The sequence below is a fragment of the Nerophis lumbriciformis genome, linkage group LG24 (genome assembly GCF_033978685.3).
Source record: "Nerophis lumbriciformis linkage group LG24, RoL_Nlum_v2.1, whole genome shotgun sequence".
Lineage (NCBI taxonomy): Eukaryota > Metazoa > Chordata > Actinopteri > Syngnathiformes > Syngnathidae > Nerophis > Nerophis lumbriciformis.
In genome coordinates, this window is record NC_084571.2 from 4933421 (window position 1) to 5221778 (window position 288358).

General features: G+C 40.9%; 2 protein-coding genes across 4 annotated transcripts in view; both read left to right on the forward strand.

The window, feature by feature from the left end:
• Positions 1–57166: 57166 nt before the first annotated feature.
• Positions 57167–227235, forward strand: syt3 (synaptotagmin III). Of its 2 annotated transcripts, XM_061981388.1 has the most exons (13): positions 57167–57280; positions 90560–90690; positions 94311–94641; positions 128105–128500; positions 137820–137928; positions 142388–142564; positions 162028–162154; positions 182604–182822; positions 190880–191000; positions 199179–199350; positions 205261–205390; positions 213703–213796; positions 226099–227235. In XM_061981388.1, the coding sequence occupies exons 3-12, from the start codon at positions 94491–94493 to the stop codon at positions 213790–213792; spliced, it is 1692 nt and encodes a 563-aa protein (XP_061837372.1). In that variant the 5' UTR covers positions 57167–57280; positions 90560–90690; positions 94311–94490; the 3' UTR covers positions 213793–213796; positions 226099–227235. The 2 variants fall into 2 exon arrangements, with proteins under 2 accessions (XP_061837372.1, XP_061837374.1); XM_061981390.1 differs by lacking the exons at positions 57167–57280; positions 90560–90690 and having other exon boundaries at positions 93090–94641.
• Positions 227236–258579: 31344 nt separating this feature from the next.
• Positions 258580–288358, forward strand: part of med25 (mediator complex subunit 25) — a 45641-nt gene continuing 15862 nt past the window's right edge. For both annotated transcript variants that reach the window (XM_061981391.1, XM_061981392.1), the window contains exons 1-11: positions 258580–258777; positions 262986–263138; positions 263212–263257; positions 263335–263459; positions 263535–263633; positions 265712–265832; positions 265909–266065; positions 270161–270285; positions 270425–270500; positions 278027–278277; positions 278601–278699. In XM_061981391.1, coding sequence (XP_061837375.1) covers positions 262993–263138; positions 263212–263257; positions 263335–263459; positions 263535–263633; positions 265712–265832; positions 265909–266065; positions 270161–270285; positions 270425–270500; positions 278027–278277; positions 278601–278699 — 1245 coding nt within the window. In that variant the 5' untranslated portion in view covers positions 258580–258777; positions 262986–262992. The remainder of the gene's footprint in view (positions 258778–262985; positions 263139–263211; positions 263258–263334; positions 263460–263534; positions 263634–265711; positions 265833–265908; positions 266066–270160; positions 270286–270424; positions 270501–278026; positions 278278–278600; positions 278700–288358) is intronic.

A 288358-nucleotide genomic window follows, 5' to 3' on the forward strand; every position in this document is an offset into this window, starting at 1 on the left:
CCAATTAGCCTGCACACCTGTGGGATGTTCCAAATAAGTCTTTGATGAACATTCCTCAACTTTATCAGTATTTATTGCCACCTTTCCCAACTTCTTTGTCACGTGTTGCTGGCATCAAATTCTAAAGTAAATGATTATTTGCAAAAAAAAAAATCTTTATGAGTTTGAACATCAAATATGTTGTCTTTGTAGCATATTCAACTGAATATGGCTTGAAAATGATTTGCAAATCATTGTATTCCGTTTATATTTACATCGAACACAATTTCCCAACTCATATGGAAACGGGGTTTGTACATTTCATAACCATTGTTGTTTCCTCCTAACTTTGCGTTCATGTCTCCCATCAGAATCATGATGTCCTTTCCTTTTTTGGTCTCAAGGATGTGATATAGTTGGTTGTAGAAATTATCCTTGATTTCATCGTCTGCGTCGTTAGTGGGAGCGTAGCATTGTACTACGTGGAGGTTTATTTTTTTTGTGTGTAGTTTGGAGTTTGGCTGTGGTCGGGCTTGACGTGCCGGGGCAGCTTGTACAAGACCCAAAACCGGTCTGGTCTCACGTGGTATGAGACCAGACCGATGTGACTTTAAGGTTTTACTACTTACGTATAAAATACTACACGGTCTAGCTCCGTCCTATCTTGTCGATTGCATTGTACCATATGTCCCGGCAAGAAATCTGCGTTCAAAGAACTCCGGCTTATTAGTGATTCCCAGAGCCCAAAAAAAGTCTGCGGGCTATAGAGCGTTTTCTATTCGGGCTCCAGTACTATGGAATGCCCTCCCGGTAACAATTAGAGATGCTACCTCAGTAGAAGCATTTAAGTCCCATCTTAAAACTCATTTGTATACTCTAGCCTTTAAATAGCCCCCCTGTTAGACCAGTTGATCTGCCGTTTCTTTTCTTTTCTCCTCTGCTCCCCTTTTCCTTGAGGGGGGGGGGCACAGGTCCGGTGGCCATGGATGAAGTGCTGGCTGTCCAGAGTCGGGACCCGGGATGGACCGCTCGCCTGTACATCGGCTGGGAACATCTCTGCGCTGCTGACCCGTCTCCGCTCGGGATGGTGTCCTGCTGGCCCCACTATGGACTGGACTCTTACTATTATGTTGGATCCACTATGGACTGGACTCTCACAATATTATGTCAGACCCACTCGACATCCATTGCTTTCGGTCTCCCCTAGAGGGGGGGGGTTACCCACATATGCGGTCCTCTCCAAGGTTTCTCATAGTCATTCACATCGACGTCCCACTGGGGTGAGTTTTTCCTTGCCCGTATGTGGGCTTTGTACCGAGGATGTCGTTGTGGCTTGTGCAGCCCTTTGAGACACTTGTGATTTAGGGCTATATAAATAAAGATTGATTGATTGATTGATTGATAATCCATTGGCTGGAGGACAATAGGTTAGGGCAGGGGTCGGCAACCCAAAATGTTGAAAGAGCCATATTGGACCAAAAATACAAAAACAAATCTGTCTGGAGCCGCAAAAAATAAAAGCCATATTACATACAGATAGTGTGTCATGAGATATACATTGAATTAAGATGACTTAAAGGAAACTAAATGAGCTCAAATATAGCTACAAATGAGGCATAATGATGCAACATGTACATATAGCTAGCCTAAATAGCATGTTAGCATCGATTAGCTTGCAGTCATGCAGTGACCAAATATGTCTGATTAGCACTCCACACAAGTCAATAACATCAACAAAACTCACCTTTGTGGATTCATGCACAACGTTAAAAGTTTGATGGACAAAATGAGACAGAAAAAGAAGTGGCATAAAACACGTCCTAGAAAGTCGGAGAAAGTTATACATGTAAACAAACTACGGTGAGTTCAAGGACCGCCAAAATATTTTCCCCTCAACTTTTTACATTTTTCATACATTTTTGAAAAAGCTCCAGAGAGCCACTAGGGTGGCGCTAAAGAGCCGCGGGTTGCCGACCCCTGGGTTAGGAGAAGGGGACTAACAAACCGACTCCAAAAACTCCGGAAGCCAGTACTGGTGGAAGGTTGGGCTTTGGACTAGCAACCCAAACCTGTAAAAAATATCTTATGCTACAGAAACATTGATGAAATCAGCTGGGAACCCATCAATTCGAGGATTAACACAGCCAAATTCCAAAACTGCGCGAATAGCTTGTTTTAAAATGTCTCTGACAATCTTGCACTTTCTGTTTTGAAATGACATGAATGTTTGTGCCACTGCTTAATAACTGTTTAATAAATACAGTTTTGGTAAATTGACTTAGTTGTGATTTCCCTCTCTGCATGAAAGTTTAAAATAAAGTATGAACAAGAATGCTTTAATGTGGACACATAGAATCATCATACTGGTGATTATATGTATCAAGTGTTCATTCAAGGCTAAGGCAAAATATCGAGATATATATATCGTGTATCGTGACATGGCCTACAAATATCGAGATATTAATAAAAGGCCATATCGCCTAGCCCTAATTCAAAACCAATGCAATATAAACAGTCGTGGTCAAAAGTTGACATACACTTGTAAAGAACATAATGTCATGGCTGTCTTGAGTTTTCAATAATTTCTACAACTCTTATTTTTTGTGATAGAGTGATTGGTGCACATACTTGTTAATCACAAAAAACATTCATGAAGTTTGGTTCTTTTATGAATTTATTTTGGGTCTACGGAAAATGTGACCAAATCTGCTGGGTCAAAAGTATACATACAGCAATGTTAATATTTGGCTACATGTCCCTTGGCAAGTTCCACTGCAAGAAGGCGCTTTTGGTAGCCATCCACAAGCTTCTGACAAGCTTCTGCTTGAATTTTTGACCACTCCTCTTGACAAAATTGGTACAGTTCAGCTAAATTTGTTGTTTTTTTTTTGACATGGACTTGTTTCTTCAGCATTGTCCACACGTTTAAGTAAGGACTTTGGGAAGGAGATTCTAAAACCTTAATTCTAGCCTGATTTAGCCATTCCTTTACCACTATTGACATGTGTTTGGGGTCATTGTCCTGTTGGAACACCCAACTACGCCCAAGACACAACCTGCGGGCTGATGATTTTAGGTTGTGACGGAGGCAGATAATTACATATATCCATATTTGTGTGTTACTTCTTTATTTTCATAGCCATATTACAAAACAGCTAGTGTTTTTTATTTGTTATCTTTTGGTTGTCTGCAAGTACTGTGTGCCAACTTTTAAGAATGTGACGGGGGAGATCTTCTCTGCTTCTCGTCTAAAACCGACTTTAGATAATAAACAAAAGGGACCTGGGGTGAGCTGAGAGAGAGGGGGAGTATCAATCAATCATTTTTCTTATCTTCTCCTGTGCCCAGCTGTGGAGTAAGAGGGACAAGGAGGGTGGGGGCAAGAGAGACGTGATAGAAGAGAAGTGTTCCGTATGTTGGATTTAGAGCATTGTAGCTGTGCTAGTGAGCGCTTCTGTACGGGATTTGGTCTCAAGTTTATTTCCAAAGGCTTTGGAAATAAAATTACAAAATACCTATTTTGTCTCTGGTGGTTCTTCTACTCAGCTTTATGTGTCATAAAAAGAGCTTGGGAGTGACCAGCAACTTGAATTCCCTGGGAGGAACAGCTGGTCAAAACGCGACAGTTGTTCTGAAGAATTTGGAGGAAATCCTCCTTTTTCATTGTCCCATTTACTCTCTGTAAAGCACCAGTTCCATTGGCAGCAAAACAGGCCCAGAACATAATACTACCACCACCATGCTTGACGGTCAGAATGATGTTCCTGGGATTAAAAGCCTCACCTTTTCTCCTCCAAACATATTGTTGGATATTGTGGCCAAACAGATCAATCACATGGACAAAGATAAAACCTTCTGGAGGAAAGTTCTGAGGCATTTTCTCAAAACTCGACAGTGCGCCTTATAACCCGGTGCGCCTAATGTATGGAATCATTTTGGTTGTGCTTACCGACCTTGAAGCAATTTTATTTGCTACATGTTGTAATGATAACTGTGACCAGTAGATGGCAGTCACACACAAGAGATGCTTGTAGACTGCAATATGACTCAAGTAAACAACACCAAAATGTTATACTGTATGTTCCACTGAAAATATAGAACATTACACACGGCGCTCAGAAATCTATCAAAATGTTTTAGTATGACTTTGGTAAGCTATGAAGTAGTACCCCTCGATGGATTGTACTGTGCTTCAACATACGAGTATTATTATGGTGTGTGTATAAGGTAAGACATTATCTGGCGTTTTGTTTCACAATATTATGGAAAACAACTTTTTTTTACCTTCTGGTACCTGCTGATCTGTATTTGGGATCTGCATAAGTCCTGAAAAATGTGCGCGCATCCGCCTTTGTAGTCTTTCTTCTTTTTCTCTATCTTCTTGTTATGGGACATTCATCTTATGTTGTTGCCATTTCTAATATAAAGTAGTGTAAAGTTCTTACTTATATCTGTCATTAAACTCGCCATGAAAGCGCTAAAACATACCGGTGTAGTGAGTTTACATTAGTCACCCAAGGAACTTTAGTTATTAGAGAGTTCCAGTCGGACGGTTTTTCACGGGACACATTTCCGGCGTTGTTGTTGCACTAGTGAGCCACGGATGAGGAGATGCTGCTCCGTTATTGATTTAGTAAAGTCTGAATGTCATTAAAACAGTTAGCTCCATCTTTTGACACTTCTTCCACTCCCGTCCTTGCACGCTACACCGCTACAACAAAGATGACGGGGAGAAGACGCTGTCGAAGTTGAGCCACGTAAATAAGACCGCCCAAAGAACCACCATCACATGTTATGTAGACCACAAGGAAGTGTTTTACATTTAAAAAAAAATAAAATAATAATATGACTCCTTTAATGCGCCTTATAATCCGGTGCGTCTTTTGTATGAAAATAGACCTGACTAGACCCGCTTATAATTAGGTGCGCCCTATGGTCCGGAAAATACGGTAGTTAGTTAGCAACAGAACTCAAAAGAGTTATGGTCGGATTTTCACGAACCTTTCAAGAAATAAGAAACAAGTGATTCTATTTAGGGATTCTATTTAGTTTCTACTACGCTCCCGTACTTGTCTATACTTGTGTGTGTGTATGCGAGTGGCCCCGTCTCCACCCACAGAGGCAAAGACAGTGGACTGCTTCATTCCACCGTAGACGGCTCAAACAGTTTTTGGCACATTTTGGACGAAACTTTTAGGAAACGTCAGATACGAGATAAGAAACACAAGTGATGACATTTTTTCGGTCTGGATTTAGGACTTATTTTTACTATCTGGAGGTCGGACATGGCGTAGGTCTGTGCTCTTCGAGTCCTTTTTTTGTTGTTATTTCCGTCTTTGGGTTTTTAAAACGATACAACAACAAACACAAGTGAAATAAAGAGAAACTGTGTGTATTTAGGTGAATAATGAAAGGTTATACGATTTTTTTTAAATTTAACCTCCAAGGGGTGCCCCAATAGATAAGAATATAATAATTCTATCAATATGTTTTCTTCTTTTTCTTTATTTTACGAAATGTAACAATTTTTTTTATATTATTCTTATTGTTATAGTGAAGTGAAGTTAATTATATTTATATAGCGCTTTTCTCTAGTGACTCAAAGCGCTTTACATAGTGAACCCCAATATCTAAGTTACATTTTTTTAAACCAGTGTGGGTGGCACTGGGAGCAGGTGGGTAAAGTGTCTTGCCCAAGGACACCACAGCAGTGACTAGGATGGCGGAAGCGGGGATCGTACCTGGAACCCTCAAGTTGCTGGCACGGCCACTCTACCAACCGAGCTATACCGCCCCAATTATGTATTTTCTTAAATGTAATTATTTTATTAGTTTAAAAAAATGTTTTTTTTTAATGTAATTTAATTTTTGTTATGTTTCACGGAAAATATTACCAACAGTTTCTTTCCAATTAATTTGTTTTTATACAAAACATGCATCAAACCAAATTAAAAGTATAAAACTCGTGAAGAAGTCTGAATAATTAAATACAATTCAGCTTAGGACAGAGGTGTCAAACTCATTTTAGATGGGGGGCCACATGGAGTAAAATCACTGGTAAAATCACGGCACGATAACTTAAAAATAAAGTCAACTTCAGATTGTTTTTCTTAGTTTAGAAATAGAACAAGCACATTCTGAAAATGTACAAATCATAATGTTGTTGGAGTTTTTTTACACTTACATGTTGCGGTTAATAGTATTATATCTTTATTTGTCATTATTTATATTTTCTGAATACGGGTGTACCCCGCCTTCCGCTTGTAGCTGAGATAGGCTCCAGCGCCCCCCGCGACCCCAAAGGGAATAAGCGGTAGAAAATGGATGGATGGATGGGTTATGTGACAATGTTAATTTTCAATTTATCAAAATAAAAAAAAAAAAAAAAATCAAATTACAGGATGTTATTTATGTTCTTTGATCATTTTCCTCGACTGGTGCACTAACATGTGGTCTATTTATTTGTTTACATATGTAGTAGAGATGCGCGGATAGGCAATTTATTTCATCCGCAACCGCGTCAGAAAGTCGTCAACCATCCGCCATCCACCCGATGTAACGTTTGATCAGAACTGCACCCGCCCGCCATCCGCCCGTTGTTATATATCTAATATTAATTAAAAAAAAAAAAAAAGGGTGAAAACTACGCAAATTGCACCTTGTGCAGACAAGATTTTTCGATCGGACACGGAGGAATTAGCGATGTAAAAGACCACGTTGGGACAAAAAAACACAAGTCTAATGCCGTTGCTAGCGATACAAGTGGAAAACTTTCAACGTTTTTCGTCGCCCAAACAGATTCTTTGGATGTGATAAATGCCGAAGTTTTATTTACGGAGGCAATAATTGAGCATGGACTTCCAATCGCACTGGCTGATCACATGGGACAGTTAATGTAATGCAACCTTTAAAAATCATTACGCGGTGATCGCGATCCCAAAAATAAACTTTTCTTGCATGATAATGTCCAGAAAAATTTGCTTTATATTACTATAGAGTCCTTTTAACGAATGAGTTTGATGGTTTATCACAAACCTTAAATGAAATTCCATGGCCACCGTCCTGCTCTCTATATCAACCAGGGTGAGCCCCACCCCTTTCGTGAGCGCACTGCGAAAGCGGACGAGGCGGGGTGTCGGTGCGGTGGGCGCGGTAGTGACCCTGGACGTGCGTCGGGCCCTTCTCGCGGATCGCCTCAGCTACGGCTCCCGGTGGGGCCCTCTCGGGGGAAGGGGCCTCGGTCCCGGACCCCGGCGAGGCGTCCCTTCTCCGCTCCGTAAAAGTGTCCATCTCTTTTCTTTTTTTTTTCTTCTGTTGTGGCATATGCAGCAGGTGCCTGCTCGTTTTTCGTATGTGGGTAACAACATTTAACTATGTATATATATTTCCGAATTGGTTTAACTGCCACCCGCAAAAAAAATAAAAAAATAAAAAAAATATCTAATTACCGTATTTTCCGCACTATAAGGCGCACCTAAAAACCACACATTTTCTCAAAAGCTGACAGTGCGCCTTATAACCCGGTGCGCTTTATTACGATTCATTTTCATAAAGTTTCGATCTCGCAACTTCGGTAAACAGCCGCCATCTTTTTTCCCGGTAGAACAGGAAGCGCTTCTTCTTCTACGCAAGCAACCGCCAAGGAAAGCACCCGCCCCCATAGAACAGGAAGCGCTTCTTCTTCTACTGTAAGCAACCACCCGCCCCCGGAAGAAGAAGAAAAAACACGCGGTTATCACCGTACGTTTCATTTCCTGTTTACATCTGTAAAGACCACAAAATGGCTCCTACTAAGCGACAAGGATCCGGTTCATAAAAAGACGCAATCTCTCCATCCGCACACGGATTACTACCGTATTTCACAGCAACTGATATTCCTGTGAACCGCACTGTGGAACGGGAGCACGTACGGTGAATATTCGCACCACAGGGAATGAGAAGTCATCCTTCACTGTGGTTCTAGCTTGCCATGCTAACTTCCACCCATGGTGATATTCAAAAGGAAGACCTTGCCAAAAGAGACCTTTCCAGCCGGCGTCATCATAAAAGCTAACTCGAAGGGATGGATGGATGAAGAAAAGATGAGCGAGTGGTTAAGGGAAGTTTACGCGAAGAGGCCGGGTGGCTTTTTTCACACAGCTCCGAAAGCGAACACACCTTCACTAAGACGGGCAGACAGCGCCGGACGACATACGCCAACATTTGCCAGTGGATCGTAAATGCCTGGGCAGATATTTCGGTCACAACTGTGGTCCGAGCTTTCCGGAAGGCAGGATTCACAGAACTACTGGACAACAACAGCGACACTGACTCCGATGACTTCTACGAGACGGAACCGGCCATTTTGCATCCCACGCTTGCGCAACTTTTCAATTCGGACACCGAAGACGAAGAATTCGAAGGATTTACGAATGAAGAATAACTTCAGAAGGTGAGCGCTATGTTTATTTTGTGTGTTGTGACATTAACGTTCGAGCAACATTATGTTGCTATTGCTCTACACCATTTTGAATTTTACTATGTTTGTGATTGCACATTTGCGTACATTTTGGGACAGAGTTGTTAGAACGCTGGTTTTCAATATATTATTAAAGTTTGACTGAACTATCTGACTGTTTTTTTGACATTCCCTTTAGCGCAGCGTAGGCGCGGCTTATAATCCGGGGCGGCTTATTGGTGGACAAAGTTATGAAATATGTAATTCATTGAAGGTGCGGCTAATAATCCGGTGCGCCTTATAGTGCGGAAAATACGGTAATCCGCCCGACCCGACCCGCGAGCGGATAAAATCTTATTGTTTTTAATTTCATCCGCCCGAGCCGCGGATAATCCGCGGACTCCGCGGTTGTGTCCGCAAACCGCGCATCTCTAATATGTAGCATCATCTACAAAGATACAAAGAATTGCTATTGTGACATCTAGTGGACACATTTAGAACAGCTGTTTTTTTCATTCAAAAATTTCAGCTTAATTTTTATACTTAGCAAACTCGTCCTGCTGGCCGGATAAAACCTGTTGAGGCCCTGGGTTAGGGCTTCAATATAGCCATAGACAGCCCTGATTAAGCACATATTCCGCCCACCTTATATTTTATTTGGTGGCATTGTTTGTAAAAATAAATGAATAAATAACTTAAAAAAATACAAAATTATTAAAGAGTATTTCAAATAAAATCGGCCAAACGTCAGTAGAGGTGCACTGAAGTGCGTGTGAAAAGACGGAAGGCAATAAAAGTGTTAGTTTAGCTCGTTAAACATAAGAATATTTGAAAAGAGACGCTCTGTTTTATTTCGCCGAGACCATAAAGATTCCATCAAACTCATATTCTAAAAATTAACGGGCGCAGACGCACAAATGACGAACATCAAGTCTGATTAGTTGTTTCCTTCTTGTTTGGTACTGAAAGGAACGGCTGATGATGATGGCGATGATGAAGGGCGTGAGGACGAGGAGGAGCTGGCAGTGAGAAGGTTAACCGAGATTGAACATCCGCTGCTAGCAAGAACCAGATGGTCATGTGGAGCACTTGGAGTGACGTACACACACACACACACACACACACGCACGCACACACACACGCACGCACGCACACACGTGCAGATTTCACACATCAGCCTCACGGCGTGTTAACAACATCGCTCGTGATTCCCAAGTCGTTTACATCCTTCCCCCCCTTTCCTTTCCCGGTCTCAGTCTGACGCTCACACTTAATTGGCTGCCGTCTAATTGCTGCTCATTAGCCACACCAAACAACACTTTCTTCTTCCCCCTCCTCGCCTCCTTGCCGCTTCACTTGTCTCTGAGTTGCTCCACTTCCTCCCGAGTGGACACGACGGGCCTGAGTGAGCAAACTAGCTTTAGGGGCGCTGGCGGAAGTATTATGGGATGGCAGGAAAGTCAGGTGACGCAACACCGTAAGTAAGGAATGGTAACCCTCCTCTACACACACACACACACACACACACACACACACACACACACACATGTTCTTGCATTTGTGAACCTTGAGACCTCCGAAAAATGCCTACCTCTTTAGCACCACCCTTTCTAGATATATAAAGATTTGTATTTACAACATTAATAATATATACAAACTATGCAAATATAAAAAAGGTAAGCTTTTATTTGTTTATTTCTATTTTTATTTTGTTTGTAATTTGTTTTTAATCTTCATTATTTACTTCAAGTTATTACAGTATGTCTCTATAAACATATTTATTTTATACATTTTGGCCAAAGGAGGCGCATTTCAATTTCTTACACACACTTGTTATTTCATATGTTGACCAGAGGGGAAGCACTTTTAAAAGCAACACACAGTCAAATTGAAAAATCCCACCCTCATTTTGATAGATTTCACCACCAGGTGTGCAAATGAGATCTCTATTTTTTGTTTTTTGTAATGTGCTTAAGGCCGATGACAAAGGAGTCACGGACCACAGATGGCCCCTGTGCCGCACTTTGGGCAACCCAGCTGTAGAAGCTAACTGTTAATACCGTAGTGTATTTGTTCATCCTACGGTCACATATGGGACGCGGGTTGTCTTACGTCAGCACCGGAAGTCGTAAAATCAGCTGTTCACCTGGCGGGTTTTTTGGGGCGATGAATAGGGAAGTCCTTCTTTATCTTGATGTATCATATATTGCTGCCTTTGCACCTGTCAATGTTTACTTTTGTATGCGCATTAAATCAACAAAAAAATCCTGACTTTGGAGCAATGTTCACAGACTCTAGTATTTGGCTCTCTATTAGATGCAATGGTTTTCCTTATTGGGACCATGATTTATGTCCTAACTTGTTCACCGGTCCTCATATGGAAGGTGCTTTTCCTTGTTGATGTCTCAAGAAGGGTAGAAATACAAGAACACACACACACACACACACACACACACTTGTATTTGTTACCTTCTTGAGACCTCCGAAAAATGCCTACCTCTTTAGCACCACCCTTTCTAGATATATAAAGATTTGTATTTACAACATTAATAATACATACAAACTATGCAAATATAAAAAAGGTAAGCTTTTATTTGTTTATTTCTATTTTTATTTTGTTTGTAATTTGTTTTTAATCTTCATCATTTACTTCAAGTTATTACAGTATGTCTCTATAAACATATTTATTTTATACATTTTGGCCAAAGGAGGCGCATTTCAATTTCTTACACACACTTGTTATTTCATATGTTGACCAGAGGGGAAGCACTTTTAAAAGCAACACACAGTCAAATTGAAAAATCCCTCCCTCATTTTGATAGATTCTACCACCAGGTGTGCAAATGAGATCTGTATTTTTTGTTTTTTGTAATGTGCTTAAGGCCGATGACAAAGGAGTCACGAACCACAGATGGCCCCTGTGCCGCACTTTGGGCAACCCAGCTGTAGAAGCTAACTGTTAATACCGTAGTGTATTTGTTCATCCTATGGTCACATATGGGACGCGGGTTGTCTTACGTCAGCACCGGAAGTCGTAAAATCAGCTGTTCACCTGGCGGGTTTTTTGGGGCGATGAATAGGGAAGTCCTTCTTTATCTTGATGTATCATTTATTGCTGCCTTTGCACCTGTCAATGTTTACTTTTGTATGCGCATTAAATCAACAAAAAATCCTGACTTTGGAGCAATGTTCACAGACTCTAGTATTTGGCTCTCTATTAGATGCAATGGTTTTCCTTATTGGGACCATGATTTATGTCCTAACTTGTTCACCGGTCCTCATATGGAAGGTGCTTTTCCTTGTTGATGTCTCAAGAAGGGTAGAAATACAAGAACACACACACACACACTTGTATTTGTTACCTTCTTGAGACCTGAGATAAAGCCTACCTCTTTAGGACCACCCTTTCTAGATATATAAAGATTTGTATTTACAACATTAATAATATATACAAACTATGCAAATATAAAAAAGATACGCTTTTAGTTGTTTATTTTAATTTTATTTGTAATTGGTTTTTAATCTTCATTATTTACTTCAAGTTATTACAGTATGTCTCTGTATACATATTTATTTTATACATTTTGGCCAAAGGGAGCGCATTTCAATTTCTTACACTCACTTGTTACACACACATATTTCATATGTTGACCAGAGGGGGAGCACTTTTAAAAGCGACACACAGTCAATTTGAAAAATCCCTCCTTCCTGGGACCACCCTCATTTTGATAGATTCTACCACCAGGTGTGCAAATGAGATCTCTATTTTTTGTTTTTTGTAATGTGCTTAAGGCCGATGACAAAGGAGTCACGAACCACAGACGGCCCCTGTGCCGCACTTTGGGCAACCCAGCTGTAGAAGCTAACTGTTAATACCGTAGTGTATTTGTTCATCCTACGGTCACATATGGGACGCGGGTTGTCTTACGTCAGCACCGGAAGTCGTAAAATCAGCTGTTCACCTGGCGGGTTTTTTGGGGCGATGAATAGGGAAGTCCTTCTTTATCTTGATGTATCGTATATTGCTGCCTTTGCACCTGTCAATGTTTACTTTTGTATGCGCATTAAATCAACAAAAAATCCTGACTTTGGAGCAATGTTCACAGACTCTAGTATTTGGCTCTCTATTAGATGCAATGGTTTTCCTTATTGGGACCATGATTTATGTCCTAACTTGTTCACCGGTCCTCATATGGAAGGTGCTTTTCCTTGTTGATGTCTCAAGAAGGGTAGAAATACAAGAACACACACACACACACACTTGTATTTGTTACCTTCTTGAGACCTGAGATAAAGCCTACCTCTTTAGGACCACCCTTTCTAGATATATAAAGATTTGTATTTACAACATTAATAATATATACAAACTATGCAAATATAAAAAAGATACGCTTTTAGTTGTTTATTTTAATTTTATTTGTAATTGGTTTTTAATCTTCATTATTTACTTCAAGTTATTACAGTATGTCTCTGTATACATATTTATTTTATACATTTTGGCCAAAGGGAGCGCATTTCAATTTCTTACACTCACTTGTTATTTCATATGTTGACCAGAGGGGGAGCACTTTTAAAAGCGACACACAGTCAATTTGAAAAATCCCTCCTTCCTGGGACCACCCTCATTTTGATAGATTCTACCACCAGGTGTGCAAATGAGATCTCTATTTTTTGTTTTTTGTAATGTGCTTAAGGCCGATGACAAAGGAGTCACGGACCACAGATGGCCCCTGTGCCGCACTTTGGGCAACCCAGCTGTAGAAGCTAACTGTTAATACCGTAGTGTATTTGTTCATCCTACGGTCACATATGGGACGCGGGTTGTCTTACGTCAGCACCGGAAGTCGTAAAATCAGCTGTTCACCTGGCGGGTTTTTTGGGGGATGAATAGGGAAGTCCTTCTTTAGATTGTTTTATCATATATTGCTGCCTTTGCACCTGTCAATGTTTACTTTTGTATGCACATTCAATAAACCAAAAATCCTGACTTTGGAGCAATGTTCACAGACTCTAGTATTTGGCTCTCTATTAGATGCAATGGTTTTCCTTATTGGGACCATGATTTATGTCCTAACTTGTTCACCGGTCCTCATATGGAAGGTGCTTTTCCTTGTTGATGTCTCAAGAAGGGTAGAAATACAAGAACACACATACACACACTCTTGTATTTTTCACCTTCTTGAGACCTCTGAAAAATGCCTACCTCTTTAGCACCACCCTTTCTAGATACATAAAGATTTGTATTTACAACATTAATAATATATAGGTACATACTATGCAAATATAAAATAAAAAGCTTGTTGTGAAAAATTAGTTGGAATTTCACAAGAAAAAGGTCACAATTTCACAAGGAAAACTTTGGCAGTGTTATAATAAAAGTCATAATTTTACTCAACGCAAGTCAAAATGTTACAAGAAAAACTGAACATTTGTGCAATATTATGATCGAAGTTGGAATTTTACTCAATAACAGTTGCAATTTTACAAGAAAAGCTTAACATTTTGGCAACTTTATGAAAGGAGTCGTAATTTTACTCGACAAAAGTCACAATTTTATAAGAAAACTTTAAAACATTTTGGGAATATTATAATAATTATCAGAATTTTACTTGGCAAAATGATGACAAAAGTCACAATTTTACTCAAAAAAATTTCACTATTTTACAAGAACAAAAAAAAAAAAGTGGCAATATTGAAAGTCAAAATTGTATGACAAATGTCACCATTTTGCATGAAAAAGTAATAATTTTACGAGAAAATATTGCAATATTATAGAAACAGAAAGAATATGAGAAATTGTTGCCAATTCTATCAGAAAAAAGTTGACACATTGTGAGAACAAGACTGTGTTTAATTTTTTTCTTCTGAGTTTTTTGTTTGTAATCGGCTTTTAATCTTCATTATTTACTTCAAGTTACTGCAGGATGTCTCTATATACATATTTATTTATTTTTTCTAAATTAATTCTGGCCTAAGGGGGCGTATTTCAATTTCTTACACACACTTGTTATTACATATGTTGACGAGAGGGGGAGCACTTTTAAATCCCACACACAGTCAATTTGAAAAATCCCTCCTTTTTGGGACCGTCCTAATTTAGATAGATTTCACCACCAGGTGTGCAAATGAGACATTCTCTATTAGATGCAATGGTTTTCCGTATTTGGACCATGATTTATGTCTTAACTCCTTCACACCTCCTCATATGGAAGGTACTTTTCCTTGTTGATGTCTCAAGAAGGGTAGAAATACAAGAACACACATACACACACTCTTGTATTTTTCACCTTCTTGAGACCTCTGAAAAATGCCTACCTCTTTAGCACCACCCTTTCTAGATACATAAAGATTTGTATTTACAACATTAATAATATATACGTACATACTATGCAAATATAAAATAAAAAGCTTGTTGTGAAAAATTAGTTGGAATTTCACAAGAAAAAGGTCACAATTTCACAAGAAAAACTTTGGCAGTGTTATAATAAAAGTCATAATTTTACTCAACGCAAGTCAAAATGTTACAAGAAAAACTGAACATTTGTGCAATATTATGATCGAAGTTGGAATTTTACTCAATAACAGTGGCAATTTTACAAGAAAAGCTTAACATTTTGGCAACTTTATGAAAGGAGTCGTAATTTTACTCGACAAAAGTCACAATTTTATAAGAAAACTTTAAAAAAATTTGGGAATATTATAATAATCATCAGAATTTTACTTGGCAAAATGATGACAAAAGTCACAATTTTACTCAAAAAATTTCACTATTTTACAAGAACAAAAGAAATATTGAAAGTCAAAATTGTATGACAAATGTCACCATTTTGCATGAAAAAGTAATAATTTTACGAGAAAATATTGCAATATTATAGAAACAGAAAGAATATGAGAAATTGTTGCCAATTCTATCAGAAAAAAGTTGACACATTGTGAGAACAAGACTGTGTTTAATTTTTTTCTTCTGAGTTTTTTGTTTGTAATCGGCTTTTAATCTTCATTATTTACTTCAAGTTACTGCAGGATGTCTCTATATACATATTTATTTATTTTTTCTAAATTAATTCTGGCCTAAGGGGGCGTATTTCAATTTCTTACACACACTTGTTATTACATATGTTGACGAGAGGGGGAGCACTTTTAAATCCCACACACAGTCAATTTGAAAAATCCCTCCTTTTTGGGACCATCCTAATTTAGATAGATTTCACCACCAGGTGTGCAAAGGAGACATTCTCTATTAGATGCAATGGTTTTCCGTATTTGGACCATGATTTATGTCTTAACTCCTTCACACCTCCTCATATGGAAGGTACTTTTCCTTGTTGATGTCTCAAGAAGGGAGAAATACAAGAACACACACACACACACACACACACACACACACACACACACACACACACACACACACACACACACACACACACATCACATCACATCACAAAGACCAGCTCCCTCGCCCACAGCTTTGTTGGCATCCGGCAGCTTTTCCCTATTCAAGCCCCCATTCCCGTTTCTCACGAGTCAGGCCTTCAAAGAAACCTTCCACCCGCCCCTCCCAAGTTCAACTGTTTCTGAGAAACCGTGTGGGTTTAATTCCTCTCTCCGACATGAAGTGCTTTGCTGGCATGGCCACTAAATCCATACAACAACAACAACAACAACAACAGGGAACGCTGGCATCATGGACAGTAGTAGCTAGGGTTGTACGGTATACCGGTACTAGTAAAGTATGGCGGTACTAATGAATCAAAAACGATACTATACTCTGAAAAGTACCGGTTCCCTGTTTAAATTTTTTATTATTTTTTTTCCGGGCATGACGCCGCGTCATCACGTCATGACATTGCTGGTTTTTACGAGCAGAGGAGCATGTTCGGCAGCGCACAATTACGGAGTACTTACAAGCAGACACAATGTGTTGACAGAAAAGGGAGAACGGACGCATTTTGGCTTAAAAACTAACGATAAAGGTGAAGTTGTAGGAAGAGGTGCTTTAAGACATGGCTAGCTAACAAGCAGCTACTTCTAAATCACTAATCCTCGCCTCCATGGCGACAAATAAAGTAAGTTTCTCCCAAGTATCATCCCTGCAGGACGAGGAATAGCGAAACATGTTTCACTACACATCGTAGGAGGATACAATAGCTCACCACTAACAAAAGATAGAGGTCATGAATGTAAACAAATGTCATGGGTGGATCTACACCTGACATCCACTGTAATGATACCAAGTACAGTAGCGTATCTAGTCGATTCTACTATTATCCATCCATCCATCCATCTTCTTCCGCTTATCCGAGGTCGGGTCGCGGGGGCAGCAGCCTAAGCAGGGAAGCCCAGACTTCCCTCTCCCCAGCCACTTCGTCCAGCTCCTCCCGGGGGATCCCGAGGCGTTCCCAGGCCAGCCGGGAGACATAGTCTTCCCAACGTGTCCTGGGTCTTCCTCGTGGCCTCCTACCGGTCGGACATGCCCTAAACACCTCCTTAGGGAGGCGCTCGGGTGGCATCCTGACCAGATGCCCGAACCACCTCATCTGGCTCCTCTCAATGTGGAGGAGCAGCGGCTTTACTTTGAGCTCCCCCCGGATGACAGAGCTTCTCACCCTATCTCTAAGGGAGAGCCCCGCCACCCGGCGGAGGAAACTCATTTCGGCCGCTTGTACCCGTGATCTTGTCCTTTCGGTCATAACCCAAAGCTCATGACCATAGGTGAGGATGGGAACGTAGATCGACCGGTAAATTGAGAGCTTTGCCTTCCGGCTCAGCTCCTTCTTCACCACAACGGATCGATACAGCGTCCGCATTACTGAAGACGCCGCACCGATCCGCCTGTCGATCTCACGATCCACTCTTCCCTCACTCGTGAACAAGACTCCGAGGTACTTGAACTCCTCCACTTGGGGCAAGATCTCCTCCCCAACCCGGAGATGGCACTCCACCCTTTTTCGGGCGAGAACCATGGACTCGGACTTGGAGGTGCTGATTCTCATCCCAGTCGCTTCACACTCAGCTGCGAACCGATCCAGTGAGAGCTGAAGATCCTGGCCAGATGAAGCCATCAGGACCAAATCATCTGCAAAAAGCAGAGACCTAATCCTGCAGCCACCAAACCGGATCCCCTCAACGCCTTGACTGCGCCTAGAAATTCTGTCCATAAAAGTTATGAACAGAATCGGTGACAAAGGGCAGCCTTGGCGGAGTCCAACCCTCACCGGAAACGTGTCCGACTTACTGCCAGCAATGCGAACCAAGCTCTGACACTGATCATACAGGGAGCGGACCGCCACAATCAGACAGTCCGAAACCCCATACTCTCTGAGCACTCCCCACAGGACTTCCCGAGGGACACGGTCGAATGCCTTCTCCAAGTCCACAAAGCACATGTAGACTGGTTGGGCAAACTCCCATGCACCCTCAAGGACCCTGCCGAGAGTATAGAGCTGGTCCACAGTTCCACGACCAGGACGAAAACCACACTGTTCCTCCTGAATCCGAGGTTCGACTATCCGGCGTAGCCTCCTCTCCAGTACACCTGAATAGACCTTACCGGGAAGGCTGAGGAGTGTGATCCCACGATAGTTAGAACACACCCTCCGGTTCCCCTTTTTAAAGAGAGGAACCACCACCCCGGTCTGCCAATCCAGAGGTACTGCCCCCGATGTCCACGCGATGCTGCAGAGTCTTGTCAACCAAGACAGCCCTACAGCATCCAGAGCCTTAAGGAACTCCGGACGGATCTCATCCACCCCCGGGGCCTTGCCACCGAGGAGCTTTTTAACTACCTCAGCAACCTCAGCCCCAGAAATAGGAGAGCCCACCACAGATTCCCCAGGCACTACTATTATTACATCAATATTTATTATCGTCACAACATCTTTTTTCCTTTTCTTAAAATGTATATTATGTTTATAAACTCAGAAAATACGTCTCTGGACACATGAGGACTTTGAATATGACCAATGTATGATCCTGTAACTAGTTGGTATCAGATCGATACCTAAACATCTAGTATCATCCGAAACTAATGTAAAGTATCAAACAACAGAAGAATAAGTGATTATTACAGTTTAACAGAAGTGTAGATAGAACACGTTGAAACAGAAAATAAGCAGATATTAACAGTAAATAAACAAGTAGATTAATAATAATTTTTTACAGCTTGTCCCTCATAATGTTGACAAAATAATAGAATGATAAATGACACAATATGTTACTGCATACATCAGCAGACAAATTAGGAGCCTTTGCCCGAATACAGCTGAGATAGGCTCCAGCACCCCACCCCCGCGACCCCGAAAGGGACAAGCGGTAAAAAATGGATGGATGGATGGACGTTTGCTTACTTACTACTAAAAGACAAGTTGTCTAGTATGTTCACTATTTTATTTAAGGCCAAAATTGTTCTTCGATTGCAATAAGAAACATATGTTTAATGTACCGTAAGATTTTTTGTTAAAATAAAGCCAACAATGCAATTTTTTGTGGTCCCCTTTTTTTTAGAAAAGTATCAAAAAGTATCGATACTAAGTACCGGTACCAAAATATTGGTATCGGGACAACCCTAGCAGTAGCATGTGTCGTAGCAAGAAGGTCCAGTTGGTTCTTTCTTTCTTTTGATTTTATTAGATGTTTCCCTGCTGCTTATGGCACAGGGGTGGGACCAGACACCATCTGCTTCTTCCCACTCCTTTTGAGCAGGTTGATCGCTTGGGCAAAACGTGCACTTGTGAAGTTCTAACATGTTCCAAGAAAATACATTGGATTTGAAGGACAGCAACAATTACAATAATCATATATACATTTTTGTTGTGCGAACCTTTGAGGTCCTGCAGTCAGCTTTTGATGTTGTTCAGACCCAGCAGACTAGAGCTAAACAAGAAAATCTCAGGAGGTGTTATTTTTAAATCTTTTAAATCTCACATTGAAAAACTTGTGGCGAAACATCAAATTAAATTGGGATTTTTCTTTAGAAACAAGTTCTGTTTTTCCCTACAAGTTAGGAAACGCTTGACTCTGACCACTTTGCTAGATTATGGAGATTTGCTTTTTATGACTTTTATTTAAAAAAAACTGGATACTGTATATCATATACGTTTTATTACTGGTTGTGGCAACCTTGTCCACCATTGCACTTTATATGCAAAAGCTAATTGTCCATATTTATCAGTACGCAGATTTTCTTGATGGTTGGGTTTTATATATACCGTATTTTCCGCACTATAAGGCGCACCGGATTATTAGCCGCACCTTCAATGAATGGCATATTTCATAACTTTGTCCACCAATAAGCCGCCCTGGACTATAAGCCGCGCCTACGCTGCGCTAAAGGGAATGTCAAAAAAACAGTCAGATAGGTCAGTCAAACTTTAATAATATATTAAAAACCAGCGTTCTAACAACTCTGTTCACTCCCAAAATGTACGCAAATGTGCAATCACAAACATAGTAAAATTCAAGAATAGTGCAGAGCAATAGCAACATAATGTTGCTCGAACGTTAATGTCACAACACACAAAATAAACATAGCGCTCACTTTCTGAAGTTATTCTTCATTCGTAAATCCTTCGTCTTCGGTGTCCGAAGTGAAAAGTTGGGCAAATTTACGATCCACTGGCAGATGTTGGCGTCGTCTGGCGCTGCCTCCTCGTCTTAGTGAAGGTGTGTTCGCCTTCTGTCATCCATTGTTCCCACGCAGTTAGCAGTCTAGCTTCGAATGCCCTGTTGACACCAATATCTAGCGGCTGGAGGTCTTTTGTCAATCCACCCGGAATGACGGCGAGTATTGAATTAAGCGCGTAAGCGTGTCTCTCAATGTGCTGTTATGAGCTAGCAAATATAACAACTACACTACCCAGCATGCAACGATAGTTACGAGCATGCGCGGTAGCCCTGAGAAGCGTTGTATGCTGGCAGTTAGAATGTGGTTATGAGCACGCTGTGAGTAAACGTTGAGAACTCAGTTAACACGCCTCGTCTGCATTATTTATAATTAGACAGACAACACACTTAATAGGAGCCATTTTGGGGTCTTTACATAAACACACAAATGGAAATGAAACGTCACATATCCCAGCATGCACCGCGCGCTTCTTCTACGGGGAAAAAAGATGGCGGCTGTTTACCGTAGTTGCGAGACCTAAACTTTATGAAAATGAATCTTAATATTTATCCATATATAAAGCGCACCGGGTTATAAGGCGCACTGTCAGCTTTTGAGAAAATTTGTGGTTTTTAGGTGCGCCTTATAGTGCGGAAAATACGGTAAATCACTTCTTGGTCTGGTTCCCCCTTATTTGTGTTATTTTATGTGTAGAGACTCCATTAATGGCGCAGGACATACTTAGCATGTTTGTTCCTAGAGCCAACACAAGTCTTGGAAAAAACAGCTTTCAGATGTGCTGCTCCTTGGTCATGGAGTAACTTCCAGAAGGATCTGAGGTTACCTGAGCTGATCACTTTGGGGGAATTTCAGGCCATTTTAAAGGATCATGCAACTGTTTCTATTGGGCATTGTACTTGTTTTGAAGTTGTTTTTACTGAAACATTTTATGCATTGTTTTTATGTTAATATATATAAGTAATTTATTTTAATTGTGGTGTGTGACTGCTGCTGTTTTTGTTGTTTGTATATGTTTTTATGTAACTTTGTTGTGCTGCCCTCTTGGAAAAGAGATTTTAATCTCAATAAGTTTTTACCTGATTAAATAAAGGATATTTATTGATTGATTGATCGAAAAACAACAAAAACACCAACAGCAGCGAGAACCCAAACAACACAGGCATGTGTACTGTCCACGGAAACCCGCATTTCTAAACATTCATTTTCACGTCAAACTATCACTTCTGTGTTTTTTTAATGAAATTTAAAAACTAAATTTGATTGTTGAACGCTCGCCTCAGCTGCAGGTACTCGCTGTTCCTCTTGCCTGAACTTTGCAAGACGGGGAGTTGATCAGGAGCACCAAAACAAACTTGCAAGATAGCCAACCTTCCCGTGAGCTTACTTGTTTTCACCTCCAGTCACTCTCCAAGCCACAACGTTAACGGTTGTCCACTTAGTGCTAATCATATTTGCATGATTACAATCCGAACACTGTACGAACAAGTTGTAGTTCCATAGTATTTATTAGTAGCCAGTAGTGTTGTCCCGATACCAATATTTTGGTACTGGTACCAAAATTATTTCGATACTTTTTCGGTAGCACTGGCATCAAAGACAGAAGCAGCAGGAACAAGCACAGTAACAATAACAAAAACAATTACAGGAACATCGAATACAGTCGCAAGAACGGGAATAAAAGTATCAATGACTACAGAAACAAGGAGCACACTAGCCAGAACAGAACCAAGAAGTACAGATTCTAAAACAGAAACCCCAAAACCACTCACAACAACAGCAGGAGTGACAACCAATCAATCAATCAATCAATCAAAGTTGCTTTATATAGCCCTTAATCACAAAACAAACATAGTGACAAAAGCAAAAATAGCAGCAAGAATATCAACAGCAGGGACAAGAACAAATATAGTAAGAAGAACAGCAGTAACAACAACAGCAGCAGTAACAACAACAGCCGTAACACCAACAGCAACAAACAACAGCAGTAACAACAACAGTAACAGGAACTAACAACAGCAGGAACTAACAACAGCAGTAACAACAACGTAACAACACAACAGTAACAACAACAACAACAACAGTAACAAGAACTAACAACAGCAGTAACAACAACAAAAAACAACAACAGTTGTAACAATAACAACAGTAAAAACAACAAACAGCATTCACAACAACAGCAGCAGTAACAACAGCTGCAACAACAACAACAGTAACAAAAACAAACAACAACAGTAACAAGAACAAACACAGTAACAACAAAAACAACATTAAAAGGAACAAACACAGTATCAACAAAAACAACATTAACAAGAACAAACACAGTGTCAACAAAAACAACAGCAGTAACAATAACTACACTAACAACAACAAACAACAGTAATAAGAACAAACAACAGCAGTGGCAACACCAACAGCAGTAACAACAACAGTAACAAGAACAAACAACAGCAATAACAACAACATAACAAGAACAAACAACATCAATAACAACAACAATAACAAGAAAAAACAGCAATAACAACAACAGCAGTAACAACAACAGTAACAAGAACAAACAACAGCAATAACAACAAAAGCAATAACAACAGTAACAAGAACAAACAACAGCAGTAACAACAACAGTAACAAGAACAAACAGCGATAACAACAACAACAGTAACAACAACAGCAGTAACTACAACAACAGTAACAAGAACAAACAACAGCAGTAACAACAACAAAAAACAGCAGCAGCAGCAACAACAAACAGCATTAACAACAACAGTAACAGGAACAAACAACACAGTAACAACAAAAACAACAGTAACAACAACAAACACACTATCAACGAAAACAACAGCAGTGACAACAACAAAAACAAACAATAGCAACCACAACAAACAACAGTAAGAACAACAACAGCAGTAACAACAATAACAAGAACAAACAACAGCAATACCAACAACAACAGTGACAACAACAGCAGTAACAACAACAGTGACACCAACAACACTAACAAGAACTAACAACAACAAAAAAACAACAGCAACAACAACAAACAGCATTAACAACAACAGCAGCAGCAGTAACAACAAGAGTAACAAGAAGAAACAACACAGTAACAACAAAAACAACAGTAACAACAACAAACACAGTATCAACAAAAAAACAGCAGTAACAACAGCAACAACAACAACAACAAAAACAGCAACAACAACAAACTACAGTAAGAAGAACAAACAACAGCAGTAACACAGCCTCACTCTGGCCCATGATTTACAAGGTAAGGAACAGAGCCTGCAGGATTAGATTAGTCTCCTGGCTCCTGCAGCCTCCAGAGGCCCATGACACACGGCCAACGCCAGAGCGGAGACGACGGATCAATAAATATCATGGAGGGAGAAAGAAGTGTGTTTAAAATATGACTCAGGTCTGGAAGCTGTCACAACACACACACACACACACACACACACACACACACACACACACACACACACACACACACACTTCGTGTTGTTTGCATGGCAGACACACACGTTGTGATGAGTCATGCTGTCATAAGTCATAGGTGTCCATGGAGGTGCCCGAGGACGTTTGCGCGTTTCTTCCCTGCACTTTTCTTGGGACAACTGCACGCCTCTCCTTCTGTGGGGAGACTTGAGGGGAGGACAAAAGTGAAAGTGAAAGTGAGTGACGGGTGAGGGGGAGTCACGATGAAAGGCGAGTGAACGGAGGGAGGAGCGAGAAGGAGGTGGGCGATGAGTGGGTTGTCATGGTAACAAGTGTTCACGATGAGGACGATCAGACATTTCTTCACTGTAAACACGCACTGTCAGCACTAATTCTTTGGGCTCTTTTGTCTCTTCGGACCGTCCTCAGTTGCCCCCATGATTACTTCGGGGGGCCCTTAATAAGCAAAAGGACGAGCCTCAGCCAACTGTACTTGAAGTATTTAGCTGACTCGGGAGTTTTCCCCGGGATGGGTGTCAGGGATCCATAAAAGTTGAGTTAGGGCGTCAGGTGTGCCGGCAGCTGCTTGCAGTCCTTCTGTCAGCTCCATCAGGTCACTTTGTGTCCTTCCCAACGACGCACAGGCGACACCTAAACTGAAATGACAAAAGAGTCCAAGTGCTCTCAAGCTGACGACACGCAAGCAACACTTTGGAGTAAAAAAGGCAGCATAAAACGCGTGAAGTCGTGTAGCTCAAGGCCCTGCGACCGATTTTCTTGTAAGAGCTCCTTTTACAACATGGCCGACAGCTACTCATTTTTACTACATTTATTTTTCCATAGCTCATTTCAACTCAAACTGAATACGCTACTTTTGTCACAACGTAAACAATATATTGTAATAGAATTCTCCCTTTTTAGGAGGGCAGAGTCTGCAGTTTAACAACTTAGTCTACAAAACAGGACTGAGCACAAACAACAGAAATACCAGCGCTAAAGGTCCAAGCAATCTCTATCTTTTCATGTTTTCCTACCTTAGCAACAGGTATCGAAACTGAAAGTTAACTTGACACGTCTGTGTGTGTGTGTGTGTGTGTGCCTTCTTCCACTCTCATTCAAAGCTAATGTTAACATTTGCTAAAAGTAATGATTGTAACAAAAAAGGTTAGCAAACAAAGCTAGTGTTGGTTAATGTTTGCTAAAAGTAATGAATACACTACAAAAAGGTAGCATGCAAAGTTAGTGTTAATTAATGGTAATGTTCGCTAAAAGTAATGAACATACTCCAAAAAATTAGCATACTGTTACTTAATGTTAGCTTAAAGTAAAGAATATACTACAAAACGTTAGCATACAAATCTAGTGTTGGCTAATGAAAACATTTGCTAAAAGTAATGATTGTAGCAAAAAAAGTTAGCATACAAAGCTAGTGTTGGTTAATATTTGTTAAAAGTATTAAATATACTACAAAAAGTTAGCATACAAAGCTAATGTTACCTAATCGTAATGTTCGCTAAAAGTAATGAATATACTCCAAAAAGTTAGCATACTGTTACTTAATGTTAGCTTAAAGTAAAGAATATACTACAAAACGTTAGCATACAAATCTAGTGTTGGCTAATGTTACCATATGCTAAAAGTAATGATTGTAGCAAAAAAAGTTAGCATACGAAGCTAGTGTTGGTTAATATTTGTTAAAAGTATTAAATATACTACAAAAAGTTAGCATACAAAGCTAGTGTTACCTAATCGTAATGTTCGCTAAAAGTAATGAATATACTCCAAAAAGTTAGCATACTGTTACTTAATGTTAGCTTAAAGTAAAGAATATACTACAAAACGTTAGCATACAAATCTAGTGTTGGCTAATGTTACCATATGCTAAAAGTAATGATTGTAGCAAAAAAAGTTAGCATACGAAGCTAGTGTTGGTTAATATTTGTTAAAAGTATTAAATATACTACAAAAAGTTAGCATACAAAGCTAGTGTTACCTAATCGTAATGTTCGCTAAAAGTAATGAATATACTCCAAAAAGTTAGCATACTGTTACTTAATGTTAGCTTAGAGTAAAGAATATACTACAAAATGTTAGCATACAAATCTAGTGTTGGCTAATGTTAACATTTGCTAAAAGTAATGATTGTAGCAAAAAAAGTTAGCATACAAAGCTAGTGTTGGTTAATATTTGCTAAAAGTATTAAGCATACTACAAAAAGTTAGCATACAAAGCTAGTGTTACCTAATCGTAATGTTCGCTAAAAGTAATGAATATACTCCAAAAAGTTAGCATACTGTTACTTAATGTTAGCTTAAAGTAAAGAATATACTACAAAACGTTAGCATACAAATCTGGTGTTGGCTAATGAAAACATTTGCTAAAAGTAATGATTGTAGCAAAAAAAGTTAGCATACAAAGCTAGTGTTGGTTAATATTTGCTAAAAGTATTAAATATGCACAAAAAGTTAGCATACAAAGCTAGTGTTACCTAATCGTAATGTTCGCTAAAAGTAATGAATATACTCCAAAAAGTTAGCATACTGTTACTTAATGTTAGCTTAAAGTAAAGAATATACTACAAAACGTTAGCATACAAATCTAGTGTTGGCTAATGTTACCATATGCTAAAAGTAATGATTGTAGCAAAAAAAGTTAGCATACGAAGCTAGTGTTGGTTAATATTTGTTAAAAGTATTAAATATACTACAAAAAGTTAGCATACAAAGCTAGTGTTACCTAATCGTAATGTTCGCTAAAAGTAATGAATATACTCCAAAAAGTTAGCATACTGTTACTTAATGTTAGCTTAAAGCAAAGAATATACTACAAAACGTTAGCATACAAATCTAGTGTTGGCTAATGAAAACATTTGCTAAAAGTAATGATTGTAGCAAAAAAAGTTAGCATACAAAGCTAGTGTTGGTTAATATTTGCTAAAAGTATTAAATATACTACAAAAAGTTAGCATACAAAGCTAGTGTTACCTAATCGTAATGTTCGCTAAAAGTAATGAATATACTCCAAAAAGTTAGCATACTGTTACTTAATGTTAGCTTAAAGTAAAGAATATACTACAAAACGTTAGCATACAAATCTAGTGTTGGCTAATGAAAACATTTGCTAAAAGTAATGATTGTAGCAAAAAAAGTTAGCATACAAAGCTAGTGTTGGTTAATATTTGCTAAAAGTATTAAGCATACTACAAAAAGTTAGCATACAAAGCTAGTGTTACCTAATCGTAATGTTCGCTAAAAGTAATGAATATACTCCAAAAAGTTAGCATACTGTTACTTAATGTTAGCTTAAAGTAAAGAATATACTACAAAACGTTAGCATACAAATCTAGTGTTGGCTAATGAAAACATTTGCTAAAAGTAATGATTGTAGCAAAAAAAGTTAGCATACAAAGCTAGTGTTGGTTAATATTTGCTAAAAGTATTAAATATACTACAAAAAGTTAGCATACAAAGCTAGTGTTACCTAATCGTAATGTTCGCTAAAAGTAATGAATATACTCCAAAAAGTTAGCATACTGTTACTTAATGTTAGCTTAAAGTAAAGAATATACTACAAAACGTTAGCATACAAATCTAGTGTTGGCTAATGTTAACATTTGCTAAAAGTAATGATTGTAGCAAAAAAAGTTAGCATACAAAGCTAGTGTTGGTTAATATTTGCTAAAAGTATTAAATATACTACAAAAAGTTAGCATACAAAGCTAGTGTTACCTAATCGTAATGTTCGCTAAAAGTAATGAATATACTCCAAAAAGTTAGCATACTGTTACTTAATGTTAGCTTAAAGTAAAGAATATACTACAAAACGTTAGCATACAAATCTAGTGTTGGCTAATGAAAACATTTGCTAAAAGTAATGATTGTAGCAAAAAAAGTTAGCATACATAGCTAGTGTTGGTTAATATTTGCTAAAAGTATTAAGCATACAACAAAAAGTTAGCATACAAAGCTAGTGTTACCTAATCGCAATGTTCGCTGAAAGTAATGAATATACACCAAAAAGTTAGCATACTATTACTTAATGTTAGCTTAAAGTAATGAATATACTACAAAATGTTAGCATGCAAAGCTAGTGTTGGCTAATGTTAATGTTCGCTATAAGTAATGAACGTAACAAAAAAGTTAGCATACAAAGCTAGTGTTGGTTAATATTTGCCAAAAGTATTAAATATACTACAAAAACTTAGCATACAAAGCTAGTGTTGGTTAATATTTGCTAAAAGTATTAAATATATTTCAAAAATTTAGGATACAAAGCTAGTGTTACCTAATCGTAATGTTCGCTAAAAGTAATGAATATATTCCAAAAAGTTAGCATACTATTACTTAATGTTAACTTAAAGTAATGAATATACTACAAAACGTTAGCATGAAAAGCTGCTGTTACTTAATGTTAGCTTAAAGTAATGAATATACTACAAAACGTTAGCATGCAAAGCTAGTGTTGGCTAATGTTAAGATTTGCTATAAATAATGAACGTAAGAAAAAAATTAACATACAAAGCTAGTGTTGGTTAATATTTGCCAAAAGTAATGAATATACTACAAAAAGTTAGCATGCAAAGCTAGTATTAATTAATGGTAATGTTCGCTAAAAGTAATGAATATACGCCAAAAAGTTAGAATACAAAGCTACTGTTACTTAATGTTAGCTTAAAGTAATGAATATTCTACAAAATGTGAGCATGCAAAGCTAGTGTTGGCTAATGTAAACATTTGCTATAAGTAATGAAAGTAACAAAACAGTTAGCATACAAAGCTAGTGTTGATTAATATTTGCTAAAAGTATTAAATATACTACAAAAAGTTAGCATACAAAGCTAGTGTTACCTAATCGCAATGTTCGCTGAAAGTAATGAATATACACCAAAAAGTTAGCATACTATTACTTAATGTTAGCTTAAAGTAATGAATATACTACAAAATGTTAGCATGCAAAGCTAGTGTTGGCTAATGTTAATGTTCGCTATAAGTAATGAACGTAACAAAAAAGTTAGCATACAAAGCTAGTGTTGGTTAATATTTGCCAAAAGTATTAAATATACTACAAAAAGTTAGCATACAAAGCTAGTGTTACCTAATCGTAATCTCCCTGTTTGACACTCAGCATCAAGGGTTGGAATTGGGGGTTAAATCACCAAAAATGATTCCCGGGCGCGGCCACCGCTGCTGCCCACTGCTCCCCTCACCTCCCAGGGGGTGATCGAGGGGATGGGTCAAATGCAGAAGACAAATTTCACCACACCTAGTGTGTGTGTGACAATCATTGGTACGTTAACTTTAACTTTAATGTTCGCTAAAAGTAATGAATATACTCCAAAAAGTTAGCATACTGTTACTTAATGTTAGCTTAAATTAATGAATATACTACAAAACGTTAGCATGCAAAGCTAGTGTTGGCTAATGTTAACATTTGCTATAACTAATGAACGTAACAAAACAGTTAGCATACAAAGCTAGTGTTGGTTAATATTTGCTAAAATTATTGAATATACTACAAAAAGTTAACACATAAAGCTAGTGTTAGCTCATTTTAACATGTGCTGTAATTAATGAATATGACAAGAAAAGTTAGCATACAAAGCTAGTAATGTTCGCTGAAAGTAATAAACATACTAAAAAAAGCTATTATACAAAAGCTACTGTTACTGTTAGCTAAAAGTCATGGATATACTACAAAAAGTTAGCATACAATGCTATTGTTGGCTAATGTTAACATTTGCTAAAGGTAACGAACATAACAAAAAAAGTTAGCATACAAAGCTAGTGTTACATAATATTAATGTTCGCTAAAAGTAAGGAATATTCTACAAAAAGTTAGCATACAAAGCTAGTATTAATTAATGGTAATGTTTGCTAAAAGTAATGAATATACGCCAAAAAGTTAGAATACAAAGCTACTGTTACTTAATGTTAGCTTAAAGTAATGAATATTCTACAAAATGTGAGCATGCAAAGCTAGTGTTGGCTAATGTAAACATTTGCTATAAGTAATGAAAGTAACAAAACAGTTAGCATACAAAGCTAGTGTTGATTAATATTTGCTAAAAGTATTAAATATACTACAAAAAGTTAGCATACAAAGCTAGTGTTACCTAATCGCAATGTTCGCTGAAAGTAATGAATATACACCAAAAAGTTAGCATACTATTACTTAATGTTAGCTTAAAGTAATGAATATACTACAAAATGTTTGCATGCAAAGCTAGTGTTGGCTAATGTTAATGTTCGCTATAAGTAATGAACGTAACAAAAAAGTTAGCATACAAAGCTAGTGTTGGTTAATATTTGCCAAAAGTATTAAATATACTACAAAAAGTTAGCATACAAAGCTAGTGTTACCTAATCGTAATCTCCCTGTTTGACACTCAGCATCAAGGGTTGGAATTGGGGGTTAAATCACCAAAAATGATTCCTGGGCGCGGCCACCGCTGCTGCCCACTGCTCCCCTCACCTCCCAGGGGGTGATCGAGGGGATGGGTCAAATGCAGAGGACAAATTTCACCACACCTAGTGTGTGTGTGACAATCATTGGTACGTTAACTTTAACTTTAATGTTCGCTAAAAGTAATGAATATACTCCAAAAAGTTAGCATACTGTTACTTAATGTTAGCTTAAATTAATGAATATACTACAAAACGTTAGCATGCAAAGCTAGTGTTGGCTAATGTTAACATTTGCTATAACTAATGAACGTAACAAAACAGTTAGCATACAAAGCTAGTGTTGGTTAATATTTGCTAAAAGTATTGAATATACTACAAAAAGTTAACACATAAAGCTGGTGTTAGCTCATTTTAACATGTGCTGTAATTAATGAATATGACAAGAAAAGTTAGCATACAAAGCTAGTAATGTTCGCTGAAAGTAATAAACATACTACAAAAAGCTATTATACAAAAGCTACTGTTACTGTTAGCTAAAAGTCATGGATGTACTACAAAAAGTTAGCATACAATGCTATTGTTGGCTAATGTTAACATTTGCTAAAGGTAACGAACATAACAAAAAAAGTTAGCATACAAAGCTAGTGTTACATAATATTAATGTTCGCTAAAAGTAAGGAATATTCTACAAAAAGTTAGCATACAAAGCTAGTATTACCGTATTTTCCGCACCATAAGGCGCCCTGGGTTAAAAGCCGCGCCTTCAATGAACGGCATATTTCAAAACTTTGTCCACCAATAAGCCGCCCCGTGTTGTAAGCCGCATCTAACTGCGCTAAAGGAATGTCAAAAAAACAGTCAGATAGGTCAGTCAAACTTTAATAATATATTAAAAACCAGCGTTCTAACAACTCTGTTCACTCCCAAAATGTACGCAAATGTGCAATCACAAACATACGTATATCAACATGGACAGAGCTGCGTGAAAAAAGCCACCCGGCCTCTTCGCGTAAACTTAAACTTACCTTAACCACTCGCTCATCTTTTCTTCATCCATCCCTTCGAGTTAGCTTTTTATGATGACGCCGGCTGGAAAGGTCTCTTTTGGCAAGGTCTTCCTTTTGAATATCACCATGGGTGGAAGTTTCATTAGCATGGCAAGCTAGAACCACAGTGAAGGATGACTTCTCATTCCCTGTGGTGCGAATATTCACCGTACGTGCTCCCGTTGTATCCACGGTGCGTTTCACAGGGATATCAGTTGCTGTGAAATAGTAATCCGTGTGTGGATGGAGAGATTGCGTCTTTTCATGAACCGGATCCCTGACGCTTAGTAGGAGCCATTTTGTGGTCTTTACAGATGTAAACACACAAAGGAAATGAAACGTACGGTGATATCCGCGCGCTTTTTCTTCTTCTACGCGAGCGGGTGGTTGCTTACAGTAGAAGAAGAAGCGCTTCCTGTTCTATGGGGGCGGGTGCTTACCTTGGCGGTTGCTTGCGTAGAAGAAGAAGCGCTTCCTGTTCCACCGGGAAAAAAGATGGCGGCTGTTTACCGAAGTTGCGAGATCGAAACTTTATGAAAATGAATCTTAATATTTATCCATATATAAAGCGCACCGGGTTAAAAGGCGCACTGTCAGCTTTTGAGAAAATTTGTGGTTTTTAGGTGCGGCTAATAGTGCGGAAAATACGGTACCTAATATTAATGTTCGCTAAAAGTAATGAACATACTACAAAAAGCTATAATACAAAGCTACTGTTACTTAGTGTTAGATAAAAGTAATAAATATACTACAAAAAGTTAGCATACAAGGATAGTGTTACATAATGTCACAGTGTCCAGATGACAGATGACAAAAAATGTCTTAATATTAATAAATTTTTTAGTAATAGGTAGATAACTAACCGTACGTTCCGTCGCCCCCTCTTGGTGTGACCTGGTCTACAGTAATGCTTCAAGTGCCACCAGAGAGCTGTGGTGGAAGGACGCTCCTTTCATTATGGGCAACCAGATCCAAAATGGCCGCCAGGTAAAGAACTGCGGCTCCCAGAATGCAACGCAGCTAAGAAGCAGACACCTGAGGCTGCTTTGGGCTAATTAGGAGTGACAAAAAGACTCCTGAAAAAAAGAGGAGAGCTTGGGGCTGGAAGGACCAGGAGCATTTGTGGACTTGGACAAGAAAACTAACCGTAAGGCTCATTTATGTTGAGGACTGTCTAAAATGAAGATTAAGAATCATTTTAATTTCCTTACTTCTGCAAAAATTGGAAAACTATGGCATAAGAGGTGTTTCACAAGAGTGGTTAAGTAGTTATTTAAGTAATAGATCTCAATATGTGGAAATCAATAAGACTAAATCACAGCCAAGAAGAGTAACTTGTGGGGTTCCACAAGGCTCGGTATTGGGACCTAAGTTATTTATACTATATTTAAATGATATTTGTTCAGTATCTAATAAATTGAAATGTATTATGTTTGCAGATGATACAAATGTATATTGTTCAGGAGAAGACTTGAAGGAAGTGTTGAGGGTAATAGAGGTTGAGTTGTTTCAGCTAAAAAAATGGTTTGATATCAATAAGTTATCATTAAATGATAAGAAAACTAAATTTATGGTGTTTAGTGGTGCAAGAACAAATCGTGAAGTAAAACTAAAATTAAATCAAGTGGAAATTGATAGAGTATATGAAACTAAATTCTTGGGAATAATAATTGATCATAAATTATGTTGGAAACCGCATATTGAATATATAAAGGGAAAAATATCCAAATCCATTGCCATTCTTTATAAAGTAAAACACATGCTGAATAAGAAATGTTTGCATATGTTATATTATTCTTTTATTTTTCCATATTTAACATATTGTGTTGAAGTTTGGGGAAATGTTTATAGAACAAACATAGACCCAATAATTAAACTTCAAAAAAGGGTAGTAAGAATAATACACAAAGCGTGCTGCTATGAACATACCAATCCATTATTTATAAGTTCTAATGTGTTAAAATTTTCAGATATTGTGTTTTTAAAAACAATGGAAATTATGTTTCGAGTAAAGAACAACAGCCTTCCAGCTTGTATGCTTAGGTTATTTCAATTAAGAGGAGAAACCCATAATTTACGGGGGGTATTGATTTTTGAAATAGGTAAAGCAAGAACGAATATTAAATACAAATGTATTTCAGTTTTAGGAGTTAAATGGTGGAATAAGCTCAGTGATGAGTTGAAGACATGTACTTCTTTGTTAAGGTTTAAGAAAACATTGAAAGGTGAGATAATTGAAAATTATAAAATATAGTAACAATTACTTTCATTCCATTGATTTTTTTTTTTTTTTTTTTAACATTGATGTTCCAGGTAATCTTATTTTCAGTGAAGGTATAGGATAGGCAAATATAAGCTTTGGCTTCAGCCTATTCCTTTTTCGGTCATGCTTTTTCTTTTCTTTTCTTTTCCTTTTGTGTGTAAATGTGTATGATTGTTATACTGTATATGTATAGTCTGTACTTTTAAACTGGTCACACAAAATGGTTAATGGTTGATGGTTGATTATATGACCGAAATAAACTTATTTCATTCATTCATTATTCATTTCCAGAAAAGAAAACAACCTGTATTTTAGTGATGGGTTGATGAGGCGTCATGAAGCGTTTTGACACATTGCAAAACTGTATTGATACTGTGTCGATACTGTGTCACTAAATACTGACATCTGCTGGACATTAAAAATCCCTACAGGCAACCTATGGACCGACTCAACTGACACTGATTTTATGACCTAGTACAGGGGTCACCAACCTTTTTGAAACCAAAAACTACTTCTTGGGTACTGATTAATGCGAAGGGCTACCAGTTTGATACACACTTAAATAAATAAATATATTGTCATTTGTAAGTTACACGTAAGTGTGAGTTAAACAAGAATACCTAAATAAATAAATTTATATATATAAAAAAATGGGTATTTCTGTCTGTCATTCCGTCGTACTTTTTTTTTTTCCTTTTACGGAAGGTTTTTTGTAGAGAATAAATGATGAAAAAACCACTTAATTGAACGGTTTAAAAGAGGAGAAAACACGAAAAAAATACAATTTTGAAACATAGTTTATCTTCAATTTCGACTCTTTAAAATTCAAAATTCAACTGACAAAAAGGAGAAAAACTAGCTAATTTGAATCTTTTTGAAAAAATTTAAAAAAATAATTTATGGAACATCATTAGTAATTTTTCCTGATTAAGATACATTTTAGAATTTTGATGACATGTTTTAAATTGGTTAAAATCCAATCTGCACTTTGTTAGAATATTTAACAAATTGGACCAAGCTATATTTCTAACAAAGACAAATCAGTATTTCTTCTAGATTTTCCAGAACAAAAATTTTAAAAGAAATTCAAAATACTTTGAAATAAGATTTAAATTTGATTCTACAGATTTTCTAGATTTGCCAGAATAATTTTTTTGAATTTTAATCATAGTAAGTTTGAAGAAATATTTCACAAATATTCTTCGTCGAAAAACCAGAAGCTAAAATATTTATTATTCTTTACAATAATAAACAAAAAAAATTACTTGAACATTGACTTAATTTGTCAGGAAAAAAGAGGAAGAAATTTAAAAGGTAAAAAGGTATATTTGTTTAAAAATCCTAAAATCATTTTTAAGGTTGTATTTTTTCTCTAAAATTGTATTTCTAAAAGTAATAAGAAGCAAAGTAAAAAATAAATGAATTTATTTAAACAAGTGAAGACCCATCCATCCATTTTCTACCACTTATTCCAAGTGATATATAATATTTTCTTGGATTTTCAAATTCTATTTGAGTTTTGTCTCTTTTAGAATTAAAAATGTCGAGCAAAGCGAGATCAGCTTGCTAGTAAATAAATAAAATTTAAAAAATAGAGGCAGCTCACTGGTAAGTGCTGCTCTTTGAGCTATTTTTAGAACAGGCCAGCGGGCGACTGATCTGGTCCTTACGGGCTACCTGGTGACCGCGGACACCGCGTTGGTGACCCCTGCCCTAGTATATACAATAATATAAACCAAGTCATTGTATTTCATTTAGGATTATTTCATATCTTTATTTAAATACAAATATATGTTTATCTTTTTTAGATACAGTCAATAAATAATGTGAACATGTATCATAACATGGAAATCTAAGAGAACGTGTTGTGGATGATTGTGGACTGGGAATTTTTTTAATTTAATTTTTTTACACATTTTTATAAAAAAAAAAAAAAAAAAAGTTTTTCCGACGTATTACATTTTAGACGATTTCTCTTCTTAGTTATTATTTCTCCGGCTGTAGAAAAGACCCGCTCACAGGGCACAGAGGAGGCGTCAGTGCGACACAGTTCGCGTATCGGTCACGTGACCAAAACAGCTCATGATCGGTCACGTGACTTTCTAAAAGCGGTACGCGCACCGACACAGGGTTTTGCTCTATGAGCTCGACGCATGCGCCGATGCATCGGTGTTGCCGGACCCATCACTACTGTATTTGGAGGAAATAGCTGTCGTTGTGTCATCGAGGTACACACCTTGATGACCAACATTTAAAATGCAGCAGTGTAGTAGGCCTAAGTATTGATTAAAAACAAGGCAGAGGTTTTATTTAACAAGTATGTTTAATATTGTTGGCCGCTGTAACATTACACAAAGTCTTTGAATATAGAAATATAAAACACTGTACCGTATTTTCCGGACCACCGGATTAAAAGGCGCACTGCCCATGAGCGGGTCTAGTCAGGTCTATTTTCATACAAAAGGCGCACTGGATTATAATTGGCGCATTAAAGGAGTCATGTTATGATTTTTTTTTTCTAAATTGAAAACACTTCCTTGTGGTCTACATAACATATAATGGCTCACTACTGCAATAACAACGCTGGAAATGTGTCCTGTGAAAAAACGTCCGACCGGAACTCTCTAATAACTAAAGTTTCTTGAGTGAATAATGTAAACTCACTATACCGGTATGTTTTAGCGCATCCATGGCGAGTTTACTGACCGATATAAGTTAGGACTTTACACTACTTTATATTAGAAATGGCAACAGCGGAGGATGAATGTCACATAACAAGAAGATAGAGGGAAAAAGAAGAAGCTTTTCGACTACGGTGTCGGCACGGACTACAAAGGCGGACTCGCGCAAATATTCAGGACTTATGCAGATCCCAGATACAGATCAGCAGGTACCAGAAGGTAAGAAAAGTTGCTTTTGCATAATATTGCGAAACAAAACGCCAGATATGTCTTGCCTTATACGCACACCATAGTAATACTTGTATGTTTAATGTGCCGACAATCCATCAAACGGTGCTGCTTCATAGCTTACCAAACTCGTACTAAAACATTTTGATAGATTTTTGAGCGCCGTGTGTAATGTTCTATATTTTCAATGTAACATATAAAATGTTGGTGTTGTTTACTTGAGTCATATTGCAGTCTACATGTATATCATGTGTGACTGCCATCTACTGGTCACACTTATCGTTACACCATGTACCAAATAAAATAGCTTTGAGGTCGGTAAGCACAACCGGAATTATTCCGTATATTAGGCGCACTGGGCGCACTGTCGAGTTTTGAGAAATTGAAAGGATTTTAAGTGCGCCTTATAGTCTGAAAAATATGGTAACTAACTGACAAACCACTGGGGAAAAAAAACTACTTAACCCCTTTTGCGAAAGAATAATAATTTCTTAGCCTTAGTTAGCAGACATTTTTTGCTTGCACACTTAATTCGCTCACATCCTCCGTCTCCTTGGGGCTTTCTTGTCCTTGAAACCTCTGCTAACAGGCCACTACATTAGGTACACACATCCTTAAATATTATCTAATTTTTTTTGTGCTTGTAGTTTGCACTGAGCATAGCTTAATTTATTAATAGTAATTAGAATAGTAATGTTCTATATTTTCAATGGAACATATAACATTTTGGTGTTTACTTGAGTCATATTGCAGCCTACACGTATCTCTTATGTGTGACTGCCATCTACTGGTCACACTTGTCATTTCACCATGTACCAAATAAAATAGCTTCGAGGTCGGTAAGCAAAACCAGAATTATTCCGTACATTAGGCGCACCGGTTTATAAGGCGTACTGTAGAGTTTTGAGGAATTGAAATGATTTTAAGTGCACCTTATAGTCCGACAAATATGGTAACTAACTGACAAACCAATGGGGGAAAAAAACTTGTCACGTTCAAACACTGAGGACATCTATTAAACAAGACAAAAGGCAAGGAATCAAACCGAGACAGAATTCAATTTGGAATCAATATTGAGGAAAGACATGGCCACTGCACTCTCTGTACAGTCCTGCACCACGCTCTGACGAAGAAGGTTTTCGTCTCCTCTTTTATTCAGATGTTCAATGTTCACGCACCAACACATGTCACAGCAGGAATGGGAAGTATGTAAAACAGTCATTGTTTTCGGTCGCTTTAAAGACCAAGAAGAGGATTTCTCGGGCTTGGGCTCTTCCTGGATCCAGCTGGGGCAGGTGTTGGAGGACAATGGATAACCCCTCCCGTCTCCTGACCACAGCAACTTCAAGAGGGCAGCGGGTCGTAAATAGCGTTGACCTCGGTTACCAAATAGTTGGAAGAGAGTTTGTGAAATACTTCAGAGAGAGTTCGTTTAACACTTCAAAGAGAGTTCCTCTGGAAGTTGAGCAGATCCTGCCATCTGTCCGTGTTGAAATCACAGTGGCGTTTCACGAGCCTTCTTCCTCTTGTTAGGCCTCGAAAGACAGCATTCATAATACAACGTTTCTTTTGTGATAACTTACAAACAATTATTCCAACAAACTACTTAACCCCTTTTGCGAAGGGAATAATAATTTCTTAGCCTTAGTTAGCAGACATTTTTTGCTTGCACACTTAATTCGCTCACATCCTCCACGTCTCCTTGGGGCTTTCTTGTCCTTGAAACCTCTGCTAACAGGCCACTCCATTAGGTACACACATCCTTAAATATTATCTAATTTTTTTGTGCTTGTAGTTTGCACTGAGCATAGCTTAATTTATTAGCAGTAATTAAAATAGTAATGTTCTATATTTTCAATGGAACATATAACATTTTGGTGTTTACTTGAATCATATTGCAGACTACACGTATCTCTTATGTGTGACTGCCATCTACTGGTCACACTTATCATTTCACCATATACCAAATAAAATAGCTTTGAGGTCGGTAAGCAGAACCAGAATTATCCCGTACATTAGGCGAACCGGGTTATAAGGCGCACTGTCGAGTTTAGAGGAAATGAAAGGATTTAAGTGTGCCTTATAGTCCAAAAATACGGTAATATTTGTCTCACATTAAAAGAAACAACACCGGTCTTTCCTTGTCTCCCACCGTGAAGCCAAGTGTGACATACGGGGGGGAAAAGCATGCACCCCCACTGGTATTTTTGAAGGACTGCCTCTAGTCCATGACGTCTATAAAACTGCTATATTTGACATTATGATAAAACAAGAAATATGAAAGAATCCTAATTTCTGGACTTCTCTGCTCTTCTGTAGACGCCATGTTTCCTCGTGATCTTTCAGCTTTTCCTCAAGCATCTTCAGGAAAACATCAGTGGAAGAGGATGCAAATATAAGGCAAGCTACAGGTCGGAGACCAGTGGCGACTCGCCTCGGAGCTGCAAAGTTCTCCCCTAACCTTCTGCTTCAAGGCTCGTTAGCTTCTTTTAGCGCGACGCTAACAATCATTGGCGGCCTTTAGCGCCTTGACGCTTCACATCTCCTTAAAGGTCAACAGTCGACCTACTTGCTGAAGTATTCGCGGTCTCAGCGACTGAGCGCTCGTCTCGGGTTGCTGTGGTGATGAACGCCGTCCGTTTGCCCGAGACGGGGAACTTTACGTTTGAGGCGATGACAAATGTGAAGTTGTCGGCTGCCGCTTTATTCCTGCTGAGAAGGTAAAACTTGCTGAGCGATGGGCCGCCTCCGTCCCTCCCGGGCGAGGGAAGACGGAGCAGACGGACTAAGACGCGGAATGATGTTTGCGTCCGTCTTGCCTCGCCTGGGAGGGACGCCAGAGACGTGGACCTCTGCAAATCTATCAGCGTAGCGGCGGCTAACAGCTAATTGACTTTAGTAGGCAGGAGGAGCACGTAAACAACTCTTGATGCACTTATCTCGGGTAAACAGGAGCTACTTCTTCTGCTGTCTGATGCTAATTGTCTTTCTGCTACGTTACCATCCATCTAGTGGGGAGGTGGGGGGGGGGAGTCCGTTAGGAGAAAATTAGCAAGGACTCAAAAAGGTGGAGGGTAATACGGCCACCACAAAGCAGGCTTCGCTACACATGAGAGTTAATGGTAATAAACATACTACAAAAAGCTAGCGTACAAAGCTACTGTTACTTACTGTTGGCTAAAAGTAATAAATATACTACAAAAAGTTAGCAAAGTTAATACAAAGTTAGGGATGGTTATTGGTAATGTTCGCTAAAAGTAATGAACATACTTCAAAAAGCTATCATACAAAGCTACTGTTAGCTAAAAGTAATAAATATACTACAAAAAGTTAGCATACAAAGCTAGTGTTACTTAATATTAATGTTCGCTAAAAGTAATGGATATACTACAAAAAGTTAGCATACAAAGCCAGTGTTACCTCATGGTAATGTTCGCTAAAATTAATGAATATATTCCAAAAAGTTAGCATACAAAGCTACTCTTACTTAATGTTAGCTAAAAGTAATGAATATACTACAAAAAGTTAGCATACACAGCTAGTGTTGGCTAATGTTAACATTTGCTAAAAGTAATGATTGTAACAAAAAAAACTTAGCTTACAAAGCTAGTGTTGGTTAATGTTTGCTAAAAGTATTGAAAATAGTACAAAAAGTTAGCATACAAAGCAAGTGTTTGATAATGTTACCATTTGCTAAAAGTATTGAATGTAACAAAAAAAAGTTAGTATACAAAGCCAGTGTTACCTAATGGTAATGTTCGCTAAAAGTAATGAATATACTCCAAAAAGTTAGCATACAACGCTACTGTTAATGTTAGCTTGAAGTAATGAATATACTACAAAAAGTTGGCATACAGAGCTAGTGTTGGCTAATGTTAACATTTGCTAAAAGTAAATAATGTAACAAAAAAAGTTAGCATACCAAGCTAGTGTTACCTCATGGCAATGTTAGCTAAAAGTAATGAAAATTCTCCAAAACGTTATCCTACAAAGTTACTGTTACTTAATTTGAGCTAAAAGTAATGAGTATGCTACAAAAAGTTAGCATACAAAGCTTGTGTTGGCTAATGTTAACATTTGCTAAAAGTAATGTTTGCAACAAAAAAAGTTAGCATACAAAGCCAGTGTTGGTTAATGTTTGCTACAAGTATAGAACATACTACAAAAAGTTAGCATACAAAGCGAGTGTTGGATAATGTTAACATTTGCTTAGAGTAATAAACGTAACAAAAAAAGTTGGCATACAAAGCTAGTGTTACCTAATGGTAATGTTCTCTAAAAGTAATGAATATACTCCAAAAAGTTAGCATGCAACGCTACTGTTACTTAATGTTAGCTTAAAGTAATGAATATACTAGAAAATGTTAGCATGCAAAGCTAGTGTTGGCTAATGTTAACATTTGCTATTAGTAAAGAATGTTACAAAAAAGTTAGCATACAAAGCTAGTGTTGGTTAATATTTGCTAAAAGTATTGAATATACTACAACAATTTTGCATACAAAGCTAGTGTTGGCTAATGTTAGCATGTGCTGAAACTAATGAATACAACAAAAAAACTTAGCATACAAACCTAGTGATGGTTAATGGTAATGTTCGCTAAAAGTAATGAACACACTACAAAAAGCTGGCATACAAAGCTACTGTTACTGTTTGCTAAAAGTAATAAATATACTACAAAAATCTAGCCTACAATGCTAATGTTGGCTAATGTTAACATTTGCTAAAGGTAATGAACATAACAAAAAAAGTTTGCATACAAAGCTCGTGTTACCTAATATTAATGTTCGCTAAAGTAATGGATACACTACAAAAAGTTAGTATACAAAGCTCTTGTTACATAATGTTAATGATTGCTAAATATAATGGATATACTACAAAAAGTACTTGGTAGGATGCTACATGCTGCCATTACAAATGGTCATATCTACTGTTATTGGACTAACCGCTTCATTGTACAGTTACCATGCATTGTATTAACTGTCTCCTCCATTAAATGTCATTTTAGGTCAATTCTTCTGTATATTTTCCATTGGGCCGAGATGGGTTGTTCAGCCAGGCCTTGTGCTTCATGTCTGGTTATGGTCTTGCTGGACTGCGCCCGTGTAAGTACATAGGCATCAACATAAAAGTTAACCAGGCACTTCTTACTTCTTTTTAAATGAGAATGGACGTTAGTGTAGTGACCTAATACAAACAATAACAGAACATTCATATTTTTGTTCGCAATCCAACTCCTGCTACCCAAAACAAAAATGGCGGACACGCATAGAAGTCTTGGTAAATATCTCTTCAACGCCTCCAAGGTTTTCATTTTTTTGGCACTTATGGGGATTCCAAATCCACAATTACAGGTGACAACAGGCAAGAAAAGTAAGTTTAATCATTTTTGTTTCATATGCTAACCTAGCAAGATGTTACTACTGTGTCATGTTAGCATGTAGCTAACATAGCAATGCTAGCGTTTGTAGTCCTGTCCCACTTCCTAATGTTACTTTTTTGTATGTGATATTTAAACTCTATTACCTTTGACGAGTGTTACAGGGGATGTTGTATGTAAAAAGTCGATAAAAGTACACAATAAGAGCTAAGATCAACACAACTTATTAGGCCACGGATGTAAAACTTGTTTTAATGGAGGACCACATTGGCTTCAGAGGGCCGCTTGTAACTATAAATTATATATTAATAATAATGTAGAAAGATTTGCCTCGTGATATTATTCAATAATTTTCTATGCATTCAATTATTATATTTTATATTGAAAAAATCCCTTAGAATGTTACGGTCGTTTTCACAGCGTATTACGGTAAATTGGAAAAAACAACGGTACCACTGTTTTTTGACGGTAAAAACTGGGAGCTCAGTTGCTAGAATTTCACCGTAAAATGAACCGGGATTTGACAGCATATTACAGTAAACTGAAAAAATTATGCCGCTGTTTTTTTGCAGTTAAATTCTGCCGACTAAGCTGCCAAATTTTTACCGCAAAATCTATGGATGTTGTTTTTACAGTGTAATGGAAAAACTGTACCACAGTTATTTTTTATGGTAAAATTTTGGCATCTGAGCTGCCAGTTTTTTATCGTGAAATTACATTGTTGTTTTACAGTGTATTACTCTAAAAGAAAAACAGTACTGCAGTTTTATTTTACAGTAAAATTATACCGACTAAACTGCCGTTTTGTTTTTTTTAACTCTAAAATCTAACGTTGTTTTTACGGTGTAATACTGTAAGTGGAAAAACGGTACCACCATTTTTTGACGGTAAAATTGTGCCGACTGAGCTGCCAGTTTTTTATTTTGGAAAATCTATGGATGTTGTTTTTACGGTGTATTACTGTAAATAAAAAAAAAAAGGTAACACAGGGTTTTTTTTACGGTAAAGTTCTGGCAACTGAGCTGCCAGTTTTTTTAAATTTTGTAAAATCTATGGATGTTTTTACGGTGTTTTATCTTACAGTAAAATTCTAATGACAACACTACCGGGGTTTTCTTTACTCTAAAATCTAACGTTATTTTTACAGTGTAATACTGTAAATGCAAAAACGGTACCACCATTTTTTTATGGTAAAATTATGCCGACTGAGCTGCCAGTTTTTTTTAATTTTGTAAATTCTATGTATGTTTTTACGGTGTATTACTGTAAATAAAAAATGATACCAGAGGGGTTTTTGATGGTAAAGTTCTGGCAACTGAGCTGCTAGTTCTTTTTATTTTGTAAAATCTATGGATGTTGTTTTTACGGTGTTTTATTTTACAGTAAAATTCTAACAACAAAATTACCGTTTGTTTTTTTTTTACTCTAAAATCTAACATTTTTACAGTGTAATACTGTAAATGGACAAACGGTACCACCATTTTTTTTATGGTAAACTTATGCCTGCTGAGCTGCCATTTTTTTTTATTTTGTAAAATCTATGGATGTTGTTTTTACGGTGTAATACTGTAAGTGGAAAAACGGTACCACCATTTTTTGACGGTAAAATTGTGCCGACTGAGCTGCCAGTTTTTTATTTTGGAAAATCTATGGATGTTGTTTTTACGGTGTATTACTGTAAATAAAAATAAAAAAAGGTAACACAGGGTTTTTTTTTAACGGTAAAGTTCTGGCAACTGAGCTGCCAGTTTTTTTAAATTTTGTAAAATCTATGGATGTTTTTACGGTGTTTTATCTTACAGTAAAATTCTAATGACAACACTACCGGGGTTTTTTTACTCTAAAATCTAACGTTATTTTTACAGTGTAATACTGTAAATGCAAAAACGGTACCACCATTTTTTTATGGTAAAATTATGCCGACTGAGCTGCCAGTTTTTTTTAATTTTGTAAATTCTATGTATGTTTTTACGGTGTATTACTGTAAATAAAAAAATGATACCAGAGGGGTTTTTGATGGTAAAATTGTGCCGACTGAGCTGCCAGTTTTTTATTTTGGAAAATCTATGGATGTTGTTTTTACGGTGTATTACTGTAAATAAAAATAAAAAAAGGTAACACAGGGTTTTTTTTTAACGGTAAAGTTCTGGCAACTGAGCTGCCAGTTTTTTTAAATTTTGTAAAATCTATGGATGTTTTTACGGTGTTTTATCTTACAGTAAAATTCTAATGACAACACTACCGGGGTTTTTTTACTCTAAAATCTAACGTTATTTTTACAGTGTAATACTGTAAATGCAAAAACGGTACCACCATTTTTTTATGGTAAAATTATGCCGACTGAGCTGCCAGTTTTTTTTAATTTTGTAAATTCTATGTATGTTTTTACGGTGTATTACTGTAAATAAAAAAATGATACCAGAGGGGTTTTTGATGGTAAAGTTCTGGCAACTGAGCTGCTAGTTCTTTTTATTTTGTAAAATCTATGGATGTTGTTTTTACGGTGTTTTATTTTACAGTAAAATTCTAACAACAAAATTACCGTTTGTTTTTTTTTTACTCTAAAATCTAACATTTTTACAGTGTAATACTGTAAATGGACAAACGGTACCACCATTTTTTTTATGGTAAACGTATGCCTGCTGAGCTGCCATTTTTTTTTATTTTGTAAAATCTATGGATGTTGTTTTTACGGTGTAATACTGTAAATTATAAATGGTACCAGAGGATTTTTTTTTTTTTTTTTTTTTTTTTTTTTTTTTACAGTAAAGTTCTGGCAACCGAACTGCCAGTTTTTTTTATTTTGTAAAATTTATGGATGTTGTTTTTACGGTGTATTACTGTAAATAAAAAGATGGTATCACATAGGGTTTTTTTTAACGGTAAAGTTCTGGCAACTGAACTGCCAGTTTTGTAATCATAAAGTCATATAGAACTTGCTTTGAAATAATACAGTCATTCAAACTGATTTTTATTTGCCAAACATTTTTTTGGAATGTATTATATTTGTTGCAATATTAGATAATATTACAGATTAAATGGATTGCAATTTCATGCAGTACATGTGTATTTGGAAAGAATGTATACATTTATTAAGAAAAGACATTGTACTTAATATTGAAACATGTTATTTCCAGGCCGTGTAAAAGGACGTGGCCTCCGGGCCTTGAGTTCGACACCTACAGCTACAGATGCACAAAACTGTGAGTTGCTAGTAGGGCTTACTAAAGGCATTTATAATATGTATGTTGTGTAGACAGGTATGCAGCTGTGTTATGTGTGTGTTACACAAGCTTCCAGTGGATGATTCGCTCCAGAAAGTGCTGTCACGCCAGCCTGTTTGCGAGACAACAAAAACGAGGTTTCTGGGTTGATGCGGGACGTTTTTTTCTCTCCCATCCTCAATTGGATTGGACCGTCTCATCATCATCATCATCATCATCATCATCCTCCCTGCTGCTGCCGCCGTTGTGCGTCTCCGTGCGGCCCCGTGGTGTTGTGACACTTGGCATAGGTCAGCGTTTAGCCTCAATTATCAGACAATCGGCGTTCACCCCCGCTGGGTTCCAAACGCCGACATTTCCCCCCCCCGCTCGTCTTTGCACCTCAAAGTTGGCGCGGTAGGAACGTCTTCTGGTGTGACGGACATTTTAGTCAATGTGACAGCTGGTGAAGTTGGGAGAAGGCGATCAATCATTAGACAGATTGATTGAATGAGAGGCGACACTGTTACATTTACTTCATTACTTTTTGGAAAAGTTGTACCTGTCAGAGTAGTTTTCATGCCACATACTTGAAGATTTATGTGAGGAAAAAACATGACTTTGCTTTATCAGTATCATGTTCCAAACACTGCATCGATAGTCTGCAACATTGTAGCCCGGACCTGGGAAAATTAAGGCCCAGGGGCTGCAGGCGGCCCGTTAAGCGTTTCAATCTGGCCCGCCGGACATTCCCAAATAATTGTTTTGACCTTTTAAGATCAAAACTGTACCTGCCATTATGATGTGCAGTGATGTTTTCAAATGACTAAGTCTTGAACTATACAAAGTATTTCAATGGTTGGAATCTGCGCTTTTGCATGATATACTACCGTATTTTCCGCACTATAAGGCGCACCTAAAAACCACAAATTTTCTCAAAAGCTGACAGTGCGCCTTATAACCCGGTGCGCTTTATATATGGATAAATATTAAGATTCATTTTCATAAAGTTTAGGTCTCGCAACTACGGTAAACAGCCGCCATCTTTTTTCCCCGTAGAAGAAGCGCGCGGTGCATGCTGGGATATGTGACGTTTCATTTCCATTTGTGTGTTTATGTAAAGACCCCAAAATGGCTCCTATTAAGTGTGTCGTCTGTCTAATTATAAATAATGCAGACGAGGCGTGTTAACTGAGTTCCCAACGTTTACTCACAGCGTGCTCATAACCACATTCTAACTGCCAGCATACAACAACGCTTCTCAGGGCTACCGCGCATGCTCGTAACTATCGTTGCATGCTGGGTAGTGTAGTTGTTATATTTGCTAGCTCATAACAGCACATTAAGAGACACGCTTACGCGCTTAATTCAATACTCGCCGTCATTCCGGGTGGATTGACAAAAGACCTCCAGCCGCTAGATATTGGTGTCAACAGGGCATTCGAAGCTAGACTGCTAACTGCGTGGGAACAGTGGATGACGAAGAAGCGCGCGGTGCATGCTGGGATATGTGACGTTTCATTTCCATTTGTGTGTTTATGTAAAGACCCCAAAATGGCTCCTATTAAGTGTGTTGTCTGTCTAATTATAAATAATGCAGACGAGGCGTGTTAACTGAGTTCTCAACGTTTACTCACAGCGTGCTCATAACCACATTCTAACTGCCAGCATACAACGCTTCTCAGGGCTACCGCGCATGCTCGTAACTATCGTTGCATGCTGGGTAGTGTAGTTGTTATATTTGCTAGCTCATAACAGCACATTGAGAGACACGCTTACGCGCTTAATTCAATACTCGCCGTCATTCCGGGTGGATTGACAAAAGACCTCCAGCCGCTAGATATTGGTGTCAACAGGGCATTCGAAGCTAGACTGCTAACTGCGTGGGAACAATGGATGACAGAAGGCGAACACACCTTCACTAAGACGAGGAGGCAGCGCCAGACGACGCCAACATCTGCCAGTGGATCGTACATTTGCCCAACTTTTCACTTCGGACACCGAAGACGAAGGATTTACGAATGAAGAATAACTTCAGAAAGTGAGCGCTATGTTTATTTTGTGTGTTGTGACATTAACGTTCGAGCAACATTATGTTGCTATTGCTCTGCACTATTTTGAATTGTACTATGTTTGTGATTGCACATTTGCGTACATTTTGGGAGTGAACAGAGTTGTTAGAACGCTGGTTTTTAATATATTATTAAAGTTTGACTGACCTATCTGACTGTTTTTTTGACATTCCCTTTAGCGCAGCGTAGGCGCGGCTTATAGTCCGGGGCGGCTTATTGGTGGACAAAGTTATGAAATATGCCATTCATTGAAGGTGCGGCTAATAATCCGGTGCGCCTTATAGTGCGGAAAATACGGTAGTTACTATGGTAATCTAAGTCACAGCAGCTCAGACGAGGCACCAAGCACACATTCACACACTGATGGCGGGAGCTGCCATGCAAGGCGCTAACCAGCAGCCATCAGGAGCAAGGGGTGAAGTGTCTTGCCCAAGGACACAACGGACGTGACTAGGATGGTAGAAGGTGGGGATTGAACCCCAGTAACCAGCAACTCTCCGATTGCTGGCACGGCCACTCTACCAACTTCGCCACGCCGTCCCGTAAGAGAAAATATTTAAGAAGTACTGCCCTAAAGTAACAGTACTCTTACTTAAAGGAGCCATATGTAATAATTCCATGTCAAGTCATCATTAAATGGCCCTGATATGTCAAAAGGCATTGATAAATCATGTTCTTCTCGAATACCTCTATAACTGATAACGGTAGTTCAGCCGGGATATGCTCATTTCAAAATTAGATTTACAGCCCCGAAATCTAGTTATTGTTTTCATTTCGATGCCCCGCACTCCACCGTTTGTCCAATTAGTCTTTGAGTGTGTCACATCCAGGTTACCAGTTACCACCTTCGTCGAGCTGCTGCCACTGGTAAAGTTACTAAACATGTCAGACCTTAGTAAATCAAAAAGGCCTCGTTACGATTCTCAACTTAATAATCAAATCAAATCAAATCAAATCAACTTTATTTATAGAGCACATTTAAAATTTACCACAGGGGTAGCCAAAGTGCTGTACAATGAACAGGTTAAAAGATAAAACAAGTACCGAGCAAACACAACACAACACAAACAGAACACGATAAAAAAATAAATAATTAAAATAGAATTAATAAAAACATAAAAACATAAAAACAGGATCACAGCAGGTGTATTATGGGGCGCCATTGCAGGATGGATATCACTCAGTGTTAAAAGCCATGGAATAAAAGTATGTTTTTAAGAGAGATTTAAAAACAGGAAGAGAGGAGGCTTGTCGAACACTCAGGGGTAGGTCGTTCCAGAGCTTGGGAGCAGCAACGGCGAAAGCTCTGTCACCTCTAAGCTTCAGCCTTGTGTCAGGGACCGTCAACAGCAGCTGATCGGCTGATCTTAAGGATCGGGTGGGGCAGTAAGGCTGAAGGAGGACGGAGAGATAGGTTGGCGCGAGGTTGTTTAGACATTTAAAAACAAATAAAAGGAGTTTAAAATGTATTCGGTAACGCACAGGGAGCCAGTGAAGGGACGCTAAAATAGGGGTGATGTGCTCACGTCTGCGGGTCTGTGTTAGCAGACGAGCAGCAGAGTTCTGCACGAGCTGCAGGCGGGCGAGGGAGGCCTGGCTAATGCCAACATACAGGGCATTGCAGTAGTCAAGACGAGTCGAGATAAAAGCGTGGATTAATTTCTCAAGATCATGTCTTGATAGAAGCGGTTTCACTTTCGCTATTTGGCGTAATTGATAAAAGCTTTTTTGAACGACGCTGCTGATTTGTTTTTCGAATTTAAAATCTGAGTCAAACTTTACCCCCAGGTTTGTGACACAGTCGCTGAGATACGGGGTCAGAGTGCCGAGGTCAACGTTGGGGGAGGGAGAGCGACTTGGACCGAACAACATAACTTCTGTTTTATCTTCATTTAGGCTCAGGAAGTTAGCTGAAAGCCAGACTTTGATGTCGTGCAGGCAGTCAATAAGACGTTGAACCGTGTTATTTTGTGCCATGGGAAAATAAATCTGGCAATCATCGGCATAAAAATGAAATGCAATACTGTACTTCCTAAAAATAGAACCAAGGGGGAGAAGGTAAAGCGCAAATAAAATTGGGGCAAGGATTGAGCCCTGGGGGACCCCATGTGGTAAAGGAGCTGTGGACGACATAAAACTGTCTACTTTTACACAATAATGACAAAGCCAGGAACAAAACGAGGATTTGTATCGGGGATGCCTTTGAAAGATGGAGACGATTGAAGGCGGAGAATATTTTTTTCATCTGATGCCAAACTTGCTAATTTCCTCCTTGATAGGTAAGTAAGGCATTTACGTTTTCTTATTACTTGTAATAAATGGAAATAGACATTTCGTGTATGTAAAGTATATTGTTTACTAATAGTCTATGATCTTGTCTAACAAAGCTAGTATGTTCGTGCAACAAATGCTTAGCGTGGTTGTGCTCAGCTCCTACTGTAATGCTTAGCATGCTAGCCCGGTCAATGACGCATCGACATATAGGCTAACGGAGGAAATATATGCCCGTTAGCCTCTATGTCGATGTGTATTCCAACTGACACGGCAGAATATCTTCTCGACAAATAAAACCTATGTGGATATGGGTAGTGTCAGTGCCTATTTCGTTCTCAATATGCTGGTACGCTGAGGAAATGGGTTCCAACATTAGCACAGCTGTCATGGCAATGTGAAACGTATGGAGACAGCCAAATAACATGATAAAATAATTCCTCATCGTGTTTGCAGATTGTGGACCTCATGTACCAAGTTATATGGCAATCTGAAATGTTTGAAACAGTAGCCTATAGGCATACCTTGGTAAAATGTCTCTTTAGTTTTGGGCATACATTAGGCTGCTAAGCAAGCTCTACTTATTTTCACCAGTATAACCATTGCTAGCGTTGGTTGTAGTTCGTTTTAGTCTTTGTTTTCCGATACTACTGACAATAATCACATGATTGCCATTTGTTGTGATATTGTTCGCAGGCATGGCGTACTTTTTCTTGAAAATAGCCTAATTTCTGGGTAAAATGTGTTGGTTAGAGATTTGTTATTGACAAAACGTCAATAACTATTATGGTCCCAGCACTTTAAAACCCCCCAGTAAGAGGCAGTGGAAGTTTGAAGTTCCTCGGAGTCGCCCAGTCAACCTCAGTCAGGGGGAGGGGACTACAGAATTTTGACTGTGATTGCAGTACCATTTCTGGCCACATTTTTACATATGGCTCCTTTTTAAGTATAATGTTTTGCCTCCTCTTCTGCAATACAACGAGCATGATATTCAATGACAGCTCAAGCTACTATCTTCCCCGATCGTCGCCAGAAAAGTCAGACCTTTGGAAGTTAGCCATTTTGGTTTGGAACTGCCATTTTGGGTCAAAACCAGGGGTCGTATTTTGAAGAACTTTTACCGACACATTTCCAAGCGTTTTAGTCTGTGTTTGCAAACCTTACAAAAGCATATGTTTCTAGTAAAACTAACAAACATACATTATTTCAGGCATTATTAGCCATTTTGCATGTTTGGTTTAGGAGTTCTGTTTAAATAACTGTCATATGAGTGTGACAGTTTTACTGTCATATTGAGTAAAAAACTAATTTTTGTATTTGCAAACCTTACAAAAGCACCAGATCCTAGTGAAACTCACAAAGATACATTGATACAGGCATTATTAGACATATTGCATGTTTGGTTTTGGAGTTATGTTTATATAACTTTCATATTTAGTATGACAGTTATACTGTCATATTGAGTAAAAAAATTTTTTTTCTGTTTGCAAACCTTACAAAAGCTCATGTTCCTTGTAAAACTCACAAAGATGCATTATTAGACATTTTGCATGTTTGGTTTAGGAGTTTGAATACATTTGTATTGCTTTTTTGATTGCAGTACCATTTCTGGCCACATTATTACATATGGCTCCTTTTAAGTACAATGTTTTGCCTCCTCTACTGCAGTACAACGAACGTAATGTTCAATGACAGCTCAAGCTGGGGGCGGTATAGCTCGGTTGGTAGAGTGGCCGTGCCATCAACTTGAGGGTTGCAGGTTCGATCCCCGCTTCCGCCATCCTAGTCACTGCCGTTGTGTCCTTGGGCAAGACACTTTACCCACCTGCTCCCAGTGCCACCCACACTGGTTTAAATGTAACTTAGATATTGGGTTTTCACTATGTAAAGCGCTTTGAGTCACTCACAATTCACTTCAAGCTACTATCTTCCCCGATCGTCGCCAGAAAAGTCAGACCGATAGGAAGTTGGCCATTTTGGTTTGGACCTGCCATTTTGGGTCAAAACCAGGGGTTGTATTTTGACGAACTCCTCCTGGGGGCTTTTACCGACATATTTCCAAGCGTTTTAGTCTGTGTTTGCAAACCTCACAAAAGCATATGTTTCTAGTAAAACTCACAAATACACATTATGTCAGGCATTATTAGCCATTTTGCATGTTTGGTTTATAAGTTATGTTTAAATAACTGTCATATTGAGTGCATACTTGCCAACCCTCCCGGATTTTCCGGGAGACTCCCGAAATTCAGCGCCTCTCTCGAAAACATCCCGGGACAAATTTTCTCCCGAAAATCTCCCGAAATTCAGGCCGAGCTGGAGGCCACGCCCCCTTCAGCTCCATGTGGACCTGAGTGACGTGTTGACAGCCTGTTCACACGTCCGCTTTCCCACAATTTAAACAGCTAATGATCGAGGGTGAGTTCTTGGTTTCTTATGTGGGTTTACTGTTAGGCAGTTTCATTAACGTCCTCCCAGCGCGGTAACAACACACAACAGCAGTCAAATTTTCGTCTACCGTAAAGCAGTTCATCTGCCGTAAACAGCAATGTTGTGACACTTTTAAACAGGACAATACTGCCATCTACTGTACATGCATATGTGACCCACCCCTAATGTGTCACATTGTTGTGTTGATTTATTTATTTTATTTTGTGGTTTGAATTCGTTTTTGGAGCTGTCATTACACATTTATCAGTATTCACATTGGTCAGTAGGGGGCAATAGGGCGTTTCTTCCCAATTGAATGCTATCACCTGCAGACCGGAAGTGTCTTGTCATTCTGATGAGAGCGACCAGTCTGTGAACAATTGAAACGTCCTGTGTGCTTTTTCCTCCTGTATAACAGGTTAGTTTTGGTGAATCAACTCACTGAAGAATATCCATGTGATCTTTATAAGTTTAAGTACACATTCTGATGGTGGAGCCTAACTCTAAAGTGTTTGTGAGTTGTAGTTTGTATTTGTGAATGAATCCAGTGCACAGCTGCAGTAATCAATGATGTGACGTGAGTGTGCAATGTTTATATAGGAACTTCTGATCCTAATTCAGACTCCCAAATTAGAGCTCCCGTTTTCTTATTGATTTTATAATGTATATTTGTATAATGTGTCTGTTCTGAAATAGTGACAGAGAATAGAACAAGGATGGACAATTCAACCCTTAACTCAACAATGAGTAGATGAGTGTTATGTGTGTGTATATGTGTAAATAAATGAACACTGAAATTCAAGTATTTCTTTTATTTATATATATATATATATATATATATATATATATATATATATATATATATATATATATATATATATGTATATATATATATATATATGTATGTGTGTGTAATAAAAAATATATATAGCTAGAATTCACTGAAAGTCAAGTATTTCTTATATATATATATATATATCTTAACCATAACCTTAACCTAGCCATATTACATACCAATTGTCTGTCATGAGATATAAATTGAATTAAGATGACTTAAAGGAAACTAAATGAGCTCAAATATAGCTACAAACGAGGCATAATGATGCAATATGTACATATAGCTAGCCTAAATAGCATGTTAGCATCGATTAGCTTGCAGTCATGCAGTGACCAAATATGTCTGATTAGTACTCCACACAAGTCAATAACATCGACAAAACTCACCTTTGTGCATTCATGCACAACGTTAAAAGTTTGGTGGACAAAATGAGACAGAAAAAGAAGTGGCATAAAACACGTCCTAGAAAGTCGGAGAAAGTTATACATGTAAACAAACAACGGTGAGTTCAAGGACCGCCAAAATTAGTAGGACAAAACGGCGCTCGTCAAATACTCGAATCAGTGAGGCATGTTTAAAGGGGAACATTATCACCAGACCTATGTAAGCGTCAATATATACCTTGATGTTGCAGAAAAAAGACCATATATTTTTTTAACCGATTTCCGAACTCTAAATGGGTGAATTTTGGCGAATTAAACGCCTTTCTATTATTCGCTCTCGGAGCGATGACGTCACAACGTGACGTCACATCGGGAAGCAATCCGCCATTTTCTCAAACACATCACAAACACCTAGTCAAATCACCTCTGTTATTTTCCGTTTTTTCGACTGTTTTCCGTACCTTGGAGACATCCTGCCTCGTCGGTGTGTTGTCGGAGGGTGTAACGACACGAACAGGGACGGATTCAAGTTGCACCAGTGGCCCAAAGATGCGAAAGTGGCAAGAAATTGTACGTTTGCTCCGCACACTTTACCGACGAAAGCTATGCTACGACAGAGATGGCAAAAATGTGTGGATATCCTGCGACACTCAAAGCAGATGCATTTCCAACGATAAAGTCAAAGAAATCTGCCGCCAGACCCCCATTGAATCTACTGGAGTGTGTGAGCAATTCAGGGACAAAGGACCTCGGTAGCACGGCAAGCAATGGCGGCAGTTTGTTCCCGCAGACGAGCGAGCTAAACCCCCTGGATGTCTTGGCTCACACCGTCCCTTATGCCACCGAAGATGATCAAGAGAAGAATATCGACCCTAGCTTCCCTGGCCTGCTGACATGAGGGTATGTCTACAGAATATATTAATTGATGAAAATTGGGCTGTCTGCACTCTCAAAGTGCATGTTGTTGCCAAATGTATTTCATATGCTGTAAACCTAGTTCATAGTTGTTAGTTTCCTTTAATGCCAAACAAACACATACCAATCGTTGGTTAGAAGGCGATCGCCGAATTCATCCTCGCTTTCTCCCGTGTCGCTGGCTGTCGTGTCGTTTTCGTCGGTTTCGCTTCCATACGGTTCAAACCGATATGGTTCAATAGCTTCAGTTTCTTCTTCAATTTCATTTTCGCTACCTGCCTCCACACTACAACCATCCGTTTCAATACATGCGTAATCGGTTGAATCGCTTAAGCCGCTGAAATCCGAGTCTGAATCCGAGCTAATGTCGCTATAGCTTGCTGTTCTATGCGCCATGTTTGTTTGTGTTGGCATCACTATGTGACGTCACAGGAAAATGGACGGGTGTATATAACGATGGTTAAAATCAGGCACTTTGAAGCTTTTTTTAGGGATATTGCGTGATGGGTAAAATTTTGAAAAAAACTTTGAAAAATAAAATAAGCCACTGGGAACTGATTTTTAATGGTTTTAATCCTTCTGAAATTGTGATAATGTTCCCCTTTAAAGGAAACTAAATGACCTCAAGTATACCTACAAACGAGGCATAATGATGCAATATGTACATATAGCTAGCCTAAATAGCATGTTAGCATCGATTAGCTTGCAGTCATGCAGTGACCAAATATGTCTGATTAGCACTCCACACAAGTCAATAACATCGACAAAACTCACCTTTGTGCATTCATGCACAACGTTAAAAGTTTGGTGGACAAAATGAGACAGAAAAAGAAGTGGCATAAAACACGTCCTAGAAAGTCGGAGAAAGTTATACATGTAAACAAACTACGGTGAGTTCAAGGACCGCCAAAATTAGTAGGACAAAACGGCGCTCGCCAAATACTCGAATCAGTGAGGCATGTTTAATATAAACAGTGTGTTTTATAACAATTAGGGAGGTTTGCGTCATGTTTGTCCTCCTACGGAAACCATATTAAAACAAACAAAAAAAAATGTTCCTCATCTTTTTCCATTTTTCATACATGTTTGAAAAAGCTCAAGAGAGCCACTAGGGCGGCGCTAAAGAGCCGCGGGTTTCCGACCCCTGGTTTAGACCGCCGTGAGACAGGTTAGTTTCTAGTGAAAAGCGGAAATGATCTGAGATATTTGAAAGGGTTTTTTCCACACTTATGTTGACTTTCCTCAGTGAATAAAGTTAGGCCTTGTGCGTATTTGTGGAGGCGTGGGGTTGGACGTGGAACTAATGTTGCGACCAGAAACGCACGCTCCATCATGGCGCCGTGCCCGCCTGCAGGCGACGTCTTCGGGGGGGAAAGCAAACGACTTCTCCCGCCGTTACATAACCACCGAGCGTTGGCGCCGGGCCCAAACCCGAGGCGGGCCACAACATCCCCCCCCACCCTTTACCCCCCTTCTGCCATCTAATCACTTTGTCTGATAACTTTGACGAGATTCCCTCCTGATGGATGCCGTATGTCACAGAGACGGACATCTCGCTGACATTCCAATTACATTTTCTCGCCGCCTGATCAACAAATCAAATTAGGTTCTCTCCAGGAACGCCATCGCAGCCGCCAGGGACGCCTTTTTCGGGGGGGACGGGACGCAAAACACGAGAGACCTCGTTATCATGCCTGCATGTGGAGCATTGGAACTAGAGATGCGCGGTTTGCGGACACAACCGCGGAGTCCGCGGATTATCCGCGGATCGGGCGGATGAAATTAAAAAAAATAAGATTTTATCCGCTCGCGGGTCGGGTCGGGCGGATTAATTAGATATTTTTTTTATTTTATTTTATTTTATTTTTTTTGCGGGTGGCAGTTAAACCAATTGGGAAATATATATACATAGTTAAATGTTGTTACCCACATACGAAAAACGAGCAGGCACCTGCTGCATATGCCACAACAGAAGAAAAAAAAAGAAAAGAGATGGACACTTTTACGGAGGGAGAAGGGACGCCTCGCCGGGGTCCGGGACCGAGGCCCCTTCCCCCGAGAGGGCCCCACCGGGAGCCGTAACTGAGGCGATCCGCGAGAAGGGCCTGACGCACGTCCAGGGTCACTACCGCGCCCACCGCACCGACACCCCGCCTCGTCCGCTTTCGCCGCGGCCGGCGTCACGCGCAGCAGGTAAGCAGCTTACCTGCCCGCCACCCCCGTGGCCGGGGGCTCGTAACATGGGTCACTCCGCGCGCTCCGCCCGCGCAGCTTACCTGCTTGCCACCCCTGTTGCCGGGGGCGCGTAAAAGGGGTCACTCCGCGCTCAGTGCGCTCACGAAAGGGGTGGGGCTCACCCTGGTTGATATAGAGAGCAGGACAGTGGCCATGGAATTTCATTTAAGGTTTGTGATTGTAGCTGAGATAGGCTCCAGCGCCCCCCGCGACCCCAAAGGGAATAAGCGGTAGAAAATGGATGGATGGATGGATAAACCATCAAACTCATTCGTTAAAAGGACTCTATAGTAATATAAAGCGAATTTTTCTGGACATTATCATGCAAGAAAAGTTTATTTTTGGGATCGCGATCACCGCGTAATGATTTTTAAAGGTTGCATTACATTATTAACTGTCCCATGTGATCAGCCAGTGCAATTGGAAGTCCATGCTCAATTATTGCCTCCGTAAATAAAACTTCGGCATTTATCACATCCAAAGAATCTGTTTGGGCGACGAAAAACGTTGAAAGTTTTCCACTTGTATCGCTAGCAACGGCATTAGACTTGTGTTTTTTTGTCCCAACGTGGTCTTTTACATCGCTAATTCCTCCGTGTCCGATCGAAAAATCTTGTCTGCACAAGGTGCAATTCGCGTAGTTTTCACCCTTTTTTTTTTTTTTTTAATTAATATTAGATATATAACAACGGGCGGATGGCGGGCGGGTGCAGTTCTGATCAAACGTTACATCGGGTGGATGGCGGATGGTTGACGACTTTCTGACGCGGTTGCGGATGAGATAAATTGCCTATCCGCGCATCTCTAATTGGAACATCACAACTCCAACAAGTCTGGGGGAGGGGGGGCCTCTTCCTCCACGTGAGGGGCCGCCATCACATCTCCAGGGACCCCTGCAGGGGTATTAGAGGTGTTATTAACTAATCACATGACTAATAGCACTGAGGAGATCATATAGGAGGAGCATGTCCCCTCTGGGCTGGGAGGCCATCACACACACACACACACACACACACACACACACACACACACACACACACCCCTCGCATAGATCAGCGTGTCTTTAGCGGAGGAGAGGGAGGCAGTGAATTAGTATTCCGAGCACAGGGAGGGAAGCTGAGAGCGAGCATCCAGGAGAGGGAGACAAGGAGGGAGGAGAGAGGAAGGAAGGAAATAGGGAAGGGAGTGAGGGAGCTGCGATCGAGAGAGCACACAAGGAGGGCAGAAACATTAGCGGAGACAGCAAACAGGAGGGCCGCCATCATTTGTGTCTCCGTGAGCGCGCCACACCGCATCTCTATGGAGGCAGAGGCGCGTGCGTGAGGAGGAGGAGGAGGAGGGGGGGTGGGAAGTAGATGGGGGCGCGCGGGATGCTCCTTTATTCCTTCTAGGACGTCTAGGACGGGGAGAGCAGAACCGGAACCAGGACCTTGCCAATAAGCGGGAGGATTTCTGCACGGCGTCCAAGGTAAGAAGACTCTCACCTCTTTTTTTTGTGTGTGTGTGTGTGTTTGTTTTCCTGCGCGTCGTGTGCACGGTGCAAATTCACGCGGCGTTTCTGTGTGTGTGCGCGCGCTGGCTGGCTGGCATGAATGTTTTAACGCGTGGCGTCCATATTGCTGTGCGCGTGCACTCTGCCCACGATGATGATGATGATGACAACTTTTGCTTATCGGACGTAACGACCGACAGACATGGCCCCCCTCCCCCCATTTGCCTTGCACCCCTCACGACCACGCCCCTTTACCCTAATTCACGCAGAAACACCTCAGGAGATCCCACTCGAGCTCCTCTGCGAGAACATGGCAGATCCACGCAGGCGAGAGCGCTCGGCGTTATTTACGTCCGGCGGCGGCTATTACGGGACCCGTTAAACGGAGGCGAGCAGCGGGCCGAGAGCCGGCAGGGCGATTACGTCCGGTCGGCAGACATTAATATTGTCCCAAAAAAAAAAAAAAAAAAAAAAAAGAACCGGCGAGAAGACGCCGTTGACGCCACCTTTCTACCCGCCAGGCTGCGGCCTAAAACGGAGTAAGTGACCTCTACGCCTGTCAGTCAAGTTAAGACACGTGAAACGTGCTTTCAGAATAAAAGATGACTGGCAGACAGAAGCAGTAGAAAGCAGATCAGGCGTAACCAGTGGATTAGCATCCTTGGCCGTAAACAAATGATCCACATCAACAACAACAGCGAGCAGACATTGTTTTAGTAATCTTATGTCTTATGTGGTTCATCTCCGTTTCCAATAATCGCTCATTTATAATAATCCTTCATAAATGTTACGTTTGACATGAGGGTATGTCTACAGAATATATTAATTGATGAAAATTGGGCTGTCTGCACTCTCAAAGTGCATGTTGTTGCCAAATGTATTTCATATGCTGTAAACCTAGTTCATAGTTGTTAGTTTCCTTTAATGCCAAACAAACACATACCAATCGTTGGTTAGAAGGCGATCGCCGAATTCGTCCTCGCTTTCTCCCGTGTCGCTGGCTGTCGTGTCGTTTTCGTCGGTTTCGCTTACATACGGTTCAAACCGATATGGCTCAATAGCTTCAGTTTCTTCTTAAATAATAAATGATAAATGGGTTGTACTTGTATAGCGCTTTTCTACCTTCAAGGTACTCAAAGCGCTTTGACACTACTTCCACATTTACCCATTCACACACACATTCACACACTGATGGAGGGAGCTGCCATGCAAGGCGCTAACCAGCACCCATCAGGAGCAAGGGTGAAGTGTCTTGCTCAGGACACAACGGACATGACGAAGTTGGTACTAGGTGGGGATTGAACCAGGGACCCTCGGGTCGCGTATGGCCACTCTTCCACTGCGCCACGCCGTCCCTTCTTCAATTTCATTTTCGCTACCTGCCTCCACACTACAACCATCCGTTTCAATACATGCGTAATCGGTTGAATCGCTTAAGCCGCTGAAATCCGAGTCTGAATCCGAGCTAATGTCGCTATAGCTTGCTGTTCTATGCGCCATGTTTGTTTGTGTTGGCATCACTGTGTGACGTCACAGGAAAATGGACGGGTGTATATAACGATGGTTAAAATCAGGCACTTTGAAGCTTTTTTTAGGGATATTGCGTGATGGGTAAAATTTTTTTAAAAACTTCGAAAAATAAAATAAGCCACTGGGAACTGATTTTTAATGGTTTTAATCCTTCTGAAATTGTGATAATGTTCCCCTTTAAAGGAAACTAAATGACCTCAAGTATACCTACAAACGAGGCATAATGATGCAATATGTACATATAGCTAGCCTTTTGATTACTTTGTTATTATAATATCAACCAGGAAGGAATTCATTCGACAGCGGGCTTTCCCCCCTAAAATGTCTGATTCCAAGGCAGCTTTTTCATAAAGTTGCGACTTATTTTTTTCTTCGAATCCATGGAATCGACTTTTATGAATTTGCTATCAATATTTTAAGTGTTCCTTGTGACCTTGACCTCAAAAAGCACATGGAAAATAAATACTGTATTGACGTTTTACTCGTTTTACACCACACGCATTTAAAAGTAGACAATAGGGTTGTACGCTATACAGGTACTAGTAAAGTACCGCAGTACTATCCATCCATCCATCCATCCATTTTCTACCGCTTATTCCCTTCGGGGTCGCGGGGGGCGCTGGAGCCTATCTCAGCTACAATCGGCATGTTCTCCCCGTGACTGCGTGGGTTCCCTCCGGGTACTCCGGCTTCCTCCCACCTCCAAAGACATGCACCTGGGGATAGGTTGATTGGCAACACTAAATTGGCCCTAGTGTGTGAATGTTGTCTGTCTATCTGTGTTGGCCCTGCGATGAGGTGGCGACTTGTCCAGGGTGTACCCCGCCTAACGAATTAAAAACGGGGCTATACTGCTTTTGAAAAATACCGGTAATTTTTTAAAAAAAATATCCAGACACGTCGCTGCAATGTGGAAAAAAACAATAAAAAATTATTCAAACATAACTCCTAAATCAAACAAACAATATGTCTAATAATGCCCGAAATAATGTATCTTTGTGAGTTTTACTAGAAAAATGTGCTTTTGTAAGGTTTGCAAACACAAACATTTGTTTTCTTACTCAATATGACAGTATAACTGTCATACTAAATATGAAAGTTATATAAGCATAACTCCAAAACCAAACATGCACTATGTCTAATAATGCCTGTATCAATGCATCTTTGTGAGTTTTATTAGAATCAGGTGCCTTTGTAAGGTTTGCAAATACAAAAATTTTTTTTTTTTACTTAATATGAAAGTATAACTGTCACACTCAATATGACATTTGTTTTTTTTACTCAATATGACATTTGTTTTTTACTCAATATGACAGTAATGTTCCTAGAATCCTAAAATATCTTAGGATTCTAAGAACAATGATGTTATATTAAGTAAAAAAAAAACAAATTTTTGTGTTTGCAAACCTTACAAAAGCACATGTTTCTAGTAAAATTCACAAATATACATTAATATAGGCATTATTAGATATCTTGTATGTTTGGTTTTGTCATGATCCGTGGTCTGGATCATGTTTTGTTTAGTTATGTTCTGTTAGTTTTGGACTTCTTTAGTTCCCGTTTAGGCCTCCTTGTTTGCTTTTGTCACCGTGGCGACTTATTGTGTTCACCTGTCTCTGATTAGTGCTCGCCCGCTCACCTGCTTCCCAAACACTAATCAGAGGCATTATTTAAGTTGCCTTTGCCAGTCAGTCGGCCTGGCTTCATTGTTTACGTCACGTTCTGACCAAGTAAGTGTTCATGTTCTATGCCATAGCTTCTGCTAACTAGTAGTTTCATGTGTTTTAGGCACGCTTGCCTTTTTTGTTGTTGTGTTGTTTGTGTTTTTGGTAGTTGAGTGATTTATGTTAATAAATCCAATCCTACCTTTACGCCTTCGTCCGGAGCCGTCTTTGCATCTTGAAAGAACAACCGCGCAGCAAGCTGCGACCCCCCCCCCCCATCGTGACAGGTTTAGGAGTTATGCTTGGGTAATTTTTTTTATTGCTTTTTTCGCATTATCTCAGGATTCTAAGAACATTATTGTCATATTGAGTAAAAACATTTTTTTCTTTTTGCAAAAAAAAGCACGTTTCTAGTAAAACTCTCAAAGATACATTAATATAGGCGTTATTAGACATCTTGTATGTTTGGTTTAGGAGTTATGCTTGAATAATTGTTTTGTTGCTTTTCTCGCATTATCTCAGGATTCTAAGAACATTATTGTCATATTGAGTAAAAACCTTTTTTTTCTTTTTGCAAATCTTACAAAAGCACATGTTTCTAGTAAAACTCTCAAAGATACATTAATACAGGCATTATTAGACATATGGTATGTTTGGTTTAGGAGTTATGCTTGAATCCTTTTTTTTTTATTGCTTTTTTCGCAATGCTGTCGTTACGACGTGACATTGCTGGCGAAACGAGCTGAGGCGCATGTTCGGCAACGCACACAAAAACAATGTGGAGATATAAAAGGAAGAATGGACGCATTTTGGCTTAAAAACTAACTGTAAAGTTGAAGCTATAAACAGCACCTCTTGCTCTTGTTAGCCGTTAGCTAGCTGGCAGCTAACGTCGGTAGTGTTTTAGCTACTTCAAAATTACTAATCCTTGCCTCCATGGTGACAAATAAACGTTTCTTACAAGTAACATCCCTGCAGGATGAGGAATAGCTAAATATGCTTCACTGCACACTATAGGAGGATGCAATAGCTACTAACTGCTAACAGCAAGCTAGCGCTCCTGAATGTAAACAAATGCCATGGATGGGTCTACACAGACATCGACCGTAACAATCCAGAGTACATAGTCGATACTAAAATGATTACGTCAATGTTTTATGTCAGTCTTTTTCTTTTTTATTGTTTATAAAGCTATGAAATACGTCCCTGGACACAGGAGAACTTTAACTATGACCAATGTATGACCCTTGTTGCGTCGACCAGCTCTTTCTCCCAGGGAATCTAAGTTACTGGTCAATCCCAAGTTCTTTCGATGACATATATGCTGAGTAAGAAGGACATCAAGACAGAATAGGAATATTATCAAGTTTTACTGAAATTTCAGGAGATCAGCCCACACCAATACATTCATATCGGCTACTAGAGTTGATCTCCCACTCAAACGGAAGAGCCAACTCCTTACACACAAAGAAAGCCCCCACCTCTCCCTCTCGCAACACTGATAAGGCAAGAAAGAGGGGTTGTATTCACATTCCAATGTCTAAGACAATAAACAGACCTATGAAGACAGAGAGAAACTGGTAGAATATACAAAGGAAAAGTACTAGTTGATCTAAACATGGCTATGAATAAAGAAATAACTCTTAAACATATATGCATTCTCCACACCCTGTAACAACTTGGTATTGGATTGATACCAACATTTGTAGTATCATCCAAAACGTATTATGTAAAGTATCCAACAATAGAAGAATAAGTGATTACTATATTTTAACAGACGTGTAGATGGAACGTGTTAAAACAGAATGTAAGCAGATAAATGAAGAAGTAGATTAATAATCAATTTTCCACCGCTTGTCCCCCATAATTTTGACAAAATAATACAGTGAGAAATGACACAATATGTTACTGCATATGTAAAATTAGGAGCCTTTTTAAGCTGTATGCTTACTTACTGCTATAAGAGAAGTTGTCTGGTATATTTACTATCTTATTAATGCCAAAATTAGTATTTGATTGCAATGAGAAACTATGTTTAATGTATCATAAGCTTCTCTGTTAAAATAAAGCCAACAATGAAATGTTTTTGTGGTACCCTTTATTTTGAAAAGTATCGACATACATTTTGGTGCTGGTACAATAATATTGGTATCGGGACAACCCTAGTAGACTCTGGCAGTAAAAGTACATACTCAGAGCTCGGATTGGGTACCAAAACCAGTACTTTTTACAGTACTGCCGGGCACCGATTCACATAAAGGGATGAAAAAGCACTTCGGCATTTGGTGATCACTCCAGCAGCACTGAGAGCGGTCTCAGCCAAACTACCTCTAGGTAATGTTGCAATTTTCAATGCCAACAAAGAAACTGACTCAAAAAACGCTTCAACGTAAGTAAAGTAAGAATCCACTTTCCTAAAAATGCACTAGCTTTAATGCTAATATACATTGGCTTTGCTATTGACATGCTACTTAATAGTATCAGTGATTTTACATGGCGATTTTACTACTTACAAATTTGTTAATGAAAACTACAACTAAAATGCACGTTAGAATCAAACATCAATTGTGTGTAATAAGTACAATACTTAAAAGTATTAATACTTTTTAGGGCGCAACAAAAGAGTATATTCAGCAAAGACTGAACTGACTAGCCAACACACGATAATCTATACACTACTGACTTGCAATGTAAATGTGATAATAAAACAAGACAACTGGACGGCAGTTATTATAATCAGCTCACTTTTAACTGTCGCAATGAAAATGATTTTCTTATCAAAAACAATTATTTATTAACACACACAAAAATAATGAAAATCTGTACTGTTGAGTACATGTATTGATTCCCAGGCGCCGGGAACTGGTAGCCTATCGTTTCAAATGTGAACGGTACCCAGAGCTCATTGTCAAATTACTATTCGGGGACGGCGTGGCGCGGTTGGGAGAGTGGCCGTGCCAGCGACCTGAGGGTTCCTGGTTCAATCCCCACCTTCTACTGTCCGTTGTGTTCTTGAGCAAGACACTTCACCCTTGCTCCTGATGGGTCATGGTTAGGGCCTTGCATGGCAGCTCCCGCCATCAGTGTGTGAATGTGTGTGTGAATGGGTGAATGTGGAAATAGTGTCAAAGCGCTTTGAGTACCTTGAAGGTAGAAAAGAGCTATGCAAGTATAACCCATTTACCCCTTACTGTACTGTTTTATTTAATTAAAACTAATACTAGTAATAATTATAATTACAGACAGAAAAACAAAGTCTTCTTGTCAATCTTAACCATTGGTTTATGTCCCCGTACGTTAAGGGCATTTGTGCACTATTGAGAGCAATCTAGCTATTTTTAGGGCGGTGTGGCTCAAAAGGTAGAGCGGTGGTACGGGTGCAACAGTTTTACTCAGCCTATCTCAAGGCAGCTGTGGCTACAAGTGTAGCTTACCAACATCATGAATGGGGAGTAAATAAATGATGGCTTCTGAGTTGTCACTGTAAATAAATCAAACGTATTATTATTATTATTAGAATTTTTTGTTGGTAAATGAGAGCCGATGAGAGATTATCATCACACTTCAACATCTCAAACATATAAATGCTGCCTCTTTGCTAGGTTTGCATTGCAAAATAAAACCTGTTCTCAAATTCCTTTCCCTGGATAAATAAATGTGTATTAAATATATCAAAAGGACAAGCGGTAGAAAATGGATGAATGGAAGACATGTAAACTTGGAAGTAAATGTTTATATACTTCATCACCCAGTTATCTCATGGTGAGCTCGGATTTCCTACTTGGAGTTGGCTTCAAACATGTCTGCTCAGAATGTAAACAATATAAGCTTCTGTATTATATGTTATTAGCTCTTCTGACAATTTTAGTTGCACTGAATCAGCTATCTACAATGTATTGTTGGACGTGTAAATATTATGTTACTGTTACTGTAACTTTCTCGCCCCTCTTAAATTGAAATATGATTGAGAATCTAAAATGTACTTATCAGTAAAAAAACACTCTATGAGTTGTTGGCACCCAGCCGAAGATAGTTTTCTCACGCCTCCCTGACACCTTATGTCCACCCTACTATATAAGAAGTACCGATCTAATGATTCTAAAACTTTAAAAGATATCTGTAGTACATCTATTGTTCCTGTTGATAATTTGAACAGTGCTGCCACCTAGCTAGAGGCATGTGTATCGTTCAAGAATGAAAAACAACGCTATATGAGAAGTACAGCTGTAGTGTAAATTAAACATTTTCATGTGTTTTATACGTTCTGCATGGCAAGCAATAGCATCTGTGTTTCCTCTTCATCCACCGTGTTTGAAGGTTTAAGTAAATATAAGTTGTTCATATTTAGATAAGGCAGGGGTCGGCAACCCAAAATGTTCAAAGAGTCATATTGGACCAAAAATACAAAAATCAAATCTGTCTGGAGCCGCAAAAAAATATAAGCCTTACATAAGTCTTATAATGAAGGCAACACATGACGTAAGTGTCTCAGAGGGTGAGATAACTCCTGGAAATTACTGGCTCAGAATGGCCAAAGGTATAAAAGATGTGTGTGTCCAAGTTAAAGGAAATGGCAGGCTGTCTTCTTCAAATGGATTTATCACAGATTAACGGTTACTGTGGTCTTGAACAACATGGCACACAAGGAACTATCACAAATGCAGCCAATATTACATACAGATATGTCATGAGACATGCAAATATAACAAAAGGAAATTAAATTAGCTCAAATATACCAACAAACGAGGTTTAATGATGCAATATATACATACAGCTAGCCTAAATAGCATGTTAGCATCGATTGCAGTCATGCACTGACCAAATTTTGCTGATTAGCACTCCGAGTCAATAACATCAACAAAGCTCACCTTTGTGCATTCACGCACAGCATAAAACCTTTGGTGGACAAAATTAGTGCCTAAATTAGTAGGACCAAACGGTACTTGCCAAATAAATAATAAATGGGTTATACTTGTATAGCGCTTTTCTACCTTCAAGGTACTCAAAGCGCTTTGACAGTATTACCACATTCACCCATTCACACACACATTCACACACTGATGGCGGGAGCTGCCATGCAAGGCGCTAACCAGCAGCCATCAGGAGCAAGGGGTGAAGTGTCTTGCCCAAGGACACAACGGACGTGACTAGGATGGTAGAAGGTGGGGATTGAACCCCAGTAACCAGCAACACTCCGATTGCTGGCACGGCCACTCTACCAACTTCGCCACGCCGTCATACCCTCTTCAGTTTGTTTAATACAAACAGTGGGATTTCTAACAATTAGGAAGGTTTGTACAGAAAACATATTAAAACCCATCCATTTATCCATCCATTTTCTACCGCTTGTCTCTCATATCCCAGCTGCACTCGGGCGGCAGGCGGGGTTTGGGGGCGGGGTTTGGGGGCGGGGTTGAGGTGCAGGCAGCATACCCCTTCCCCTTCGAGCTGTCCTGGATGAAATGAAATTCTTTTTTCCAATCATTTTGGAACTTGCAAGCGTATTTCTTCTTCTTACTCTTCGTCGCCATGTCTCTTCTTCGTTCTTCTGCTTCGTGTCCTCCTTGTTGTGTGTGCAGTTGTGCACTGAGCTCCAAAAGCCGTAGATGTTATTGTAGCGTCCCGGAAGAGTTAGTGCTGCAAGGGGTTCTGAGTATTTGTTCTGTTGTGTTACGGTGCGGATGTTCTCCCGAAATGTGTTTGTCATTCTTGTTTGGTGTGGGTTGACAGTGTGGCGCATATTAGTAACAGTGTTAAAGTTGTTTATACAGCCACCGTCAGCGTGACATGTATGGCTGTTAACCATACTTGCTTTGCATTCACTTGTTCACTAATTTACTAACATGCATCAAGCACCAAAATATAATACCCTCTTATGTATACCTGCTAGCATGGTAATGTTAGCATACTGACTCTGGTGTATACCTAAAAACATTGCCAAAAGAGCTAACCTACTAAGGTTAGCATGCTAACAGGTAGCATTTGTCAAGTAACTAAATTTTTGACACTGAGATGTATACCTGCAAAATTTGCAACATAAAAATCTGTCAATCCAATATAAGAATGCTAACAATTGTGCCGCGGACCGTTAAGAAATTAGCTAAGGGTCGCACTTTGGACCACCTTGAGTTAGTGCAGGTGTCGGCAACCCGCGGCTCCGGAGCCGCATGCGGCTCTTTGATCACTCTGACGCGGCTCAGCTGCATACTTGCCGACCCCCTCGATTTTCCCGGGAGACTTCCGGATTTCAGTGCCTCTCGCAGAAATCTCCCGGGATTGATATTCTCCGATTTTCACCTTTACAATAATAATAAGGGTGTACCATGATGGTACAGCATTTAGCGCCCTCTACAATCTGTATAAACAGCGTGCCAGCCCAGCCTCTTGTTATATGAATCTTCTGCTCGTACACGTAAGTGACAGCAAGGCATACTTGGTCAACAGCCACACAGGTTACACTGACGGTGGCCATATAAAACAACTTTAACACTCTTACTAATAACGCGCCACACTTTGAACCAAAACCAAACAAGAATGACAAACACATTTCGGGAGAACATCTGCACCTTAACACAACATAAACACAACAGAACAAATACCCAGAATCCCATGCAGCCCTGATTTCTTCTGATTCCTGATACTTGCTTTGCATTCACTTGTGTGTGTGCTTCAAATTAACGTTATCATTAAACTAGTTAAAAGATCATACAACGTGTCAGTGTTTCTTGACATCTTTGAGTAAAGACCATTGTTTAACCCGTCCGACGCTACATTATTATGTGACTGGGCCGGCACGCTGTTTATATGGAGGAAAAGCGGACGCCTGGACAGCAAGCGGCTGTAAGGGGTGAAGGTTTCAGGTGAGAGAGGACGCTAAAGGCAGTGCCTTTAAGGCACGCCTCCAATATTGTTGTCCGGGTGGAAATCGGGAGAATTCGGGAGAATGGTTGCTCCGGGAGATTTTCGGGAGGGGCATTGAAATTCGTGAGTCTCCCGGGTAAATCGGGAGGGTTGTAAAGTATGCTCATTACTCTAGGTGTCTCCTAGCCGCTCAGGCAAATCATATTGTCTAAAAATGCATTTTCCCATCGATAACGTGACATCATCGCGTTCGGAATATATATATATATATATATATATATATATATATATATATATATATATATATATATATATATATGTCTTAATAAGGTTATCCAAAAAATAGTGCTCGATACCGTAGTAGAGCGCAATATATGTATGTGTGGGGGAAAAAAAATCACAAGACTATTTCATCTCTACAGGCCTGTTTCATGAGGGGGGTACCCTCAATCGTCAGGAGATTTTAATGGGAGCATTCGCATGCTTACAAACATCAGTTGTCTACCAATCTAAGGTAATACGCAAGGACATTAACACATCCGACACATATGTAGGATTAACCGAGGGTGAATTCAAAACCAGATGGAACAACCACAAGGCTTCTTTCAGGAACAAAAACCTGCGAAATACCACAGAACTCAGCAAACACATTTGGGACCTCAAAGACAATAATGTTGAATATTCAATAACATGGCAAATTCTTGCATCCAGCACACCTTACAATAGTGGTAATAAAAGATGCAACCTATGCTTGAAAGAGAAACTGTTTATTATCTACCGTCCAGACCTGTCATCCCTCAACAAGCGCAGCGAAATTGTAACAACATGCCGCCATAGACGGAAACACCTCCTAGGTAACACATGAACCAATCACCACGCCCCTAGGCCAGCCTGTACCCACCCACTCTGTGCCCTATATAAACCATGGTATGCGAATGCTCCCATTAAAATCTCCTGACGATTGAGGGTACCCCCCTCATGAAACAGGCCTGTAGAGATGAAATAGTCTTGTGATTTTTTTTCCCCACACATACATATATATATATATATATATATATATATATATATATATATATATATATATATATATATATTTACACAATACACACACACACACACATTGTGTGTGTACCGTATTTTTCGGACTATAAGTCGCAGTTTTTTTCATAGTTTGGCCGGGCTCCAGTGCAACTTATATATGTTTTTTTTCCTTCTTTATTATGCATTTTCGGCAGGTGCGACTTATACTCCGGTGCGACTTATACTCCGAAAAATACGGTATATAATATATATATATATGTGTGTGTGTGTGTGTGTGTTTATTAGGGGTGTAACGGTACACAAAAATTTCGGTTCGGTACATTCCTCGGTTTAGAGGTCACGGTTCGGTTCATTTTCGGTACAGTAAGAAAACAACAAAATATACATTTTTTGGTTATTTATTTACCAAATTTGTAAACAATGGCATAACATAAATATATACACACAGGGTCCATTGCCAGGGTTAATGTGGTCAACATATATAAAATAAAAACTAAATAAGATAAGGCTCAGAATGGTTTCTTAACAAAACATTTCTACATATAAAGTGCTTTTTTTGATTGATTGATTGAGACTTGTATTAGTAGATTGCACAGTACAGTACATATTCCGTACAATTGACCACAAAATGGTAACACCCCAATACGTTTTTCAACTCGTTTAAGTCGGGGTCCATGTTAATCAATATTAAACTGCCTCAAGTTGTTGCTCAGATTAAATAAAATGACAACACTTTTCTTCTACATATAAAAAGTGCAACATTAAATAGTTTCAAGTCAACTCAGCCTCAGATTAACTTTTCTTTTCCCCACCCAGCCTGGCTAACTTGGCAGTAAGAGGATATATCAATCAATCAATCAATCAATCTTTATTTATATAGCCCTAAATCACAAGTGTCTCAAAGGGCTGCACAAGCCACAACGACATCCTCGGTACAAAGCCCACATACGGGCAAGGAAAACTCACCCCAGTGGGACGTCGATGTGAATGACTATGAGAAACCTTGGAGAGGACCGCATATGTGGGTAACCCCCCCCCTCTAGGGGAGACCGAAAGCAATGGATGTCGAGTGGGTCTGACATAATATTGTGAGAGTCCAGTCCATAGTGGATCCAACATAATAGTAAGAGTCCAGTCCATAGTGGGGCCAGCAGGACACCATCCCGAGCGGAGACGGGTCAGCAGCGCAGAGATGTTCCCAGCCGATGCACAGGCGAGCGGTCCACCCCGGGTCCCGACTCTGGACAGCCAGCACTTCATCCATGGCCACCGGACCTGTGCCCCCCCCCTCAAGGAAAAGGGGAGCAGAGGAGAAAAGAAAAGAAACGGCAGATCAACTGGTCTAACAGGGGGGCTATTTAAAGGCTAGAGTATACAAATGAGTTTTAAGATGGGACTTAAATGCTTCTACTGAGGTAGCATCTCTAATTGTTACCGGGAGGGCATTCCATAGTACTGGAGCCCGAATAGAAAACGCTCTATAGCCCGCAGACTTTTTTTGGGCTCTGGGAATCACTAATAAGCCGGAGTTCTTTGAACGCAGATTTCTTGCCGGGACATATGGTACAATGCAATCGACAAGATAGGACGGAGCTAGACCGTGTAGTATTTTATACGTAAGTAGTAAAACCTTAAAGTCACATCTTAAGTGCACAGGAAGCCAGTGCAGGTGAGCCAGTATAGGCGTAATATGATCAAACTTTCTTGTTCTTGTCAAAATATATAATATATGGGCTTATTGTTCTTCCACCATAGAAGTGGGTCAAAATCTAGTTTTTAAAAAGTTAAAGTTAAAGTACCAATGATTGTCACACACACACTAGGTGTGGCGAAATTATTCTCTGCATTTGACCCATCACCCTTGATCACCCCCTGGGAGGTGAGGTGAGGGGAGCAGTAGGCAGCAGCGGTGGCCGCGCCCGGGAATCATTTTTTGGGTGATTTAACCCCCAATTCCAACCCTTGATGCTGAGTGCCAAGCAGGGAGGTAATGGGTCCCATTTTTATAGTCTTTGGTATGACTCGGCCGGGGTTTGAACTCACAACCTACCGATCTCAGGGCGGACACTCTAACCACTAGGCCACTGAGAAGGCAATATGGACTTATATCTGCTGCTATAAAAACATTTGTTATTGCTTTTAGATTTGCAACTAATCGTCGGACTCGTCATTTACCCTGGAGTCCGGAGCTGTGGAGACCCACTGCCGGGTAGAGTGAAGGGTGAAACCTCCGTCCTCCATTGTTGTATCGCGCAGCCAAAGTGTTCCCAAACGGGAGATCTTAACGAGGCAGGAGGGTCTTCCAGCTCTGGCTTTTACATTTTGTCCTAGCCCGGTCATTGTCCTACTCGTTCGGTACATCTTCGAACCGAACCAAAACCCCCTTACCGAAACGGTTCAATACAAACACACGTACTGTTACACCCCGAGTGTTTATATTAGGGCTGGGCGATATTGCCTTTTATTAATATCTCGATATTTTTGGGCCATGTCACGATACACGACATACAGGTAAAAGCCAGTAAATTAGAATATTTTGAAAAACTTGATTTATTTCAGTAATTGCATTCAAAAGGTGTAACTTGTACATTATATTTATTCATTGCACACAGACTGATGCATTCAAATGTTTATTTCATTTAATTTTGATGATTTGAAGTGGCAACAAATGAAAATCCAACATTCCGTGTGTCACAAAATTAGAATATTACTTAAGGCTAATACAAAAAAGGGATTTTTAGAAATGTTGGCCAACTGAAAAGTATGAAAATGAAAAATATGAGCATGTACAATACTCAATACTTGGTTGGAGCTCCTTTTGCCTCAATTACTGCGTTAATGCGACGTGGCATGGAGTCGATGAGTTTCTGGCACTGCTCAGGTGTTATGAGAGCCCAGGTTGCTCTGATAGTGGCCTTCAACTCTTCTGCGTTTTTGGGTCTGGCATTCTGCATCTTCCTTTTCACAATACCCCACAGATTTTCTATGGGGCTAAGGTCAGGGGAGTTGGCGGGCCAATTTAGAACAGAAATACCATGGTCCGTAAACCAGGCACGGGTAGATTTTGCGCTGTGTGCAGGCGCCAAGTCCTGTTGGAACTTGAAATCTCCATCTCCATAGAGCAGGTCAGCAGCAGGAAGCATGAAGTGCTCTAAAACTTGCTGGTAGACGGCTGCGTTGACCCTGGATCTCAGGAAACAGAGTGGACCGACACCAGCAGATGACATGGCACCCCAAACCATCACTGATGGTGGAAACTTTACACTAGACTTCAGGCAACGTGGATCCTGTGCCTCTCCTGTCTTCCTCCAGACTCTGGGACCTCGATTTCCAAAGGAAATGCAAAATTTGCATGGTTGGGTGATGGTTTGGGGTGCCATGTCATCTGCTGGTGTCGGTCCACTCTGTTTCCTGAGACCCAGGGTCAACGCAGCCGTCTACCAGCAAGTTTTAGAGCACTTCATGCTTCCTGCTGCTGACCTGCTCTATGGAGATGGAGATTTCAAGTTCCAACAGGACTTGGCGCCTGCACACAGCGCAAAATCTACCCGTGCCTGGTTTACGGACCATGGTATTTCTGTTCTAAATTGGCCCGCCAACTCCCCTGACCTTAGCCCCATAGAAAATCTGTGGGGTATTGTGAAAAGGAAGATGCAGAATGCCAGACCCAAAAACGCAGAAGAGTTGAAGGCCACTATCAGAGCAACCTGGGCTCTCATAACACCTGAGCAGTGCCAGAAACTCATCGACTCCATGCCACGCCGCATTAACGCAGTAATTGAGGCAAAAGGAGCTCCAACCAAGTATTGAGTATTGTACATGCTCATATTTTTCATTTTCATACTTTTCAGTTGGCCAACATTTCTAAAAATCCCTTTTTTGTATTAGCCTTAAGTAATATTCTAATTTTGTGACACACGGAATTTTGGATTTTCATTTGTTGCCACTTCAAATCATCAAAATTAAATGAAATAAACATTTGAATGCATCAGTCTGTGTGCAATGAATAAATATAATGTACAAGTTACACCTTTTGAATGCAATTACTGAAATAAATCAAGTTTTTCAAAATATTCTAATTTACTGGCTTTTACCTGTGTATATATATATATATATATATATATATATATATATATATATATATATATATATATATCAGGCCCGGCCCTAACCAATCTGGCGCCCTAGGCAAGATTTTAGGTGGCGCCCCCCCACATCGGCAGTGAAGTGTATATACTCACAAGAAACCGAATAGCTTTGTCTTTGACCTTTTTTTTTTTTTACTTACAACTATACCTAATATATAAAGGGGTGGACAAGTGACTATTACCTGCAGGGCAAACATTAGCTAACCAGAAGGCAATAACAATGTAAACAAAAAACACCTGCTTAAAAGATCTAATGTCCCTGAGGAATGTAAGGTGGGAGTACTGTAATTACCTAACGTTACATTATTATTTTCCATAACAATTTAGCCCCCTCCACAATATTAACCCGACGTTAAAACAGAACTAGCTATTTATTGATTAGCAATTGCCGAATCATGTAACATTAGCTTAATGCTAAAAAGCCAGGTTACTATCAAATTCTGTAACAGACAAATAATTTCTTGTAGGCTAACGTTACCTACCTGCTAACTCTGTCTTTTCTCGTTTCTACTCCTATTCTTTTCTCTTTTTTCTTCCCTGGGCACCTGACAGTTTTGGCCGTTTTGACATCTTGTGTTGATTTTTTGATGTGGTGACGTCCAAAAAGAGTCATGATACGGGAAGGGAGGGGGCGCACCGTGCGGGGGAGAGGGGGGGGGGGGGGGGGGGGGGGGGGCGTAATGTTGTAACAAATAATATTTCTATTAAATAGGCTTTACTTTGCATTTTATTTAACGTGGGATTATTTTTTGTATTTAGAAATAATAATACCAACTTTTTTTTTTTTTTTTTTTTTTTTTTCCTCCAACATTTGTGGCACTGGCGTGGCGCCCCCTGATGGACGGCGCCCTTAGCATTTGCCTATACGGCCTATGCCACGGGCCGGCCCTGATATATATATACACACACACACACCTATATTATATATACACACACAATGTGTTATATATATATATATGTATATATATATATATATATATATATATATGTCTTAATATTTGAATTTGAACAAGCAACCCCCCCGTACCAAAAAGCCCTTGATGAAAGCGGATACAATTTCACCCTCACCTATGAACCCACGCCAGGAAACCAGCCAAAAAAGAACAGAAAACGAAACGGCATCATCTGGTACAACCCCCCATACAGCAAAAACGTCTCAACGAACATTGGACACAAATTCCTCAACCTGATTGACAAACACTTTCCCAAAGACAACAACCTAAGAAAAGTATTCAACAAGAACAACATCAAATTGAGCTACAGCTGCATGAACAATATACGACAAATCATCTCAAACCACAACAAAACAATTGCAAATGAGCCGTCGACCCCCAGTCAGAACGACTCCAAAACCAACAAAGCATGTAACTGTCGAAAGAAACCTGATTGCCCCCTCAACGGGGGATGCTTACAAACATCAGTTGTCTACCAATCTAAGGTAATACGCAAGGACATTAACACATCCGACACATATGTAGGATTAACCGAGGGTGAATTCAAAACCAGATGGAACAACCACAAGGCTTCTTTCAGGAACAAAAACCTGCGAAATACCACAGAACTCAGCAAACACATTTGGGACCTCAAAGACAATAATGTTGAATATTCAATAACATTCTTGCATCCAGCACACCTTACAATAGTGGTAATAAAAGATGCAACCTATGCTTGAAAGAGAAACTGTTTATTATCTACCGTCCAGACCTGTCATCCCTCAACAAGCGCAGCGAAATTGTAACAACATGCCGCCATAGACGGAAACACCTCCTAGGTAACACATGAACCAATCACCACGCCCCTAGGCCAGCCTGTACCCACCCACTCTGTGCCCTATATAAACCATGGTATGCGAATGCTCCCATTAAAATCTCCTGACGATTGAGGGTACCCCCCTCATGAAACAGGCCTGTAGAGATGAAATAGTCTTGTGATTTTTTTCCCCCACACATACATATATATATATATATATATATATATATATATATACACACACACAATGTGTTATATACATATATATATATATATATATATATATATATATATAACACATTGTGTGTGTGTATATATAATATAGGTGTGTGTGTGTGTGTATATATATATATATATACACACACACATAAATGTGTATATATATATAAACTAGGGCTGGGCGATATATCGATATACTCGATATATCGCGGGTTTGTCTCTGTGCGATATAGAAAATGACTATCGTGATATCTGAGTATACGTTCTCACGCAGTTGCTTTTAGCTGCGGGGCATTAAACTGCATGCGTTTCTCACTCTTTCCTGTCTCTCCTTCTCACAGGGACTTAAAACCATTTGTTTTAAACTTGAGACTTGGGCCATAGTTGGTTTTAGCTGTGTGTTAAAGCTGATAGTAATTTCTGACAAAATAGCTTATTAATTATTACATCATTCTGTACAGAGGGCCCAAAGGAAAACGAGCCGCGGGCTGAAAATGCCCCCCCCCACCTCATTTAGGACACCTCATATTCAATGTTCCATTCTTGTAGATTTCAAGGATTTGTCCAAAAACTCCATATAGGCGAGCGAGTGGATCCAAACATAAACATCTGCAGGTCTTTACGGCCTCTTAGATTGAGGACGTAATAGCCGGATGGAGACATTAAATACGATAGCCGGAGCTCGTTAATGATTCATTCCAGGTCATTGACTGAACTTTTAGCCTCATTTACGCCTTCACTGATGAGCCTTTCCGCCTATTTTCTCCTAAAATGTATATCATAATCTGACCGGCTATTATCCCCTGTGACGTCCTCTTTTATGTGCGGCGTAATGAGACGGTGACTTTGCTCGTCCAATCGCTCGGTGACCTTAGCAGTAGGCCGGCGAGCATCGTGCGGCTCTCTGTATCGATCCCGAGCTGCGTGGCAGTCAATGGAGCGTCCGTGGGAGGGTTTTTGTTGCTGTCTGCTCCAGTAGCGTGTACACAAAGGGGGGTTAGCTTCCTGCTAGCTGCGGCCGAGTGGTTAGCCCTTTTATCAGCCGGGAAACCATATTTGGTAACTTGAGTCTTTATGACGGACCTTGCAAACCTCAACTGTGAGGCTGGAGAACCACATTCTTTCTCACAGTCAATCAGCAAAAACAATGAAGACAGAATAACACTACAGTCGCCCCTCCTTTGGGTCAGGTTCCGCAAAATAGGGTCATTTTTAGTGAATGTAATATTTTCATAAATTGTATGTGTGGTAGAGATGCGCGGTTTGCGGACACAACCGCGGAGTCCGCGGATTATCCGCGGATCGGGCGGATGAAATTTAAAAAAATAAGATTTTATCCGCTCGCGGGTCGGGTCGGGCGGATTAATTAGATTTTTTTTTTTTTTTTTTTTTTTTTTTTTTTTTTTTTTTTTTGCGGGTGGCAGTTAAACCAATTGGGAAATATATATACATAGTTAAATGTTGTTACCCACATACGAAAAACGAGCAGGCACCTGCTGCATATGCCACAACAGAAGAAAAAAAAAGAAAAGAGATGGACACTTTTACGGAGCGGAGAAGGGACGCCTCGCCGGGGTCCGGGACCGAGGCCCCTTCCCCCGAGAGGGCCCCACCGGGAGCCGTAGCTGAGGCGATCCGCGAGAAGGGCCCGACGCACGTCCAGGGTCACTACCGCGCCCACCGCACCGACACCCCGCCTCGTCCGCTTTCGCCGCGGCCGGCGTCACGCGCAGCAGGTAAGCAGCTTACCTGCCCGCCACCCCCGTGGCCGGGGGCTCGTAACATGGGTCACTCCGCGCGCTCCGCCCGCGCAGCTTACCTGCTTGCCACCCCTGTTGCCGGGGGCGCGTAACAGGGGTCACTCCGCGCAGTGCGCTCACGAAAGGGGTGGGGCTCACCCTGGTTGATATAGAGAGCAGGACGGTGGCCATGGAATTTCTTTTAAGGTTTGTGATAAACCATCAAACTCATTCGTTAAAAGGACTCTATAGTAATATAAAGCGAAATTTTCTGGACATTATCATGCAAGAAAAGTTTATTTTTGGGATCGCGATCACCGCGTAATGATTTTTAAAGGTTGCATTACATTATTAACTGTCCCATGTGATCAGCCAGTGCGATTGGAAGTCCATGCTCAATTATTGCCTCCGTAAATAAAACTTTGGCATTTATCACATCCAAAGAATCTGTTTGGGCGACGAAAAACGTTGAAAGTTTTCCACTTGTATCGCTAGCAACGGCATTAGACTTGTGTTTTTTTGTCCCAACGTGGTCTTTTACATCGCTAATTCCTCCATGTCCGATCGAAAAATTTTGTCTGCACAAGGTGCAATTCGCGTAGTTTTCACCCTTTTTTTTTTTTTTAATTAATATTAGATATATAACAACGGGCGGATGGCGGGCGGATGCAGTTCTGATCAAACGTTACATCGGGTGGATGGCGGATGGATGACGACTTTCTGACGCGGTTGCGGATGAGATAAATTGCCTATCCGCGCATCTCTAATGTGTGGGCCATGTTTGTAGTTTTCATCTTCAAAACCAATTTTGGTAGAAATGTTGTGTGAATGCTGAAGAGCCAAAGCTGACCTGAAATGCTAACAGTTAGCACGCTGGCCTGATAGCGTCAAGTAACAAAAAAAAAAGCAAAATGAGTGAAAAAAGCTTGCGTGCTAACATGTTCACAATAAAATGCTTACAGTTAGCATTCGTGAAATACCAAAATATATGACACTGAGGTGTATACCTGCTAAAAAAAAAAAAAGCTAGCATGCTAATGTTAGCACTAGGGTTGTACGGTATACCGGTATTAGTATAGTACCGCGATACTAATGAATCATATTCAATCCAATCCAATCCACTTTATTTATATAGCACATTTAAACAACAAAATGTTTCCAAAGTGCTGCACAACAATATTAAACACAATTAAAAACAATATAAAATAAATGTGATTAAAAACAATTTCAAAGGGTAAAACCAATTAAAACAGTAAATAGAAAGCAAAAGCAAAATTTTAAAAACACAGAGGACAACAGAGGACCACACAACTCACGTAGTGTTAAAAGCCAGAGAATAAAAGTGGGTCTTAAGACGAGACTTAAAACACTCCACTGTGGGAGCAGTTCGAACATGGAGGGGCAGAGTGTTCCAGAGCTTAGGGCCGACCACAGAGAAGGCCCTGTCTCCCCTGGTTTTAAGTCTCGTCTTGGACACCACGAGCTGGAGCTGGCTCTCGGACCTCAGAGCGCGCGCAGGATTGTAAGTTTGGATGAGGTCCGAGATATACTGAGGTGCCAGTCCATGTAAAGCTTTAAAAACAAACAGCAAGGTTTTAAAATCAATTCTAAAATGAACAGGGAGCCAGTGCAAACTCTCAAGGATTGGGGTTATATGCTGGCGTCTCCTGGCCCCTGTTAAAAGTCGTGCTGCCGCATTCTGGACTAACTGCAACCGGGAGAGAGCTTTTTGGCTAATGCCAGCATAAAGTGCATTGCAGTAGTCCAGGCGACTTGAAATAAAAGCATGCACGACTTGTTCAAAAAGGTTAAAAGATAAAAACGGTTTTACCTTTGCTAAAAGACGATATTCGGTACTATACCGCCTCTGAAAAGTACCGGTCCGCCAAAATGAACAAGTAGATTGATCATTTATTTTCTACCACTTGTCCTTAACCCTGTAACACCCCTTGTTGTAAAATTACAATGTTTCCTTTAACCATCCTAAAAAACAATCTGTTATATTTTTTTTTTTACCACAGCTACATAGTCATTAGGTCCTATTGTTCAGTCTCACAAGGCTATTGGATCGTACATTTGTTTATAAGTCAAGCCTTCTGGCCATGAACTCACACAACCTCAAGGTTTCCTTCGGACAAAAATCCATTTGTTTCTTTGGACTGGATTCATCAGATTCAAGTAATTAAAATGTTTTTTTTGTTGTTGTTTTTTTGGTTGTCTGGAGCATGTACATACGTAGTTATTGTGGAATAGATGCATCAAATTTCATTTAGAGCTTGTTCTATAATTGTTGCAATTATAAAAGAGGAGGAAAAAGTGTTTTTTAAGAGTTTGATCTTGTTTCATATTTTTTGTATTTATAATAAATGACTTCGTAAAAATATAACTAATGTGTGATTATTATTAATGGTATATACCGTTATGGGGCTAAGTAAGCAATCAACCCTGCAAATGAACCCTTAGTTGTTCAGACAACGTGAGTACAAATACAGAAATTCTGCTCCCATCAAAGCCCAATGTTGTAATATTACAAAATTTCTCTAAAAACAAACATAAACATTTTTGTTTTTTTAACTCTTCAATTTCTGCATTAAATGCCTCCTACAACAACATCTGAAAGGTCAAAAACGTTTTTTTTTAGGTTTTTCTATATTTGGGTCTTACAGGGTTAATAATTGTGACAAACTAGTAGAATGGAAAATGACACAATATCTTACTGCATATGTCAGCAGACTAAATTAGGAGCCTTTGTTTGCTGACTTACTGCTAAAAGACAAGTTGTCTTGTATGTTCACTATTTTATTTAAGGACATTAAACTTATGTTTAATGTACTTTTTTGTTAAAATAAAGCCAATAATGCAAATTTTTGTGGTCCCCTTTTATTTAGAAAAGTACCAAAAACATAAGTTTAAAAAATAGTAATTAGTAGTTAGTAGTAACACTAGTTAGCACACTAATTTACTAACATGCGTCAAGCACCAAAATATAATACCCTTTTATGTATACCTGCTAGCATGGTAATGTTAGCATACTGACTCTGGTGTATACCTAAAAACATTGCCAAAAGAGCTAACCCACTAAGGTTAGCATGCTAACAGGTAGCATTTGTCAAGTAACTAAATTTTTGACACTGAGATGTATACCTGCAAAATTTGCAACATAAAAATCTGTCAATCCAATATAAGAATGCTAACAATTGTGCCGCGGACCGTTAAGAAATTAGCTAAGGGTCGCACTTTGGACCGCCTTGAGTTAGTGCAGGTGTCGGCAACCCGCGGCTCCGGAGCCGCATGCGGCTCTTTGATCACTCTGACGCGGCTCAGCTGCATACTTGCCGACCCCCTCGATTTTCCCGGGAGACTTCCGGATTTCAGTGCCTCTCGCAGAAATCTCCCGGGATTGATATTCTCCGATTTTCACCTTTACAATAATAATAAGGGTGTACCATGATGGTACAGCATTTAGCGCCCTCTACAATCTGTATAAACAGCGTGCCAGCCCAGCCTCTTGTTATATGCATCTTCTGCTCGTACACGTAAGTGACAGCGAGGCATACTTGGTCAACAGCCACACAGGTTACACTGACGGTGGCCATATAAAACAACTTTAACACTCTTACTAATAACGCGCCACACTTTGAACCAAAACCAAACAAGAATGACAAACACATTTCGGGAGAACATCTGCACCTTAACACAACATAAACACAACAGAACAAATACCCAGAATCCCATGCAGCCCTGATTCTTCCGGGCTACATTATACACCCCTGCTACCACCAAACCCCGCCCCCGCCCCCACCCCAACCCACCCCAACCCTGCTCTTTGACTGGTAAAGTTTGCCGACCCCTGAGTTAGTGCATACAAAGACTGTTTATGACCCTTTAAATGTGTGTTGTTGTTTTTTTTTACATAATTAGAGCCTTCTAAACTTGAAATAACAGCTATATAGTCACATTTACACTGGTTTCACCCAATAGAGTAGCCATGAGCCTATGGTCGTCACCCGGCCACTACAATACGTCTACTACCTGGAAATACTTCATCACACTCTGGGTAATTCTTCGAAGTGAGACCTGTTTTAATTTGTTTCACACACAAATTACACACCACATGGCATCTGTGATACAACCTTTATGTACCGTAGTGAAGTGAACCAAAAATATATTGTGTGCTGGGAACTTTAGTGTAAATACTTTCCTTTGCCCCCCTCCCCCGTCTTGTCTCCTCGATCCTGGCGTTTGAGGCGGCGTCTCTTTGTGCCAGACAGCCATTGCTCAGATTGAGACTTCAGAGTAGAAAAGTCACTCAGACAGATTTACTGTCCTAATGGGAGGGCGCAGGGGGGCGGGGCTAGACCTTAGCAATATTGGATCTTTTTCCTTTCCCCAATTTTGGATTTGGCTGCGCTGTCACGGACGGATAAATAGACTTAAGTGGTTCTCCTTTAGACGGACAGACTGTTCAGACGTGACTATTCAAAGCCAGCAGGAGCGTTTCTCCGTTTGGATCTTGTTGTGAGTGAAATATGTCGGCGGCCTTTTTATGCGCTGATTGATGGGCGCAGCCATAAGGAGCACTTTGGCGAGGAGCTGTCACTCGAAGACGGACGTCTCCTTGAATGACACGCGTCGGACGATCAATAGTCCTTCATCTTAGCCACTGCTCGTGACCTCCCGCCGTTGTTTTGCCTTCGACTTATTCCCGCCCACCAGGCTGGACTCATTGGACACAGCATTAGGCACACCTGCAAGCTAAAATCATGCTTTAAATATGACTACTAATCTAACAATATCCTCCTGAGATTCAATGTCCACTGCAGTGGACATTTTTCTGCCGTATTTTTTAGTGTGGAATGTTAGAAAAGTGGCCTTAAAGTGAAATTTGTCAGAAAACATCAGTAGGTAGGAAAAACACTAACCTATTTATCAGAGGTGTGGACTCGAGTCACATGACTTGGACTCGAGTCAGACTCGAGTCATGAATTTGATGACTTTAGACTCGACTTGACAAAATGTAAAAAGACTTGCAACTCGACTTAGACTTTAACATCAATGACTTGTGACTTCACTTGGACTTGAGCCTTTTGAATTGACATGACTTGCTACTTTCCCACAAAACCCAAAGATGAAAAAGTTATCCGGGAGCGCTCCGTATTTTTCATTGTGTACTTGTCTATCAGCGTTGCGTGTGTCAGCTGGTGTGGTCTCAGTACAACAGCCAATCAAATTAGATCTACTTTGTTTTCATCACACAGCATTCATCCAATCAAATTGCAGGACAACCAACGAAGAAGACATGTCCAAACCACACGCCAGTGAACAAAAAATGATACCTAAAATAATTTTGTTTGGGTATAAAAATTACGAGGTGGTCAACACAAAACGGTTTGCAGTATGCAACACATGCGGTTCGAAAATTACTGATGGGAGAGGCAACAACTTCCAACTTCGTCCGGCATTTGAAGTTGCACAAAGAACGGTAAGTTTTGAATGTAAGATAACGTTTATTGGCTAAGTAACGTGACTTTTATTTGCTGTGTAGTTAAATCAGTGAGGCTGTAAACTCACTGCTAACGTTATAACGTTATTGCAAACACGGGAATCTGTTGCAGTTCACTACCTTATTCATACTTTTTGTTCAGTGATTTTTTAAGCAGGGTTACGTTAGTCAATATATCACGCGTATTTTAGCCACCTAAAAAAAGACAAAAATAGTAAAATAAAGGTCAGTTAAAATGTATACTATATTATGAATATGTGTACCGTTTTAGCTAGCTTTCTGACATACTGTTGGTTGTTTACCTCAGTGGTCCCCAACCACCGGGCCGCGGCCCGGTACTGGTCCGTGGATCGATTGGTATCGGGCCGCACAAGAAATATTTTTTTTTCTTTTCTTTTTTTAATTAAATCAACATAAAAAACACAAGATACACTTACAAGTAGTGCACCAACCCAAAACAACTCTCTCCCCCCTTTTGTTCTGGGCATTGAACATGAAGACTCTTCCTTCACTGTTCCGAGTGGCCATGAGAGTCTTGGCAGTGCCTGCCTCCAGTGCTCCAGTGGAGCGAGTTTTCAGCCATGGTGGCATCATACTACGCCCCCATCGTGCACAAATGACTGACAGACTCTTGGCTAATTTGGTCTTTTGCAAATGCAATGCAGCATAGGGCCCTGACATATAAAAAGTACAACTTTTTTTGTTATGTTCACGTATATGTCATGTTTTTTCAATGTTAACACTTTTGTACAAATAAGTACATTTGCACTTTATTTTTCAATGTGTTTGTTCTGTAAAGGAATGAGTTAATGTTTAAAATGACTGGTTAATAGTGCTATTATAAAGTGCAATGTTAGCACAATTTTCTTTCCTGCAATTTAAAATGCACTTGTTTTAATAAATAAATACAGCGTTTGAAAAGCATACACAATCTGTGTTAATATATTAGTCTGTGGTTAAAAGGACTTGAAAGGACTCGAAACTCAAAATGCAGGACTTAGGACTTGACTTGAGACTTTCCAGTCTTGACTTTGGACTTGACTCGGGGCTTGCCTGTCTTGACTCGGGACTTGACTCGGACTTGAGGGCAAAGACTTGAGACTTACTTGTGACTTGCAAAACAATGACTTGGTCCCACCTCTGCTATTTATCCTTAACTGTCTGGAATGGACTTAAGCTGTCTTTCAGTTGAAGCGGAGTTGTAATTGTTCTTTTGGCGACACATAGTGGCAATTAATGTACAGATGTCCGATAATGGCTTTTTTGCCGATATCCGATATTCCAATATTGTCCAACTCTTAATTACCGATTCTGATATCAACCGATACCGATATATACAGTCGTGGAATCAACACATTATTATGCCTAATTTTGTTGTGATGCCCCGCTGGATGCATTAAACAATGTAACAAGGTTTTCCAAAATAAATCAACTCAAGTTATGGAAAAAAATGCCAACATGGCACTGCCATATTTATTATTGAAATCACAAAGTGCATTATTTTTTTTAACATGCCTCAAAACAGCAGAGACATTTGAGACAATTTGAGACATGCTCTCCCTGAGAGAGCATGAGGAGGTTGAGGTGGGCGGGGTTGAGGTGTGAGGGGGTAGGGGATAGCGGGGGGGTGCATATTGTAGCGTCCCGGAAGAGTTAGTGCTGCAAGGGGTTCTGGATATTTGTTCTGTTGTGTTTATGTTGTGTTACTGTGCGGATGTTCTCCTGAAATGTGTTTTCCATACTTGTTTGGTGTGGGTTCACAGTGTGGCGCATATTTGTAACTGTGTTAAAGTTGTTTATACGGCCACCCTCAGTGTGACCTGTATGGCTGTTGACCAAGTATGCGTTGCATTCACTTGTGTGTGTGAAAAGCCGTAGATATTATGTGACTGGGCCGGCACGCAAAGGCAGTGCCTTTAAGGTTTATTGGCGCTCTGTACTTCTCCCTACGTCCGTGTACACAGCAGCGTTTTAAAAAGTCATAAATTTTACTTTTTGAAACCGATAATTTTGAAACCAATACAGATAATTTCCGATATTGCATTTTAAAGCAATTATCGGCCGATAGTATCGGCCGTCCGATATTATTGGACATCCCTAGTTGAATGATGAGGACGCGTTTGTTACTGGATACTTTCTAATAAGCCCTGGATACTTTGTGTTTGTAAGTAATATGCAACTATGAATATTATATTTACAAATGTGCTGTTTTACACTGCAATATTGTTCAACTAGTATTACGTACAGTACAGGCCAAAGGTTTGGACACACCTTCTCATTTCAATGCGTTTTCTTTATTTTCATGACTATTTACATTGTAGATTGTCACTGAATGCATCAAAACTATGACACCTGTGAAGTGAAAACCCTTTCAGGTGACCTACCTCTTGAAGCTCATCGAGAGAATGCCAAGAGTGTGCAAAACAGTAATCAGAGCAAAGGGTGGCTATTTTGAAGAAACTAAAATATAAAACATGTTTTGAGTTATTTCTAGGGATGTCTGATCATGGCTTTTTGCCGATATCCGATATTCCGATATTGTCCAACTCTTTAATTACCGATACCGATATCAACCGATACCGATATCAACCGATATATACAGTCGTGGAATCAACACATTATTATGCCTAATATGGACAACCAGGTATGGTGAAGATAAGGTACTTTAAAAAACAAATAAATAAATAAAATAAGATAAATAAATTAAAAACATTTTCTTGAATAAGAAAGAAAGTAAAACAATATAAAAACAGCTACATAGAAACTAGTAATGAATGAAAATTAGTAAAATTAACTGTTAAAGGTTAGTACTATTAGTGGACCAATCATGTGTGCTTACGGACTGTATCCCTTGCAGACTGTATTGATATATATTGATATATAATGTAGGAACCAGAATATTAATAACAGAAAGAAACAACCCTTTTGAGTGAATGAGCGTGAATGAGTGTAAATGGGGGAGGGAGTTTTTTGGGGTTGGTGCACTAATTGTAAGTGTATCTTGTGTTTTTTATGTTGACTTAAAAAAAAAAAAAAGAATAAAAAAAAAAAAAAAACTGCCGATAATAAAAAAAAACGATACAGATAATTTCCGATATTACATTTTAACGCACATCTCCTAGTTATTTCACCTTTTTTTGTTAAGTACATAACTCCACATGTGTTCATTCATAGTTTAAATAGTGTAAATGGTCATGAAAATAAAGAAAACCCATTGAATGAGGTGTGTCCAAACTTTTGGCCTGTACTGTATGTCTAGCTTGTGTGCTACTCTGCGCTGAGCTGTTGTGTAGCTGCTAGCTCCTAGTAGCCTATACCCCAGCATGTTTACCTTTCGTAAATGACTGAGCGAATATCTGATATCAATATCCGATTGGGACACCACTACTTCAGGCATGTGAAATATAAATATAAATAACGTAGATTTTCGCGTCAAAATATCACTTTCACATTTTTTGATATTATCTGAGGGGGCGTGGCTACAGGGTAGCGTTGTCGAATGGGAAACGTTTTCTGCGTTTTTTGCATGTTATAGAACTTTTTAAATGACATTTTCAGGGACAAGCGGTAGAAAATGGATGGATGGATGGATTTGCAATGATAATAATGTTAGTAAATTATCTATTGTGTTACATGTAAGTGTCAAAAAGACGGCAAAAAGAGGTTGGTAAGTGAGAATAAATCTAAATGTAAAATATGATGTAGAAATGCACCCAATTACAGGAAATGCAGTCTTGAATTTATTAACTTTCTTTCGGGGTTTGTGCGGCAGCGCTTTGTGCTGATACAAATGTTCCCTTTTTTCCTAAATTGCCCTCTTTTTTTTGTCCTCAAAGGGTGCTCACATGCCTGCTACTTACAAATGGGGGGAGGAGGAATGCTCAATTAATGTCCACTGCAGAGGACGTTGCTTCTCAGCAGGTTCAGGTTGCTTTTGAGCTTGCATTTTGCAAACTACAACTGGACCTTCACTTTTGCCTTCTGCTGGATGTGGGCCCACATGGCCCCCCCAATGCAAGCAGACTGTAACAGTCAAAAATGAGCTTTAGGGTTGGGCGATATAAACTATTTGCCATATATATTATATCAATTTAGACCAGTGTTTCTTAACCATAGGGCCCATTGTTAGGCCGCAAGCATCACCGAGAGCAGGGATCCTCAACAGGCGGACCGCGGTCCATGTCCGGACCCAGCGACGTGTCCGTCCGGACCCAGCACGAATTATAGTAAAAAAAAAAAAAAAAAAAAAAGTTTTAATTTTTTTTAATTTTTATTATTATAATTATAATTATTATAAAAAAATATAATAATTGTATTCATCTGTGAGTTATCGCTAGCGCAAGTCAACGTTCTTCGTTGTTTTTAGTCAAATATCTCCACGTTTCGTTTACACTTCTTGTGTCTCACTCACTCCGTCCCTCTCTCTCTCTAGAGAGAGAGAGAGAGAACGCCACTCTGATTGGCTAATTCCGGGGTATGGGTTGTCATCTCGATCACAACGACGCGCTGATAGGCTGTTACCACCTGGGTCATACACATGTGCAGTGCACAGTGCATGGAACCTTTCGCTGCAGGCACACAGTTGTCTCGTATCGCTACTTCGCTAACTGTTCACTCGTCAGTCACTGAATGTGAATCAAATCACAATGGCATGCTCCAAGTTGGCTCAGGCTGGTAAAAGAAAGGTGGACAGGGAAAACCGACGTTTCAAGGAAGAATGGACAGAGCAATATGTTTTCATCCTACCTATTGCAAGTACCAGACCAATGTGTCTAATATGCAACAGTACTGTTGCTCTGGTGAAAAGTGAAAATCTGAAAGAGCACCGCGAATTTGAAGAGACATTTCCTCATGATTCAGAGCTAAGAAAAAAAGAAATCACGAGGCTGAAAAAGTCATATGAAACATCAAGCAAGATTTTTGTTAAATCTATGACACAACAACAAATAGCAACAGAGCAGTAACGTGCGGTGAGGTTGATGGCTGGTGAGGCACTGACTTCATCACAGTCAGATTTACAAACATATGAACCCTAAAGAGTATCTTATTCACCATTTGATTGGCAGCAGTTAACGGGTTATGTTTAAAAGCTCATACCAGCATTCTTCCCTGCTTGGCACTCACCATCAAGGCTTGGAATTGGGGGTTAAATCACCAAAAATGATTCCCGGGCGCAGCGCCACTGCTGCCCACTGCTCCCCTCACCTCCCAGAGTGTGATCAAGGGATGGGTCAAATGCAGAGAACACATTTTTTCAAAGTTCTTATTTATTTTTGTTTCAAAGAAAATATTTCATGTATTTTATTGGATATTTATTTTATTTTTGTTAATTTTAAGAAAATGTTAAACTACTTACCTCCTGCTACTATATAAGCTTGACCGATAATAAACGGACCCAGCCTGTTAAAAAAACAAACATTTGTGGACCTTCAAGATTTGTACTTGAGGACCCCTGACCTAGAGGGCCGCAAAAAAATATCTGTTTCTCCGCTGCGGTCAGTATGCGCCGCAGCCTTACTCTGTTGTAATACTCTCTTCCACCACTTGTGGCAGCAAAGACAATCTCAAACTGAAGAACTCTGGAGCAAAAGTCATAGAAACGTTTAAAATAAAAATACGACTAGAGTGGTCAAGCTCTATTTTCATTGACATTTTATTTTTATTGACTGTTTATTCAAGAACATATAATATATAAAACAAATATAACACCAACCCTGACCCTAACCCATAAATAGATATAATATAAAAAATAAAAAAAATTCTGAAGACATTTATTAATAATTTATTATGTATACATACATACATATATAATAAATGATGAATACATGTATTTAGAATTTATATTTATTCTATTTGATATTCATAAATAAATATAAAATACAAATAAATTGAATACTTGTATATCATTTATTATATATATATGGACATATACATATTTATTGATTATATATTTATATACATATTTATACATTTTATTATATATATATATATATATATATATATATATATATATATATATATAATAAATTATTGTATTGTATTTATTTTTATTTAGTTTTATATTTATTTTTGTTTTATTTACTTTAGTACTGTAATTTTTCAATAGGATTTTGAAAATCAATAGCAAGATTACTAATTCAATGTTAATATTTGAGCTCTTCTGTAGTGGAAAAGTTGGGCCCCGAGGTCAAAAAGGATAAGAAACCCTGATTTAGACGACGATACAACTTGTAATATTGTCGTTATATTGTGATAATGCATGTTGATTACACATTTGAGCAGTGTCCTGCAATCGACCGTGTCCTCAACGCAATGTATCGTCCTCGCGGGTGGCTAATGTCCCTCTACAGTGCAAACACAGTAATGTACGTTCCATTCCAGGACGGACGAGGGATAGCTAGCGTGCTACACTACACACCGTCGATGGACATGCTAACCGCAAGCTAGAGCTTGAATGTAAACAAGGTGGGCAAACTGATACAAATATTGACGGTAACGATACTAAGTAGGATATTATCAGGTCGATACCACAGTGGTTGCAACGACATTTAAAAATATATATATTGTCATTTTTGGTATTGTTTACAAATTCAGGAAATGAGTTCCTGGACACAGAATGACTTTTCTCATAAGTGTGATCAAAAATGTAATCATTTAATGATCTTGAAAATGTATCTCCTTGGTATTGGATCCATACCCAAATTTTTAGTACCGTCTAAAACAGGGGTACTCATTACGTCGATCGCGAGCTACCGGTCGATCTCGGAGGGTGTGTCAGTCGATCACCAGCCAGGCATTAAAAAAATAGTCCTAAAAATGAGCGATCATAAATCTTCACTATGACGTCACTTTCGTCACTTGATTGACATTCACGGCACCCGAGGGTCTTCTGAGATGACGCTGGCTGCTGCCAGCTCATTAAAATTACCGACTGGAAGGCGAAAAACACTTTATTTCAACAGACTCTGGCGCCGTATCTGTCGTCAAAACTCCAAAGACCGACTGCACAGTTGCACAATAAAAGCGCTACTTCATCCTGCCTGCGCTACCAAAATAAGAGTCTCAGGAAGCTGGCGTGCAGAAGCTAGCAAGCTACGGAGTTTGCCGACAATGTATTTCTTGTAAAGTGTATACAAAGGAGTACGGAAGCTGGATAAATAAAATGCCAAAAACCAACCACTTTCATGTGGTATTGGACAGAAAGGAGGACTTTTTTTCTCCTCCATTCGAAAATGCGGACCTTATCAGCACCACTGTCTGATTCCAATCAATGCAAGTCATCAGAATCAGGTAATACACCAACTTATATTCTTGTCTTCATGAAAGAAAGGAATCTATATGTGTTAAACATGCTTGTATTATCTTTAAACACTTTTAACTTATTAACAATATTAACTATATGTGTTAAACATGCTTGTATTATCTTTAAACACCTTTAACTTATTAACAATATTAACTATATGTGTTAAACATGCTTGTATTATCTTTAAACACCTTTAACTTATTAACAATATTAACTATATGTGTTAAACATGCTTGTATTATCTTTAAACACCTTTAACTTATTACCAATATTAACTGTGTTAAACATTCTTGTATTATCATTAAACACCTTTAATTTATTAACAATATTAACTATATGTGTTAAACATGCTTGCATTATCACTAAACATCTTTAACTTGTTAACAATATTAACTATATGTGTTAAACATGTTTGCATTATCTTTAAACACCTTTAACTTAACAATATTAACTATATGTGTTAAACATGCTTGTATTATCATTAAACACCTTTAACTTTTTAACAAAAACATATGTTTCATAAATAAGTAAATATAAATGATATATATGAATGAGGTAGATCCCCACGACTTGATCAATTGAAAAGTAGCTCGCCTGCAGAAAAAGTGTGAGCACCCCTGGTCTAAAACGTATGTAAAGTATTCAAACAGAAGAAGTGTAACTAGAGTCATGTTACGACTGAAAGTAATCAGATATTAGGAATATTAATAGTAGTTTTGATCAAATAATACAACTGAAATTGATGTAATATGTTACTGCAGCACGGTGGAACAGGGGTTAGTGCATGTGCCTCACAATACGAAGGTCCTGAGTTCAATCCCGGGCTCGGGATCTTTCTGTGTGGAGTTTGCATGTTCTCCCCGTGACTGTGTCGGTTCCCTCCGGGGTACTTTGGCTTCCTCCCACCTCCAAAAATATGCACCTGGGGTTAGGTTGATTGGCCTTAGTGTGTGAATGTTGTCTGTCTATCTGTGTTGGCCCTGTGATGAGGTGGCAACTTGTCCAGGGTGTACCCCGCCTTCCGCCCGAATGCAGCTGAGATAGGCTCCAGCACCCCCCGCGACCCCGAAAGGGACAAGCGGTAGAAAATGAATGGATGGATGGATGTTACTGCACATGTCAGCAGCCAAATTAGAAGCCTTTATAACCAATTTTGAAATAATTATATAACAATTTATATGCCAAGTGATATATTGCGATATAGATTTCACACCATATCCCTAATGAGCATGAATAGATTTGCTAAGGAAGAATTGTGATATACAGTGCTTGTGTTGTGTACCTAATGAAGTGTCCTGTAAGACTAGAAGTGTGGAGTTCTGACTCGCTTTCATTTTGACAGAATGAGTTCAAAAGTAAAGGCACGCACAGAAGTATCTTTTGGCTGAAATGAGCGGCAGCAGCAGCACCCTCAAACCCTTGACTAATTATAATTATTGAATGTAATACTCTGCTTTTAGACTCACTTTGACTCATTTTCATTCTTTTTGTTTTGAAGGCGATGTCAGCAAGCTCGCCAAGAGTCCGTCCAGGAAGTTCATGCTGATTGGTGGCAGACGAGCGCTGAAGCCCGGAGGACTAAACCGAGCTGCTTTGTGTGCTCTGTAGCAACACAAGCAGATGCTAAAGGTTACACACACACACACACACACACACACACACACACACACTTTAGGCATTAAACAGCCAAACACAAATTCCTCACTCGGGGACACACGCCATCGCCTCCATAAATTCTACAAATCTCTGAGAGTCTTCGTGACATTAAGAAGGGTTAATGAAAAGTGTTTACTTGGGCTTCGCCTTTAGCATACTACACGAACACACACACACACACACACACACACACACACACACACGTCGATATGACTTTTGATTCCTGTTTATTTGCATCCCACAAGTCGGCGCTCCTGTTCAATTTTTAAATCTTAAAGTTCGCCTTTAAGTTGCACACCTTTTCAACTAAGGTGACAACAGTTTGTGGCTGGCATTGAACACAAAATAATTTTCAAAATAAAAGTGTGCATTGAGGTTGGCATAAAAAAATTCCAAATAATTATGTTCAATCAGAACAGGGGTGTCCAAACTTCTTCCACTGAGGGCCGTACACTGCAAAATTAAAGCATGCGGGGGCCATTTTGATATTTTTAATTTTCAAAACCAATACAATGCAGGGCCGGCCCGTGGCATAGGCCGTATAGGCAAATGCTAAGGGCGCCGTCCATCAGGGGGCGCCACGCCAGTGCCACAAATGTTGGAGAAAAAAAAAAGAAAAAAAAAAAAGTTGGTATTATTATTTCTAAATACAAAAAATAATCCCACGTTAATTAAAATGCAAAGTAAAGCCTATTTAATAGAAATATTATTTGTTACAACATTACGCCCCCCCCCCCCCCCCCCCTCTCCCCCGCACGGTGCGCCCCCTCCCTTCCCGTATCATGACTCTTTGTGGACGTCACCACATCAAAAAATCAACACAAGATGTCAAAACGGTCAAAACTGTCAGGTGCCCAGGGAAGAAAAAAGAGAAAAGAAGAGGAGTAGAAACGAGAAAAGACAGAGTTAGCAGGTAGGTAACGTTAGCCTACATGAAATGATTTGTCTGTTACAGAATGTGATAGTAGCTGGCTTTTTAGCATTAAGCTAATGTTACATGATTCGGCAATTGCTAATCAATAAATAGCTAGTTCTGTTTTAACGTCGGGTTAATATTGTGGAGGGGGCTAAATTGTTATGGAAAATAATAATGTAACGTTAGGTAATTACAGTACTCACCTTACATTCCTCAGGGACATTTGTATTAGATCTTTTAAGCAGGTGTTTTTTGTTTACATTGTTATTGCCTTCTGGTTAGCTAATGTTTGCCCTGCAGGTAATAGTCACTTGTCCACCCCTTTATATATTAGGTATAGTTGTAAGTAAAAAAAAAAAAGGTCAAAGACAAAGCTATTCGGTTTCTTGTGAGTATATACACTTCACTGCCGATGTGGGGGGGCGCCATCTAAAATCTTGCCTAGGGCGCCAGATTGGTTAGGGCCGGGCCTGATACAATGTATAGATTTCTTTTTACCTATAGGGCTCCCCTCTAGTTTTTACATTTTTAAATTCATTTTTAAAAAGTGTGAATTGATTTAGAATCGGGATGAATAAGGAAAAATTGAACGACTCAGTAGACAGTGGACAATAAGAAAGCTTTATTGTGGTGGTATTAATAATCTTAAATATTATTAGTTTTAATGAATTAAAACAGTTCAGTAATTTGACAACACACTCTAAATATGTGCTTTTACTGCCATCTAGTGTCTATTTTTAAGTATGTGTGCTATAAAACAAATAAAACATCAGTACAGTATGATTTACCTTTTTTTTTTGGCTTTTTTTAGGTCAAAGCTAAAAGAAGCACTGAAAACTAGGGGTGTGAATCTTTGGGCACCTAACGATCCGATTCCGATTCCTGGGGTGACGATTCGATTCAGAATCGATTCTCGATTCAAACCGATTCTCGCAATATTTTATTTGGTGTAATTACAATAAAACTCTTTCAAAACAGGTTACAAGTTCGAAAAGCATCTTTTGGATGCATGAAGATGGTTTCAAAAATAGATTTTTATTAAAATAAACAATTTAAAAATAAATATTCTTTAGATTATTAATCGATTTAAAATCGGGATGAATAAGAAATGTGATTCGGATGTGAATCGATTTATTTGTGCACTCCTACTTAAAGCATTGGTAACATATACTTAAAATCACAGGTTGATTTAATGTTATTGGAAGAAATAAGCCTTAAAACATCGCAACTTTTTTTTAAAAGCTGCCGCGAATGCAGTCCTTTTTTAGGGCGCAGCAATCACAAACAAAAACCCTCAAAATCCTTGAGGGACTGAGTATTATGTCCCAATTGTCAGAGAACTTCCCAGCTCAGTATTGTGCTTAGACAGTGGACAATAAGAAAGCTTTATTGTGGTGGTATTAATAATCTTAAATAATATTAGTTTTAATGAATTAAAACAGTTCAGTAATTTGACAACACACTCTAAATATGTGCTTTTACTGCCATCTAGTGTCTATTTTTAAGTATGTGTGCTATAAAACAAATAAAACATCAGTACAGTATGATTTACCTTTTTTTTTTGGCTTTTTTTAGGTCAAAGCTAAAAGAAGCACTGAAAACTAGGGGTGTGAATCTTTGGGCACCTAACGATCCGATTCCGATTCCTGGGGTGACGATTCGATTCAGAATCGATTCTCGATTCAAACCGATTCTCGCAATATTTTATTTGGTGTAATTACAATAAAACTCTTTCAAAACAGGTTACAAGTTTCGAAAAGCATCTTTTGGATGCATGAAGATGGTTTCAAAAATAGATTTTTATTCAAATAAAAAATTTAAAAATAAATATTCTTTAGATTATTAATCGATTTAAAATCGGGATGAATAAGAAATGTGATTCGGATGTGAATCGATTTATTTGTGCACTCCTACTTAAAGCATTGGTAACATATACTTAAAATCACAGGTTGATTTAATGTTATTGGAAGAAATAAGCCTTAAAACATCGCAACTTTTTTTTAAAAAGCTGCCGCGAATGCAGTCCTTTTTAGGGCGCAGCAATCACAAACAAAAACCCTCAAAATCCTTGAGGGACTGAGTATTATGTCCCAATTGTCAGAGAACTTCCCAGCTCAGTATTGTCAGGACTTGATCTTGAGAGTTTGCTTTTCCAGGATGCAGCGGAAAGTTGGCACGGGCGAGACGGGAATGGAGGTACATGATTTATTTATTAACTATAAATACAAAAAAAAAGGATCAAACAAAAAGCGCGCACAGTGGCGGAGAATAAACTATGAACAATTAAACAAAAAACATTAACTGTGGCTTGACAAACAAAAACTTACTTTGCATGGAACCGGCATGAAAAAAGAGTTAGAGGCATGAACAGAGCATAAATATGGTGCGGTATGGGGTGCGAGGTCGTCAGAAAAACAAACTGAAAAACACTGAACTTAAATACTACAGACATGATTAACGAAAACAGGTGCGTGACTCAAGACGTGAAACAGGTGCGTGACGTGACAGGTGAAAACTAATGGTTGCTATGGTGACAAGACAAGGGAGTGAAAAGCCAGAAACTAAACAAAACATGACTTAAAACAAAACATGATTACACAAACATGACAAGTATTGTGCTAGAAGATTCCAGTCGAACATGGACGGTGTCGCCATGGCAACTGTGTGTGTGTTCCAGGCTAAGTGAGTCGGGCGTGTCCCTCTGTCCTTCATGGGCCCGTCTTTCCGGTCCACGTGATCCGGGACCCGAGACTCCAAAAGCCAGCAAAGCCTCTTTGCTCAACTTCCCGAGGACGGGGCGGCGAGGGCTGCGCTGCGATTGGCCGAGTGCGGGCGAGAGTGCCATGCGGATTGGAGGATGTCGGGCGACTGGGATGAAGACCTGTGCAAGAAGGCGCTGATGTTGGTGGAGGAGCTCTGCCTCAACTCTCCACGCGGGTACAGCCAGAGCGAACTGTGCCAGGAGTTCAACGACCTGCTGAGAGGACGCAACCGACAGCTGGACGCAGGTACGTCTTCCTGTCAGAGTCTGGACAACATCCTGCTGTGCGAGCTCATGCTCTTCCTCTACAGTCCTGTAGGTGGCGATGATTACACCGTTATAAAGTCAAAAAAATAACTTGCCTTTTTTCAATATTTACAAAAAACAAAATGTCTCACATACTGTAAGTACCGATATTAAGTATGGGTTGCTGTCTGTCAGGTGGCATTAAAAATGTCAGTTAACATCTAAATCAAGTCAGTCTAAGTCATTTACAAAAGGTAAACATGCAAGGTTATATGCTGCTGGGAGCTAGCAACTACACAACAGCTAAGCACACAATAGCACGTAGGGTGTGAATCTTTGGGCACTTAACGATTCGATCCGTTTCCGATTCCTCTGGTGACTATTTGATTCAGAATCGATTCTTAATTCAACGAGATTCTCGCAATGTATTTTTGGGTATTATAGTTATAATAAAACTTTTTCAAAACCAGGTTACAGGTGAGCAAAACTCTTTCCGGATTGCATGGAGATGGCCAAAAAACGTATTTCTAAAAAGTATATATATATACACACACACACATTTACTACACAACAGCTAAGCACACAATAGCCCACAAGGTAGACATCAGAGGTGGGTAGAGTAGCCAGAAATTGTACTCAAGTAAGAGTACTGTTACTTTAGAGATTTATTACTCAAGTAAAAGTAAGGAGTAGTCACCCAAATATTTACTTGAGTAAAAGTAAAAAGTATGTTGTGAAAAAACTACTCAAGTACTGAGTAACTGATGAGTAACATACACACTCATATCATATATATATATATATATATATATATATACATACATACATACATATACATTGATATATACAGTATATAATTTATAAGTATTTATTTTGCTGTTTTTGTTTACATGTTAAAGGTGTTTTAATGAATATACATGCATGTTTAACATATAGATTCCTTTCTTTAATGAAGACTAGAATATAAGTTGGTGTATTACCTGATTCTGATGACTTGCGTTGATTGTAATCAGACAGTCGTGATGATAACGTCCATGTTTTCAAATGGAGGAGAAGAAAAGTTCCTCCTTTCTGTCTAATACCACATGAAAGTGGTGGGTTTTTGGCATCCTATTTGTCCAGCTTCCATATTCGTTTTTATACACTTTACAAGAAATATATTGGCGTCAAACTCCGTAGCTTGCTAGCTTGTTTACGCTGGCTTTCGGAGACTCTTGTTTTGAAAGCGCAGGCGCGATGGCGTGGCACTTTTATTGTGAAGACAGGAACGTCCTCATGTGCGGTCAGTCTTGAGGCTTTTGACGGTACGGTTGAAATAAAACAAGTATATTTTTTCCTTCACACTTTTGATTGATTGATTGGAACTTTTATGATTAGATTGCACAGTACAGTACATATTCCGTACAATTGACCACTAAATGGTAACACCCCAATAAGTTTTTCAACTTGTTTAAGTCAGGTCATGTGACCACCTGGCTCTGTTTGATTGGTCCAACGTCACCAGTGACTGCATCTGATTGGTGGAACGAAGTGAAACGTCACCAGTAAGGCAGGCACTTTGAAGGTCTGTCTGACAGACCAAAACAAACAAAGCGTGCATTAACAGATCGATAAAAATTAGTAGTGAGTAGCGAGCTGAATGTAGATAAAAGTAGCGGAGTAAAAGTAGCGTTCCTTCTCTATAAATATACTTAAGTAAAAGTAAAAGTATGTTGCATTAAAACTACTCTTAGAAGTACAATTTATCCCAAAAGTTACTCAAGTAGATGTAACGGAGTAAATGTAGCGCGTTACTACCCACCTCTGGTAGACATACATAATAAGTAGGGTTGTGAATTTTTGTGCACCTGACAATTCGATGCGTTTCTGATTCCTGGGGTGACTGTTTGATTCAGAATCGATTCTTCATTCAACGCTATTCTCAATTCCAACCGATTCTTGCAATGTATTTTTTGGTATTATAGTTATAAGGAAACTTTTTCAAAACAGGTTACAGGTTTGCAAAGCTCTTTTATTTATATATATATATATATATATATATATATATATCAGTGACGTGCAGTGAGGTTGATGGCTGGTGAGGCACTGACTTCATCACAGTCAGATTTACAAACATATGAACCCTAAAGAGTATCTTATTCACCATTTGATTGGCAGCAGTTAACGGGTTATGTTTAAAAGCTCATACCAGCATTCTTCCCTGCTTGGCACTCAGCATCAAGGGTTGGAATTGTGGGTTAAATCACCAAAAATTATTCCCAGGGGGTGAGCAAGGGATGGGTCAAATGCAGAGGACACATTTCATTACACCTAGTGTGTGTGACAATCATTGGTACTTTAACTTAACTTTAATTTTACACATACAAACTGTAGCACACAAAAAAGCACATTTAATTAAAAAAACGTTATTATGGTCTTACCTTTACTTATAAGTGCGGGAACAGTGGTGTTCGTGTTGGAGGAGTTGTGAATGAATTAAATATGAAATCTGTGCTGCAGTCTGCAGGTGTACCTAATGTTGTGTCCCTGCAGTCGTTCACGGCTCCTCCGGCGCGAGAATTGTTGTTTTTGCACTTTTTGGCTTCTTGTTAAGTGACTTTTTTGGGTGGATTCGGTCTTGCACGTGGAGGGTTTGGGTGTGGGCTTTGGTTGGTGTGGCGCTCCCGTCGGGGGGTGCATTCTGCGGCGGAGGTGCATTAACCGGCACTAGGAGGCGGGATTACTGCGAGCCTCACACAGTGCGTCTTCGCAGCAGTTTTATGATTGCTCAGCACAAGAAATACTTTACACACATACAGTTGTTGACAAAATACACTGTATATTATATACCTCAGCTAACTAAACTATGGAAATGTATAATATAGTTCATATAGCAATACGGTCTCACTGCACAGCAGGCCAGCAGTTAGCCGAGTCCGCAATCCATGGTGAGGCACAACTGAGTGACGTGCCTCAACTGGCTGCTGATCACCGCACCGTCTCTTCTCAGTATTTGAACGGCAAATGTGAACATTCAGCGATTTTGAATAAAAATAATCGAAAACTGGTGAAGTTCAATGGAAAATAACTTTATAGTATAATCACTGAATACATATAACAATTTAATTAATTTGTTTTCTTTTTACATTTTTTTTCTTTCCATGATGGCAGGTGAGGCCCCGCCTCACCTGCCTCTAGTGACCGCACGTCACTGATATATATATATATATATATATATATATATATATACAGGTAAAAGCCAGTAAATTAGAATATTTTGAAAAACTTGATTTATTTCAGTAATTGCATTCAAAAGGTGTAACTTGTACATTATATTTATTCATTGCACACAGACTGATGCATTCAAATGTTTATTTAATTTAATTTTGATGATTTGAAGTGGCAACAAATGAAAATCCAAAATTCCGTGTGTCACAAAATTAGAATATTACTTAAGGCTAATACAAAAAAGGGATTTTTAGAAATGTTGGCCAACTGAAAAGTATGAAAATGAAAAATATGAGCATGTACAATACTCAATACTTGGTTGGAGCTCCTTTTGCCTCAATTACTGCGTTAATGCGGCGTGGCATGGAGTCGATGAGTTTCTGGCACTGCTCAGGTGTTATGAGAGCCCAGGTTGCTCTGATAGTGGCCTTCAACTCTTCTGCGTTTTTGGGTCTGGCATTCTGCATCTTCCTTTTCACAATACCCCACAGATTTTCTATGGGGCTAAGGTCAGGGGAGTTAGCGGGCCAATTTAGAACAGAAATACCATGGTCCGTAAACCAGGCACGGGTAGATTTTGCGCTGTGTGCAGGCGCCAAGTCCTGTTGGAACTTGAAATCTCCATCTCCATAGAGCAGGTCAGCAGCAGGAAGCATGAAGTGCTCTAAAACTTGCTGGTAGACGGCTGCGTTGACCCTGGATCTCAGGAAACAGAGTGGACCGACACCAGAAGATGACATGGCACCCCAAACCATCACTGATGGTGGAAACTTTACACTAGACTTCAGGCAACGTGGATCCTGTGCCTCTCCTGTTTTCCTCCAGACTCTGGGACCTCGATTTCCAAAGGAAATGCAAACCAAACCAACCCAAGTGCCATGTCATCTGCTGGTGTCGGTCCACTCTGTTTCCTGAGATCCAGGGTCAACGCAGCCGTCTACCAGCAAGTTTTAGAGCACTTCATGCTTCCTGCTGCTGACCTGCTCTATGGAGATGGAGATTTCAAGTTCCAACAGGACTTGGCGCCTGCACACAGCGCAAAATCTACCCGTGCCTGGTTTACGGACCATGGTATTTCTGTTCTAAATTGGCCCGCCAACTCCCCTGACCTTAGCCCCATAGAAAATCTGTGGGGTATTGTGAAAAGGAAGATGCAGAATGCCAGACCCAAAAACGCAGAAGAGTTGAAGGCCACTATCAGAGCAACCTGGGCTCTCATAACACCTGAGCAGTGCCAGAAACTCATCGACTCCATGCCACGCCGCATTAACGCAGTAATTGAGGCAAAAGGAGCTCCAACCAAGTATTGAGTATTGTACATGCTCATATTTTTCATTTTCATACTTTTCAGTTGGCCAACATTTCTAAAAATCCCTTTTTTGTATTAGCCTTAAGTAATATTCTAATTTTGTGACACACGGAATGTTGGATTTTCATTTGTTGCCACTTCAAATCATCAAAATTAAATGAAATAAACATTTGAATGCATCAGTCTGTGTGCAATGAATAAATATAATGTACAAGTTACACCTTTTGAATGCAATTACTGAAATAAATCAAGTTTTTCAAAATATTCTAATTTACTGGCTTTTACCTGTATATATATATATTATAATACATTTTTTTCTTTTTTTTCTAGATTTAAAAAAATTACAATTCAATTTAGAATTTGGATAAATTAGAATGGCAATGCGGATGTGAATCGATTTTTTTGTGCATCAATAATAAGTGTCTTTCATTGAACAATATTGCAGTGTAAAACAACACATTTGTCGATATAGACAAGTATCATATAATTATTGTTGCTAGGGGTGTGAAACAAAACAAAACAGGTTGCAGGTTTTTGGTTTGCATGGAGGTCGCCTAAAAACGTATTTTGAAAAAAACCCAATTATTTTATTTTTATTTTTTATAGATTTTTAAAAATTATGAATCGATTCACACAATCTGCATGAATAAAAATGGCGATGCGAAAGTGAATCGCTTTTTTTTTGTGCATCAATAATTATACGTGATTGAACAATATTGCAGTGTAAAGCAGCACATTTGTCAATACAAACAAGTATCAAATCATTAAAGTGGCTAGGAGTGTGAATCTTTGTCCTAACGATTCGATCTGATTCCGATTACTGGGGTGATGATTAGATTCAGAATCGATTCTACACGAGTGTCGATTCAAACCGATTCTTGCAATATATATTTTGGTATAATAATCATAATAAAACTTTTCCAAACACTTCAAATGCATCTTTGTTTGGTACGTAGCCCAATATGGCGACTGTTGAGGGTGCTCGGTGTTCGTCACTCCGTCAGGAGACACAGTCTTGTAAATGTGTGTGTTTTCAAGACTTTTCGCAGCTTTTGTAATGTGAGGCTAAATAAATTTCTGGCTTGCTTGTTAGTCAGTGGCTGTTATGCTGCGTACTTTATGTAATAATAATAATGGTTACAGGTTATAAAATCTCATTCTGGGTGCATGGAGATGGCCTAAAACTGTATTCTTAAATTGATTCATACTTTTTATTTTCTTATCGATTTTTGAAAATTATGAATCGATTTAGAATCGGAATGAATAAGCCTTGCGATTCAGATGAGAATCGATTTTTTTTTTTAGCACCCCTAGTGATACAATAAGTGTCCTTCATTGAACAATATTGCAGTGTAAAACAGCACATTTGTCGACATAAACAAGTATCAATTCTAGTTGCATATTACTTACACATACAAAGTATCCAAGGCAAAAGCGTGTTCGAAAGCATCTAGTAACAAATGTGTCCGCATTATTACATTTTTCACCAACAAAACAAATTACCACTCCACTTCAACTTAAATACATCATAAGTCCATTCCAAGTGGTTAATACAAAAATATGTTAGTGTGGTGAATACCGACCATTGTTCTCTGTTTGACTCGTTTCACTTGATCAAACCTTTTCCACACTACAAAATAATACAAATATGGATGATTCCTGCTGATAGTTGGATCATTATCAATATCGATACATTACTCAAGACACCACTGACCATGACTCTCGTGGTGACAGGAGTTTTTGTGTAAAAGTACACAGTTTTATGTCTTCCACAGCTCCTTTACCACATGGGGTCCCCCAGGGCTCAATCCTTGCCCCAATCTTATTTGCGCTTTACCTTCTCCCCCTTGGTTCTATTTTTAGGAAGTACAGTATTGCATTTCATTTTTATGCCGATGATTGCCAGATTTATTTTCCCATGGCACAAAATAACACGGTTCAACGTCTTATTGACTGCCTGCACGACATCAAAGTCTGGCTTTCAGCTAACTTCCTGAGCCTAAATGAAGACAAAACAGAAGTTATGTTGTTCGGTCCAAGTCGCTCTCCCTCCCCCAACGTTGACCTCGGCACTCTGACCCCGTATCTCAGCGACTGTGTCACAAACCAGGGGGGTAAAGTTCGACTCAGATTTTAAATTCGAAAAACAAATCAGCAGCGTCGTTCAAAAAAGCTTTTATCAATTACGCCAAATAGCGAAAGTGAAACCGCTTCTATCAGGACATGATTTTGAGAAATTAATCCACGCCTTTATCTCCACTCGTCTTGACTACTGCAATGCCCTGTATGTAGACATTAGCCAGGCCTCCCTCGCCCGCCTGCAGCTCATGCAGAACTCTGCTGCTCGTCTGCTAACACAGACCCGCAGACGTGAGCACATCACCCCTATATTAGCGTCCCTTCACTGGCTCCCTGTGCGTTATCGAATACATTTTAAACTCCTTTTATTTGTTTTTAAATGTCTAAACAACCTCGCGCCAACATATCTCTCCGACCTCCTTCAGCCTTACTGCCCCACCCGATCCCTAAGATCAGCCGATCAGCTGCTACTGACGGTCCCTGACACAAGGCTGAAGCTTAGAGGTGACAGAGCTTTCGCCGCTGCTGCTCCCAAGCTCTGGAACGACCTACCTCTGAGTGTTAGACAAGCCTCCTCTCTTCCTGTTTTTAAATCTCTCTTAAAAACATACTTTTATTCCATGGCTTTTAACACTGAGTGATATTCATCCTGCAATGGCGCCCCATAATACACCTGCTGTGAACCTGTTTTTATGTTTTATTTATTCTATTTTATTTTTTTATCGTGTTGTGTTGTGTTTGCTCGGTACTCGTATTATCTTTTAACCTGCCCATTGTACAGCACTTTGGCTACCCCTGTGGTACATTTTAAATGTGCTTTATAAATAAAGTTGATTTGATTTGATTTGGTGCACAACAGCAGAACGGACAATCTTTTTCTTCTTCTCTCTTCTTTATTGGTGAATTGCAAGCAAGCATTATCGCCATTCGGATCAACCGGTAAAATACCTGCCATCTTTATTATTTATGAATTTGTCATGACTTGTTTCTGCTTCTAACTCAGTGGCATAGTGGTTAGAGTGTCCGCCCTGAGATCGGTAGGTTGTGAGTTCAAACCCCGGCCGAGTCATACCAAAGACTATAAAAATGGGACCCATTACCTCCCTGCTTGGCACTCAGCATCAAGGGTTGGAATTGGGGGTTAAATCACCAAAAATGATTCCCGGGCGCGGCACTGCTGCTGCCCACTGCTCCCCTCACCTCCCAGGGGGTGATCAAAGGGGATGGGTCAAATGCAGAGGACAAATTTCACCACACCTAGTGTGTGTGTGTGACAATCATTGGTACTTTAACTTAACTTAATGCATCTTTGTTTGGTATGTAGCCCAAGATCTTGTCGATTGCATTGTACCATATGTCCCGGCAAGAAATCTGCGTTCAAAGAACTCCGGCTTATTAGTGATTCCCAGAGCCCAAAAAAAGTCTGCGGGCTATAGAGCGTTTTCTATTCGGGCTCCAGTACTATGGAATGCCCTCCCGGTAACAATTAGAGATGCTACCTCAGTAGAAGCATTTAAGTCCCATCTTAAAACTCATTTGTATACTCTAGCCTTTAAATAGCCCCCCCTGTTAGACCAGTTGATCTGCCGTTTCTTTTCTTTTCTCCTCTGCTCCCCTTTTCCTTGAGGGGGGGGGGGGCACAGGTCCGGTGGCCATGGATGAAGTGCTGGCTGTCCAGAGTCGGGACCCGGGGTGGACCGCTCGCCTGTGCATCGGCTGGGAACATCTCTACGCTGCTGACCCGTCTCCGCTCGGGATGGTGTCCTGCTGGCCCCACTATGGACTGGACTCTTACTATTATGTTGGATCCACTATGGACTGGACTCTCACAATATTATGTCAGACCCACTCGACATCCATTGCTTTCGGTCTCCCCTAGAGGGGGGGGGGGGTTACCCACATATGCGGTCCTCTCCAAGGTTTCTCATAGTCATTCACATCGACGTCCCACTGGGGTGAGTTTTTCCTTGCCCTTATGTGGGCTTTGTACCGAGGATGTCGTTGTGGCTTGTGCAGCCCTTTGAGACACTTGTGATTTAGGGCTATATAAATAAAGATTGATTGATTGATTGATTGATGGCGACTATTGAGGGTACTCAGTGTCAATCACTCCATCGGGAGACACGGCCTTGGAATTGTGTGTGTTTTTCAGACTTTTTTCACCGTTTTTGTAATCTGACGCTAAAGAAAAGGGGCGTGGCTTGCTAGTTAGTCAGTGGCTGTTTTGCTGCGTACTTTATGTAATAATGTGTGCCTTGAAGGAAACAAGCTCTGAAGCACGCTTGTGAAAAATGCCTTTAATGGCGTTAGCTGGCGGCACATTACATTGTGTGTATGCTTATTATTTTTTATTATTATTACCGTGTACCTCAGCACTAAAACATCCGCCTGAAAGCTGAAGACGAATGTTTCGAAGACGCTTAAACATGTTTGTGAGTGCCGATCGCCAACATGAAATATTCATTGTCTTATTTTTTATGAGCCCCCGAAGAGTCTCTCTTTGAGTGGCGATCGTTTGCGCTGATGGATTTCACGTTTGTAACCAATCAGAGCGGGAGGTGGCTGTTTGAGTTCCCCGAGTGCTGTATCGCAGACGAGCGTGGAGATGCGCCGCAGCTTAGCGTAGATTAGCCCGGATTGGCCGCACGCTGCCTCGGGAGATTTGGACGAGGCCGCGCGAGAAATGTCACGCGGCGGTTTGAGTCTGGGAGGCCTCGTGGGACCGGAATGGCCGCGAGCTGCCAGCGAAAGGCTTGTGTAAGCAGCAGAGGCGGCTTTGACGCCGAGCGACTCCTGGCGGCTTCCCAACAGGAAGTGATTGACAGGAAGTGTAGGCCTGTCGTCAGAGGTCTCCAGTGTCGAGTCCACACGGAAACGTGTTTTCTACTCTACTCACATATTGGCTTTTTTTCTTCAGCTACGTGAACACTGACTTTCTTGGTAAACTTATTTGTGCGAAATGGCATTTTTGTTGTTGTTGGCTGACGTTGCACAAAGGTTAAGAGTTCCATGCAGTTTTTAACCGGCTGCAAAATTGGCTAAAAATGTTAGCATGCTAATGTTAGCAGATTAACATGTGTGTGTGTCAATTACCAGAGGTGGGACCAAGTCATTGTTTTGCAAGTCACAAGTAAGTCTCAAGTCTTTGCCCTCAAGTCCGAGTCAAGTCCCGAGTCAAGACAGGCAAGCCCCGAGTCAAGTCCAAAGTCAAGACTGGAAAGTCTCAAGTCAAGTCCTAAGTCCTGCATTTTGAGTTTCGAGTCCTTTCAAGTCCTTTTAACCACAGACTAATATATTAACACAGATTGTGTATGCTTTTCAAACGCTGTATTTATTTATTAAAACAAGTGCATTTTAAATTGCAGGAAAGAAAATTGTGCTGACATTGCACTTTATAATAGCACTATTAACCAGTCATTTTAAACATTAACTCATTCCTTTACAGAACAAACACATTGAAAAATAAAGTGCAAATGTACTTATTTGTACAAAAGTGTTAACATTGAAAAAACATGACATATACGTGAACATAACAAAAAAGTTGTACTTTTTATATGTCAGGGCCCTATGCTGCATTGCATTTGCAAAAGACCAAATCAGCCAAGAGTCTGTCAGTCATTTGTGCACGATGGGGGCGTAGTATGATGCCACCATGGCTGAAAACTCGCTCAACTGGAGCACTGGAGGCAGGCACTGCCAAGACTCTCATGGCCACTCGGAACAGTGAAGGAAGAGTCTTCATGTTCAATGCCCAGAACAAAAGGGGGGAGAGAGTTGTTTTGGGTTGGTGCACTACTTGTAAGTGTATCTTGTGTTTTTTATGTTGATTTAATTAAAAAAAGAAAAGAAAAAATTATTTCTTGTGCGGCCCGATACCAATCGATCCACGGACCAGTACCGGGCCGCGGCCCGGTGGTTGGGGACCACTGAGGTAAACAACCAACAGTATGTCAGAAAGCTAGCTAAAACGGTACACATATTCATAATATAGTATACATTTTAACTGACCTTTATTTTACTATTTTTGTCTTTTTTTAGGTGGCTAAAATACGCGGTGCTGCTGACCGCCGTCTAACGTTACGTGTGATATATTGACTAACGTAACCCTGCTTGAAAAAAATCACTGAACAAAAAGTATGAATAAGGTAGTGAACTGCAACAGATTCCCGTGTTTGCAATAACGTTATAACGTTAGCAGTGAGTTTACAGCCTCACTGATTTAACTACACAGCAAATAAAAGTCACATTACTTAGCCAATAAACGTTATCTTACATTCAAAACTTACCGTTCTTTGTGCAACTTCAAATGCCGGACGAAGTTGGAAGTTGTTGCCTCTCCATCAGTAATTTTCGAACCGCATGTGTTGCATACTGCAAACCGTTTTGTGTTGACCACCTCGTAATTTTTATACCCAAACGAAATTATTTTAGGTATCATTTTTTGTTCACTGGCGTGTGGTTTGGACATGTCTTCTTCGTTGGTTGTCCTGCAATTTGATTGGATGAATGCTGTGTGATGAAAACAAAGTAGATCTAATTTGATTGGCTGTTGTACTGAGACCACACCAGCTGACACACGCAACGCTGATAGACAAGTACACAATGAAAAATACGGAGCGCTCCCGAATAACTTTTTCATCTTTAGGTTTTGGGGAAAGTAGCAAGTCATGTCAAGTCATGTCAATTCAAAAGGCTCAAGTCCAAGTGAAGTCACAAGTCATTGATGTTAAAGTCTAAGTCGAGTTGCAAGTCTTTTTACATTTTGTCAAGTCGAGTCTAAAGTCATCAAATTCATGACTCGAGTCTGACTCGAGTCCAAGTCATGTGACTCGAGTCCACACCTCTGTCAATTACCAAGTTGTATGACTCTGAGGTGGAGGGCTGCAAAATTAGCTAAAAATGCTAGCAAGTTAATGTTAGCATGTTAATAGTTAGCATGTAAATGTTGGCTTGCGAGCTCATTTACATTAACATGCTAACAGTTAGCATGATTCAAGTACCAAGTTTTACAGTATATGACGCTGAGGTGGAGGGCTGCAAAATTAGCTAAAAATGCTAGCAAGTTAATGTTAGCATGTTAATAGTTAGCATGTAAATGTTGGCTCGCGAGCTCGCTTACATTGACATGCTAACAGTTAGCATGATTCAAGTACCAAGTTTTACAGTACATGACTCTGAGGTGGAGGGCTGCAAAATTAGCTAAAAATGCTAGCAAGTTAATGTTAGCATGTAAATGTTGGCTTGCAAGCTCGCTTACATTAACATGCTAACAGTTAGCATGATTCAATTACCAAGTTTTACAATACATAACTCTGAGGTGGGGAGCTGCAAAATTAGCTAAAAATGCTAGCAAGTTAATGTTAGCATGTTAATAGTTAGCATGTAAATGTTGGCTTGCGAGCTCGCTTACATTAACATGCTAACAGTTAGCATGATTCAAGTACCAAGTTTTACAGTATATGACGCTGAGGTGGAGGGCTGCAAAATTAGCTAAAAATGCTAGCAAATTAATGTTAGCATGTTAATAGTTAGCATGTAAATATTGGCTTGCGAGCTCGCTTACATTAACATGCTAACAGGTAGCATGATTCAAGTACCAAGTTTTACAATACATGACTCTGAGGTGGAGGGCTGCAAAATTAGCTGAAAATGCTAGCAAGTTAATGTTAGCATGTTAATAGTTAGCATGTAAATATTGGCTTGCGAGCTCGCTTACATTAACATGCTAACAGTTAGCATGATTCAAGTACCAAGTTTTACAGTATATGACTCTGAAGTGGAGGGCTGCAAAATTAGCTAAGAATGCTAGCAAGTTAATGTTAGCATGTTAATAGTTAGCATGTAAATATTGGCTTGCGAGCTCGCTAACATTGACATGCTAACAGTTAGCATGATTCAAGTACCAAGTTTTACAGTACATGACTGAGGTGGAGGGCTGCAAAATTAGCTAAAAATGCTAGCAAGTTAATGTTAGTATGTTAATAGTTAGCATTTAAATATTGGCTTGCGAGCTCGCTTACATTAACATGCTAACAGTTAGCATGATTCAAGTACCAAGTTTTACAGTATATGACTCTGAAGTGGAGGGCTGCAAAATTAGCTAAGAATGCTAGCAAGTTAATGTTAGCATGTTAATAGTTAGCATGTAAATGTTGGCTTGCGAGCTCGCTTACATTGACATGCTAACAGTTAGCATGATTCAAGTACCAAGTTTTACAGTACATGACTGAGGTGGAGGGCTGCAAAATTAGCTAAAAATGCTAGCAAGTTAATGTTAGCATGTTAATAGTTAGCATGTAAATATTGGCTCGCGAGCTCGCTTACATTGACATTCTAACAGTTAGCATGATTCAAGTACCAAGTTTTACAGTACATGACTCTGAGGTGGAGGGCTGCAAAATTAGCTAAAAATGCTAGCAAGTTAATGTTAGCATGTAAATGTTGGCTTGCGAGCTCGCTTACATTAACATGCTAACAGTTAGCATGATTCAATTACCAAGTTTTACAATACATGACTCTGAGGTGGAGGGCTGCAAAATTAGCTAAAAATGCTAGCAAGTTAATGTTAGCATGTTAATAGTTAGCATGTAAATGTTGGCTCGCGAGCTCGCTTACATTGACATGCTAACAGTTAGCATGATTCAAGTACCAAGTTTTACAGTACATGACTCTGAGGTGGAGGGCTGCAAAATTAGCTAAAAATGCTAGCAAGTTAATGTTAGCATGTAAATAGTTAGCATGTAAATGTTGGCTCGCGAGCTCGCTTACATTGACATGCTAACAGTTAGCATGATTCAAGTACCAAGTTTTACAGTACATGACTCTGAGGTGGAGGGCTGCAAAATTAGCTAAAGATGCTAGCAAGTTAATGTTAGCATGTAAATGTTGGCTTGCGAGCTCGCTTACATTAACATGCTAACAGTTAGCATGATTCAATTACCAAGTTTTACAATACATAACTCTGAGGTGGAGAGCTGCAAAATTAGCTAAAAATGCTAGCAAGTTAATGTTAGCATGTTAATAGTTAGCATGTAAATGTTGGCTTGCGAGCTCGCTTACATTAACATGCTAACAGTTAGCATGATTCAAGTACCAAGTTTTACAGTATATGACGCTGAGGTGGAGGGCTGCAAAATTAGCTAAAAATGCTAGCAAGTTAATGTTAGCATGTTAATAGTTAGCATGTAAATGTTGGCTCGCGAGCTCGCTTACATTAATGCTAACAGTTAGCATGATTCAAGTACCAAGTTTTACAGTACATGACTCTGAGGTGGAGGGCTACAAAATTAGCTAAAAATGCTAGCAAGTTAATGTTAGCATGTAAATGTTAGCTTGCGAGCTCGCTTACATTAACATGCTAACAGTTAGCATGATTCAATTACCAAGTTTTACAATACATGACTCTGAGGTGGAGGGCTGCAAAATTAGCTGAAAATGCTAGCAAGTTAATGTTAGCATGTTAATAGTTAGCATGTAAATGTTGGCTTGCGAGCTCGCTTACATTAACATGCTAACAGTTAGCATGATTCAAGTACCAAGATTTACAGTATATGACGCTGAGGTGGAGGGCTGCAAAATTAGCTAAAAATGCTAGCAAGTTAATGTTAGCATGTTAATAGTTAGCATGTAAATGTTGGCTTGCGAGCTCGCTTACATTAATGCTAACAGTTAGCATGATTCAAGTACCAAGTTTTACAGTACATTACTCTGAGGTGGAGGGCTACAAAATTAGCTAAAAATGCTAGCAAGTTAATGTTAGCATGTAAATGTTGGCTTGCGAGCTCGCTTATATTAACATGCTAACAGTTAGCATGATTCAAGTACCAAGTTTTACAGTATATGACGCTGAGGTGGAGGGCTGCAAAATTAGCTAAAAATGCTAGCAAGTTAATGTTAGCATGTTAATAGTTAGCATGTAAATGTTGGCTTGCGAGCTCGCTTACATTAACATGCTAACAGTTAGCATGATTCAAGTACCAAGTTTTACAGTATATGACGCTGAGGTGGAGGGCTGCAAAATTAGCTAAAAATGCTAGCAAGTTAATGTTAGCATGTTAATAGTTAGCATGTAAATGTTGGCTCGCGAGCTCGCTTACATTAATGCTAACAGTTAGCATGATTCAAGTACCAAGTTTTACAGTACATGACTCTGAGGTGGAGGGCTACAAAATTAGCTAAAAATGCTAGCAAGTTAATGTTAGCATGTAAATGTTGGCTTGCGAGCTCGCTTACATTAACATGCTAACAGTTAGCATGATTCAATTACCAAGTTTTACAGTACATGACTCTGAGGTGGAGGGCTGCAAAATTAGCTAAAAATGCTAGCAAGTTAATGTTAGCATGTTAATAGTTAGCATGTAAATGTTGGCTTGTGAGCTCATTTACATTAACATGCTAACAGTTAGCATGATTCAAGTACCAAGTTTTACAGTATATGACGCTGAGGTGGAGGGCTGCAAAATTAGCTAAAAATGCTAGCAAGTTAATGTTAGCATGTTAATAGTTAGCATGTAAATGTTGGCTCGCGAGCTCGCTTACATTGACATGCTAACAGTTAGCATGATTCAAGTACCAAGTTTTACAGTACATGACTCTGAGGTGGAGGGCTGCAAAATTAGCTAAAAATGCTAGCAAGTTAATGTTAGCATGTAAATGTTGGCTTGCGAGCTCGCTTACATTAACATGCTAACAGTTAGCATGATTCAATTACCAAGTTTTACAGTACATGACTCTGAGGTGGAGGGCTGCAAAATTAGCTAAAAATGCTAGCAAGTTAATGTTAGCATGTTAATAGTTAGCATGTAAATGTTGGCTTGTGAGCTCATTTACATTAACATGCTAACAGTTAGCATGATTCAAGTACCAAGTTTTACAGTATATGACGCTGAGGTGGAGGGCTGCAAAATTAGCTAAAAATGCTAGCAAGTTAATGTTAGCATGTTAATAGTTAGCATGTAAATGTTGGCTCGCGAGCTCGCTTACATTGACATGCTAACAGTTAGCATGATTCAAGTACCAAGTTTTACAGTACATGACTGAGGTGGAGGGCTGCAAAATTAGCTAAAAATGCTAGCAAGTTAATGTTAGCATGTTAATAGTTAGCATGTAAATATTGGCTTGCGAGCTCGCTTACATTAACATGCTAACAGTTAGCATGATTCAATTACCAAGTTTTACAATACATGACAGTTTTTCACTATTAAGAACGCACAGAAAAATGGTATTTTTATTTTTATTAAGGATCCCCATTACCTGGTTGCCACAACAACCCACTAGTCTTCCTGGGGTCCACAAACTCAATACAATTACAAGTAAAAGCATATAATTATTACTACACAATACAGAAAAAATAAAATAAAAGCATCAATAAGAAAAAAAGCAAACAAAAGCACAGAAAAGAGAAAGACAAAGTGTGTTAGTGTGTGTGTGAATGACAGCAACGTTTTTAAAAAGTGGTGTTCCCCTTTAAGGCTACGTTTACATGGCAGGATATGAACCCCAACTTGGAGTTTTTGTTAAATACGACCTTTTTATGTAGTCGTTCACGTTGTAGAAAAAAACAGTGTTTGATGTGAACGGAATTCGACCCACACGACACTCGCAAAGTCCTTTATTTACAGAAGTAAACATGGCTCCACTTTCTGTTAGGTTGTGGCAATTTCAAGAAGTGTATTGGGTCAATATTTAAGAATTTACTAAGAGATTAGGAAGAATGAGGCGGAGTGACTTCACAAATACGGTGGAACCTTGATTTCCGAACTCCCCTGTTCGCAAACTTTTCCATTAAAAACTTTTAGACTTCACAAATACGGTGGAACCTCGATTTTCGAACCCCCCTGTTCGCAAACTTTTCCATTAAGAACTTTTAGACTTTTAGACTTCACAAATACGGTGGAACCTCGATTTCCGAACCCCCCTGTTTCCAAACTTTTCCATTAAGAACTTTTAGACTTTTAGACTTCACAAATACGGTGGAACCTCGATTTCCGAACCCCCGTTCTCAAACTTTTCCATTAAGAACTTTTAGACTTTTAGACTTCACAAATACGGTGGAACCTCGATTTCCGAACCCCCCTGTTCGCAAACTTTTCCATTAAGAACTTTTAGACTTTTAGACTTCACAAATACGGTGGAACCTCGATTTCCGAACTCCCCTGTTTGCAAACTTTTCCATTAAAAACTTTTAGACTTCACAAATACGGTGGAACCTCGATTTTCGAACCCCCCTGTTCGCAAACTTTTCCATTAAGAACTTTTAGACTTTTAGACTTCACAAATACGGTGGAACCTCGATTTCCGAACCCCCCTGTTCGCAAACTTTTCCATTAAGAACTTTTAGACTTTTAGACTTCACAAATACGGTGGAACCTCGATTTCCGAACCCCCCTGTTCGCAAACTTTTCCATTAAGAACTTTTAGACTTTTAGACTTCACAATTACGGTGGAACCTCGATTTACGAACCCCCCTGTTTGCAAACTTTTCCATTAAGAACTTTTAGACTTTTAGACTTCACAAATACAGTGGAACCTCGATTTCCGAACCCCCCTGTTTGCAAACTTTTCCATTAAGAACTTTTAGACTTTTAGACTTCACAAATACGGTGGAACCTCGATTTCCGAACCCCCCTGTTCGCAAACTTTTTCATTAAGAACTTTTAGGCTTTTAGACTTCACATATACGGTGGAACCTCGATTTCCGAACCCCCCTGTTCGCAAACTTTTCCATTAAGAACTTTTAGACTTCACAAATACGGTGGAACCTCGATTTGCGAACCCCCCTGTTCGCAAACTTTTCCATTAAGAACTTTTAGACTTTTAGACTTCACAAATACGGTGGAACCTCGATTTCCGAACCCCCCTGTTCGCAAACTTTTTCATTAAGAACTTTTAGGCTTTTAGACTTCACATATACGGTGGAACCTCGATTTCCGAACCCCCCTGTTCGCAAACTTTTCCATTAAGAACTTTTAGACTTCACAAATACGGTGGAACCTCGATTTTCGAACCCCCCTGTTCGCAAACTTTTCCATTAAGAACTTTTAGACTTTTAGACTTCACAAATACGGTGGAACCTCGATTTCCGAACTCCCCTGTTCGCAAACTTTTCCATTAAGAACTTTTAGACTTCACAAATACGGTGGAACCTCGATTTCCGAACCCCCCTGTTCGCAAACGTTTCCATTAAGAACTTTTAGACTGAAATTACGACCTTTTTATGTAGTCGTTGTAGAACAAAATAGTGTTTAATGTGAACGGAATTCGACCCACACGACACGCGCAAAGTCCTTTATTTACAGAAGTAAACATGGCTCCACTTTCTGTAAGGTTGTGGCAATTTCAAGAAGTTTCTTGAGTCAATATTTAAGAATTTACTAAGAGATTAGGAAGAATGAGGCGGAGTGACTTCACAAATACGGTGGAACCTCGATTTCCGAACCCCCCTGTTCGCAAACGTTTCCATTAAGAACTTTTAGACTGAAATTACGACCTTTTTATGTAGTCGTTGTAGAACAAAATAGTGTTTAATGTGAACGGAATTCGACCCACACGACACGCGCAAAGTCCTTTATTTACGGAAGTAAACATGGCTCCACTTTCTGTAAGGTTGTGGCAATTTCAAGAAGTTTCTTGAGTCAATATTTAAGAATTTACTAAGAGATTAGGAAGAACGAGGCGGAGTGACTTCACAAATACGGTGGAACCTCGATTTCCGAACCCCCCTGTTTGCAAACTTTTCCATTAAGAACTTTTAGACTTTTAGACTTCACAAATACGGTGGAATCTCGACTTTTAGACCGAACCAAATATGCTTCTTTCTACGAACGCTTCAATCATTTTGTGTCCCACCTGCAAGCAAAAACCAGGGCGCAGCCTTTTAGTGAGGAGGCGGAGCCCTCCATGTCACTTGCTGCCCAGGACACTACTAATCACTTAAAGTTAAAAGTTAAAGTACCAATGATTGTCACACACACACTAGGTGAGGCAAAATTATTCTCTGCATTTGACCCATCACCCTTGTTCACCCCCTGGGAGGGGAGGGGAGCTGTGGGCAGCATCGGTCCCCGCGCCCGGGAATCATTTATGGTGATTTAACCCCCAATTCCAACCCTTGATGCTGAGTGCCAAGCAGGGAGGTAATGGGTCCCATTTTTTTAGTCTTTGGTATGACTCGGCCGGGGTTTGAACTCACAACCTACCGATCTCAGGGCGGACACTCTAACCACTAGGCCACTGAGATGGCCACTTCTCAGCGTTTCAGCGAGTGTGCCATTTCCGTGTTTTTTCGCCTCCATTATGCAAACTCAATATAAGTCCCACAAAGACAACAGACCAGTGTGGGGAGAAGGAGAGAATCGCTGTAGAATAATAATGTTTTAAAAAAGGCTGTTTTACATTAATGGCGCTCACAAGCTTAAAGGCTTTGTACCACAACATGTTTTATTTGTGATGAGATCAGACTTTTCTGGAAAACAATGCAAACTTATTTCACAGCGGAGGAAAATACACTGCACAGGAGCGCGCACACACACACACACCCACGGCCCCACCCTCTCCCGCCTACTGCTTTCTCTTCAGATGTTAACATGGGTGAATTTGACTTTTTAAAATGTTTATTATTGTAGTATTATGGTTGTTAAAGTGACGTTTTTTTGTGGGTGATTTCTGATTGTTTGTGAGGGCACCAAAAGGACTTTGAAAGTTGATCCATCACATCCTTGTTAAGTTTGTTTGACATACAGTATTGTGTAACACTTTATATTGTGTCCAAAGTGTACAAACCTTCACTAAAGTTTGGACTTTTTTGGAATTTGGAATTATTCATACTTACATTTACATTTCTTATGGAGAAATTTGCTTCACTATACAAAGATTTCGATGTATGAACCATGTTTTTTTTATTTATGCGGTCCTCTCCAAGGTTTCTCATAGTCATTCACATCGACGTCCCACTGGGGTGAGTTTTTCCTTGCCCTTATGTGGGCTATACCGAGGATGTCGTTGTGGCTTGTGCAGCCCTTTGAGACACTTGTGATTTAGGGCTATATAAATAAACATTGATTGATTGATTTTTTAAACTTGGTTCATAAATCGAAATGTTTGTATAGTGAAGCAAATTCCTCCATTAGAAACATAAATGTAAATATGAATAATTGGTTCCAGTCTCGATAAAAGTCCATATTTTAGTGAAGGTTTGTACACTTTGAATGGTAAATGGGTTATACTTGTATAGCGCTTTTCTACCTTTAAGGTACTCAAAGAGCTTTGACACTATTTCCACATTCACACATTGCAAGGCGCTAACCACGACCCATCAGGAGCAAGGGTGAAGTGTCTTGCTCGAGGACACAACGGACGTGACTAGGGTGGTAGAAGCTGGGGATTGAACCAGGAACCCTCAGGTTGCTAGCACGGCCACTCTACCAACCGCGCCACGCTGTCCCAACACAATATAAAGTGTTACACAATACTGTATATCAAACAAATTTAACAAGGAGGTGATGGATCAACTTTCAAAGTCCCTTTGGTGCCATCACAAACTATCAGAAATCACACCCAAAAAAAACATATTGCTACAATAATGAACAATAATAAACATTTATTTAACCCAAATTAACATCTGAAGAGAAAGCAGTAGATGGGAAGCGAGAAGGAAGGAAGGAAGGTTTTTATTTTATTTTATTATAACTTTTTAAAGGAACAAATATACATGGACTTGACGGAAAACCAAAAAAAAAAACCAGGTATCCAAACTCAAAAAAATATAAAGTGGAACAACTACACCTTACCTTTAACTAAATAAACAATACAAAAATATTTAAAAAAAACATAATAGTATTAATTATTAATAAACAAATCATGTAAATCGATGTCAGACTGTAGATTGCAGTCTCATGAGAAACACTGGACAGTCGTTGGTTATAGCGCCACCTGTTGCTCCGCCATGCACCAGAGAATGGCGAGAACCATGGACTCGGACTTGGAGGTGCTGATTCTAGATGGATGTTATGAACAATTATAGTTTTTTGGTTATCAACTATTATAATTGATAAACGTGTTATTATTCATAACCAGTCCGCCCACCTTGCCAAAATCTCTCTAAACGTGTCCCAAACATTTTACATTATCAATCAATCAATCAATCAATCTTTATTTATATAGCCCTAAATCACAAGTGTCTCAAAGGGCTGCACAAGCCACAACGACATCCTCAGTACAAAGCCCACATACGGGCAAGGAAAAACTCACCCCAGTGGGACGTCGATGTGAATGACTATGAGAAACCTTGGAGAGGACCGCATATGTGGGTAACCCCCCCCCCTCTAGGGGAGACCGAAAGCAATGGATGTCGAGTGGGTCTGACATAATATTGTGAGAGTCCAGTCCATAGTGGATCCAACATAATAGTAAGGGTCCAGTCCATAGTGGGGCCAGCAGGACACCATCCCGAGCGGAGACGGGTCAGCAGCGCAGAGATGTTCCCAGCCGATGCACAGGCGAGCGGTCCACCCCGGGTCCCGACTCTGGACAGCCAGCACTTCATCCATGGCCACCGGACCTATGCCCCCCCCCCCCTCAAGGAAAAGGGGAGCAGAGGAGAAAAGAAAAGAAACGGCAGATCAACTGGTCTAACAGGGGGGCTATTTAAAGGCTAGAGTATACAAATGAGTTTTAAGATGGGACTTAAATGCTTCTACTGAGGTAGCATCTCTAATTGTTACCGGGAGGGCATTCCATAGTACTGGAATAATGAATAATTCCAAACTCAAAAAAATATAAAGTGGAACAACTACACCTTACCTTTAACTAAATAAACAATACAAAAATATTTAAAAAAACATAATAGTATTAATTATTAATAAACAAATCATGTAAATCGATGTCGGACTGTAGATTGCAGTCTCATGAGAAACACTGGACAGTCGTTGGTTATAGCGCCACCTGTTGCTCCGCCATGCACCAGAGAATGTTTTTCATGAGGTTATGTTCACGCCACTGCAGTGTTAAAAATGAGTTCTTCATGATGCTTGTGTGGTCATAGCTGCTCGGGAAGGTGCGTCGACAAATGGAGGCGAGCGGCCTATCCTGTCGGCGCCTTCTGATGTGTCGGCCGCCACGTCTCCTCAGCTTGAGGGGTTGTTTTTTCCCCCCCCTTACTTTTGCGGATCAATACATGAACCCTTTCCCATCGCCAAACCCCGCCCCTCGCCAGGCTCGACCCTAAATCACTGTCAGCTTGTTTTTACCCCGTCTCTCCTTCTCGCACGCCGCACCACTTGCATCGACTTCATCAGCCTCCTCGGGCCAAATGAAAAGGAGAAATGGATCCAGTCGGCGTCATGTGACCGCTTTCACATGAGCAGCAATCCGTCTCTCAGCCTCCTTCCTATGTCTGCTTCCTCCTCCTCGCTTCTTTTTTTCGCCTCAGCTGACCTGCATGCTCGCCGCCGACACCTTCTAAAATGAAGGAATTGTGCTTCCAACCTCTGCGTCTGTCCCCTACCCCGGGCCGCTGATTTGTGTGCTGATTAATGACATACACTGACTGATGAATAATTCACCGGTGCCAGGCGGCATCATGGGAAAGAGGCTAACCGCCAGCAATGAGGCGCCTTTAGAGACGCCGGGAGCACACTTCAATGTTGACGTCTTTGCTCGCGCAAACGCAATGTCTCGAAAGACAAGACGACCTTGTGGTGCATCTTTTTACAAATAATTTTTTTCATTTGTTTCTTACCTGCAATCAACCTTTGCTAACTTCGACTTGAGAAGAAATGGATTACTTTTTCATGCCAAACTAAACATGCCTTTTAAACAGTTAGACCAGTGTTTTTCAACCACTGTGCCGTGGCACACTAGTGTGCCGTGAGATACAGTCTGGTGTGCCGTGGGAGATTATCTAATTTCACCTATTTGGGTTAAAAATATTTTTTGCAAACCAGTAATTATAGTCTGCAAATGATGTGTTGTTGTTGAGTAGAGATGCGCGGTTTGCGGACACAACCGCGGAGTCCGCGGATTATCCGCGGATCGGGCGGATGAAATTAAAAAAACTAAGATTTTATCCGCTCGCGGGTCGGGTCGGGCGGATCAATTTTTTTTTTTTTTGCGGGTGGCAGTTAAACCAATTCGGAAATATATATACATAGTTAAATGTTGTTACCCACATACGAAAAACGAGCAGGCACCTGCTGCATATGCCACAACAGAAGAAAAAAAAAGAAGAGATGGACACTTTTACGGAGCGGAGAAGGGACGCCTCGCCGGGGTCCGGGACCGAGGCCCCTTCCCCCGAGAGGGCCCCACCGGGAGCCGTAGCTGAGGCGATCCGCGAGAAGGGCCCGACGCACGTCCAGGGTCACTACCGCGCCCACCGCACCGACACCCCGCCTCGTCCGCTTTCGCCGCGGCCGGCGTCACGCGCAGCAGGTAAGCAGCTTACCTGCCCGCCACCCCCGTGGCCGGGGGCTCGTAACATGGGTCACTCCGCGCGCTCCGCCCGCGCAGCTTACCTGCTTGCCACCCCTGTTGCCGGGGGCGCGTAACAGGGGTCACTCCGCGCGTAGTGCGCTCATGAAAGGGGTGGGGCTCACCCTGGTTGATATAGAGAGCAGGACAGTGGCCATGGAAGTTGGAACCCGCTAAGGAGTGTGTAACAACCCACCTGCCGAATCAACTAGCCCTGAAAATGGATGGCGCTGGAGCGTGGGCCCATATACCTGGCCGTCGCCGGCAGCGAGACGCGCTTGGAGGTGCGCTCAGCGCGGCTCCCATATGATTGCGCACTGGTGTGCGTCTGGGTCGTGACAGCGTGGCACGCGAATGTCTGTGCATTGGATCAGTCTCCTTTCTTTAACAGGCAAAAGCTTTATAACCTCACCATACCTGCCAACTTTTAAATCAGAAAAACCTAGTAGCCAGGGTCCAAGGGCCGCAGGCCCCGGTAGGTCCAGGACAAAGTCCTGGTGGAGGGTTCAGGGCTTCGCCCCCCGACGCAAAATGACTATTAGCATTCAGACAGGTTAAAATGTTGCTAAAACCATCACTTTTCTATCAGTCACAGTGACTTTTCAAAACAAAAATATTACAGCAAAAATCATATGGGTTGATTGACATGTTTATTCTGTAAGCTAACTTCAATAGTTTGAAATTATTTTGACAGTTAATGCCAGTTATCCTGTCAACCTTTCACAAGACTTCAATTTGTTAATTGAAAGTATAAATAGTATAAACACTTTTTACAGTATGTCGTGCTGTGAAATACAGCCGACAGGATTGCGCATGCTTGGTGCAGGAGAACAAAGGACTTCTTTCATTTAAGGTTTGTGATAAACCATCAAACTCATTCGTTAAAAGGACTCTATAGTAATATAAAGCGAATTTTTCTGGACATTATCATGCAAGAAAAGTTTATTTTTGGGATCGCGATCACCGCGTAATGATTTTTAAAGGTTGCATTACATTATTAACTGTCCCATGTGATCAGCCAGTGCGATTGGAAGTCCATGCTCAATTATTGCCTCCGTAAATAAAACTTCGGCATTTATCACATCCAAAGAATCTGTTTGGGCGACGAAAAACGTTGAAAGTTTTCCACTTGTATCGCTAGCAACGGCATTAGACTTGTGTTTTTTTGTCCCAACGTGGTCTTTTACATCGCTAATTCCTCCGTGTCCGATCGAAAAATCTTGTCTGCACAAGGTGCAATTCGCGTAGTTTTCACCCTTTTTTTTAATTTTTTTATTAATATTAGATATATAACAACGGGCGGATGGTGGGCGGATGCAGTTCTGATCAAACGTTACATCGGGTGGATGGCGGATGGTTGACGACTTTCTGACGCGGTTGCGGATGAAATAATTGCCTATCCGCGCATCTCTATTGTTGAGTGTCGGTGCTGTCTAGAGCTCGGCAGAGTAACCGTGTAATACTCTTCCATATCAGTAGGTGGCAGCAGGTAGCTAATTGCTTTGTAGATGTGGGAAATGGTGGGAGGCAGACTGAAGGTAAAAAGTTGTCTAATGCTTAAACCAAAAATAAACAAAAGGTAAATGCCCCTATGAAACGTCATTGAAGCTTAAGGAAGGCTCTGCAGAACAAAAGTAAAACTGAACTGGCTACAAAGTAAACAAAAACAGAATGCTGGACAACAGCAAAGACTTACTGTGGAGCAAAGACAATGTACATCAATCAATCAATCAATCTTTATTTATATAGCCCTAAATCACAAGTGTCTCAAAGGGCTGCACAAGCCACAACGACATCCTCGGTACAAAGCCCACATACGGGCAAGGAAAAACTCACCCCAGTGGGACGTCGATGTGAATGACTATGAGAAACCTTGGAGAGGACCGCATATGTAGGTAACCCCCCCCCTCTAGGGGAGACCGAAAGCAATGGATGTCGAGTGGGTCTGACATAATATTGTGAGAGTCCAGTCCATAGTGGATCCAACATAATAGTAAGAGTCCAGTCCATAGTGGGGCCAGCAGGACACCATCCCGAGCGGAGACGGGTCAGCAGCGTAGAGATGTTCCCAGCCGATGCACAGGCGAGCGGTCCACCCCGGGTCCCGACTCTGGACAGCCAGCACTTCATCCATGGCCACCGGACCTGTGCCCCCCCCCCTCAAGGAAAAGGGGAGCAGAGGAGAAAAGAAAAGAAACGGCAGATCAACTGGTCTAACAGGGGGGCTATTTAAAGGCTAGAGTATACAAATGAGTTTTAAGATGGGACTTAAATGCTTCTACATCCGAACATGACATGACAATAAACAATGTCCCCACAAAGAAGGATAAAAACAACTTAAACAGTCTTGATTGCTAAAACAAAGTAGATGCGGGAAATATCGCTCAAAGGAAGACATGAAACTGCTCCAGGAAAATACCAAAAAAAGAGAAAAAGCCACCAAAATAGGAGCGCAAGACAAGAACTAAAACACTACACACAGAAAAACAGCAATAAACTCCAAATAAGTCAGGACGTGATGTGACAGGTGGTGACAGTACACCTACTTTGAGACAAGAGCTATATTGATACATGATTGGTTATGGTTTAAAGTCAGATCCAACAATTGCGACAACGACTTTTTACTGTCAACTGAGTTTTGTTTTTTAATGATTTCTGCTGGTGGTGTGCCTCCGGATTTTTTCAACGCAAAAAACACTGAGTTAGACTCACAACATTTTAACATCACAATTGAAGCTTAAGTAAATAAAACATTTGAAAATAAACGGTGTAAAGTTGGTCCTCTTATCATTGCAAATATGTAAGTAACACTGACATTAATTCGTAAAACTTTAAATTTTTGCCGCTAAGTTATTTTAAAATACATTTTCTAATGTATAATTGTCCAAACTTTTGTGCTGTATTTTTTTTCCCTTTTCCTATTATAGTTTTTATGTGCAGCTGGGATATTCTCCAGCACCCCCGCGGTAGAAAATTAGATGGATGTTATCCATCCATCCATCCATCTTCTTCCTCTTATCCGAGGTCGGGTCGCGGGGTCAGCAGCCTAAGCAGGGAAGCCCAGACTTCCCTCTCCCCAGCAACTTCGTCCAGCTCTTCCCGGGGGATCCCGAGGCGTTCCCAGGCCAGCCGGGAGACATAGTCTTCCCAACGTGTCCTGGGTCTTCCCCGTGGCCTCCTACCGGTTGGACGTGCCCTAAACACCTCCCTAGGGAGGCGTTCGGGTGGCATCCTGACCAGATGCCCGAACCACCTCATCTGGCTCCTCTCGATGTGGAGGAGCAGCGGCTTTACTTTGAGCTCCCCCCGGATGACAGAGCTTCTCACCCTATCTCTAAGGGAGAGCCCCGCCACCCGGCGGAGGAAACTCATTTCGGCCGCTTGTACCCGTGATCTTGTCCTTTCGGTCATGATCCAAAGCTCATGACCATAGGTGAGGATGGAAACGTAGATCGACCGCTAAATTGAGAGCTTTGCCTTCCGGCTCAGCTCCTTCTTCACCACAACGGATCGATACAGCGTTCGCATTACTGAAGACGCCGCACCGATCCGCCTGTCGATCTCACGATCCACTCTTCCCTCACTCGTGAACAAGACTCCGAGGTACTTGAACTCCTCCACTTGGGGCAAGATCTCCTCCCCGACCTGAAGATGGCACTCCACCCTTTTCCGGGCGAGAACCATGGACTCGGACTTGGAGGTGCTGATTCTAGATGGATGTTATGAACAATTATAGTTTTTTGGTTATCAACTATTATAATTGATAAACGTGTTATTATTCATAACCAGTCCGCCCACCTTGCCAAAATCTCTCTAAACGTGTCCCAAAGATTTTACATTAAAAATAAAAACTACAATAGTTAGACAAAAAATGTTCTTCAGCACAAACGTTTGGGACACGTTTTAGAAGATTTTGACAAGGTGGGCGGGGGCTGTTTATGAGTAGTAACACAATAACATAAAGAATATAATAATTATTAACAAAGTAACAAAGAAACTATAATAGTTAGACCAAAAAAACGTTTTAGCACAATCGTAGCACAAACATTTGGGACAAGTTTCAGACGATTTTGACAAGGTGGGCGGGCTTTTTATAATATGTCCAAGAATGCAATCCATAATCCATACTTGCCAACCTTGAGACCTCCGATTTCGGGGCGTGGGGGTGGGGCCTGGTCGGGGGTGGGGCGGGGCGTGGTTGAGGGCGTGGTTAAGAGGGGAGGAGTATATTGACAGCTAGAATTCACCAGGTCAAGTATTTCATACATATATATATATATATGTACATATATATATATACATCCAAGACAAACAACAGCACAACTTTATCTCCTTTGATATCGAGGAATTTTACCCTTCCATCACGCAAGACCTACTGACTCAAGCACTAGACTTCGCCTCAGACTACGACTCAATCACAGGCAACGAAAGAAACATCATCATCCACGCAAAAAACTCCATTCTCATCCACAACAATACACCATGGCAAAAAAAGAACAATGCAACATTTGACGTCACTATGGGAAGTTTTGACGGAGCAGAAACGTGTGAACTCGTTGGGAGTTTCCTCCTCTCCCAGCTCGCTAGCCTCAATCTGAACCTTGGTATTTACCGTGATGACGGACTGGCAGTGTGTCGCGCCTCGCCAAGGAGCAGCGAGAATACCAAGAAGCGCATATGCCAAATTTTCAAAGAGAACGGCCTACGGATCACGATTGAAGCCAACAAGCAAACCGTCAACTTCCTTGACGTCACTTTCAACCTGAGAAATAACAGCTACCAACCATTCACGAAACCCAACACAACACTCCAATACGTGCACCATGACAGCAACCATCCACCCACCACCACGAAAAGAATACCTACCGGAATCAATAAAAGGCTATCGATGCTGTCATCTAGCAAAGCTGAATTTGACCAAGCAACCCCCCCGTACCAAAAAGCCCTTGATGAAAGCGGATACAATTTCACCCTCACCTATGAACCCACGCCAGGAAACCAGCCAAAAAAGAACAGAAAACGAAGCGGCATCATCTGGTACAACCCCCCATACAGCAAAAACGTCTCAACGAACATTGGACACAAATTCCTCAATCTGATTGACAAACACTTTCCCAAAGACAACAACCTAAGAAAAGTATTCAACAAGAACAACATCAAATTGAGCTACAGCTGCATGAACAATATACGACAAATCATCTCAAACCACAACAAAACAATTGCAAATGAGCCGTCGACCCCCAGTCAGAACGACTCCAAAACCAACAAAGCATGTAACTGTCGAAAGAAACCTGATTGCCCTCTCAACGGGGGGTGCTTACAAACATCAGTTGTCTACCAATCTAAGGTAATACGCAAGGACATTAACACATCCGACACATTTGTAGGATTAACCGAGGGTGAATTCAAAACCAGATGGAACAACCACAAGGCTTCTTTCAGGAACAAAAACCTGCGAAATACCACAGAACTCAGCAAACACATTTGGGACCTCAAAGACAATAATGTTGAATATTCAATAACATGGCAAATTCTTGCATCCAGCACACCTTACAATAGTGGTAATAAAAGATGCAACCTATGCTTGAAAGAGAAACTGTTTATTATTTACCGTTCAGACCTGTCATCCCTCAACAAGCGCAGCGAAATTGTAACAACATGCCGCCATAGACGGAAACACCTCCTAGGTAACACATGAGCCAATCACCACGCCCCTAGGCCAGCCTGTACCCACCCACTCTGTGCCCTATATAAACCATGGTATGCGAATGCTCCCATTAAAATCTCCTGACGATTGAGGGTACCCCCCGTCATGAAACAGGCCTGTAGAGATGAAATAGTCTTGTGATTTTTTTTCCCCACACATACATATATATATATATATATATATATATATATATATACCCTGAAAATATGCAAATAAAACTGTGTTTGGATAATTGATACTTCAAACTGGCATAAATAAATATTAAGGAATATAACATAACTTGGCTTCTGAGAGTTTCAAAATGTAATGAATAAAATGCTAAAGTTGTTGATAAACAAGCAATTATTTTAATAATTAAATGTGGTCATTTTAAATGAATCATTATGATAATTTAAAATTAATTATTTCAAATATGTTTATTTTAATGTATAATTCTATGGCTGGATGTAATAAGGAGTCATAAAAAATAAAAAATAAAAATACAATTAATTTTGATGTTTTTAGCAAAATATAGTAAAAATGTATTTAGGTTTTTTTTTTTAAAATTAGTAAATATATTTATTTTTAGGTAAGATAAACATAATAATACAATTTATCTCTAGTCTGGATGATTTAGTTCTTGTCACCCTGTGGTCCTCCCGTCGTGAAAAAAGGCTGTCCTCACTCAGGTGCGCATGGAGCTGGAGGGGGCGTGGCCTCCAGCTCCGGCTGAAAATCAGGAGATTTTCGGGAGAATATTTGTCCCGGGAGGTTTTCGGGAGAGGCGCTGAATTTCGGGAGTCTCCCGGAAAATTCGGGAGGGTTGGCAAGTATGCCATAATCTGACCTCGATTTACAAACTTTATTGGTTCTTGAACATGTCAAAGTTTGTATAGTGAAGCACATTTATCCATAAAAAATGTAAATATGAATAAATGTAACATTTATTAAAATGTGCAACTTTTGCTTACAGGGATAGGGGTCCATTTTATTTTTACTTTGTTTACTTATTTAGGACAATTAATATATATTGTCCTTCCAATTACAAAGGTAAAATAAACTATTGAGAAATGAAAATGGTATTGCATTTGAAAGGACTACTTGCATTATCATATTATATATTATTAATGATTACAGTACCTCGGATTCAGGAGGAACAGTGTGGTTTTCGTCCTGGTCGTGGAACTGTGGACCAGCTCTATACTCTCGGCAGGGTCCTTGAGGGTGCATGGGAGTTTGCCCAACCAGTCTACATGTGCTTTGTGGACTTGGAGAAGGCATTCGACCGTGTCCCTCGGGAAGTCCTGTGGGGAGTGCTCAGAGAGTATGGGGTTTCGGACTGTCTGATTGTGGCGGTCCGCTCCCTGTATGATCAGTGTCAGAGCTTGGTTCGCATTGCCGGCAGTAAGTCGGACACGTTTCCGGTGAGGGTTGGACTCCGCCAAGGCTGCCCTTTGTCACCGATTCTGTTCATAACTTTTATGGACAGAATTTCTAGGCGCAGTCAAGGCGTTGAGGGGATCCGGTTTGGTGGCTGCAGGATTAGGTCTCTGCTTTTTGCAGATGATTTGGTCCTGATGGCTTCATCTGGCCAGGATCTTCAGCTCTCACTGGATCGGTTCGCAGCTGAGTGTGAAGTGACTGGGATGAGAATCAGCATCTCCAAGTCCGAGTCCATGGTTCTCGCCCGGAAAAGGGTGGAGTGCCATCTCCGGGTTGGGGAGGAGATCTTGCCCCAAGTGGAGGAGTTCAAGTACCTCGGAGTCTTGTTCACGAGTGAGAGAAGAGTGGATCGTGAGATCGACAGGCGGATCGGTGCGGCGTCTTCAGTAATGCGGACGCTGTATCGATCCGTTGTGGTGAAGAAGGAGCTGAGCCGGAAGGCAAAGCTCTCAATTTACCGGTCGATCTACGTTCCCATCCTCACCTATGGTCAAGAGCTTTGGGTTATGACCGAAAGGACAAGATCACGGGTACAAGCGGCCGAAATGAGTTTCCTCCGCCGGGTGGCGGGGCTCTCCCTTAGAGATAGGGTGAGAAGCTCTGTCATCCGGGGGGAGCTCAAAGTAAAGCCGCTGCTCCTCCGCATCGAGAGGAGCCAGATGAGGTGGTTCGGGCATCTGGTCAGGATGCCACCCGAGCGCCTCCCTAAGGAGGTGTTTAGGGCATGTCCGACCGGTAGGAGGCCACGAGGAAGACCCAGGACACGTTGGGAAGACTATGTCTCCCGGCTGGCCTGGGAACGCCTCGGGATCCCCCGGGAGGAGCTGGACGAAGTGGCTGGGGAGAGGGAAGTCTGGGCTTCCCTGCTTAGGCTGCTGCCCCCGCGACCCGACCTCGGATAAGCGGAAGAAGATGGATGGATGGATGGATGGATGGATGGATGGATGGATGGATTACAGTAGTGTAATCAAGTGTTAATTTGGTCTCAAAATAATGGTGACCGTATATCGTTTTTCTATCGACAATCATTTGTGTGACAATATATCGTCCAGCATAATTTATTATCGCCCCAGGTCTATCCACCAGACACACAAAAATGTAATAGCGTCTACCTAGACATTGTAAAGGTGACAAGAAGCGATCAACAATCTCTTTATTGCAAACCACAAAACAGGCGGCTGTCGGCTGAAACATGAAGAAGCTTGACTATCATCAAATGTCATCTTCTGCCCGCATCAACCTACATAATCATACACATTCTTACACAACCATAATCATAAATCACAATCGGCACGCAGGCTGTCGCGTTGACAGACAGTAGGAAATCCAGAACTTCCCAACCGCCAGTTGCTTTTAGATATAGATATGTGTATGTATGTATATGTATATACAGTCATGGTCAAAAGTTGACATACACTTGTAAAGAACATAATGTCATGGCTGTCTTAAGTTTCCAATCATTTCTCCAACTCTTATTTTTTTTGCGATAGAGTGATTGGAGCACATACTTGTTGGTCACAAAAAATATTCATGATGTTTGGTTCTTTTATGAATTTATTATGGGTCTACCGAAAATGTGACCAAATCTGCTGGGTCAAAAGTATACATACAGCAATGTTAATATTTGGTTACATGTCCCTTGGCAAGTTTCACTGCAATAAGGCGCTTTTGGTAGCCATCCACAAGCTTCTGGTTGAATTTTTGACCACTCCTCTTGACAAAATTGGTGCAGTTCAGCTAAATGTGTTGGTTTTCTGACATGGACTTGTTTCTTCAGCATTGACCACACGTTTAAGTCAGGACTTTGGGAAGGCCATTCTAAAACTTTAATTCTAGCCTGATTTAGCCATTCCTTTACCACTTTTGACGTGTGTTTGGGGTCATTGTCCTGTTGGAACACCCAACTGCGCCCAAGACCCAACCTCTGGGCTGATGATTTTAGGTTGTCCTGAAGAATTTGGAGGTAATCCTCCTTTTTCATTGTCCCATTTACTCTCTGTAAAGCACCAATTCCATTGGCAGCAAAACAGGCCCAGAGCATAATCAATCAATCAATCAATCAATCTTTATTTATATAGCCCTAAATCACAAGTGTCTCAAAGGGCTGCACAAGCCACAACGACATCCTCGGTACAAAGCCCACATACGGGCAAGGAAAAACTCACCCCAGTGGGACGTCGATGTGAATGACTATGAGAAACCTTGGAGAGGACCGCATATGTGGGTAACCCCCCCCCCCCTCTAGGGGAGACCGAAAGCAATGGATGTCGAGTGGGTCTGACATAATATTGTGAGAGTCCAGTCCATAGTGGATCCAACATAATAGTAAGAGTCCAGTCCATAGTGGGGCCAGCAGAACACCATCCCGAGCGGAGACGGGTCAGCAGCGCAGAGATGTTCCCAGCCGATGCACAGGCGAGCGGTCCACCCCGGGTCCCGACTCTGGACAGCCAGCACTTCATCCATGGCCACCGGACCTGTGCCCCCCCCCCCCTCAAGGAAAAGGGGAGCAGAGGAGAAAAGAAAAGAAACGGCAGATCAACTGGTCTAACAGGGGGGCTATTTAAAGGCTAGAGTATACAAATGAGTTTTAAGATGGGACTTAAATGCTTCTACTGAGGTAGCATTTCTAATTGTTACCGGGAGGGCATTCCATAGTACTGGAGCCCGAATAGAAAACGCTCTATAGCCCGCAGACTTTTTTTGGGCTCTGGGAATCACTAATAAGCCGGAGTTCTTTGAACGCAGATTTCTAAATAATACTACCACCACCACCATGTTTGACGGTAGGCATGGTGTTCCTGGGAATAAAGGCCTTACCTTTTCTCCTCCAAACATATTGCTGGGTATTGTGGCAAAACAGCTCAATTTTTGTTTCATCTGACCACAGAACTTTCCTCCAGAAGGTCTCATCTTTGTCAATGTGATGTCAGATGAAACAAACATACAATATACAGTACAATATGTTTAGGCTGTACGATTACCAAGGTGGTAGACAAAAAACCAGGGGGGAAAATACCCGGAATCATATAGAAAAACTGGGTTTTGATTGTAAAACTAGATAACGGTACAGATCGAGGTTAAAGTCTGGGGGCCATGTGGGGCAGTGACCCACCAGGTCCTGTTGAATAACACATGGACATGTTGTAATCCCTGTTTCTGCCCCCTAGAGGACTGGAGTGCATCCATAACCATCTGTCAATCAAGTCGAGGTCGTCTTTATGATAGAAAGACACGACTTGATGAACGTCTTCTTGTCTTCCCTGCGTGCAGAGATCTCCGTCAGTCTGCTGTCCGTCATCGTCACCTTCTGCGGCATCGTCCTTCTCTCTGTGTCCCTCTTCGTCTCCTGGAAGCTCTGCTGGTTGCCATGGCGAGACAAGGAGGGCGGTGGCCTGAGCCTGACCTCGGGCTTGCTCCCCGGGAGCGCCGGCGTGGGGGGTCTGGGCGGCACCGGAGGCTCGTCCTTCTTGCCCCCGCTGCTGCAGAGGAAGGAGGGCCAATCGTCCTCCTCGCTCTACCCGTCCCTCGGCCAGCAGGGGCAGCATCACCCTCACTTCTCTGACCTGGTGGGGCTGGAGAGGGGCGAGGTTGGGGGCGTGGTCGGGGGCCCGAATGAGACGCAGGAGCACTCGTACCTGGACATGGACTCGTACCCCAACAATGCTGGTGAGAAGCACACACACACACATACACACATTCTTGTATTTGTTGCCTTCTTGAGACCTCCGAAAAATGCCTACCTCCTTAGGACCACCCTTTCAAGATATATATAAGGATTTGTATTTACAACATTATTAATTAATACACCTAGGCAAATATAAAAAATGTAAGCTTTGAGTTAATTTTTAAATTTGTTTAATTCTTTGTTTGTAATTGATTTTTAATCCCCATTATGACGATCCTCCTAATAGGGGTGTATCCCTTTATGGAGGATGCCTGTGCGTGACTTTGTTTAACGTGGGGAGACTGGTGCACAGACAGTCACCACATGATCCTTGACAGAATCGGGTCAGGGTCCAGTGGCATGGAGTCCAAGACGACTGGGGACCCTTTTCTGCTGCAGCCTTCTTCCGCCATTGCAGCCGTTGTGGTAGTTCTTAAATCTACCGTCTTCCGCCTGCTCCGCCGTTGAGGTCTTCACCGTATCCCTGGCTAGAGGGCAGTCAGGTACTAGGCCTTTGCCAAGGGCCACCTGGGGTAACAGTAGTAAAGGGGTTAACCTCCTAGTGCCCCAAGACCCCATAGAGGAGCCTCTACTGCCGGATGCACTTTAACGTCATGCCCAGGACATGCTCAAGTTATTACAGTATGTCTCTATATACATATTTATTTTTTATTTTTTAAATAAATTTTGGCCAACGGGGGCGCATTTCAATTTCTTACAGACACTTGTTATTACATGTGTTGGCCAGAGAGGGAGCACTTCAAATTTCTACACACACTTGTTATTTCATATGTTGACCAGAGGGGAGCACTTTTGAAACCAACACAGTCAATTTGAAAAATCCCTTCTTTTTGGGACCACCCTCAATTTGATGCAATAGTTTTCCGTATTGGGACCATGGTCCTAGTTATTACAGTATGTCTCTATATACATATTTCAGTCCTAACTTGTTCACCGGTCCTCATAGGTACTTTTCCTTGTTGATGTCTCAAGAAGGGGACAAATACAAGAACACACACACACACACACACACAATAATGCACAGTGCTGTCCGTGGTGCTGATCCCTCCTTTTACATGTGATACTTGATTCATTGGGGCAGCGTGGCTCGGTTGGTAGAGCGGCCATGCCAGCAACTTGAGAGTTCAAGGTTCGATCCCCGCTTCCGCCATCTTAGTCACTGCCGTTGTGTCTTTGGGCAAGACACTTTACCCCCCCGCTCCCAGTGCCACCCACACTGGTTTAAATGTAGCTTAAAGATGTAGATAATGGGTTTCGTTATGTAAAGCGCTTTGTGTCTCGGGAGAAAAGCGCTATATAAATATAATTCACTTCACATTCATTTCATTACGGGTCACAACATTAAGTACACGAGCACGACCTCATGAGCTCGTGTAATACAATTACTGTATGTGCAATAATTAGCATGTTTTTAATATTTATAATTCCTAACTATTACTACTACTTCCTGGTAGCTTAAATCACTTCCTGGTTGAACAGCTAACATTTAGGTAGCCTGGCTAATGTCCTGGTAGCATGACTTACTTCCGCGTAGCCTGGCTCACTTCGTGATAGCCTTTCTAAGTTCCTGGTAGCCTGGCTCAGTTCCTGGTAGTTAGACTCACTTCCTCGTAGCCTGGCTAATGTATTGATCGCTTGAATTACTTCCTTGTAGCTTGGCTAATGTCCTGGTAGCTTGAATCAAAATCTGGTAGCCTGGCTAATGCATTGCTAGGTTGACTTACTTCCTGGTAGCCTGGCTCACTTCCTGGTAGCTTGACTCAATACCTGGTAGCCTGGCTAATGTCTTGGTAGCTTGACTCACTTCCTGGTACCTTGGCTAATGTCTTGGTAGCTTGACTCGCTTCCGGTAGCCTGGTTAATGCATTGCTAGGTTAACTTACTTCCTGGTAGCTTGGCTAACATCCTGGTAATTTACCTTACTTCCTGGTAGCCTGGCTAACTTCTTGGTAGCCTGACTCACTTCCTTGTAGCTTGACTCACTTCCTGGTAGCCTGGCTCAATTCCTTATAACCTAGCTAACTTTTTGGTAGCCTTACTCACTTCCTGGTAACTTGAATCAATTCCTGATATCCTAGCTAATCTCCTGGTAGCATGGCTAACATCCTGGTAGCTTGTCTCACTTCCTGGTAGCCTTACTCACTTTCTGGTAGCCTGGCTCACCTTCTAATAGCCTTGCTCATTTTCTGGTAGCTTGACTCACGCCCGGGTAGCCCGGCTTACTTTCTGTGGTCTAGCTAACTTCCTCGTAGCCTTGGTAACTTGCTGGTAGCTTGACTCACTTCCTGGTAGCTTGACTCACTTCCCGGTAGCTTTGACTCACTCCCTGGTATCCTGGCTCAATTCCTGATAGCTTAGCTAATCTCCTGGTAGCATGGCTAACGTCCTGGTAGCTTGTCTCACTTATTGGTAGCCTTACTCATTTTCTGGTAGCCTGGCTCACCTTCTAAAAGCCTGGCTCACTTCCTGGTAGGTAGCTTGACTCACCTTATGGTAGCCTGGCTCACTTCCTGATAGCCTGGCTCACTTCCTGGTAGCCTAACTCACTGTCTGGTAGCCTGGCTCACCTTCTAATAACCTTGCTCATTTTCTGGTAGCTTGACTCACGCCCGGGTAGCCCGGCTCACTTCCTGTGACCTCGCTAACTTCCTCGTAGCCTTTGTAACTTGCTGGTAGCTTGACTCACTCCCTGGTAGCCTGGCTCAATTCCTGATAGCCTAGCTAATATCCTGGTAGCATGGCTAACGTCCTGGTAGCTTGTCTCACTTATTGGTAGCCTTACTCATTTTCTGGTAGCCTGGCTCACCTTCTAAAAGCCTGGCTCACTTCCTGGTAGGTAGCTTGACTCACCTTATGGTAGCCTGGCTCACTTCCTGATAGCTTGAGTCACTCCCTGGTAGCCTGGCTCAATCCCTGATAGCCTAGCTAATATCCTGGTAGCATGGCTAACGTCCTGGTAGCTTGTCTCACTTATTGGTAGCCTTACTCACTTTCTGGTAGCCTGGCTCACCTTCTAATAGCCCGGCTCACTTCCTGGTAGGTAGCTTGACTCACCTTCTGGTAGCCTGGCTCACTTCCTGATAGCTTGACTCACTCCCTGGTAGCCTGGCTCAATTCCTGATAGCCTAGCTAATCTCCTGGTAGTATGGCTAACGTCCTGGTAGCTTGTCTCACTTATTGGTAGCCTTACTCACTTTCTGGTAGCCTGGCTCACCTTCTAATAGCCTGGCTCACTTCCTGGTAGGTAGCTTGACTCACCTTCTGGTAGCCTGGCTCACTTCCTGTGACCTCGCTAACTTCCTCGTAGCCTTGGTAACTTGCTGGTAACTTGACTCACTCCCTGGTAGCCTGGCTCAATTCCTGATAGCCTAGCTAATATCCTGGTAGCATGGCTAACGTCCTGGTAGCTTGTCTCACTTATTGGTAGCCTTACTCATTTTCTGGTAGCCTGGCTCACCTTCTAAAAGCCTGGCTCACTTCCTGGTAGGTAGCTTGACTCACCTTATGGTAGCCTGGCTCACTTCCTGATAGCTTGACTCACTCCCTGGTAGCCTGGCTCAATTCCTGATAGCCTAGCTAATCTCCTGGTAGCATGGCTAACGTCCTGGTAGCTTGTCTCACTTATTGGTAGCCTTACTCACTTTCTGGTAGCCTGGCTCACTTCCTGGTAGGTAGCTTGACTCACCTTCTGGTAGCCTGGCTCACTTCCTGTGACCTCGCTAACTTCCTCGTAGCCTTGGTAACTTGCTGGTAGCTTGACTCACTCCCTGGTAGCCTGGCTCAATTCCTGATAGCCTAGCTAATATCCTGGTAGCATGGCTAACGTCCTGGTAGCTTGTCTCACTTATTGGTAGCCTTACTAATTTTCTGGTAGCCTGGCTCACCTTCTAAAAGCCTGGCTCACTTCCTGGTAGGTAGCTTGACTCACCTTCTGGTAGCCTGGCTCACTTCCTGATAGCTTGACTCACTCCCTGGTAGCCTGGCTCAATCCCTGATAGCCTAGCTAATATCCTGGTAGCATGGCTAACGTCCTGGTAGCTTGTCTCACTTATTGGTAGCCTTACTCACTTTCTGGTAGCCTGGCTCACCTTCTAATAGCCTGGCTCACTTCCTGGTAGGTAGCTTGACTCACCTTCTGGTAGCCTGGCTCACTTCCTGATAGCTTGACTCACTCCCTGGTAGCCTGGCTCAATTCCTGATAGCCTAGCTAATAGAGATGCGCGGTTTGCGGGCACAACCGCGGAGTCCGCGGATCGGGCGGATGAAATTTAAAAAAATTAGATTTTATCCGCGGGTTGGGTCGGGTCGGGTCGGGCGATTGAAATAAAAAAAAATTAGATTATAAATAGATTCAGGCGGGTGGCAGTTAAACCAATTGGGAAATATATATACATAGTTAAATGTTGTTACCCACATACGAAAAACGAGCAGGCACCTGCTGCATATGCCACAACAGAAGAAAAAAAAAGAAAAGAGATGGACACTTTTACGGAGCGGAGAAGGGACGCCTCGCCGGGGTCCGGGACCGAGGCCCCTTCCCCCGAGAGGGCCCCACCGGGAGCCGTAGCTGAGGCGATCCGCGAGAAGGGCCCGACGCACGTCCAGGGTCACTACCGCGCCCACCGCACCGACACCCCGCCTCGTCCGCCTTCGCCGCGGCCGGCGTCACGCGCAGCAGGTAAGCAGCTTACCTGCCCGCCACCCCCGTGGCCGGGGGCTCGTAACAGGGGTCACTCCGCGCGCTACGCCCGCGCAGCTTACCTGCCCGCCACCCCTGTTGCCGGGGGCGCGTAACAGGGGTCACTCCGCGCGCAGTGCGCTCACGAAAGGGGTGGGGCTCACCCTGGTTGATATAGAGAGCAGGACGGTGGCCATGGAAGTCGGAACCCGCTAAGGAGTGTGTAACAACCCACCTGCCGAATCAACTAGCCCTGAAAATGGATGGCGCTGGAGCGTCGGGCCCATACCTGGCCGTCGCCGGCAGCGAGACGCGCTTGGAGGTGCGCTCAGCGCGGCTCCCATATGATTGCGCACTGGTGTGCGTCTGGGTCGTGACAGCGTGGCACGCGAAAGTCTGTGCTGCATTGGATCAGTCTCCTTTCTTTAACAGGCAAAAGCTTTATAACCTCACCATACCTGCCAACTTTTGAAATCAGAAAAACCTAGTAGCCAGGGTCCAAGGGCCGCAGGCCCCGGTAGGTCCAGGACAAAGTCCTGGTGGAGGGTTCAGGGCTTCGCCCCCCGACGCAAAATGATTATTAGCATTCAGACAGGTTAAAATGTTGCTAAAACCATCACTTTTCTATCAGTCACAGTGACTTTTCAAAACAAAAATATTACAGCAAAAATCATATGGGTTGATTGACATGTTTATTCTGTAAGCTAACTTCAATAGTTTGAAATTATTTTGACAGTTAATGCCAGTTATCCTGTCAACCTTTCACAAGACTTCAATTTGTTAATTGAAAGTATAAACAGTATAAACACTTTTTACAGTAAACAAATGGTAAAACAGTACTAAACAATTCCATAAAAAAAAAATTGGTGTCATTATTAACTTTCTGTCCAAGCTTGTATAATCTACTGCCTTGTTCAATTGTAAAAAATATTCTGTGCCTAAAATTCACATTTCTATCACAATTATCATACTGTAAACAAGGTAAGCTAACTTCATTAAAATTAATAGTCCTGTCAATAGCATGGAATTAAAATTCAAATGTAGTTTTTTTGTAAGCCTTTCAAAAGAATTCAAAATATGAAAAATTAATGAAAATTAATTTAAGCCATCAGACACTTGAAAAGTGCCACATCACATCTCTAATGTAATCATTTGAACTTTTCAACAGAAATAGCACTGCAAAAATATTAAGGACATACTTCTGTATTTTGGTAGTTATGCTGTAAACATTTAACAAGATTTCTTCAACTTGGACTTGAAAGCATAAATAGTATAAACACTTTTAACAGTATGTCGTGCTGTGAAATACAGCCGACAGGATTGCGCACCAAACACGAAGCAAGGCCAAAGCGCATGCGGTGCAGGAGAACAAAGGACTTCTTTCATTTAAGGTTTGTGATAAACCATCAAACTCATTCGTTAAAAGGACTCTATAGTAATATAAAGCGAATTTTTCTGGACATTATCATGCAAGAAAAGTTTATTTTTGGGACCGCGATCACCGCGTAATGATTTTTAAAGGTTGCATTACAAACATTTAACTGTCCCATGTGATCAGCCAGTGCGATTGGAAATCCATGCTCAATTATTGCCTCCGTAAATAAAACTTCGGCATTTATCACATCCAAAGAATCTGTTTAGGCGACGAAAAACGTTGAAAGTTTTCCACTTGTATCGCTAGCAACGGCATTAGACTTGTGTTTTTTTGTCCCAACGTGGTCTTTTACATCGCTAATTCCTCCGTGTCCGATCGAAAAATCTTGTCTGCACAAGGTGCAATTCGCGTAGTTTTCACTCTTTTTTTTTTTTTAATTAATGAAAAACCGTATTTTTTATCACTGCAACCGTAACCCGGAATAGGTTGATGAAAACCATACGAATTACGGGAAAACCGGAGTAGTTGGCAGGTATGCCTCACTAATGCCTTGCATCGTCTATATTAGATATATAACAACGGGCGGGTGCGGGCGGATGGCGGGCGGGTGCAGTTCTGATCAAACGTTACATCGGGTGGATGGCGGATGGTTGACGACTTTCTGACGCGGTTGCGGATGAAATAATTGCCTATCCGTGCATCTCTACTAGCTAATCTCCTGGTAGCATGGCTAACGTCCTGGTAGCTTGTCTCACTTATTGGTAGCCTTACTCACTTTCTGGTAGCCTGGCTCACCTTCTAATAGCCTGGCTCACTTCCTGGTAGGTAGCTTGACTCACCTTCTGGTAGCCTGGCTCACTTCCTGATAGCTTGACTCACTCCCTGGTAGCCTGGTTCAATTCCTGATAGCCAAGCTAATCTCCTGGTAGCATGGCTAACGTCCTGGTAGCTTGACTCACGCCCGGTAGCCCGACTCACTTCCTGTGACCTCGCTAAGTTCCTCGTAGCCTTGGTAACTTGCTGGTAGCTTGACTCACTCCCTGGTAGTCTGGCTCACTTCCTGATAACCTAGCTAACTTGTTGGTAGCCGTACTCACTTCCTGATAGCTTGACTCACTCCCTGGTAGCCTGGCTCAATCCCTGATAGTTTAGCTAATATCCTGGTAGCATGGCTAACGTCCTGGTAGCTTGTCTCACTTATTGGTAGCCTTACTCACTTTCTGGTAGCCTGGCTCACCTTCTAATAGCCTGGCTCACTTCCTGGTAGGTAGCTTGACTCACCTTCTGGTAGCCTGGCTCACTTCCTGGTAGCTTGACTCACTCCCTGGTAGCCTGGCTCACTTCCTGGTAGCCTAGCTAATCTCCTGGTAGCAAGGCTAACGTCCTGGTAGCTTGTCTCACTTATTGGTAGCCTTACTCACTTTCTGGTAGCCTGGCTCACCTTCTAATAGCCTGGCTCACTTCCTGGTAGGTAGCTTGACTCACCTTCTGGGAGCCTGGCTCACTTCCTGGTAGCTTGACTCACTCCCTGGTAGCCTGGCTCACTTCCTGGTAGCCTAGCTAATCTCCTGGTAGCATGGCTAACGTCCTGGTAGCTTGTCTCACTTATTGGTAGCCTTACTCACTTTCTGGTAGCCTGGCTCACCTTCTAATAGCCTGGCTCACTTCCTGGTAGGTAGCTTGACTCACCTTCTGGTAGCCTGGCTCACTTCCTGATAGCTTGACTCACTCCCTGGTAGCCTGGTTCAATTCCTGATAGCCTAGCTAATCTCCTGGTAGCATGGCTAACGTCCTGGTAGCTTGACTCACGCCCGGTAGCCCGACTCACTTCCTGTGACCTCGCTAAGTTCCTCGTAGCCTTGGTAACTTGCTGGTAGCTTGACTCACTTCCTGGTAACCTAGCTAACTTGTTGGTAGCCGTACTCACTTCCTGATAGCTTGACTCACTCCCTGGTAGCCTGGCTCAATCCCTGATAGCTTAGCTAATATCCTGGCAGCATGGCTAACGTCCTGGTAGCTTGTCTCACTTATTGGTAGCCTTACTCACTTTCTGGTAGCCTGGCTCACCTTCTAATAGCCTGGCTCACTTCCTGGTAGGTAGCTTGACTCACCTTCTGGTAGCCTGGCTCACTTCCTGGTAGCCTAGCTAATCTCCTGGTAGCAAGGCTAACGTCCTGGTAGCTTGACTCACGTCCAGTTGGCCTGGCTCACTTCTTGTGGCCTAGCTATCTTCCTGGTAGCCTAGCTCACTTCCTGGTAGCTTGACTCACTTCCTGGTAGCCTGGCTCACTTCCTGATAACCTAGCTAACTTCTTGCTAGCCTTACTCACTTCCTGTTAGCCTGGCTCACCTTCTAACAGCCTGGTTCATTTCCTGGTAGTTTGACTCACTCCCTGGTAGCCTGGCTCAATTCCTGATTGCCTAGCTAATCTCCTGGTTGCACGGCTAACGTCATGGTAGCTTGACTCACGTTCGGGTAGCCTGGCTCACCTTCTGTGGCCTAGCTAACTTCCTCATAGCTTGGATCACTTCCTGGCAGCTTGACTCACTTCCTGGTAGCTTGACTCACTTCCTGGTAGCCCTAGCTAAACTCCTTAAAGCCTAGCTAACCTCCTATCAGCTTGACTCATGTCCAGGTAGCCGAGCTAACTTCCTGGTACAAAATTTGTTTTGTTCCTTGAACATTACAGCATTTCTCTCATGCAGTTGTTTTCGGGGTTTGTGTGTATTTTTGGTATTCGCCACCTTTTTCTTTTACATTTGTTTTTGACTGTGATTGCAGCCTTTTCCTGTTGCGTTTGTTTTTGCCATTGTCATCTCTGTGAGCATTTGGACATAGCTGTGTATTTGCTCCTGCCGTTCGTCGTGCGTTACAGAGTGTACCTAATCAAGTGGCCAACGATATAAATACTCCGCCTTGTGCTGCTCTGCTGTCTACGCGGTGTTGATGCTCCCGCTGGCCCTATTAAAAGATAACAAATCACCGCCTGCTTTTAGGATGTTTACATGTCAGCAAACGCTGACGAGTGTGTGTGTTGTACGCGGCAGACGCAAGTTGTTCATCATCACAGTTCACAACGCTCAAACATTTGCGTCGCTTTGCTCTTTCGGACTTTCAGGTCGGTGGAATCGATGCCATCAATGAAGCAACCTGCAATAAATAACTGCCAGCCACTGGCGCCACATCCCTGATTGCAAGTCATTAAGGCTTCTTCTTCTCCTCTTCTCCAATTTACAACTCTGTTAGGAACCCTAAAGCTGAGCCAAACGTCTCCAGACGTACCCAACTCGGAAGGGGGCGCGCACCCCCATAAAGACCTGCCCAACGCCGTCTCTCAGCAGCAGGTCACCTCCAGGTCAGTGTGACTCACCTTTGACCTCAGCTGCTTACTCAAGTCATGTTGCTAAAACATCATTCACTACACTAACAATGGGCCTGATTTACTAAGGTCCAAAAAACTAATACTAAATAATATGTGCAAAATACAAAATTGTGTGTACTATTAGTACTGCGATTGTACACGCAGGACAATTTATAACAAGTGCAAAAATTGTGTAAATTAGGATTTTGCGTATAAAATGGCTGTCACCATGGAAATACTCATCTGCCTACACATTTATGACATTATATAGTCCAACTTGTGGTGTTTTGTTATGTTGTTGACATGCAGCACACAAATATAATATGAACCATATTGTGTAGGTTGTATTGAAGAAGACAATGGAACCTATTTTTTAGCTCCGGGTGGCTCTGTGGTGTTGTGATGGTGCGTCTGTAGTGATCCAAATGCAAGAAAATGCATATTGCTAGACTTTTTTTTTTTTATATAGAACAAATATTGTAATTATGTATATTTTTTAATAACAGTGCCTTCAGACACCAAACAAATCAGACAAATGTGTTTTAATCAGCCCTTTAAGCTGTTTGACCTCGGAGCCCAACTTTTCCACTACATAGGGGCCCAGGGCCCACTCAAATACTAACACTGGATTACTTTTGATTTTAATCATATTCAATAATCATATTTAATCTTCTTACAGTTTACAACCTCGGCAAATGATATAAAAGCATATGTTAATCACAAAGATTATTGTTTTTTAAGCAGTAAGTAGTAATCAAATATACTGCAAAAGAAGGGACTTATAAATGACTGACAAAATATTAATTTAAATACAATTAGGTTGTGCTAAAATAAACTAAATGAATAATGAATGTTTTTCAACTAAACAAATTTAAGTACAGATGTCTAACTAAATTCAACGAAATAAAAACTAAATTAATTTAAAAAAAAAATGCATATATATACAAAAAAATAAAAAATACAAAAAATATATATATATGTATATATAATTGTTTTTATTTTTTATTTTTTTTTGTTAAACTATCACCACTTTAGTCATATTTTTTAGCGCTTTAAAAACTTCTCTGGCTTTATCTCCAGACTTCTTCTGTTATTATGTATCTCTGTTATATTGTCATTACAGCCACAGGTGGTGGAAAAGTGTATTACAACAGAGTGAGAATGATTGTTTCATCCAGCAGTTATACAAGTATAAAATTATATTGCTGAAGAGACAATATGTCTAATATTTTTATTTGTGACAGCCCAAAGATGTTGACACACACGCAGACGGAATATTTGCTCCCCATTGCTGTGCAATCTTCCTTCTCTTACACAGCCATGTGTGCGTAACTGTGCCAGTTTGCATTCCAAACATGCTAAATGTAAAAGGAAAACAGCGGCTGCAGAACAATTTTAGTCTTGATTAATCACATTGCCAGTCCTAAATTATTCAATTTGCATCTCCTCCTTCTAATATCGTGTGCTCTGATAATGTGCATATATTCTGCATGTACACAAAGACAAACCGGCTAAATGGATTGTGCTCTCTATTTTGCTCATTTAAGAGACTCAATTCTCTGTGCACAAGCTTGCTAGTACGTAAAGCTGATCTACTAAGTATGCACCTCTTTTATTGCACGCTAACCCTTAGTAAATCAGGCCCAATATTTCTTATTCAGCGCCCTTAGAGCTAAAAATACTTCTTATACATCTCACTGTCATGTGTAAGGATGAGTACTGTTTACATTTTAACCGATACGATACCAATTCCTGGTACCCGGGAATCGATATCGGTACTCAACGGGACCAAGTTTCTTTTACTTTCATGTTTCATTGTTATTGATTATAAAATCGTATTTTTTATTGCAACATTTAAAAATTAGCTGATTATAACTGCTGTCCAGTTGTTATATCTTGTTTTATTACCACATTTCTGAGTATCATGACACTAAGTTGCAATTACAGTTGCAAGTCCAAGACATTAGATGGCAGTAGTGTATAGTTTATGGTGTGTTTTGTGTTTTGTTGCACCCTAAAAAGTGTTAATACTGTAAGTATTGCACTTATTACCAGAGGTGTGGACTCGAGTCACATGACTTGGACTCGAGTCATGAATTTGATGACTTTAGACTCGACTTGACAAAATGTAAAAAGACTTGCAACTCGACTTAGACTTTAACATCAATGACTTGTGACTTCACTTGGACTTGAGCCTTTTGAATTGACATGACTTGACATGACTTGCTACTTTCCCCAAAACCCAAAGATGAAAAAGTTATTCGGGAGCGCTCCGTATTTTTCATTGTGTACTTGTCTATCAGCGTTGCGTGTGTCAGCTGGTGTGGTCTCAGTACAACAGCCAATAAAATTAGATCTACTTTGTTTTCATCACACAGCATTCATCCAATCAAATTGCAGGACAACCAACGAAGAAGACATGTCCAAACCACACGCCAGTGAACAAAAAATGATACCTAAAATAATTTTGTTTGGGTATAAAAATTACAAGGTGGTCAACACAAAACGGTTTGCAGTATGCAACACATGCGGTTCGAAAATTACTGATGGAGAGGCAACAACTTCCAACTTCGTCCGGCATTTGAAGTTGCACAAAGAACGGTTAGTTTTGAATGTAAGATAACGTTTATTGGCTAAGTAACGTGACTTTTATTTGCTGTGTAGTTAAATCAGTGAGGCTGTAAACTCACTGCTAACGTTATAACGTTATTGCAAACATGGGAATCTGTTGCAGTTCACTACCTTATTCATACTTTTTGTTCAGTGATTTTTTTTAAGCAGGGTTACGTTAGTCAATATATCACACGTAACGTTAGACGGCGGTCAGCAGCACCGCGTATTTTAGCCACCTAAAAAAAGACAAAAATAGTAAAATAAAGGTCAGTTAAAATGTATACTATATTATGAATATGTGTACCGTTTTAGCTAGCTTTCTGACATACTGTTGGTTGTTTACCTCAGTGGTCCCCAACCACCGGGCCGCGGCCCGGTACTGGTCCGTGGATCGATTGGTATCGGGCCGCACAAGAAATAATTTTTTTTTTTTCTTTTTTTAATTAAATCAACATAAAAAACACAAGATACACTTACAAGTAGTGCACCAACCCAAAACAACTCTCTCCCCCTTTTGTTCTGGGCATTGAACATGAAGACTCTTCCTTCACTGTTCCGAGTGGCCATGAGAGTCTTGGCAGTGCCTGCCTCCAGTGCTCCAGTGGAGCGAGTTTTCAGCCATGGTGGCATCATACTACGCCCCCATCGTGCACAAATGACTGACAGACTCTTGGCTAATTTGGTCTTTTGCAAATGCAATGCAGCATAGGGCCCTGACATTTAAAAAGTACAACTTTTTTGTTATGTTCACGTATATGTCATGTTTTTTCAATGTTAACACTTTTGTACAAATAAGTACATTTGAACTTTATTTTTCAATGTGTTTGTTCTGTAAAGGAATGAGTTAATGTTTAAAATGACTGGTTAATAGTGCTATTATAAAGTGCAATGTCAGCACAATTTTCTTTCCTGCAATTTAAAATGCACTTGTTTTAATAAATAAATACAGCGTTTGAAAAGCATACACAATCTGTGTTAATATATTAGTCTGTGGTTAAAAGGACTTGAAAGGACTCGAAACTCAAAATGCAGGACTTAGGACTTGACTTGAGACTTTCCAGTCTTGACTTTGGACTTGACTCGGGGCTTGCCTGTCTGGACTCGGGACTTGACTCGGACTTGAGGGCAAAGACTTGAGACTTACTTGTGACTTGCAAAACAATGACTTGGTCCCACCTCTGCTTATTACACACCGGTTGCTTGATTGTACCGTGCATCTCAGTTGTAATTTTCATTAACAAATTTGGAGGTGTTGAAATTGCCAGGTAAAATCGCTAGTGCTAATGTCAATAGCAAAGCCAATGTTTATTAGCATCAGGCTAGCGCATTTTTGGAAAAGTGGAGCCTTACTTCACTTACGTTGGAGCTTATTTTCCTCTGTTGGCATTAAAAATTGCAACATTACCTAGTGGTAGGTAGACTGAGTCTGCTCTCAGTGCTGCTGGAGTGATTGACGTCACTCGCAACCCAGGTTCCGCAACATGGCACCGTTTTACGTGAATCGGTGCACGGCGGGATAAGGCCGGTGCCAAAAAATTCAGTACTCATCCCTTGTCATGTGACTTTCTTTACGTTTTATCTTACCTTGCAGTTATTAGCTTTGTACCAGCCAGCTGATGATTGGCATGGTTCCTTACAGTTACTTTCATTTTAAGTTTAATAAAACCAAATATGGTTTATATCCCTATAGGACCTTTAAATCATGATAAAAGTGCATTTGTGGCTGGTATGTAAAAACGAAACGGCTTGTAATAATCTGAGGCTGGTATAAAGTGCACGTAAATAAATAGTGAAGATGAGCTGTCACTGAGTCTTCTTCTGCTTAATATTCGGCGTTCAGGCCCAAGCCCATGACTCATCAGCTCTCCAGCCCCGACTTCCACGGCGAGGAGAAGGAGCAGGTGACCAGCATCGGGCAGATCAAACCGGAGCTGTACCGGCCCAAAGGCGACCAGGGCGACGGCAAGCAGGGCGACAACTGCGGCAAGATCAGCTTCCTGCTGCGCTACGCCTTCAAGTGAGCCAAACATCCTTTCAGTTCCAACTGGGCTGCTTGCGGGAAGACGCCGCGTCAGCTTTATTGACTTTTCGCTGGCTGCCATCAAAAAAACAAAACAAAACTCGAATGCTCCCAAAAACTTGTCAAGGTTGTTGCAACCTCAGACTAACGCATTGGCTGTGTTGACAATACCAAATTGTACATAGTTTTTTAAAATTTAATATAAACTTAAGAATGTCATTTTGAAGCATTACATTTTTTACAATTTTTTATTTGTGTGAAAGGATTTTTATAAGGACCCAGATTTCCCTCGCCCGGACGCGGGTCACCGGGGCCCCCCTCTGGAGCCAGGCCCGGAGGTGGGGCACGATGGCGAGCGCCTGGTGGCCGGGCCTGTCCCCACACACACAGCCCGAAGAGGCAACGTGGGTCCCCCCTCCAATGGGCTCACCACCCATAGCAGGGGCCATAGAGGTCGGGTGCAGTGTGAGCTGGGCGGCAGTCGAGGGCAGGGCACTTGGCGGTCCGATCCTCGGCTACAGAAGCTGGCTCTTGGGACGTGGAACGTCACTTCGCTGGGGGGGAAGGAGCCTGAGCTAGTGCGTGAGGTGGAGAAGTTCCGGCTAGATATAGTCGGACTCACTTCGACGCACAGCAAGGGCTCTGGAACCACTTCTCTTGAGAGGGGCTGGACTCTCTTCCACTCTGGCGTTGCCGGCAGTGAGAGGCGACGGGCTGGGGTGGCAATTCTTGTTGCCCCTCGGCTCAAAGCCTGCACGTTGGAGTTCAACCCGGTGGACGAGAGGGTAGCTTCCCTCCGCCTTCGGGTGGGGGGACGGGTCCTGACTGTTGTTTGCGTTTACGCGCCAAACGGCAGCTCAGAGTACCCACCCTTTTTGGATTCACTCGAGGGAGTACTGGAGAGTGCTCCCCCGGGTGATTCCCTCGTTCTACTGGGGGACTTCAACGCTCATGTTGGCAGCGACAGTGAAACCTGGAGAGGTGTGATTGGGAAGAATTGCCGCCCGGATCTGAACCCGAGTGGTGTTCTGTTATTGGACTTTTGTGCTCGTCACAGATTGTCGATAACAAACACCATGTTCAAACATAAGGGTGTCCATATGTGCACTTGGCACCAGGACACCCTAGGCCGCAGTTCCATGATCGACTTTGTAGTTGTGTCATCGGATTTGCGGCCTCATGTTTTGGACACTCGGGTGAAGAGAGGGGCGGAGCTTTCTACCGATCACCACCTGGTGGTGAGTTGGCTGCGATGGTGGGGGAGGATGCCGGACAGACCTGGCAGGCCCAAACGCATTGTGAGGGTTTGCTGGGAACGCCTGGCAGAGTCTCCTGTCAGAGAGAGTTTCAATTCCCACCTCCGGAAGAACTTTGAACATGTCACGAGGGAGGTGCTGGACATTGAGTCCGAGTGGACAATGTTCCGTACCTCTATTGTCGAGGCGGCCGATTGGAGCTGTGGCCGCAAGGTAGTTGGTGCCTGTCGTGGCGGTAATCCTAGAACCCGTTGGTGGACGCCGGCGGTGAGGGATGCCGTCAGGCTGAAGAAGGAGTCCTATCGGGTTCTTTTGGCTCATGGGACTCCTGAGGCAGCAGACAGGTACCGACAGGCCAAGCGGTGTGCGGCTTCAGCGGTCGCGGAGGCAAAAACTCGGACATGGGAGGAGTTTGGGGAGGCCATGGAAAAAGACTTCCGGACGGCTTCGAAGCAATTCTGGACCACCATCCGCCGCCTCAGGAAGGGGAAGCAGTGCAGTGTCAACACCGTGTATGGTGGGGATGGTGCTCTGCTGACCTCGACTGCGGATTTTGTGGATCGGTGGAGGGAATACTTCGAAGACCTCCTCAATCCTACCAGCACGTCTTCCTATGAGGAAGCAGGGCCTGGGGAATCTGTGGTGGGCTCTCCTATTTCTGGGGCTGAGGTTGCCGAGGTAGTTAAAAAGCTCCTCGGTGGCAAGGCCCCGGGGGTGGATGAGATCCGCCCGGAGTTCCTTAAGGCTCTGGATGTTGTGGGGCTGTCTTGGTTGACAAGACTCTGCAACATCGCGTGGACATCGGGGGCGGTACCTCTGGATTGGCAGACCGGGGTGGTGGTTCCTCTCTTTAAGAAGGGGCACCGGAGGGTGTGTTCCAACTATCGTGGGATCACACTCCTCAGCCTTCCCGGTAAGGTCTATTCAGGTGTACTGGAGAGGAGGCTACGCCGGATAGTCGAACCTCGGATTCAGGAGGAACAGTGTGGTTTTCGTCCTGGTCGTGGAACTGTGGACCAGCTCTATACTCTCGGCAGGGTCCTTGAGGGTGCCTGGGAGTTTGCCCAACCAGTCTACATGTGCTTTGTGGACTTGGAGAAGGCATTCGACCGTGTACCCCGGGAAGTCCTGTGGGGAGTGCTCAGAGAGTATGGGGTAACGGACTGTCTTATTGTGGCAGTTCGCTCCCTGTATAATCAGTGTCAGAGCTTGGTTCGCATTGCCGGCAGTAAGTCGGACACGTTTCCAGTGAGGGTTGGACTCCGCCAAGGCTGCCCTTTGTCACCGATTCTGTTCATAACCTTTATGGACAGAATTTCTAGGCGCAGTCAGGGCGTTGAGGGGATCTGGTTTGGTGGCTGCAGGATTAGGTCACTGCTATTTGCAGATGATGTGGTCCTGATGGCTTCCTCCGGCCAAGATCTTCAGCTCTCACTGGATCGGTGAAGCGACTGGGATGGGAATCAGCACCTCCAAGTCCGAGTCCATGGTTCTCTCCCGGAAAAGGGTGGAGTGCCATCTCCGGGTTGGGGAGGAGATCTTTCCCCAAGTGGAGGAGTTCAAGTACCTCGGAGTCTTGTTCACGAGTGGGGGAGGAGTGGATCGTGAGATCGACAGGCGGATCGGTGCGGCGTCTTCAGTAATGCGGACGCTGTATCGATCCGTTGTGGTGAAGAAGGAGCTGAGCCGGAAGGCAAAGCTCTCGATTTACCGGTCGATCTACGTTCCCATCCTCACCTATGGTCATGAGCTTTGGGTCATGACCGAAAGGACAAGATCACGGGTACAAGCGGCCGAAATGAGTTTCCTCCGCCGAGTGGCGGGGCTCTCTCTTAGAGATAGGGTGAGAAGCTCTGTCATTCGGGGGGAGCTCAAAATAAAGCCGCTGCTCCTCCACATCGAGAGGAGCCAGATGAGGTGGTTCGGGCATCTGGTCAGGATGCCACCCGAACGCCTCCCTAGGAAGGTGTTTCGGGCACGTCCGAACCGGTAGGAGGCCACGGGGAAGACCCAGGACACGCTGGGAAGACTATGTCTCCCGGCTGGCCTGGGAACGCCTCGGGATCCCCCGGGAGGAGCTGGACGAAGTGGCTGGGGAGAGGGAAGTCTGGGCTTCCCTGCTTAAGCTGCTGCCCCCGCGACCCGACCTCGGATAAGCGGAAGAAGATGGATGGATGGATGGATGGATTTTTATACTATTTCAATACATTAAATGCATGTTTGGACGAATTAATCAGGAAACAAATTAGTAAACCATTCTGCCAAATTCTCCCAATTTGCTCTATTATTATTATTATTATCAGTGACGGAGCAGGATGGGGCTGGGAAAATGTTTGCGATTAAAGTTTCATATGAAGCGCTCGTCATTTAGGGCTGCACAATTAATCAAATTTGAATCACGATCATGATTTTGCTGCCACTTTTAAATGTAGGTTATCGTCAGAAAAATTGATATTCCTTGATATCAAATCATGACATCACGGCGAGGAGGACGTACTCATTTGGACATATAAGTGAAGCTCTCAGCTTTAGGCTGTGATAAAACAAAAAAGGCATGATGGAGTATTATTTTTATCTAATCTTGGCATTTGCATAATGACACCGACGTGTGACATGAATCGATCTGTGAGCATGTAGGTGAACCTATTGTTGTGACCGGGTGAATCTATTTTAATGTTTATGAAGTTTATTTTCAACCTAGCGGGGAAGTGACATGACTAGTTTGAAATTTTCCTCACCTAAAAAAAATCTGTAGCATTTTAACAATATAGAAAAAAATAAAAGTAAGAATAAATTGCATTATTGAATATAAAAAGTATAAATAAAACTAAAATAAAAATGAGGACATAATAAAATGTGAGTACACGTTTTTGTTTTTTTAAATCTGTCCTGTCCAGCCACTCAGAAAAATCATATTATTGATGTAGATGATCATATCTGCTGTACAGATTTACTTTAGAAAAGAGAAGTGTTGGATACTTCTTTTGTTGCCTTATGTACTGTATATTTGACTTTATTAAATGTTTGGGTTAAAAATCTTATTAAACTAAACCAGTTTACTTTTAGATAAGAAATGTATATAGCTGTGTATGTATTTTAAGGAGGAATGTAGTTAATCATCTAGAACTGGCACCCAATGTTATTTAAAAAGCATTGATTTTCAATCGAGAATTATTTTAAATCGAGAATCGATTCTGAATTGAATCGTTACCCCCATGAATCGAATCAAATTGTATTGTATATTTGAGTTTTCCTTTCAACTTTGACTCGGGCGGCACTAGTGTTGTCCAGATACCAATATTTTGGTACCGGTACCAAAATGTATTTCGATACTTTTCGGTACTTTTCTAAATAAAGGGGACCACAAAAATTTGCATTATTGGCTTTATTTTAACCAAAAATCTTAGGGTACATTAAACATATGTTTCTTATTGCAAGTTTGTCCTTAAATAAAATAGTGAACATACAAGACAACTTGTCTTTTAGTAGTAAGTAAACAAACAAAGACTCCTAATTTAGTTGCTGACATATGCAGAAGCATATTGTGTCATTTTCCCTTCTATTATTTTGTCAAAATTATTAAGGACAAGGGGTAGAAAATGAATTATTTATCTACTTGTTCATTTACTGTTAATATCTGCTTACTTTCTCTTTTAACATGTTTTATCTACACTTCTGTTAAAATGTAATATTCACTTATTCTTCTGTTGTGGATGCTTTACATTAGTTTTGGATGATACCACAAATTTAGGTATCGATCCGATACAAAGTCGTCACAGGATCATACATTGGTCATATTCAAAGTCCTCATGTGGCCAGGGATGTATTTCCTGAGTTTATAAACATAAAAAAAAAAAAAACGAAAATAGATTTTGTAATGCTAAACAATATCGATGTAATCATAGTAGTGTCGACTAGATACGCTACTGTACTTGGTATCATTACAGTGGAAGTTAGGTGTAGATCCACCCATGGCATTTGTTTACATTCAGGAATGGCGTCCCCGCTAACGACGCCGGTGAGCTACGGTGTGTAGTGAAGCATGTTTAGCGATTCCTCGTCCTGCAGGGATGATACTTGTAAGAAACTTACTTTATTTGTCGCCATGGAGGCGAGGATTATCAATCAATCAATCAATCAATCTTTATTTATATAGCCCTAAATCACAAGTGTCTCAAAGGGCTGCACAAGCCACAACGACATCCTCGGTACAAAGCCCACATACGGGCAAGGAAAAACTCACCCCAGTGGGACGTCGATGTGAATGACTATGAGAAACCTTGGAGAGGACCGCATATGTGGGTAACCCCCCCCCCCCCTCTAGGGGAGACCGAAAGCAATGGATGTCGAGTGGGTCTGACATAATATTGTGAGAGTCCAGTCCATAGTGGATCCAACATAATAGTAAGAGTCCAGTCCATAGTGGGGCCAGCAGGACACCATCCCGAGCGGAGACGGGTCAGCAGCGCAGAGATGTTCCCTGCCGATGCACAGGCGAGCGGTCCACCCCGGGTCCCGACTCTGGACAGCCAGCACTTCATCCATGGCCACCGGACCTGTGCCCCCCCCCCCCTCAAGGAAAAGGGGAGCAGAGGAGAAAAGAAAAGAAACGGCAGATCAACTGGTCTAACAGGGGGGCTATTTAAAGGCTAGAGTATACAAATGAGTTTTAAGATGGGACTTAAATGCTTCTACTGAGGTAGCATCTCTAATTGTTACCGGGAGGGCATTCCATAGTACTGGCGCCCGAATAGAAAACGCTCTATAGCCCGCAGACTTTTTTTGGGCTCTGGGAATCACTAATAAGCCGGAGTTCTTTGAACGCAGATTTCTTGCCGGGACATATGGTACAATGCAATCGACAAGATAGGACGGAGCTAGACCGTGCAGTATTTTATACGTAAGTAGTAAAACCTTAAAGTCACATCTTAAGTGCACAGGAAGCCAGTGCAGGTGAGCCAGTATAGGCGTAATATGATCAAACTTTCTTGTTCTTGTCAAAAGTCTAGCAGCCGCATTTTGTACCAACTGTAATTTTTTAATGCTAGACATAGGGAGCCCCGAAAATAATACGTTACAGTAGTCGAGACGAGACGTAACGAACGCATGAATAATGATCTCAGCGTCGCTAGTGGATAAAATAGAACGAATTTTAGCGATATTACGGAGATGAAAGAAGGCCGTTTTAGTAACACTCTTAATGTGTGATTCAAAGGAGAGAGTTGGGTCGAAGATAATACCCAGATTCTTTACTGATTCGCCTTGTGTAATTGTTTGGTTGTCAAATGTTAAGGTGGTATTATTAAATAAATGTCGGTGTTTAGCAGGACCGATAATCAGCATTTCCGTTTTCTTGGCGTTGAGTTGCAAGAAGTTAGCGGACATCCATTGTTTAATTTCATTAAGACACGCCTCCAGCTGACTACAATCCGGCGTGTTGGTCAGCTTTAGGGGCATGTAGAGTTGGGTGTCATCAGCATAGCAATGAAAGCTAACACCGTATTTGCGTATGATGTCGCCTAGCGGCAGCATGTAAATACTAAAGAGTGCAGGGCCAAGAACCGAACCCTGAGGAACTCCGCACGTTACCTTAACATAGTCCGAGGTCACATTATTATGGGAGACGCATTGCATCCTGTCAGTAAGATAAGAGTTAAACCACGACAAAGCTAAGTCTGACATACCATTAGTGATTTAGAAGTAGCTAAAACACTGCAGACTGCGGATAGACTTTAGCCGCTAGCTAGCTAGCAATGTCTTAAAACACCTCTTCCTGAGTGTGTTTCAGTGTTATAACTTCACCTTTATCGCTAGTTTTTAAGCCAAAATGCGTCCGTTCTCCCTTTTCTGTCTACACACTGTGTCTGCTTGTAAGTACTCCGTGATTGTGCGCTGCCGAACATGCTCCTCTGCTTGTAAAATCAACAATGACACGACGTGACGACGACGAGATTGGACCGGTACTTTTTAGAGGCGGTATAGTACCGAATATGATTAATTAGTATCGCGGTACTATACCAATACCGTACAAGCCCAGGTGGCACGCAGGTGCAGAGTGGGCAATTGCCGACACTAAATTAAAAGAGCGGCTCCCAAACGAACGGCAAATTGGTTCACTTCGTTGAATGAAAAGAGCCGCACAAAACGCTCAACTCGTCCGCAAACATCCCATGTGCACACACGTACTGCACCACACTGGGAGCCGTCCCTAATATTTCGGTAACCTTATTCAGCTCCACGAGAGAATGGGAGGTACGATGCAGTGCCGCCGCCAAAGAAGGAGGTACCGTATTTTCCGCACTATAAGGCGCACCTAAAAACCACAAATTTTCTCAAAAGCTGACAGTGCGCCTTATAACCCGGTGCGCTTTATTACGATTCATTTTCATAAAGTTTCGATCTCGCAACTTCGGTAAACAGCCGCCATCTTTTTTCCCGGTAGAACAGGAAGCGCTTCTTCTTCTACGCAAGCAACCGCCAAGGTAAGCACCCGCCCCCATAGAACAGGAAGCGCTTCTTCTTCTACTGTAAGCTACCGCCCGCCCCCGGAAGAAAAAGAAGCGCGCGGATATTTCGTTTCATTTCCTTTGTGTGTTTACATCTGTAAAGACCAGACTACAAAATGGCTCCTACTAAGCGACACGCTTATAACGCAGAATTTAAACTTAAGGCAATAAGTCATGCCGAAGAACACGGAAATAGAGCAGCAGCAAGAGAATATAACATAAATGAATCGATGGTGCGTAGGTGGAGGAAGCAAGAAGATGACCTGCGCCAGGTAAAGAAGACAAAACAGAGTTTCCGAGGGAACAAAGCAAGATGGCAACAGTTGGAGGACGAACTCGAACAGTGGGTTGTTGAGCAGAGAGCAGCAAGCAGAAGTGTCAGCACCATCACTATTCGAATGAAGGCAACAACGCTAGCAAGCGAACTTCACCTGGATGATTTTAAAGGTGGTGCTTCTTGGTGTTTCCGGTTTATGAAAAGACGCAATCTCTCCATCCGCACACGGACCACTATTTCACAGCAACTGCCTAACGACTTTAAAGAAAAGCTGGCTACTTTCCGTGCATATTGTAAAAACAAGATAGCGGAAAAAAAGATCCGGCCAGAGAACATTATCAACATGGACGAGGTTCCACTGACTTTTGATATTCCTGTGAACCGCACTGTTGATACAACGGGAGCACGTACGGTGAATATTCGCACCACAGGGAATGAGAAGTCGTCCTTCACTGTGGTTCTAGCTTGCCATGCTAATGGCCAGAAACTTCCTCCCATGGTGATATTCAAAAGGAAGACCTTGCCAAAAGAGACCTTTCCAGCCGGCGTCATCATAAAAGCTAACTCGAAGGGATGGATGGATGAAGAAAAGATGAGCGAGTGGTTAAGGGAAGTTTACGCGAAGAGGCCGGGTGGCTTTTTTCACACAGCTCCGTCCATGTTGATATACGACTCTATGCGCGCCCACATCACAGATGGTGTCAAAAAACAAGTGAAGCACACAAATACAACACTCGCCGTCATTCCGGGTGGATTAACCAAAGAACTCCAACCGCTGGATATTGGTGTCAACAGGGCATTCAAATCACGACTGCGAACGGCGTGGGAACAATGGATGACCGAAGGCGAACACACCTTCACTAAGACGGGCAGACAGCGCCGGACGACATACGCCAACATTTGCCAGTGGATCGTAAATGCCTGGGCAGATATTTCGGTCACAACTGTGGTCCGAGCTTTCCGGAAGGCAGGATTCACAGAACTACTGGACAACAACAGCGACACTGACTCCGATGACTTCGACGAGACGGAACCGGCCATTTTGGATCCCACGCTTGCGCAACTTTTCAATTCGGACACCGAAGACGAAGAATTCGAAGGATTTACGAATGAAGAATAACTTCAGAAAGTGAGCGCTATGTTTATTTTGTGTGTTGTGACATTAACGTTCGAGCAACATTATGTTGCTATTGCTCTACACCATTTTGAATTTTACTATGTTTGTGATTGCACATTTGTACATTTTGGGACAGAGTTGTTAGAACGCTGGTTTTCAATATATTATTAAAGTTTGACTGAACTATCTGACTGTTTTTTTTGACATTCACTTTAGCGCAGCGTAGGCGCGGCTTATAGTCCGGGGCGGCTTATTGGTGGACAAAGTTATGAAATATGTAATTCATTGAAGGTGCGGCTAATAATCCGGTGCGCCTTATAGTGCGGAAAATACGGTAGATGGCGAATTAGAGGAGGGGGAGGAGAAGATTCTGCTGTTAACGCCGCTTTGCTTCGTCGGATGCCGGGGCGGGCGCCACATTGAGGCATTGCCGTGGCCCAATGTGCTGATGGTCAGAAAAGTAAAAGGCGGCGCATGAATTATAAATGCTGAGTCACTGTAACGTGCAGTGAGAATGGGCAAGGGAGCGTCGTAGCACGGATGAAAAACATTCATGTTCTGAGGACACAGCTTGATTTATTATCCAACGCTTGTTGCACCGAAGGCAAATCATGTTGGAGAAAACCACTCGGGGGCCGATCGTTGCCAGACATTGTGTGAGTGTGCGTGTTAGCGTGTTGTTAACGTGTGATAACACTGATGGACCCTGCTGTTTGGAGGGCCGCCGTCGGTACAACAAAGTCAATCTTCCTTTCTCGCATCCTCGCGGGAACGTCCATTCTATTGGCAAGCCCATTAAAAGCTGACACATTGTCCGCGTGGGAATAGTCGCCATAGCTCGCTTCCTGCCTCCAACATGTGACATGCTCGTTGGCGTCCTCTTTATCGCGTCCACTTGTTCCACCGAGGGACGCAGACGGCAAAACTAAAGCATGCGCGGGCCATTTTGATATTTTGCATCTTCAAAGCCAATAATATAGATTTTTCTTAACCTTTAGGGCTCCACTCAAGTTTGGTCCTGGGGAGCCAGAAGGGTCTCAGTCATTAAAATGTTAAAAATAAGTAATGTACAATTTTTTTTTATTATTATACTATCTTTAAATCTATGATTCAACTTCAGGTCTATCTGTCGATATAAGTAAAACGTATGCCCTTTTTTTCATTTTTTTATGGCAAAAAAATGTCAAAATGGAATATTTGATGTGAAGTAATTAGAGCTTTGAGTAGGTCAATGATTCATAACATTGATTGGATTTACTATTTTTTAGCAATGACGGTGTTAAAAAAAAAAAAAAAACAGCCTGCATGGCAGATTTGTGTTATTCGAGTCAACATTGCAACTTTTTTTTGTTACATTTCACTTGTTTGCTTTTGAATTCCACTTTTATTTGTTGTTGTTATTATTTTTTTTAAATAGTCTTTTTAGAACGTGCTGTGGGCCGTTAAAAAATGAGCTGCGGGTCGCAAATGGCTCCCGGGCCGCTACTTTGGACACCCCTGAACTAAACAATATATTTTCCTTCACACTCTTTAACGGTAACAATTGTTTGGTTAGAAAGTCGTCGGTGAAAGCCTAGCAGACGAAATATTAAAGAAGCTGAATATTCACAAGTTAATGTGAAAAATAGCAAAAAGTACTCTTACTCCAGAGAAAACTAAAAGACAGTTGCAGAAATTTCCATACCACATTTTTAAAAAACGGTACCCTTTGGTGGTGAGGTATCTTGATTAGTAGAGTAGGCCGGGCCAAAAATTGTCGCCAAGATCTGGAATTTTGACGTATATCGTATCGGCCTTTTTTTAACATGCTTATTTGCTCACGAAGATTTTTGAAGACAATCACTTGTTTTAAGACTTTGTGAACACATTATTTAAAAATGGTGTAGATTAAACTACTTTCCATTTCATTTTGTCACTACCGAAATGATCATGTCACCACCGAAACGTTATCATTTGTTTCGGGTGTGACACTTCTACCTAACTTTGACCATAACTAAATAATGCTAGCAAGCATCATCCATCCATCCATTTTCTACCGCTTATTCCCTTTGGGGTCGCGGGGGGCGCTGGAGCCTATCTCAGCTACAATCGGGCGGAAGGCGGGGTACACCCTGGACATAAAAACATATAATGTTGCATAAAAGCTGAAAAAGTTTACATAATTGAAGAGAATATGTGTTCGGTAGGGACAGTTTATAAAGATACACACAGATCTTCAGACGTTGGAACACATTTCTAAAAACTATAGGATTAAGTGACTTACCATTCAGCCTTGAGAATGTCACTTCGTGGTAAAAAATTTAGGGGTGTGTCCTCGATCTACAATCAGCCACACCTCTAAAACTCTTGTGTTTCGGTCGTGACATAAAAACTGGGGACATGATTTTTTTTGAGCACGTTTTTTTAATTAAAAAATTTAATCATGAAACTGGATTGGCAGACCGGGGTGGTGGTTCCTCTCTTTAAAAAGGGGAACCGGAGGGTGTGTTCTAACTATCGTGGGATCACACTCCTCAGCCTTCCCGGTAAGGTCTATTCAGGTGTACTGGAGAGGAGGCTACGCCGGATAGTCGAACCTCGGATTCAGGAGGAACAGTGTGGTTTTCGTCCTGGTCGTGGAACTGTGGACCAGCTCTATACTCTCGGCAGGGTCCTTGAGGGTGCATGGGAGTTTGCCCAACCAGTCTACATGTGCTTTGTGGACTTGGAGAAGGCATTCGACCGTGTCCCTCGGGAAGTCCTGTGGGGAGTGCTCAGAGAGTATGGGGTTTCGGACTGTCTGATTGTGGCGGTCCGCTCCCTGTATGATCAGTGTCAGAGCTTGGTTCGCATTGCCGGCAGTAAGTCGGACACGTTTCCGGTGAGGGTTGGACTCCGCCAAGGCTGCCCTTTGTCACCGATTCTGTTCATAACTTTTATGGACAGAATTTCTAGGCGCAGTCAAGGCGTTGAGGGGATCCGGTTTGGTGGCTGCAGGATTAGGTCTCTGCTTTTTGCAGATGATTTGGTCCTGATGGCTTCATCTGGCCAGGATCTTCAGCTCTCACTGGATCGGTTCGCAGCTGAGTGTGAAGCGACTGGGATGAGAATCAGCACCTCCAAGTCCGAGTCCATGGTTCTCGCCCGGAAAAGGGTGGAGTGCCATCTCCGGGTTGGGGAGGAGATCTTGCCCCAAGTGGAGGAGTTCAAGTACCTCGGAGTCTTGTTCACGAGTGAGGGAAGAGTGGATCGTGAGATCGACAGGCGGATCGGTGCGGCGTCTTCAGTAATGCGGACGCTGTATCGATCCGTTGTGGTGAAGAAGGAGCTGAGCCGGAAGGCAAAGCTCTCAATTTACCGGTCGATCTACGTTCCCATCCTCACCTATGGTCATGAGCTTTGGGTTATGACCGAAAGGACAAGATCACGGGTACAAGCGGCCGAAATGAGTTTCCTCCGCCGGGTGGCGGGGCTCTCCCTTAGAGATAGGGTGAGAAGCTCTGTCATCCGGGGGGAGCTCAAAGTAAAGCCGCTGCTCCTCCGCATCGAGAGGAGCCAGATGAGGTGGTTCGGGCATCTGGTCAGGATGCCACCCGAGCGCCTCCCTAAGGAGGTGTTTAGGGCATGTCCGACCGGTAGGAGGCCACGAGGAAGACCCAGGACACGTTGGGAAGACTATGTCTCCCGGCTGGCCTGGGAACGCCTCGGGATCCCCCGGGAGGAGCTGGACGAAGTGGCTGGGGAGAGGGAAGTCTGGGCTTCCCTGCTTAGGCTGCTGCCCCCGCGACCCGACCTCGGATAAGCGGAAGAAGATGGATGGATGGATAATCATGAAGCTCTTTTAAATTATATAATTGCAACAAATCTCAAAAATGTTTTAAGAGGTGTATATTGTAGCGTCCCGGAAGAGTTAGTGCTGCAAGGGGTTCTGGGTATTTGGTTCTGTTGTGTTACGGTGCGGATGTTCTCCCGAAATGTGTTTGTCATTCTTGTTTGGTGTGGGTTCACAGTGTGGCGCATATTTGTAACAGTGTTAAAGTTATTTATACGGCCACTCTGTGTGACCTGTATGGCTGTTGACCAAGAATGCCTTGCATTCACTTGTGTGTGTGTGAAAAGCTGTACATAGTATGTGACTGGGCCGGCACGCAAAGGAAGTGCCTTTAAGGTTTATTGGCGCTCTGTACTTCTCTTTATGTCTGTGTACACAGCGCCGTTTTTAAAAGACATACATTTTACTTTTCGAAACCGATAATTTCCGATAATACATTTTAAAGCATTTATCGGCCGATAATATCGACAGTCCGATATTATCGGACATCCCTAAATTTTATTATCGATTAATCTCATTAACATTATTTACAATCAGCCAACAATGATTTTGTCATGTCTGTGTGATCATGTTTTGTTTTAGTAATGTTCGGTTTAAATTTTGGACTTTTTGTGCACTTTTGTTTTGTTTTGTCACCATAGCAACCATTAGTTTCACCTGTCACGTCACGCACCTGTTCCACGTTTGGACTCATTGTGCACTCTTGTCACCATAGCAACCATTAGTTTTCACCTCTCACGTCACGCACCTGTTTCACGTTTCGAGTCACGCACCTGCTTTCACTAATCATGTCCATAGTATTTAAGTTCATTCATTTTCTGTTGTTCGTTCTGACGACATCACCACATTTATGCTCCTGCACACTCTCCACACCCTGATGACCCTTGCTACTCTTTTTTTCATGCCGGTTCCATGCCAAGTAAGTTTTTGTTTGTTAAGCCACAGTTAGTGTTTTGTTTAATTGTTCATAGTTTCTGCCAATGTGCAAGTTTTGTGTTTAAAGTCTAGTTTTATTCTCCGCCACTGTGCGCGCTTTTTGTTTATTCCTTTTTTGATAGTTTAAAATAAATCATGTCCCCACCTTCAAGCCTTGACCAGTCCAGTTCATTTGCACCACGGGAGAACAAACCAAGCCAAAGTCCTAGTCCTGACAGATTTAGCATAACTCGACTTTTGGGTTAAATAATTCAACCCATTAGTTTGGTAGGGAATAAGCCAACATTAAGTTATCATAACTCAACTTTTTGGTTAAATAATTCAACGCAAAAGTTGGGTTAAGAAAATTAACCCAATATGTTGAGTTAAAATAACAAAAATAAGGGGTTTGTCCTTTTCTGAATCAGCAGTTGGGTTGAAATTGGGTTATTTTTCAACCCAACATTTTTTTAGTGTGTGTAAAGATTCATTTTCCGTGATTCAGTCAAATAACATGACATAGACATGTGTACATAAGGATGACCGAAAAAAATATCTGTCAAAAATCCAAACTTTGTGTGAACATCTTGACAAATAAAAGATTATTATATAAGTACAGAAGAGCAGGAAGCAGCTCACACATTCTCATACTTTCTGTAACATCCAGGAAGAAATGTCAGCAAGCTATAATCTACATGAAGGAGCCCAGAGTTGTTTTTATTGAAATGTTCGCAATATTTCAGGGTTCCTTACGAGGAAACCTTACAATGTATTCAACCCATGAACTGCTATAAAATTGAGTAGATGGCGAGTTTTTGTTATGTAGAAAAATGCCATATTTTTACCAATTTTCCCAGGGGATTTCCTGTATAAATGTTGATGCTCCTATTAGACACACGTAATAAAGGTGTTTGTAAAATGTTGTTGCTGCTAAATTAACCACAACATCAGCGCCGCATAAAACATCATGTTTCTACTTGTCCCACGTTCCCTAAAAAATAATGTTAAAAAAACAACCTAAGACCTTGTCCAGCTGTTTACTGACATACTATTCATGTTTAAAGGGGAACATTATCACAATTTCAGAATGGTTAAAACCATTAAAAATCAGTTCCCAGTGGCTTATCATATAGTTTTTTTCAAAATTTTACCCATCACGCAATATCCCTAAAAACACTTCAAAGTGCCTGATTTTAACCATCGTTATAAACACCCGTCCATTTTCCTGTGACGTCACATAGTGAAGCCAACACAAACAAACATGGCGGAAAGAACAGCAAGCTATAGCGACATTAGCTCGGATTCAGACTCGGATTTCAGCGGCTTAAGCGATTCAACAGATTACGCATGTATTGAAACGGATGGTTGTAGTGTGGAGGCAGGTAGCGAAAATGAAATTGAAGAAGAAACTGAAGCTATTGAGCCATATCGGTTTGAACCGTATGCAAGCGAAACCGACGAAAACGACACGACAGCCAGCGACACGGGAGAAAGCGAGGACGAATTCGGCGATCGCCTTCTAACCAACGATTGGTATGTGTTTGTTTGGCATTAAAGGAAACTAACAACTATGAACTAGGTTTACAGCATATGAAATACATTTGGCAACAACATGCACTTTGAGAGTGCAGACAGCCCAATTTTCATCAATTAATATATTCTGTAGACATACCCTCATCCGCGCTCTTTTCCTGAAAGCTGATCTGTCCAGTTTTGGAGTTGATGTCAGCAGGCTAGGGAAGCTAGAGTCGATAGGGGGTTTAGCTCGCTCGTCTGCGGGAACAAACTGCCGCCATTGCTCGCCGTGCTACCGAGGTCCTTTGTCCCTGAATTGCTCACACACTCCGGCAGATTCAATGGGGGTCTGGCGGCAGATTTCTTTGACTTTATCGTTGGAAATGCATCTGCTTTGAGTGTCGCAGGATATCCACACATTCTTGCCATCTCTGTCGTAGCATAGCTTTCGTCGGTAAAGTGTGCGAAACAAACGTCCAATTTCTTGCCACTTTCGCATCTTTGGGCCACTGGTGCAACTTGAATCCGTCCCTGTTCGTGTTGTTACACCCTCCGACAACACACCGACGAGGCATGATGTCCAAGGTACGGAAAACAGTCGAAAAAAACGGAAAATAACAGAGCTGATTTGACTCGGTGTTTGAGAAAATGGCGGATAGCTTCCCGATGTGACGCCACGTTGTGACGTCACCGCTCCGAGAGCGAATATTAGAAAGGCGTTTAATTCGCCAAAATTCACCCATTTAGAGTTCGGAAATCGGTTAAAAAAATATATGGTCTTTTTTCTGCAACATCAAGGTATATATTGACGCTTACATAGGTCTGGTGATAATGTTCCCCTTTAAATAACTTCTACTGCAAATCGGTTTCAAAAATATCAGTCATCGGCCTCCTTGACTACTAATCAATCAATCAATCAATCAATCTTTATTTATATAGCCCTAAATCACAAGTGTCTCAAAGGGCTGCACAAGCCACAACGACATCCTCGGTATAGCCCACATAAGGGCAAGGAAAAACTCACCCCAGTGGGACGTCGATGTGAATGACTATGAGAAACCTTGGAGAGGACCGCATATGTGGGTAACCCCCCCCCTCTAGGGAGACCGAATGCAATGGATGTCGAGTGGGTCTAACATAATATTGTGAGAGTCCAGTCCATAGTGGATCCAGCATAACAGTAAGAGTACAGTCCACAGTGGGGTCAGCAGGAAACCATCCCGAGCGGAGACGGGTCAGCAGCGCAGAGATGTTCCCAACCGATATACAGGCGAGCGGTCCACCCCGGGTCCCGACCCCGGACAGCCAGCACCCCATCCATGGCCACCGGATCTGTGTGTCTCCCCTTCCACAAGGGATAGGGGGGAGCAGAGGAGAAAAGAAAAGAAACGGCAGATCAACTGGTCTAAAAAAGGGGGGCTATTCAGGTATCAGCTCTGAAAAAATAATGTCGGTCGATCCCTCATCGGGAGGAGAAAAGAAAAAAAAAGGTAATCATGAGTGTGACAACCAACCCCGTTCTCACCGACTGTGAAAAGAGCCACTTTAAATGAAGATCAGTGTGAAGCGGGCTGCTCCACAAGGTGTTTTTTTTTGTTCGAGCGAAATGTCATTTCCTGGCGCCGCACGATCGCATGTCATTGTCGGCCTTTAATTGCCTTAATTGGCCACGGTGCCGAGGTTCGCACGTGCGGCGACCAGCCACAGCCGCGGCGACAAGCCGAGCCCCCAAAAGTTCACGCCCCCCCCCCACCCACCCGAGCGGCTAATGAAGTGCTGACACAGCGGCTAACAAGCGGCGAAGCAACCTAACGAGGTCTGATTAGAGGCCTGGGGGCTACGTTGTAATTAAAATACATAACAAACGACACGTGAGGGACGTAACGACACGTGTGTGTGTGTGTGTGTGTGTGTGTGTGTGTGTGCGTGCGTGCGTGTGTGTGTGTGTGTGTGATTGCTGGACAAACACAAGGCTTTAAACACAAACACACTTTTGTGATAGTCATCTTTACTCCAGAGACCAGGGGCGCCGCTGGGGATTTTGGGCCCCATGAAAAGAATCTTTACAGGGCCCCCAACACAGTGTCATTATTTTTTCTGTATTATAATTTCCTCATCATTAGGGGCCTCTCTGGGCCCCCCTCCATCATGGGCCCCTAGAATCCGTCTCCTTTACCCCCCCCTTTTCGGCGCCCCTGCCAGAGACCTCCCACTTTGTGTTTACCGCTGGTCCAGGTGTGTGTGCGCTAGAGATGCGCGGTTTGCGGACACAACCGCGGAGTCCGCGGATTATCCGCGGATCGGGCGGATGAAATTAAAAAAAATAAGATTTTATCCGCGCGCGGGTCGGGTCGGGTGGATTAATTAGATATATATATATATATATTTTTTTTTTTTTTTTTTTTTTTTTTTGCGGGTGGCAGTTAAACCAATTCGGAAATATATATACATAGTTAAATGTTGTTACCCACATACGAAAAACGAGCAGGCACCTGCTGCATATGCCACAACAGAAGAAAAAAAAAGAAAAGAGATAGACACTTTTACGGAGCGGAGAAGGGACGCCTCGCCGGGGTCCGGGACCGAGGCCCCTTCCCCCGAGAGGGCCCCACCGGGAGCCGTAGCTGAGGCGATCCGCGAGAAGGGCCCGACGCACGTCCAGGGTCACTACCGCGCCCACCGCACCGACACCCCGCCTCGTCCGCCTTCGCCGCGGCCGGCGTCACGCGCAGCAGGTAAGCAGCTTACCTGCCCGCCACCCCCGTGGCCGGGGGCTCGTAACAGGGGTCACTCCGCGCGCTCCGCCCGCGCAGCTTACCTGCCCGCCACCCCTGTTGCCGGGGGCGCGTAACAGGGGTCACTCCGCGCGCAGTGCGCTCACGAAAGGGGTGGGGCTCACCCTGGTTGATATAGAGAGCAGGACGGTGGCCATGGAAGTCGGAACCCGCTAAGGAGTGTGTAACAACCCACCTGCCGAATCAACTAGCCCTGAAAATGGATGGCGCTGGAGCGTCGGGCCCATATACCCGTCCGTCGCCGGCAGCGAGACGCGCTTGGAGGTGCGCTTAGCGCGGCTCCCATATGATTGCGCACTGGTGTGCGTCTGGGTCGTGACAGCGTGGCACGCGAAAGTCTGTGCTGCGTTGGATCAGTCTCCTTTCTTTAACAGGCAAAAGCTTTATAACCTCAGTGAGGTTATAAAGCGTGCGCACCAAACACGAAGCAAGGCCATGGTGCAGGAGAACAAAGGACTTCTTTCATTTAAGGTTTGTGATAAACCATCAAACTCATTCGTTAAAAGGACTCTATAGTAATATAAAGCGAATTTTTCTGGACATTATCATGCAAGAAAAGTTTATTTTTGGGACCGCGATCACCGCGTAATGATTTTTAAAGGTTGCATGACAAACATTTAACTGTCCCATGTGATCAGCCAGTGCGATTGGAAATCCATGCTCAATTATTGCCTCCGTAAATAAAACTTCGGCATTTATCACATCCAAAGAATCTGTTTGGGCGACGAAAAACGTTGAAAGTTTTCCACTTGTATCGCTAGCAACGGCATTAGACTTGTGTTTTTTTGTCCCAACGTGGTCTTTTACATCCCTAATTCCTCCGTGTCCGATCGAAAAATCTTGTCTGCACAAGGTGCAATTCGCGTAGTTTTCACCCTTTTTTTTTTTTTTAATTAATGAAAAACCCGGAATAGGTTGATGAAAACCGTACGAATTACGGGAAAAGCGGAGTAGTTGGCAGGCTCACTAATGCCTTGCATCATCTATATTAGATCGGGCGGATGGCGGGCGGGTGCACTTCTGATCAAACGTTACATCGGGTGGATGGCGGATGGTTGACGACTTTCTGACGCGGTTGCGGATGAAATAAATTGCCTATCCGCGCATCTCTAGTGTGCGCGCTTAACCTGTTTCCGCATGGATGTGTATTAGCGTAAACATATGTGACTTTTAAACTCTTCTCAAACTCTACGTGTGTGTGTGTGTGTGTGTGTGTGTGTGTGTGTGTGTGTGTGTGTGTGTGTGTGTGTGCGTGTGTTGTGTATCAGCACGGAGCAGCTGGTGGTAAAGATTCTCAAAGCGTTGGATCTTCCCGCCAAGGACGCCAACGGCTTCTCCGACCCTTACGTGAAGATCTACCTGCTGCCCGACAGGAAGAAGAAATTCCAGACCAAGGTAGGCTCCGCTCGCCTGTGATTGCTGCGCTGGGAGGAAGTGGGGAATATCCCATCAGCTGACTTGAAGTACAAACCCCGTTTCCATATGAGTTGGGAAATTGTGTTGGATGTAAATATCAACGGAATACAATGATTTGCAAATCCTTTTCAACCCATATTCAGTTGAATATGCTACAAAGACAACATATTTGATGTTCAAACTGATAAACATTTTTTTTTTTTTGCAAATAATCATTCACTTTAGAATTTGATGCCAGCAACACGTGACAAAGAAGTTGGGAAAGGTGGCAATAAATACTGATAAAGTTGAGGAATGCTCATCAAACACTTATTTGGAACATCCCACAGGTGAACAGGCAAATTAGGAACAGGTGGGTGCCATGATTGGGTATAAAAGTAGATTCCATGAAATGCTCAGTCATTCACAAACAAGGATGGGGCGAGGGTCACCACTTTGTTAACAAATGCGTGAGCAAATTGTTGAACAGTTTAAGAAAAACCTTTCTCAACCAGCTATGGCAAGGAGTTTAGGGATTTCACCATCTACGGTCTGTAATATCATCAAAGGTTTCAGAGAATCTGGAGAAATCACTGCACGTAAGCAGCTAAGCCCGTGACCTTCGATCCCTCAGGCTGTACTGCATCAACAAGCGACATCAGTGTGTAAAGGATATCACCACATGGGCTCAGGAACACTTCAGAAACCCACTGTCGGTAACTACAGTTGGTCGCGATATCTGTAAGTGCAAGTTAAAACTCTCCTATGCAAGGCGAAAACCGTTTATCAACAACACCCAGAAACGCCGTTGGCTTCGCTGGGCCTGAGCTCATCTAAGATGGACTGATACAAAGTGGAAAAGTGTTCTGTGGTCTGACGAGTCCACATTTCAAATTGTTTTTGGAAACTGTGGACGTCGTGTCCACCGGACCAAAGAGGAAAAGAACCATCCGGATTGTTATAGGCGCAAAGTTGAAAAGCCAGCATCTGTGATGGTATGGGGGTGTATTAGTGCCCAAGACATGGGTAACTTACACATCTGTGAAGTCTCCATTAATGCTGAAAGGTACATACAGGTTTTGGAGCAACATATGCTGCCATCCAAGCAATGTTACCATGGACGCCCCTGCTTATTTCATCAAGACAATGCCAAGCCACGTGTTACATCAACGTGGCTTCATAGTAAAAGAGTGTGGGTACTAGACTGGCCTGCCTGTAGTCCAGACCTGTCTCCCATTGAAAATGTGTGGCGCATTATGAAGCCTAAAATACCACAACGGAGACCCCCGGACTGTTGAACAACTTAAGCTGTACATCAAGCAAAAATGGGAAAGAATTCCACCTGAGAAGCTTAAAAAATGTGTCTCCTCAGTTCCCAAACGTTTACCGAGTGTTGTTAAAAGGAAAGACCATGTAACACAGTGGTGAACATGCCCTTTCCCAACTACTTTGGCACGTGTTGCAGCCATGAAATTCTAAGTTAATTATTATTTGTAAAAAAAAAAATAAAGTTTGAGTTTGAACATCAAATATCTTGTCTTTGTAGTGCATTCAATTGAATATGGGTTGAAAAGGATTTGCAAAATCATTGTATTCCGTTTTCATTTACATCTAACACAATTTCCCAACTCATATGGAAATGGGGTTTGTATTTCACTTGAAAGTAAAGGGGAAAAAACATGGCAGACAAGCCCTAAAAGTGTGTCAATACATTCATACACATAATATACTTTTAGTTGGCACCAGATTTGTGGTTCGCCCCCAATAACGTGGAATAGTTGTAGTTTTCTAAGACCAGAAATAATATTACTTTCTAAGACAATAACCAGGAGTAGTAGTAGTTTTCTAATACTCTGAATAACATTAGTTTGTAAGACAATAACCAGGAGTCGGAGTAGTTTTCTAATACTCGGAATAACAATAGTTTCTAAGACAATAACCAGGAATAGTATACGTTTTCTAAGACCAGGAATAATATTAGTTTCAAATACAATAACCACGAATAGTACTAGTTTTCTAAGACCAGGAGTGATATTAGTTTCTAAGACAATAACCATGAATAGAATTAGTTTTCTAAGACCAGGAATAGTATTAATTTCAAAGACATTAACCACAAATAGTAGTAGTTTTCTAAGACAAGGAATAGTATTAGTTTCTAAGACAATAACCAGTAAGAGTATCATTTTCAAAGACATTAACCAGGAATAGTACTAGTTTTCTAAGACCAGGAGTAATATTAGCTTCTAAAACAATAACCAGGAATATAAGTAGGTTTCTAAGACCAGGAATTGTATTGGTTTTCAAGACAATAACCAGGAATAGTATAAATTGTCTAGGACCAGGAATAATATTAGTTTCTTAGACAATAATCAGGAATAGTAGTAGTTTTCTAAGACAAGGAATAATATTACCTTCTAAGACAATAACCAGGAATAGTATTAGTTTCAAAGACAATAACCAGGAATTGTAGAAGTTTTCTAAGACCAGGAATAGTATTAGTTTTCAAGACAATAACCAGGAATAGCATAAGTTGTTTAGGACAAGGAATAATATTAGTTTCTTAGACAATAATCAGGAATATTAGTAGTTTTCTAAGACAAGGAATAATATTACTTTCTAAGACAATAACCAGGAACATTAGTTTTCTTTAAACCAGGAATAATATTAGATTTTTAAGAACACGAATACGATAAATGTTTTTAGATCATAAGTACCGGTAGTATTTGTTTTATAAGACAACCTGGAATAGTATTAATTTCCTCAGAACAGAAACTGTATACATTTTTTCAGACTGGAAATAGCATACATTTCATAAGACAATAACCAGGATTTGCTTTAGTTTTCTATGACAAAACCCCAATCAGATTCAGGCCCAACTAGTTTGGTGCTTAAACGGGATGCTGTCATCATCAAAAAAGCAGATCCATGTGAGATTGCGCCTGCTTTTCTGATTGGTCGCAGGAATGTAAACAGGAAGAAGGATTAAAGGTGGACAAGGGCTAATGAACACCGCAGGGTTACTAACTCTTCTGAGGATGCCAGATCTCTTTACGGTACCTGTAGTTACGTCCTCATTATGACGTAAACCTGATTGGCTCATTTGTCAATCAATTGTTTTCACACCTCAACCAAAGCGTACCAAATGATTTGATCTGCACTAGGGTTGTACGGTATACCGGTCTTAGTACCGCAATACTAATGAATCATATTCAGTACTATACCGTCTCTTAAAAGTACCGGTCCGCCACCCCAAGACATGGCTAGCTAGCTAGTGGCTAAAGTCCAGCCCAAGTCTGCAGTGTTTTAGCTACTTCTGAATTACTAATCCTCGCCTCCATGGCGACAAATAAACTAAGATTCTTCCAAGTATCATCCCTGCAGGACGAGGAATGTCTAAACATGCTTCACTACACACCGTAGCTCACCGGCGTCAAATTGTAAACAACTGGTGGATCTACACCAGGGGTGCTCAATACGTCGATCGCGATCTACCAGTAGATCGCAAAGGTAGTATTGGTAGATCGCATTACGTAAAAAAAAAAAAAAAAAATTTGCATTACATTATCCATCCATCCATCCATCTTCTTCCGCTTATCCGAGGTCGGGTCGCGGGGGCAGCAGCCTAAGCAGGGAAGCCCAGACTTCCCTCTCCCCAGCCACTTCGTCCAGCTCTTCCTGTGGGACCCCGAGGCGTTCCCAGGCCAGCCGGGAGACATAGTCTTCCCAACGTGTCCTGGGTCTTCCCCGCGGCCTCCTACCGGTCGGACGTGCCCTAAACACCTCCCTAGGGTGGCGTTCGGGTGGCATCCTGACCAGATGCCCAAACCACCTCATCTGGCTCCTCTCGATGTGGAGGAGCAGCGGCTTTACTTTGAGCTCCTCCTGGATGGCAGAGCTTCTCACCCTATCTCTAAGGGAGAGCCCCGCCACCCGGCGGAGGAAACTCATTTCGGCCGCTTGTACCCGTGATCTTGTCCTTTCGGTCATAACCCAAAGCTCATGACCATAGGTGAGGATGGGAACGCAGATCGACCGGTAAATTGAGAGCTTTGCCTTCCGGCTCAGCTCCTTCTTCACCACAACGGATCGATACAGCGTCCGCATTACTGAAGACGCCGCACCGATCCGCCTGTCGATCTCACGATCCACTCTTCCCTCACTCGTGAACAAGACTCCGAGGTACTTGAACTCCTCCACTTGGGGCAAGATCTCCTCCCCAACCCGGAGATGGCACTCCACCCTTTTCCGGGCGAGAACCATGGACTCGGACTTGGAGGTGCTGATTCTCATCCCAGTCGCTTCACACTCAGCTGCGAACCGATCCAGTGAGAGCTGAAGATCCTGGCCAGATGAAGCCATCAGGACCACATCATCTGCAAAAAGCAGAGACCTAATCCTGCAGCCACCAAACCAGATCCCCTCAACGCCATGACTGCGCCTAGAAATTCTGTCCATAAAAGTTATGAACAGAATCGGTGACAAAGGGCAGCCTTGGCGGAGTCCAACCCTCACTGGAAACGTGTCCGACTTACTACCGGCAAAGCGGACCAAGCTCTGGCACTGATCATACAGGGAGCGGACTGCCACAATCAGACAGTCCGATACCCCGTACTCTCTGAGCACTCCCCACAGGACTTCCCGAGGGACACGGTCGAATGCCTTCTCCAAGTCCACAAAACACACGTAGACTGGTTGGGCAAACTCCCATGCACCCTCAAGGACCCTGCCGAGAGTATAGAGCTGGTCCCCAGTTCCACGACCAGGACGAAAACCACACTGTTCCTCCTGAATCCGAGGTTCGACTATCCGGCGTAGCCTCCTCTCCAGTACACCTGAATAGACCTTACCGGGAAGGCTGAGGAGTGTGATCCCACGATAGTTAGAACACACCCTCCGGTTCCCCTTCTTAAAGAGAGGAACCACCACCCCGGTTTGCCAATCCAGTGGTACCGCCCCCGATGTCCACGCGATGCTGCAGAGTCTTGTCAACCAAGACAGCCCCACAGCATCCAGAGCCTTAAGGAACTCCGGGCGGATCTCATCTACCCCCGGGGCCTTGCCACCGAGGAGTTTTTTAACTACCTCAGCAACCTCATCCCCAGAAATAGGAGAGCCCACCACAGACTCCCCAGGCACTGCTTCCTCATAGGAAGACGTGTTGGTGGGATTGAGGAGGTCTTCGAAGTATTCCCTCCACCGATCCACAACATCCGCAGTCGAGGTCAGCAGAACACCATCCTCGCCATACACGGTGTTGATAGTGCACTGCTTTCCCTTCCTAAGGCGGCGGATGGTGGTGCAGAATTTCTTCGAAGCCGTCCGGAAGTCGTTTTCCATGGCCTCACCGAACTCCTCCCATGTCCGAGTTTTTGCCTCTGCGATTAATAATGCGCATTACATTAAAAAAAAAAAAAATTGACGCCAGCCTATCATCCATCCCGTCTTTTGATTGATAAACAGGGCAGCCAGTCAGATGACATCTTCGTTTTTCTGACACTTAGGTCACTGCGCATGCGCAAACAACGGCGCTTAGTGCAGCAAAGCTAACAAGCTTGTCAGCGAGTTACCGCCAATTTTCAGCCCTCGGTTTTTTCTCTTAAGGGTATAAAAATGAGTGGGGGAGCTGGACCAAGTAAGAAGACAAAAACGTATCACTTTCATACGGAATGGGAGGAGGACTTTTTTTTCACAATGACATTTTCGAAGTGCGTTTGCCTCATCTGTCAATCTGCCATCGCAATACCAAAGAAGGGAAATGTGGAGCGGCATTTTCGGACTATTCATGAAAAATACAACACCGACTTCCCGCTAAAAAGCGAGCTGAGAAAGAGAAAGGTGAAGGAACTGAAATCCCAGTTGTCGAAAGTCGCCACCGAAGCATCATTCCGGGTGAGTCACATCATCGTTAATAACAATAAGTCCTTCCAAGACGGAGAGATGGTAAAGGAGGCATTCGTTGAAGCAGCTGACTCATTGTTCCGAGACTTTAAAAATAAGGCAGAAATATTATCTTCGATATAAAGAATCCTCAATATATTTAGAAATAAATATATGTATTGCATTTTTGTAGTAGGTACAGTCAAGAAAATAAGTATTTGAACACCCTGCTATTTTGCAAGTTCTCCCACTTAGAAATCACGGAGGGGTCTGAAATGTTCATGGTAGGTGCATGTCCACTGTATGAGAGATAACCTAAAAAGAAAAATCCAGAAATCTCAATCTATGATTTTTTAACAATTTATTTGTGTGATACAGCTGAAAATAAGTATTTGAACACCAACATTAATATTTGGTAGAGAAGCCTTTGTTTGCAATTACAGAGTTCAAACGTTTCCTGTAGTTCTTCACCAGGTTTGCACAGACTACAGGAGGGATTTTGGCCCACTCCTCCACACAGATCTTCTCTAGATCAGTCAGGTTTCTGGGATGTCGCTGAGTAACACAGACTTTCAGCTCCCTCCAAAGATTTTCAATTGGATTTAGGTCTGGAGACTGGCTAGGCCACTCCAGAACCTTGATATGGTTCTTACGAAGCCACTTCTTGGTTTTCCTGGCTGTGTGCTTTGGGTCATTGTCATGTTGGAAGATCCAGCCACGACTCATCTTCAATGATCTGACTGAGGGAAGGAGGTTTTTGGCCAAAATCTCACAATACATGGCTGCAGTCATCCTCTCCTTAATACAGTACAGTCGTCCTGACCCATGAGCAGAAAAACACCCCCAAAGCATGATGCTACCACCCCCATGCTTCACAGTAGGGATGGTGTTCTTGGGATGCTACGCATCATTCTTCTTCCTCCAAACACGCATAGCGGAATTGTGACCAAAAAGATCAGTTTTGGTCTCATCTGTCCACAAAACTTTCTCCCATGACTCCTCTGGATCATCCAAATGGTCATTGGCAAACTTAAGACGGGCCTTAACATGTGCTGGTTTAAGCAGGGGAACCTTCCGTGCCATGCATGATTTCAAAGCATGACGTCTTAGTGTATTACCAACAGTGACCATGGAAACAGTGGTCCCAGCTCTTTTCAGGTCATTGACCAAGTCCTGCCGTGTAGTCCTGGGCTGATTCCTCACCTTTATTAGCATCATTGACACCCCACCAGGTGATATCTTGCATGGGGCTCCACTCCCATTGAGATTGACCGTCATGTTTAGCTTCTTCCATTTTCTAATGATTGCTCCAACAGTGGACCTTTTTTCACCAAGCTGTTTGGAAATTTCTCCGTAGCCCTTTCCATCCTTGTGGAGTTGTACAATTTTGTCTCTGGTGTCTTTGGACAGCTCTTTGCTCTTAGCCACGCTGAATGTTTGGGTCTTACTGATTGTATGGTGTGGACAGGTGTCTTTATGCAGGTAACGACCTCACACAGGTGCATCTGATTCAGGATAATACAGTGGAGTGGAGGAGGACTTTTAAAGGCGGACTAACAGGTCTTTGAGGGTCAGAATTCTGGCTGATAGACAGGTGTTCAAATACTTATTTTCAGCTGTATCACACAAATAAATTGTTAAAAAATCATAGATTGTGATTTCTGGATTTTTCTTTTTAGGTTATCTCTCATACTGTGGACATGCACCTACCGTGAACATTTCAGACCCCTCCGTGATTTCAAAGTGGGAGAACTTGCAAAATAGCAGGGTGTTCAAATACTTATTTTCTTGACTGTACATCATTTTGACTTGATCATTTTATAAGTAGCTTGCATGCAGAAAAAGTGTGAGCACCCCTGATTCTTGTATTATCATTAAACACCTTTAATTTATTAACAATATTAACTATATGTGTTAAACATGCTTGCATTATCATTAAACACCTTTAACTTGTTAACAAAAACATATATTTCATAAATAAGCAAACATAAATTATATATATGAATGAGGTAGATCCCCACGACTTGATCAATTGAAAAGTAGCTCGCCTGCAGAAAAAGTGTGAGCACCCCTGATCTACACCTAACATCCACTGTAATGATACCAAGTACAGTAGCGTATTTAGTCGATATTTTTTGGCATCACAACATCTTCTTTCATTTTATTTTGTATTATGTTTATAAACTCAGGAAATATGTCCCTGGACACATGAGGACTTTGAATATGACCAATGTATGATCCTGTAACGACCCATATGGATATCAAAACTAATGTAAAGTATCAAACGACAGAAGAATAAGTGATTATTACATTTTAACAGAAGTGTAATATTGAACATGTTAAAAGAGAAAGTAAGCAGATATTAACAGTAAATTATCAAGTAGATTAATGATTCATTTTCTACCACGTGTCCTTAATAATTTTGACAAAATAATAGAATGGAAAATGACACAATATGTTACTGCATATGTCGGCAGTTAAATTAGGAGCCTTTGTTTGTTTACTTACTAGTGAAAGACAATTTGTCTCGTATTTTCACTATTTTATTTAAGTACAAACATGCAATAAGAAACATATGTTTAATGTTCCCAAAGATTTTTTTGTTACAATAAAGCCAATAATGCATTTTTTGTGGTCCTCTTTATTTAGAAAAGTACCAAAATTATTTTGGTACCGGGACAACACTAGTCTGCACCTGATTACTGTGTTCACACTGGACCAATGAAACCACATCACTTTTTAGAATTTAATTCAGATGAACTAAAGCTTGGCACTGGGCAGCTCATGTTTTATTTGACAAAAACAACAAATTGATTATAAATGAGATAAATGATTTGATGTTCCACCAATTTGCCAGCTCTAACACAATGCTAAGTTGTTTTGTTCAGATGGTTTAGCACATCTTGCCATTTTTTATGTTGTTCGGTCCAAGTCGCTCTCCCTCCCCCAACGTTGACCTCGGCACTCTGACCCCGTATCTCAGCGACTCTGTCACAAACCTGGGGGTAAAGTTTGACTCAGATTTTAAATTCGAAAAACAAACCAGCAGCGTCGTTCAAAAAAGCTTTTATCAATTACGCCAAATAGCGAAAGTGAAACCGCTTCTATCAAGACATGATCTTGAGAAATTAATCCATGCTTTTATCTCGACTCGTCTTGATTACTGCAATGCCCTGTATGTTGGCATTAGCCAGGCCTCCCTCGCCCGCCTGCAGCTCGTGCAGAACTCTGCTGCTCGTCTGCTAACACAGACCCGCAGACGTGAGCACATCACCCCTATTTTAGCGTCCCTTCACTGGCTCCCTGTGCGTTACCGAATACATTTTAAACTCCTTTTATTTGTTTTTAAATGTCTAAACAACCTCGCGCCAACCTATCTCTCCGACCTCCTTCAGCCTTACTGCCCCACCCGATCCTTAAGATCAGCCGATCAGCTGCTGTTGACGGTCCCTGACACAAGGCTGAAGCTTAGAGGTGACAGAGCTTTCGCCGTTGCTGCTCCCAAGCTCTGGAACGACCTACCCCTGAGTGTTAGACAAGCCTCCTCTCTTCCTGTTTTTAAATCTCTCTTAAAAACATACTTTTATTCCATGGCTTTTAACACTGAGTGATATCCATCCTGCAATGGCGCCCCATAATACACCTGCTGTGATCCTGTTTTTATGTTTTTATGTTTTTATTAATTCTATTTTAATTATTTATTTTCTATCGTGTTCTGTTTGTGTTGTGTTGTGTTTGCTCGGTACTCGTTTTATCTTTTAACCTGCTCATTGTACAGCACTTTGGCTACCCCTGTGGTAAATTTTAAATGTGCTCTATAAATAAAGTTGATTTGATTTGATTTGATTTTTAGTAGCTTTGATGTTTTTGTATGCGACTCTTGCTGAAAAAAGTTTGCTCAAATGTTCTGGTTCGAAAATCTGCCATTCTTTATCTGCTTCAATGTTTTCATGTGCGCGTGACGAACGTGAGGGCGTTTAGCGCCGTGTCTCTTCGCCTCGCTTTCTCACGGCTCTCGTTACGGGTAGAGCGGATCCCTCCGCCTGACGTTGGCTCCTGCCGCCAAATGGAGATCACGAGGCGCTAATTAGCCTGAGTCAGGCTGGATTTAGTCGACTGAGATGATGGTGGGCGGCGTGTGCATCAAACGTTGGCATCCCTCCACAGAAGGAAAAAAGTAGAAAAGTGTGAAAATGTGGCAGAAGGTTGTCAATCTGCTCTTTTGAGACCTGGACTGCGTCTCAAATTTAATATTTATGTTAGTACACTTGAGTAAGTATTAGAGATGCGCGGATAGGCAATTTATTTCATCCGCAACCGCGTCAGAAAGTCGTCAACCATCCGCCATCCACCCGATGTAACGTTTGATCAGAACTGCACCCGCCCGCCATCCGCCCGTTGTTATATATCTAATATTAATTAAAAAAAAAAAAAAAGGGTGAAAACTACTCGAATTGCACCTTGTGCAGACAAGATTTTTCGATCGGACACGGAGGAATTAGCGATGTAAAAGACCACGTTGGGACAAAAAAACACAAGTCTAATGCCGTTGCTAGCGATACAAGTGGAAAACTTTCAACGTTTTTCGTCGCCCAAACAGATTCTTTGGATGTGATAAATGCCGAAGTTTTATTTACGGAGGCAATAATTGAGCATGGACTTCCAATCGCACTGGCTGATCACATGGGACAGTTAATAATGTAATGCAACCTTGCAATGTAGGTTGCTTCTCTTTCTCCCCCTCCATTTTTCTGCATTCTTTCGTATCTCAAGTTATCATTACGTATATGTATTGTTGCATTTAAACAACTGTATTGTTGATAATAAAGGTAAATTATTGGTATTGTTCATTATCAATAGCGCTATTTCTATTGGTATTTGTATTGATCCATTTGTAGTGTAATAATGCTCATTGTTATTTCTGTATTATTTTTTATTTTTCGCTAACTGCTTATTTGCTATTACTTTTACCATCATATTTGTACATGTCATATTTGCTGATGTTGCTCTATTGTTGTTGTTGTTGTTGTTTGCTGTTGTTGTTTTTGTCTCTCTGTCTAATCCCCCTCTTGTCCCCACAATTTCCCCCTCTGTCTTCTTTTTTTTTCTCTTTCTATTCCCTCCTGCTCCGGCCCGGCTGCACTAAATGATAATATAAATACATTTAATAAAGTCAAATACAAATAAGGCAACAAGAGAAGTATCCTACACTTCTCTTTTGTAAAGTATATCTGAACAGCCGACATGGGCATCTACATCAACTATATGATTTGCCTGAGAAGCTGGACAGGACATAAAAAAAAAAATAAAAAAAATAAAAAAATAAATAAAAAAAATAAAATAAAATAATGTAATGCAACCTTTAAAAATCATTACGCGGTGATTGCGATCCCAAAAATAAACTTTTCTTGCATGATAATGTCCAGAAAAATTTGCTTTATATTACTATAGAGTCCTTTTAACGAATGAGTTTGATGGTTTATCACAAACCTTAAATGAAATTCCATGGCCACCGTCCTGCTCTCTATATCAACCAGGGTGAGCCCCACCCCTTTCGTGAGCGCACTGCGAAAGCGGACGAGGCGGGGTGTCGGTGCGGTGGGCGCGGTAGTGACCCTGGATGTGCGTCGGGCCCTTCTCGCGGATCGCCTCAGCTACGGCTCCCGGTGGGGCCCTCTCGGGGGAAGGGGCCTCGGTCCCGGACCCCGGCGAGGCGTCCCTTCTCCGCTCCGTAAAAGTGTCCATCTCTTTTCTATTTTTTTCTTCTGTTGTGGCATATGCAGCAGGTGCCTGCTCGTTTTTCGTATGTGGGTAACAACATTTAACTATGTATATATATTTCCAAATTGGTTTAACTGCCACCCGCAAAAAAAATAAAAAAATAAAAAAAATATCTAATTAATCCGCCCGACCCGACCCGCGAGCGGATAAAATCTTATTGTTTTTAATTTCATCCGCCCGATTCGCGGATAATCCGCGGACTCCGCGGTTGTGTCCGCAAACCGCGCATCTCTAGTAAGTATACTTCACTGAGTACTTGCAGTAGTTTCTAAGTGCATCTAATACTATCCAAATCCATGACTGTAACTGCAATATTTGTTATAACTAAATTATGTCATGTTTCGCCATAACATCTTTAATCACAAATGATAATCAGTAGAATAGTTTAAATCAGGGGTGTCAAACTCGTTTTTATTTCAGAGGGCCGCTTGTTACAGTGAATATATATGAATTATAACGTATAATCACCTCATTATGTTATTACACAATTCCTTATGGATTTGACTGTTCAATTTTTTTACTCTTTCAAAATTTTTTGTAATCAGACAAGATTTTCGGTTTATTGATTCATCTTTACCTACCATTTTTTTTACGTACAAATCGATGGATAACGTACTTGCTTTTGAAATTATAAGTCAGGGCGACGAGCATTTTATTCTTACACAAAATGTTTGGAATATATGATATTAATACAAGGGTGTGGCATACTAAAAAGTCAATGTATATTTTGATATATTTTAATTTTGTCCCCAAAAAAAAAAGATGAAAACTGACAAAGCTTACTGTCAGCTTTGTGTTATAAGTGTAGAGAAGTGAAGTGAATTATATTTATATAGCGCTTTTCTCTCGTGACTCAAAGCGCTTTACATAGTGAAACCCAATATCTAAGTTACATTTAAACCAGTGTGGGTGGCACTGGGAGCAGGTGGGTAAAGTGTCTTGCCCAAGGACACAACGGCAGTGACTAGGATGGCGGAAGCGGGGATCGAACCTGCAACCCTCAAGTTGCTGGCATGGTCGCTCTACCAACCGAGCTATACCGCCCCTGTACTTATCAATTATTACACAGGTTAAGAAACTACAGAAAAAATAAATAAATAAAAATTTAATGTAATGAGAAATTAGCTGAAATTGTTATACAAAACTCAAAACCAGTGAAGTTGGCACGCTATGTAATTCGTCAATAAAAACAGAACACAATGATTTGCAAAATCGTTTTCAACCTATTTTCAATTGAATAGACTGCAAAGACAAGATATTTAATGTTCGATCTGAGAAACTAATTTTAATCATTAACTTAGAATTTAATGGCAGCAACACATTGCAAAAAAGTTGGCACAGGGGCATTTTTACCACTGTGTTACATGGCCTTTCCTTTTAACAACACTCAGTAAACGTTTGGGAACTGAGGAGACCAATTTTTGAAGCTTTTCAGGTGGAATTATTTCCCATTCTTGCTTGATGTACAGCTTAAGTTGTTCAACAGTCTCCCTTGTCGTATTTTACGCTTCATAATGCGCCACACATTTTCAATGGGAGACAGGTCTGGACTACAGGCAGGCCAGTCTAGTACCCACACTCTTTTACTACGAAGCCACGCTGTTGTAACACATGGCTTGGCATTGTCTTGCTGAAAAAGGCAGGTGTGTCCATGAAAATGATGTTGCTTGGATAGCAACATACTGTATGTTGCTCCAAAACCTGTATGTACCTTTAAGCATTAATGGGGCCTTCACAGATGTGTAAGTTACCCACGCCTTGGGCACTAATACACCTCCATACCATCACAGATGCTGGCTTTTGATCAGATGGTTCTTTTCCTCTACGTCCACAGTTTTTATAAACAATTTGAAATGTGACTCGTCAGACCACAGAGCAGTTTTCCACTTTGCATCAGTGCATCAAGCCGGCAACGTTTCTGGGTGTTGTTGATAAATGGCTTTCACTTTGCATAGTAGAGTTTTAACTTGCACTAACAGATGTAGGACAAACTGTATTTCCTGACAGTGGTTTTCTGAAGTGTTCCTGAGCCCATGTGGTGATATCCTTTACACACTGATGTCGGTTTTTGATGCAGTACAGCCTGAGGAATCGAAGGTCCATAATATAATCGCTTACATGCAGTGATTTCTCCAGATTCTCTGAACCTTTTGATGATATTACGAACCGTAGATGGTGAAATCCCTAAATTCCCTGCAATAGCTCGTTGAGAAATGTTGTTCTTAATCTGTTGGACTATTTGCACACCCATTTGTTGACAAAGTGGTGACCCTCGCCCCATCTTTGTTTGTGAATGACTGAGCATTTTATGGAAGCTGCTTTTATACCCAATTATGGCATCCACCGGTTCCCAATTAGCCTGTTCACCTGTGGGATGTTCCAAATATGTGTTTGATGAGCATTCCTCAACTTTATCAGTCTTTTTGCCACTTGTGCCAGCTTTTTGGAAACATGTTACAGGCATCAAATTCCAAATGAGCTAATAGTTGCAAAAAAAAAAAAATTCCAGTTTGATCGTTTAATGTCTTGTCTTTGCAGTCTATTCAATTGAATATAGGTTGAAAAGGATTTGCAAATAATTGTATTCTGTTTTTATTTACGATTTACACAACGTGCCAACTTCACTGGTTTTGGGGTTTGTACATGAAGACATACACGCTAAATGGATTGCACTCTCTATTTTGCTCATTTAAGAGACGCAATCCTCAGCGCACGAACTCAGTAGATCAACTCTGCGCGTGCCATGAAGTTTGCACGTGTTTTAATACATGCCAAGTTTTAGTAGATCAGCCCCGTACAGCATGCACTCAAAAGTCTTGAGTGCATACTGTTGAGAATACGAAAGTATTTGCCAATTTTCAGACAGCAGATGTCTTTTCGTGGGCGTGAGACGGAGCCGACAGACGCGATATAGGCAGGAAAAAGGAATGAAGTAAAAAAAAAAAAAAAAAAAAAAAAAAAACTCTTTTCGTGAGACAGAATGTGACATTTCGGATGAGTTCAATTGGATTCCTCATCCCGCAGGAAAGAGGGTGAAATTTAATTTTCCGCTCTGCAGCCGAGAATAAAGGTTAATTATCTCTCCCAAGGACGTACGACCTCACAATTAATCAGAATTAATCAAGCGGCGCATGATTCATCCGCACCTTTTTTCTGCTCTGCAATACTCCAGTTGTTGTCGTTTTGAGTCAGCATGTACAGTATCTCTCATTTATGTTCACTATATATATATATGTATATATATATATATATATATATATATATATATATATATATATGTGTCTTAATAAGGTTATCCAAAAAATAGTGCTCGATACCGTAGTAGAGCGCAATATATGTATGTGTGGGAAAAAAAATCACAAGACTATTTCATCTCTACAGGCCTGTTTCATGAGGGGGGTACCCTCAATCGTCAGGAGATTTTAATGGGAGCATTCGCATACCATGGTTTATATAGGGCACAGAGTGGGTGGGTACAGGCTGGCCTAGGGGCGTGGGGATTGTCTAGGTTCATGTGTTACCTAGGTTCATGTGTTACCCAGGTTGAGGAATTTGTGTCCAATGTTCGTCTCAACGAACATTGGACACAAATTCCTCAACCTGATTGACAAACACTTTCCCAAAGACAACAACCTAAGAAAAGTATTCAACAAGAACAACATCAAATTGAGCTACAGCTGCATGAACAATATACGACAAATCATCTCAAACCACAACAAAACAATTGCAAATGAGCCGTCGACCCCCAGTCAGAACGACTCCAAAACCAACAAAGCATGTAACTGTCGAAAGAAACCTGATTGCCCCCTCAACGGGGGATGCTTACAAACATCAGTGGTCTACCAATCTAAGGTAATACGCAAGGACATTAACACATCCGACACATATGTAGGATTAACCGAGGGTGAATTCAAAACCAGATGGAACAACCACAAGGCTTCTTTCAGGAACAAAAACCTGCGAAATACCACAGAACTCAGCAAACACATTTGGGACCTCAAAGACAATAATGTTGAATATTCAATAACATGGCAAATTCTTGCATCCAGCACACCTTACAATAGTGGTAATAAAAGATGCAACCTATGCTTGAAAGAGAAACTGTTTATTATCTACCGTCCAGACCTGTCATCCCTCAACAAGCGCAGCGAAATTGTAACAACATGCCGCCATAGACGGAAACACCTCCTAGGTAACACATGAACCAATCACCACGCCCCTAGGCCAGCCTGTACCCACCCACTCTGTGCCCTATATAAACCATGGTATGCGAATGCTCCCATTAAAATCTCCTGACGATTGAGGGTACCCCCCTCATGAAACAGGCCTGTAGAGATGAAATAGTCATATACATATATATATATATATATATATATAGCGGTATAGCTCGGTTGGTAGAGCGGCTGTGCCAGCAACTTGAGGGTTCCAGGTTCGATCCCCGCTTCCGCTATCCTAGTCACTGCCGTTGTGTCCTTGGGCAAGACGCTTTACCCACCTGCTCCCAGTGCCACCCACACTGGTTTGAATGTAACTTAGATATTGGGTTTCACAATGTAAAGCGCTTTGAGTCACTTGAGAAAAAGCGCTATGTAAATGTACTTCACTTCACTTCACTATAATAATATAGCAAACATATACCTGTGTAAAGTTGCCCCCTTATCATTGCAGTTATTACTGCCATTCCTTTGTGCTGTAAAATGATTTGCCTGTATGAATAATAACACGTTAACAGATGTCCGCTAACTTCTTGCAACTCAACACTAAGAAAACGGAAATGCTGATTATCGGTCCTGCTAAACACCGACATTTATTTGATAATACCACCTTTACATTTGACAACCAAACAATTACACAAAGCGACTCAGTAAAGAATCTGGGTATTATCTTCGACCCAACTCTCTCCTTTGAGTCACACATTAAGAATGTTACTAAAACGGCCTTCTTTCATCTCCGTAATATCGCTAAAATTCGTTCCATTTTGTCCACTAGCGACGCTGAGATCATTATTCATGCGTTCGTTACGTCTCGTCTCGATTACTGTAACGTATTATTTTCGGGTCTCCCTATGTCTAGCATTAAAAGATTACAGTTGGTACAAAATGCGGCTGCTAGACTTTTGACAAGAACAAGAAAGTTTGATCATATTACGCCTATACTGGCTCACCTGCACTGGCTTCCTGTGCACTTAAGATGTGACTTTAAGGTTTTACTACTTACGTATAAAATACTACACGGTCTAGCTCCGTCCTATCTTGTCGATTGTATTGTACCATATGTCCCGGCAAGAAATCTGCGTTCAAAGAACTCCGGCTTATTAGTGATTCCCAGAGCCCAAAAAAAGTCTGCGGGCTGTAGAGCGTTTTCTATTCGGGCTCCAGCACTATGGAATGCCCTCCCGGTAACAATTAGAGATGCTACCTCAGTAGAAACATTTAAGTCCCATCTCAAAACTCATTTGTATACTCTAGCCTTTGAATAGCCCCCCTTTTTTAGACCAGTTGATCTGCCGTTTCTTTTCTTTTCTCCTCTGCTCCCCCCTATCCCTTGTGGAAGGGGAGACACACAGATCCGGTGGCCATGGATGGGGTGCTGGCTGTCCGGGGTCGGGACCCGGGGTGGACCGCTCGCCTGTATATCGGTTGGGAACATCTCTGCGCTGCTGACCCGTCTCCGCTCGGGATGGTTTCCTGCTGACCCCACTGTGGACTGGACTCTTACTGTTATGCTGGATCCACTATGGACTGGACTCCCACAATATTATGTTAGACCCACTCGACATCCATTGCATTCGGTCTCCCTAGAGGGGGGGGTTACCCACATATGCGGTCCTCTCCAAGGTTTCTCATAGTCATTCACATCGACGTCCCACTGGGGTGAGTTTTTCCTTGCCCTTATGTGGGCTATACCGAGGATGTCGTTGTGGCTTGTGCAGCCCTTTGAGACACTTGTGATTTAGGGCTATATAAATAAACATTGATTGATTGATTGATTGAACACCATAAAAACTGTAATAGATAAACAATATGTGTAGGACAAACGTTGGGGACAGGTTTGGGGGGCTGGTTATGAGTAATAACACGTTAATAACATAAATACTATAATAGACAAAAAATGTTTGAAGCACAAACCTTTAGGACAAATTTGGGGAGATTTTGACAAGGCGGGGTGGGGGGGCAGGTTAGGAATAATATGATTGGGACAGGTTTTGGGGAGATGTTTGACAAGGTGGGGGCGGTGGTTATGAATAATAACACAATAATGATATAGAAATTATAAAATGTTAATAACATAAAAACATTTTTTTTTTTTTGCAGTACAAACGTTCGAAACAAATTTGGGAATATTTTTACAAAGTTGGGGTTTGGGGGACTTATGAATAATAACACAATTATAACCTAAAAATTATACAGCGGTAATAAATAAAAACTGTCAAAGTTAGATGAAAATGTTGCAGCACAAACGTAACACAAACTATAATAGACAAAAAATGTTTGCAGCACAAATGTTTGAGACAAGTTTGGGGACTAACTTAAAAACTGTAACGGCACAAAAGGACATTTTTACAGCACAAACGAATGACAGTGTTGTTCTAATGTTAATATAAGAGGGGGGTTAACTTCACACAGGTCACACATATTGATACTTATCTGACTGTGTTCCAGAGGTGGTACCAAGTCATTGTTTTGCAAGTCACAAGTAAGTCTCAAGTCTTTGCCCTCAAGTCCGAGTCAAGTCCCGAGTCAAGACAGGCAAGCCCCGAGTCAAGTCCAAAGTCAAGACTGGAAAGTCTCAAGTCAAGTCCTAAGTCCTGCATTTTGAGTTTCGAGTCCTTTCAAGTCCTTTTAACCACAGACTAATATATTAACACAGATTGTGTATGCTTTTCAAACGCTGTATTTATTTATTAAAATAAGTGCATTTTAAATTGCAGGAAAGAAAATTGTGCTGACATTGCACTTTATAATAGCACTTTTTAGCACATTTTAAACATTAACTCCTTCCTTTACAGAACAAACACATTGAAAAATAAAGTGCAAATGTACTTATTTGTACAAAAGTGTTAACATTGAAAAAACATGACATATACGTGAACATAACAAAAAAGTTGTACTTTTTATATGTCAGGGCCCTATGCTGCATTGCATTTGCAAAAGACCAAATTAGCCAAGAGTCTGTCAGTCATTTGTGCACGATGGGGGCGTAGTATGATGCCACCATGGCTGAAAACTCGCTCCACTGGAGCACTGGAGGCAGGCACTGCCAAGACTCTCATGGCCACTCGGAACAGTGAAGGAAGAGTCTTCATGTTCAATGCCCAGAACAAAAGGGGGGAGAGAGTTGTTTTGGGTTGGTGCACTACTTGTAAGTGTATCTTGTGTTTTTTATGTTGATTTAATTAAAAAAAGAAAGAAAAAAAAATGATTTCTTGTGCGGCCCGATACCAATCGATCCTCGGACCAGTACCGGGCCGCGGCCCGGTGGTTGGGGACCACTGAGGTAAACAACCAACAGTATGTCAGAAAGCTAGCTAAAACGGTACACATATTCATAATATAGTATACATTTTAACTGACCTTTATTTTACTATTTTTGTCTTTTTTTAGGTGGCTAAAATACACGGACGGTGCTGCTGACCGCCGTCTAACGTTACGTGTGATATATTGACTAACGTAACCCTGCTTAAAAAAAATCACTGGACAAAAAGTATGAATAAGGTAGTGAACTGCAACAGATTCCCGTGTTTGCAATAACGTTAGCAGTGAGTTTACAGCCTCACTGATTTAACTACACAGCAAATAAAAGTCACGTTACTTAGCCAATAAACGTTATCTTACATTCAAAACTTACCCTTCTTTGTGCAACTTCAAATGCCGGACGAAGTTGGAAGTTGTTGCCTCTCCATCAGTAATTTTCGAACCGCATGTGTTGCATACTGCAAACCGTTTTGTGTTGACCACCTCGTAATTTTTATACCCAAACAAAATTATTTTAGGTATCATTTTTTGTTCACTGGCGTGTGGTTTGGACATGTCTTCTTCGTTGGTTGTCCTGCAATTTGATTGGATGAATGCTGTGTGATGAAAACAAAGTAGATCTAATTTGATTGGCTGTTGTACTGAGACCACACCAGCTGACACACGCAACGCTGATAGACAAGTACACAATGAAAAATACGGAGCGCTCCCGAATAACTTTTTCATCTTTGGGTTTTGGGGAAAGTAGCAAGTCATGTCAAGTCATGTCAATTCAAAAGGCTCAAGTCCAAGTGAAGTCACAAGTCATTGATGTTAAAGTCGAAGTCGAGTTGCAAGTCTTTTTACATTTTGTCAAGTCGAGTCTAAAGTCATCAAATTCATGACTCGAGTCTGACTCGAGTCCAAGTCATGTGACTCGAGTCCACACCTCTGCTGTGTTCTCATTAGCTGGTGTACCTAATGTAGTGTCCTGGGGTGGTGTTCTAATGTCAGGGGATGACCTATGTTTGCTCGGGGGAGTTTCCGGCGGCTTCATTGGGAAGGGAAAGACGATTGGTGGGCTGAATATTTGGGAATGAAATATGTGATGCGGAAGTGTTTAGATAAGAATGAAGAATCAGTGAACATGTCACAGGAATAAATAGCGCAAGTGTGTGTGTGTGTGTGTGTGTGTGTGTGTGTGCGTGCGTATGCATGTGTATTTGTATGTGTATGTGTGTGTGCGTGTGGACACCTACAATCATCACTGTGTCTCCTTATTTGTATGTCTGGAGTGAAAATGTGCATCATTCTGACGTCCATGTTCCCTCTACCAGGTCCACAGAAAGACCCTAAACCCGGTTTTCAACGAGACCTTCCAGTTCGGCGTACCGCTGAACGAGCTACATTCCAGGAAGCTGCACTTCTCCGTGTACGACTTCGACCGCTTCTCCAGACACGACCTGATCGGTCAGGTGGTCGTGGACAACCTGCTGGACTTTAGCGAGGGCAGCGGGGACAAGCCGGTCTGGAGGGACATCGTGGAGGGCACGGTGGTGAGCGAGACACATTTAATGCCATGGATGCCCAAAGTGGGAACCGCGGGCCAAATTTGGCACGTCGTGTCATTCCAAATTGAATACATATTCATACTGACCTATTTCAAGCTGCACAATTTTTGATGGCATGTCTGCTAGGCTGCGCTGCAAAAAAGTCAGTAGATTTTGGCGTGTTCCCAGGATGCGGAAGGACAGGAAGCGGCGTGCAGGTTAGTCTTTTCATCCAAAAAGAAGGCAAAAATGCAAAAACAAGGTTGTGTTGCAGGGACGCGCACGTGAAGTCTAAGGCTATCTTGGCATAGCAAAATGAGTAGCAGGAACTAAGAAACGGCTAGCACGGAAAAGCTACATTAGCATAGCGGGAAACAAACAACAGTCGCTAGTGGCAAACAGTGGCGACCGATGTACCCGCGTCGCATGAATGGCGAGACCTGGTATACAAGGGGGTGTGATTAGTGTACACAGCAGGTGGGGACACAAATCAATAAACAAAGGCAGGTGCAGAGAATAAGTGGTCAGGTCACAGCAGGACGACACACACAGGAAGAGGAAACCAAAACAGGAGCGCTAGACAAGAGCTAAACACTAACAGGGAAGAATACCAACAAAAACAACATGGGACATAACCTGTGGGTATTGGTCATGACAGATTTTACGATAAAATTCTGGGACGGCGTGGCGCCGTTGGGAGAGCGGCCGTGCCAGCAACCTGAGGGTTCTGGTTCAATCCCCACCTTCTACCAACCTCGTTGTGTCCTTGAGCAAGACACTTCACCCTTGCTCCTGATGGGTCGTGGTTAGGGCCTTGCATGGCAGCTCCCGCCATCAGTGTGTGAATGTGTGTGTGAATGGGTGAATGTGGAAATACTGTAAAAGCGCTTTGAGTACCTTGAAGGTAGAAAGCACTATACAAGTATAACCAATTTACCATTTATTTAAAAACCTGGCAGCTCGGTCACCGAAAGTTGCGGTAAAATAACCAATAGTACCATGTTTTGTATTTATAGTAATGCAATGTAAAAACAAGAAACATAGACTGTACGATAAAAAAGTAGCATCCGCGCTAAAAATACCAGTTCTGTTTTTTTTCAATTTATAGTCATGCACTGTAAAAAAAAACTGACCGTAGATCATTCTGTTAAAAAAAAAATGGCAGCTCAGTCATCAAAATGTTACCGTAAAAATAACAGTGTTACCTTTTTTCACAGTTTACAGTAAAAATGGCAATAGAATTTACGATTAAAAAAAAAAAAGACTGCTCTGTCACCAGAATTTTTATGTAAAACCAACAATCAACTTACAGTAATTTGGTGTAAAAAAAAACAAAAAAAAAACATTCTAATTTTTTATAGTAAAATCTATAGTCTTGTTTTTTTACAGGCTAACTTGTTGCCATCTTTTGAACTAGATCTCTACTATCTTATATTTTCGGCGGTATGAGGCTAAATTTCGTACTTTTGGTGCTGTTGCGTGGTAGAAATTTGCCCTTGAAGGCAAAACATTTGTGCCCTCTTTACTAAGGTAGTAACTTCAACTTGTATTACTAATCGGATTTTGCAGTATGGTACTGGAGGTGTATCTGCTAGTGCCAAGGAAAAGCCAGAGCTTGAAACCCCTAAGCCAGGGGTCGGCAACCCGCGGTTCCGGAGCCGCATGCGGCTCTTTGATCACCCTGATGCGGCTCAGCTGCATACTTGCCGACCCCCCCGATTTTTCCGGGAGACTTCCGGATTTCAGTGCCTCTCGCCCTTACAATAATAATAAGGGTGTGCCATGATGGTACAGCATTTAGCGCCCTCTACAATCTGTGTTAACAGCGTACCAGCCCAGCCTCTTGTTATATGCGTTTTCTGCTTGCACACGTAAGTGACAGCAAGGCATACTTGATCAACAACCACACAGGTTACACTGACGGTGGCCATATAAAACAACTTTAACACTCTTACTAATAATGCGCCACACTTTGAACCAAAACCAAACAAGAATGACAAACACATTTCGGGAGAACATCTGCACCTTAACACAACATAAACACAACAGCTACCAAACCCCGCCCACCTTAACCGACGCACAGAGGGGGGCGGGAGGGGGGTTGATGTGTGAGGGAGAAGGGTTGGGGTGGGGGCGGGGTTTGGTGGTAGCAGGGGTGTATAATGTAGCCCGGAAGAGTTAGGGCTGCATGGGATTCTGGGTATTTGTTCTGCCCTAAGCCATGGTCACTGTCTCCTGTTTCCTGGTGAAATACGTACACAAACACAAGTGGATTCACTGGTTGAACCGATTTTCATGAAAAAGTACATAATCAGCCATTTCCGATTAATGCCTTCCCACGTCGATCACAAAAATGAAAAAAACATACTTTACTTTTTTTTGGTCCCTCGACTGACAGTATATCATTATGGGGATATTTTTATTAATGTTTACAGTTATTGTGTACTATTGACTTCAGTAGGAACTAGTTTAAATATTGTGTTGATATTGTTAAACTGTCAATATCACTCACCATGAATACATTAAAACGTTTATAGTTAATACATGTTATCGGTATCGGCCGATACCACTCATGGATGATCCGTATCAGAATTGCCATCATAAAACCCTAATCGTAATAAACTACTTGTAAACTATTAGACCCTATTAAATGTATATATACTGTACCAGCTCGGTCTGATCTTAGTGAATGTATCCCCAAGTTGTATTGCAGAATTATCTGCCAGCAGTGTGCAGTTTTTTATGTTCGATCTTAAAAATCATTAAAACTGTTTTATGTTCTGCATTTTGTTCCTTTCCTGTACCTAAAATCAAATCCAAGCATGATCTTGAAACCGAGATTTGTACTGAGGCGTCACTACGACATACCGCTTAATGCCTACTGTTTACATATCTGAAAGTGAAGCAGCACAAATAGGATTCGGTTCTTTATGGGTTCACGTCTAATGGAGCCTAAGCCAATAAAAATACAACTACAGTGGAACCTCTATTCACAAACTTAATCGGTTCATGAACATGGCTGGTAAATCAAAGTTTGTATAATGAAGAATATTTCTCCGTAGGAAACAATGTAAATATGAATAATGGGTTGCAGCATCGACAAAAGTCCATATTTTAGTGAAGTTTTGTACACTTTGAACACAATATAAAGTACTATACAGTACTGTATATCAAACAAACAGGACAAGGACGTGATTGATCAACTTTATCTCTATCAACAACAAGGACAAGCTAAACTGTCCTGTATGCGCTGCTCTTCCAACACGCGGACACACACAGAAGTCCCTTTGGCGTGCTCACAAACAATCAGAAATCACAAAAATACTTAACTTTAACAACAATATTGCTCCAATAGTAAATAGGGGTGTCAAAAATATTGATATTATTTGTAACGATTCTTAATCGATTAAAATGTTGTTTTTTTGGGGTTTTTTTGTCTGACCTGTCCAGCCACTAAGGCAAAAATCATATTGTTGATGGAGATGCACATATGTGCTGTACAGATTTACTTTAGAAAAGCGAAGTATTGTATACGTCTTTTGTTGCCTTATTTGTATTTGACTTTATTAAATGTTTGGGTAAAATTTTATCAAACGAAACTACTTTCTTTTAAGTAATATAGAAATGTATCACAGCCGTTCACCTATTTTATGGAGGAATGTAGTTAATCATAGAACTGGCACCATATGTTATTAAAAAAGTATAGATTCTGAATCGAATAGTTACCCCCAAGAATCAAATCAAATTGTGTGGTGCCCAAAGATTCACAGTCCTAATAATAAACATTTGTAAAAATAAAATCATCTTACATTAACATCGGCAAAGGAGGACCTGATAAGAACGGAAGCAGCAGACAGAGGGAGAACAGGGGTTGGGGGGGGAGGCGTGTGTGTGTGCCTTGAAAGAGACGCTGTTGAACGAAAGTAGCGCTTCTCATCCGCTGTGAAATAAGTCTGCTTTGGCATATTTTTCCAGAAAAGTCCAATCTCATCACAATTAAAACTTGCTGCGGTACAAAGCCTGCTTCGTTGATTCTTCCATACTTGTGAGCGCCATTAATGTCCTCCTCGCATATGTTTTTTTTTAGTAGAGTGGGAAAACAAGTTGACTTAATATGCTTAATTGTGTTTCATTGCATCATTTCATCACCGCGTCTCGGCCCGTCAAAGTTATTCTGGATTATAAATCATGCCTCTCATCTGGATATTAAGAGGATTTAGCCATAAATCTAGAAGTTGTTCATCTGTGACATTCAATTTATACCGGGAGATGGAGACAAACACACAACCAAAGACGGTGTCTGCAGGGAGACTTTTTATTGTTAACCCTTCGTGTGCATCTTGATTAATTATTTGTATAAACAGGAAGATATGGACACCCTATCAATCGTAATCGAAGTTCAGTTCAGTTCAGTTTCAGTTTATTTCGAACATGCAATGTAATGCATAACACATAATAAGCAGGGCTTATTTAATCCTACCCCTTTTCATACCATAGCAATTTTATCCAATTTCCTTGTAACAGAACAGTGAACAAATAAATAATATACCATAGTAAGCAAACAAATATTAAATACATAAATAATATTTGTCGCAATAAAAAAAAATTTAAAAAAAGTGTTAGATTAGAGCAGACATTGTACAGTAAGCGATCGTTTTATTATGTTTGAAGTTTTTTTTGTGTTTAGCTCTTAGAAATACTGCTAAATGATGCTATAGTGTTTTACTAAAGCTGGATTTGTTTAGCAGATCATCCTCCTTATGTACAGGATCAACAATATAAGTTTGTGGATCATAATTTTTCCCAAAGTAAATGTTGTCTGTCACAAAGTCTGCATGATTTGCATTGTTGTTGGTGGGGAAGGGATCTGCGGCGCTTACCTCTACGTCACGCGATCACGTGACTGGCTAGCGCATTATCTCTCAAAATGTCTCGGGAATCTCCTTGAGATTGATACTATTTTGATCATAGCTATTTACTCGAAAACTTTGGAAGTCGTTCGGAGTCCATCCATCCATCCATCCATCCATCCATCCATCTTCTTCCGCTTATCCGAGGTCGGGTCGCGGGGATAGCAGCCTAAGCAGGGAAGCCCAGACTTCCCTCTCCCCAGCCACTTCGTCCAGCTCTTCCTGTGGGACCCCGAGGCGTTCCCAGGCCAGCCGGGAGACATAGTCTTCCCAACGTGTCCTGGGTCTTCCCCACGGCCTCCTACCGGTCGGACGTGCCCTAAACACCTCCCTAGGGAGGCGTTCGGGTGGCATCCTGACCAGATGCCCGAACCACCTCATCTGGCTCCTCTCGATGTGGAGGAGCAGCGGCTTTACTTTGAGCTCCCCCCGGATGGCAGAGCTTCTCACCCTATCTCTAAGGGAGAGCCCCGCCACCCGGCGGAGGAAACTCATTTCGGCTGCTTGTACCCGTGATCTTGTCCTTTCGGTCATAACCCAAAGCTCATGACCATAGGTGAGGATGGGAACGTAGATCGACCGGTAAATTGAGAGCTTTGCCTTCCGGCTCAGCTCCTTCTTCACCACAACGGATCGATACAGCGTCCGCATTACTGAAGACGCCGCACCGATCCGCCTGTCGATCTCACGATCCACTCTTCCCTCACTCGTGAACAAGACTCCGATTTATGACTCCGTTCGGAGTCATAAATCAGATATACAGGTAAATGATAGTAGCTTCAATATAGAGGCAACTTGTTTTTTCAATCTACTAGTACTTTAACTCCACAGCGATTGCTTCCTGGTCTGTTGTCTTTTTAGGAGTCATATTGAGTTAGCAAAATGGATTTGTCAAAAGGGGGGAAAAAAACACAAAACGCACACAAGCTGAAGCACTGAGAAGTGACTAGTAGTGTACTGGGCAGCAAGTGATGTCCACAAAAATGCTGCGCCCTGCGTTTTGCCTGCTGGCGTGACGCAAAATGAATGAATGGATGAAGCGTTCGTACACAGAGACATGGTTAGCACACAACGACATATTTGGCTGCAGCTAAAAGTTTGTGAATCGATATGTTCGCACAAAGAGAGGTTCGTAAATCGAGGTTCCACTATAAAAGTGGATCTGGACTACTTTAAAGGCCTACTGAAATGTGATTTTTTTTATTTAAACGGGGATAGCAGGTCCATTTTATGTGTCATACTTGATCATTTCGCGATATTGCCATATTTTTGCTGAAAGGATTTAGTAGAGAACATCGACGATAAAGTTCGCAACTTTTGGTCGGTCGCTGATAAAAAAGCCTTGCCTGTACCGGAAGTAGCAGACGAGTAGCGTGACGTCACATGTTGTGGAGCTCCTCACATCCGCACATTGTTTACAATCATGGCCACCAGCAGCGAGAGCGATTCGGACCGAGAAAGCAATGATTTCCCCAATAATTTGAGCGAGGATGAAAGATTTGTGGATGAGGAAAGTGAGAGTGAAGGACTAGAGGGCAGTCGGAGCGATTCAGATAGGGAAGATGCTGTGAGAGGCGGGTGGGACCTGATATTCAGCTGGGAATGACTAAAACAGTAAATAAACACAAGACATATATATACTCTATTAGCCACAACACAACCAGGCTTATATTTAATATGCCACAAATTAATCCCGCATAACAAACACCTCCCCCCTCCTGTTCATATAACCCGCCAATACAACTCAAACACCTGCACAACACACTCAATCCCACTGCCCAAAGTACCGTTCACCTCCCCAAAGTTCATACAGCACATATATTTCCCCAAAGTTACGTACGTGACATGCACATAGCGGCACGCACGTACAGGCAAGCGATCAAATGTTTGGAAACCGCAGCTGCATGCGTACTCACGGTACCGTGTCTGCGTATCCAACTCAAAGTCCTCCTGGTAAGAGTCTCTGTTGTCCCAGTTCTCCACAGGCCAATGGTAAAGCTTGACTGTCATCTTTCGGGAATGTAAACAATAAAACACCGGCTGTGTTTGTGTTGTTGCTGCAGCCGGCCGCAATGCACCGCTTCCCACCTACAGCTTTCTTCTTTGCTGTCTCCATTGTTCATTGAACAAATTGCAAAAGATTCACCAACACAGATGTCCAGAATACTGCGGAATTTTGCGATGAAAACAGACGACTTAATAGCTGGCCACCATGCTGGTCCCGAAATGTCCTCTACAATCCGTGACGTCACGCGCTGACGTCATCATACCGAGACGTTTTTAGCAGGATATTTTGCGCAACATTTAAAATTGCACTTTAGTAAGCTAACCCGGCCGTATTGGCATGTGTTGCAATGTTAAGATTTCATCATTGATATATAAACTATCAGACTGCGTGGTCGGTAGTAGTGGGTTTCAGTAGGCCTTTAAGTTCACAACTGGAGCATTTATTTCACAGAATGCTGACACGTCAAATTGCGGGTTAATCCACACGTTAACAATTCATCATTCTTTCAGGTCTGTTTGGTAAATAAAAACATTCCCACTATTGGTCATTGTTTGGCGTTTTGCCATCAGGGCTCGGTGACTTGTTGACGAGCTCCTTTCAAAGCGATGAAGGCAGCGTAAAACGAGAACATTGTGCACTTTTTGATGCGTCTGATTAGTGAATGTGCTAAGTGAACTCCAGGATGCAGGTGAAGAGGAAATGAGTGCATTAAGACGAGCAGGAAGTAGATTGATATGAAATATTCATAGTAGGCATGCGAAACAACTTATGGACGTCTGATTTATTAAATAACTTCGAAGCCTCTCGAAGGAAGTATTGATCGCCAAGGCCGCCGAAGGGCCATCAGGCCGCCTTGTGACCTGAATAGCTTGCGTGTCATTATGGCGGCGAGGAGAGGGATGGAAAAAAAACGGAAGAGTCGTTGCCTCCGCTTACCGCTTTCCTCGCCTGGGGGGCGGGGTGACAGATTGGCACATGATTTATTTACACTGACGTCCCTTCTGTCCAAACACATGACACATTACACCCCCCTTAACACGAAACCCCGCCACCTCCTCCACGCCTGCTGCTGCACGTGCTGTTCTTTTCTGGTTTTCACCTGAACCCTTTTAAAAGTCTCTGTGTTTCTGTCTGCTCGCCCACAGGAGAAAGCCGACCTCGGGGAGCTAAACTTCTCTCTCTGCTACCTGCCAACCGCCGGAAGACTCACAGCCACCGTCATCAAGGCCACCAACCTGAAAGCCATGGACCTGACTGGGTTCTCAGGTAAAGGACTAACAAAGACTTACAAGGGCTAACATGTTTCCTCAAGTAAATGACTAATGTAGACTTACAAGGGCTAACGTTGACCTGACTGCAGGGTTCTCAGGTAAAGGACTAACCAAGATTTAAAAGGGCTAACGTCTACCTGACTGGGTTTTCAGGTAAGGGACTAACAAAGACTTACAAAGGCTAACATGTTTTCTCAAGTAAATGACTAATGAAGACTTTCAAGGGCTAACATTGACCTGACCGCAGAGTTCTCAGGTAAAGGACAAACCAAGACTTACAAGGACTAACGTTGACCTGACTGGGTTCTCAGGTAAAGGACTAACAAAGACTTACAAGGGCTAACATGTTTCCTCAAGTAAATGACTAATGAAGACTTCCAGGGGCTAGCGTTGACATGACTGCAGGGTTCTCAGGTAAAGGACTAACCAAGACTTACATGGGCTAACATGTCAGATCAGGTAAATGACTAACAAAGACTTACAAGGCACACAATTGAACTAAATGGGTTCACAGCTAAAGGACTAACAAATACTTCCAAGGGCTAACATGTCTTCTCAGATAAATGACTAATGACAATTTACAAGTGCTAACGTTGACCTGACTGGGTTCTCAGGTAAAGGACTAACAAAGACTTACAAGGGCTAACATGTTTCCTCAAGGAAATGACTAATGAAGACTTACAAGGGCTAACGTTGACCTGACTGCAGGGTTCTCAGGTAAAGGACTAACCAAGATTTACAAGGGCTAACGTCTACCTGACTGGGTTCTCAGGTAAGGGACTAACAAAGACTTACAAGGGCTAACATGTTTCCTCAAGTAAATGACTAAGGAAGACTTTCAAGGGCTAACGTTGACCTGACTGCAGAGTTCTCAGGTAAAGACGAACCAAGACTTACAAGGGCTAACGTTGACCTGACTGGGTTCTCAGGTAAGGGACTAACAAAGACTTACAAGGGCTAACATGTTTCCTCAAGTAAATGACTAATGAAGACTTACAAGGGCTAACATGTTTCCTCAAGTAAATGACTAATGAAGACTTACAAGGGCTAACATGTTTCCTCAAGTAAATGACTAATGAAGACTTCCAGGGGCTAGCGTTGACATGACTGCAGGGTTCTCAGGTAAAGGACTAACCAAGACTTACATGGGCTAACATGTCAGATCAGGTAAATGACTAACAAAGACTTACAAGGGACACAGTTGAACTGACTGGGTTCACAGCTAAAGGACTAACAAATACTTACAAGGGCTAACATGTCTTCTCAGATAAATGACTAATGACAATTTACGAGTGCTAACGTTGACCTACTGGGTTCTCAGGTAAAGGACTAACAAAGACTTACAAGGGCTAACATGTTTCCTCAAATAAAGGACTAATGAAGACTTACAAGAGCTAACATGTTTCCTCAAGTAAATGACGAATGAAGACTTACAAGGGCTAGCGTTGACATGACTGCAGGGTTCTCAGGTAAAGGACTAACCAAGACTTACATGGGCTAACATGTCAGATCAGGTAAATGACTAACAAAGACTTACAAGGCACACAATTGAACTAACTGGGTTCACAGCTAAAGGACTAACAAATACTTCCAAGGGCTAACATGTCTTCTCAGATAAATGACTAATGACAATTTACAAGTGCTAACGTTGACCTGACTGGGTTCTCAGGTAAAGGACTAACAAAGACTTACAAGGGCTAACATGTTTCCTCAAGTAAATGACTAATGTAGACTTACAAGGGCTAACGTTGACCTGACTGCAGGGTTCTCAGGTAAAGGACTAACCAAGATTTAAAAGGGCTAACGTCTACCTGACTGGGTTCTCAGGTAAGGGACTAACAAAGACTTACAAAGGCTAACATGTTTTCTCAAGTAAATGACTAATGAAGACTTTCAAGGGCTAACATTGACCTGACCGCAGAGTTCTCAGGTAAAGGACAAACCAAGACTTACAAGGACTAACGTTGACCTGACTGGGTTCTCAGGTAAAGGACTAACAAAGACTTACAAGGGCTAACATGTTTCCTCAAGTAAATGACTAATGAAGACTTCCAGGGGCTAGCGTTGACATGACTGCAGGGTTCTCAGGTAAAGGACTAACCAAGACTTACATGGGCTAACATGTCAGATCAGGTAAATGACTAACAAAGACTTACAAGGGACACAGTTGAACTGACTGGGTTCACAGCTAAAGGACTAACAAATACTTACAAGGGCTAACATGTCTTCTCAGATAAATGACTAATGACAATTTACGAGTGCTAACGTTGACCTACTGGGTTCTCAGGTAAAGGACTAACAAAGACTTACAAGGGCTAACATGTTTCCTCAAATAAAGGACTAATGAAGACTTACAAGGGCTAACATGTTTCCTCAAGTAAATGACTAATGAAGACTTCCAGGGGCTAGCGTTGACATGACTGCAGGGTTCTCAGGTAAAGGACTAACCAAGACTTACATGGGCTAACATGTCAGATCAGGTAAATGACTAACAAAGACTTACAAGGCACACAATTGAACTAACTGGGTTCACAGCTAAAGGACTAACAAATACTTCCAAGGGCTAACATGTCTTCTCAGATAAATGACTAATGACAATTTACAAGTGCTAACGTTGACCTGACTGGGTTCTCAGGTAAAGGACTAACAAAGACTTACAAGGGCTAACATGTTTCCTCAAGTAAATGACTAATGAAGACTTACAAGGGCTAACGTTGACCTGACTGCAGGGTTCTCAGGTAAAGGACTAACCAAGATTTACAAGGGCTAACGTCTACCTGACTGGGTTCTCAGGTAAGGGACTAACAAAGACTTACAAAGGCTAACATGTTTTCTCAAGTAAATGACTAATGAAGACTTTCAAGGGCTAACATTGACCTGACCGCAGAGTTCTCAGGTAAAGGACAAACCAAGACTTACAAGGACTAACGTTGACCTGACTGGGTTCTCAGGTAAGGGACTAACAAAGACTTACAAGGGCTAACATGTTTCCTCAAGTAAATGACTAATGAAGACTTCCAGGGGCTAGCGTTAACATGACTGCAGGGTTCTCAGGTAAAGGACTAACCAAGACTTACATGGGCTAACATGTCAGATCAGGTAAATGACTAACAAAGACTTACAAGGCACACAATTGAACTAACTGGGTTCACAGCTAAAGGACTAACAAATACTTCCAAGGGCTAACATGTCTTCTCAGATAAATGACTAATGACAATTTACAAGTGCTAACGTTGACCTGACTGGGTTCTCAGGTAAAGGACTAACAAAGACTTACAAGGGCTAACATGTTTCCTCAAGTAAATGACTAATGAAGACTTACAAGGGCTAACGTTGACCTGACTGCAGGGTTCTCAGGTAAAGGACTAACCAAGATTTAAAAGGGCTAACGTCTACCTGACTGGGTTCTCAGGTAAGAGACTAACAAAGACTTACAAGGGCTAACATGTTTCCTCAAGTAAATGACTAAGGAAGACTTTCAAGGGCTAACGTTGACCTGACTGCAGAGTTCTCAGGTAAAGACGAACCAAGACTTACAAGGGCTAACGTTGACCTGACTGGGTTCTCAGGTAAAGGACTAACAAAGACTTACAAGGGCTAACATGTTTCCTCAAGTAAATGACTAATGAAGACTTCCAGGGGCTAGCGTTGACATGACTGCAGGGTTCTCAGGTAAAGGACTAACCAAGACTTACATGGGCTAACATGTCAGATCAGGTAAATGACTAACAAAGACTTACAAGGGACACAGTTGAACTGACTGGGTTCACAGCTAAAGGACTAACAAATACTTACAAGGGCTAACATGTCTTCTCAGATAAATGACTAATGACAATTTACGAGTGCTAACGTTGACCTACTGGGTTCTCAGGTAAAGGACTAACAAAGACTTACAAGGGCTAACATGTTTCCTCAAATAAAGGACTAATGAAGACTTACAAGAGCTAACATGTTTCCTCAAGTAAATGACGAATGAAGACTTACAAGGGCTAGCGTTGACATGACTGCAGGGTTCTCAGGTAAAGGACTAACCAAGACTTACATGGGCTAACATGTCAGATCAGGTAAATGACTAACAAAGACTTACAAGGCACACAATTGAACTAACTGGGTTCACAGCTAAAGGACTAACAAATACTTCCAAGGGCTAAGATGTCTTCTCAGATAAATGACTAATGACAATTTACAAGTGCTAACGTTGACCTGACTGGGTTCTCAGGTAAAGGACTAACAAAGACTTACAAGGGCTAACATGTTTCCTCAAGTAAATGACTAATGAAGACTTACAAGGGCTAACGTTGACCTGACTGCAGGGTTCTCAGGTAAAGGACTAACCAAGATTTACAAGGGCTAACGTCTACCTGACTGGGTTCTCAGGTAAGGGACTAACAAAGACTTACAAGGGCCAACATGTTTCCTCAAGTAAATGACTAAGGAAGACTTTCAAGGGCTAACGTTGACCTGACTGCAGAGTTCTCAGGTAAAGACGAACCAAGACTTACAAGGGCTAACGTTGACCTGACTGGGTTCTCAGGTAAGGGACTAACAAAGACTTACAAGGGCTAACATGTTTCCTCAAGTAAATGACTAATGAAGACTTACAAGGGCTAACATGTTTCCTCAAGTAAATGACTAATGAAGACTTACAAGGGCTAGCGTTGACATGACTGCAGGGTTCTCAGGTAAAGGACTAACCAAGACTTACATGCGCTAACATGTCAGATCAGGTAAATGACTAACAAAGACTTACAAGGAACACAGTTGAACTGACTGGGTTCACAGCTAAAGGACTAACAAATACTTACAAGGGCTAACATGTCTTCTCAGATAAATGACTAATGACAATTTACAAGTGCTAACGTTGACCTGACTGGGTTCTCAGGTAAAGGACTAACAAAGACTTACAAGGGCTAACATGTTTCCTCAAATAAAGGACTAATGAAGACTTACAAGAGCTAACATGTTTCCTCAAGTAAATGACGAATGAAGACTTACAAGGGCTAGCGTTGACATGACTGCAGGGTTCTCAGGTAAAGGACTAACCAAGACTTACATGGGCTAACATGTCAGATCAGGTAAATGACTAACAAAGACTTACAAGGCACACAATTGAACTAACTGGGTTCACAGCTATAGGACTAACAAATACTTCCAAGGGCTAAGATGTCTTCTCAGATAAATGACTAATGACAATTTACAAGTGCTAACGTTGACCTGACTGGGTTCTCAGGTAAAGGACTAACAAAGACTTACAAGGGCTAACATGTTTCCTCAAATAAAGGACTAATGAAGACTTACAAGAGCTAACATGTTTCCTCAAGTAAATGACTAATGAAGACTTCCAGGGGCTAGCGTTGACATGACTGCAGGGTTCTCAGGTAAAGGACTAACCAAGACTTACATGGGCTAACATGTCAGATCAGGTAAATGACTAACAAAGACTTACAAGGCACACAATTGAACTAACTGGGTTCACAGCTAAAGGACTAACAAATACTTCCAAGGGCTAACATGTCTTCTCAGATAAATGACTAATGACAATTTACAAGTGCTAACGTTGACCTGACTGGGTTCTCAGGTAAAGGACTAACAAAGACTTACAAGGGCTAACATGTTTCCTCAAGGAAATGACTAATGAAGACTTACAAGGGCTAACGTTGACCTGACTGCAGGGTTCTCAGGTAAAGGACTAACCAAGATTTACAAGGGCTAACGTCTACCTGACTGGGTTCTCAGGTAAGGGACTAACAAAGACTTACAAGGGCTAACATGTTTCCTCAAGTAAATGACTAAGGAAGACTTTCAAGGGCTAACGTTGACCTGACTGCAGAGTTCTCAGGTAAAGACGAACCAAGACTTACAAGGGCTAACGTTGACTTGACTGGGTTCTCAGGTAAGGGACTAACAAAGACTTACAAGGGCTAACATGTTTCCTCAAGTAAATGACTAATGAAGACTTACAAGGGCTAACATGTTTCCTCAAGTAAATGACTAATGAAGACTTACAAGGGCTAACATGTTTCCTCAAGTAAATGACTAATGAAGACTTACAAGGGCTAGCGTTGACATGACTGCAGGGTTCTCAGGTAAAGGACTAACCAAGACTTACATGCGCTAACATGTCAGATCAGGTAAATGACTAACAAAGACTTACAAGGAACACAGTTGAACTGACTGGGTTCACAGCTAAAGGACTAACAAATACTTACAAGGGCTAACATGTCTTCTCAGATAAATGACTAATGACAATTTACAAGTGCTAACGTTGACCTGACTGGGTTCTCAGGTAAGGGACTAACAAAGACTTACAAGGGCTAACATGTTTCCTCACGTAAATGACTAATGAAGACTTACAAGGGCTAGCGTTGACATGACTGCAGGGTTCTCAGGTAAAGGACTAACCAAGACTTACATGAGCTAACATGTCAGATCAGGTAAATGACTAACAAAAACTTACAAGGGACACAGTTGAACTGACTGGGTTCACAGTTAAAGGACTAACAAATACTTACAAGGGCTAACATTTCTTCTCAGATAAATGACTAATGACAATTTAAAAGTGCTAACGTTGACCTTACTGAGTTCTCAGGTAAAGGACTAACGAAAGTTACACAGGCTGACGTTGACCTGACTGGGTTCTCAGGTAAAATACTAACAAAGACTTACATAGGCTAACGTTGAACAGACTAGGTTCTCATGTATAGGACTAACGAAAACTTACAAGGGACAAAGTTGAACTGACTGGATTCACAGGTAAAGGACTAACAAATACTTACAAGAGCTAACATGAGGCTAACATGTCTTCTCAGATAAGTGACTTACGAAGACTTACAATGATTAATGTTGACCTTACTGGGTTCTCAGGTAAAGGACTAACAAAGACTTACAGGGGCTAACATGGGGGTTAACATGTCTTCTCAGGTAAAGGACTAATCAAGACTTACAAGGGCTATCATGTCTTCTAACGTTGACCTGACAAGGTTTCCAGATAAAGGAGTAACTGAGTCTTACAAGGGGACAAAGTTGAACTGACTGGCTTCACACCTACAATCACTAACGTGTGTTCTCAGATAAAGGACAAACCTAAATGTGTTGGTTTCTAAGCTAAAGCCTAAAGGTAACCTGTCTGGTTGGTGGCATGAAGGATTACCTATACCAGACTTGTTTCTAAGGTAAAAGACTGATGCGGACCCTTAGGATGAAAAACAAACCTAGACCTGAATGACTTCCAATGCAAAGAACTCATGAGTACTGGTTTCTCACATAGAAGACTTGCCAGGTCCTCAATGCTTTCTTAGGTTAAGGACCCAAGTGGACTTGAGCAGTTTTCTTTGTGAAAAGACTAACCCATATCTGACCAGTTTCTTTGGGGAACAACTAAGCTGGTTCTGGCTGTTTAGTGGACTAGTTCCTCAGGTCAAGGATTTAGCTGGACCTGACTGGTTTCTCTGGCAATCGACTTCCCAGGGTCTACTGTGAAGGTTTTCTACAGGCACATGGACTTGTGCAGCAGATTCTCTAGTTAAAAAGTCACAGGTACTTGGTTGGTTTCGGAGGTAAATCACCAACTAGGAACTTAATGGTTTCTCTGGTAAAGGACTTGTGCAGTCCTTCCATAAGAGGCTAACCCACACTGGGTAATTGACTTAGATAGACTAGTTTCTAGGAAAAAGGACTAAACGAGACCTGACTGGTTTCTTAGATAAAAGACTGATGATGCTGTGATGGTTTTTACTTTGGAACCAAATAGACTCTAAAGTCCAGGATACAGTCCCATGAGTGCCCTTTCAATATAAGAGACAGGAGTTTGCATCTATTTTTACTCCTACAAACCAACGTGAACTTTAAGGCTTGTTCAGCAAACAAAAGCGACACCTTTGAGGCATGACTGTTTGATTACTGCTCCCTCGCGGAGCGGCAGCGGTGGCGGCGTTGCCCTCTCGGAATAGACGAGATAATAACTGCGTGAGTTATCGCCGGCGTGATCCCGACAGTGCGAGACAGACGCTTGAGGAACAGAGAGAAAAGATGGAGGCGTGGGTGGGTGTGCATTTCCCATGGCTGAATGCAAAACAAAGCGATTCCACCTTCTGCTTTTATCCTCGACGCTCGCTACCACTGAAGCGTTGCAGACTAGAACCTCCTGGAACGTGTCTCGCTGTCTGTCTCTTAGACCCCTATGTGAAGGCCTCCCTGATCTGCGACGGGCGCCGGCTGAAGAAGAGGAAGACGTCCATCAAGAAGAACACGCTGAATCCCACCTACAACGAGGCGCTGGTCTTTGACATTCCCAACGAGAACATAGAGAGCGTGTCCATCATCATCGCCGTCATGGACTACGACTGGTGAGCAAGATTGACATTAATTCATGCTAATTAGGAGGCGGTTTTAGTGTTTGTTTATCAGGTGTGATGTGTCTCTGTTTACTTACCCGTGTGTGTGTTAGCGTTGTCACTGTCAGGTTCAAACACAGGACATCTGTTACACAAGACAAAAGGCAAGGAATCAAACAGAGACAGAATTCAATTTGGACTCAATTGAGGAGAGACGGCTTCAACCTGTAACCTCTTACAGTGTCTTAGCACGCTCTGACGAAGAAGGTTCTCGTCTCCTCTTTTAATTCAGATGTTCCATGTTCACGCACCAACATATGTCACAATAGGAATGGGGAGGTATGTAAAACAGTCATTGTTTTTGGTCGCTTTGAAGTCCAAGAAGAGGACTTCTCGGGCTTGGCTCTTCCTGGATCCAGCTGGGGCAGGTGTTGGAGGACAATGGACAACCCCTCCCGTCTCCTGTCCACAGTGACTTCAAGAGGGCAGCGTGTCGTAAATAGCGTTGACCAAATAGTTGGAAGAGAGTTTGTGAATTACTTCAAAGAGAGTTCGTTTAACACTTCAAAGAGAGTTCCTCCAGGAGTTGAGCACATCCTGCCATCTGTCCGTGCTGAAATCACAGTGGCGTTTCACGAGACTTCATCCTTTTGTTAGGCCTCGAAATACAGCATTCATAATACAACATTTCTTTTGTGATAACTTACAAACAATTATTCCAACAGTCACGATACAAGCTTTTCAGTAATTGATATGGATAACTATGAATTTCCACGATTCTCAATACTTATTCGATAGCACGATGGAATAAAAAAAAAAACGGAACCCTTGTACTTTTAAATGTACTGCTTTATTGAAAAGTGTTTAAGCTCCGTGTGCAACAACAATTTAGATATTAGTATGATCTGCCAAGGGGTAACTGCTGTAGACATTGAAAAAAGAACAGTAGGGTTTTATAATGTTGCAGTACCGTATTTTTCAGAGTATAAGTCGCGCCGGAGTATAAGTCGCACCTGCCGAAAATGCATAATTAAGAAGGAAAAAAACATATAAGTCGCACTGGAGTATAAGTCGCATTTTTGGGGGAAATTTATTTGATAAAACCCAACACCAAGAATAGACATTTGAAAGGCAGTTTAAAATAAATAAAGAATAGTGAACAACAGGCTGAATAAGTGTACGTTATATGAGGCATAAATAACCAACTGGTATGTTAACGTAACATATTATGGTAAGAGTCATTCAAATAACTACAACATATAGAACATGCTATACGTTTACCAAACAATCTGTCACTCCTAATCGCTAAATCCCATGAAATCTTATACGTCTAGTCTCTTACGTGAATGAGCTAAATAATATTATTTGATATTTTACGGTAATGTGTTAATCATTTCACACATAAGTCGCTCCTGAGTATAAGTTGCACCCCCGACCAAACTATGAAAAAAACTGCGACTTATACTCCGAAAAATACGGTATATCAAAGACAGTACAGTGCCTATAAATATGATCAAAAAAACAATAGTCAACTATTTTATATTCTAAAAGGAACAGCCGTCGAGTAGAGCCTTCAAGTATATAAAACAATAGTATTCTTTCAATGTGGCGGTAGTGTGACATCATCAAGTCATTTATAATTAAATTGGCTAATAATAAGGCTAAAACATATATTTGAAGATAAATCTTAGTTTTTTTTCTATTTCTTGTCAGTCTTTTCTCATTATTTTATGTATTTTTACTCTGTTTGCACACTTTTATTTATTTTATTTCTCCAATGTGCCATAAAACAGAGGTGCATTGAGCAAATGTCCCAAAAGTGAAAGACGTAAAGCAGTAGTGTTCAAAGTGTTGCCAAACAACACAAGAGTGCGTCTAAGCTGTGTTCTCTTAGCACTTATGAGACTGATAAAGGTTGGTTTGCTTGCTTCTGGAGCTTTTCTGTGGTAATGCACACTCCCTGGGCTTGTGGTGGCGGATCTACTTGCCACTCGTGCAACGAATACTCTTGTGACCGCTTTTATTTGATTATGCAATGAATACATGACGTAAGATGCACCTCTTTCACTTTTAATACATCTCTACTCGCTAAATATAGTGGCAAAGTAGATCATTTCTGCTACGTCTTATTCTCTGGCAAAACAGCCACGTATGAGGTGTGTTGTGAATCGGAGTTACGTCACACCTACAGTTACCAAGCGGAAGGAAGCGCCACATCCACAAAAATGAATACATGGAATTACTGGATTATGTTTTTAAGACGGCATTCGTTCTTTTTCGATGCAGACTCAGTGATCACGGGCCAAGAATTGACATGGCTTGTCGAGCAGAAAGCATTGTATAGTAACTACTTGGTACTGACGATACTGAAAAAAATATCAGGTATCGATGTATTTGCATTGGCATCAAATTGGTATCAAAGTATTGATACTTTTGACAATGTTTGTAAATGTGTGTGTTTGTGTATGTTGGCATTTAAAGATTTAAAACAGGGGTGTCCAAAATGTTTCCACTGGGGGCCAGTCCCCTAAAGTTTGGTCCCGGAGACGCGAAAGGGTCTCAGTCATAAAATTGAAAAAAAATATATATACATATATACCTGTGTGTGTGTGTGTGTGTGTGTGTGTGTGTGTGTGTGTGTGTGTGTGTGTGTGTGTGTGTGTGTGTGTGTGTGTGTGTGTGTGTATAAGTATATATATATATATATATATATATATATATATATATGTATGTGTGGGAAAAAAATCACAAGACTATTTCATCTCTACAGGCCTGTTTCATGAGGGGGGTACCCTCAATCGTCAGGAGATTTTAATGGGAGCATTCGCATACCATGGTTTATATAGGGCACAGAGTGGGTGGGTACAGGCTGGCCTAGGGGCGTGGTGATTGGCTCATGTGTTACCTAGGAGGTGTTTCCGTCTATGGCGGCATGTTGTTACAATTTCGCTGCGCTTGTTGAGGGATGACAGGTCTGGACGGTAAATAATAAACAGTTTCTCTTTCAAGCATAGGTTGCATCTTTTATTACCACTATTGTAAGGTGTGCTGGATGCAAGAATTTGCCATGTTATTGAATATTCAACATTATTGTCTTTGAGGTCCCAAATGTGTTTGCTGAGTTCTGTGGTATTTCGCAGGTTTTTGTTCCTGAAAGAAGCCTTGTGATTGTTCCATCTGGTTTTGAATTCACCCTCGGTTAATCCTACATATGTGTCGGATGTATTAATGTCCTTGCGAACACATTTGGGACCTCAAAGACAATAATGTTGAATATTCAATAACATGGCAAATTCTTGCATCCAGCACACCTTACAATAGTGGTAATAAAAGATGCAACCTATGCTTGAAAGAGAAACTGTTTATTATTTACCGTCCAGACCTGTCATCCCTCAACAAGCGCAGCGAAATTGTAACAACATGCCGCCATAGACGGAAACACCTCCTAGGTAACACATGAGCCAATCACCACGCCCCTAGGCCAGCCTGTACCCACCCACTCGGTGCCCTATATAAACCATGGTATGCGAATGCTCCCATTAAAATCTCCTGACGATTGAGGGTACCCCCCTCATGAAACAGGCCTGTAGAGATGAAATAGTCTTGTGATTTTTTTCCCACACATACATATATTGCGCTCTACTACGGTATCGAGCACTATTTTTTGGATAACCTTATTAAGACATATATTTATATATATATATATATATATATATATATATATATATATATATATATATATAAATTACTGCTTTGCGCACTCTTGGCATTCTTTCAATGAGCTTCAAGCACACCTGTGAAATGAAAACCATTTCAGGTGACTACCTCTTGAAGCTCATCGAGAGAATGCCAAGAGTGTGCGAAAAAGTAATTAGAGCAAAGGGTGGCTATTTTGAAGAAACTAGAATATAAAACATGTTTTCAGTTATTTCACCTTTTTTTGTTAAGTACATAACTCCACATGTGTTCATTCATAGTTTTGATGCCTTCAGTGACCATCTGCAATGTAAATAGTCATGAAAATAAAGAACCCATTGAATGAGAAGGTGTGTCCAAACTTTTGGCCTGTACTGTATGTGTGTATGTATATTGTATATATGTGTATATATTTTATCATTATTATTTAACGCTTCAATCTCTACATCAACTGTAGGTCTATATGTCGATAAATAATTAAAAAAATTTTTTACGCGTTACCCTTTTTGTCACAGAAAATTCTGTTTTTATGGCAAAAACACAAAATATGCAATATTTTCCCCCAAAAAAGGTCTAAGTGGGTATATTTGATGTGAACTAATTAAAAGTCTCCAACAGGTCAATAATTCACAACAACATTGATTTTGATTTTTTTTTTTTTATAATCCCACAAATATATAGGGAATTCAAAAATGTTAAAAATAAATCCTCCCTTTTTTTTTTTTTTTTTACTTTCAACACTTTAGCCTCTCGATTAACTTCAGCTTTATCCCATCACTAAAAGTTGTTTTTAAGTTGTTTGTCAAATTAACCTTTGTTTTTTTCCGCAAAAACACAAAATATGTATTATTCACCCCCTACTCCCCCCAAAAAAAATTTAAATGGAATATTTGATGTGAAGTAATTGGAGCCTTAAATGGGTCAATAATTCATAACAACTTTGATTTTAATTCACTGCTATTTTTTGAGCACTACAGTTTTTTTTGGGTTTTTTTAAAAATCCCACTAAAATTATAGGGGATTCAATTGGGCCCCACTCATAAAAGTGTTATTTTTAATACTTAATTCTCTAAATCATATTGATCATATTGATTATAGGTATTCTGTTACGATCCGCTGCCCGGATCATAGTTTGTTTATGTTTGAGTCACGTGTTTTCAGCACCTTGAGTTTCGTTTGTTTCTGTTGCCATGACGGCAGATTATACACACCTGCCTCTGGTTAGTGTTCGGGACGCGCACCTGTTGCCCGGGCACTAATCAGAGGGCTATTTAGTCTTTGCCCTGGCCTCACTCGGTCTGGCTTCCTAGTTTGTTCCCATACAACTGTTAACGACTACTTTGATTCTGCTAGCTTTTCACGCTATGCTATTTTTTCCTGCTAGCTCCCACGCTAGCCCTTTTGTTTTGCCTTTTGTGCTACATGCATGTTTTTTGTTTATCCATCATATGATTTATATTTAAAATAAATCATTTTCCTACCTGCAAGCTGTGTCCGAAGCCGTCTGCATCCTTGGGAGAACCACACCCGCATCACTATGCGACCAAGTCGTTTCATATTCTTTTTTTTTCAAATGTTTTTTTGTTTTGTTTGTTTTATGCCTTTTTTTTTTTTAAGAAAATTTAGTTTATATGGCAAACACATAAAATATGCGATAATTTCCCTCCAAAGTGGAATATCTAAAGTAAAGTTATTTTAACCTTAAATAGGTAAATAATTCTAAACAACAGTAATTTTAATGCATAATGTTGTCTGTCTATCTGTGTTGGCCCTGTGATGAGGTGGCGACATGTCCAGGGTGTACCCCGCCTTCCGCCCGATTGTAGCTGAGATAGGCTCCAGCGCCCCCCGCGACCCCGAAGGGAATAAGCGGTAGAAAAATGGATGGATGGATGGATTATTTTTTTAGCAAAAACAGTTTAAAAAAAAAAAAAAAAACAGCATGCATGGCAGCTTTTTGTTATTAGAGGCAACATTTTCTTGCTACATTTCACCTGTTTGGTCTTTTATTCCATTTTTAACTTTTTTTTTTTTTTTTTGTGTCTTTTTTTGATCGTATTTTTAGAATGTGCAGCAGGCCGTTAAAAAATCACCTGCGGCCTGCAAACTGCCCCCGGGCCGCACTTTGGACACCCCTGATCGAAAGTTTCTCCCTCATGTTCAACGTTGTTAGATGACTCTCTCACTGGCTGTTTTTCCACACTCTCTCTGCCCTCATCTGTTCAGCATCGGCCATAACGAGGTGATAGGCATGTGCCGCGTGGGCAGCGATGCTGACGGTCCAGGGAGGGAGCACTGGACCGCTATGTTGGCCAATCCACGCAAGCCAATAGAGCACTGGCATCAGCTGGTTGAGGTAACGTGTACACCTTGACATTCCAATTGATGTTTTATGCATGACAATTTATGAGCAGCAACATAGCAGAGGTGGAGAACGTTGCAGGATGTTCTGAGTTGTGCGCTGGCAGAAGGGTCAAGGTGGAGGTTTGGGTTATTGTCAAGTATTTGCATTGCAGGAAATACATTGTGTTCTCATGAATACAGTAGCTGCTGTGCTGGCATTAAACATCCTGTGAGTGGGTCACACTGGTCAGTACATCATCATGAATCATTCACCAAAGTATGTCCACCTCCGCTCCTGTAGGTGGTGCCGTGTTCCCTTTTAGCCTCTTTGCATTAACCTTTTGCCTGCTTGACTGATTGCCGTGTTTCTTCAAATAGTCGTGGCCCCCTTATTGCAAATGTTAAAATAAGCACATTTGTTTGTGCTGTAAAAATGTTATTTGTGTCGTTGCGGTTTTTAAGTTACTCTGAAATACATTTTCTGACTCATGACGTCATGCACGCCCCCCCTGTCGAAATCCCCCCAAACTTGTCCCAAATGTTTGTGCTGGTTCAATCAATCAATCAATCAATCTTTATTTATATAGCCCTAAATCACAAGTGTCTCAAAGGGCTGCACAAGCCACAACGACATCCTCGGTACAAAGCCCACATACGGGCAAGGAAAAACTCACCCCAGTGGGACGTCGATGTGAATGACTATGAGAAACCTTGGAGAGGACCGCATATGTGGGTAACCCCCCCGCCTCTAGGGGAGACCGAAAGCAATGGATGTCGAGTGGGTCTGACATAATATTGTGAGAGTCCAGTCCATAGTGGATCCAACATAATAGTAAGAGTCCAGTCCATAGTGGGGCCAGCAGGACACCATCCCGAGCGGAAACGGGTCAGCAGCGTAGAGATGTTCCCAGCCGATGCACAGGCGAGCGGTCCACCCCGGGTCCCGACTCTGGACAGCCAGCACTTCATCCATGGCCACCGGACCTGTGCCCCCCCCCCCTCAAGGAAAAGGGGAGCAGAGGAGAAAAGAAAAGAAACGGCAGATCAACTGGTCCAACAGGGGGGCTATTTAAAGGCTAGAGTATACAAATGAGTTTTAAGATGGGACTTAAATGCTTCTACTGAGGTAGCATCTCTAATTGTTACCGGGAGGGCATTCCATAGTACTGGAGCCCGAATAGAAAACGCTCTATAGCCCGCAGACTTTTTTTGGGCTCTGGGAATCACTAATAAGCCGGAGTTCTTTGAACGCAGATTTCTTGCCGGGACATATGGTACAATGCAATCGACAAGATAGGACGGAGCTAGACCGTGTAGTATTTTATACGTAAGTAGTAAAACCTTAAAGTCACTTCTTAAGTGCACAGGAAGCCAGTGCAGGTGAGCCAGTATAGGCGTAATATGATCAAACTTTCTTGTTCTTGTCAAAAGTCTAGCAGCCGCATTTTGTACCAACTGTAATTTTTTAATGCTAGACATAGGGAGACCCGAAAATAATACGTTACAGTAGTCGAGACGAGACGTAACGAACGCATGAATAATGATCTCAGCGTCGCTAGTGGATAAAATAGAACGAATTTTAGCGATATTACGGAGATGAAAGAAGGCCGTTTTAGTAACACTCTTAATGTGTGATTCAAACGAGAGAGTTGGGTCGAAGATAATACCCAGATTCTTTACTGATTCTGATCATCATGAATCATTCACCAAAGTATGTCCACCTCCGCTCCTGTAGGTGGTGCCGTGTTCCCTTTTAGCCTCTTTGCATTAACCTTTTGCCTGCTTGACTGATTGCCGTGTTTCTTCAAATAGTCGTGGCCCCCTTATTGCAAATGTTAAAATAAGCACATTTGTTTGTGCTGTAAAAATGTTATTTGTGTCGTTGCGGTTTTTAAGTTACTCTGAAATACATTTTCTGACTCATGACGTCATGCACGCCCCCCCCTGTCGAAATCCCCCCCAAACTTGTCCCAAATGTTTGTGCTGGTTTGGGCAGCAAACATTTTTTTGTCTAATGATTGTAGTTTTTATGTTATTAATGTTTTATATATCTGGGTATTATCTTCGACCCAACTCTCTCCTTTGAGTCACACATTAAGAGTGTTACTAAAACGGCCTTCTTTCATCTCCGTAATATCGCTAAAATTCGTTCTATTTTATCCACTAGCGACGCTGAGATCATTATTCATGCGTTCGTTACGTCTCGTCTCGACTACTGTAACGTATTATTTTCGGGTCTCCCTATGTCTAGCATTAAAAAATTACAGTTGGTACAAAATGCGGCTGCTAGACTTTTGACAAGAACAAGAAAGTTTGATCATATTACGCCTATACTGGCTCACCTGCACTGGCTTCCTGTGCACTTAAGAAGTGACTTTAAGGTTTTACTACTTACGTATAAAATACTACACGGTCTAGCTCCGTCCTATCTTGTCGATTGCATTGTACCATATGTCCCCGCAAGAAATCTGCGTTCAAAGAACTCCGGCTTATTAGTGATTCCCAGAGCCCAAAAAAAGTCTGCGGGCTATAGAGCATTTTCTATTGGGGCTCCAGTATTATGGAATGCCCTCCCGGTAACAATTAGAGATGCTACCTCAGTAGAAGCATTTAAGTCCCATCTTAAAACTCATTTGTATACTCTAGCCTTTAAATAGCCCCCCTGTTAGACCAGTTGATCTGCCGTTTCTTTTCTTTTCTCCTCTGCTCCCCTTTTCCTTGAGGGGGGGGGGGGCACAGGTCCGGTGGCCATGGATGAAGTGCTGGCTGTCCAGAGTCGTGACCCGGGGTGGACCGCTCGCCTGTGCATCGGCAGGGAACATCTCTGCGCTGCTGACCCGTCTCCGCTCAGGATGGTGTCCTGCTGGCCCCACTATAGACTGGACCCTTACTATTATGTTGGATCCACTATGGACTGGACTCTCACAATATTATGTCAGACCCACTCGACATCCATTGCTTTCGGTCTCCCCTAGAGGGGGGGGGTTACCCACATATGCGGTCCTCTCCAAGGTTTCTCATAGTCATTCACATCGACGTCCCACTGGGGTGAGTTTTTCCTTGCCCGTATGTGGGCTTTGTACCGAGGATGTCGTTGTGGCTTGTGCAGCCCTTTGAGACACTTGTGATTTAGGGCTATATAAATAAAGATTGATTGATTGATTGATTGATTGATATGTTCATATGTTATACTTTTTATATTATTGTTTTATTATTCATGACTAGCCCCACCCCATTTTGTCAAAAATCTCCCCAAATGTGTCCCATTAGTTTGTGCTACATTTGTGCTGCAATTTTTTTTTTGTCTATTATAATTTTGTTAACGTTTTATACTTTTTGTTATTGTTTTATTATTCATAAGAATCCTCCACCGTGTCAAATCTCTCTAAACGTGTTCTTTTTGCTTTTGCTGCTTTTAGCTGCAAACATTTTTTGTCTTACTTTTATTATCGTTTATACTTTTTATGTTATTAACGTGTCACATTTGTTTGTGCTACATTTGTTGTGGCTTGTGCTGCACATTTTTTTTTTGTCCAACTATTTTAATATTTATGTTATCAATCTGTTGTTATCCATAACAAGCACCCCCAACCTTGTCAAAATATCCCCATTCTTTTGTGCTGCAAAACTTTTTTGTCTATTGTAGTTTTTATGGCATTGCGCTCGTTATGAATAATAAAACATTAATAACATAAAAACTATAAAACGTTAGGCCAAGAGGAGAAAAATTGAGATTTAGTCAATTCGAGATTAATAGAGTATTTTATTTAGGGGTGTCCCGATCTGATATTTATATCGACTATCGGTCCAAAATCAGCAAAAAAACAAGTATGTGATGATTTGTGCTTGCATGTAAAATGTGATATAATGTGCGATACAAGCAGTCCTGCAGCGTGTTTACTTGTGTGTGATATCATGTGCGATACAAACAATCCTGCAAGCGTGTTTACTTGTGTGGTATAATGTGCGATACAAGCAGTCCAGCATCGTGTTTACTTGTGTGTAATATCATGTGCAATACAAGCAGCCCTGCATCGTGTTTACTTGTGTATATCATGTGCGATACAAGCAGTCCTGCAGCGTGTTTACTTGTGTGTGATATCATGTGCGATACAAACAATCCTGCAAGCGTGTTTACTTGTGTGGTATAATGTGCGATACAAGCAGTCCAGCATCGTGTTTACTTGTGTGTAATATCATGTGCAATACAAGCAGCCCTGCATCGTGTTTACTTGTGTATATCATGTGCGATACAAGCAGTCCCGCAGCATGTTTACTTGTGTGTGATATCATATGCGATACAAGCAGTCCTGTAGCGTGTTTACTTGTGTTATATATCATGTGGGATACAAGCAGTCCTGCATCGTGTTTACTTGTGTATATCATGTGCGATACAAGCAGTCCTGCAGCATGTTTACTTGTGTGTGATATCATATGCGATACAAGCAGTCCTGCAGCGTGTTTACTTGTGTTATATATCATGTGGGATACAAGCATTCCTGCAAGCCTGTTTACTTGTGTGTGGTATTATGCGCGATACAAGCAGTCCTGCAGCGTGTTTACTTGTGTTATGTATCATGTGCGATACAAGCATTCCTGCAAGCCTGTTTACTTGTGTGTGGTATTATGCGCGATACAAGCAGTCCTGCAGCGTGTTTACTTGTGTTATGTATCATGTGCGATACAAGCATTCCTGCAAGCCTGTTTACTTGTGTGAGGTATTATGTGCGATACAAGCAGTCCTGCAGCGTGTTTACGTGAGTGTGATATCATGTGCGGTACAAGCAGTCCTGCAGCATGTTTACTTGTGTGTGATATCATATGCGATACAAGCAGTCCTGTAGCGTGTTTACTTGTGTTATATATCATGTGGGATACAAGCATTCCTGCAAGCCTGTTTACTTGTGTGAGGTATTATGTGTGATACAAGCAGTCCTCCAGCGTGTTTACGTGAGTGTGATATCATGTGCGATACAAGCAGTCCTGCAGCATGTTTACTTGTGTGTGATATCATATGCGATACAAGCAGTCCTGCAGCGTGTTTACTTGTGTGTGATATCATATGCGATACAAGCAGTCCCGCAGCGTATTTACTTGTGTGTGATATCATATGCGATACAAGCAGTCCTGCAGTGTGTTTACTTGTGTTATATATCATGTGCGATACAAGCATTCCTGCAAGCCTGTTTACTTGTGTGAGGTATTATGTGTGATACAAGCAGTCCTGCAGCGTGTTTACGTGAGTGTGATATCATGTGCGATACAAGCAGTCCTGCAGCATGTTTACTTGTGTGTGACATCATATGCAATACAAGCAGTCCTGCAGCGTGTTTACGTGAGTGTGATATCATGTGCGATACAAGCAGTCCTGCAGCATGTTTACTTGTGTGTGATATCATATGCGATACAAGCAGTCCTGCAGCGTGTTTACTTGTGTTATCTATCATGTGCGATACAAGCATTCCTGCAAGCCTGTTTACTTGTGTGAGGTATTATGTGCGATACAAGCAGTCCTGCAGCGTGTTTACGTGAGTGTGATATCGTGTGCGATACAAGCAGTCCTGCAGCGTGTTTACTTGTGTGTGATATCATATGCGATACAAGCAGTCCTGCAGCGTGTTTACTTGTGTTATATATCATGTGCGATACAAGCATTCCTGCAAGCCTGTTTACTTGTGTGTGGTATTATGTGCAATACAAGCAGTCCTCCAGCGTGTTTACGTGAGTGTGATATCATGTGCTATACAAGCAGTCCTGCAGCATGTTTACTTGTGTGTGATATCATATGCAATACAAGCAGTCCTGCAGCGTGTTTGCTAGTTATATATCATGTGCGATACAAGCATTCCTGCAAGCCTGTTTACTTGTGTGAGGTATTATGTGCGATACAAGCAGTCCTGCAGCGTGTTTACGTGAGTGTGATATCATGTGCGATACAAGCAGTCCTGCAGCGTGTTTACTTGTGTGTGATATCATATGCGATACAAGCAGTCCTGCAGCGTGTTTACTTGTGTTATATATCATGTGCGATACAAGCATTCCTGCAAGCCTGTTTACTTGTGTGAGGTATTATGTGTGATACAAGCAGTCCTGCAGCGTGTTTACATGAGTGTGATATCATGTGCGATACAAGCAGTCTTGCAGCGTGTTTACTTGTGTGTGATATCATATGCGATACAAGCAGTCCTGCAGCGTGTTTACGTGAGTGTGATATCATGTGCAATACAAGCAGTTCTGCAGCATGTTTACTTGTGTGTGATATCATATGCGATACAAGCAGTCCTGCAGCGTGTTTACTTGTGTTATATATCATGTGCGATACAAGCATTCCTGCAAGCCTGTTTACTTGTGTGAGGTATTATGTGCGATACAAGCAGTCCTGCAGCGTGTTTACGTGAGTGTGATATCATGTGCGATACAAGCAGTCCTGCAGCGTGTTTGCTTGTGTGTGATATCATATGCGATATAAGCAGTCCTGCAGCGTGTTTACTAGTTATATATCATGTGCGATACAAGCATTCCTGCAAGCCTGTTGACTTGTGTGAGGTATTATGTGCGATACAAGCAGTCCTGCAGCGTGTTTACGTGAGTGTGATATCATGTGCGATACAAGCAGTCCTGCAGCGTGTTTACTTGTGTGTGATATCACATGGGATACAAGCAGTCCTGCAGCGTGTTTACTTGTGTTATATATCATGTGCGATACAAGCATTCCTGCAAGCCTGTTTACTTGTGTGAGGTATTATGTGCGATACAAGCAGTCCTGCAGCGTGTTTACGTGAGTGTGATATCATGTGCGATACAAGCAGTCCTGCAGCGTGTTTACTTGTGTGTGATATCATATGCGATACAAGCAGTCCTGCAGCGTGTTTACTTGTGTTATATATCATGTGCGATACAAGCATTCCTGCAAGCCTGTTTACTTGTGTGTGGTATTATGTGCAATACAAGCAGTCCTCCAGCGTGTTTACGTGAGTGTGATATCATGTGCAATACAAGCAGTTCTGCAGCGTGTTTACTTGTGTGTGATATCATATGCGATATAAGCAGTCCTGCAGCGTGTTTACGTGAGTGTGATATCATGTACGATACAAGCATTCCTGCAAGCCTGTTGACTTGTGTGTGGTATTATGTGCGATACAAGCAGTCCTGCAGCGTGTTTACGTGAGTGTGATATCATGTGCGATACAAGCAGTCTTGCAGCGTGTTTACTTGTGTGTGATATCATATGCGATACAAGCAGTCCCGCAGCATGTTTACTTGTTATATATCATGTGCGATACAAGCATTCCTGCAAGCCTGTTTACTTGTGTGTGGTATCATGTGCGATACAAGCAGTCCTGCAGCGTGTTTACGTGAGTGTGATATCATGTGCGATACAAGCAGTCCTGCAGCGTGTTTACTTGTGTGTGATATCCAATGCGATACAAGCAGTCCCGCAGCGTATTTACTTGTGTGTGATATCATATGCGATACAAGCAGTCCTGCAGCATGTTTACTTGTGTGTGACATCATATGCAATACAAGCAGTCCTGCAGCGTGTTTACGTGAGTGTGATATCATGTGCAATACAAGCAGTTCTGCAGCATGTTTACTTGTGTGTGATATCATATGCGATACAAGCAGTCCTGCAGCGTGTTTACTTGTGTTATATATCATGTGCAATACAAGCATTCCTGCAAGCCTGTTGACTTGTGTGTGGTATTATGTGCGATACAAGCAGTCCTGCAGCGTGTTTACGTGAGTGTGATATCATGTGCGATACAAGCAGTCCTGCAGCGTGTTTACTTGTGTGTGATATCATATGCGATACAAGCAGTCCTGCAGCGTGTTTACGTGAGTGTGATATCATGTACGATACAAGCATTCCTGCAAGCCTGTTTACTTGTGTGTGGTATTATGTGCGATACAAGCAGTCCTGCAGCGTGTTTACGTGAGTGTGATATCATGTGCGATACAAGCAGTCCCGCAGTGTATTTACTTGTGCAAAGCTGGACAGCCAGTTAACATCTAAATGTCCTCCAATAAGCACACAATTTCTTCTATTTTAGTGAAGTCATTTAGAAAGATAAACATACTAGGTTATAGGCTACCAGGCGCTAGCAGCTACACAACAGCTAAGCACAGAATAGCACACAAGCTAGACATATGTAATACGAATTGAACAATATTGCAGTCTAAAATGGCACATTTGTCAATATAAACATGTATCAAATAATTCTCCACAGGGGTCCCATAAAAGAAATACAGGAGAACCTTTAAGAAGACAATACTGTCATGACCTCAAGAAAGCTTTAAAGCGAAATGACTGTTTTCTCTCCGCAGGAAAAAGCAATCGGTACGTTTGTGTCAAAGAGCGAAGCGTCCCCTTCCGCCAAGCCGCACATCGTGGTGGACAGTCCTCACTCCGATTAAAGCTGTGAGTTTTCTATCTTTTTTCTGTCCTTTTATCCGCCGGCGTGCTGTCCCAGATCTTCTGTGCTGTGTGTCGACCAGCACAAAAGTCTGTGTGACAAACACAAGGCGCTGCTGGTGATTTTGTTTAACAGCGAGTGTGCAGACGCATGCGTGTCGTCTCCACGTTACGCCTTACGCCAGGGGTGTCCAAACTGTTTCCACTGAGGGCTGCTCACTGAAAAAATCAAAGCATGCCAGGGCCATTTTGATATTTTTCATTTTCAAAACCAATACAATATATAGATTTTTTTTTTAATCTTTAATCTTCCCCTTAAGTAAGGGTCTCAGTAGTGATGGGTCCGGCAACACCGATGCATCGGCGCATGCGTCGAGCTCATAGAGCGAAACCCTGTGTCGGTGCGCGTACCGCTTTTAGAAAGTCACGTGACCGATCATGAGCTGTTTTGGTCACGTGACCGATACGCCAACTGTGTCGCACTGACGCCTCCTCTGTGCCCTGCGAGCGGGTCTTTTCTACAGCCGGAGAAATAATAACTAAGAAGAGAAATCGTCTAAAATGTAATACGTCGGAAAAACCTTTTTTTTTTTTTTTTTTTTTTTATAAAAATGTGTAAAAAATAAAATTAAAAAAATACCCAGTCCACAATCATCCACAACACGTTCTCTTAGATTTCCATGTTATGATACATGTTCACATTATTTATTGACTGTATCTAAAAAAGATAAAAATATATTTTTATTTAAATGAAGATATGAAATAATCCTAAATGAAATACAATGACTTGGTTTATATTATTGTATATACTAGGGCAGGGGTCACCAACGCGGTGCCCGCGGTCACCAGGTAGCCCGTAAGGACCAGATCAGTCGCCCGCTGGCCTGTTCTAAAAATAGCTCAAAGAGCAGCACTTACCAGTGAGCTGCCTCTATTTTTTAAATTGTATTTATTTACTAGCAAGCTGGTCTCGCTTTGCTCGACATTTTTAATTCTAAAAGAGACAAAACTCAAATAGAATTTGAAAATCCAAGAAAATATTTTAAAGACTTGGTCTTCACTTGGAATAAGCGGTAGAAAATGGATGGATGGGTCTTCACTTGTTTAAATAAATTCATTTATTTTTTACTTTGCTTCTTATTACTTTTAGAAATACAATTTTAGAGAAAAAATACAACCTTAAAAATGATTTTAGGATTTTTAAACAAATATACCTTTTTACCTTTTAAATTTCTTCCTCTTCTTTCCTGACAATTTAAATCAATGTTCAAGTAAATTTATTTATTTTTTATTGTAAAGAATGATAAATATTTTAGCTTCTGGTTTTTCGACGAAGAATATTTGTGAAATATTTCTTCAAACTTACTATGATTAAAATTCAAAAAAATTATTCTGGCAAATCTAGAAAATCTGTAGAATCAAATTTAAATCTTATTTCAAAGTATTTTGAATTTCTTTTAAAATTTTTGTTCTGGAAAATCTAGAAGAAATACTGATTCGTCTTTGTTAGAAATATAGCTTGGTCCAATTTGTTAAATATTCTAACAAAGTGCAGATTGGATTTTAACCAATTTAAAACATGTCATCAAAATTCTAAAATGTATCTTAATCAGGAAAAATTACTAATGATGTTCCATAAATTCTTTTTTTAATTTTTTCAAAAAGATTCAAATAAGCTAGTTTTTCTATTCTTTTTGTCAGTTGAATTTTGAATTATAAAGAGTCGAAATTGAAGATAAACTATGTTTCAAAATTTTATTTTACATTTTTTCTTGTTTTCTCCTCTTTTAAACCGTTCAATTAAGTGTTTTTTTCATCATTTATTCTCTACAAAAAACCTTCTGTAAAAGGGAAAAAATAGACAGAAATACCCATTTTTTTTATATATATATAAATTTATTTATTTAGCTATTCTTGTTTAAATCACACTTACGTGTAACTTACAAATGACAATATATTTATTTATTTAAGTGTGTATCAAACTGGTAGCCCTTCGCATTAATCAGTACCCAAGAAGTAGTTTTTGGTTTCAAAAAGGTTGGTGACCCCTGTACTAGGGCATAAAATCAGTGTCAGTTGAGTCGGTCCATAGGTTGCCTGTAGGGATTTTTAATGTCCAGCAGATGTCAGTATTTAGTGACACAGTATCGACACAGTATCAATACAGTTTTGCAATGTGTCGAAACGCTTCATGACGCCTCATCAACCCATCACTAGGTCTCAGTCATCCAACCATCTATTTTCTACAAAGATGCATCTCTAGATTAACTTCAGATCAATACAAAGTTTTAAAAAAAATTCCTGTTTTTTTATGACAAAAGCACAAAGTATACAGTATTTTTGCCAAAAATATTTTAAAGTGGAATTGATGTGAAGTAGTTGGAGCCTTAAATAGGTCAATAATTCAAAACAACATTGTTTTAATCCTTTTTTTTTTTTAATAATAAAACTTTGAAACAAAACAAAACAAAAAACCCCACTAAAATTATTGGGGATACAAAAGGGCCTGAGTCATAAGTGTTAAAAATAAGTTACTTTTTAAAGCACAAAGTATACAGTATTTTTGCCAAAAATATTTTAAAGTGGAATTGATGTGAAGTAGTTGGAGCCTTAAATAGGTCAATAATTCAAAACAACATTGTTTTAATCCTTCTTTTATTTAAATAATAAAACTTTGAAACAAAACAAAACAAAAAACCCCACTAAAATTATTGGGGATACAAAAGGGCCTGAGTCATAAGTGTTAAAAATAAGTTACTTTTTTTTTTTTTTACTTTCAACAGTGAATGGTTCTACAACTGTTTTCACTAAGTACCACCTCAGGAAAAAAACTTTGCTCTCCAAGTACCACCATAATGACCAACATTAAAATACAGCTGCAAAGTAGGCCTATGTATTTATTAAACACAAGGTTTTATTTAACAAGTATATTTAATATTATTTTTAGCCACTAAAACATTACACACAGTTTGAACAGCAACACTGTGTTTGAATATAGGAAAATAAAAAAAGACCACTAAATGGAGCCCACGTACCACTAGTAATGCAAGTATCACAGTTTGAGAATCACTGCTCTAGATCAATATAAGTTTTTATTATTTTTTCATGTTTTTTGTTTGATTTTCTACGCTCGTTTTGTTAAAGAAAAGCTTTCTTTTTTATATGGCAAACACAAAATATGCAATACTTTCTCCCCAAAATATTTTAAAGTGGAATATTTGATATGAGGTAATTGGAGCTTTAAATAGGTCAATAATTCAAAACAACATTGTTTTAATCCTTTTTTTTTTTTAATAATAAAACTTTGAAACAAAACAAAACAAAAAACCCCACTAAAATTATTGGGGATACAAAAGGGCCTGAGTCATAAGTGTTAAAAATAAGTTACTTTTTTTTTTTTTTTTACTTTCAACAGTGAATGGTTCTACAACTGTTTTCACTAAGTACCACCTCAGGAAAAAAAAACTTTGCTCTCCAAGTACCACCATAATGACCAACATTAAAATACAGCTGCAAAGTAGGCCCATGTATTTATTAAACACAAGGTTTTATTTAACAAGTATATTTAATATTATTTTTAGCCACTAAAACATTACACACAGTTTGAACAGCAACACTGTGTTTGAATATAGGAAAATAAAAAAAGACCACTAAATGGAGCCCACGTACTACTAGTAATGCAAGTATCACAGTTTGAGAATCACTGCTCTAGATCAATATAAGTTTTTATTATTTTTTCATGTTTTTTGTTTGATTTTCTACGCTCGTTTTGTTAAAGAAAAGCTTTCTTTTTTATATGGCAAACACAAAATATGCAATACTTTCTCCCCAAAATATTTTAAAGTGGAATATTTGATATGAGGTAATTGGAGCCTTAAATAGGTCAATAAATCAAAACAACATTGTTTTAATCCTTTTTTTTTTTAAATAATAAAACTTTGAAACAAAACAAAACAAAAAACCCCACTAAAATTATTGGGGATACAAAAGGGCCAGAGTCATAAGTGTTAAAAATAAGTTACTTTTTTTTTTTTTTACTTTCAACAGTGAATGGTTCTACAACTGTTTTCACTAAGTACCACCTCAGGAAAAAAAAACTTTGCTCTCCAAGTACCACCATAATGACCAACATTAAAATACAGCTGCAAAGTAGGCCCATGTATTTATTAAACACAAGGTTTTATTTAACAAGTATATTTAATATTATTTTTAGCCACTAAAACATTACACACAGTTTGAACAGCAACACTGTGTTTGAATATAGGAAAATAAAAAAAGACCACTAAATGGAGCCCACGTACCACTAGTAATGCAAGTATCACAGTTTGAGAATCACTGCTCTAGATCAATATAAGTTTTTATTATTTTTTCATGTTTTTTGTTTGATTTTCTGCGCTCGTTTTGTTAAAGAAAAGCTTTCTTTTTTATATGGCAAACACAAAATATGCAATACTTTCTCCCCAAAATATTTTAAAGTGGAATATTTGATATGAGGTAATTGGAGCCTTAAATAGGTCAATAAATCAAAACAACATTGTTTTAATCCTTTTTTTTTTTAAATAATAAAACTTTGAAACAAAACAAAACAAAAAACCCCACTAAAATTATTGGGGATACAAAAGGGCCAGAGTCATAAGTGTTAAAAATAAGTTACTTTTTTTTTTTTTTACTTTCAACAGTGAATGGTTCTACAACTGTTTTCACTAAGTACCACCTCAGGAAAAAAAAACTTTGCTCTCCAAGTACCACCATAATGACCAACATTAAAATACAGCTGCAAAGTAGGCCCATGTATTTATTAAACACAAGGTTTTATTTAACAAGTATATTTAATATTATTTTTAGCCACTAAAACATTACACACAGTTTGAACAGCAACACTGTGTTTGAATATAGGAAAATAAAAAAAGACCACTAAATGGAGCCCACGTACCACTAGTAATGCAAGTATCACAGTTTGAGAATCACTGCTCTAGATCAATATAAGTTTTTATTATTTTTTCATGTTTTTTGTTTGATTTTCTGCGCTCGTTTTGTTAAAGAAAAGCTTTCTTTTTTATATGGCAAACACAAAATATGCAATACTTTCTCCCCAAAATATTTTAAAGTGGAATATTTGATATGAGGTAATTGGAGCCTTAAATAGGTCAATAATTCAAAACAACATTGTTTTAATCCTTTTTTTTTTTTAATAATAAAACTTTGAAACAAAACAAAACAAAAAACCCCACTAAAATTATTGGGGATACAAAAGGGCCTGAGTCATAAGTGTTAAAAATAAGTTTCTTTTTTTTTTTTTTTACTTTCAACAGTGAATGGTTCTACAACTGTTTTCACTAAGTACCACCTCAGGAAAAAAAAACTTTGCTCTCCAAGTACCACCATAATGACCAACATTAAAATACAGCTGCAAAGTAGGCCCATGTATTTATTAAACACAAGGTTTTATTTAACAAGTATATTTAATATTATTTTTAGCCACTAAAACATTACACACAGTTTGAACAGCAACACTGTGTTTGAATATAGGAAAATAAAAAAAAGACCACTAAATGGAGCCCACGTACCACTAGTAATGCAAGTATCACAGTTTGAGAATCACTGCTCTAGATCAATATAAGTTTTTATTATTTTTTCATGTTTTTTGTTTGATTTTCTACGCTCGTTTTGTTAAAGAAAAGCTTTCTTTTTTATATGGCAAACACAAAATATGCAATACTTTCTCCCCAAAATATTTTAAAGTGGAATATTTGATATGAGGTAATTGGAGCCTTAAATAGGTCAATAATTTTTAACACCATTGATTTTCCATCCATCCATCCATCTTCTTCCGCTTATCCGAGGTCGGGTCGCGGGGGCAGCAGCCTAAGCAGGGAAGCCCAGACTTCCCTCTCCCCAGCCACTTCGTCCAGCTCTTCCTGTGGGACCCCGAGGCGTTCCCAGGCCAGCCGGGAGACATAGTCTTCCCAACGTGTCCTGGGTCTTCCCCGCGGCCTCCTACCGGTCGGACGTGCCCTAAACACCTCCCTAGGGAGGCGTTCGGGTGGCATCCTGACCAGATGCCCGAACCACCTCATCTGGCTCCTCTCGATGTGGAGGAGCAGCGGCTTTACTTTGAGCTCCTCCCGGATGGCAGAGCTTCTCACCCTATCTCTAAGGGAGAGCCCCGCCACCCGGCGGAGGAAACTCATTTCGGCCGCTTGTACCCGTGATCTTGTCCTTTCGGTCATAACCCAAAGCTCATGACCATAGGTGAGGATGGGAACGTAGATCGACCGGTAAATTGAGAGCTTTGCCTTCCGGCTCAGCTCCTTCTTCACCACAACGAATCGATACAGCGTCTGCATTACTGAAGACGCCGCACCGATCCGCCTGTCGATCTCACGATCCACTCTTCCCCCACTCGTGAACAAGACTCCGAGGTACTTGAACTCCTCCACTTGGGGCAAGATCTCCTCCCCAACCCGGAGATGGCACTCCACCCTTTTCCGGGCGAGAACCATGGACTCATCCCAGTCGCTTCACACTCAGCTGTGAACCGATCCAGTGAGAGCTGAAGATCCTGGCCAGATGAAGCCATCAGGACCACATCATCTGCAAAATTGATTTTAATTGTACTTTTTTTTTTTTTTTTTTTTTTTTTTTGAGCACTGAAACTTTTAAACAAAAAAATCCCACTTAAATTCTGGGGGATCCAAAATGGTCCCACTCATAAAAGTGTTAAAAATAAGTCACACTGGTTTTTTTTTTTATTACTTTAGTCTATAGATGTACTTCAGATATATCTGCCAGATATACCTTTTTATTATGTTATTTTTGTGTTTGTGTTTTTATGCCCTTCTTTACAAAGAAAACTTTCTTTTTTATATGGCAAACACAAAATATGCGATATTTTGTTTAAAAAATATTTTAAAGTGGAATATTTGATATGAGGTAATTAGAGCCTTAAATAGGTCAAAAATGTTTAAGTTTGTTGATTTTAATTTTTTTTTTTTTTTTTTTTGAGCACTGAAACTTTTCAAGAAGAAAACCCCACTAAAATTCTGGGTGATCCAAAAGGGTCCCACTCATAAAAGTGTTAGAAATAAGTCACACTATTTTTTTTGTTATACTTTCAACACTTAAGTCTCTAGATTTACTTCAGATATATCTGTCAGATATACGTTTTTATTATATTATTTATGTTTTTATGTTTTTATGCCCTTCTTTACAAAGAAAACTTTCTTTTTTACATGGCAAACACAAAATATGCAATATTTTCTCCCAAAAATATTTTAAAGTGGAATATTTTATGTGAGGTAATTGGAGCCTTAAATAGGTCAATCATTTGTACCACCATTGATTTTAATTTTGTTTTTGTTTTTGAGCACTGAAACTTTTAAAGAAAAAAATCCCACTTAAATTCTGGGTGATCCAAAAGGGTCCCACTCATAAAAGTGTTAAAAATAAGTCACACTGTTTTTTTTTTTAATTACTTTAGTCTATAGATGTACTTCAGATATATCTGCCAGATATACCTTTTTATTATGTTATTTTTGTGTTTGTGTTTTTATGCCCTTCTTTACAAAGAAAACTTTCTTTTTTATATGGCAAACACAAAATATGCAATATTTTGTTTAAAAAATATTTTAAAGTGGAATATTTGATATGAGGTAATTAGAGCCTTAAATAGGTCAAAAATGTTTAAGTTTGTTGATTTTAATTTTTTTTTATTTATTTTTTTTTTTTTGAGCACTGAAACTTTTCAAGAAGAAAACCCCACTAATATTCTGGGTGATCCAAAAGGGTCCCACTCATAAAAGTGTTAGAAATAAGTCACACTATTTTTTTGTTATACTTTCAACACTTAAGTCTCTAGATTTACTTCAGATATATCTGTCAGATATACGTTTTTATTATATTATTTATGTTTTTATCTTTTTATGCCCTTCTTTACAAAGAAAACTTTCTTTTTTACATGGCAAACACAAAATATGCAATATTTTCTCCCAAAAATATTTTAAAGTGGAATATTTGATATGAGGTAATTGGAGCCTTAAATAGGTCAATCATTTGTACCACCATTGATTTTAATTTTGTTTTTGTTTTTGAGCACTGAAACTTTTCAAGAAGAAAACCCCACTAAAATTCTCGGTGATCCAAAAGGGTCCCACTCATAAAAGTGTTAGAAATAAGTCACACTATTTTTTTGTTATACTTTCAACACTTAAGTCTCTAGATTTACTTCAGATATATCTGTCAGATGTACGTTTTTATTATATTATTTATGTTTTTATGCCCTTCTTTACAAAGAAAACTTTCTTTTTTACATGGCAAACACAAAATATGCAATATTTTCTCCCAAAAATATTTTAAAGTGGAATATTTGATATGAGGTAATTGGAGCCTTAAATAGGTCAATCATTTGTACCACCATTGATTTTAATTTTGTTTTTGTTTTTGAGCACTGAAACTTTTAAAGAAAAAAATCCCACTTAAATTCTGGGGGATCCAAAATGGTCCCACTCATAAAAGTGTTAAAAATAAGTCACACTGGGTTTTTTTTTTATTACTTTAGTCTATAGATGTACTTCAGATATATCTGCCAGATATACCTTTTTATTATGTTATTTTTGTGTTTGTGTTTTTATGCCCTTCTTTACAAAGAAAACTTTCTTTTTTATATGGCAAACACAAAATATGCGATATTTTGTTTAAAAAATATTTTAAAGTGGAATATTTGATATGAGGTAATTAGAGCCTTAAATAGGTCAAAAATGTTTAAGTTTGTTGATTTTAATTTTTTTTTTTTTTTTTTTTTTTGAGCACTGAAACTTTTCAAGAAGAAAACCCCACTAAAATTCTGGGTGATCCAAAAGGGTCCCACTCATAAAAGTGTTAGAAATAAGTCACACTATTTTTTTGTTATACTTTCAACACTTAAGTCTCTAGATTTACTTCAGATATATCTGTCAGATATACGTTTTTATTATATTATTTATGTTTTTATGTTTTTATGCCCTTCTTTACAAAGAAAACTTTCTTTTTTACATGGCAAACACAAAATATGCAATATTTTCTCCCAAAAATATTTTAAAGTGGAATATTTGATATGAGGTAATTGGAGCCTTAAATAGGTCAATCATTTGTACCACCATTGATTTTAATTTTGTTTTTGTTTTTGAGCACTGAAACTTTTAAAGAAAAAAATCCCACTTAAATTCTGGGGGATCCAAAAGGGTCCCACTCATAAAAGTGTTAGAAATAAGTCACACTATTTTTTTGTTATACTTTCAACACTTAAGTCTCTAGATTTACTTCAGATATATCTGTCAGATATACGTTTTTATTATATTATTTATGTTTTTATGCCCTTCTTTACAAAGAAAACTTTCTTTTTTACATGGCAAACACAAAATATGCAATATTTTCTCCCAAAAATATTTTAAAGTGGAATATTTGATATGAGGTAATTGGAGCCTTAAATAGGTCAATCATTTGTACCACCATTGATTTTAATTTTGTTTTTGTTTTTGAGCACTGAAACTTTTAAACAAAAAAATCCCACTAAAATTCTGGGGGATCCAAAATGGTCCCACTCATAAAAGTGTTAAAAATAAGTCACACTGGGTTTTTTTTTTATTACTTTAGTCTATAGATGTACTTCAGATATATCTGCCAGATATACCTTTTTATTATGTTATTTTTGTGTTTGTGTTTTTATGCCCTTCTTTACAAAGAAAACTTTCTTTTTTATATGGCAAACACAAAATATGCAATATTTTGTTTAAAAAATATTTTAAAGTGGAATATTTGATATGAGGTAATTAGAGCCTTAAATAGGTCAAAAATGTTTAAGTTTGTTGATTTTAATTTTTTTTTTTTTTTTTTTTTTGAGCACTGAAACTTTTCAAGAAGAAAACCCCACTAAAATTCTGGGTGATCCAAAAGGGTCCCACTCATAAAAGTGTTAGAAATAAGTCACACTATTTTTTTGTTATACTTTCAACACTTAAGTCTCTAGATTTACTTCAGATATATCTGTCAGATGTACGTTTTTATTATATTATTTATGTTTTTATGTTTTTATGCCCTTCTTTACAAAGAAAACTTTCTTTTTTACATGGCAAACACAAAATATGAAATATTTTCTCCCAAAAATATTTTAAAGTGGAATATTTGATATGAGGTAATTGGAGCCTTAAATAGGTCAATCATTTGTACCACCATTGATTTTAATTTAGTTTTTGTTTTTGAGCACTGAAACTTTTAAAGAAGAAAACCCCACTAAAATTCTGGGTGATCCAAAAGGGTCCCACTCATAAAAGTGTTAGAAATAAGTCACACTATTTTTTTTGTTATACTTTCAACACTTAAGTCTCTAGATTTACTTCAGATATATCTGTCAGATATACGTTTTTATTATATTATTTATGTTTTTATGTTTTTATGCCCTTCTTTACAAAGAAAACTTTCTTTTTTACATGGCAAACACAAAATATGCAATATTTTCTCCCAAAAATATTTTAAAGTGGAATATTTGATATGAGGTCATTGGAGCCTTAAATAGGTCAATCATTTGTACCACCATTGATTTTAATTTTGTTTTTGTTTTTGAGCACTGAAACTTTTAAAGAAAAAAATCCCACTTAAATTCTGGGGGATCCAAAAGGGTCCCACTCATAAAAGTGTTAGAAACAAGTCACACTATTATTTTTTTATTACTTTCAACACTTAAGTCTCTAGATCTACTTCAGATGTATCCGTCAGATATACGTTTTTATTAGGGCCCGCATGGCCCATTGCATAAGGACTCCCACAGGGAGTCCTTATGCAATGGGACATAAGGACCTATTGAATTTGTAAGGTTTTATTATTCTTTATTATTATTATTCTTCCGCCGCCTCTTTGAGCACTAATTTGACCCACTTAACATGCTTCAAAACTCACCATATTTGACCCACACATCAGGACCTGCGAAAATTGTCTTTTAATAAAAAAACCGAACCGCAAAAATCAAAATTGCGCTCTAGCGCCCCCTAGGAAAAAAAAAACTAGACTGCCTGTAACTCCCACTAGGAAGGTCGGAAAAACATGAAACTAAATCCTCTATGTAGGTCTGACTTAGACCTAGTTCTCATAAATGTACATCCTCGGGCTAAAATCAACAGGAAGTTGGCAATTCCCCCTTCAAGACTAAAAAGTACTAAAAACAGTCACTTTTGCCTCTTTGAGCTGTAATTTGACCCCTTTAACACGCTTCAAAACTCACCAAACTGAACACACACATCAGGACTGGCAAATATTGCGATCTAATAAAAAAACCTAACCCCAAATTTAAAAATTGCGCTCTTGAGCAATTTTTGAATAAAACGGAGAAAAAACTGCTCCTCGGAAGAAAAAAAAGACAAAACTGCCTGTAACTCCCAAGGTCGGAGAGACATGAAAACAAAAACCTCTATGTAGGCCTCACTTAGACCTACATTTCATAAATTGACAACCCCCAGCAAAAATCAACAGGAAGTTTGCTATTCCCCCTTCAAAACAAATTTTTTGTAAAAACCGGTCACCTTCCTTCAAAAACGAACTCCTCTGAGCGCGTTTGTCGTTTCGCCTTCAAACTAACACAGGAGAGAGATTGAACCCTTGTGATTACAATGACAGAAGCGCTTTTTTTCCTAACTGCTCCGGTTTTGATTTTATGACCCTTCAAAGACCCGCTGCGCCGCTGTTTTTTTAAGATGGCTGCTTAAAAGCAGGAAGCACCAACATGCCCACACAATGCAGACAAGGTAGGTACACTAGACAAAAGTCTTGGGACACTTCAGACTAAAAGTAGACAAAAGTATTGGGACACTTATGACTATCGCTGGACAAAAGTATTGGGACAGTTAGGACTAGCACCTGGCAAATACGCGGGCCCGACCAATGCTGCTTGCAGCTTTAATTATTTATGTTTTTGTGTTTTTATGCCCTTTTTTTTACAAAGATCATTTCTTTTTTGTATGGCAAACACACAAAATATGCTATATTTTCTGCTCAAAAACATCTCAAAGTGGAATATTTGATGTGAAGTAATTGGAGGTCAATAATTCATAACATTAATTTTGATTCATTATTATTTTCTGAACAATCACAGTTTTAAATATAAAAACAACCTTTTTCACGTTACATTTCACCTCTTGTCTCTTTTATTCCACTTTTTTATGTTTTTTTTTATAGTGTTATTAGAATGTGCGGCCGGCCGCCCGTGCTTATTGCAAACACATCAAACCCCTGCCTTGTACCGTCAGGACACTGACTCCTCCTTATTTTCTCTTCTTCCTCAGGTCGCGTCTCCGCCCGCAGACTTTTCCTTTTTCTCCTCTCATCTGTGAATACATCTTTCCATCAAAGAGAGACTCGCAGACAAAACAACACCCTCGTCACGTCACATTTCAAGCCGTAGCTGCAACAAACACACACTCACTTTGCTGTACGTGCGTAGTTGACGTGTAGTATTTGGTAGGAGGAGTGTGATGTGAGACACTGTCCAACCGTGAGGACGGAACAAAAGAAAGCCATCGTCCAAGTGGGGACCGACGCTTCACGCTCTCGTCAGAGAAGAAGATGTGCATATTTTTCTTTTGGTGTACAGCCGGAGCCGTGCTGTAACACGCGCGTAGTACTTAGCGGGACCACTTGTCCAGGTGGACTGTGGACGTCGTCCCCCCAGGCTTATTAATCCGCCGGAGTGAAGGACGCGTGCGGCGGTCTTTATTGATGTCAAGTGCGGACAGACTGACTTTGGCCCGAGCATGTTACTTTGAAACGTGTCCGTCTTCCTCACGCTTCCTGTGCCCGTCCCTACGTTTGTGCCATTTTGTATCATCCGGGATGAGAGACTCTTCCGAGGATCCCCAAAGAACATGTTTGGTTTCCCCCATCATGCTTTAGGGCAATGTCCCCACGACGCCACTGAAGCAGGACGCACACGTCTGTGTTGCTTTGATCAGTGTGTTGTGTGTTTTTGTATTTGTGTGTGTGTGTGTGCGTGTGTGTGTATGTCTTGGTGACTTTGTGTGTTTCTGTGCTCATCACTTCCCCCGCCCCTTTTCTCGCCCAAACCTTCCGCACGTCTCCGAGTACTGATGTGCATTACCACTGATATCGGCGATATCGATCCGATACCGTTACTTTGTGCAAATACCGTATTTTTCAGACTGTAGAGCGCACCCACTTCAATACAATCCACTTTATTTATATAGCACATTTCAAAAAACAGACCGGGGGTGGTGGTTCCTCTCTTTAAAAAGGGGAACCGGAGGGTGTGTTCTAACTATCGTGGGATCACACTCCTCAGCCTTCCCGGTAAGGTCTATTCAGGTGTACTGGAGAGGAGGCTACGCCGGATAGTCGAACCTCGGATTCAGGAGGAACAGTGTGGTTTTCGTCCTGGTCGTGGAACTGTGGACCAGCTCTATACTCTCGGCAGGGTCCTTGAGGGTGCATGGGAGTTTGCCCAACCAGTCTACATGTGCTTTGTGGACTTGGAGAAGGCATTCGACCGTGTCCCTCGGGAAGTCCTGTGGGGAGTGCTCAGAGAGTATGGGGTTTCGGACTGTCTGATTGTGGCGGTCCGCTCCCTGTATGATCAGTGTCAGAGCTTGGTTCGCATTGCCGGCAGTAAGTCGGACACGTTTCCGGTGAGGGTTGGACTCCGCCAAGGCTGCCCTTTGTCACCGATTCTGTTCATAACTTTTATGGACAGAATTTCTAGGCGCAGTCAAGGCGTTGAGGGGATCCGGTTTGGTGGCTGCAGGATTAGGTCTCTGCTTTTTGCAGATGATTTGGTCCTGATGGCTTCATCTGGCCAGGATCTTCAGCTCTCACTGGATCGGTTCGCAGCTGAGTGTGAAGCGACTGGGATGAGAATCAGCACCTCCAAGTCCGAGTCCATGGTTCTCGCCCGGAAAAGGGTGGAGTGCCATCTCCGGGTTGGGGAGGAGATCTTGCCCCAAGTGGAGGAGTTCAAGTACCTCGGAGTCTTGTTCACGAGTGAGGGAAGAGTGGATCGTGAGATCGACAGGCGGATCGGTGCGGCGTCTTCAGTAATGCGGACGCTGTATCGATCCGTTGTGGTGAAGAAGGAGCTGAGCCGGAAGGCAAAGCTCTCAATTTACCGGTCGATCTACGTTCCCATCCTCACCTATGGTCATGAGCTTTGGGTTATGACCGAAAGGACAAGATCACGGGTACAAGCGGCCGAAATGAGTTTCCTCCGCCGGGTGGCGGGGCTCTCCCTTAGAGATAGGGTGAGAAGCTCTGTCATCCGGGGGGAGCTCAAAGTAAAGCCGCTGCTCCTCCGCATCGAGAGGAGCCAGATGAGGTGGTTCGGGCATCTGGTCAGGATGCCACCCGAGCGCCTCCCTAAGGAGGTGTTTAGGGCATGTCCGACCGGTAGGAGGCCACGAGGAAGACCCAGGACACGTTGGGAAGACTATGTCTCCCGGCTGGCCTGGGAACGCCTCGGGATCCCCCGGGAGGAGCTGGACGAAGTGGCTGGGGAGAGGGAAGTCTGGGCTTCCCTGCTTAGGCTGCTGCCCCCGCGACCCGACCTCGGATAAGCGGAAGAAGATGGATGGATGGATGGATTTCAAAAAACAAAAGTTTCACCAAGTGCTGCACAGAAGTTGAGACATACAGTAGAGGCCAAAAGTTTGGACACACCTTCTCATTTCAATGCGTTTTCTTTATTTTCATGACTATTTACGTTGTAAATTGTCACTTAAAGGCCTACTGAAATGCGATTTTCTTATTTAAACGGGGATAGCAGGTCCATTCTATGTGTCATACTTGATCATTTCGCGATATTGCCATATTTTTGCTGAAAGGATTTAGTAGAGAACATCGACGATAAAGTTCGCAACTTTTGGTCGCTGATAAAAAAAAAGCCTTGCCTGTACCGGAAGTAGCAGACGAGTAGCGTGACGTCACAGGTTGTGGAGCTCCTCACATCCGCACATTGTTTACAATCATGGCCACCAGCAGCGAGAGCGATTCGGACCGAGAAAGCGACGATTTTCACATTAATTTGAGCGAGGATGAAAGATTTGTGGATGAGGAAAGTGAGAGTGAAGGACTAGAGGGCAGTGGGAGCGATTCGGATAGGGAAGATGCTGTGAGAGGCGGCTGGGACCTGATATTCAGCTGGGAATGACTAAAACAGTAAATAAACACAAGACATATATATACTCTATTAGCCACAACACAACCAGGCTTATATTTAATATGCCACAAATTAATCCTGCATAACAAACACCTCCCCCCTCCCGTCCATATAACCCGCCAATACAACTCAAACACCTGCACAACGCACTCAATCCCACAGCCCAAAGTACCGTTCACCTCCCCAAAGTTCATACAGCACATATATTTCCCCAAAGTTACGTACGTGACATGCACATAGCGGCACGCACGTACGGACAAGCGATCAAATGTTTGGAAGCCGCAGCTGCATGCGTACTCACGGTACCGCGTCTGCGCATCCAACTCAAAGTCCTCCTGGTAAGAGTCTCTGTTGTCCCGGTTCTCCACAGGCCAATGGTAAAGCGTGACTGTCATCTTTCGGGAATGTAAACAATGAAACACCGGCTGTGTTTGTGTTGCTGCAGCCGCCCGCAATACACCGCTTCCCACCTACAGCTTTCTTCTTTGCTGTCTCCATTGTTCATTGAACAAATTGCAAAAGATTCACCAACACAGATGTCCAGAATACTGTGGAATTTTGCGATGAAAACAGACGACTTAATAGCTGGCCACCATGCTGTCCCAAAATGTCCTCTACAATCCGTGACGTCATCATACCGAAACGTTTTCAGCAGAATATTTCGCGCAAAATTTAAAACTAACCCGGCCGTATTGGCATGTGTTGCAATGTTAAGATTTCATCATTGATATATAAACTATCAGACTGCGTGGTCGGTAGTAGTGGGTTTCAGTAGGCCTTTAAGACACCAAAACTATGACACCTGTGAAGTGAAAACCTCTTGAAGCACATTGAGAGAATGCCAAGAGTGTGCAAAACAGAGCAAAGGGTGGCTATTTTGAAGAAGCTAGAATATAAAACATGTTTTTAGTTATTTCACCTTTTTTTGTAAAGTACATACATATGTTCATTCATAGTTTTGATGCCTTCAGTGACAATCTACAATGCAAATAGTCATGAAAATAAAGAAAACGCATTGAATGAGAAGGTGTGTCCAAACTTTTAGCCTGTACTGTACAGACTAGAAGAGTCAATAATATAAAACATTTAACTATAAAAGAATAAATACATCAAATAAAAGAAAATAGACTCTCATGCTGGTTTAAAAGCCAAAGAGTAAAAATATGTGTTAAGACGTGATTTATAACTCATTAAAGAGGGAGCCGTCCGAATAGCAAGAGGGATATTGTTCCAAAGTTTTGGAGCCACAGCAGAAAATGCACGATCACCTCTGGATTTTAGAAGAAAAAAAAAATGTTTTTCATATATTAGCCGCAGATATGAAATGAGTGATTTACACAAGAAGATTTTCTAAATGTTTATTTACATACCTTAATTGTTTCCAAACGGCGTCTGTAACATGGCAGTAAAACGGTTGTTCCAACAAAACAGAAGTCATCATCATGGACCCACTAGCTGCGGAAGCTAGCTCTCCACTCAGCTAAACAGACTCAATAACTTCACGGCGACATTTTGGTGAATTTGCTGAGGAATTTGTGAAATTGAACCACTCCAAAAATAATGCCGTTTTGAGTTAATAACACTAACACAGACACTCGTAAACATGTTAGTATATGAGCTCATGCTAACCTACAGCTTGATAACATTACGATAGCACGTACAAAAACCACTCCTACAGACATCACACAGGGGACAGTATAGTAAGTAAGAATTGTTTTAGTTATATTGTAAAACTTACAAACGTTGCTTGGATTGATGAATGACGAAACCATATGAGTAGAAACGCTATGAAAGGATTGGAAGACGAAACAGCAATTCTACTTCCAGTTCAAAACTTTAAACAGCAGGAAACACTTGTAGGCATTCACCCAGCAGCACCTGCAGTGAGCGAACTCGTCCAAAAAACGTGTCTTTGCATGTGTCTAATAAAAACTATTTGCGTTATGGCCGTCAGCGAAGAAAAACCCATTATTTAGCCGCCCCGTTTTATAAGCCGCAGGGTTCAAAGCATAGGAAAATCATTCCGGCTTATATCAAATCAAATCAAATCAACTTTATTTATAGAGCACATTTAAAATTTACCACAGGGGTAGCCAAAGTGCTGTACAATGAGCAGGTTAAAAGATAAAACGAGAACCGAGCAAACACAACACAACACAAACAGAACATGATAAAAAATAAATAATTAAAATAGAATTAATAAAAACATAAAAACATAAAAACAGGATCACAGCAGGTGTATTATGGGGCGCCATTGCAGGATGGATATCACTCAGTGTTAAAAGCCATGGAATAAAAGTATGTTTTTAAGAGAGATTTAAAAACAGGAAGAGAGGAGGCTTGTCTAACACTCAGGGGTAGGTCGTTCCAGAGCTTGGGAGCAGCAACGGCGAAAGCTCTGTCACCTCTAAGCTTCAGCCTTGTGTCAGGGACCGTCAACAGCAGCTGATCGGCTGATCTTAAGGATCGGGTGGGGCAGTAAGGCTGAAGGTTATAGTCCCGAATACATGGTATACCTAATGTGTGGTAAAATGTAAAAAGTAGTGTATTTGAAGCGTTGCTGCTGCACCAATTTAGTCATAATTTTTGCGCTAAAGAGACTTCTCCATTATTCATTACTGCCACCAGTGGTGGAAAAGTGTATTACAGCTGAGTACCGCTGCGGCCCATATGGCCCAACGCTGAGAAACATATTTTTTGGCAGCTCTCGAGGGGGCGCTATGGTTGAAAAACGGTGATTTAGACAGGTATTTGGATTTGAGGATAGATATTAAAGCATAAGGAACTGGTATCAGCGGTATCGGCACATCACTATCTCCGAGCCGCCGTCTGTCTTGACGTCTTCACAAGGAGCCGCGTTGTTGTGTGAATGTTCCGTGTTGTCGTGTGCCTCCAGGCGGGAGAACGTGGACGTTTTACGCCGACTGCAACGTTTCCTTTCCTTAATGGGTTTGAAAGTTCTGCAAAAAAAAAAGACAAACGCAAATATTTCAGAAATGCGGTCACTCTGGGAGTTTATAGTCGGCATCGACTTTGTGTCTCGGGGGACATGACAGCTCGCCGGCGTGTCCATCCGTCACGTCGCAGCCTGGGGGGGAACCCACTGAGAGAGTTCAAGATGGCGACAAAGCATTTGTTTACATCCTGGGGACATGCCTGTGTCAAAAAGTATTGGGGCGCAGTTCTTCATCAACGAGAGATTGAACGAGACCCCTTTAGGTCTTAGGTCTTCGTCTTAAAGGGGAACTTTGGTGGGATTTTTTCTTGTCATTCATGATTTTCCTGTGAGACAAGAAGACATAAGTGTTTCTCTTTTCTGTGCGTTCTAAATAGGATAAAACTGCTGGCAAGAGGCTGCTAACAGTGCAAGCAATTAGGATGCCATCTACTTCGCCTGTAAAATCTTAGAAAAAAAACGGTTTCATATACAGTGGAACCTCGATTTACAAGCTTGACAAGGTTCGTAAAGGGAGAAATGTGTATAGTGATGGAATTTTCTCCATTAGTATGAATAATGAGTTCCAGCCTCGACAAAAGTCCATGTTTTAGTGAAGGTGTGAGCTAGGGCTGCAACTAACAACTAATTTGATAATCGATTAATCTGTCGATTATTACTCCGATTAATCGATTAATAATCGGATAAAAGAGACAAAACTACATTTCTATCCTTTCCAGTATTTTATTGAACAAAAACAGCATACTGGCACCATACTTATTTTGATTATTGTATCTCAGCTGTTTGTAAATGTTGCAGTTTATAAATAAAGGTTTATAAAAAAAAATTAATTAAAAAAAAGTATCCTCTGCGCATGCGCATAGCATAGATCCAACTATGATGAAAAAAAAAAAAAAAAGTCTGCGGGCTATAGAGCGTTTTCTATTCGGGCTCCAGTACTATGGAATGCCCTCCCGGTAACAATTAGAGATGCTACCTCAGTAGAAGCATTTAAGTCCCATCTTAAAACTCATTTGTATACTCTAGCCTTTAAATAGCCCCCCTGTTAGACCAGTTGATCTGCCGTTTCTTTTCTTTTCTCCTCTGCTCCCCTTTTCCTTGAGGGGGGGGGGGGGGGGGGGCACAGGTCCGGTGGCCATGGATGAAGTGCTGGCTGTCCAGAGTCGGGACCCGGGGTGGACCGCTCGCCTGTGCATCGGCAGGGAACATCTCTGCGCTGCTGACCCGTCTCCGCTCGGGATGGTGTCCTGCTGGCCCCACTATGGACTGGACTCTTACTATTATGTTGGATCCACTATGGACTGGACTCTCACAATATTATGTCAGACCCACTCGACATCCATTGCTTTCGGTCTCCCCTAGAGGGGGGGGGGTTACCCACATATGCGGTCCTCTCCAAGGTTTCTCATAGTCATTCACATCGACGTCCCACTGGGGTGAGTTTTTCCTTGCCCGTATGTGGGCTTTGTACCGAGGATGTCGTTGTGGCTTGTGCAGCCCTTTGAGACACTTGTGATTTAGGGCTATATAAATAAAGATTGATTGATTGATTGATTGATGACTAAATTAATCACAAACTATTTTTATAATCGATTAGTTGTTGCAGCCCTAGTTTGAACACTTTGATATTAGTTTGAACACTTTGATATGCAGTAATATATTGCACTTTATAGTAAAAGAAACTAAAAAATGAGGTAATGCATCAAGTTTCTCTTTATTAACAGGCAAAAACAACGACAGAGCTGTACCGTCCTGCCAACACGGTCACACACACAGAAGTCCGATTGGTGCCCTCACAAACAATCAGAAATCACAAAAATCGTTAACTTTAACAACCACATTTCTTCAATAATAAACATTTAAAGAAAGTGAAATCCACTTAGATTAACATCGGAGACAGAGGGGTGGGGGAGGAGGGGCCGTGTGTGTGCTCTTGGAAGAGACTCCACTGACCAAGAGGTAGTGTCTTATCATCCGCTGTGAAATAAGTCTGCTTTGGCATTTTTTCCTGAAAAGTCCGGTCTCATCACACTTATAACTTGCTGTGGTATGAAGACTGCTTCGTCGAGTCTTCCATACTTGTGAGCGCCATTAATGTAGTCCCCGCAAATAGTCTGTTTGTTTTTTTTTATAACTGTGCATCTTTCCACACTGGTCTGTTGTCTATATGGGACTCATATTGAGTTAGCAAATTGGACAAAACGTGTCAAAAGGCGAAAAATGACACGGAAAAAGACGCTGAAGTGACTAGTAGTGTGCTGGGCAGCAAGCGCCCTGCTTTTTGCCTGCAGGCGTCACACAAAATGAAGGGATGAATGAAGTGTTCGTTCACAGAGATGTGGTTCGCACACGGAGACATATTTGGCTTGATCTAAAAGTGGGTAAATCGAAAAGTTCGCAAACACAGGGGTTCGTAAATCGAGGTTCCACTGTATAGTGAAACACTAAACCATCATGTAGCACGAACGCTTAACAAAATAGGAGCACAATAAATCAATCACTCAGTGTCTGCTCTCACTGGGAAGCCAACTGATAGGCTGGTTGTATCTTCAACACTTCAATCAATCAATCAATCTTTATTTATATAGCCCTAAATCACAAGTGTCTCAAAGGGCTGCACAAGCCACAACGACATCCTCGGTACAAAGCCCACATACGGGCAAGGAAAAACTCACCCCAGTGGGACGTCGATGTGAATGACTATGAGAAACCTTGGAGAGGACCGCATATGTGGGTAACCCCCCCCCTCTAGGGGAGACCGAAAGCAATGGATGTCGAGTGGGTCTGACATAATATTGTGAGAGTCCAGTCCATAGTGGATCCAACATAATAGTAAGAGTCCAGTCCATAGTGGGGCCAGCAGGACACCATCCCGAGCGGAGACGGGTCAGCAGCGTAGAGATGTTCCCAGCCGATGCACAGGCGAGCGGTCCACCCCGGGTCCCGACTCTGGACAGCCAGCACTTCATCCATGGCCACCGGACCTGTGCCCCCCCCCCCCCCCCCCCCCTCAAGGAAAAGGGGAGCAGAGGAGAAAAGAAAAGAAACGGCAGATCAACTGGTCTAACAGGGGGGCTATTTAAAGGCTAGAGTATACAAATGAGTTTTAAGATGGGACTTAAATGCTTCTACTGAGGTAGCATCTCTAATTGTTACCGGGAGGGCATTTCATAGTACTGGAGCCCCAATAGAAAACGCTCTATAGCCCGTAGACTTTTTTTGGGCTCTGGGAATCACTAATAAGCCGGAGTTCTTTGAACGCAGATTTCTTGCCGGGACATATGGTACAATGCAATCGACAAGATAGGACGGAGCTAGACCGTGTAGTATTTTATACGTAAGTAGTAAAACCTTAAAGTCACTTCTTAAGTGCACAGGAAGCCAGTGCAGGTGAGCCAGTATAGGCGTAATATGATCAAACTTTCTTGTTCTTGTCAAAAGTCTAGCAGCCGCATTTTGTACCAACTGTAATTTTTTAATGCTAGACATAGGGAGACCCGAAAATAATACGTTACAATAGTCGAGACGAGACGTAACGAACGCATGAATAATGATCTCAGCGTCGCTAGTGGATAAAATAGAACGAATTTTAGCGATATTACGGAGATGAAAGAAGGCCGTTTTAGTAACACTCTTAATGTGTGATTCAAAGGAGAGAGTTGGGTGGAAGATAATACCCAGATTCTTTACTGATTCGCCTTGTGTAATTGTTTGGTTGTCAAATGTTAAGGTGGTATTATTAAATAAATGTCGGTGTTTAGCAGGACCGATAATCAGCATTTCCGTTTTCTTGGCGTTGAGTTGCAAGAAGTTAGCGGACATCCATTGTTTAATTTCATTAAGACACGCCTCCAGCTGACTACAATCCGGCGTGTTGGTCAGCTTTAGGGGCATGTAGAGTTGGGTGTCATCAGCATAGCAATGAAAGCTAACACCGTATTTGCGTATGATGTCGCCTAGCGGCAGCATGTAAATACTAAAGAGTGCAGGGCCAAGAACCGAACCCTGAGGAACTCCGCACGTTACCTTAACATAGTCCGAGGTCACATTATTATGGGAGACGCATTGCATCCTGTCAGTAAGATAAGAGTTAAACCACGACAAAGCTAAGTCTGACATACCAATACGTGTTTTGATACGCTCTAATAAAATATTATGATCGACGGTATCGAAAGCAGCGCTAAGATCAAGAAGCAGCAACATAGATGACGCATCAGAATCCATCGTTAGCAGTAGATCATTAGTCATTTTTGCGAGGGCTGTCTCCGTAGAGTGATTTGCCCTGAAACCGGATTGAAAAGGTTCACAGAGATTGTTAGACACTAAGTGTTCATTTAGCTGCTGTGCGACAATTTTTTCGAGGATTTTCGAAATAAAGGGAAGGTGGGACACCGGTCGGTAGTTTACCATGAGGTCAGGATCGAGGTTAGGTCTTTTGAGCAGAGGATGAATAACCGCTTTCTTGAATGCTAGGGGAACAGTGCCAGAGGAAAGTGATAAGTTTATAATATTTAGCACTGATGGACCTAATAATACAAAAAGCTCCTTGATAAGTTTCCCAGGAAATGGGTCAAGTAAACATGTTGTTTGTTTTATCCCACTTACACGCTGTAATAGTTCCTCTAATGTTATTTCATCAAAAAGAGAGAGACTATTTTGTATTGCAGTATCCGTCGTAGATACAGTTGTGTCTGTGTTCATAGAACCCAGTTGTAGCTGGGATGCGTTGTCTTGTGTTCCCTTGTTAGATGATCAATTCATCATAATCCGCTCTTCTCAGGTAAAAAAATGCTAGGAGGAAAGGAACATCTTACCGAGGTCTTCGGGTCTAAATTGAATTTCAAAGTTGACCAACTCCTCTGCTTACGCCCACAACCTTCCACTATACATGGGAGAAGTATGAACAAGTAGTCCCGCTGTGTTAGGTTTTACAATAACAATCCTATCAGGCACCAGACATTGATACAACGTTGATTATTACGTACATGTCCTTTAAAACTGACTTTGAAACAACGTTGCAAAATAGTTGTATTTGTAAATTGAGACAACGTTAATCCACGTTGTTGGTTGGGAAATGACCAAATTTCAACGGTCAAATCAACGTCACAAGCTGACATTGAATAAACGTCAAGAAGCATGTTGTTTCAACGTTGTATTTGTGTTGTAGAATGTCGGTTGGTAAATGACCAACATTCAATGGTCAAATCAACGTCAGAACCCAACATTGAATAAACGTCGTCAAAAAGCATGTTGTTTCAACGTTACGTTTGTGTTGTAGAATATCCGTTGGAAATTTACCAAATCTCAATGGTCACATTAACGTCACAACCCAACATTGATTAAACCTCGTCAAAAACATGTTGCTACAACATTGTACTTGTGTTGTAGAATATTTGTTGGTAAATGACCTAAATTCAATGGTCAAATCAACGTCGCAATCTGACTTATTAAACGTGGTCAAAAAGCATGTTGTTTCAACGTTGTGTTTGAGTTGCTCAACGTCAGGACCTAATTCAACAAGTTCTCAACGTTGTTTCAATGTCTTGTGCCTGCTGGGGTATCGATATACCTCGGTTAAAAATATGCAGGTAGCAACACGTACAGTATATCGAACGTTGTCGGCAGTTTTGGGATGTTTTCAAGAGGGCTTTTTAGGCAGAGTAGATGACTCCCAATTTCCCGCCTCTTGCTAGCAGTTTTTTTCTATTTAGAACACACTGAAAAGGGAAAGACCTGCGCTTTCTTGTCTCACATAAGGATTGTTGATGGTTATCATTACAAAAGGTACAACAAAAACCGAATCGTACAACAAAACGAAGCTATGTTTCCCAGAGAAGATAATGTAAAATCCGATTAATCCTATTTCAGACACCCAAAACCTATTTTATTGAGAAAAATATAGTTTTACGAGCACAAAACTAAATGAAATATACCTACATATAAAGGACGAAGGATACGTACTTTTACTTTGATTGAACACTTGATGGCGAAGACAACGATGAGTGGAGAAGGAGAAGGAGCGTGTTTTTCGCGTTCTATATCAAAGTGCTGGCACTCGCAACTTTCTTTGGCCCTTTGGTGAATTATTTTGCAGTTGTAGTTCTTTAAAAAAAAAGTACAGAGACTGAGTTCTTTGTTTTTTCAGTTTGTCCGATAATCGGGGGCGCTGTACCACACATTGTGACGCAAATTTGCGTCAAAAATCAAATCATACGAAAACAAAAACCGAGGCAGCGCTGTATTTCCTTTATGGTTCATAAAGCATGTTGCAGTCCACGTAAGCGGGCATTCGTTAGCAGTCATTAAGCCCCTCCCACTCTGTCGTGTAACATTGTCGTGTTTCGGTATTGTGTGTAACGTGCGTCTCAGGCAAGTTTGAAGGGTGCAGTCAGAATTGGAGTGAAGAGTGAGTTTGGCCGAATGGACCTTGTTAAAATCAATCGACCCCCTCCTCCCAACCCACACACACTTTGCTGTCACTATGTGTAATGTACGTTTGTGTGTGTGTGTGTGTGTGTGTGTGTGTGTGTGTGCGCGTGTGTGTGTGTATGCGTGTGTGTGTGTGTGTGCCATGTGACCTGTAGATTAAGGCTCAGCTGGGAGAAACTGTCAAAGCATCGACCCAGTAACGTCCCCACTAGGGACGTGAATCTTTGGCCACCTGACCATTCCATCCAATTCCGATTCCTGGGGTGATGATTCGATTTAGAATCGATTCAAATTTGATTCTTGTAATTTATTATTTGGTATGATAATTATAAGGAGACTTAAAAAAAAATTAAAATATTAAAAAAAAAGGTTACAGGTTAGAAAAGCGCCTTCTGGTTGCATGGGGTTGGCTTAAAAACGTCTTTGTAAAATGTGATTATTTTATTAAAATTTAGACAAAATTTTTTGTGCAGCCCTCGTCCCCATGACCCATTTAGGCCGTGTTCACACTGCAGGTCAATTCCGATTTTTTTTTGGCCCAGATGTGACCTTGTCGGATTTTTTCATGTCAATTCCGAATTTTTCATATCCGACTCAAACCTCTTTCTTATGTGGAAATAAATCGCATATACACTATATTGCCAAAAGTATTTGGCCACCTGCCTTGACTCACATATGAACTTGAAGTGCCATCCCATTCCTAACCCATAGGGTTCAATATGATGTTGCACCTTTTGCAGCTATTACAGCTTTAACTATTCTGGGATGGCTGTCCACAAGAATGTGGAGTGTGTTTATAGGAATGTTCCACCATACTTCCTAAAGCACATTGGTGAGGTCACACACTGATGTTGGTCGAGAAGGCCTGGCTTTTAGTCTCTTTTCTAATTCATCCCAAAGGTGGTCAGGACTCTGTGCAGGCCAGTCAAGTTCATCCACACCAGACTCTGTCATCCATGTCTTTATGGACCTTGCTTTGTGCACTTGTGCACAGTCATGTTGGAAGAGGAAGAAGCCCGCTCCAAACTGTTCCCACAAGGTTGGGAGCATGGAATTGTCCAAAATGTTTTGGTATCCTGGAGCATTCAAAGTTCCTTTCACTGGAACTAAGGAGCCATGCCCAACTCTTGAAAAACAACCCCTCCACCAAATTTCACACTCGGCACAATGCTGTCCGAAATGTAGCGTTCTCCTGGCAACCTCCAAACCCAGACTCGTCCATCAGATTGCTAGATGGAAAAGCGTGAGAGTCCAGTGGCGACGTGCTTTACACCACTGCATCCGACGCTTTGCGTTGGACTTGATATATGGCTTAGATGCAGCTACCCGGCCATGGAAACCCATTCAATGAAGCTCTCTGCGTACTGTACGTGGGCTAATTGGAAGGCCACATGAAGTTTGGAGCTCTGTAGCAACTGACTGTGCAGAAAGTCTTTGCACTATGCGCTTCAGCATCCGCTGACCCCTCTTTGTCAGTTTACATGGCCTACCACTTGGTGGCTGAGTTGCTGTTGTTCCCAAACTCTTCCATTTGTATTTATAATAAAGCCGACAGTTGACTTTGGAATATTTAGGTTTGAGGAAATTTCACGACTGGATTTGTTGCACAGGTGGCATCCTATGACCGTTCCACGCTGGAAATCACTGAGCTCCTAAGAGCGGCCCATTCTTTCACAAATGTTTGTAGAAACAGTCTCCATGCCTAAGTGCTTGATTTTATACACCTGTGATTAGGACACCTGATTTTCATCATTTGGATGGGTGGTGTTGCGTTTTGGACCAGATGTTCCTCCCAGGGAATTTAAGTTGCTGGTCACTCCCAAGTTCTTTTGACGACACATAAGCTGAGTTCTTTGACCACCAGACAGAATGGGTATTTTGTGATTTATTTTCAAAGCTTTGAAAATAAACTTGAGACCAATCCAGTACAGAAGCGTTCACTAGCGCAGCTAAAATGGTCTAATCTGAAATACGGAAAACTTCTCTTCTATCATGTGTCTCTCGCCCCCACCCTCGTTGTCCCTCCCTCTAGCCCTAACACATGCCCATTGTGTCTCTTATCTAGAGTTGGCCTGACAAGGGAAGCAGGGAGGATTCCTCCTCTCTGCCTCCTAGCTCCAGGTGGCCCCACAATGTAAGCACACTTTCATGAGATGAAGAGAAAAGGAAAAGAGTACAATATGGAACATTAACTATTCGTAATATGACTATGAAAGTAAAGAAGTAACACTTAAATATGGATATATGTAAATATCTGCCTCCGTCAGTGGCCAAATACTTTTGGCAATATAGTGTATATGCGATGCGTCATTGTGAACGCTCCCACGCTTCGGTCGCATTCATCCGACCGGAAGGTCGCCAAAAAGCGATGAGCGTCATATGTATCCGCCTAAAATAGACGGTTACAAAATAAATAGTTGACAACAGGTGAACATAATGTTTTAGGCACTCACGTGAAAGTTACACCGCTCCTGTCTTGCACGCTCTTTGAATCCAAATATCCCGTAAAACTGCTAAACTTCTACACGCAATGATACGGTTCAGAAAATGTTGACTTGAAATTGCCACAAACGTGCCAGGACTGATACCCGACTGGAGCGGAAGCCATGTTTACATGCGTAAACGCTGCAGTGCGTTGGTCGTCATGGCGTCACGTCCGCATGCGGGTCAGGTTGCATTCACATTAGAAATCACTTCTTCTTTTTTTTGTAGTAATGTGAACGGCCGCATAAAATGATCGAAATCCCGACCCTGCAGTGTGAACGCAGCATTAGCCACACCGCCTCATTTGAATGAACCCCGCCTCCATCTAATCACTCATCCTCTGATGCTATCTCGCCTCCCACGTCCTCTTCCTCCATCTTGGCCTCCCTTCCTACGACCCACCCTAACACCCCTCCACTCCCCGCCGTCTTGTCGTGTTCGTGCAGTTGTGAATGGTCACGGAGGTTTGCATGCTTCTAATTAACATGAATGATGTCAACTTGATGCAAAGAGAAACCACACAAGTGGCGCTCGGCCAGCGAGCTCGGCACTAATACGTCCGACGGCGACTCTCGAGTCAAGTGTGTCGTCAAGGGCAACCCTGACGGAAGCGAGCGTTGTTATACTCTGCGTATTTATCTCTCTGCAGTTTGGATTATTTTTTAAATAAAGGATTAATTCATGAGTGAGTTTGTTTTTAAGCGGTCCAAGGGCGAGGTCGTGTTGATGGAAATAAAAAAAAATGATAATATGTACCATGCAGCCTGGCGCCTGTGGCTTCTTCTGGGAGGGGGCGGGGCTACACAATGTGTAGGATGCTACACGTGACTACAAAAGGCCTGGGCTAGTTTTTGCTCCACCCCTCACTTAAAGTCAGGGGTCCCCAAACTTTTTGACTTGGCGGGCCGCATTGGCTTAAAAAAAATTGGCCAGGGGTCAGGCTGTATGTATGTATGTATGTATGTCCAAACCCCGTTTCCATATGAGTTGGGAAATTGTGTTGGATGTAAATATAAACGGAATACAATGATTTGCAAATAATTTTCAACCCATATTCAGTTGAACATGCTACAAAGACAACATATTTGATGTTCAAACTGATAAACAGGTTTTTTTTTTGCAAATAATCATTAACTTTAGAATTTGATGCCAGCAACACGTGACAAAGAAGTTGGTAAAGGTAGCAACAAATACTAATAAAGTTGAGGAATGCTCATCAAACACTTATTTGGAACATCCCACAGGTGTGCAGGCTAATTGGGAACAGGTGGGTGCCATGATTGGGTATAAAAACAGCTTCCCAAAACATTATCAGTCTTTCACAAGAAAGGATGGGGCGAGGTACACCCCTTTGTCCACAACAGCGTGAGCAAATAGTCAAACCGTTTAAGAACAACGTTTCTCAAAGTGAAATTGCAAGAAATTTAGGGATTTCAACATCTACGGTCCATAATATCATCAAAAGGTTCAGAGAATCTGGAGAAATCACTCCACGTAAGCGGCATGGCCGGAAACTAACATGAAATGACCGTGACCTTCGATCCCTCAGACGGCACTGTATCTAAAACCGACATCAATCTCTAAAGGATATCACCACATGGGCTCAGGAACACTTCAGAAAACCACTGTCACTAAATACAGTTGGTTGCTACATCTGTAAGTGCAAGTTAAAGCTCTACTATGCAAAGCGAAAGCCATTTATCAACAACATCCAGAAACGCCGCCGGCTTCTCTGGGCCCGAGATCATCTAAGATGGACTCATGCAAAGTGGTCTGACGAGTCCACATTTGAAATTGTTTTTGGAAATATTCGACATCGTGTCATCCGGACCAAAGGGGAAGCGAACCATCCAGACTGTTATCGATGCAAAGTTCAAAAGCCAGCATCTGTGATGGTATGGGGGTGCATTAGTGCCCAAGGCATGGGTAACTTACACATCTGTGAAGGCACCATTAATGCTGAAAGGTACATACAGGTTTCGGAACAACATATGCTGCCATCTATGCGCCGTCTTTTTCATGGACGCCCCTGCTTATTTCAGCTTGACAATGCCAAGCCACATTCAGCACATGTTACAACAGCGTGGCTTCGTAAAAAAAAAAGAGTGCGGGTACTTTCCTGGCCCGCCTGCAGTCCAGACCTGTCTCCCATCGAAAATGTGTGGCGCATTATGAAGCGTAAAATACGACAGCGGAGACCCCGGACTGTTGAACGATGGAAGCTCTATATAAAATTGATCTGGCCAAGATCTTCAGCGGATCGGTTCGCAGCTGAGTGTGAAGCGACTGGGATGGGAATCAGCACCTCCAAGTCCAAGTCCATGGTTCTCGCCCGGAAAAGGGTGGAGTGCCATCACCGGGTTGGGGAGGAGATCTTGCTCCAAGTGGAGGAGTTCAAGTACCTCGGAGTCTTGTTCACGAGTGAGGGAAGAGTGGATCGGTGCGGCGTCTTCAGTAATGCGGACGCCGTATCGATCTGTTGTGGTGAAGTGGGAGCTGAGCCGGAAGGCAAAGCTCTCAATTTACCGGTCGATCTACGTTCCCATCCTCACCTATGGTCATGAGCAGGGGTCCCCAAACTACGGCCCGCGGGCCAGATCTGGCCCCCCAGCATCCAAAATCCGGCCCAAGGGAAGTCCCAAGTTAAAAAAAATTTGATTTTTTATTTTTTTAAATATTTTTTTTATTTATTTATTTATTTATTTATTTATTTATTTATTTATTTTATTTTTTATTTTTTATTTTTTATTTTTTAGTTATCATAATTATTTTTTATCTTTCCTTTCTAATCCATTTTCTACCGCTTGTTACTCGCTGTCTCCTAGCCACGCAGGCAAATCATATTGTCTAAAAATGAATTTTGCCATCGATAACGTGACAATGTTAAATGTTGATGAACATTAATGTTAATTGATGTTAAATGACAAAACGGATTAACTTGCTGGAATCTAAAGACAATGTATGTATGTATATATATATATATATATATATATATATATATATATATATATATATATACATATATATATATATATATATATATATATATATATATATATATATATATATATATATATATCTTAATAAGGTTATCCAAAAAATAGTGCTCGATACCGTAGTAGAGCGCAATATATGTATGTGTGGGGAAAAAAATCACAAGACTATTTCATCTCTACAGGCCTGTTTCATGAGGGGGGTACCCTCAATCGTCAGGAGATTTTAATGGGAGCATTCGCATACCATGGTTTATATAGGGCACAGAGTGGGTGGGTACAGGCTGGCCTAGGGGCGTGGTGATTGGTTCATGTGTTACCTAGGAGGTGTTTCCGTCTGCAAATGAGCCGTCGACCCCCAGTCAGAACGACTCCAAAACCAACAAAGCATGTAACTGTCGAAAGAAACCTGATTGCCCCCTCAACGGGGGATGCTTACAAACATCAGTTGTCTACCAATCTAAGGTAATACGCAAGGACATTAACACATCCGACACATATGTAGGATTAACCGAGGGTGAATTCAAAACCAGATGGAACAACCACAAGGCTTCTTTCAGGAACAAAAACCTGCGAAATACCACAGAACTCAGCAAACACATTTGGGACCTCAAAGACAATAATGTTGAATATTCAATAACATGGCAAATTCTTGCATCCAGCACACCTTACAATAGTGGTAATAAAAGATGCAACCTATGCTTGAAAGAGAAACTGTTTATTATCTACCGTCCAGACCTGTCATCCCTCAATAAGCGCAGCGAAATTGTAACAACATGCCGCCATAGACGGAAACACCTCCTAGGTAACACATGAACCAATCACCACGCCCCTAGGCCAGCCTGTACCCACCCACTCTGTGCCCTATATAAACCATGGTATGCGAATGCTCCCATTAAAATCTCCTGACGATTGAGGGTACCCCCCTCATGAAACAGGCCTGTAGAGATGAAATAGTCTTGTGATTTTTTTCCCCACACATACATATATATATATATATATATACACACATTTTTTTAACCCAATGCGGCCCCCGAGTCAAAAAGTTTGGGGACCCCTGGTCATGAGCTTTGGGTTATGACCGAAAGGACAAGATCACGGGTACAAGCGGACGAAATGAGTTTCCTCCGCTGGGTGGCGGGGCTCTCCCTTAGAGATAGGGTGAGAAGCTCTGCCATTCGGGGGAAACTCAAAGTAAAGCCGCTGCTCCTCCACATCGAGAGGAGCCAGATGAGGTGGTTCAGGCATCTGGGCAGGATGCCACCCGAACGCCTCCCTAGGTAAGTGTTTTGGGCACGTCCGACCGGTAGGAGGCCACGGGCAAGACCCAGGACACGTTGGGAAGACTATCTCTCCCGGCTGGCCTGGGAACGCCTCGGGATCTCCCGGGAAGAGCTGGACGAAGTGGCTGGGGAGAGGGAAGTCTGGGGCTTCCCTGCTTAGGCTGCTGCCCCCGCGACCCGACCTCGGATAAGCGGAATAAGATGGATGGAAAAATAAAATAATGTAACTTGGGACTTCACGCGGGCCGGATTTTGGACACTGGCGGGCCGTAGTTTGGGGACCCCTGCTTAAAGAGATGATACAGTATTATCTGCTGACAGGTGCTACCTGGTGGTTGTTTGAGCGCACTGCAGCTATAGCCCTGGTCCTGAATGCCTCGGTCACGCGCAGGATTCTCACAAGAATGAAGCCAAAACACAAGATAACCCACTGTACCTGCTCTGCATTAAGTTGCCTGTAATTATTCAACCGTTTTGTCATGAATTCTTCATCACAGCTGCAGTTTGCCCAAATGCAAAATGGAGCACGACCGACTACTTCCACGCCCCCCCCCCCCCGCCCCCCACGTTCCCCCCACACACTCGTATGATCCGTCGTGTGGTCATTATCTCCTCCGAAAGATGGAGATGACCACGGGGAAGAGCCGGGATGTGCAGCGGAATGATAGAGGAGGAGGAGGAGGAGGATTAGACAAATGAAGGAAGATGAAGAGTGGGGGGCTTGTGAAGGGGGGGGTGGGGGGGCACTGGATGGCGTGGAGGAGGTGAAATGGGCTGAAGAATCGTGCGAGGTGGAGGAGGACAGCTTTTTATACACACACACACACACACCAGCTTGATGCTGATGAAGAAAAGTGGGAGGTGGGGCCAAGGCTAGTGGGGTGGGGGTGTGTGTGGTGGTGGTGGGGGGGTTGTGTCTCCATGGCAACGTTCCCACTGTGGTGGAGAGAAAAAAAATTAATCGGAAAGACGTTTCATTCAGTTCAGTGAGCTGAGAGAAGTGGAATTGGTGTGTGTGTGTGTGTGTGTGTGTGTGTGTGTGTGTGTGTGTGTGTGTGTGTGTGTGTGTGTGTGTGTGTGTCACTGCAGGAATTTACTGCTGACAGCAAGATTAGCCGCTAATGCTAATGTAGCTTATTGCCATAATACACGGCAATCCCTGCATTGGAGATGATTAACCATGTGACGTGTCATGTGACCACCCTGGGACTACAGTTAGCCTTGTTGATATCTTGTCAAGCATCAGCACCGCACAACATAAACTTGGCTCTACTTTAAAGTCCAGATCGACCGACTATTGGCCTGGCACATTGTCGGCGCTGATGTTTGGCATTGGGACGTACACATTTTTATTTGTATTTTTATTTTTTACAACTACAGCAGAACTATATCAGCATATAGAATATATAAACATACTGTATGACACCAGTATTTAGTATTAAAAAAAATCCATATTTAGTGAAGTGCTTGAGAAAAGACGAATGTATTTATTTAAGAATTAAAAATGCTCTTATTGTCAATAACTCTCAAATATGTTTTGACATCTGACATTTGAGTTTTTGCGAGAATTCTTCTCCGGTCTGCTCAACCGCCCACATGGCCACGCCCCCTTTCTCTCCCTCCTACAGTGCGTCTCTCCTCGGCTTCACTCTCAATCAATCAATCAATGTTTACTTATATAGCCCTAAATCACGAGTGTCTCAAAGGGCTGCACAAGCCACAACGCCATCCTCGGCTCAGATCCCACATCAGGGCAAGGAAAAACTCAACCCGAGGGGATGACAATGAGAAACCTTGGAGGGGACCGCAGATGTGGGGACAAATCCCCCCCCCCCCCCTCAATTTAGCTCACTTGAGGAGAAACGTCTGGAGTCTGGACTGTACTCTTTGAACAGTTCCACCACGCTCTGACGAAAGATTGTACGCCTCCTCTTTTATTTGGACTTTCCCTGATTATATGGCAACAGCTATTTCTAAGGGAGGGGGGTCGTAAACAGCCATCACCTTTGATTAAAAACAGTTCAAAGAAAAGGTTGTAACACAGTTCAAATAAGATCTAACATAATAGTGAGAGTCCAGTCCATAGTGGACCTAACATAATAGTAAGAGTCCAGTCCATAGTGGATCCAACAAAATAGTGAGAGTCCAGTCCATAGTGGATCTAACATAATATTGTGAGAGTCCAGTCCATAGTGGATCTAACATAATAGTGAGATTTCAGTCCATAGTGGATCCAACATAATAGTGAGATTCCAGTCCATAGTGGATCTAACATAATAGTGTGAGAGTCCAGTCCATAGTGGATGCAACATAATAGTGAAAGTCCAGTCCATAGTGGATCTAACATAACAGTGAGATTTCAGTCCATAGTGGATCCAACATAATAGTGAGAGTCCAGTCCATAGTGGATCTAACATAATAGTGAGAGTCCAGTCCATAGTGGATCTAACATAATAGTGTGAGAGTCCAGTCCATATGGCGTGGAGGATAAACATTGATCGATTGATGACATCTATTAAACAAGACAAGAAGCAAGGAATTAAACAAAGACAGAATTCAATTTAGCTCACTTGAGGAGAAACGTCTGGACTGTACTCTTCGAACAGTTCCACCACGCTCTGACGAAAGATTGTACGCCTCCTCTTTTATTTGGACTTTCCCTGATTACATGGCAACAGCTGTTTCTAAGGGAGGGGGGTCGTAAACAGCCATCACCTTTGATTAAAAACAGTTCAAAGAAAAGGTCGTAAAACAGTTCAAAGAAAATGTGCCTGGAGCTTGGGCAGGTCCTGCCTTGTCTCCACTTGGTAGATCTCGGGTCAAGACAAAATCTTTCTGTGGATTACAATACATCAAAGAAACAGAACCCTCATGTCGCTCCCCATCCTACACAGTGGAGTTTTACAAGCCTTTTGTTTGGTAGGATCAAAGGCCGGGAACTCATGGAAACACAAAGTTTTGTGATAACTTAGATACAATTATTCTGACAATTATGTTGCTACTAACTTGTGTTGTCAGTTATTTATGATGAACATGTATGTGTTTTTACTCCCTGAAAGAATCTTCTTTGAGCAACTTTTGCAGCTCCAAGTCCTTCCACGACCCGAGCCAGACTGCCGTCTCTTTCAGCTTCCTGGGGCAGGAGCAGCATGGCGGCTGTGATCATCGGTTGTGTGCGCACCGTCTGGCCCTCATCATCCCAGCTGGGCGCCGACACTCAGAAGAGGATTTGTCTCCATCACGGCCGCCTGGACCACCACGTGACCACACTCCATGTGCTCAAAACAGGGTTTGGTGGAACATGCGAGATGCATATGGAACTGGAAAAGACATATTTCGGTAGTGAGTGAATGCAAACAGTTAGCATGCTAGCCTAGTAGCATCAAGTCGTAAAATATACAACCCTTAGGTGTGTACCTGCAAAATTAGCTTCAAAAGCTAGCATTGCTAACAGTTAGCATGTAAAAAAGAACATTTGACTGTGAAGTGTATAGCTGCAAAATTAGCTAAAAAGCTAGCATACTAACAGTTAGCATGGGTGAAATAACTGTGTTTGACACTAAAGTATAAACCTGCTGGCAAAATTAGCTTAAAAAAACTAACAAGCTAACATGCTGTTAGCATGCTAACAATTAACATAAAATAACAAAATATTTGACTCTGACATGTAAAAATTACATACTAACCGTAAACATGTGTCAAATAACAAAATATTTGATTCTAAAGACTAAACCTGTCTGCAAAATTAGCTAATAAACTAACAAGCTTACATGCTAACGTTTGAAGTAACAAAATATTTGACTCTGACATGTAAAAATGACATACCAACAGGTAACAAATACGGTCAAGTAACAAACTACCGTATTTGATTCTAAAGGCTAAATCTGCCTGCAAAATTAGCTAATAAACTAACAAGCTTACATGCTAACGTTTGAAGTAACAAAATATTTGACTCTGACATGTAAAAATGACATACCAACAGTAACAAATACGGTCAAGTAACAAACTACCGTATTTGATTCTAAAGGCTAAATCTGCCTGCAAAATTAGCTAATAAACTAACAAGCTTACATGCTAACGTTTGAAGTAACAAAATATTTGACTGTGACATGTAAAATTGACATACCAACAGGTAACAAATTTGGTCAAGTAACACAATATTTGATTCCAAAGGCTAAACCTGCCTGCAAAATTAGCTAATAAACTAACAAGCTAACAAGCTAACATGCTAACGTTTGAAGTAACAAAATATTTGATTCTAAAGGCTAAATGTGCCTGAAAAATTAGCTAATAAGCTAACAAGTTCACATGCTAACGTTTGAAGTAACAAAACATTTGACTATGAGGTGTACACCTTCATAACTAGCTAATATCTAGCATACTAACAGTTACCATGCATGACATAAAAAGTATTAGTATTAAAACTAACAAGCTATCATTCTGTTAGCATGCTAACAGTTAACATGTGAGAAATAACAAAATATTTGACTCTGACATGTAAAAATGACATACTAATAGTAAACATATGTGTCAACAAACAAAATATGTTATTATAAAGGCTAAACCTGCCTGCGAAATTAGCTAAGAAACTAACAAGCTTACATGCTAACGTTTGAAGTAACAAAATATTTGACTATGAGGTGTACACCTTCAAAATTAGCTCAAATCTAGCTTACTAACAGTTAGCATGCATGACATAAAAAGTATTAGTCTATGAAGTGTAAACCTCTCTGCAAAGTTATCTAAAAAACTAACATGCTGTTAGCATGCTAACAGTTAGCATGCATGAAATAACAAAATATTTGACTCTGACATGTAAAAATTACATACCAACAGGTAACACACATGGTCAAGTAACAAAATATTTGATTCTAAAGGCTAAACCTGCCTGCAAAATTAGCTAATAAACTAACAAGTTAACATGCTAATGTTTGAAGTGACAAAAATTTTACTATGAGGTGTACACCTTCACAGTTAGCTAATATCTAGCATACTAACAGTTAGCATGTATGACATAAAAAGTATTAGACTCTGTAGTGTAAACCTCTCTGCAAAGTTATCTAAAAAAACTAACAAATTAACATGATAGTAGCATGCAAACAGTTAGCATGTGTGATATAAAAAAGTATTAGACTTTGAAGTGTAAACCTGTCTGCAAAGTAATGTAAAAAACGAACAAGCTAACATGCTGTTAGCAAGTTAACAGTTAGCATGCGTGAAATAACAAAATTAACTAAAAAGATTGCATAATAACAGTTAACATGTTAAGTAACAAAATATTTGATTTTGAAGTGTAAAACTGCCTGCAAAATTATCTAATAAACTAACAAACTAACATGCTAATGTTTGAAATAACAAAATATTTGACTCTGAGGTGTATACGTGCAAAATCAACTAAAAATATAGCATATTAACAGTTAAGATGCATCAACAGAATATTTGACTGCAAAATTTGCAAAAAACAACAACAATGCTAACGTTAGCATGCTAATAGTTAGCATGCGTGAAATAACAAAATATTTGACATTGACATGTATACCTGCAAAATTAACTAAAAAGATGGCATACTAACAATTAAAATGTGTCAAGTAGCAAAATATTTGATTCTGAAGTGTAAACCTGCCGACAAAATTAGCTAATAAACTAACAAGCTAACATGCTAATGTTAGAAATAAAATATTTGACTCTGAGGTGTATACGTGCAAAATATTTCCAAAATTATCAAAAAAAATCAACAAAAAAACCCAGCATGCTAATAATTAGCATGCATAAAATAACTCAATATTTGACTCTGTGGTGTATATTTGCAAAATTATCAACAAATAAAACCCCAGCATGCTAACAATTAGCACGCATAAAATAACTAAATATTTGAGTCTGAGGTGTATATTTGCAAAATTATCAAAAAAATACAACAAATAATAAACCCAGCATGCTAATAATTAGTACGCATAAAATAACTAAATATTTGACTCTGAGGTGTATATTTGCAAAATTATCAAAAAAAACAACAACAAAAACCCAGCATGCTAACAATTAGCACACATAAAATAACTAAATATTTGACTCTGAGGTGTACACTGACAGAATTAGCTAAAATGCCGGCATGTTACCATTACATGCTAACAGTTAGCATGGTTGTAAAAACAAATGACTCTTGGGTAAATATATCTGGAAAAAAATAGCTAAAAATGTGCATACTAACAGTTAGCATTGGTAAAGTAAAAATAAAAGTGTATACATGCCTACAAAAATACCTAATAAAAATATTAACATGCATGAAATAACATGTTTGACTGAGGTGGATCCCTGCAAAATGAACTAAAAAAAAAGCTAACATGCTAACATTTTGCATGCATCAAGTATCCAAATTTTTGACCCTGGGGTGTACAGTAAACAGAACCTGCTGCATATTTGGACAATTTGGACCACAGCAATCACACAAAAAACAGCAAAATCCTGGCGGGACTGATGTTACTAAAATTAGACACAAGCCCTCACATGCCTCTGAGGGACGTGTGCCTCTGCTTGGCTGCACAAATACTGTCTTTCAAATCCACTAAAAAACTGAATATTACACACGTTCTATGCTAATTCAACCAATCAAATCAAGCTTTGTTCGACATGATCACTGTTAAGAAATTTGACCAAAAAAAAGGTCAGACTTTTTGTAATTCTGTGTATTTTGGGGTGGGAGTGAGATGGTTTACAAAGAACACTGAAAATATTGACAACAAAGTAAAAAAAAAAAAAAATCAAATGTGAGGCAATATTGTTGAAAAAAACCTCAAAACATTGCAGCTTTGTGAAAAAGTTGCCTTGAAATCCCGGAGGGACTAATTTTATATTCCACATTGCCACTGAGAGGTTTCTACCACAATAACACATTCAGAGTAAAACAAGACTTATAGAGGCCATTTATAGCAAGGCAATATTTTCACACAATAAATACTATACTTTATATCAGGGGGGTCCAAAGTGCGGCTCAAGGACCATTTTTAGTGGCCTGCGGCACATTTAAAAAAATTCTAATAAAAAAAAAAGGGGAATAATAGAGCAAACAGGTGAAATGTAAAGAGAAAAATATGCAAAGTTATTTTTTTTTTCAAAGCTGTCATTGCTCAAAAAATAATAATGAATCAAAGTTATTGTTGTTATGAATGATTGACTTACAGTATTCAAGGCTCCAATTACTTCACATCAGAAATTCCACTTTGAAATATTTTTTGCGGAAAATATAGCATATTTTTGTGTTTGCGCCTCATAAAAAAACATTTTCTTTCACAAAAAAAGGCATAAAACAAACAAATGGCAAACAAAAAACATTTAAAAAAAATTATAAAATAAAAACGTCAATAGATCTGAAGTTGATCTAGGGAATTAAGTGTAAAAAAACACATAATATAACCTATATTTATGTTAGGTCAGGAAAAAACACTGAGTCTATTTCATCCCTACAAGCCTGTTTTGCAGGTTTCCCTGCTCTTCAGGGGATTTCCCGCTGGGTCGACATCGTTCGAGGATGGAGACAGGCTAGCTGTTAGCTTCAAGCTCACCATCACCCGACCAGACTACTCCACCACAAAAACATACTTTGCAGGTCAACAAACGGGGCAAATATGTGCCTTTTGAAGTGTTAATGTGCGAGGGGTGTTCAAAAGTGTTCAGGGGTTCCCTGCTTTTCCCCCTGAAGAGCAGGGAAACCTTCGAAACAGGCTTGTAGGGATGAAATAGCCTGTGTGTTTTTTCCTGACTTAACGTATATTCCACTCTACCCCGTTATTGAGCACTGTATAACGGATATACCACAGAAACCTCGACTATATATATATATATATATATATATATATATATATATATATATATATATATATATATATATATATATATATATATATATATATATATATATATATATATATATATATATATATATATATGGGCTTCACGGTGGCAGAGGGGTTAGTGCATCTGCCTCACAATACGAAGGTCCTGAGTAGTCTTGGGTTCAATCCCGGGCTCGGGATCTTTCTGTGTGGAGTTTGCATGTTCTCCCCATGACTGCGTGGGTTCTCTCCGGGTACTCCGGCTTCCTCCCACCTCCAAAAACATGCACCTGGGGATAGGTTGATTGGCAACACTAAATTGGCCCTAGTGTGTGGATGTGAGTGTGAATGTTGTCTGTCTATCTGTGTTGGCCCTGCGATGAGGTGGCGACTTGTCCAGGGTGTACCCCGCCTTCCGCCCGGTTGTAGCTGAGATAGGCTCCAGCGCCCCCCGCTACCCCAAAAGGGAATAAGCGGTAGAAAATGGATGGATGGATGGATATATATATATACACTGTCTATATATATATATATATATATATATATATATATATACTGTATATATATATATATATATATATATATGTGTGTGTGTATATATATATGTGTATGTGTACATATGTATATGTATATATATATATTTATCCATCCATCCATCCATTTTCTACCGCTTATTCCCTTTTGGGGTCGCGGGGGGTGCTGGAGCCTATCTCAGCTACAATCGGGCGGAAGGCGGGGTACACCCTGGACAAGTCGCCACCTCATCGCAGGGCCAACACAGATAGACAGACAACATTCACACTCACATCCACACACTAGGGCCAATTTAGTGTTGCCAATCAACCTATCCCCAGGTGCATGTCTTTGGAGGTGGGAGGAAGCCGGAGTACCCGGAGGGAAGCCACGCAGTCACGGGGAGAACATGCAAACTCCACACAGAAAGATATATGCATATATACAGTATATATATGCGGAGACTTATTTTAACGCTTTATTCAGTGGGACCCTTTTGGATCCCCAATAATTTTTGTGGGACTTCTTTTTTATTCCTTTTTTTAAAAAAGTATTAATAGATTAAAGTCAATAATGTTATGAATTATGGACCTATTGAAGTTTCCAACAAATTCACATAAATATTGCACTTGGAAATTTTTGGGGGTAATATATTGCATATTTTCTGTTTTTGCCATACTTTTTTTTTTTTCCTTTGACAAAAAGGGGATAAAAAAAAATCATAAAAATTATAATCAACAGATCTGAAGTTGATCTATATATAATAAAATAAATATATATATGTGACTTCTTTTAATGCTTTATTGAGAGGGACCCTTTTGGGTCCCCAGGAATTTTCGTGTTTTTTTTTTTTTTAAACTGTCATTGCTCAAAAAATATTAATGAATCAAAATCAATGTGGACATGAAATATTGACCTATTTAAGGCTCCAATTACTTAACATGAAATATGCCACTTTTAATTTTTTTTGCGTGTTTTTGCTACAAAAAGAGCATTTTTTTTTTTAAACTCTATTGACAGATGGACCTCAGGTTGATGTAGAGATTTAAGCATCGAATAATACAAATATATATAAAATGATGTGACTTACTTAAAAACATTTTTGACATGTTAATGAAACTTAAGGGGAGACAGAAAGGTAAAAAAAAATGTATATATTGGTTTTGAAAATGAAAAATATCCAAATTTGTGTGCTTTAGTTTTTCAGCGAGTGGCCCTGCAATATATCCCCGTCTTAATATTTATGGCCAAGTGCCCTCGCCTTGATGAACTGCGCGGCCATGTTGGCTGGTGTTCAGACGTGTGCCTGCAGGTCCTTGTTGTTGCCCTCTGTGGAATTCGGGTTAAATGGATTTGGGGCCACCGCCTCTGAGGCAGCTCGCAGAGCGGAGCTGACTGGCAGGCGGCGCCGCCAGGGAGTCGGGCGCTATTGTTGGACACGCACAAACGCTGTTGCCTATTGTTGGCGTGAAAGTGACGAGGCAGCAGGCGAGCTGCACACAAACCCTGTTAAATATTATTACAACATCCGTGACCTTTGACCTTTCTATAACTAAATACAATTGCGCTGAGATGAGAAGTCAAATATGGCCCAACAGTTAGTACCAGATTACCCATAATGCATCCTAAACTAAGGTATTACAGGAATATCTTATTTACTTTTATATAGTATTCATTTTTTTACGCAGTTTTGCATAAATCACTTAGGTTGTTAAAATATGACAACACCATTTATACTTAGACTTAGACTTCCTTTTTATTGTCATTCAAATTTGAACTTTACAGTACAGATACATGATACAAATATTAAATACTAAATATATTTAAAAAAAATGTGTTTTATTAATAAAAATATTCATTTTAATAATCAGAATTGAATATTGATAAGTTCTGCCTGGTGTAAAATGTCAGACATCAACTGTATATATTTGCTGACATCTACTGGATGAGACTGTGTCATGACCGATAACTACGCGCATGCGCAAACAATTATTTCCTGCCGTGTCACTCCACTTTGAGTCGTAAAAAAACCCCAAAAATAACAAAGCGTGTGAATTTAAACACTTTGGATAGCGAAATTTATTTTCAATAAACAGAATATTTTAATTATTAGCGTGAAATGTAAATGTATTTAGTTACGGCAATGTAACCGCCTGGTGTTCAAAGCTAAGATAAAAAAGTGTATCGTGGATAATAAACAATGTGGATGGATAAATGTTTATTTTTATTTTTAAGTGTATTTGTCAATTGTTGGAGGTTATCCGAAGATACTTTCGCGAACTGTTGTTAAAATAAAAATGGTAAAATGCAGTTAAAAATCGGGAACGGAAGTTGCCTGGCGCATGCGCAAACTGATCGGGCAGTGGCTTCAAAACTTGATTTCAATAATTATACAATACAGATATTTAAACAATCTGAAAATTAAAATAAACATGCATTTGATACATTTTCTAAATAAGTACATGCACATTGTTTTGTTATTAGAATCCTCAAACATATATTGAAACAACAACAAAAAATAAAATAAACAAGAAACATGTGCGTGGGAACACTTGAAGAATAAAAGAAAAGCAAATAAAAGCATCATACTACACATCAGAGGTGGGACCAAGTCATTGTTTTGCAAGTCACAAGTAAGTCTCAAGTCTTTGCCCTCAAGTCCGAGTCAAGTCCCGAGTCAAGACAGGCAAGCCCCGAGTCAAGTCCAAAGTCAAGACTGGAAAGTCTCAAGTCAAGTCATAAGTCCTGCATTTTGAGTTTCGAGTCCTTTCAAGTCCTTTTAACCACAGACTAATATATTAACACAGATTGTGTATGCTTTTCAAACGCTGTATTTATTTATTAAAACAAGTGCATTTTAAATTGCAGGAAAGAAAATTGTGCTGACATTGCACTTTATAATAGCACTATTAACCAGTCATTTTAAACATTAACTCATTCCTTTACAGAACAAACACATTGAAAAATAAAGTGCAAATGTACTTATTTGTACAAAAGTGTTAACATTGAAAAAACATGACATATACGTGAACATAACAAAAAAGTTGTACTTTTTATATGACAGGGCCCTATGCTGCATTGCATTTGCAAAAGACCAAATTAGCCAAGAGTCTGTCAGTCATTTGTGCACGATGGGGGCGTAGTATGATGCCACCATGGCTGAAAACTCGCTCCACTGGAGCACTGGAGGCAGGCACTGCCAAGACTCTCATGGCCACTCGGAACAGTGAAGGAAGAGTCTTCATGTTCAATGCCCAGAACAAAAGGGGGAGAGAGGTTTTTTGGGTTGGTGCACTACTTGTAAGTGTATCTTGTGTTTTTTATGTTGATTTAATTAAAAAAATAAAAAAAAAAATTAAAAAAAAATATTTCTTGTGCGGCCCGATACCAATCGATCCACGGACCAGTACCGGGCCGCGGCCCGGTGGTTGGGGACCACTGAGGTAAACAACCAACAGTATGTCAGAAAGCTAGCTAAAACGGTACACATATTCATAATATAGTATACATTTTAACTGACCTTTATTTTACTATTTTTGTCTTTTTTAGGTGGCTAAAATACGCGGTGCTGCTGACCGCCGTCTAACGTTACGTGTGATATATTGACTAACGTAACCCTGCTTGAAAAAAATCACTGAACAAAAAGTATGAATAAGGTAGTGAACTGCAACAGATTCCCGTGTTTGCAATAACGTTATAACGTTAGCAGTGAGTTTACAGCCTCACTGATTTAACTACACAGCAAATAAAAGTCACGTTACTTAGCCAATAAACGTTATCTTACATTCAAAACTTACCGTTCTTTGTGCAACTTCAAATGCCGGACGAAGTTGGAAGTTGTTGCCTCTCCATCAGTAATTTTCGAACCGCATGTGTTGCATACTGCAAACCGTTTTGTGTTGACCACCTCGTAATTTTTATACCTAAACAAAATTATTTTAGGTATCATTTTTTGTTCACTGGCGTGTGGTTTGGACATGTCTTCTTCGTTGGTTGTCCTGCAATTTGATTGGATGAATGCTGTGTGATGAAAACAAAGTAGATCTAATTTGATTGGCTGTTGTACTGAGACCACACCAGCTGACACACGCAACGCTGATAGACAAGTACACAATGAAAAATACGGAGCGCAGCTCCCGAATAACTTTTTCATCTTTGGGTTTTGGGGAAAGTAGCAAGTCATGTCAATTCAAAAGGCTCAAGTCCAAGTGAAGTCACAAGTCATTGATGTTAAAGTCTAAGTCGAGTTGCAAGTCTTTTTACATTTTGTCAAGTCGAGTCTAAAGTCATCAAATTCATGACTCGAGTCCAAGTCATGTGACTCGAGTCCACACCTCTGCTACACATGACTTATTTTTCCTTTGATAGAAACTGTTTTCATCATCTGTTTGTTTCTCATTTATCAGAGAGTTATGTACATTTTTATTTCAGAATAAAACAAAAAGAATATACCAAGGCAAATATAGTTTTGTATCCACCTTTTGAAAAAATATAAAATATTTTGTTAATATCCATGTTCATAGTGTTGCCGTTATGAAGGATGGTGTTTGTTTCGTATATGCAATGTATATCCATCCATCCATTTTTTTCTACCGCGTGTTCCTTTCGGGGTCGCGGGGTATACATCCATCCATCCATTTCCTACCGCTTATTCCCTTTGGGGTCGCGGGGGGCGCTGGAGCCTATCTCAGCTACAATCGGGCGGAAGGCGGGGTACACCCTGGACAAGTCGCCACCTCATCGCAGGGCCAACACAGATAGACAGACAACATTCACACTCACATCCACACACTAGGGCCAATTTAGTGTTGCCAATCAACTTATCCCCAGGTGCATGTCTTTGGAGGTGGGAGGAAGCCGGAGCACCCGGAGGGAACCCACGCAGTCACGGGGAGAACATGCAAACTCCACACAGAAAGATCCCGAGCCCGGGATTGAACCCAAGACTACTCAGGACCTTCGTATTGTGAGGCAGATGCACTAACCCCTCTGCCACCGTGAAGCCCCGTATCCATTCATCGTATATTAAAATGACCACGCCATATATTGCTGACCAGTAGATGGCAGCAGAGCGCCCAATGGGCTTTCTAAACATCCTCAAATGGTGCACAAAGAAGATGTAACTACGTCACGGTTGTTTTGCGCTTACTTCCTGTAAAAATACAACAAACGGTTGTGTTAGCCATGCTGTGACTCTACCTCTGCGTGTTTTCACCGGGGAAGCGCGACTGAAACGTCGAGCTGTGTCGTGACAATCCTGGTAATATTTGAATAAAGTCGTCATGTTGTGACGGACCGGACGCTTCTTCCACAAATGTGAGTTGAAACAAAAAAGCTGCTCGGCGTTGTAATACTTTCCATGCTAATTGCTATTGAAAGCCTTTTCATTGTTGTTCTGACACTCTCGTTGTTTTGCTTTTACACTATAACTCACCATTTCATTTAAAAGATGTGTAAAATATGCAATGTGTAAATTGTATATTTGGTGCTTGTACGCGATAGCTACCAGCTAGCTAACTTTGATGTATTGTGTTCTACTAATTTAAACAAACTTTGTGCTTAAGTATCGTCAGTGCACAATGTAAACCTGCTCCGAATGGAGTGTGAATGTGTGTCTTTATTACGAAACGTTTTTGACACTGAATTTGTGTAACTGAATTTTTTTGCGTTTTTTTTTTTTTACAATCTAAAATGACAGTTTCATTAAAAAAATGTGAGCAAACATGTTTGTTAAACATTCAATGTGTTAGAAATACAGTGTCATGTGTCACGTGAGTAAAACTTGACACCTCATTGGCTGGTTTGGGGACAGCACTGATTCCTGAGTCTTTTTTATTTATTTGTTTTTTTTAACTGTTTTTATGGAACAACAAACATGCATTTATAATGCACGCAAAAGTCAAGGCACTTTCAACATCAGCAAAACATGTCAAGGAAAGAAAACAAAAGCAAATACAGGGAATATTAAATACTGCCGTATTTTCCGCACTATAAAGCGCACCGGATTATTAGCCGCACCTTCAATGAATGGCATATTTCATAACTTTGTCCACCAATAAGCCGCCCCGGACTATAAGCCGCGCCTACGCTGCGCTAAAGGGAATGTCAAAAAAACAGTCAGATGGGTCAGTCAAACTTTAATAATATATTAAAAACCAGCGTTCTAACAACTCTGTCCCAAAATGTACGCAAATGTGCAATCACAAACATAGTAAAATTCAAAATAGTGCAGAGCAATAGCAACATAATGTTGCTCGAACGTTAATGTCACAACACACAAAATAAACATAACGCTCACTTTCTGAAGTTATTCTTCATTCATAAATCCCTCGAATTTTTCTCCTTCGGTGTCCGAATTGAAAAGTTGGGCGAATGCCGTCCGGCGCTGCCTCCCTGTCTTAGTGAAGGTGTGTTCGCCTTCGGTCATCCATTGTTCCCACGCAGTTAGCAGTCTAGCTTCGAATGCCCTGTTGACACCAATATCTAGCGGCTGGAGGTCTTTTGTCAATCCACCCGGAATGACGGCGAGTATTGAATTAAGCGCGTAAGCGTGTCTCTTACTGTGATGTTATGAGCTAGCAAATATAACAACTACACTACCCAGCATGCAACGATAGTTACGAGCATGCGCGGTAGCCCTGAGAAGCGTTGTTGTATGCTGGCAGTTAGAATGTGGTTATGAGCACGCTGTGAGTAAACGTTGAGAACTCAGTTAACACGCCTCGTCTGCATTATTTATAATTAGACAGACAACACACTTAATAGGAGCCATTTTGGGGTCTTTACATAAACACACAAATGGAAATGAAACGTCACATATCCCAGCATGCACCGCGCGCTTCTTCGTCATCCACTGTTCCCACGCAGTTAGCAGTCTAGCTTCGAATGCCCTGTTGACACCAATATCTAGCGGCTGGAGGTCTTTTGTCAATCCACCCGGAATGACGGCGAGTATTGAATTAAGCGCGTAAGCGTGTCTCTCAATGTGATGTTATGAGCTAGCAAATATAACAACTACACTACCCAGCATGCAACGATAGTGACGAGCATGCGCGGTAGCCCTGAGAAGCGTTGTTGTATGCTGGCAGTTAGAATGTGGTTATGAGCACGCTGTGAGTAAACGTTGAGAACTCAGTTAACACGCCTCGTCTGCATTATTTATAATTAGACAGACAACACACTTAATAGGAGCCATTTTGGGGTCTTTACATAAACACACAAATGGAAATGAAACGTCACATATCCCAGCATGCACCGCGTGCTTCTTCTTCTTCCGGGGCGGGTGGTTGCTTACAGTAGAAGAAGAAGCGCTTCCTGTTCTATGGGGGCGGGTGCTTACCTTGGCGGTTGCTTGCGTAGAAGAAGAAGCGCTTCCTGTTCTACCGGGAAAAAAGATGGCGGCTGTTTACCGAAGTTGCGAGATCGAAACTTTATGAAAATGAATCGTAATATTAATCCATATATAAAGCGCACCGGGTTAAAAGCCGCACTGTCAGCTTTTGAGTAAATTTGTGGTTTTTAGGTGCGGCTAATGGTGCGGAAAATACGGTACTTAGACATAGACTTCCTTTTTATTGTCATTCAAATTTGAACTTTACAGCACAGATAAGAACAAAATTTCGTTACATAAGCTCATGGTAGTGCAGGATAAAAAAGCAATAAGGTGCATATATAAATTAATAAATATATATAAATAATACATCTATAAAATTAAAAAAAATATATAAATACAAAAAAAAAAAAAATTTCTGTACAGATAAATATATTGCACTTTTTCCACATGCGTCCACATTTATGGATGAATGTTATATTGTCTTTTTTATTCCAGTGAGTTAATCCATTTTGGGGGGAGTTGAGGGGATAATTTAATTATGATGCGTTCAAGAGTCTTACAGCCTGAGGGAAGAAGCTCTTACAGAACCTGGAGGTTCTGCTTCGGAGGCTGCGGAGCCTCTTTCTATAGTCCAGCAGTGAAAACAGTCCTTGGTGGGGTTGGGAGGAGTCTGCAGATTTTCTGAGCCCTGGTCAGGCAGCGGCTTTTTGCGATCTCCTGGATAGGAGGAAGAGGAGTCCTGATGATCTTTTCCGCCGTCCTCACCACTCTCTGGAGAGACTTCCAGTCTGAGGCATTGCAGGCTCCAGCTAATAACTAATAAAAAATATGGAGAGAAAAAAAGACATAAAGGGCTACCTAAATCACTTTAAATGTTTTTAACAAATATATCCATATAAGGGCTTTTGTACTCTAAATCATCCCCCAAGATTTGATTGATAATTGTAAACCATTAAGCCAATTAGAAAATGTAGGCCTTACTTTCATAAATCGACATTTATGTAGAAAACATTTTGCCTGGAGCATAATAATGTTGACCAACATTTCTATGTTACAGTCGTTTATAAAAATACCAAATTTGATCTCTTTTAGAGTGAATGGGGACATCTCCACACCCTTGTTTCTAAGCCAATCTCTGATCTCCTGATTCCTGAGTCTTAATTTACCAGAAAAGAGTTTTGAAACAATGAATATTTCTGCATTTAATTTTTTTTTACACTTAATTGAACACTATTTTTACTAACTCAAGTTTTGCTCACGACTTTTTATTCAATGAAATTGTCAGCTTAATTTGATGTAAAAAAAATAATATTTAATAAAAAAATCAAACGCAAAAAAATTCAGTTATATAACTTCAGTGTCAAAAAAACGCTCGCAATAAAGACACAAATTAACCTACATATTTCTGCGCTGATTTTTTATTTTCCCGCAGTTTTAACAAACTGAATTTTTGAACACGCAATGAAAGTCTCACATAATTTGATGTAAAAAAAACACACCAAAAAAATGTGTAATAAAGACACAAATTAACCTCCATACAGTATTTCTGCTGATTTTTTTCTTTACGCTGAATTTTTTTAACCCGTTTTTTAACACAAAATTTTCAAACACTGCATTTTAATAAACTGAATTTTTACACTCACAATTTTTACTCACAAATTTGTATTTAATGAAATTGTCAGCATAATTTTATGTAAAAGAAAAAAATGTATCAAACGCAAATAAATGTTGCTAAGTGATGAGCTGGCGAGTGCAGCGAGAATAGGCTCAAGCCCCCGGCGTCCCCGAAAGGGAAAAGCTGTAGAAAATGGATGGATGAAAAATTCAGTTACATAAATTCAGTGTCAAAAAAGGCTCTTGTAATAAATACACAAATTAACCTCCATATTTCTGCACTGAAATGTTACGCTGAATTTTGAAACACTTTTTTAACAACCTGAAGTTTTAAACACACAAGTTTTGCTCACATATTTGTCTTCGTTGAAAGTGTCAGCAAAATCTGATGTAAAAAAATTAATTCACAAAATTCAAACGAAAAAAAATTCAATTCCATACATTCAGTGTCCAAAAAAAGCTTTCGTATTGAAAACACAGATTAACCTCTATATGCTCCTTATGGAATTGACTTTACATCTTGAATTTCATAAAAACAAGGTATTGCTGCATAATGACGCTTCCTGTTTGTATGCAGAAGATCCATGGTGTCAGGTTCCGCACTTATGGAACAATCCACCAAGCCAGGGACCAACCAGGTGGCTGATGTGGTCTTTGTCATCGAAGGGACGGCGAACCTCGGACCCTACTTTGAATCATTAAGGAAAAACTACATACTTCCGGCGATTGAGTAAGACGGTGATGACACTCGACCCTCTCGTATGGCCGCCGCTAATAAATAGCATGCAAATGTGTTGTCACAGGTATTTTAATGGAGGACCGCCAGCGGAAACAGACTTTGGAGGCGATGTGAGTGATCCCTGCTCATTTGCAGCATCAAGTAACAAGTATTTTCATTTATTGCTCATCCTGTTTTCCCTCACCAGTACGGAGGGACTCAGTACGGCCTGGTGGTCTTCAACACCGTGGACTGCGCCCCAGAGTCGTACGTCCAGTGTCACGCTCCCACCAGCTCTGCCTTTGAGTTTGTCTCCTGGATCGACAGCATCCAGTAATTCAGCTTTTGTGCATCATTAGAGTTTTTTGTAGCGGAAACGTCAAGCATTCCTCCTATGTTTCCTCACAGGTTCATGGGAGGCGGAGCAGAGAGCTGCAGTCTGATTGCGGAGGGTCTCTCTGTGGCCTTACAGCTCTTTGACGACTTTAAGAAGATGAGAGAACAAATGTAAGACTATTTTTGCGTGAAGCATTGTATATGTAGAATTTGGGTGTCCAAAGTGCGGCCGTTTGTGGCCCGCAGCTATTTTTTTTAATGAATCGTGGCACATTGTAAAAATACTATTTATTAAAAAAAACAAAAAAAACACTAAAAAGGGGAATAAAAGAGCAAACATGTGAAATGTAACAAGCAAAAGTTGCAATGTTGATTCTAATAACACAGTTTTCTTTGACAAAAGGGCATAAAAATAACATTTAAAATAATAACTTATAATTGATGGATATGTCTAAAGTTGATCTATAGACTTGAGTGTTGAAAGTAAAAAAAAAAAAAATGTTTGACTTAGCCTTAACACTTTTATGAGTGGAGCCCTTTTGGGTTTCCAAAAAATTTGTGGGATTTAAAAAAAAAAACTGTCACTGCTCAAAAATTAATTATGAATTAATATCAATTGTGGTATAAATTATTGACCTATGTAAGGCTACATCAAATATTGTATTTGCATATTTTGTGTGGTTTTTTTGACAAAAAGGGCTTTAAATACATAAACAATTAAACAAAAATGTTTAGTCAGTAGACGGATAGATCTGAAGTTGATCTAGAAACTTAAGTGTTGGAAGTAAAAATGAAGTATGACATATTTTTTACCTTTTTATTAGTGGGGCCCTTTTGTATCCCTAAATATTTTAGTAGGATTTTTTTTCTTTACCGTATTTTCCGCACCATAAGGCGCCCTGGGTTATAAGCCGCGCCTTCAATGAACGGCATATTTCAAAACTTTGTCCACCTATAAGCCGCCCCGTGTTGTAAGCCGCATCTAACTGCGCTAAAGGAATGTCAAAAAAACAGTCAAATAGGTCAGTCAAACTTTAATAATATATTAAAACCAGCGTGATGTGGGCGCGCATGGAATCGTATATCAACATGGACGGAGCTGCGTGAAGAAAGCCACCCGGCCTCTTCGCGTAAACTTAAACTTACCTTAACCACTCGCTCAGCTTTTCTTCATCCATCCCTTCGAGTTAGCTTTTATGATGACGCCGGCTGGAAAGGTCTCTTTTGGCAAGGTCTTCCTTTTGAATATCACCATGGGTGGAAGTTTCTGGCCATTAGCATGGCAAGCTAGAACCACAGTGAAGGATGACTTCTCATTCCCTGTGGCGCGAATATTCACCGTACGTGCTCCCGTTGTATCCACAGTGCGGTTCACAGGAATATCAGTTGCTGTGAAATAGTAATCCGTGTGCGGATGGAGAGATTGCGTCTTTTCATGAACCGGATCCTTGTCGCTTAGTAGGAGCCATTTTGTGGTCTTTACAGATGTAAACACACAAAGGAAATGAAACGTACGGTAATATCCGCGCGCTTTTTCTTCTTCTACGCGGGCGGGTGGTTGCTTACAGTAGAAGAAGAAGCGCTTCCTGTTCTATGGGGGCGGGTGCTTACCTTGGCGGTTGCTTGCGTAGAAGAAGAAGCGCTTCCTGTTCTACCGGGAAAAAAGATGGCGGCTGTTTACCGTAGTTGCGAGATCGAAACTTTATGAAAATGAATCGTAATATTAATCCATATATAAAGCGCACCAGGTTATAAGGCGCACTGTCAGCTTTTGAGAAAATTTGTGGTTTTTAGGTGCACCTTATAGTGCGGAAAATACGGTAATTGTTAAAAAAATAATAATGAATAAAATCAATGGGCTTATGAATTATTGATTTATTTAAGGTTACAATTACTTCACATCAAAAATCTACTTGGAATTTTTTTGCGGGGGTAATTTTGCATATTTTTGTTTTTGCCATAAAACAGGATTTTCCTTGACAAAAGGGGATACATTTTTTTTTACTATATATCAACAAATAGACGTGAAGTTTATCTAGAGGTTTAAGCATTGAATAATACAAAATAATAATATGATTCGTTTTCAACATTTTTATGACAGACACTTGCAGGACTCGGGGAAAAAAATCTATATATTCTACTGGTTTTGAAAATGAAAAATACCAAAATGGCTGGGTGGGAAATGTTTGGACACTTATATAGACGGTGATATCATGTCGGTTCCATCTTTTAACCCCTGCCATCACCAGTGGTCAAACACACAAAGTGTGCGTCCTCCTGTGTAACTCCCCGCCCTACTTGCTTCCTGCCGTGGAGAGCGTTAGCTACACCGGCTGCACCGCAGACAACCTTGTGAAAATCATCAGGGATGTGAGTTGCCGTTAAGTGACTTTTGCACAGGTCTTGATGTTTTATTCTCTCAGTGTGTTATTTTCATTGCTTTCAGAGAGGAATCCACTTCTCGGTGGTGGCGCCGCGTAAACTGCCCGCGTTGAGAGCTTTGTTTGAGCGGGCCTCTCCTGTCGCGGGCGCCATCGAACCCCACCCAGACTATAGTCAAGACCCCTTCCACATGGTGCTGGTCAGGGGCATTTCACTCCCTGGTAAGTCTGCTTTTTATGTTGATGACTACAAAGGTCCTGAGTTCAATTCCGGGCTCGGGATCTTTCTGTGTGGAGTTTGCATGTTCTCCCCGTGACTGCGTGGGTTCCCTCCGGGTACTCCGGCTTCCTCCCACCTCTAAAGACATGCACCTGGGGATAGGTTGATTGGCAACACTAAATGGTCCCTAGAGTGTGAATGTTGTCTGTCTATCTGTGTTGGCCCTGCGATGAGGTGGCGACTTGTCTAGGGTGTACCCCGCCTACCGCCCGAATGCAGCTGAGATAGGCTCCGGGACCCCCCAGGACCCCGAAAGGGACAAGCGGTAGAAAATGGATGGATGAACTAGAACAAAGATTTTAGAATACATTTTTATTGTAATCTAATTCAAATTACCGTATTTTTCGGATTATAAATCGCAGTTTTTTTCATAGTTTGGCCGTGGGTGCGACATATACTCCGGAGCGACTTATGTGTGAAATTATTAACACATTACCATAAACTATCAAATAATATTATTTATCTAATTCACGGAAGAGACAAAGCAAATGTCAGCAATCGTCACACACACGTCAACCAATAAGAATTCGGCAGGGGAGGGTCATGGCAGAAATGCATTGTGGGTCATGGGATGCCTACTGCTATAAGCTATATGCTACTGCCGTAGCTATTAAAATGGATAATTTCAAAGAAAAATGAAAGGGCTGAACAAAAATGGCACCGAAAAGGAAATCATATACTGCAGATTACAAGCTGGACGTAGTGAAATATGCAGCAGAAAACGGCGATCGAGCAGCAGAAAGAAAGGACGCTAGCGGCGCATACCAGGAGCGACGAGGAAGAAAATTTCATCGGATTTAGCGATCAGGAGTGATAGATTGTTTGGTAAACGTATAGCATGTTCTATATGTTATAGTTATTTGAATGACTCTTACCATAATATGTTACGTTAACATACCAGGCACATTCTCAGTTGGTTATTTATGCCTCATATAACGTACACTTATTCAGCCTGTTGTTCACTATTCTTTATTTATTTAAAATTTCCTTTCAAATGTCTATTCTTGGTGTTGGATTTTATCAAATAAATTTCCCCCAAAAATGCGACTTATACTCGAGTACGACGTATATATATTTTTTTCCTTCTTTATTATGCATTTTCGGCCAGTGCGACGTATACTCCGGAGCGATTTATAATCCGAAAAATACGATATATCATCCTTTGATTAAACATGGTTAAAAGCACACATTTGCCCACTTAAAAGGCCTGATTAATAACATAGATCAGTGGTTCTCAAACTTTTTTCACCAAGTACCAGTTTAGAAAACACTTAACTCTCCAAGTACCCACCATAATGACCAGCATAAAATTCAGTAGCACAGTAGGCCTAGGTATTCATTAAAAAAGAGGTAGACGTTTTATTTGACAAGTATATTTAATATTTTCGGCCACTGTAACATTACACACAATGCACAAACATCAACAATGATACACCGTATACAGTACATATTTACAGACTTTTTTGGCGTACCACTAGATGGAGCCTGCATACCACAGTTTGAGGTAGATAATTTAGTCACACACATTTAAACCTCAGGGAACAAAGGCTGACTTATTTGTACCTTCAGTATATATTTTTTGTCTTACTCCATTATACATGATTTTTCAAAAGTGGGGTTTTTTTTCATGTTCAATTTTAAATGTCCAATATTTCACAGCTGTACAATAATACCCCAAAGCCAAACAGGGCATATACGTTTTAAATTTTTCAGAGGGCATAAAACATTTTTCATTCATATTTTTATTCTTATTTTTGCTTGAATCTTTCAATCAACTTCAGCTCTAAACAAAATTACCAAACATGTAATGTTTTTATTTTATTTTATCTCGTGCTGTCAAATGATACAATATGTTTAATTTGATTAATCACACTTTTGACTTTGGATTAATCACGCTTCATCACAGGTTATTACTTGCTTGTACAATTTAGAGTAACTTATTTGGACACAAATGCAATTTAATTGTAAGAATGTCATAAAAGAACGTCTTTTTAATGTTTGATTTTGATAATTTTTTTGATGAAAACTTTTATCTTAAGTCCAGTCAGGGTGTATTTTGGATTGAAATGTGCCAGTGGCTTTATATGGATGACTATATCCATCAAACTTTATTTTATTTTTTGTTATATTTTATTATTATATTTTATATTATTATTAGTTATACGTATGTATTTATTTTTATTCATACGTTTACCTGATCACTGACCGCATAACAACGGTAAAAGAGCTTGTAAAGTCAAAATAAATTGCATGATTAATCTGTATATATACATCCATCCATCCATTTTCTACCGCTTATTCCCTTTGGGGTCGCGGGGGGCGCTGGAGCCTATCTCAGCTACAATCGGGCGGAAGGCGGGGTACACCCTGGACAAGTCGCCACCTCATCGCAGGGCCAACACAGATAGACAGACAACATTCACACTCACATCCACACACTAGGGCCAATTTAGTGTTGCCAATCAACTTATCCCCAGGTGCATGTCTTTGGAGGTGGGAGGAAGCCGGAGTACCCGGAGGGAACCCACGCAGTCACGGGGAGAACATGCAAACTCCACACAGAAAGATCCCGAGCCCGGGATTGAACCCAAGACTACTCAGGACCTTCGTATTGTGAGGCAGATGCACTAACCCCTCTGCCACCGTGAAGCCTGTATATATACATGATTAATGCAAACATTTTTTTGTGATTAATGTCATGAGTTCACTCGCTAATTTTGACAGCCCTAATTTTAACCCTTTGAAGGCGTTCAGTTCAAATTATGTCATAGTTTTAATGAGTAAACATTTGCATATCATTAGTTGTTGAATTAATTTTAACCTGTGACATTATCTACGGGTGGCGGGGGCTCTCCCTTAGAGATAGGGTGAGAAGCTCTGTCATCCGGGGGGAGCTCAAAGTAAAGCCGCTGCTCCTCCACATTGAGAGGAGCCAGATGAGGTGGTTCGGGCATCTGGTCAGGATGCCACCCGAGCGCCTCCCTAGGGAGGTGTTTAGGGCACGTCCGACCAGTAGGAGGCCACGGGGAAGACCCAGGACACGTTGGGAAGACTATGTCTCCCGGCTGGCCTGGGAACGCCTCGGGATCCCCCGGGAGGAGCTGGACGAAGTGGCTGGGGAGAGGGAAGTCTGGGCTTCCCTGCTTAGGCTGCTGCCCCCGCGACCCGACCTCGGATAAGCGGAAGAAGATGGATGGATGGATGGATGACATTATCTAATCAAAAGGCATTCAAAAAGTTAAAAAAAATTTTTTTGAAGATTATTAAAATGGAATGTCACCAGTGGGTTGAATAGTTATTGTTTTACAAAAATGTACATATATCTGGTATTTAGAAATAAGTTGAATGACTGTTATCAATCAATTAATTAATCAATCAATCAATGTTTATTTATGTAGCTCTTGATCACAAATGCCTCAAAGGGCTTCCTTCACAAACCACAACGACATTCTCACCTCTATATGTGGCTCTATATCAGGAAAAACAAGCAAGATGTCTCACTCCGTAGTGTATTTAATAAACCTTAATTCATGTCAGAGATATAAAAAGTGTTTTTAAGTATCATTTGTGAGCTTCGACTTCATACTCCATAAGAAAACAGCCCTATATGGGGGTGGGGGAGGACATTTTGCTAGAAGAAGTGCATGTAAAATGTCAAATAATGAATGACAGGGTGCTTCAAATGAAATTGTATTGCAAACGTATTCCTAACCCCTTTCTGCTCTGTCTCAGATAAGAAGATAATGGCAAATTTCCCCACGTACTCCCACTTACTCCGTGATGTGCAGCGTTAGTGTTGGTTTTTTAAGACACTCGTTATGTAACGTGTTGAGCAATTTATTAATTTTTTTGTACAAAACATTAAATCAAATTTAGAATAAAAAAAAGAATAAATATTTTACATGAAGATACTTCTCAGGTGCCCTGATAGTAATGGTACTCCATGTATTACTTAGGGCATTCTGCTTTTCTTTTTCTTTTTTGGTGAAGAATGATGTATGTTTGCATCCTAACCACGTCTCACACTTGTCTTCCAGTGTCCTCGGGCGTAGGTCCTGGGCCTTTGAAGCCGGTCCTCCCTCCTCAGCCGCTGACGGTCAATCAGCCTCTCATTGGCGGCCCGCAGCCCACCCCCCCCATGGGCGCGGCTCATCCTTACCAGGTAGCGGGGGCGGCAGGAGCGACGCCAGTTTTAATTCCTGCCGTCTGCCCTTGGCTCCGGTTCAGGCGGACGGTGTTTGTTGTTCGGCCGAAAGGTTTCTCACTCAGCATTGTCTTCCTTTTCATCTGCTCGCTGACAGAATCCACCCACCATGACTGCTGCTCAGGTGGCTGCACAGATGGTTGTGGAGGCAGCCAAAGGCCAGAAGAACCGATGTGAGTTGCCAGCTCAGTGTGTTTGTGTGTGTGTACTGTTGTGTTAGCCAAGTGTCTACTTGCTTTGTCGGCACACTGTCTTATTGTTGTCTTGCTGTTCTCTTTTGCATATATGCTATTTAGAGGATGTTGCACACAAGAGCATTAGTAAAAAATACAAAACAACGCTCAAGCTCGGGCTGGGCGATATATCGATATGCGCGATACATCGCGGGTTTGTCTCTGTGCGATATAGAAAATGACTATAGCGTGATATCGAGTATACGTTCTCACGCAGTTGCTTTTAGCTGCGGGCATTACACTACAGGCTCTTTCTACTCTTTCCTGTCTCTCCTCACAGACAGCAAGCGCACCTTCTTACATACGTCACATACTGTCACGTCATACGTCACATACGTATACGCCCTCTCGGAGCAGAGAGGTAGCAGCATGGCTAACGTTAGCTGTGATGCTAGCGGTAATACGAGCGAAAGAAGGTGCGAATCTGGTAACAAATGAAGGAAGAATTATTTCCCCCAAAAAACAGCAGGGGGTCCATCGTTTGGCACTGGTTTGGCTTCAAGCGGGAATATGTCGAACAGACAACCGTAATTTGTCAAGTGTGGAGCAAAAGCGTTGCTATAAAAAGTAGCATTACTGCTAATATGTAGCATCATTTGAAAAGTCCCCTGCTAGTGAATGAAGAGTGCTCACTCCAATCTAATCCACTTTATTTATATAGCACATTTAAACAACAAAAATGTTTCCAAAGTGCTGCACAACAATATTAAAAACAATATTTACGTACTCCGCATGTCAACATCTCTTTTCGGTGCCACACGTCCACACCATCAAAATGCAGAGGCAAACATTTCCAGATCAACACCGTATGAAAAAAATAGCGATTTTTTTTTAGTTGTAACTTCCTTCTGTGCATGAAAGTTTTAAAGTAGCATATATTAATGCAGTATGAAGAACAATGTTTTAATGTAGACACATAGAATCATCATACCGCTGTGATTATATGCATCAAGAGTTAATTCAAGGCTAAGGCAAAAATATCGAGATATATATCGTGTATCGCGATATGGCCTTAAAATATCGCGATATTTAAAAAAGGCCATATCGCCCAGCCCTAGCTCAAGCAGATTTTTTTTGAAAAAACCAAACACCCTTTGAAGGTAAAAATCATAAACTAGATAACGGTCCCCTCTTGTCTGTTAGAACAATATTACATTTCATGTGATTGCTGTATGTGCGCAAGCTGCAGAAACCTGCGAGCCGCTGATATGTGCAAGCCGGACTGAAATGTTAACGTTAGCATGTGTCAAATACCAAGTTATATGACTCTAAGATGTATGGCTGTAAAACCAACTAGCATGGCAAAATCTAGCTTATGTTACATACCAAGTTATATGACGGAAGTGTATGGTGGCAAAATTGGCTAAAACAGTTAGCACGCTAATGTTAGCATGCTACCATGTTAAGGTTAGCATGCTAACAGTTAGTATATGCCAAGCACCAAGTCTTATGACTCTGGGATAAACAGTGGCAAAATTGGCTAAAAATGTAAGGATGCTAATGTTAGCATTCGAGCATGCTATTAGTCAGCATAAGTCTAGTACCATGTCATATGACCCAGGAGTAAACGGTTGCAAAATTAGTGCTAAAAGTTGGCATTCTATAACAGTTAGCATGTGTCACGTACCAAGTTATATGACTATGAGGTGTACGGCGGAAAAATGTGCTAAAATGCATGCTAACAGCGTAAGTCAAGTATAAGTAAGTTACATGACTCGGTTGCAAAATTAGGCCAAAAAGTTAAAGTACCAATGATTGTCACACACACTAGGTGTGGTGAGATTATCCTCTGCATTTGACCCATCACCCTCACCCCCTGGGAGGTGAGGGGAGCAATGAGCAGCAGCGGTGGCCACGCCCGGGAATCATTTTTGGTGATTTAAACCCCAATTCCAACCCTTGATGCTGAGTACCAAACAGGGAGGTAATGGGTCCCATTTTTATAGTCTTTGGTATGACTCGGCCGAGGTTTAAACTCACGACCTACCGATCTCAGGGCGGACACTCTAACCACTAGGCCACTAAAGAAAACTGAGGAAGAAGGCGGACAAAAAAACGACGGAATGAATAAATAGATGATTAGAACCTTATATGAATGCTGTAAAGCAGTGGTTCTCAAACTGTTTTCACCAAGTACCATCTCAGACAAACTTGCCTCTTCAAGAACCATCATAATGACCAACATTCAAATACAGTAGCATTGTAGGCCAAAGTATTCACTAAGAACAAGGCAGAGGTTTTTAATTTAGCAAGTATATTTAAAATTTTTTGCCACTTTAACATTACACATAGTTTGAACAGTAACACTGTGTTAGCATATAAGAGAATAAAATATTGTACTTTAATAAAGTGATTATATTGGCTTATCACTAGATAGAGCAGTGGTTCTTAACCTTATTGGAGGTGTAATGATAGTGTTTGACCACATGATGGTAGTAAGAGTCTACAAATGACTAGGAACCAATATATAGTACGTGTCAGGTAGGACTCTTGAGAGAGGTACGCACGAGTGTTGAAGTAGCGTTTGTAATATGCGATCGTGATTAAAAGACAGTTCTACAAGTCATCCAACGATGTGTTATTTAAAACAATAACATAACATGGTACCAGGAGTGAACGAAAATTGAAGTGGTGTATTGTGAAAAGCGACATGGATTTGAAGCCACCTGAAAAGCTGAAGCTAAGTGGAAATGTCGACAGCAATTGGCGCACCTTCAAGCAGCAGTTCCAGCTGTACATGGCGGCCATGGCACTGCAGGATAAGCCGGAAGCAAGGAAGGTAGCGTTATTGCTTACAATAGCAGGCCCACATGCCATTGAAGTTTACAACACTTTTGTGTTTGACAATCCAGATGAAAAAAACAAGTTGGATGTTGTCATTGAAAAGTTTGATGCTCATTGCTCTCCCAAAAAGAATGAGACATATGAGAGATATGTGTTCCGTTCAAGAGTGCAAGCTCATGGAGAAAGTTTTGACAGTTTTGTGACTGATTTGAGGCTGAAAGCACAAACTTGCAACTTTGCTACACTGAAGGACTCTATGATAAGGGACCAGATTGTATGTGGCATAGAAGACAATAAAGTCAGAGAAAGACTGTTGAGAGAGACAGAATTGTCGTTGGAGATTGCCATTCAAATTTGTCATGCAGCAGAATTGTCACAGATGCACGTCAAGACGTTTGGTGAAATGGCGTCCACCGCAGCCATCAGCGTGGGAGGTAATGTGTCGTTCACGAACGATTCGTTCGAACGAACGAATCTTTTGAGTGAACGTACTGAACCGAATCACTTCATGAACTGATTCGTTCCTTTCTCAGTTCAGTTGAGCTCCGCCGCGACCATGCCGGTATGAGTGTAGGGCAAAGTGTAGGGCAGGCTGTTTTGAGAAGATTTAAAATAAAAATAATAACTAATGTATGTACATATACATAGGCTATTATTTATCTTGATTTTTATATTATTTAAGCTATTTATTTTCTTTTTTATTGCATATTTAAGTTGATATTTCCATTTTTATATTTTTAAATGTAAGCTACAGAAATTTTAGTTTTAATGTTGGCTTTTCTGGCACTTGGTTTAGTATTTGTTTTGTTTTATTTAAGGTAGCCTATTTATTTTCTTTTTGTTTGCACATTTAAGTTAATATTTTCTTTGTTATATTTTTAAACGTAGGCTACAGAACATTTAGTTTTTATGTTGGCATTTCTGGCTCTTAATTTATTTGTTTTATTTTGAAGGTATTTATTTTCTTTTTGTTTGCATATTTAAGTTTACATTTTCTTTGCTACAGAACATTTAGTTTTTATGTTGGCATTTGTTAAGGGTTTCTTAATTTAATATTTGTTTTTGCACTAAACAAACGAGGCCTATTTATTTAACTGTTGATTGCAAGCATTTTAGTAGGCTATAACTATTTTTTTTATTTCCCACTTTTATTTATTTCTTATTTTCATTTCAGTGCAATAAAACATATTTAACAACAGGATTCGCGAACCTACTGACACAGAGAACTGACTGTGTCGCGGAGAAGGACGTCACATTGAGGCTCTCGTTCAGTCACTGTGCGTGTCGTTCATTGGGTGCTGAGGGCTTGTGTCGTTCGCGAACTGACACACACCGAGATCTGCCGCTGGGGAATCTGTTACTGACTGACTCAGGATTCGCCGACCTGCCCACAGAACTGCTGCTGCAGAAGTGATTCGGTGAACGAATTTTTTGAACGAATCAATTTAAGGAACGGATTCTAGTGATTCAGTACAGTCAAAAGAACTGCCGATCCCATCACTAGTGGGAGGTGACAACGTGCATGTCGTGTCAAGGGGATGGAAGTCGCAGCCTGCACAGCAGAAGAGTGACGTCATGTTCCAATGCAAGCGCTGTGGATCGCAGCACAAGCCAAAGCAGTGTCCAGCATTTGGTAAGCAGTGTACATCATCGACATTGCTGTGTGGGGAAGAACAGCAAAAGAACACAACAAAAGGCTGACCAAAGTGTTGGAAAGAGTACAACAATATGGACTCAAATTAAACAAAAAGAAGTGTCAGTTTGGAGTGTCAGAGATAATTTTTCTGGGAGACAAGCTCAGTGCACATGGCGTTCAACCTGATGATGAAAAAATACACGCCATACAAAGAATGCCGAGTCCCACAGACAAGACAGGTGTACAGCGTATATTGGGCGTGGTCAACTATATTGGCAAGTTCATCCCAAACCTTGCTGTGAAAACATCCTGCATTTGTGAACTCCTTCACAATGACACATAGTTCAAGTGGACGTCCAGGCACGAGAATGAGTGGCAGAGACTGAAGGAAACACTCTCTACTGCACCTGTGCTGACGTTCTTCGACCCTACAAAGAAAACAAAGGTGTCAACAGATGCTTCAAAAGATGGACGGGGTGGAGTTTTACTACAGGCTGATGATGAACACTGGAAACCAGTAGCCTATGCATCACGATCCATGACACAGGCTGAATGTAGGTATGCTCAAATAGAAAAGGAATGTCTAGGGTTAGCATATGGCCTGCAGAGCTTCCACAACTATGTTTGTGGTCTCCCTACCTTCACTGTAGAAACAGACCATCGCCCACTAGTTTCCATCATCAAGAAAAACTTGAATGACAGTCTTGGGTTCAATCCCGGGCTCGGGATCTTTCTGTGTGGAGTTTGCATGTTCTCCCCGTGACTGCGTGGGTTCCCTCCGGGTACTCCGGCTTCCTCCCACCTCCAAAGACATGCACCTGGGGATAAGTTGATTGGCAACACTAAATTGGCCCTAGTGTGTGGATGTGAGTGTGAATGTTGTCTGTCTATCTGTGTTGGCCCTGCGATGAGGTGGCGACTTGTCCAGGGTGTACCCCGCCTTCCGCCCGATTGTAGCTGAGATAGGCTCCAGCGCCCCCCGCGACCCCAAAGGGAATAAGCGGTAGAAAATGGATGGATGGATGGACATGACACCACGAATACAACGTTTCATGATGAAGATGCAGCCATATGATTTTCAGCTCATCTATACACCTGGAAAGCACTTGATACTGGCTGATGCACTCTCAAGAGCACCCATGGAAAACAGCGTCAGTGCTACTGAAGAGGATGTACAAAACCATGTAAATATGGTGTCAGCTGCACTTCCAGTGTCAGACATAAAATCACAACAAATCGCTGAGGAAACGGCAAAAGATGAAGAGTTGCAGCGTGTTATTACCAACATGCAGAATGGATGGCCTCCACGTTCCAGCCCACAGTTCTTCCATGTTAGGGGTGAACTAAGTGTTGTGGATGGACTTTTACTGAAGCGAAACCGAATAGTCATTCCACAAACATTGAGGCAGGATATACTACAAAGAATCCATGAATGTCATCTAGGGATTGAAAAGTGCAAGAGACGAGCACGCGACACTGTATACTGGCCTGGAATCAACAAAGACATTGACAACATGATTGGCAGATGTTCAACATGTCAAAAATACAGAAACAAACAAACCAAAGAACCCATGATATTGCCTGAAGTTCTTACTGCACCATGGCAGAAAGTGGGAATGGACTTGTTTTATTTGAAGGGCAAAGAGTATGTTGTTGTAATTGACTACTATTCTAATTTCCCTGAAATGGCTTTGCTATCAAGCACATCATCAAAGTGTGTGATCACGCATGTCAAATCTATATTTGCTGGACATGGTATACCGCATACTGTGGTAAGTGACAATGGACCATGTTTCAACAGTAAAGAGTGGCAGCAATTTGCAAAACACTATGATTTCAGACACGTGACGTCAAGCCCTCTGTACGCACAGTCAAATGGAAAGGCTGACAAAGGAGTACATATTCTCAAACAACTTTTGAAGAAAGCAGTGGATAGTAACTCTGATCCATACCGAGCACTACTTAGCTACAGAGCAACACCTTGAGTGTGGCTTGTCACCCTCTGAACTACTGATGAACAGAAAGCTTCGTACTACACTACCAAGTATGTCCACACCAACGCAGAGTCAAAAAGTACAATGGAAGCTAAAGCAACAAAAGCTAAAGCAGAAGTCGTTTTATGACAAAGCAGCCAAATCGCTCCCCACCACTATCACCAAGTGACACAGTGAGAATTGAAGGTCCTGATGGTTGGAAAACCAAAGCTACTGTTCTTCAAGAAACATCACCACGATCATATACTGTGAGGAGTGAAGAAGGACAGATACTACGTCGCAATCGTCGCAGTTTGCTGAGGGTTCCAGAGACCGTTCCAAACCAAGCAACAGCTGAGTCCAAGGTTTCATCTACACCTACTGACTGAAACAATGCCAATGCAGCACATGAATGAAGATGTGACTGACGATCCTGAACCTGTGTTGAGAAGATCCACAAGGCAGATCAAGAAACCTGTGAATGATGACTACGTGTATTATTGAACTCATATAATATCAAACTGATTGACAAGCTAAAGAGTTAATGTTTTTAAAAATGTCAAATTTAAGACAAAGTTATGTTTTTTTTATTGGTGCATAAAATTAACCGTGCATGAACATCACCTTGTTCAAAGAACAAAGCAACACATGAACTCACAAGAAATTACACACCTGCAAATCAGATGGAAAATTAGAGGGAACATTGTTTGGGGGTATCCATAATACGCCGATAGGGAGAAGTTTTTATTTACACGATGAGTTGGGTGTGGCTTGAGCTTCGCGGCGGAGGCTCCGCCGAACCCCTAGGGTTCGATCGAACCCAGGTTAAGAACCACTGAGATAGAGCCTGCGTACCAGTAGTGGTACACTTACCATAGTTTGAGAGTCACTGCTGTAAAGCATTGACACAATAAAAAAATTACTTTTTGGTGTAGAATTGTGTGTGAATGTCAAAAAAGATGACACAATTACAGCGCCATGCTGGATGTAGTGGTTTACTGCAACGTTTAATGCTGGTCTGTAACGTTGTCTTTGCTCTCTGCTGCTTGCCGACCAACTGACTTCACCTCCAGTTTCAGGGATGGGCAGTCAGGTGCCGCCGTTCGCCGGCCAACAGTCCATCCCCTCTCTGTCGGGTGTGAAGCTGAGCCAGCCCAACATCTCCACCGTCACCACGGCCATTCAGCAGCAGCAGGTCCCTCCCAACCAGCAGCAAGCGGTGCCTCCGCCTGGGCAGCCCACGCCCAATCAGCAGCCTCCGCCGCCCCCTCAGCAGCAGCCTGCGCCCAACCAGCCCACGCCGCAGTCGGGACAACCCAACATGGTACATGTGATTTACTTTCTAAGGCAGGGCTGTCCAAACCTTTTCCACTGAGGGCCGCATACTGAAAAATTAAAACATCCGGGGGCCATTTTGATCATTTTAAAACCAACATACATTTAAAAAAAAAATTTTTTATGGTAAAAACACAAAATATGCATTACCTTTTGCCCCCCAATTTGTTTTTAAAGTACAATATTTGATGTGAAGTCCATTGATTTTAATTAATTATTATTTTTGACCGATGACAGTTTTCATATTCTGTAAACCTGTAAAATATGGTTAGCGTTCATACGGTTTTTAAATGTCTTTACCATCTTTTTCAGCCGGGTGTGTCGGCGCCAACAGGAAACCCAAATGCAATGGGACAGCAAGGCATGGCCAACAAGATTGTGGCGTGGAGCGGCGTGCTGGAGTGGCAGGAGGTAAGACTCTCACGTTCTTCTTGTACTTTTTTCCATCTGTGTGAAATCACGACATCCCATGTCAGGGTTTCCCCTAACATTTTATTACATCTTAGCTTTGTGTTAAAGCTGACAAAACAAATGAGGAATAAATACTTGTCAGTATCGATGAAATAATTTTATCTGAACAAGATAGGTTGATTGCCCATCCATCCATCCATTTTCTACCGCTTATTCCCTTTGGGGTCGCGGGGGGCGCTGGAGCCTATCTCAGCTACAATCGGGCGGAAGGCGGGGTACACCCTGGACAAGTCGCCACCTCATCGCAGGGCCAACACAGACAGACAGACAACATTCACACTCACATCCACACACTAGGGCCAATTTTAGTGTTGCCAATCAACTTATCCCCAGGTGCATGTCTTTGGAAGTGGGAGGAAGCCGGAGTACCCGGAGGGAACCCACGCAGTCACGGGGAGAACATGCAAACTCCACACAGAAAGATCCCGAGCCCGGGATTGAACCCAAGACTACTCAGGACCTTCGTATTGTGAGGCAGATGCACTAGGTTGATTGGCAACACTAAATTGGCCCTTGTGTGTGAATGTGAGTGTGAATGTTGTCTATCTGTGTTGGCCCTGCGATGAGGTGGCGACTTGTCCAGGGTGTACCCCGCCTTCTGCCCGAATGCAGCTGAGATAGGCTCCACCACCCCCCGTGACCCCGAACGGGACAAATGGTAGAAAATGGATGGATGGAAAATGATGAGGGCTAAAAACAAACAAACATGGAGTCAAACTTTGCACTTGTAGATCAGCAATATGGCCTACAATCTATATATACAGTGTCCTGTATAAAGATATATATCACGATATACTATGTGATAGGACAATAATATAATTATTTCAAAACTAGTTACAAATGCTCCTAATTTAGTTGCTGATGATAAAAATAAGGGATTGAATTTATACAACACTTTTCTAGTGAATCAAATCAAATTTATTTATTTTACTTATTTATAAAGCACTTTTCGTACACAGGCAATTGGCAAACACAAAGTGCTCACAACAAAATAGAAGAATAAAACACACACACACAGCACTATTGACAACAACAAAGCAAAAACAAAACATTGCATGGCACTGAGGATTTGAAGAAAAACGCCACCTTGAATAATTAATGCCATCCAAAAAAAATAGTATAAAACATATGATAAAATAAATTGAGAGATTAATACTACTAATATTAACAACAGAATAGAAAACAACACAGTAAATAATAAAAACATTATAGTCTCAAAGTGTGTTGCATCATTTGACTTCACAGTCACATTTAGTGGTAAGAAATTGTCATTTCTAGTTATGATAAATGGGTTATACTTGTATAGCGCTTTTCTACCTTCAAGGTACTCAAAGCGCTTTGACAGTATTTCCACATTCATCCATTCACACACACATTCACACACTGATGGCGGGAGCTGCCATGCAAGGCGCTAACCAGTAGCCATCAGGAGCAAGGGTGAAGTGTCTTGCCCAAGGACACAACGGACGTGACTAGGATGGTAGAAGGTGGGGATTGAACACCAGTAACCAGCAACCCTCCGATTGCTGGCACGGCCACTCTACCAACTTCGCCACGCCGTCCTAGTTATCAAAACTATTATTAATCTACGGTACATGTTCATTTAATGTTAATATCTTATTACTTTCTGTTGTAACATGTTCTATATACACTTTTGTTCAAATGTAATAATCACTTATTCTTCTTCTGTTTGGATACTTTACGTTAGTTTTGGGTGATACTACAAATTTGGGTATCCATCCAATATCAAGTAGTTACAGTGCCAGTATCAATCATACCAATGCTGATACTTTGACATTTTCAACACTTACATTTTGAATACAATTGTAATCAGACAGAGACACAGGATGGCGGTGTAACAATATATTAAATATTCAAATAATATCCTTCTATCTACTGGTATAAAACATTTGGGTTTTGCCATACAGTCCTCCTGTGTCCAGGGGCCTTTTTTCCTGAGTTTGTAGACAATAACAAAAGCGACAAAACATTTTTAGTAATAAATAATATTGGTCTAATCAATGTAGTATCAACCATCTTATACTATGCTTGGTATCGTTACTGTCGATATTTCTATTGAACCGTATGTTTACATTGTAGAGCTTTGCGCTTCGCATGGCTTCTTGTAGGGATGTAACAATAAAAATGATAACCCCGATGTAACTCCGGGCGGTTAGTATTCACAACACTTTAATAAACTCATGGACTGACTGGCGCCAGCTCGCTTAAATTGCTCGAGACAAAAGAAACATTAACACATTTCCACATTAGGAAATAACATACCCTAATCTAAACTTTTTTAAAGAAATGACAGTCTAAGCAACTTACTTATTCAACTGTGAACATTGAACCTACAAGCTGTGGTCGTTCTATATTTGGAGAAATACCAGATGGAAGTGTTTCTACGGTGCGTTCAAGGACCTCTGAACAAAGTAGGATGCCCGCCAGAAATAATAAATAGTAGATTTTGTTTTTTACGCACTTTACATTGAAATAAATGTTAAAGTGCTACAGTACAAACAAATATTTAAAAAAAAACTTAGCCATTAAAACAGATACAATACTGAATCACTATCAGTGAAGAATAAGAAACAAAAAACATGCAAAATAGTGGCTTTTCTAAGAGAGTCTGTATTTTTTTTAGGTATTTAAAAAAAAAAAACTTTGTTAAACGATTACAGTAATAATTGTTGCATTGTTGCAATAATGGTAACTGCGATCATTTTGGTCACAATAACCATGCTATGAAATGTTCATATTGTTACATCCCCATCTTCCTGTATCCTCCAGCGATAATGATACTTGTAAGAAACATGCTTTATTTTCCGCCATAGTGGCGAGAATTACTGATTTCGAAACGGCTTTGCACTGTGGAGGGACATTAGTCGCTACATTGCTTAGAGGACGCGTTGGTTCGCTTGTCGCTGCCAAAATTGCAGACACAGCTAGAATGTGTCATCAACATGCATTATCACAATATGGCTATAGTATTAAAATCTCTATCATCGGCCAACTTTATATAAGACATTTTCCACTGAGGGCCACAGACTGATAAATCAAAGGACGCGGGGCCCATTTTGGTAGTTTTCACTTTCAAAATCAGTACAACATATCCATTTTTTTCAAAGAACTACAATATGCAATTTTGGTAGAAATTTCTTGTGAATGCTGGAGAGCCAAAGCCCAACAGGTAGCACGCTGCCCAGATGGCACCAAGGAACAAATATATGAGCAAAATGAGCTATAATATCTAGCATGCTTACAGTACTATGCCAACAATTGCATGTTACGGCTAACATTAGTGAAATACCAAAATATATGACACTGAGGTGTATACCTGCTAGATTAACTAAAAACAATGTTTCAAATGCTAGCCTGCTAATGTTAGCATGCATCAATTACCAAATTAGCTAAATAACAAACAGCAAGCATACTAACTTTAGCATGCTCGCATATATCATTTGCAAGTAATAAAATATTTGACGCTGAGGTCTATAAATATAAAAGTGGCAAAACAAGTTTTAACGAACGATTGTGCTTAAAAATTAGCTACCAGCCGCACTTTGGACACCCCTGATTTATATCGTCTGAATCACGCAACCCTATTTGCACCCCTTGTTGACAGCGTATTTAGACAAAATAAAGCCATCTCAAGTATTTCTCATCTTTGTTGTAATGTAGACATGCCAATAATCAGCTGTCATCGGTTATCAATATTCTTGAATTAATTGCTCATCATTTTTTCTGCTGTACCGATTGGCCTTTCTCAAGGTCAGATCGATTGTTGGTTGATATGTGCTGAGCCAGCACCTGTCCGACGCCACGGCCCCAAAAGATGTCTCCTGCTTCGTGCGTCTCCTCATCGGTGATGCTAAAAAGAAATTGAAACTTATTTTGAAAATGTTCATGCCCTCAAATAAACGAGCGTGCACGCTCAGCGCAGCGGTCGCCGTGACGATGGCGGGCCAGCGTGATTGCTCATTGATCCCGTATTGACGCCCTAAAGACGAATGGCGTTGGCCCGTCTCCCAGTGGGGCAGGAGCACCGACGGGTTTGGAGAGATGTCATCATGACATTTTTCAAAAGGACAAAAAGTCTTTAAAATCCATCTGCTTATTGCTTTGAATTCACGGGAAGTTCCTCGACTGTTGGGAATTTCTCTTTCTAGATTTTTATCCACCGTCGCTCCATGTCCAATGTTTACCACAAACAAATTTGTGGCGGCGGGGCCGTGGTCCCACAAAATATAATTTGCATAAATATCAACAAATGTTATATATTTAGTATGGTTGAAGACAAATCTGTGTTATTAGTATCAAATTATGATTTTCTTTTTACATTACCGTATATTGTTTTGCTGTGTTTTCCAATTGTTGCTGCTTATTTACTATTACTACTACCGGTACTATTGCTATTAATACTCCATCCATCCATCCATCTTTTTTCGGCTTATCTGAAGTCGAATCGCGGGGGCAGCAGCCTAAGCAGGGAAGCCCAGACTTCCCTCTTTTTCCTCTTTCGTCTCTTATTAATACTAATTACTACAATGTAACACAGGCTGAATTTTGTACGCCCATGGTTTATGTACATATGTTATTATTGTGTGAATGCTCCAAAGCATTCACACATGCTTTTCTACACCAAAAGTCATCTATTTATTAAATGTCTTCTTCTTCTTCTCCAGATTTTGGGGCGCTCTACCTTCCACATTTTTCACCCGATTCAAACCGTTCCAACTTCAAACTGTTCAGCCTATTCGGAAATTGCAGGCCTGCCCTTGACAAATTCCCAGATTTCCAGGTTTTCCTGGGCATTTTTCCCATTCAGAATGAATTGGCCATTTTTCAAGCTTTCACCATTTCCACATTTTTCAACCGATTCAAACCATTCCACCTTCAACACATTCCACATGTATTGGACATTTAAACTATAATTTTTCCAAGTTAAAAAAAATTCCAGAATTTTCCATAATTCCTGGTTTCCCAAAGCCCTATTTCCACCCTTTTTTCTGGCGACAACTCCTCCCGCATTGTTCTATGTATTTCAACTGTTCCACCGTCAAAACATTCCTCTTAATTAGGACACAAAACAAAGTTGTTTTTTGAACTGGAAAAATTCCTGGTTTTCCCGAAATTCCAAGATTTCCATAATACCATTTCTCGATTCAACATGTTACTATTTCAACATTTCTCGACCGATTTTAAAAATTCCAACACCAACCATTTCTACCCATTAAGAACATTCAAAATCTTTAGCATTTTCAAAAAAAATCCCTCTTTTCCCGAAATTCCCACACTTCCATGAAATTCCCATTGAAATGAATGGGACATTTTTCTAAGTTCCAAACCAAATTCCGGTTTTCCTGGAAATTCAAACCATTCCAACTATTCTTACATTCATACCACGTTCTATCAGCATTTCAGTTCAACTTCAGCATTGGAGCATTCACACGCAATTCCTTCAGGAATGGCCTCTTCCAGTTAATTAATACTATTCTGCTTTCCCTTAATGTTAGAATTTGGTTTTGCAGATAGGTACATTTTAATTAGAGATGGAAAAGTTCCAACTTGAGGTTGTTTATTGATATTCTCCACAGTGACATTACTGTAATAGTAAGCACACAAATGAAAGTACATAGACACATGAAGTGCTCATACATGTAGGAATAAACTAAAAAAAAAACAATACAAGATAAAGAATAGCTCTTATATGTATAGCTTAATGCTAACATACAATGGACAAGCCCATTGACAGGCTAACAAATATTAGCATGGCAATCTTTTCTTTCCCGTATTGCAACAAACGCAACTTTTTTTAAACTTCTAGTAAAAATGAATGTGTGGGAAACACTAGTGTCATCAGACATTAGGAAAGCTGCCCATCCAGGGAGGAGAGCAATGTAGCCTCAAAAGTGACAGGATTTGATTTATTTTTTCTTTGTTGCTTTTAGACATGGCTGCACGGTGTCCAAGTGGTTAGCATTTTGGCCTTGCAGTGAGGTGATCAGGGTTTCAAATCTCCGTTTGGGTATTTCTGTGTGGTGTTTGTATGTTCTCCCACGTTCCAAAAATTCTCCATTACTGTTAGTTGTTTGTGTGAATGTGATTGGGTTTAGCTATAAATAGCAATATTTGCAACACATTTCCATTAACTCAAAGAGACTCCTCCTCTTGACTTCCCGTTGTCATCTGTACCACAGCCTGTTGAGGCAACAGACTGCCGCAATCAGTCTGAGAAAACACAAACACTCACATGAAGAACACGCAAACTCCACACAGATTCCAATCCTCCATCTCCTGACTGTGAGGCCAACATGCTAACCACTGTGACGCCGTGTGGCCATTGCAAACACAAACAAATGTTGCACATTTCCAAATATGTAAGATGTGTTTTTGTATCCTGAAAATGAAATTAACCGAGCTCTCACGCAGACAAAAGAAAAAAACGTGTTGGGATGTACTTAAATTAATTATCCCGAGAAATCTTTCACCTCGTGAAGCCGAGACTTTGCAGATCAGAGAGGGTGTGGAAAATTCCACCACATCTCAAATGTTGTTAATCAGGGGTGCCCAAACTTTTTCACACTTAGGACCATAGACTGACAACTCAAAGAATGTTGGGGCCAATTTGGTAGTTTTCACCTTCAAAACCAGTACAATATACTGTATAGATATTTTTCTAAAAACTAGAAAATGCAAATTTGATAGAAATTTGAGTGAATGCTGAAGAGCCAACACCGATCTGAAATGCTAACAGTTAGCACGCTTGCCATATAGTGTCAAGAAATAAAAATATGTGCTAAAAAAAGCTAGCATGCTAAATAGGGTTGGGAATCGAAAACCTTCCCAGTGTATCAATTCCTTGGAATCGCTTGCCATTTTGCCGAGCGGTTCTCTTATCTATCCTTCCGGGTGGGGATGACGTCATTACGCAACGTGCGTAGTGACATTGCCAACATGGCGTGTTCCCGGGCGGAAAAAGCGCACCGAAGTTTGCTGACATTTTGCTACAAAAGACCGCAACAGCGCTACTTTTAATAATTCCAAGGTTGCTATTTCATCAAGAGGAGGACATACAAGGAACATGGTGAAACATTTGAACATACAGCATGCCATGAATGTCGCGTTTATTATCCCGGGCCACAGCAGTCATCTGACGTAAATACAACAGGTACTAATACCGCTGATAATGTTAGCGATGTTACCTGTTAAATTGAATTGAATGATATATTCTTACTGGTTTGGAGGCGGGCAGTAACGGGTCCAGTTCACGTCTGCCGCGAGTTTTCACTGACTCGCCCAGTCAGGAAGAATGTCACTGAGCATTGACTAAGTTTGTGGTCAAAAGCTTGCAACAATTTGCCACATAGATGCTCCTTCAGCAGATGAACGCGCAATTGTCGTCAGAGAAAGATTGCATGTTTTCCTCCAACCACATTTCGCTCAGTCATCATATTATACAGGTGAAACTCATATAATTAGAATATCGTGTAAAAGTCCATTGATGTCAGCAATTCAACTTCAAATGTGAAACTAATATGTGATATTAACTCATTACATGCAAAGTGACGTATGTCAAACCACGAGGTGGGAATCTTCGGGCACCTCACGATTCGATTACGTTTCAGGAGCTACGATTTGATAAAAAATCGATTATTAATGCCTCTTGAATTTATGTACAGTATTTTGATGCAGTTTTACATTTCTTTTCGTTTCCCTAAATAAGCGTTTATCACTTACAACTTTTAAAAACAGTGCATTTGTAGTAAGAAACAGTTTAATTAATGCCCGACACATCCATCCATCCATCCATTTTCTACCGCTTATTCCCTATGGGGTCGCGGGGGGCGCTGGAGCCTATCTCAGCTACAATCAGGCGTTAATAATTCAATGGAAATGTTTGCAAAACTGAAACATAAGTGCCCGATAGTAAAGGAGCTGGTTGGATCACTTGGTGATGTGGCTCGCTGCAGTAAGCCACATTTTAGAACTGTCTGCATTACTTTATTTACAATAAATAAATCGATTATCGATTATTGACGTTTACTAATCTATTTTATAATCGACCATGTCCGAATTATGATGCATCTAAAAATCTATTTTTTATTTACCCCACCTCTAGTCAAGTCTCTATTTATTTTAACTTACAGTTTAAAACAAAAAACACTACATTTTCTGAGATTTTCAATTTAAGGTTTTCATAAGCTGTAAACAATAAACTTCAACATTATATCAAAAGAAGGTTTGAAATATCTCATGTTGCATGTTATGAGCCTATGTCATTATCTTAGTTTCACCTTGTAAATCCAAACAAACCTTTGCACTGTATTTTTTTGGGTAGATGACTAAGATTTTTAAAAGTTTTAAAAATGTTGTGAAATGTTACATATGTAATTTTTACATTTTATTTTGTTAAATTTTACAGATTTTTTTTTTTTTAATCTTAAAAAGTATTTTTCTATGCCATGTTCCACCTAAAATCTCACTGTTGGCTTTGTAAGGTCATGTTAGCTCTTAACTCAAGAAAATTGATGCTAATCCATCTATTTGTTATCTTTTTTTTCCAAATAAGAATCGATAAGAGAACCGATAAAGAACCGAAACGTGAAGCGGAATCGAAAGTGAATAGAATAGAATAGAATATATCTTTATTGTCATTGTACATTGTACAATGAAATTGTAAGCAAAACTAATTTAGTGCAAATTCATAATAACACATAAAAACATGAGAACATAGATAAATAGATAAAAATACATAAAAATACCAAGCACACAGCTCACATGCACAGTCATTATTGTCTTGTGTTCAGCGACACTATTGCTCTTGGGTAAAAAGTGTTCTTAAATCAGTTTGTCCGGCATTTTATTGTCCTGTATCTCCTGCCCGAGGGCAGCAGTTCAAAAAGTTTATGTCCATGTGAGATGGGTCCCTTATGATGTTTTGGGCCTTTTTGAGGCACCTGGCACTCTACAAAAAAGTGGAATCGGAACCGGAAAAATCTCATCAACTCCCATCAGTACTATGCTATCAATAGCATGCTTACAGTTAGCATTACTAAAATACCAAACTTAAAACAGTAGGGTGTATACAAGTTAAAGTAGCTTAAAAAAGTTGGCGTGCTAATTTTAGCTCGTTAAAATGCTAACTGTATCATGTGTCATGTACCACTGAGGTATGTACCTGGAAAAATTGGTTTAAAATGCAAGTAAGTTAATGTTGCATCTAGTACCAAAATGTGACTGAGGTACACTTACAAAAAGAGCTAAAAAAACTAGTGTACTAACTAGGGATGTCCCGATCCGATATTTGGATCGGATCGGCTGCCGATATTTGCGTATCGGCAAGGCATAGGAAAATGCCGATCCGTGTTTTCCAACGCACCGATTTAAATAATACATTCCACTTTTCTGCTGCTCCGTAATTTCTGTTCCGCATTTTCCAGCACACCTTCAACACATCCACACGTCTGTGAATTCTCACGCAGTTGCTTTTAGCTGCTGGCATTACACGACAGGCTCTTCTCACTCTTTCCTGTGTCTCCCTCTCACAGACAGCAAGTGCACCTTCTTACACACGTCACATACTGTCACGACATACG

Coding starts and splice junctions, on each gene's coding strand:
- syt3 (XM_061981388.1), top strand. CDS start 94,491: ATGTCGGGCGACTGGGATGAAGACCTGTGCAAGAAGGCGCTGATGTTG. Junction 128,501..137,819: donor CTCGTACCCCAACAATGCTG/GTGAGAAGCACA, acceptor CAACTCTGTTAG/GAACCCTAAAGCTGAGCCAA. Junction 162,155..182,603: donor AGAAGAAATTCCAGACCAAG/GTAGGCTCCGCT, acceptor TCCCTCTACCAG/GTCCACAGAAAGACCCTAAA.